Source organism: Peromyscus maniculatus, chromosome 4 (genome assembly GCF_049852395.1).
Source record: "Peromyscus maniculatus bairdii isolate BWxNUB_F1_BW_parent chromosome 4, HU_Pman_BW_mat_3.1, whole genome shotgun sequence".
Lineage (NCBI taxonomy): Eukaryota > Metazoa > Chordata > Mammalia > Rodentia > Cricetidae > Peromyscus > Peromyscus maniculatus.
Window position 1 is genome coordinate 104,111,843 of NC_134855.1, and position 235,675 is coordinate 104,347,517.

A 235,675-nucleotide genomic window follows, 5' to 3' on the forward strand; every position below is an offset into this window, starting at 1 on the left:
AGTGGAGTCACAGATGGTAACTGAGGCCAGCTCAAAAGAGGAAGGGGATGTAGGTGGTCAGAAGACTATGGGTTGGTATGAAAGAGGACAAGCCATCCATGTCATAACCCTGTCTCAATCATCTCAGAAGTGGACATTATAATTCTAAACATAAAAAAAATAATTCTAAACATATATGCACTAAACACAGGCAGACCCATGACTGGAGAGATGATTCAGTGAACAAGAAGGCCTATATATTTGTTCATTGGAACCCACATGGCAGCTCACAACCACCTTTACTCCAGTTCCAGGAGATCCAATGCCTCTTCTGACTACCTCAGGTTTCTGCACACCATGCAGTGTTTATACATGCACTCAGGCGCACGCGGGCACACACACACACACATACACACACACACACACACACACACACACACACACACACACACACAAAATTAAAATATTAGTAAACAAAAAGTTACAGAGTAGCTTCAGCACAGTACTGATGTGCAACTTCAATATCCTACTCTCAGCATTAGACAGATCATCCAGACGAAAAAAACATAGAGAAACACTAGAACTTGTAACATCATATATCAAACAGACATTTATAGAACACTCCACTCAAACACTAAAACTACATATTTCTCAGGAGCCAGTAGAACTTGAGGCAGAACACATATTGAAACACAGAGCACATGTCTCAGCAAATACAGGAAAATTTAAACAACTCCTCGTATTTTATCTGACTATAATGTGAAAAAACTAGAAATCAACAGCAAGAGAAACTATGGAAAATATGCAAAGTCATAGAGATTAAACTACACACTGTTGAATAATTAATGGTCCATTGAAGAGATCAAAGAGAAAAACAAAAATATGTTAAACAAATGAATACATGAAAATCAACAAGATAAAATGAAGGCAGTCTTAAGGCAAAAGTTTAATAGCTCTAAGTAGAGACATTTAATAATTAGAGAGATCTCAAACAAACAGCCAAATTATACACCTTAAGACATTGCAAAAATGCATTAACTAGTTGGTGTGTCAGTTTGACATAGGCTAGTTATTTGGAAAAGGGAACCTCAATTAAGAAAATGCTTCCACCAGACTGACCTGTGAGCAAGTCAGTAGGCAACACTCCTCCACAGTCTGCATCAGTTCCTGCCTCCAGGTTGCTGTCTTGAGTTCCTGTCCTGACTTCCCTGGGTGATGGAGTATGGCCTGAGAGCTGAATAAATCCCTCCCCACACAGGTTCTCTTGGTCACAATACTTTCATCACGGTAGTAGAAAACCTAAGACAGGGAGATGGCAACAAACAAGCCCCAAAGCAGTAGACTGGAAAAAATAATGATAATCAGAGCAGAAATTAAATAAAAAATTAAAATCAATGAAACTAAAGTTGGTTCTTTGGAAAATATGTAAACAAACTTGGTAAGTCCTCTGCCAACTTAACCAAAAACAGAGAGAAATTAATAAAATTAAATCCAAATTAATAAAATTAGAGAAAGAAATGGAAATGGAAACCCATTACAATACAACCGATAACAATGAAGCTCAGAAAACCACCAGGTCATATCTTTAAAAGCTATGTTCTAATCAATTGGAAAATATAAAAAGGATAAATTAATTTCTAGATAAATATGAACCACAAAAGTTAAACCAAAGTGAGATAATAATTTATTATATCCTAAAGAATCCACTAAAAAAAAAAACCCCAGACTTTATAAATGCTCTCAGTAAAGTGGTAGGACACAAAATCAGTTTTCTTATAAACCAATGACAAATATACTGAGAAAGAAATCCAAGAAACAATCCCATTCACAACAGCCTTAAAGAAATTCACCCTAGAATTAGACCCATCTCCCAAACTGAAAGATTTCTACAATGAAAATTTTAAAAATTTGGAGAAAGAAATTAAAGAAGTCACTAGAAGATGGAAAGACCTCACATTCTCTTGTACTGGAAGAATTAATACTGTGGATATGTCCATCTTACCAAAAGCAACCTACAGATTTAAAGCAGTCTCCATCAAAATATGAACTTCAACTTGATAGGCACAGAATAAATGGTTTTAAAATTCACTTGGGAGTACAAAAGACCTCAATTCATCAGAGCAAAAAGAGATACTTGCTCGTTCATGTCTATTGCTGCTCTGTGCACAACAGCAAGGCATCCATCTACAGATTAGTGGAGAATGAAATGTGGTACCTATGGAATGTGGTACCTATGCACAATGGAATTTTATTTTGCCATAAAGAAAAATAAAATTATGTAGTTTGCTAGAAAATGGATGGAGCTGGAAAGTATTCTATTAAATGATGTCACCCAGGCTCAGAAAGTCAAACAGCATATGTTCTCTCTCATATGGGGATCTGAGCTTCTAATCTTTGATGTATGTGGATCTATGTGGGAGTGAGGGAGGGCAGACTTCAGGAAATCAGGCAGCGACCTATGTGAGGGAAAAGATTACTTTCAATAACAGAGAATTACTCTGTAATTAATCTCATTTAATGTTTTCTATCCTGCATTCGTAATCTAAAAGGCTGTGGTTGATGATATTAGCATATGATTGTGTGTGAGATATTTTAAACCCCCAGTTATGTTCTGTTAAGAATTGCTGCTCAAATGTACTTCCTATTGTATTGTGACAGGGCAAGACAGTGCAGAGGTTCCTCCATTTGTATTCTGTCTGAGGCCATTTGAGGTTCAACTAGAAGCTGATCTCCTTGATGGGGAGTCCCGTGGAAAATTACCCAGCTCTGTCCTAGGAACCCAAGGTCAGGATGCCCCAGATGATTCATCTTAGCCTCTGTAGAACTGCTCACTTGTCAGAACCCCCTCCAGCTAACCTCCTACCTTAGCTTCTGTTAAACTGCTCACTTGTGCAGAACCCCCTCCAGCTAACCCCCTACCCTAGCTTCTGTTAAACTGCTTGCTTGTGTGAAGCTCCCCTGTAGCTGCCAAGCAAGATTCCAGGATGTGGTTTTTGCCGTCAAAAACACTCTGGACACTCAGGGCTACACTTAGGACCTGAAAACCTGAGTGTAGTACCAGCTGGCTGGAATAGAGATGTTCATTGTCTCTAAACTGTATCTGAGTAGTCATCACTAGTTGTATCTCCATAACAGTATTTCCTCTACTAATCAGTAATGATGAAAATGTCATAGAATTTTGGTTTTTGCACATTTCTGTACGTTTAACTATTCCCATGGAGTTTGACTTTCATTTTGATCTTGATGCCTTTCATCTTTTATTAGTTCTCATTGTGTAAATTTAAATTCTGTCCGTGTTTTCTGTTATGTCTTGTGTTTAAATATCTCTGTAACGCTGCCTACCCACACAGAGATGAGCAGAACAGGAGCCAGAATGAAGCCAAGGAATATCACAAAGTCACTGTAAGCAAAGCAGCTCACAGCCCTGCCCCAGGGAAAGGTTTCCCCAAAATAACAACTCTGCCCCAGCAAGGGAGGGTTTCCCCAGCAAAAGTGTTACAGCTCTGCTCAGGTCCTCCAGAGTGTAACCGCTCTGCTCAGCTAGCAGAAGGTTTCCCCCGCGAAAAGGTTACAGTTCTGCTCCACTCTGCTCCACTCCTGGGAAAGAAGGTTGTCGCCCAAACCTCATTCAAGAGATTTATTGGGAGGAAAGAATCCAGGGAGGCAGCCACCTCTAGGGTGAGGCAGAGGCAAACCGAACAGGGTACAGAGCTTATATAGAGTTCCGTGGCAGGGGGTGGGGTGGGGTGGACAGAGCTTTCCAGGGTGTCGTGGGACTGGTGGGGTCTTGTGCTCAGGGACTTCAGTGATTGGTGGGATTTCAATCCCTGTTCCTAAATAAGGGCAGGGTGTTTTTCCTCGGCCCTTTTCACCCTACATGTTGCTTCAATCGATTCTGATATATGTTTCCAGAGCTGTAATTCATTACAAATTTGAACTGGTCTTTGAGCTTTACAGAGATCAAATTGAGATATCCAGAGCCTTCTAGCCAACTCATCATTTTTTGTTAATGTTTTTTTTTTCACTCTGGACATTTATGCATGCATTCCAAACCTGGTTTACATTCTGCATCAGTTTTAGGATAGATCTTTCAGGGAGTTTTGAAATTTCAGGGCAGATAGGTCCCTTTCTTGGTTAAGTTGTAACTGTAAACCCAGAGATTCTCCCAGCAAGCCTCCAAGTCTGTCACAAGGAGCACTTTGAAATACAAGGGCAGTGAACCTCTGGCTTCCCGACAGTGCTGCAGAAGGCTTAGCTTAGAGAATTGCAAAAGTCTGTGATTTCCTGGTGAGGAATCAGGATATGACGCAGTAGAGTGAACTACAGACCTTTAACACCAGATGTTAGAACAAAACTGGAAATCACAGTTCCTCGTGGTTGTCTTACCCAGGTCCTGCAAAATCCCATTAAAATCTGCAAGTCACCACTTCTGGATCCTCCCTGAATCCGTATGCATTGATACACAATTACTTCATTAACAGTATTACCAGTTGAACCAGTCTTAGGGATTTTGATCAGGTACGCACAGAATGAGGCAACTTACTGTGATAAAATGGTAAGTAAGGCTTTTTGCTGTATCTTTTCTAATGATTTTTAAAATAATTCTCTGAGACATGTTTGTTTTTCTTGTGTGTGTGATCTTGTGATTGACTGGGGAGTGGGCCTTTCTGTAAATAGCAAAGAAGTCAGCACTTCATCTCACCATGCTTCAGTCTGCTAAAAACAGGCTGAGTTTGGATGTGCTGAACACTATAGGCTGTAAGGCCCAGAAAGTACAGTCTGAAGTCATGCACACACTGCCCAATGCTCCATGACCATGAAGAATGTCACTCAGACGCTGCTTTTCAATCTGACTCCAGACAAAGCAGAGATACCTTTAAATGGCCTTCCTCTCACTTGGCAGGAAGATCTGACCTTCTGGTCTGCACCTGTTTGATATTAAAATGGTAGCAAGGAAAAGAATGTAAGAGAGGTCTGTCTCCAGCAAAACCTGGGAGAAGCGCCTCTGTCAGAAGCCCCAAGACAGGGACTGTTCTAGATGAGCATAAACAGTACAACAGATAGGCCCTCCCCTCAAGAGAGCATCCAGTCTGATTCCCCGAGCCTGCCCCTTTTCTCCATTCCTCCTCACACTCGCAACAATCAAAGCCAATTGCACATAGCAGCGCAGAACAGTTCACAGAATGGGCAAATGAGAAAGGACCTTGGAGACCAATCTTTCCAGCTTCCCAGGTGGTGGATGAAGATACAAAGTCCCGCGGCAGTCAGCCGCAAGCCTTGGCCACACAAATCAAGGCATTACTGATATGAGAAACCAGAATTCCTGGCTTTGTTCCAAAAGATCTTTCCATGAGCACACATAGGATGCAAAGAAGTTTTGTTATTCAAGTCTCTAGCCCCATGGGTTCTTTTCCTTCAAGAGATCAATCGATCATCTTTGCTTTGCAGAATCATACCGTCTCAGGAGACATAATTAAGAACGTTCCTCCCACCTCTGGCTTCTCCTTTCTGTCTTCTCTCCTTTTGCTTCGCCTTTTCTCTCCCCTTTCCTTTCTCAGCAGCAAAGACTGCACACCTGCCCCAGGGAAATACAATTTGCTCTTGCCTATAGTAGTTCAAATTTGGCCTGAGGTTGTGAAAGTCAAGATTGGCACAACTTAAGTTCTAAGTACATTTAGAAAAGGGAGACTCCCCAAATAATTGGATACCATTATGTAAAAGTAAAATTGCATTTATTTTATTTATATCACCACCACCCCACCAACTTTCATCTTCAGGTTCAAAATTATCCTATACGATTCAGTATCTTACAGTGGGCTGCATAAGTTTATTTGGTTCTCATAGGACCAAAGTAAACTAGTAAAATGTTTCTCCCACAATCCTCTACACTATCTCTTTATAAATGGCCTTTTAAATTCGAACTGATCACTTCGGAGCCTTTTGGCTGAGATCAAGTGTAAAATTTGAACTGAACGTGTCAAAATTGACCATTTCTAGTATTATACATGAATCCAATTGGTCCATCTAACTCTTGACTCTATTGCTAAAAAGGATGTATATTTTCCCCGAGCATATAAAGGAGAGACAGAGGGTGAGGAGTGAGAAGAGAAGAGAGAGAGAGAGAGAGAGAGAGAGAGAGAGAGAGAGAGAGAGAGAGAGAGAGCTAGAACAATTTAACAAAAAGTTTCATTGGTGAGTTCCCGATAATGAAACAAAACATCCAGCATTAAGAGTGGCAAAACATTTACTGAAAGTTTCCAAAGTTTTTGCAATTGTTATAAAACATAAGCAAGCACACTAGGGCTGATCATTAGACACAAAAGTCTTACTTTTGTCTAGGTAGATATGTACAGGGAAAAGAAATAGCTACCAGCATTTGCTATTGGTGTAGGCTCTAGGTATTAGGCTCCTGTGTACACATTATCTCATTGAGTACCAGTCAGAAAAAAATCACCCTGAGAAACCAAGACCAATTGGACAGGGGACATTGACCTATTAATATCATCCTAAGCCATCATCTATCAAGGCCACATAAGGATTAACAAGCTCTTTGTGGAAAGTAGTTTTGTTTGATCAGCAATTGAGTAGGGACCACAGGAAGGAGCCTGGAAAGCCAAAGACTGATTTTGGAAAACTAGTAAGACCAGATGCTTTATTTTACTTCCGTTCACATAAATATACTCCCTGGGCTAGGTTTTACTTGCTTTCTATCATATTTAGCAACCACATTTCCTTGAGGTCCTCCTACTCGTGACTGACAGCCCCGGTCCTGCAGTCTCTTCCCGTTGCTCTGCTGTTCTGATGATGAACTAGCTGGAGCCTAATTCATACATTCATATGAGAATTGTGTTTCTAATGGTTTGAGAATTTGTGCTTGATGGTCATCAACCACATGAGGTAGGTAGGTAGAGGAGGAAACTGAGTCTCAAGAAAGGCACATCACCTGCCCATCACAGAGGTAAGAGGCAGCAGAGCAGCAGTTTGAACACAGAGCTTTATAAAATAGTGGCTCACCCAGAGATCCCAAAATTGGGCTGTAATGTCTATTTTAAAAATTAGCTTATACATCCATACATTTAGATGTTTGAGTTATAAACACAACAACAAGATACTAAAAGGAAATGAGTCTCCATGACCTAAACCTGAGTAAATAACAGTAGAGATGGCTTATTCACTCACTTCCTTTTAATTCTCAAGTTTTTAAAATGGGATCTGTCAGCTGCCTTTGCCCATGAACTGTATGGAACACTATCAAAAAAGTATGGCATTCCACCACAAGTCACTGAAACGTTAGGAGACTTCCTGGGGGAGCCACTCTGGTATTCCGTCCCTACCTAGAACAGACTGAACACTTTCTGAATACATCTGACCCCATTAGCAGCCCCTCTGCAAAGATATTCACTCTCTTTTGTCCCTGGACCAGTTTGTAAAACAGGGAATCCCACAGGCTTTTTAACGTATTCTTCAGGCATGTCATGGTTTGTTGTCCAGGCTGGACTGGCAAGTAGAGGTCATAACTAGAGAGAGAGAGACTGACTCTCAGTCTGAGAGCACCGTACTGCATACTTTAAATTCTGCATTTACATTTGGGAAAGGCAGCTCTTCACATACACAGTGTACCTGTAGACATGTGTTTTCTGGTTCAGACACACTGTTGGAATGCACCTTTTACATACCCAGGACCCATCCAGTGTAGGTGCTATTTTACAAACTTTTTTTTTTCATAAATAAGATTCAAAGTCCAGATCAATTGGTGTTTAAGTTAATAAAAATCTGTGCTTGTCCCACGAGGGAGGGCTTGGTCCACAGAATCACAAACTGGATGGTGCCCATCTGGCCCGGTTTCCTGCAGAACACACCAGTATGTGACAGGCATTGGAAACAGGAGGCCATGGATTTAAGTTAAGCGAGGCAATCTGCCCTGCTCTTGGCCCCTGAGCAGCCAAAGCTCAGCCCCAGATGAGGTGAAAAGAAAATCTTGTGGTTCAAGTCCGTCTTGACTCACAGCTTCACTGTCTTATCGTGACTAAAGCCGCTCACCACGTCTGTGGTTTTCTTACATAAATTTTCAATCCAGCTCGTGTTATTATAAAGCGTCTTTTCCAGCCCTGATGTCGGGGCTGGACTTTTAGCTCGCATATTTTTTCCAGATGTGATGAGCTCTCCATAGCCCTCTTGGTGAGCAAATGCGTACCCGGATCTTCTGGAGCTGGACCTGCGGACCTGAGGCCTTTGGCTTCGTATGGGCCTTTCCTTTCTCTGAGCTTTCTGCCACCTGCGGATCTGGGGAGGAAGAGAGCCATGGGAAAATGATGAACCCACACATTAGACTGAGTATCTGCTACAAGAAAATATCCACCTTCACTGCAAAAGGAAACTTTAAGCCAAAAGCCATGACATTCCAACCCCCAAAGATCACACTAGGCACTAACCAGGTTTTTTTTTTTTTATTCCTATCAAGAAATTCTCATGTAAACAAGAAATGTGCCAATAAATTTCATACTGTCTCCATTTCATTGGCCTTATGGTGAATTTCGGTGAGGTGTTTGCTTGCTTTACTAGCAATGCTGGGAACAGGGTCCAGGGTCTGGAGCATACTTCTGCAAAGAAATATTATATCTATAGTTCCAATATTCATAGTCTCTCTTCTCTTTTCCCCTATTAGAGTCTGTCTGGGTCTTGTAGTTCCTAATAACTGGATTAGGAGAAAATTTGGGAAATTGGAATCAGAATTTTCCTCTCTTATAGAAGGTCAACTTACCATGAGACTTTCAGGGGTTTTATTTATTCTGTTTTGGTGTGTGTATGTGTGTGTGTGTGTGTGTGTGTGTGTGTGTGTGTGTGTGTATGTGTGGAGAGAGAGAAAGAGAGAGAGAGAGAGAGAGAGAGAGAGAGAGAGAGAGAGAGAGAGAGAGAGAGAGAGAGAGATACATGAATATGAATGTGTGGATGTGAGGACTTTTAAAGAACTGAACATATTATTGTGAGTTGATGGGTGAATTTACTCTCTCATGTTTCAAGGACCCTATCGAGCAGGAGGGATTTTGTTCCTCTGGCTCTTTCTGACCCCTCCTCAGCAATATTTCCTGGGCCTCAGGTGGAGGACTGTGTTAAAGATGTTGTATCATTTGGAGTTGGGCACCCCATAGAAACTTCTTCTCTGGGTTTTGACAAGTGTCGCTCTCTGAAATAGTCTCCACCTACTGCAAAGAAATTTCTTTAATGAGGGGCAGGAACTACACCTATCTGCAAATTACACAAAGTCATATCCCAGATGAAGAGCTACAGCTGGCCAGTGGCTGCTGGGAAAGGAAGAATCTGTTTTCTCTGAGGACAAGCTCCCGTATAGGTCGCCCAGTCTCAAGTGGTCATCCTAGACATGTGTGTACAGTATCTGCACATGTATGGACAGACAACAGACTCGGCACAATAACGGAAGAAGAAATTAGGAGTTCAGGATGGGGAGCACAAGGAATTGGAAGAGGGGGGAGGGGAAGAATGATCTAGATGCACTGCTCATCTGAAGTTTCAAAAAAGAATTTTTAAGAACTAAACATTTGGGTGGGTTGCCAAGATATCTCCTATCTCCCTGTAAAGGTGAGCAGAGAAAACGACCAGAGATTTTGCACAAGTGTTCTGTTCTAACTTTCAGATCTGAAGACACTCATTATGCAAATCACGACAATCATCTTTAACACAGGAAAACTGAGCATCTTCAGATTGTCCGTCATTTTCTGGGTTGGATTCAGCTCAGAACCAACACAAAAGAACAGACACACAGGTCTCTGCCAATCATCTTATGCTTTGCCCCCAGAATTTAAGGGACATCACAGTAAGAAAAGGCCACCTCGGCATCACTGCTCCGGCCCGACTCTCTCCAGAAACAGGTTATCTTTCCTCGTGGGATGGTACCATTATGTCTCCCCCTCCTCCTCTTCTCCCTGTCCTGAGTCTCAACCCAGCCCAGCATCACTTCATTTGTACTGTTTTACCCAGGAGCCACAGAGAGCTGTCCTAATCTCCGGTCTAGGCTACTTTCCATACCATGTTCTTTCTGTTTCTCTTCGAGCTTTGTATTCACAGTCCACTCAAAGCTGTTGTTCCCTTTTCAAATCTGCTCAACAGGAAACATCTCTCACTTTTTCCCAAGGCAATATTCTATTTCCACCCAAACGATGAGACCCCTTGACATGACTTGTTTGGATTCCTTGCATGGTACCCTTAGCTTTCCCTATAGCTTGCCCTTCTCTTAAAGAAATACTCCAAAATTATCTCAGTGAACTTCTTTTCCCAGAGTCAGGGGTGAAAATACTTAGAGTTCATCACTCCATACCCAGAGTTAGCCTAATACACTTCTCTTCACTGACATTCAGGACTAGTACACTAGCGTGTGGAGAGAGCACTATCTACTGTGTCATGGTGCTGTAGACCTATGGGAATTTCAATTGTCCCTGTGCCTCTGTTCAGACAGAGAAGGACAAAATTCACGAGAGCCACCAACCAGCTTTCAAGTACTCAGAGTATAGTAACATACCTGATCACTTAGGCTTGGGTAAAAACACATCTTCAGGAATCTGAATGTCACCACCGGCATGACGGAAGCCACAGCTATCAGGAGAATAACAAGCCAGACGAACTTCTGACTCAGGGAGCACACTGCATTTCCTACCAACAGAGAGACACAGACATCCCAGCTATAAAACACTGACTTGTTATAAAATCTTTATAATTATATAAATTAATTTACAATTCTAGTTGGTGATTATGAATTAAACTGATAATTATGTAACTTTTAAAAAAAATCTTTAAAACTATTACGAACCCTTGGGGAACTGCTGGCATGGCCAGGCGTCCTCTCTTCCAGGCTCCGTTCAGCTTGACTCCGTTCCTCTTTCAACCTCACGATCATGATCAGATTAGAACTTGTGATTAATGATTTGAATTCAGGCCCATTCTCAAACAATGGCTTCACTGACTGCCTGTGTCACAGGGATGTGCTGTGTCTAGCACAAGGCTAACCTTTGAAATTCTAGGCAACAGCCCAGAAAAGCTGCCTCAAAAGGAACTTGCTATTTCTTTGATGCTCGCTTGCTTGTGAGCTGAAGACCTAAGGAAATCCTGGAGGCTCCTGGGTTGATGAGAAGAGTTCCCCATGACCACTACTGACACAGCCACCCAACATGAGAGATGGCGGGCCAGAGAAACTCACTGCCAAGCCTGAAGCCGACTTCCAGACTTTGTACTCGTTCTTCACACATGTATTGCTTGTCTAAGCGAGGCAACAAGGCAGACTTCATGAGAAGACACCATCCCTGCCCCAGCTCATTTTTTAGGGATTTATCATACATGATACCCTCAATCAGCCGGGTCTTCACCCCAATGCACCCATGGTAACACCATTCAAATGGGCTTTGGGTATGAGAGCTTGGCTACTAGTTGGTATGTCTGCTTTTTCTGGCTTCGGAAAGTAAATCTGTCTACCAAAGAGCAGCCAACTGCACTTTCTATAAGCCAAGGGCAGAAACAAACTTGATCCAATCAATTAGATGTCTTTTGGAGCTCCTTGATGCTTATTACCCACAGGCAACGCTGAAAAAAACAAGCTTTGCTTTAAAGCCACGCCCCCTTGCCACTAGTTACTAAGGAAAAAAATTTTTTTTAGAAACCCCCAATGTTGATCTAACTTTTGTAAACTTTCATTGGATCTCAGTAATTAATTCATGGGTGGCATGTGCTTGACTAAAAAGGATTAGTCCATACACAAACTACATTCTCCAGGGGAAGCAGTCCCATTTTGCACATTAGAGTGGTCTTTCGGATTGGAAATTCACTAAACCTTCAGATTTGGTAACACAAAAGCAAATAAAATGAAACTTAAAAACAGTTCTCCAGTCTTTCTTTCTCACTGGCTTGTTCTCAAGACTAACCAACATGTCTCTACATGATTGGAATCTTTTGGTAAACAAAGTATTAACGTGGCGTATTGAGCAAGACTGTTAGGATTTGAAGAGGTTACTGTACATGTAAGAAGGGACAAAGTTGAAGAACAGTGTGTACACACACAGCTGGATGGAAATAGAAACCTGGCATCGGTGAGGATGCCCACTTCAGAATTGATCCTGCGACGTTTCCTACATAGATCAGTCTCGTGAGAATTGTTTTCTAGGCTGGGATAATCTTAGACTGGATTTGAAGCACTGTGCTGCCTGTTTGAGCTCACAAGACTTGTCTCTGTGCATCATTCCTTTCTAGTTTGTTTAGGTGAACCCCAAAAATCAGTTATTTACTTACTCACCTGTACTAGAGAACTCCAAACTTCTTAGAAAGTATATTAATAGTTCTTGTGTAAAAGAAAGTGATCTTTCCAGAAGCATTTTGAAGTGTGAACTTTAACATGGGAACACTGGATATGCTCTCTGTATTGAATAATGCAACCTCAGGACTTTAAGGAATTTTAGGGGTTCCTTGCTACCCCATCAGACATTCAAGTTCTCCTACAATGCTCCCAAACATAATCATCAAGTCATAATTTCTTGAATAATAATATTGTCCTGGCTAGTTTTATGGCAACTTGACACAAGCTAGAGTCATTTGGGGAGAAGGACTCTCAGTTGAGAAAAATGCCTCCATAAAATTGGCCTATAGGCAAGACTCTACCATTTTCTTAATTAATGATTGATGTGGGAGGGTCCAGTCCATTGTAAGTGGTGCCACCCTGGGCTAGTCATTCTGGGTGCTATAAAAAAGTCAAATTGAGCCAGGCATGGTGGCACATACCTTTAATCCTAGCACTTGGGAGGCAGAAGCAGGTGAATCTCTGTGAGTTCAAGGCCAGCCTGTCCACAAAGAGTTCAAGGACAGCCAGGGCTGTTACACAGAGAAACTCTGTCTTAAAAAAAAAGATGAGAGAGAGAGAAAGAGAGAGAAAGAAACAACAATCAACAAAAACTAAATATACTTTTAGAATAAGAAAAGAAAGAAGAAAAAATCAGATTGAGTAAGCCATGGAGAGAAAGCCAATAAATTGTGTTCCTCCATGGCCTCTGCATCAGCTCCTCCTGTGTCCAGGCTCCTGCCTTGAGCTCCTGTCCTGCCCTCCCTTCAAAATGCACTGTAATCAGAACATGTAAGATGAAATAAACCCTTTCCTTCCCAAGTTGTTTTTTGTCATGGCATTTTATCACAGAAATAGAAATCCTACCTAAGGCAAACACTATCATCAGAGTTAATATTTATTTAACCAGAATACATCCTCACACTTTATATGTAGAGACTCATTTGATCTTCAATTCTTTCTTAAATCATGAAAAGGAAATAAAATGCATTTAACATCACACAATTCATTAAGTGGTGGAGACGGTGTTTGAATTCTGACTATCTAGGTCAGCCATCTCTTCTGGCCATTTCTGGAAAGATGTTCAGAAATCTAAAGAGGACTATAATGTCTGCAACATTTCCCTTTTATCTAAATGCAGATAATGTCTATGAGGGAACTTTGACAGATCTGCCGGTGGTAACCTGGTCTAAGGAGAACTGGGTATTCCTTCCTCTTGTCTCTGTATAAACAAATGAACGTTTCACAGGCTGTAAAGCTGTCCCAATGCACGCGCTATGTCCCTGTTCTCTAGGACACAGCCTATTGCATCTGGGCTGTTGGAGCCTATAAATTGCATCTGGCAAGGAAAACAGCAGTCTTTTGGAACCTCTTTCAAATCTGGAAGGCTTCAGGTGCATGAGTCAATTCCTAGAAAAAAAGATCGGCCATTTCTAGCCCTACACAACAAGAACAACAAAAACATTATAAAGACAAAGAACTTTCAGTATGACACAGGGCCTCACGAAAGTAAGGGACACTTACCAACAAAGGGGAACTGGTGTGGGAAGATTCTAAAGACGCCATTACTGTGCATGGCCAGTAAAATGGAGAAATACGTAGCAACACTGCCCCAGATGAAGACGTGATTAACCACAGTCCAGTAACTGGTGTCCAGGGCTATCTGCAAATAGAGTCAAATGCAAAAGAGGAGTCACTATAAACAGAAGCTTGCCCCTAGGCCTGCTCCCAGATCACCAGCCAACCTTGCACACTTCCACTTCTGCACACACACAGGAGACTGACATGTGTTAGGCTCATGGTTAGAGTGTAGGTAAACAGGCAACTGTATCTGCCAAGGTCAAAACAGCCTTGGGAAGTGGAATGTTAAGGGTTTTATTTTTTAATGAGAAATAAGACAATAGAATGATTTTCTAAATTGTTATCAAAATATTTCTATGGGCGGGAAAATCTTGTAGTGGGCTAGTACATTTTATGAGCTGTGTGTAAAATTTCATAAGATATTTTTTTTACACATGGGATATTTTTATGTGAACATTCCAACTCATTTTGATGACCCCTTGTAGCTAGAGTTTTCCTGCCTTGCCCACAGTCAGGACAAATCTTTATCACCTGCCAGTCCCACAGCCGCTCAGACCCAACCAAGTAAACACAGAGACTTATATTGCTTACAAACCATATGGCCGTGGCAGGCTTCTTGCTAACTGTTCTTTAGTTTAAATTAATCCATTTCTATAAATCTATACCTTGCCACGTGGCTCCTGGCTTACCGGCATCTTCATATTCTGCTTGTCATGGCGGCAGCTGGCAGTGACTCCTTCTGCCTTCCTGTTCTTCCTTTTCTCCTCTCTGTTAGTCCCACCTATACTTCCTGCCTAGCCACTGGCCAATCAGTATTTTATTTATTGACCAATCAGAGCAACACATTTGCCATACAGAACATCCCACAAGCAACCCCTGTCGTATATTCCTCAAATCACAAAAGAAAAAGGTTTGACTTCTTTGTCATAAAAATTTGTGGTGACCTGGGAGTGTGTTCCCAATCCCTTCTTTCCTTCCAGTATATTGTATGGGAGCAACAATGTTATTTACATGGCAGAGGCCTCAGGAGAAGTGCAGGAAAAAGATCGTAGACTCCTCTGCCTGAAGGGACCCTAGCTGCAACATGGATATATCCCCCTCTAGACGTGGAAACATGTTCCCCTCCCACTGCAGTTTGCTGCCCTCTGAAGTACTGGTAGCGTTAGGACCCTGGAAGGAGAAGATTTGAATTACAGGACTGTTACAACTGAAGGCAGACAGCCCTGCTGTCTTGGTCAAGACCTGCTAATTATCTAGTATAGCTGGCTACCAGGACACTAAGCCAGAACCTCCAATTCTTTCTTCCACCACCTGTCAGTTCATCACCAGCAAAAGAAAAGGCCCAGTCCATGTTACAAGAAGGAAAGGAAATTATAACTCATATAAAAAGACCTAGCTAAAAGAACAGGTATCTCCCATTTGAATGGAACTAATAAATGTGATAGACAAGCATTACAGTAACAGTTAAGCATCGAGAGATCTCTTAAGAGGATACAAAACAAACCTGAGGGGAGGAAAACACCACTTGTGATTTTAAAACTTGAACAGAAAACCCAAACAAGAATCACCACTGATGAGAGCTAACTTTTTACCCTGGAGCGAACAAATGAAAACAACAGGGAACACAAACTAAGAAATGGAAACGATTTGCAAATCTGTAGGTATCAGATTCACGAGCCCAATATATAATTCATAAGATCTTTGAACAAAATAAGGAATAAATAAAGAAGTGCCAGTCAAAGATGTGATAAAAGAAACGTGCTCTCAGCCACAATAGCCTAGATTTTCAGACTGAGAGGACTCTTCAAATCCTAGGCAAATTACTGTGTGTGTGTAGGGGGGGGGGGAATCGTATTCTGGTAGCACTGAAGAAATCAAATAAAGAGCATAAGCTTTTAGACCAAAGGGCTGCCATCTGAGAGGGAAGGGGTCAGCTGGCATCCATCTACCACAGAGGAACTGGGATATAGAAATGTAGCAGTAAAGTTGACAGAGCTTCAGGCTGGGGTGGAAAGAGCTATAGCCAGAGTCTTATTCTCACCTAATATAGTGTTTAAATACAAAGATAAAGAATGTTTAGGCTCAAAATTTTAACATCCTGATACCCTTTCCCTATTAATTTCTGAAAGATATTATTGTAGCCAAATAAATTAAAACAAAAACCTCAAAACAATTGTAATAGAGAATTTTAAAAGGGTGGCATGCAATGATTCTAGTGAATCTATAATTAGTTCTAAATAAATAATAAAATGAGTGTAAGCTACAGTGTTAATTTGAAAAGAATTTGGAACCTTCAAAACTTATGTGAAAGGAGTATTCATTAGCATTCTGAAATAACAACACGCCATCATTTATGTACCAAAATTGAAGATAAGAGCAAGAGCAGAGGGAGAAAAGGAAAATTGAAACAGTCCTACCTAAACTACAACCCAGTCACAAACCCTTTGAAATAAAGTGGTGTCCTGCCTGTAAGACATGCTGGTGAAATGGTGGCCCAAAACTTGTGGGAATAACTAACCAGTGACTGGTTTGACTCAAGGCCCACTCCGGGAGATGGAACCTATATCTGACACTGCTTGGGTGACCAAGAACCTGAGACCAGACAGCGCAGGGACCTAGGGTAAAACCAAATACTAGTGTTAAAACAAAAAAAAAATTTACCAATAACATGACTCCTGATGACATTTCAGCTATACTCATAGATCAGAGTCTTGCTCAGACATCATCAGAACATTTTACAAACTATCTGACCACTGTCCTTCAAAGTTTTTACAGATGAAGAAAGACCACAGAGCCATCAGAAGTCAAAGACTGTGGCAACATGACAGCAAAGTGCCCTGTGCTGGTCACTGGAATACAGACAAGTTACTGACAGAAAAGCTAGGGAAGTCTGAGCCATGCCTATAGTTTAGGCAACGAAACTGTATCCATGCTAATTTCCCCTGATTTTCATAAGTGCCATCATGGTTTTGTGTGGTCCTAACAAGGCAGGTTGAGCAGATACAGGCACTACAGTGTCAACTCGTTTGCAAATCTATAATTATTTCAAAAGCAAAAAAAAATTTTTTTAATTATTCTTGTTTAAATCACAAACTTAATAAAGACTTTTCAATGCACATCACTTATTTCCCAGGTAGCCAGAGGCTGTGGACTTAACATTGTGATCAGAGTAATGATCTCTTATCCATGTAGGCCTGGCTGAGAAGGGTATTTTATACTCACCTGCTGAAAATAATCTATTTGGGAAGATGTTTTGCAATGAGTTTTTTAAAAGAAGGAAACATCAAACTTCCATATATCCTTGGACCCAGAATTACCCTTTTAAGAATAGAGTCTGGCTGAGCATGGTGGCATATACCTTTAATCCCAGAACTTGGGAGACAGAGGCAGGTGGGTCTCTGTGAATTAGGAGCCATCCTGGTCTATATTGTGAGTTCCAGGACAGACAGTTGTTGCTGGAGGGCTTCTCTCCAGGTTCCCCAAGCCCCGCAGTCCCACAATCCACTTATAAAATAATCACTCAGACGCTTATATCACTTATAAACTGTATGGCCGTGGCAGGCTTCTTGCTAACTGTTCTTTTATCTTAAATTAACCCATTTTTATAAATCTATACCTTGCCACATGGCTGGTGGCTTACCAGCGTCTTCACATGCTGCTTGTCCTGGCGGTGGCTGCAGTGTCTCCTCCTCAGCCTTCCGCTTCCCAGAATTCTCCTCTCTCCTTGTCCCACCTACTTCCTGCCTGGCCACCTACTTCCTGCCTGGTCACTGGCCATCAGTGTTTTATTTATATAGAATGATATCCACAGCAGACAGTGAGACCCTCTCTCAAACAAACAAACAAATGAAATACCAATAAGGAACAGGGTTACCTGTACACTGACCACAATGACCAACGATGTGGCCATGGTAACTGCGAAGGACTGATAGTCAGCGATGTGTTGGCCATCTTCCCCAGCCACGTTGTAAAAGGACCCATAGGGAATGAAGAAAAGCGCTAAGGAAGTGTAGATTCCATGTGCCACACAGATGAAAAATCTACGCTTGTTAAAAAGTAGATTCAGTTGTCCAGGTTCATAGAGCTGGGGACAGTCCATGCTGATCTGGTCATTCACATCCTGTAAACAGAGTATAATCCCAGAGAAGAGTCAGGGAGGCCCTGTATTCCTTATCCCTAGAAATAGACAAGGTCATTGTAAGCATGCCCTATTACCTACTACTCACTGGGCTAGAACAAGACATTATCTTGCTTTTATTCCCAGAAGAACCTACCTACCAGATGGTTAATTCTAGGGGACTCTAATCCCCTTCATCCTTGTAGAATGGCCCAGACTGCCAGGATCAGGGTTCCATGAATCCTGACACGTTCTCTTTGAGAAGTCTTCCCTGGAGAAGCTGTCAGATACGAGTGTCCTTTCTTCTAGTGCGGTGACTCGTATAGTTATAGTCACAGGCTTTGAAACCACACAGTGATGAACTGAAGGCCTGGTAACAGGTTTTGGCAGTGTGTAGTCTTGTACTTAAACCAAGTCTTGGTTTCTTCATCTGCAGAAATGCAAACAGTAATATCTCCCACACAGAAAACCACCGTCATGACTAAGAGATGTTTCTGCAGGGTCCTTGCCCCATATTAAGTACTCAATAACCTATGCTCAGATTGGAGAGATGATTCAGCAGTTAAGAGCACCGGCTGCTCTTCCAGAGGTCTTGAGTTCAATTCCCAGCAACCACATGGTGGCTCACAACCATCTGTAATGAGATCTGGTGCCCTCTTCTGGCCTGCAGGCATACATGCAGGCAGAACACTATATATAATAAATCTTTAAAAGTAAAAAATAGAAAAAAAACCTATGCTCACACAAAACATTAATAAAACGCTGGTGATGATAAATAACAAGGACAGTAAAATGTAGCTGCCCAGACTCAAGTAAGCTTAGGGTGGTCTTAATTCTGCCACTTATTGGCTGATCAATCAGTGACTAGAACCCCCAGGGCTGGCTTCCTTTCACATAATAAGTGACACCAGAGATGATCCCTGTGGCCTTTTGTGGCCAGCATCCATGACTCTGCCATCAGCTTAAGGGCCAAGGAAGAAAGGAAAGGAACAGACATTCAACTTGATGACAATAAGGAGGCTTATTGTGTTTCGTTTTGTTTTGCTTTGCTTTTTTCAAATTGCACAATAACTGTTTTTGGTTTTTTTATTCCCAGAACTGCTTTATTTTTACTATTTGATTCCACATTGTGGGCAGCTACAAAGCACCAAGAAAAGAAACAGTTGTAAACATCAGCACTTGGAAGAGCTTGTGCTTAATCCTTTACATCTAAGGTCTTTTGAAGTTCAGTACTTTGTGCAGATGCCCTTTTTACATATGGACAGGAGACTCAGAACCAACTCCAAAGCAGACAGAATGGGAGAAGGGAGTGACCTCACAGTATGAAGACGTGCGTTGTGCAATAGATAGCTTTGAGCCAGAAAACGAAGCCTAGTAAACAGGTCTAATAACAGATTGGAGAAAATCTGGTCTCAAAAATACTTAAAAAAAAAAAACATTTTAAAAGTAATACATTTTAATTGTGCCGTGGAAACTCTACTGGCTAGGCTTCTACTTCCCCACGGGCAGCCAGACTTCCTTTCTTGCCAGGAAGTATGTTCCAAACCAGAGTAGGCCGTGAAGCACCATTCTTAGAATGGATTCTTCCCCATTCTCCTGTCTCACACACATAAACACTAAATAAAAGTCTGTGTTCCATCTCCCCATGACTGAGAGGTTGGGTGTGCTCACCTCTCTTAGATGGGCCATTCAGTGACCTGGAGCTCTTTCTGCTCTGTGCTGGCCAAGGAGGGTCCACCATATATGCTGATATTTTATGCACCACCCCATTCCTTCATTTTTCCTTAGCCCTGCAAAGTTCTCTGCAAGCTCCAGAAGCTAACACAGCATTTCCCTGCACATGATCTCAGAGGCACTAATTCTGAGACATTTTAATGTTTGAAGCCAGAATAACAGGTTCACAAAAGGACTCGAAGGGAAGAACCCTCCAGAATAAGGTTTGTTAGAAGCAAGAGCCTTGTTAACTATGAAGGGAGGAGAAAATGACAGGGCTTGAAGTAGGGGAGCATTAGGACATATAGCCACGTTCAGGTCCCAAAGAAACCCAGGACAAGGCTCACTCAGTACCTGTGGCTCCTCCCAGAACTTCTTACCTTGTCCCCTACCTTGAAATTCTCCATCCCAAGGGCTTTGCTTCCTTTCCCACAACTTCCTATTCCTGTATAAACCTGCCACTTCAGCCATGCACTCTCTTGGTGTCCTCTCTTGTTCCACTTGCCCTCTCTCCTCTTTTCTCTCTCTCTCTCTCTCTCTCTCTCTCTCTCTCTCTCTCTCTCTCTCTCTCTCTCTCTTCCTCTCTCACCCCCTCCACCTCCACTCTTATGGCCCAGTTCAGTCTGGATTCTTTCATACGCCTCTGACTGTTCTCCCCCTTATATCTACAATAAAATCCTTCTCAACCATGCCTTGGAGTAGTCATGTGCTCATTCTCATTCAGCCACCATGTCTATCATGACGGGAAGCTGAAAGAGAAGCCTTAAAGTCTCTTGAGATTTTTTTTTCACTACTATGGACTCTCAAGGGATGGTAGGAATTTCCATACCACATTATTTGGGAGGCAGACATTTAAAGTTTCCTTTGTCCTGGCCAGCAAAGGAGGAAAGCTGGCCTTTTTTCCTGCCAAGTGTGTGTGCTCTTAAGAGTCACAGAAGTGTCTTGTCAACTCTTTGACAAACTGTAGGGTTGTTGTGACCTGATTAGGGGTGGAGAAAGCTAGAGAATCTGTGCTCTAACATTTAATGGAAAAAAGGAAAGATATAATTACACAACAAAGTGAAAGACCTGTATAATGAAAAACTTTAAAGCACCAAAGAAAGAAACTGAAGAAGACACAGAAGACGAAAAGACCTCCCACATTCATGAACCGGTAGACTTAACATTGTGAAAATGGCCATCCTACCAAAATCAACCTACAGATTCAAGGCAATCTCATCAAAATTCTGACGCAATTCTTCACAGAAACTGAAGAACATTAGAATTAATATGGAAGCATAAAAGATTCAAGATAGCTAGGGTCATCTGGAACAATGAAGACACTGCTGGAAGCATCACCATTCCTCATTTTAACTTAGAGCTGTGGTGTTAAAACAACATGGTATTGGCACAAAACCCAATCACATTAATTAGTGGAATAAAATAGAAGCCCAAGATATAAGTCCACATAGCTAGATCCACCTGATTTGTTCACTAAAGATGACAAAAATACACACTATAGAAAACACAGCATCTTAAACAAATAGTATTTGGGGAATTTGACAGCTACATGAAGAAGGATGAAACTCAAAATGTATATCTCACTACGCAAAAAAAAAAAAATCAACTCCAAATAAATCATGGACTCCAAAACTTCTACAGGAAAGAGTAAGGGGTACATGTCAGGATATAGGCTCAGTTAAGGATCTTCTGAATCTGACACTGGTCACTCAGGAAATAGGATCAACAACCAATGAGTAGGATTTCATTAAATGAAAATGTTTTTGTTCACCAAAGGAAACTACTAATCAAGTAAAAAGAGAAGCTACAGAATGGGAGAAAATTCACCAGCTACACACAGGACAGAGGGTTGGGGTCTAGAACAGAGTCTCTCAATCTTCCTAATGCTGTGACACTTCTTTTTGTTAGTTTGTTTTGTTTTTCAAGACAGGGTTTTTCTGTGTAGTTTTGGTGCCTGTCCTGGATCTTTCTCTGTAGACCAGGCTGGCCTTGAACTCACAGAGATCCACCTGGATCTGCCTCCCGAGTGCTGGGATTAAAGGCGTGCGCCACCACTGCCCCTCCCTGCTGTGACACTTTAATACAATTCCTCATGCTATGGTGACCCCCAACCATAAAATTATTTTTGTTGCTACTTCATAACTATAGTTTTGCTAGTTATGGATTATAATGTGAATATCTGTGTTTTTCAATGGTCTTGGGCAACCTCTGTGGAAGAGTTGTTTGGCCACCCCCCAAAGAGATTATGACTCACAGGTTGAGACTTCCTGGTCTAGAATATACACACATCTCAAGAAAAGGAATAACGGTTTTAAAATGAGCTACGGATGTGAACAGAGAATTCTCAATAGAAAAATGTAAATGGATAATAAACATATTTAAAGTTTTCAACATCCTTAGCTAGCAGGGAAATGCAAATTAAAACTACTTTGAGTAGTTTTATCATATCCATATCACCTCAACTAGACTGGCTATCATCGAGGAAACATGTGATAACAAATGCTGGTGAGGATGTGGGGAACAGAAACCCTCATTCACTGTTGGTGGGAGTGCAAACGTGTGCAACCACTATGGAAATCAGTGGAGAGGTGCCTTCAATAGTTATGCCATGTGAATCTGGGCAGATACCCAAAGGACTCTATATCCTACCACAGAGACACATGTTTATCCATGTTCATCACTGCTCTGTTCACAGGAACTAGGAAATGCAAATAGCCTAGATGTCCATCAGCTGATGAAACAATAATTAAAATGGGATACATATGCTCAATAAAATTTTATCCAGCTGTAAATAAAATTGAAGTTATGAAATGTACAGGTGAATGGATGGAACTGGAAAAAGAATTATATGGAGTGAAGTAACCCAGACCCAGAAAGACAAAAGCAACATATTCTCACTCATACATGGAGCCTAGCATTGACTCTTTCGATTTGTGTGTTTAACTTGGAATACCTACTGAAGCCAGGAAACTGGAGAGGGGCCATTGGTAGAAAAGGAAAGATCTCAAGGAAGGAGGATAATGAAATACAACAATGTTAAGGGGAATCACAGAATAACGGAAAGGAAGATCTAAGTGTGGGAGGAGGGAGGGAGGACAAAGAAGAGGGTGGGAAGAGGGATAAGAGGAATGACTGACATTAAGGATGTTTTTAAAGGCCATATACAAACCTACTATTTTACAAGCTCTCTCTCTCTCTCTACACACACACACACACAGAGAGAGAGAGAGAGAGAGAGAGAGACAGACAGACAGACAGACAGACAGACAGACAGACAGAGATAGAGAGAGACCCTTCTTAGGGAATAATACTTCTCCCAGAAGCCATACGTTGTCAAATACAAATCAAGTAGTATGTGTGGGATACCTCCCATTGAATTATTGGCCAGGGGTCTCCTGGAGAAGATCACAATAATAATAAAACATTGTCTTTGCCCTTGGTTGCCCACCAGACGTTGGTGGTGAGATTCTATTGCTGAAGACACCACACAGTTTGGTCACAGGACATGGAGAAATCAAGCTGGTTCCCAGAACAACCTCCCTCTGCAGGCTAGCTCTCACATCTCCAGAAGGTGCTGTGCAGGGCACCGCAGGAGAAAAGTCATCAAAAATTTTATCCAGCTGTGAAACCCTAAAGCTACAATGACAATCAACCTGGCAAGATACATCCATGGGTGTAACAGGGGCACATATGTTATAAGAGTAACCAAACGCTTCCTGATAGGATAAGCCCTGTTCCCACAGGAAGCAAGTCATGCTTGCTACAGTAAATCTGTCTAAGAACCCATGGCTGGTGAGCTCACAAGCCCTGAGGGTGAACCTACTACTTTTATTTTGATAAATGGACACAGTATCAAATTGACCTCTAAATATGCATTTCTATCCCTATGGATTAATACAGCTCCCAATCCTCATGAGAGAGGCTTCTTTGTGAAGTGGATGGTGCTTACTACAGAAACTCACAACTGGTCAAAGCACAAAGCATAATGTCTGTAATGTCGCTCAGCCATAAATGGGATATCTATATCACATGCCCTCATTCTAGAGCTCAGGGAACATCACAAAAGAGTGGGTAGAAATAACACAAGAGCCAGAGGTCAGGGCTGGGTGGAGGATGGTGGAGAAAACAGCTTCTTCTGGACATGACACTGCCACTGTGCCCATGAACTCACAGTGGCTGTGGTTTCCTGTACAAGATCAATCCAATCGCCTTTCTAGCCTGGATAGGAGAGGGGCTCATGATGGCAGTTAATAGCTACTAGGGAAGGGAGAGTCATTTTTAAGAATATGGCCTCTGGAAGGTAAACCGTGCTCCAGTGGGTGGCCTTGCATCCGTGTGCACACAGGTGGCATAAATTGGACTTTGTGGGAGAGAGAGAGAGAGAGAGAGAGAGAGAGAGAGAGAGAGAGAGAGAGAGAGAGAGAGAGAGAGAGAGGATGTGAAGTTAAGAGGGGCAGTGGGGGTGTTGGGGGTAGACCTGAGAAGACTTAGGAATAGGAGTTGGAAACAGTGAGTGTGATCATAATACATTGTATGTGTTTCTATAAGTCTCAAATGTTGTGGAATATTATTTTAAGATGTGTCACATTTGTTTATGCTGTGGAACATTTGTTTTAATGATGCAAAGATATGTTGCATTCTTTTATGCTACATTTGTTTAACTCTGTGAAGCTGTGTTACTGTGCCTGTCTAACACACCTGATGGTCTAATAAAGAGCTGAATGGCCAGAGAAATGATAGGAGGCAAGAGAAATGATAGGAGGGTCTAGCCGGCAGAGAGAATAAATAGATGGAGAAAAAGAGGGATAAGGAGGGAAGAAAGATTAAGGAGCAAGAAAAGAAGGAGCCAGCCACCCAGCCATACAACCACCAATGGAGTAAGAAAGAAAGAAAAGTTATACAGAAATCGAGAAAGATAAAAGCCCAGAGGCGAAAGATAGACAAGATAATTAGTTAAGAAAAGCTGGCTAGGCCGGGTGGTGGTGGCTCACACCTTTAATCCCAGCACTGGGAGGCAGAGGCAGGCAGATCTCTGTGAGTTCAAGGCCCTCCTGGGCTACAGAGTAAGTTCCATGAAAGACGCAAAGCTACACAGAAAAACCCTGTCTTGAATAAACAAAACAAAACAAAAAAAAGTTGGCTAGAAACAAGCCAAGCTAAGTAAGGCCTGCATTTATAAGTAATAATAAGACTCTGTGTGTTTTATTTGGGAACTGGGTGGTGGGCCCCCGACTCAGCTGAAGAACTGAGACAAAAGAATAAAAGCCAAAGAGCCCAAAGAGTAAAGACAGCCAACTACACTCAAAAATTTAATTTAAAATATTATATTTTTTAAAAGATATAATCACAGACATTTGAGACATGCTGGACTTAAATGAAAGAAAAGACTTCACGCATGACTTCTCAGAATCTTACATCAATACTGTGAGATGTGAATCCCTAAGAACAGACAAGGCAAACTTGGGTGGAGAATCTTTTTGGAGAAGCAGCAGGCAGGGAAGGGACCCAGAAGGACTTGTGACCCATATAACACTTCTTTTAAAAACTGCATTCCTAGGGATCTTCCCATGAATCAGCCTTCTACTTAAAAGCTAGCTGGCAATAGCTGAAAGATTCAACAGACAGAGTAAGCAACAAATATAGAAAAAAAAAAAACACATACCTGGTCAAAAATCCCCATGGCTAAAACAGGTAGTGATGTGTAAACGATGTTAAAAAGAGTGATGAACCACTGGTCATAAACAGTCTGAAAAAAAGTAACACATTCATGAGAAACACCATCCACAGAGTGAAAATCATCTTTGTCAGAGCTAAGGAACTCAGATCCAAGGCAAAGACATGAGCCCTCCCCGGTCCTCTTTGAGGGGCTGTTGGATTTTTGGGGTGCCAGCTTCTCTAGGTGTTTTTTTTGTTTGTTTGTTTTGTTTTTTGCTTGATTTGTTTCTCAATGCTTTTAAGGATGGGCATTGGTCACTAGGTAGCCCATGCTTGCCTCAGACGTGAAGCTCTCCTCCACATGTTGGGATTGCAGACATGCATCACTATGCTCAACTCTATCTCATCTCTGAAGGGACATCATACCCTCCTCAGCATGTGTCAGTGGGGGTGAGATGAACTAATGCATGCAGCATACCAAATCAATACTCACCACCAGACAAATGTGAGACACCAGACCCTTGTAGTGGGTTACTATTGTGCTCTCCAAGTTTTTAATAGCTTATTACAAGTTCAAATACATGATCTAAGTGATATTCAAAGAATCCACTAAAGTATTCCCAAAGAAACACAGAAATGAGCCTACACTATATTACCCCTACACTATATTCAAATCTTTTCTTGGGAGTGGCTTATAGCAAAGTGAGCACAAATCCCAGGACTCACTGCACTGGATTTAACAAAACAATAAAAGCATCCCCTCACATGCACAGAAGAGGGTGCCTAAGACAGACTTGCATAGGGGGTTGGCAATGCAGCTCAGTCTGTGGGGTGCTTGCATAACATTCATGGTGCCTTGGATTTGATCTTCAGCACTATATAAGCCAGAGGTAGAGATACAAACCTGCGATCACAACACCTAGGAGGTGGAAGCAGGGGCCTGACAATTCTAAGTCATACTTAACTACATAGTGAGTTGGAGGTCAGCCTGGCCTAGAAAAGACCCTGTTTTCAAAAGCCCAGCAAACAAAATCTTTGCACAAGTCCCACCAGTAGACCAGGAATTGTATGCCCATTTTGTTGATGGCATAGAGAGGCAGAAAGGAAATCTTCAAGAGTTTCTTATTATAGGACTATGTAAACATTAAAATATGGATATCTGGCTCCTAACCAATGACTATCCTACCACCTTCATAACGTTCACTCATTTGTAATTCAATATGTATTGAGAAATCAATACATATCAAATTCTAGATCCTGTGCAGTAATAATTCAACATGGTCACTCACATGGGAATTGATCAAAAAATTTGCATTGTAATGGCAAAGGGAAGACAATAAAAGGTCAAGTTTTGAAAGAGGACGTGAGTGAGGAAGTGAGTGAGTGAGGAAGTGAGTGAGTAAATTAGAATACAATAATTACCAGGGAGGAACGGAGACAGGCATGTGAGAGGCACTGTAACAACGTGATTGAAGATGACCTCACTGAGAAGTGACATTGGGGAAAGGAACGAAGGGAGGAAGGAAGGAAGAAGGAAGGAAGGAAGGGAGGGAGGGAGGGAGGGAGGGAGGGAGGGAGGGAGGGAAGGGGAGGGGAGGGGAGGGAAGGAAGGAGGGAGGGAATTGAATGAGTAGACCCCTAGCACAGGCACACTCTCATGATCCAGGAAGATCTGGTGAAGCATACCTTAGGCAAAAAAGCATCCCTATGCCCAGCAAACAGCACACCTGCCACTGAATAACTCAGAGTTACCAATAAGGGGGATGATAGATAACAAGAGCTAAGGTAGAGCAGCCAGGCACAGTGATGATCCTTTACAATACCAGCACTTGGGGGGCTGAGGTAGGGGTGAGAGGGAGACCAAGTTTGAGATCAACTGTGAGAACATAGTAAAATACTGTCTCAATAAATAAATAGTAAGTAAATACATCAATAAGGCCCTAAAGACAAGGTTATTGTGTGGTAACCGGCGGTAAGCATTGGAGGTTGATACTAAGCTGAGAACAAACTGAAGGGCCATGATGCTGTGGTAGTAACTGAGGGATCTCCAACGGTGCTTTCAACCAAAGACAAAGGGCCCTGGGTCAACCTCTCAGATTTTAAATATATTCGGAAACCCAATTTCTTTGTGGGGAAGTACTAAAGCATTAGAGAACTTTAGACTCAAATGAGTCAGAGGCGGTAAAGTGGGTTGTATTGGTTACATGAGCAAGATGACCCTTCCAATTATGTCCTGCAGATGTAAAGCATCTTGAAGAGAAAATGTTCTGGTTTCTTCAGATGTTAAATCTGAATTGGAAGTGTGTTGTGTCTTAGCAGTATCATTTACTTTGGAAATGAGGATAGATTTGTTAAAGAAAAAAATGGAAGCCGTTTATCCAAGGCCAAATCCCAACCAACAGTGCTCTGGAGAGCTCTATTTAACTTGACTAACACAGACACTGGCAGTGTTATTTGACTTGGAGACATGTTGAGCATGATGAGATTCTGCGGTCAGAGAAAGGCACCCCAGCATTAGTGTCTTCAACTAGATCTGAAGAGTGAACGGGGAGGGGGAAGGGCTGGTAAATGAGTGAGGAAGTGTGTGAGGCCTTTTCCTACCGATGGAAACATCCTCTCCAGGAGGGGCCACGTCAAACTCAAAAGATAAACAAAAGGTTACCACTTCTGAAAAGGCATACACTTGGAAGATTCTGGAAGACCCCCTCTGCCCGCTCCAGCTTTCTAAAAGGAGGAAAAAGCTACAGAAGCAAGAGGAGACTGACTATCTGAGCAGAGCAGAGAGACTTAGACCATTCACGCTGCCTTCAAGCTGTTCAGAGTGCTCCGGGGTCACTGCTTTCATGAGGGCCACCATGTGGCTTTGTGGTCATGTCTTTCTGTCATCTCTGATCCTGTAACTCCTCACCCACACTCCCGCTGGTAACCCCAGTGAAAACTCATTGGTTTACCAAGGTGGACATTACTGCAGTTGTTACTTCGATCCATTATGAGTTCCATTTCTTGGGAGAGTAAACACCTGTGCTGTGTCTCACATAACAGGGAGGAGATTTTTTTTTTAGTCTCTGTCTATCTGTGCTGGTTAGTTTTACATCGGCTTGACACAAGCCAGAGTCATTTGGGAAGAGGAAATTGGAGAGTCCTCCCTCTATCCAGCAGTTCTCATGACCAAATTGTTCATCAAATTCGTGCTATCATCTTGTTCAATGGCTGTACCTCTACCCAGCCAGTACTCACTCCCCATCTCTCCCTCTTCCTACAGCCCCACAGCTGGGGTACCTGTCCTCTGACTCCAGCCTGCTTAGCTTTGATTGATCCTGAGGAATCAATGTGGTGTAGGTGGCAGGTCTTTTAGGATGCCTTTCTGAGCTAGTCCACTCCCATTCCTTGTAGTGAATTATTATACCATTCACCTCGGGACCCACTTTCCCAGGTAATGGGCACCAGCTTGAAGCAGTTTGGAAGCCAAGGGCATCCAAAAGCAGAAAAGCCACAGCAGCCTTTCTCCAACATGCTCATTCCAGGGATGGATTCCAGGCCACTTGTTAGTACCATGACTCACCACATCTCAGTGCTTCATGACACTGACCTGTAATTACTTACATGCTGCTTCCAAGCCCTATCCTATCAACCTGTCAGCTCCTGGAGACTTACTCATCCAGGAGCCCAAGAGCCTAACTCAAAGTCTAGCATGTGGTGAGTACAAACAATGTCATAAAAGGGGTTGGTTTGGGAACACAGTGCTTGCCTAGCATGAAATGAACAAGGTCCTGGGTTTGAGCAGCAGGCACCACCAGCATTGAAAAGAAAAAAAGAAAGAAAGAAAGAAAGAAAGAAAGAAAGAAAGAAAGAAAGAAAGAAAGAAAGAAAGAAAGAAAGAAAGAAAGAAAGAAAGAAAGAACACAACAGCCTAAGATACCTCTTTGGAAATGTGCTTGCTGTGCATTGCAGACAGAGAAAAACAGTATAATTTCTTTCAGCCCTCAAAAACATTCGCCTGTTAAAGAAAACACACTGGGGAAAAAATAGGAGGTGTCATGCTTTAGTTCTTTGGTTGTTGGTCTGCATAATTGCAGGGACTCACTAGTAGGATCCAGTAGAAGGGCCAAGCCTGAACATCAGCCTGGCCCAGGTTTCCATAGGGCACATCTGGAAGGCAAAGGCAGTGGAACTCCCCTGCCTTGTAGAAACAGGCTTCAAGTATCAAAACCCATGACGCCATTGGCCTCGAGGTTAGTCTCACTCTTTCACATGACTTTCCAAAATTTCACTGTATATTTTCTTGTATTATTTGACAAAACTTTTTCAGCCTTGACAAGATAATTGTTTCCATATTACATGGAATTTTTTTTAAGATACACATCTCTGTATCTCCCTGACAATGATAAATTGTCATCAGATAATATCATTTCAAGTGCCCTGTGCCAACATTTACACAGTTTTTCAAATGTGAATCTCCTAAACTGGGCCTCAGCAATTTTTGGAGGGAACAACTCATCTTTATTAAAGCCCCTAAAGGACTGGGTGATTTTTAAATTAGTTACAGATATTAACAATACACATGAGTGTGCATGCACGTACACACACACACACACACACACACACACACACACACACACACACACACAACAACCTCAAGGAAAACCATGTATGCTACAACAGTATGTCAGGGTAAGGTATGCCCTGCAGAAAGAGCCATGATCTAACCTTTATCCAAACCTTGCTAGACTAGAAATCCAGCTTGAGATCTCATCAGGACAGGTTATGTTTATTTGTCCCTCAGTGGCAGCTCAGTTGGAGTATCTGTTGACAGAAGGCAGGCTCAAGCTTCCAGATGATTCTAGAAGGAAGGCAGTTCCCCTGGGGAAGCTTGTATGAGCAGAGTAGACAGAGAACTAAAGGGTCAAGAGTCACACTCCTGACCACACTCACCACTAACTCCCAGCTCTTGAAGGACTCCGGTTTTTCCTTTGTAAAATAAAGATTTACACTCCTTGCCCTAAACTCCCTGGCAGAGCAAAGGGTCTTCCTTCCACAAGACATGCACATTGGGAGCCGTCAAGATGTCTCTGCAGGTGAAGATGCTTGCCCTTCAACCAGGTGACCTGAGTTTGTTTCCAAGACCAACACAGCCCTCTCCACCATTGCTAGGAGTCTTAACCAGGCACACCCTTGTGGGTTCCTATAGTAGGACAGGCCCATATGGTTGAGGAAATTGGCTCAGACCAGTTGCTAAGGCATGCACATAACTTACTCCTTATGAGCCAACCTGGAGTCTGCCTGCAGGCCCAGCAACAGGCACTGTCAGAATTCCTAGTCACTGTCAGAGTTCCTGATAGACGTCAGAGTTCCTGATCATGACCAGCCAATGAGGGATGACACAGACTGGGTGCTGGGATGAGGGTATATAAGGCCTTCCCTGTTATTAAATAAATACATTTATTGTTTGTCTTCAACTGACTCCCAGTGTCTGTGTCATTGACACCATGCCTTCTCACCCGCTAGGATCCAGTAACATCCTCAGGATTTCACTAGCTCCAGGTTTCTCCCTAACCCCACACTGGCTTACTTGGTGTCCTGGTTCTTCCTTCTTGGAGAAAGAAAACATTTAACTTATTTTTCATGTTACAGGAACCCATAGTTGAAAGACTTAATTTTAAAGACATTTAGAACTTCTACAGTGACTTTGAAGTTTAAGAGAATTCAGATTATTTTAGAAGCTTTGGATATTTAATGGAACAGAACTTCTAAAATGTTTGAATTTTTAAAGACTACAGGACTTTTAAAACTTAGAATACTTATTTTGTGATATTAACATGCCATCTTGATGATAAATGAAAAATTAAAAGTTCTAGTTGAAAATTCATGTGTTTGTGTGACAAATCTAGAGAGAGTCAATTGTGCTGGCTAGTATTACATCAACTTGACAAATAATGGAGTCACTTTGGAAAAGGGAACCTCAAATGAGAAAATGCTCCTACCAGTGGCCTCTAGATAATGTTTGAGGCATTTTATTAATGTACGATTTATAGGGGAGGGCCCACCTCACAGTGGGCACTACCACATCTGTGCAAGTGGTCCTGAATGACATGAGAAGCAAACAGGCTGATCAAGCCATGGAAAAGAAGATAGCACTCCTCCATGACTTTTGCATCAATCAGCTCCTGTCCCCAGGTGCCTTACCTGACTTCCTTCATGGTAGACTGTGATCAAGACATAAAAGCTGAAACAAATTCTTTCTACCCCATGTTACCACTGGTCATGGTACTCTATCATAGCTATTGAAACTCTAAGACATTGATGGAAGTATCACATTATACAAAGGCATGGTTGACTTACTAATAAGAATTTTGAGCTCTGATATACAATAATTAAGAATTCACCTCATGTTTTTGGTAAATTTTAAAAATATCTTTAAACCAAATTTTATATAACTTAGAGCTTTAGATTAAACTAGATATGCAGTGCTTGTCTTTTTAAAGATTCCATGGCATGAAGAAAACTTGAGCTGTTTTTGTTATTATAAAATCTTCTAAGAAATTTAACAGTAGCCTTTTTTGGTATCAAATGGAATCTTATCAATTTAATATGATTTCTTATCACAAAATATTATTTATTAAAGTTAAATTTCAAATGTCAATGCATGGGGATATGGCTTAGTTACCAGAGTGATTGATTCCCAGAAATACATAAAACTAGATCCAGTGGCAAATATCTGCAATCTCAGCACAAGAGAGTCTAAGTAGGAGGATTAGAGTTCAATACCATCCTAAGCTGTGGTCCAAGTCAGACTGCATTGTGTGAGATCCTGTCTCAAACAAACAAAATTGAAGAAAAAAAATGAGGAAGAAAGAATAAAGAAAAATACTGTCTCTAAATGATATTGATTTGTTATATATTGAGAATATGGGATACCTGTGAGGGACAAAATTCTCTCAAGTGTAGTATATTATATACATTTTATACATACATATTTATTTATGCTTAGTGAATATAATTAAAAGCGTTGTGTGGTTGAAAGGCCTTTTGCTTAACATTGAAGTGCTGTGGTGATATTGTATTCCCCAAAATATTGTGCACCCTAATAAACTTATCTGGGGTCAGAGAACAGAATAGCCACTACATAGACATAGAGACCAGAAAATGGTGGCACTCACACCTTTAATCCTAGCATTCTGAAGGCAGAGCTCTATCTGGATTTCTGTGAGTTCAAAGCCACACTGGAAACAGCCAGGTGTGGTAACAAGAGCCTTTAATCCCAAGAAGTGATGGCAGAAAGCAGAAAGGTATTTAAGGCATGAGGACAAGGAACTAGCCTGGTTAAGCTTTTAGGCTTTTAGCAGCATTTCAGCTGAGATTCATTCAGATGAGGACACAGAGGCCTCCAGTCTGAGGAAACAGCATCAGCTGAGGAACTGGCAAGGTGAGGTGGCTGTGGCTTGTTCTGCTTCTCTGATCTTCCAGTGTTAACCCCAATACCTGGCTTCAGGTTTGTTTTTTATTAATAAGAACTGTTAAGATTAGTGCTACAAAGTGTTACAATTTCCATTTGTTTTTTTCTATTTATCTGATTTTAGGAATATTAGATTGTATTGTATACTTATTATTGTATGCAATTTGTATATTCACACAATTATATTTTACACCTATGCAGTAAGTAAACATGAGCACTAGTGACATTTCTAGGTAGTGAAAGAACTTACATAACACTTTCAGAGAACATTTTTCCTTGACCTTTAGCTTCACTCAGTTATAATAATTACTATTTTCTCACTTTGCATTTCTGTTGTAATGTGAACTAGTATAGATGAATTTTATATCACTCTGAGTTTGTATTTATAATATAGTTCTCTTCAATTTGATCACAAAAAGGGTAACTTTGGAAATAGGATTTCATTACATTTTAAATTATATTCCAAAAACTGCTACAACTTAAAATAATCAACTGTTTGCAAATGTGATGGATCAATACCTCTCAGTCGGTCATGTGGCTTTGGCTGTATTTCAAGATTATAATCAATGAAGCTTTCCTCATTCAAAGTGAAATTTGGAACTTTTAATTCTGTTTTATTCATTTGTGCATTTGAAAATTAATTATTGATATAGACACTTATGTCAAAATCATTTTGTCCTAGTTATTTGTGTACTTCCTGACATTCCTTTTAAATATTAAAAGCATGAATTAGAGAAATAAAAAAAAAGGCCAACAGGGTGCCGGTAGAGAACAGGCTCCCGAAAGTGGTCCTCTTCCCTGCTTGTGTACTCCGTGGTGCATGGCCCCTCCTCCCAGACACACGTGCAAGATAAATTCTTTAGATATTATGTGCTTTCTTTTATATGTGGATGTCAGTATTTAAACATTTGATGTGTTTGCTGAAATCTGAATAGACACAGAGGTTATGTATCTAGTAAGGGAGCAAGGTGGAGGAGATGGTCTTCCAAAGAAGGGGAAATAGAATATAGTGTTGTGAAGAAATAAAGAGGAAACTAGAATGGGGGGAATGGGAGAGGAGGGTAAAGGAGGGAGTCTGGGAGGGACAACTAATACTAAAGGCCTGATGAACAACCGTATGGAAACCTATTTTGTGGTGGTGTGAATAGGAATGGTCCCCTTGGATCATATATTTGAATATTTGGTCATTAGGACTGTCATTACTGGAGAGGGATCAGTAGGTATGGTCTTATTGGGAACGTATGTCACTTGGGGTAGGATTTAAGGTTTCAAGAGCCCTAGCTAGGCCCAGTGGCTCTCTCTTCCTGCTGCCTGCAGATCCGGATGTAGAACTCTCAACTCCTTCTCTAGCGCCATATCTGTTTGTGTGCTGACCTGCTTCCCACCATGCTGATAGTGGGCTAAATCCCTGAACCTGTAAGCCAGCCCCAATTAAATGATTTCTTTAATAAGAATTGCCATGGTCATGGTATCTCTTCACAGCAATAGAACACTGACTAAGACAAGCTTCCTAAAACATATACATGTATCAAATTAATTTAAATGAGTTACCATATAATAGGGGAAAAATCTTATGTCATCAAGTAAAACCCCCAGTGCCAGAAAGGGGTTACATTCTGTTGAGTCATTGTTCAAAAGGGTACCATGGACCACCCCCAAACATTACAGGCTATTGCCAAGGCTATTGGCTGCTTTGCACAACCTGATGGTAAGGCCCTATTGCTGAAGACAACACTCACATATAATTGAACAAGAAGTCAAGCTGGTGCCCAGCTAAAAGCTTCGCCCCCACTGACAAGCATTCACAGTGCTGGAAGGTACTCAGCATGCCACTGGAGGAGAAAGGGAATCATTAACATCACCCAGCTACAACCTGCAAGGTATATTGGTGTGGTGTGCTAGTGGCACGAATATTAAGGGAATAATCAACCACTTTTTAAAAGTGTATTTACGGCCCATTTCATGAGATGAAACCCGTACCCAACACACCTAAGGTGGCCAAGAACTTCAGACTGAATAGACCATGGACCTAGGATGGAACCTGCTATTCTTATTCTGCTAAAGGAACAGAGCAACAAAATGACTCCTGGTGACAGACTGCTATATCCATCGGTAAGTGCATCACTCAGCCCTCATCAGAGAGGCTTCTTCCCACAGAGACACACAATTGGGCAGTGTACAGAGAGTGAGAGACTGTGTAGCCCTCGGCCCTAAATGGGATGTTTTCATCCAACCGCTCCTCTCAAGGCTCTGTGTAGATGAGGAGATAGAAAGACTGTAAGAGTCAAAGCTGGTGAATGACTGCAAAGAACCAGGACTGATACACAGATGAACTGAAAGAGGCTGTGGCAGCATGCACGAGTCTTACACAGATTACACTGAAAAGGGGATGTGGACATAATGTCCCACACCAACCAAGAAGCTATTTGCAATTGATACCTACTGGGAAAGGACAAATCAGTTTTCTCCAATGGAGTGCCACTGGGTATATCAACCACAGTCCAGGGCAGGGTCCATGCCCAGGAGCAGTTGGCCAACACACCGTGTTTGTTTGTTGTGGGGTTTTTATAACATTCTGGGTTTTTTTGGGGGGGGGGGGAGGGAGCATTTTTGTCTTACTATGTTTTGGGATTTTTTTTTCTGGAACAAGTTGTTTTCTTTTGTTTTTGAGAGAGAAAGAATATGAAGTTGGGCAGATAGAGAGGTGGGCTCTGAAAAAAGTTGGGGAAGGGGAAAATATCAAAATATATTTTATGAAAACAAATTTAATCCAAAAAAATTGGTTGAACAAATAAGAGAAATGTGACAATGGAGTGATTTAATATCCGTTTCACATTTATACAAATAAAATCATTCCCAGATTGTATGTTCTCTGTCAGTGGGAATGACCACCCTCCGTTTCACTGTAGTTTCCCCTAGAGGTCATCAGAGCACCTGCCCTAAACTAGAACGAAGCTAATTGCTGGTAAGTGAGCAAACATTCAAAGACACCAGAGAGGAGAATGTATTTAAGTCTTCTCCTGCCAGGGCTGAACAGAAAAGGAGCCTTGAAGGTTGGGCCACTTAAGAGAACACTGGCAGGAAGTAAGAGGATCTCAAATAGCCAGCTCTCTTCAAAGGACAGATGGGTTTTAGGAGCTGAGGAAAGCTCCACAACCAGCACGTGGCTTTGGAGGCCAAAGCCACCTAGATGGTTTCAAGGGAGGCAAGACTGTCCCCATTCATAAATTCTCAGGCTCTGTAGACTGGTTAATGTCTCTTGCAAACATGTTTTCTTTGAATTGCCTCATTATAACATAATGTTCTTAGAAGAACAGGACTCAGAGAGGAAGCCAAAACATGTTACAAGCCTGGTACTAATCAAGCCCTTTCCAGCCCTACCTCCCAGTGGCCCTCACAGCCGGTTCTCAGTACCCCTGAAACAGAGAACACACACAGCGTGTGGGGGTAGGGGACTCCAGCTTCCATCTTTACAGTGGTTAAATGCAAGCTGTAGAACAGGGTGCCTGCTCCTCACGGCAGCAGTGAGGAAAAAATCCCTTTCTGTATTTTGCCAGTTTTAGAAAATATTTCTGTATGAATTTATATTAAATGGAATCCAACAAAAAGCACAAGTGCCAGGCATGGGGCACCTCACATAGAATTGTGGGTCAAAGGAGTCAAAGAGACTCCCAAAACAATATAGGCAATTGCCATTACCCTGGGTTGCCTTCCAGAACTTGAAGACAAGGCCCTATTGTAGAGACACACTTCAGACACAGGGCTCAAGGGAATTGAACTGGAGCTGACCTCAGGTCTCCTCCCTGAGTTCTAGTTCTCATAGTATCTGAAGGTTCTGCAGGAGCTGTAGGAATCAATCAATAGTCCTACGCAGCTGTGGAGTCAATGAGCCACAACAATAGCCAGATGGTGAGATACACCAAAGGACACAACAGTGGCACTTAAATGTTGGGAGTAACCAATAACCATATAATCAGACCTAAGGTCTGCCCAGTAGGAGGAAATTCATGCATTCAGGCCTGATATTGTAAAGCTAACCAACTCTCCATGCCTGAAGAGGCCATAGACCCTTGAGGAGAACCCATTAGCCCCACTTTACTGAATCAGCATAATTCCTAACTGCATTTTAAATACATAGCCTTCTACCCACAGATAAGTATAGCTCTCCCTTCTCACTGAGGAATCTTCTTTTCGCAGCAGTGGAGACCATTCCAGAAACCCACAGCTGCTTAATATGCAGATAACAACTGATCATGGGGTTCCCAACCCCAACTGATACATATATAACAAAACCACTACACCTAAGGCTCAGGAAACATAGAAGAAGGGGGTGGAAAATTGTTAGAGCCACAGGACCAGGACATCTGCTATGAAACACACAGTCCTGTATATATGACAGGGAGCTGCACCCACGAAATCTCAACAATATAAAGTCTCAACATCTTAATAAGACCAGCACAATGACAACACCAGTTGTCATGCCAACATGGATAGCGGAAAGCTCATAAGGTCACACCTTAGATGAAGAGTTACAAGTAATGGCTGCAGAGAGATAGAAAACCAGTCTTTTCCAGGGATGAGGCCCCAATAGGTTATTCAGTCCTAAGTGGTCAGCTATAAACAAATACACATAGGAGCAACACTAAATGAACTCAAAAGATTGTACGTGCGTGCGTGCGTGTGTTAACAATAAGCAAAGAAGAAACCATGAATTTGAGAGAGAGTTGGAGGGGAGTGGAAGTTGTTTTGGAGAGGGGAAGGGTTGGAAATTATGTAAATTCAGTACTTATACATGAAATTCTCAAATAAATTTTAAATCAAAAACAAAAATAAAAGTATATAACTATAAAAAAGATTATCACAAATGGTTAATTTAAATTTAACATAGAAATTCTGAAACCACTGTACTAAATTTTCTCAAAGGTTTGAAAATAATCAGAAGGAGAATTCAGCGGCCACTTAGAAAGCATAGGACAGGAGGAATTTCTTCCTTTTATGTGACAGTTTCACACCTTTATATGAACCAGACCACACATTCCTGAAGTGACCAGACTATTAGGCACTCAGATTTCTACTTGGTGCTTAAAATGTCCTCCCTTCCAAACTAAAAGAGCTCTGGGGTGATCTCAGCTTCTCATAAATTTCTTCTTCCCTATGAACTAGTATTAACTTCAATTATAATCTTTCTGTTTAGACTTACATGGATATCTAAACCCCAATGAGAAAAGTTCTAACTGGATAGGAACATAGTCTACATTATTTTATCTTTTCTACCCAAGATGGTAAGCAAGTATTCTTCTAGCAGTTTGTGATATTCGGTGACTTGAAGAAGAGGAAAATGATGACATCTAAATGTCTATAGAATCAGGATGGTTAAATAATTTATAATAAAACAATAGTTCAGAATATTATGAAGAAAAATAAAATTCTTCAAGAACATAAATCAGAGAGGTCTCTCAAAATAAATTATATTTTAACAAGAAAAATACAAAAGACTATAATCACAGTCATATACGAGTCAAGACACATTCAGGTACAAATATTTTTGTAAGCTAAAGAACACATTAAAGTTCTTATCAAAAAGGTCTTTCACTTGTTTAGTTAGTGTTATCCCAAGGTATTTTATATTATTTGTGGCTATTGTAAAGGGTGATGTTTCTTTGACTTCTTTCTCAGCCCTTTTATCATTTGTGTATAGGAGGGCTACTGATTTTTTTGAGTTGATCTTGTATCCTGCCACTTTACTGAAGGAGTTTATCAGCTGTAGAAGTTCCCTGGTAGAGTTTTTGGGGTCACTTATGTATACTATCATATCATCTGCAAATAGTGAAAGTTTGACTTCTTCCCATCAACGGAAGAATGGATGAAAAAAATGTGGTACATATACACAATGGAGTACTACTCAGCAGAGAAAAACAATGAAAGCATGAAATTTGCAGGCAAATGGATGGAACTAGAAAATATCATCCTGAGTGAGGTAACCCAAACCCAGAAAGACAGTTATGGTATGTACTCACTCATTGGTGGATTCTAGATATAAAATGAACAATCAGACCACAACCCATAGAACCATAGAGGCTATATATATATAGCATGGAGGTCCGTAGGACGACTGTGGCATATAATAAATTTCAGTTTTACTCAATTATTGAAAAAAAATAGCCAAATGAATGGAAACACATGAACTATGAACCAAAGACTGAGGGGCTCCCAGCTGGATCAGGCCCTCTGAATAGGTGAGACAGTTGATTGGCTTGATCAGTTTGGGAGGCATTTAGGCAGTGGGACCAAGTCCTGTGCTCATTCCATGAGTTGGCTGTTTGAAACCTGGAGCTTATGCAGAGACACTTGGCTCAGTCTGGGAGGAAGGGACTGGACCTCCCTGGACTGAGTCTACCAAGTCGATCACAGTCCTCGGGGGAGGACTTGTCCTGGAGGAGATGGGAATGGAGGGTGGGCTGGGGGTAAGGGGAGGGCGTGGGAGGGGGGAGAATAGGGGAACCCATGGCTGATATGTAGAACTGAATGGTATTGTAAAATAAAAAATATATATCACAAAAAAAAAAAAAAAAAAAAAAAAAAAAAAAAAAAAAAAAGAACACATTAAAAAGCACGGGGAAAGGCACTGAAATGTAAATCACAATGTTGTTGAATAAAATGGGGCTATTCTTTGAGCTAGTGTTAATGAAGAAAGGAATAAACAAATGCTTTCCATGGAAGAAACATTCTCAGCATCATATTTTGCTCTGCCCACTTTATTTCAAATCACCAGACCTAGGATTAATAGCGATACAATATCAGGTTTTTAAAATGTTGCTTCAGAGATATTCCAGAACATCCCAAAGAGGGTTCTGTGATGACATCTGTTTTATATGACACTTTGCATATTGCTGGGGGGAAATTAGGTGCCATGGATATGTGCTGAAGTAATAAGACTGAACTCCATTAGCCCTGAACATCCTTGACTGTAAGAGACACCATCACCAAGGTCAACATTAGACCAAAACAGAATCAAGCATCTCTGTAAAGCTAAGGCAATAACAAAGCAAAGGTTCAGCAGAAGTTAAAGGAGAACTCATTTTCATGCAGAAAGAGAATTCAAGGAAACTTTCAATAGTTAAAAGGAGGAACAACAACAAAAAATCTCTCCAGAAAACCTGAACCACAAACTGGGAGTCACTGGAGTTTCTAATCTGAATTCAAAAACTTTCTTGAAAAGAAATGTGTCTTGATAATAAGACACACAAGATAGCTACTCACTTATAGCACTGGGGATTAAATAAAAGTCTCATTTTTAAAACTTTCATATGTAAGGAGAGTGCCTGGATTAAAGAGAATGTCGTGGCATCCTGCTGATAAAGACCACAAAGGAAGCATTTTTCCAGATTCAGCCACCCGTGCTCACAATAGGCACAACAGTCATGATAGAAGAGGGTTCAGCTAATTTGGTAGCAGAACCTGGTGCTAAGTGGAGATGGTTTCATAGGCAGGAGGAATGCAAGGGTCAATGGAAATTCCATATTAAAAAAATGGCAAGGTTAGATTCTCTGTAGAGAGCCTGATGTTCTAATCTGACCTACATGTACATACATGCACATATACCTCATAAATATCACACACACACACACACACACACACACACACACACACACACACACACCTGATTAGTTTTTTTGTCAACTTGATACAAGCTAGAGTCCTTTTAGAAGAGAGAACCTCACTCATTGAGAAAATGGCTCCCAAGTTGGCCTATGGGCAAGCCTGTGGGACATTTTCTTGGTTAGTGTTGATATGGAGGCCTCAGACCACTGTGGACAGGAGCCATCCCTGAGCAGGTGGTCCTAGACGATACATGAAAGCAGGCTGAGCAAATCTTGAGAAGCAAACCAATTAGCAGCTTTCCTCCATGACTTCTGCTTTAGTTCCTGCCTCCAGGTTCTTCCTCTGCTTATGTTTCTGTCTTGACTTCCCTCAGTGATCACCTGTGACCTGGAAGTGTAAGGTGAAACAACACCTTTCTTTCCCATGTTGCTTTCAGTCATGATGTTTTATCACAGTAATAGAAACCCAAATTAATACACACACACACACACACACACACACACACACACACACACACACACACACACACTAATAAAGCAAATCTTTTTTTACCAAAAGATTAAGATAAAAAACATCGGAAGAAACTTAACCAATGAAGTGAAAGGACTCTACAATGAAAATTTTAAAATTGACAAAGGCACTATGGAGTTGATGGAAGACATGGGAAAGGGAAACTTTCCATGTGTATAGATTAGAATCAAATACAGTTATGGTACTACAAACCATGGTGATATTTTAATTGTACTGAAATGTGATTTTATTTGTATGTTAATAAATAAAGTTGCCTGGGAGTCAGAGCTAATAGCAAGCCATAGCAGAAACTGGACGGTGGTGGTGCACGCCTTTAATCCCAGCTCTGGGAGGCAGAGCTAGGCGGATCTCTGTGAGTTCAAGGATAGGACTAGCACGGAGACACACGTCTTTAATCTCAATACCAACCATAGAAGACCTGGAGGTCTGTACAGACAGGCAGTGACGAAGAGGCCATGTGGTTGGGTTTACAGCCAATGAGAAGGCAGAACAGAAAGTCAATAAAAAGCACAAACACACAGGAAGTAGGCCTCTTGTGGAGAGGTGGGACAGCAGTGGCAGTGAAGGGTAAGGTTTTTAATCTCAGCTCTTCGCTATTGCTCTGACTTCTTGGCTTTCATCTCTGAATCGGCTCTGTGTTTCTTATTTAAAAAGACGGTTACATCTACAACAAACTATCTACAAATTCAAAACAAACCACATCAAAATTCAAACACTATTTTTTTACATAAATAGGAAAAAGAACCTTCAGAATCTTCAAATTCACATGGAAGCACAGAAGACCTCAGACAGCCAAAGGCAGGCCTGAGGGAAACAAACAGAGCTGTGGATATCACCGTAACTGCTATCGAGTTATAGTTTCACAAAAATAGATGTGTAGGTAATAGAACATAACAGAAAATGTGGATAGAAACCACACAGCTATAGACACCTGATTTTGACAGAGATGACAAAACTGAAGAAAAAAACAGCATCTTCAACAAATGATGCAGTGAGAGCTTGATGTACCCATGCTGAAGAACAAAATCAGATATTTATCAATGTCTTTAACATAAGACCTGAAATTGCTAACAGAAAACGTAGGGAAACCCTTCAAGGTATTGGCACAGGTAAGACTCTGAATAGGACTCTGGGGTCTCCAGAAATGAAGCCAACAGTTGATAAATGAGATCCCATGAAATTAAAAGGTTCTGTACAGAAAGAGAAATTGTCAATCATGTTGGTGAGGGCGCCTACAGAATGGGAGGAACTTCACCAGCTATGTAGATGACAGAAGATTACTATCTATCTGGGCTATACATAGAATACAAGAACCTAAACATTAATAAAACCAACAACCCAGTTCTAAGAGCTGTAGAACTGAACAGAGGAGTCTCAAATGCAAAGAGCTAGTAAATATATTTCTAAGTGTTCAGTATTCCTAGCCATCATGGAAATACAAGTCAACGCCCCAGTTAAAATAACTATCATCAAGAAAACAAGGGACAGCAAATGTTAAGGAGGGTAACTCTTCTGCACTGTTGGGAGAGTGTACATTGGTGCAGCCACTACGGAAATCAGTGTGGAGACTTCTCAACAAGCTAAAAGGGAACTGCCATGTGGCCCATCTAGAGCGCTCCTGTGCATAAAGGACTCCAGGTGCTACTACAGAAAGGTTTGTGCATCCATGGTCATTGCTGCTCTAGTCATGACAGCAAAGAAATTGAATCATCTTAGACGTCCACCAACTAGTAAACAGGTAATGAAATTGTGGGACATACACATAATGGAATTTTACTCAGCTGTAAAGAAAAACGAAATCATAAACTAGCAGAAAACGAATGAAGTAGACAGTATTATACTGAGTGAGGCAGTAACCCTTGCTCAGAAAGACAAACACTTCATGTGTCTTCTCATATGCGGATCCCAGCTTCTCATTTTTATGTACATGTTCTTAGGGCTATAATCGGGAGGGAAAGGGACTTCAGGGATGGAGAGGACAGCATAGCACACGTGTGTGACAGAAGAGTGGAGCTCTAGTACCGGGAGAGAAAAGCTCACGCAGGAATGGAGGGACAGGGCAGGGAGGGAAACAGGGTGGGCATAATCACAATCAAGGATGCATGAAAAATCAATAAGGAAAATCTACCACTTTGTAAGTTAATTAAAAATATCAAAATTCTAAAAGGATTTGTCTTTCTGAGTTTGGATCACCTCACTTAATATTATACTTTCCAGACTCATCCATCCTCCGTGGAAATAGGACAACAACTTGTTGAGAAGAAGAAAGGGATCAGTGGAAGTAAGAAGAGGGCCAAGGAAGAGGGATGGGAAATATAAATGAATAAAATACATCATATACACAATGAAATAGCCAAGAATTTTAAAATAAATTATTTTTAAAGTTTAAATATTATCTACATGTAGATATAAAATAGAACACTGTATATGAATTTGCTAACTACTTACATGATAATCAACATTATCTGTAGATGAACTTCAGCTGGTGGGATGATATCAAAACATCTCCAATGTCAGAGCATCAACTACTTCTTGATATAAAATATCACATTGCCCTCTGAATCCATATCTCTGTACCCATCAATTAGTACAGCTTTTAGACCACATCAAAGAAGTTTCTTTATGCAGTGGGTGGTGGTTAAAACAGAAACTCACAACTGAGCCAAGTACAGAGTGTCTGTGGAGTGCCAGGTCATATATTGGGCATCTATATTGTACCCCATTTCCCCAATGCACCACTGAGGGAGAAGTGGTAGAAAGATTTATAAGAGCCAGAGGTCAGGACAGGGGAGGAAGGTGCCAGAGAGATGAGAAACAAGTCCCCTCTGGACATGACAGGCCCTGCACTCATGAGCACACAGTGACTATGATTGCTTGCTCAAGACCTGCAAAGATCAAGCCAGTCACCATGCCAGCCTGCACGGGAGAGGTGTTCGTGCCAAACCAACCTGGCTGCGGAGCCTTTCATCATGGGTGGCTGATAGTGGAGGGAAACCCCGTTTTCTTTAAAGTTGGAGTCCCCGGTAGGTTGACTATGTGCCAGTTAACGGCCCCGTGCCCATGACCTTATGGGCTGCACAAACTGAACTTGGCAGGTTGTAATTTTTTAAGACATAAAATTGGGGGGTTGGATTTGAATGGATCTGGAAGGAGTTGGGGTGAGGTGGGTGTAGTATGATCAAACATATTATAGGCATGTATGAAAAATTTAAAGAATAAAAATACATTTTAAAAACTCTTCATTGAGCTTACCTGTTATCATACCAAAACATTTCAATAAAAGCTAAAAGTTACGTGAGAACTGGTAGTTAGTTATTCTACAAATAAAAAAAAAAATCCAGCTACACGTGGTTTTTTGTTTTTATTTTTTGTTTTTTTTGTTGGTTTTTTTTTTTTTTTTAATGTGGGTTGGATTCAAAGCTCATCAACACTCAATATACTGTCCTGGGCCAGACGTATAAAAGTGTCTTTTCTTTATTAGTAAAATAGTGTGAAGAAGAGTGGGTGTCATTGTGGGAGAAGAATCGGGGTTTTTACTCACCTGTGCTGAGAAACCACAGAAGAAGGCAAACCAGAAATGCACAAGAGTGAACGCAAAGTTCTTGTAGAAGAAATAGCATAAAAACTTGCACATTCTGTAATAGGACCACCTTCCATGAACAAGAAGCAGCCGTTGGAGATATCTGAACTGAGCCAAAGCGTAGTCACTGGCTAAGACTGCCTGCAGGCCTTCCTGGCCGCTGATGCCAATGCCGATGTGAGCGCCTAGGAGGGAGAAGAAGAGCAACGTCCATCACCAAACAAAATCACAGTATCTTTAAGGAACTTACTCTTCTTTTTTGTCATTTATTGTAACTGTACATCTACAATAATTATTATAGTTTTTCGCATCCATCATGAATTAGTCACATAGTTAAGTATCTGGGCTAGGAACAGTTTGGAAATGTGCACTTCACACTGGTAAATAACCAAGATGGGATCAACCCAGCCACTAGGAATGCAGTCCTGGCTACTTTCACTTGCTCTGACTGGTTTTTCCCTCATCCACAAACTACTTAGGAGATGGCAAGAAATATGCAAGTGATTTAACTAAAAAGAAAGTATCTTAGGGATGCTAATAATTGTGGAAGTGCTGGGCCCAGAAAGTGTCATTTATGGAAGAACAATGGTAAAGTTAAATTAATGCACAGTTCTACGACATATCATCACATGCTGAAATAGGACTTCCTGCATGTAGTGTGCCTCGCTGAGAAAAACACCCTCTTACTTTTAATCATGCTGACATCGTTGGCCCCATCGCCAATGGCCAAGGTTACAGCATTTCTGTGCTTTTTGACCAGCTCTACGACTTGAGCTTTCTGGAGTGGGGTGACTCTGCAGCAAACCACAGTCTTACACATGCAGGCAAGTTCCAAAAGATCCTTCTCGACATCACTTTCTAGGGCATGGGCCTGTATCAGCAAAACAAACAGAAATGAACAGCAACAGAATGCATGACAATTGTCAAAGCAATCCTCTTGGTTCTTCACTGACTTAACTTCAGAACCATTTCATTACCTTGTTAATTCAGAATCACAGAATCAGTAACAGAAAGAAAGGCATGGATACAGAGCCATAAGTAAGTTTCAAGGAAATTTAACATAAAAATAAAAGACATGCCCTTAGTGTGTCTCTTTGGCATGTCACCATGCTGTCTTGGCAAGATATGGCCATAACAGATGTTGGGAAAGTTCTAAGAACCACTAAAATCAGTGGAAGCAACAGATAGAGCCCACTCATGTTGAGATAGCTTTAAATGAACTGCAAACTATGGTGATTTCTACATTTGGGGCTGCTAGTCCCCTTTGTGTTATTTTGTACAGTTACTGTTTGTGAATGCCAATGTGCAGGCAAGACAAAAAGGTCATAAGGGGAGGTTGGCCCTAAAAAAGCACTGTGGTTGAAATCAGAAGCCTGAACAATAGGGTGGCAGGCAACCTGTGCCTCAACCAAGGTTCCCCATTTCTATCCCTGCTCCACATACTGAGAGCCTTTCTATACTCTAAGAAATTACTGAGAAAGAGAGCACAAGTAACTGGACAATTACCTTTCTAGAAACATCTCTCACTTTGCACTTTATAACAGACATGTTTAAAGGAAACAAGAATCTATATTTAAGTAACAGATATTAAAGAACCCTCAGTGAATCCTTAGCAAACAGGGCTCCTGAGGAGCATCTCTCTTAGCCCTTTCTTTCAACAGAGAGAAAGACAGGGTAGGTGATTATCACCTGAGAGCCCACACCCCCTCTCTGGCTTCCTAGAGCCCAAAGGACAGTCAAACTATAACCAATTAGGGAACCTGTCCTACTGCGCTGGCTGGGCCCTTCAGCTCCAGATCTCAGCAGACAGACATAGTTTTCAGTGGTGTTCATCTGTGCAAGGGAAAAGTTCATGTCATCTGGACCAGCTTTCGACTGAGCTTGGCCCGCAGCTGCGCTCTGTAACTTTCCATGGTGTGGAAGGCAACACATAGTTGTGTCTGCAATCCAGCTGGATAGAGCAGAGAGCACTGGGAGCTGACAGGCGAATGGTCATGAGGGGGAATCTAATATACTCACATCCAACTTCTTTTGTCCACTAAGAAACTGTCTTCAAGAACAAACATTCATTTTCCAAACTCCAAAGTGAAAAATGAGCATCAAAGCCAAAGAAAGATGTGCGATTAAGTTCTTTGTACATATAAATGATAATTTCACTAGACTGCAGTCGGGGCTTTTGTATTCTAATTAGAGACTCAGAGGAGCCGTTTGAGTTTCATTCAGAGCTTGGAACCTGAACTGCATAAAAAGTACAATGCAAGTTTATTCTATTATGACAAGAACCAGATTTCCTAATCAAATCAAATTGTTTGGCTTTGCTGTAGAATGTTGCTATTTAGAAAAACCACCAGAGGTATCTTAATGACGATGATTTGGCGTGGTAATTCTATGAAGGTCAGGTTATGACTCGCAAATCACAAACATTAACAAGAGCAGTAACTGAAGCCCATCCATCCAGTCGCATTATTTCAATTAAGTGACACTGAGCTATGACATCCTCCCTTACAAAAGCACTTAAACAATTCTCCTAAGTGACTGTTTAGGCAAAATTCATAGGTTCCCTGTGAATTGCTTCCCCAGCGCCTCACAACCAGTGTGATCATCCAAACAATGTATGAAATGCACCCTAGAAGTCTTCCCATTTGTAAACAGGATATCCTGTGCACGCCCTATTCCTTGTAGTGTCATTTGTTTGAAAAACACAAAAGGGGTTCTCATTATGACAGCACAAAAGAGATGATTATGGGGGAAAAGAAAAAGAAAGGACAGTAGCCTCGGGCCAACTCACCAAACTGTGGCCGTTTATGACTAAGGCACAGTCTCCTGTTACAGCTTCTTCTGCACCCGGGTCCAACTCCAATTGCCGCTTACTTTCGTAAACTACATGTCCACTGGAAAAACTCGGGGTTTGTCCAAACAAAATTTCCTTTGCTTTCCTTAAAGAATAGCAGAATTTTTAAAAAAATGTAACAAAGTACACAGAGCTAATCTATATAACTGCACCAAAAGGCCGGCCTAGAAGATAATTCATTTCATCACTACTCAGACAGAAAACGGCCCAAGAATTAGCTCCAGCAAGCAAGCCAACGGACAGACAGCAGCACATGTCAAAAAACTGCATGGTATGGGGGTGAGGTGCAGGAAACAGACAGGTAAGAATGGTGAAAAGAGAATCATCGCAAACATTTTAAACTACCTAAGATCTAGTTTTAACTAAGGGATCTCGATAGTTATGGTATGTGAAGGCTGAAGAACTACTCCCTGGCATACAATGATTTTAAATGCTAAACAAAAAACTAAAGACAATGAATGACACCTTGTCATTGAAGAATACTTCCCCTCCTTCTCTCTCTTGTCTCTCTCTCCTTTTCTTCACTTTTCTCACTTCCTCTCCTCCCCCATGTGTGTCTGTGTGTGTGTGTGTGTGTGTATGTATGTATAGTGTATGTGGGGTGTGAGTGTATGTATGAGTGTGTGTGTATGTGTGTGTGTGTATATGTGTGTGTGTGTGGTGTGTATGATCATCAATTTGACATACAATGTTACAAGAAACTACAAACACCAAAGCCTGAGGGTTGTTGCGAATGGAAATTCGTTGCCATGCTCTAGACCTGATCGGTAATTGATACACAGGAGTCCTGCACACATCTCATCTGTGTCTCCCATTTAAGAGAAAACTTATTTGATGACATAACATCCTTAGAAGTGGCATTTTACTGTTCTTTTCAAAAATGGGATGATGTCTTTAAAGGAAGGAAATTCCCTCCCCAAAGACCTGTGGTGGCATGGCTACAAATAACAGTTCTATCGGAATAACCACAGGAGCTTCCATGGTAGGAACACCAGCCGACGTCCCCGGCAGAAGAGTGCTCAAGCCAACCACTGCTGCAAGCGAATATACAACTACATGTATAGATGAATGCCAGAAGAAAGCAGGAAGTAAGGAATAAATTAGTAGGTGTTTTGACTTATGGCAAAATGAACTGTCTCCCTGAAGTCCTACCCAGTGTAGAAAACATTTCTTAAAACAGATCCATATTAAAGTTTCTCTGACAGGAGAGAATGATCATATTAAAACAAACTTTTTCCTTTCAGCTTTTGAGTTATTTAAAAATGCATCACTAAGAATTTGCATACAAAGGAAACCCAGAAGCCCTCAAGCTACCTTGTTTCCAAGCTCAACATTGCCTTCTGCTGTCCAGGACCAAAATCACACCTTCACTTCCGAGTCCTGTCACTCTCCCTTGGTTCCAAGGGTGCTATCAGACAGTTAGCAAACAGTTTTCAGGACCAAACAAAAGGATGTGCAAAGTTAGAGGGTTGTGTGGGAAATGCACTGTGGGGAAGGATTACTGTTGCAAACAGAAGGTTCAGGCTTCCACAGTAGAAAAGCAATCCAAGCAACACTCATCGTGGCCATGAAAATTGACAGCACCACATGATGAACGGGAGAAATGAAATCGGACATGAGCATTTCTATGACAGTGCCACAGATCCCATAAACTGGGTTTTGAAAAGGCACTGAAGAAAAAAACAAAAACAAAAAAAAAATCTTCCAGGGTTTCCTGTTTAGTGAAGTTCCCATTTGCTGTGTAAATGACTCAACCTGTTTCCCCCTTGGAGAATGAAAACATTCCAAAGGAGGGTGAAGTTCATGAACACACTGGCTAACATTCTATTTACTTAGGAGTCTTCCCCAACGAGGTCTTCCTAGCATGTGACACAAACCTTTTTCTGGGCAGAAGAGGGACAATTTTTATGTTCTGCTAAAATTCCTAATGCTGCCTGCTCCCAGGCCTTCGCTCCCTGCCAGACTGGATGCTCACACTGTCAGACCTGGGTGGGTGTGCATAGCTGTCATTTCTTTTACTGCCTGGAACTCAGTTCTCCAAATACAATTGGGTTCTCACAAAAGCAGTTCCTTAGGAGGGAGGGAAGCTGTACATACCACCTCTCAATGAAGATGAACTGCACATTGTATAGGCATCACATGTACTGTGTAGCCTCAGGATACAAACAGATGCTAAAAGAAAGAAAGAAGGAAAGAAAGAAAGAAAGAAAGAAAGAAAGAAAGAAAGAAAGAAAGGAAGGAAGGAAGGAAGGAAGGAAGGAAGGAAGGAAGGAAGGAAGGAAGGAAGGAAGGAAGGAGAGAGAGAGAGAAAGAAAGAAAGAAAGAAAGAAAGAAAGAAAGAAAGAAAGAAAGAAAGAAAGAAAGAAAGAAAGAAAGAAAGAAAAGAGAATGCCTGTGCCTCCTAGGCTTTGTAATGAAGGGCAGTTTAGTACAATGTTGGAATGCAGAAATACATTAGGAGTTGAGTTGACTAAAGCATCCACAGCCCGTATCATCAGAGGCACAGTTTAGCAGGGTGAGGCCTTTGTAGGCACTCAACCTACAAAGAAGAAAAGAGGTGGGGAAACAAGCCATTTTGTCAGTCCTTTTCTGGCACTCTAGATCCAAGAACTAAAAGGATCTGTTAGGAAATAGGTTTAAATTATGACATTATGTTTAAAGGAAAAGAATTTGGATTTCGGTACAAAGGCCAGTACTCTGTGCTTGCTCATTCCCTGGGAACTTGGGTCTGCCTCTAACAGATTAGCTATCTGACTTTTGGCCACTTGATTAGTCCGTGGCAGGCCCAGGACTTCAAATTCCTAGCTCTTGGTTACCACAACAAATGGCTTGACACATACAGTCAGCTACAGGCTTTCTCTAGGATGATGTAAGATACATTGGCAGAGGGCAATCAGAGACAGCCCAAGCCTACCTCTACCAACCGTGGAGGAAGGGAGAGAGTGAATGAAGTTTTTAGTGCAGGCTTCATGTTTACCATCCCTCACTGCCCCAAGGACCTTTAAAGATGCTGATCCCTTATCAGAAACTGGGAATTGGCCTAGATGGGGGTATGAACTCCTGAAAACAGGCAGCGCTTTGGAAACCGTGGGCAACAGTACCCGTTTGTGCAGAACTCAAAGTGTACCATTCTGGAATTTTACAGTTTATGAAAAGAAACTTGACCTACTAAAACACTTTACCTAGGAGACCAGGACCTGGGAATTCAAACCAAGATACCTCTTGTTTGGTCTGAATGATGCTATGGCCATTGTCATGTTCTTCTCCATGAAAGCACTAATATAAACAGCCTGTATCACACAATTAACCTTACCTACCTGCTCCAGGAGCCATTTGCACTTGCAAAAAGTACTAAAGATTAAAAATTCTACTAATTAAAGAGGGGATATCGAGTCCTGGTGCACCAGTGGGATACTCTGAGGCAGTGGAGTTACAGGTTAATGAACTTCTCTGAGAACAAAACAGGTGATCAGTGCCACAGAAATGAAACACTGAATGAGTTTTCTTGTCTAACCCAAACAACATTGCATTCTCTGTTTTGTTCTGAGCAGAAGATGCATGCACTGTTAAAATGCAATCCATAAAATAACCTCAGAAACACTGGCAGGGCTTACCTGTAGATCTGTGGCATAGTGCCACCAATAAAACATCAATGGGAGCAAAATCAATCGGGATTCTGTGTGTCCAAAATGGCACTAATGACACTACACAAGCTATATGTATGCTGTGTAGCTTGAAAATTACACGCCCATATTGACAAAATCCAAACACACATGACAGGTTTAACTACAAGCATTTAAGAAGTTTCCCTCCAGTGACTACTATCACTCAGACCCTGCTCTTCTGACACATTTTTTTTTGCATGAACTTTCACTGAACTTAAAAACATAACACAAGAATATGGAATGGTACAAATTTATGATTTTAATATTTCATCCCCAAAGCTACGGACTTAGATATATAAATCACCAAGATTACAAATATAGTGGAGATCTCCAAACAATAGCTCTCCTTAGGTACTCTTTCCCCTCGGTGTCCATAGAAAGCAAACGCGTTCTGGAAATGTATTCCTTCTGCCAGAGAATTTCTATCGTGCATTGCCTCCATGTTAGCCTCAAAGCATGAAGGTACCTCCAAGTCTGGGTTAAAATTAGCATGGCCAACCCTGTCAGCTGAACAATGTAGCCTCGTGGGATGTGAGGTTACACCTACCCGTAAATATTTTCCTTTGACTATTTTTCTTCTCATTAAAAAATAAACACATTTTTTAGTTTTTTATCAATTATAAAACTTTACACAAATACTACTACTTCTGATAACCAAAATTAAGAAAATAAGCTTGTTGCCTAATTCTATTAATTAGAAAGAACCATGGCATATATTTTCTAGAACTTGATAGGTAGTTAGGTGGGTAGATGTATAGGTGTGTGTGTGTGTGTGTGTGTGTGTGTGTGTGTGTGTTTCCAAAATATGTCATTCTATACACATTTTTATAATCTCATTTTTCACTTCAACATATCACTCATCTTCCAAAGTCAATAAAAGCAAAATCATTTTATTAACTAATTGTATTCTGTTGCTTGTAAATATCATCATATTTAACAAAATTCTTCACAACTAGGCATGTGAGCTATTTTAATTATCTATTATCATACCAATGCAGCAATAAATATTTCCTCAGCTACATATTCATACATTTGTTTATTGCTTCCTTAGAAGAAATTCCTAGAACAGGAGGGATCACTAAGTCAAAAGCATGCCTGTTTATATTTTTGAAATACAGTGCTAGTTTCCTCTTATAGAGAATTCTACCATTTGAAGGTTCCAACAATGGTACATAAATAACACACATTTCTCCACATTTATTCTATGAAATGACAGCTACAACATCTATGTAATCAACTAGTTGTAGCTGTGGATAAAATCTTGAGGTACTAACTTGACTACCTCTCCAACTATTTCTATGAACTCAAAGGCCTTCTCTTTACTCGGGGACATGTCTTGCTTGGGAAGGGAAACACAAACAGAAAAGAGTCAATTGCTTGGTTTTTGAGCTCCAAAACAGACTCTTGAAAAGCATAGCATCAATATCACTCTAAACCTGACTACCTGGAACATTGCTAATTGAATATTTTGAGAGGAAAAAGGTAAGGTTTCTTCAAGTCTCAAAAGATGAGTTAGACCCGTCCTGAGGAGCAGAGTAGAAAGCAAAGCTCCCATAATGATGAGTGACTAAATGCAGGCTTTGCCATGTCTGTAAGAAAATGTCTTGATGGATGATCGATATGGGAAGGCCCAGCTCATGGTGGGTCTGGGTTATGTGAAAGCTAGCTGAGGTTAGCCAAGGAGCAAGCCAAGAAGCAGCATTCCTCCACCGTTTCCTCTTCCAGGCCCCTGCCTTCAGATTTCTCCCTTGAGTTCCTGCCCTGGTTTCCCCCACTGATGAACTGTTTCCTGGAAGTGCAATCTAAAATAAACCCTTTCCTCCCCAAGTTGTTTTTGGAGAGATCCACATTCAATAAAATGTGACTTCTTTGGGGGCTTTATTTATTGCTTCAAACATAGTCTAACATCAAATGAACAGTCTCCTGTGTTGAAAAGCAGCCAGTGTTGCCCACTGCCTTCCATTCCTGGAGATTCACACCAATGATAATGTTTTGTTTTGGAGGTTTTGTTGCTAGTTTGTTATTTTTAGACTTCCAAAAGAACTGGGAAAATCATCATTAACCACTGCTCTGGATTTTTTTCTCTTAGCCTCTGTGCAAATTCAATGCACATGCCTTAAGTTTTGTTGTTGTTTTAAAAGGGACTTCATGAGTTCATTTTCTCTCAAATAAGTGCATGCATTTTAAAATTGTATGCCTTGCAATAAATCCTGAAAACATTACTTATGAAATTTTAGGTTTACTTGTGCAGGTTAGTTGCAAAGTGGTTTAAAATTTTAGTAATTAAAATGCAAACCAACTAACTATAACAGGAAATAAATGGGGAGGGAAACTGCTGATTTATTGGTTTTACAATCTGTATAAAATTATTGTGCCAGAATTATATACACATATGTCTATGAACATAAGTGACAATTTACCTAGAAAATTAATATTTTTATTAACCATCCAAGTATTACATTTTCTCCCACAGGCTCCATGAATTCTGTCATAAAAATGACATTAAAAATTATCAAAAATCATTAACTCCAATAAAAGCATGGCCAGTATGCTGTCAATAAATAAACAAGACATTTTAAACCTATATAAATAATAAGAATATATTACTAATAATTAATAAAATTTCCCAATTTTTAATTTGACAAAGACACGTGTGGCCTTCTGTCGGAACTTCACACCAGCACTTGAGAACCCTTTTCTCCTCAGGGTCCCACAGAAACAACAGCAGATTCAATCTACAGCTCTCAGTTGGTGAAATCTAAGATTTCCTTCCCTACCCAGCAAGCTTTGGTCAGAGAAGCTGTAGGAGCAGCAAGCAAAGCTGTTACAAGTCAGCACTTTTCAAATTTAGAGGGAAATAATTATGTAGATTTTTAATGTTTTTTTCCAAATGAAGTAACAGAAAATAAATATAATGAACAGATAGATGTTAAGAAATACTAGTCCTCCAAAATTAATATTTATGTGCTCGTACGTCCAATGCCAGCCAGCACTCTTGTATTTTCCAGCACTAGGGGGCAGCTGTATGAACAGCAGAGCATTCCACTTCTCATACGAAGTGCTCAGCAGTCTGGGCTGAGTACTCACTCTTCTGACCATACGGCATCTCCTCCTGTGTTTTCCCAAGTTATCTTATCACAAACTGCAGGTGCCTACTAAATACTAATTTCAATACTCCATACCTCAGAGACCTGACTCAAAGATGGAAGGAAGCCAGGGGACTGGTGTTTTTAAAACGCACCTTCAGTGACATTGCTATTCATCATCACAATATCTTCCAGATTTTTGCAAACAAGTAATTTTAAAGAACAGCATACATGACTTGAGATTCTTTTCTTAAAACACATAGGAAATGTTGGAGTCTCAAAGACAATGATTCATTGCCAATGTCAACTTTATCCTAGCTTTTGTGACTAACGTGAATGAGACTTAAGGAAGCTTGCAGGAACACCTACACAAAGAGAACTCACTGGGGACTGCAGCACACACACCTCTGCTTTCCCAGATGCCTGATAGTCCTCCCTTCCCAGACCGACTTTCTCCCTTTTATTCAACACACACCTGAGTTCTTCTCGCACTTCTCCAGCTGTGTTCCCTGTTATCACAAACACGGCATCCATGGCATCAGTCAGCACATTGCAGGCATAACCAATATTGATGGCAGTTTCTGGTATAAAGAAAGATCACCTCTGTTACATTTTCCATAAAGTTTTGAAGCTGTGGCTGTGTTCCCCAGAGCCTATCAGACCCACTGGTGTTAGCAAACATGCACTGCATTATACAATACAACTGACTGGACAAGAAAAAACAAGCAGGTAAAGAAAACTATTCATGAAGTGAAAATTGAAATAGTAGCAATAAAGAAAACACAACCTGAGGGAATTCAGGAAATGGAAAATCTGGGTAAGGGAATAGGAACTACAGACGCAAGCATCACCAACATAATACAGGAGATGGAAGAGAGAATCTCAGGCATTGAAGACACAATAGAAGAAATAGATTCATTGGTCAAAGAAAATGTTAAATCTAAAAATGCCTAACATGAAACATCCAGGAAATCTGGAACACCATGAAAAGACCAAATCTAAGAATAATAGGAATAAATGAAGGAGAAAAATCTCAGCAGAAAATATATTTATCAAAATAATAGAAGGGAGTTTCCCTAACCTAAAAAAGGACATGCCTATAAAGGTACAAGAAGCTTACAGAATATTAAATAGATTGGATCAGAAAAGAAAATCCTGACATCACATAATAATCAAAACACTAAACATATAGAACAAAGAAAAATATTAAAAGCTGCAAGGGAAAAAGCCAAGTAACATATAAAGGCAGATCTATAACAATTACACCCAGCTTCTCAACAGAGACTCTAAAAGCCAGAAGTACCTGGACAGATGTCTTGAAGACTCTAAGAGACCACAGATACCAGCCTAGGCTACAATATCCAGCAAAACTTTCAATCTCCATAGATGGAGATATTTCATGACAAAGTAAAATGTAAATAATATCTATCCACAAATCCAGCCCTCAGAAGGTATTAGGAAGGAGAACTCCAACCCAAGGAAATTAACTATACCCACAAAAACACGGGCAGTAGATAATCTCACACCAGCAAAATCCAAAGAAGGGAAACACACACACACACACACACACACACACACACAGACACAGACACAGACACAGACACACACACACACACACACACACACACACACACACCAAACAACAAGAAGAACAACAAAATAACAGGAATTAACAATCACTGGTCATTAATATCTCTCAGTATCAATGAACTCAATTCGTCAATAAAAAGACACAGACTAACAGAATGGATATGAAAACAGGATCCATCCTTCTGCTGTATACAAAAAAAACCGCACCTCAAAATCAAGGATAGACATTGCCCCAAAGTAAAGGGTTGGAAAAAGATTTTCCAGTCACATGAATCTAACAAGCAAGCTGGTGTAGCTATTCTAATATATAGCAAAACAGATTTCAAACTAAAATTAATCAAAAGAGATGGAGAAGGACATTTCATACTCATTAAAGGAAAAACACACCAGGATGACCTCTCAACTCTGAACATCTATGCCCCAAATGCGAGGGCACCCATATATGTAAAAGAAACATTATTAAAGCTTAGATCACATCAAACCCCACACATCAATAGTGGGAAACTTCAACACCATACTCTCACCAATGGACAGGTCGTCCAGACAGAAACTAAAGAGAGAAATAATGGAACTAACAGACGTTATGACTCAAATGGACTAACAGATATCTACAGAACATTTCACCCAAACATAAAAGAATATACCTTCTCTCAGCATCTCATGGAACCTTCTCCAAAACTGACCACATACTTGGTCACAAAGCAAGTCTCAACAGATACAAGAAGATTGAAATAACCCCTGTATCTTATCAGACCACCATGAATTAAAGTGGAATTTCAACTACAACAGAAACCACAGAAAGCCTACAAACTCACAGAACCTGAACAACTCTCTACTGAATTAGCACTGGGTCAAGGAATAAATACCAAAAAAAAAATTTAAAGATTTCCTAGAATTTAATGAAAATGAATGCATAACATACCCAAACTTATGGACACAATGAAAGCAGTGATAAGAGGAAAGTTCATAGGATTCAGTGTCTGCTTTAAAAAATTAGAGAATTCTCATACCAGAGGCTTAACAGCACACCTGAAAGCTCTAGAACAAAAAGAAGCAGACACACTCAAGGAGTAGATGTCAGGAAATAAACTCAGGGCTGAAATCAATAAAAATAGAAACAAAGAGAATAATACAAAGAATCAATAAAACAAAGAGTTGGCTCTTTGAGAAAAGCAACAAAATAGACAAACCCTTATCCAAACTAACAAAAAGGCAGAGAGAACATGCAAATTAACAAAATCAGAAATGAAAAGGGAGACATAGCAACAGACACTGAGGAAATTCAAAGAATCATTATATCAAACTTCAAAAACCTATACTCCACAAAATTTGAAAACCTAAAAAAAAATGGAGTTTTCTTGATAGATACCATTTACCAAAATTAAACCAAGAGCATATAAACAATTTAAATAGACCTGTAAACCCCAAGGAAATAGAATCAGTCATTAAAACTCTCCCAACCAAAAAAACCCATGACCAGATGGTTTCAGTGCAGAATTCTACCAGACTTTCAAAGAAGAGCTAATACCAATTCTCCTCAAATTATTCCACAAAATAGAGAAGAAACAATGCCAAATTGTTTTTATGAGGCCAAAGTCACCTTGATACCCAAACCACATAAAGACTCAACAAAGAAAGAGAATTACAGACCAATGTCCCCCATGAACATAGATGCAAAAATACTGAATAAAATACTTGCAAACTGAATCCAAGAACACGTCAAAAAGATCATCTACCATGATCAAGTAGGTTTTATCCCAGAGATGCAGGGATGGTTCAACATATGAAAATCTGTCAATGTAATATACCATATAAACAAACCGAAAGAAAAAATGCATTATTATCTCATTAGATGCTGAAAAGCCTTTGACAAAATCCAACATCTTGGGAAAGAACGGGAATAAAAAGGACATACCTAAACATTATAGAGGTAATAGATAGCAAGCCAATAGACAACATCAAATTAAATGGGGAAAAACTTAAAGCAATTCCACTAAAATCAGGGACAAGACAAAGCTGTCTACTCTCTCCATATCTATTCAATATAGTACTTATTACTTGAAGTTTTAGATAGAGCAATAAGACAACTGAAGGAGATAAAGGGGATACAAATTGAAAGGAAGAAGTCAAAGTATTATTATTTGCAGATGATATGATAGTATACATAAGTGACCCCAAAAATTCTGCAAGGGAACTCCTAGGGCTGATAAATACCTTCAGTGAAGTGGCTAGATACAAAATTAACTCGAAGAAAATCATTAGCCCTCCTATATACAAACAATAAATGGGCTGAAAAAGAAACCAGGAAACAACACCCTTCACAATAGTCACAAATAATATAAAATATCTTGGGGTAACTCTAACAAAGCAAATGAAAGACCTGTATGGCAAGAAATTCAAGTCTTTGAAGAAAGAAACTAAAGAAGACATCAGAAGATGGAAAGATCTCCCATGTTCATGGATCAGCAGGATTAGCATAGTAAAAATGGCTATCTTACTGAAAGCAATCTTCAGATTCAATGATATCCCCATCAAAATTCCATCACAATTCCTTACAGACCTTGAAAACAATACTCAACTTCGTATGGGAAAACACAACACCCAGGATTGCTAAAACAATCCTGTACAATAAAAGAACTTCTGAAAGCATCACCATCTCTGATTTCATGCTGTACTACAGAGCAACAGTAATAAAAACCGGAATGGTATTAGCATTAAAAACAGAAAAGGTGGATCAATGGAATCAAATTGAACCCAGACATAAATCCACATACCTATGGACACTTGAGTTTTGATAAAGAAGTCAAAGTTATACAATGAAAAAAAGAAAGCATCTTCAAAAAATGATGTTGTTATAACTGAATGTCAGCATGTAGAAGAATGCAAATAGATCCATATCTATCACCATGTACAAAACTCAAATCCAAGTGGATCAAAAGCCTCAACATAAATCCAGATACACTGAACCTGATAAAAGAGACAGTGGGGAATAGTCTTGAACACGTTGGCACAAGAGACAACTTCCTAAACAGAACACCAATTGCACAGGCACTAAGATCAACAATTAACAAATGGAACCTCATGAAATTAAGAAGCTTCTGTAAGACAAAGGGCACTGTCAAAAGGATAAAACAGCAGCCTACAGAATGGGAAAAGATCTTCACTGACCCCACATCTGACAGAGGGCTAATATACAAAATATATTAAGATCTCAAGAAACTACATGTCAACAAACCAAATAAGCCAACCAAAATATGGGGCACATATCTAAACAGAGAATTCTCAACAGAGGAATCTCAAATGTCCAAGAAGCACTTGAAATGTTCAACATCCTTAGCCATCACAGAAATGCTACTCAAAACAACTCTGAGATTTCATCTTACACCTGTCAGAATGGCTAAGATAAAAGCAACTGATGACAGCTAATGCTGGAGAGGATGTGGAGCAAGGGGAACTCTCCTCTACTGTGGGTGGGAGTGCAAACTTGTATAGTCACTTTGGAAATCAATATGGTGGTTTCTCAGAAAACTGGGAATCAATCTACCTTAACACCCAGCAATACCACTCCTGGGCATATACCCAAAAGATGTTTCACCATACCACAAAGATACTTGCTCAGATATGTTCATAGCAGCTTTATTCATAATAGTCAGAAACTGGAAACAACCTAGATGTCCCTCAACTGAAGAATGGATAAAGGAAATGTGGTACATTTACACAATGGAGTATTATTCTGCTGTTAAAAACAATAACATTAGGAAATTTGCTTGCAAATGAATAGAACTAGAAAAGATCGTCCTGAGAGAGGTAACCCAGACCCAGAAAGACAAACATGGCATGTACTCACTCATAAATGAATATTAACCATAAACTAAGGGAGAACCATGCTACAATCCACAAACCCAGAGAAACTTAGTTACAAGGAGAGCTCAAAGGGTATGGAGTTATACATGAATATCACTGTGAAAGGGAAATAGAATGAATATTGCCTCTCAGAGGGGCATGGAAGAAGGGATAGGGATGGGAACAGGAGGAATCAGGATGGGGGAGGATGGAGGGAGAGAGTACTGGTAAAAACAACTGGAATATGGGGCAATTCTGAAAAGAATTAGAAACCTAGTACAACGGAAACTCCCAGGAATCTATGAGGGTGACCCCAGCTAAGACTCCTAGCAATGGGGAATATGGAACCCGAACCAGCCATCTCCTCTAACCAGGCAAGACTTCCAGTGGAGGGACTGGGACACCAACCCAGCCACAAACCCTTTGACCTACAATTTGTCCTGCCTGCAAGATGTGCTGGGTAAAGGTAGCACAGAAATTGTGGGAGTGACCAAATAATGACTGGCCCAGCTAAAGACCTTTACCCTGAGAGGGAGCTCACCCCCTGAGGGTCAGGACCCACATGCAGGATACCCCAAAGACCTAGGATAGAACCAAACATGACTAGGAAAATCAAAAGTCAATGAAAGATTCCTATTGATATTCTGCTATACTCATAGACTGGTGCCTATCCCGACTTTCATCAGAGAGGCTTTACCCAGCGACAGATGGAAACAGATGCAGAGACTCACAGCCAAACATTAGGCAGAGCTTGGGAAATCCTGTGAAAGAGGAAGAGGAAGGATTGTAGGACACAGTGGGGTCAAGGGCACCACAAGAAAACCCACAGAACCAACTAACCTGGGCTCACAGGGTCTCACAGACACTGAACTAACAGGCAGAGAGCCTGCACAGGACTGACCTGGCCCTCTGCGTGTATGTTACAGTTGTGTATCTTGGTCTTCTTGTGAGACTCCTAACAGTGACAGCAGGGGCTGTCTCTGACTGTTACCTGCTTTTGGAACCCTTTCCTCCTAATGATTGCCTCATCCAGCCTTAATGGGAGAGGAGATGCCTAGTCTCACTGTAACCTGCTATACCATGGCTGGCTGATACCCATGGGAGGCCCACCTGTATCTGAAGAGAAACAGTGGAGGAAGAGTGGATGGGGATCGGGATGGGGTGAGGTGGGGATGACTTTGGTTTGGATGTAAAAATGAAAAAGTAAATAAACAAAAAAAATTTAAAAGAAAACAACGCTCACTCCGTGTCTACTCATTCCTAAAAGTGGTTCAGTTTTCACAGACGATCCCGAAATTCAGCCAGGCACACTGGGACAGTTGCAGTGGTTGTTAAGATACAGTAACATGACCATAAACAGCTGAGAAACAGCTGTTGCCCTTAGCCTCTCAGGAGATTACTCAACACTCTGAGTTCTTCTAGAAGATCTCCTACACCTCCCTGCCATCAGGAAACTAAAGGACAGTGTAAGGTCTCCAGTATCTCCCTTTGGTTCTGACAGAACCATGCTCAGGTGAAAATCATGTTTAGTATGTCTCTCTATAAGGGTGACAACTATACAGAAACTCTGCAGACCAGAGAGTGTACTATGGAAGGTATTTTTGTTAGTTTTTAAAGAATAAGTTCATATTTTTTTTTAAAAAAAGCTTTTTTGCATTTCAAATTTTTTCTATGTGGAGAACTAGGGAAATGTGGAGGTACTTAAAGTTGCTGATTAAAAGGTTTTTTTTTTTTTTCAAAGAATTAATTCCCCCTCTTCAAATATTGTCACCCATTTCCAAATTACCTTGTTTGTCTCCTGTTAGGATCCAGATCTTAATATTGGCTAGCGATAGGCTTGTAACTGTTTCAATAACACCTTCTTGTAACTTATCTTCTACAGCAGTGGCACCTAATAGCTTTGTTGGAGAATAAAGAATAACATGTTAATACACGCAAAGAACACATGTAACATCCGTAGCTTTCAGTTGGAGTTTAAAGATAAAGGAAATGAAGACAGCTTATAAAATGTGGATATAGCAAGCACGCTATTGTGTATATAAATCAATCAGTTGGGTAGAAACCCAAAAGGAAGTATGTAAGTGAAGCTTACTTAATAACAGAGGCCTGGGGAGGTAGAAATTACATGAGGGAGATGGGATGATGCTTGCATCAGTAGGCAGAGGGTACTCCACCTCTACTGGTTTAAGAAGTCCCTTGCTCTTCCCCACTTTCAGTAGCAAAGGAGAGGTCCAACAAAGAGCCCTCAGACCCTAGTCAAAAAACTGAGGGGGCAAAAGGTAGTGTCATTCCATGAATTAAGAGGTCAGCAGGTGATCAAATAAAAAGTAAAGATGATTCAGTTTTCACCCCAAGGATGAGACCTGCTTCCTATGACTCCCAGCAACCAACCTCCTTGGTCACTGGGGTCCCTGAGAAGAGTGACTTCTAAGACAGACCACGCTCTGAGTAGTCCTCATGGTCTCCTGGGCCGGGAGTACTTCAGAGACAGTCCTGTTCTCCACATCAACCATCTCTGCACTAAAACGTGTGGATCACAAAACAGAGCGAGGAAACAAATATGTTGTATCAAAGATAAACCTGGGGTTGGTAAAGAGGGTGTTCACTATCCTTCCCTTTAGGAGGACTTCCCTTGCATGAGCTATTGCTAACAAAGCCAGTCCTCCAGAGTCACTGGGGCCACACAGAGTAAGCTCAAAGCCAGCCTATAAAGTGAGACTCAACAGTGAAAAATAACCATCTGCTATTGCAAGATGACTTAGCCAAAGGCTTGAGCATAGGCCAACACACTTCCAAATGTATACCATCAAATCTCTTTCAATGTCTTCATACAGCCCAGATATCCTTTCATCCCTGTCAGTGGTGGCAGCATTTGCATCTTCAAGCATCTCCTGCCACACTTCAAAGTACTTGTCATCAAGTTCTCTGTAAGCAATTGCCAAGGTGCGAAGGCCTTCACCTGCAAATTCCTGTAAGAGAGGATGTAATATTAGGAACAGGTAGACAACAATAAATACAGCAAAAGTCCCCCACAATGTGGGGAGGGTTTCCTTCTCATCCATTTTGTCCCAAGAGCACTGCATGGCCATTCTGACCTAACTCTATATCTCCTCAGACATGGAAGAATATAGTTGTGTTTTATGTTTATGTCTATGAGGTTTTCAGGGCACTAGCTTTCTCCCTCAAAGCTGCTGAAAAGGTGTGTTGAAGTGTTCTAACTGTGAAGAAAGGAATGGCGTGGAAGAGAGGTCTGTTGGAAGCAACTGCATCAGTGTCCAGCCTACTTTGCCTATAGGAAGCATTCCTGTCCATAAGTTACAGCTTTAACTCCCAGTGATGAGGAGAGGCCCTTGGAGGAGTCACAGTTCTCCAGGCAAAGAGAGGAAGCCCTTTTGTGGACCGTATCAGGCTCTCCCACCAAGCCTTTCCACACACAACCCTAGTAAAGCATCCTTGATGAAAATTCAATGATTCCTAACTTTTGTATCTACTTGAGAGTTTCCATAATAGAAACTAAAAGCAATCACTAATGAATAAGTAGATGCTAAACAGTTGAGAAAGAGAAGTCTGGTATGCTACCTATGGTTATGAGAATAACCTTTGGAGGAAAAGGAAGAGAAAGGAATGAAAGATACTACAAGTATAAGCTCTGAGGGATGTCTTTGGCCTTTCATTCTAGACTCTTCTGTGAAATAATTCTTTTCTTAACTACCTTAAAGTTTCATTTTTAAGAACAAAACTTCTTTGAAATCTTGAAGATACCATCATCAAGTCAGACCAGCTCAAATATTCATTATTTGTTAGAAATTATATTTTATGGAGTTAACTTTTAATAAGTAATCAAATATTGGGAAGTCATACTTTTCCTGTTAGTGTTAATTGTCAACCTGACACAGCCTACAGTCATCTAAGAGAAAGACTCAGCTGAGGAATTGTCTAGATCAGATTGGCCTTTTGATATGTCTATGGGGGGATTGTCTTGATTAACAGATGCAGGAAGGCCCAGTCCACTATGGGCAGGACCATCCCTAGGCAGGTAGTTCTGGGCTATGTAAGAAAGCTAGCAATCATGAGCCTGTGAGTTAGTGAGTGAGTGAGTGAGTGAGTGAGTGAGTGAGTGAGTGAGTGAGTGAGCCAGAGAGTGAGCCAGTAAGCAGTGTTCCTCCATGGTGTCTGGTTGAGGGTCTTGCCTTGAATTCCTGCCCTGTCACCCCCAGTGATGGACTATGACCCAGACATATAAGCGAATTAAACTAGAACACTTGGTAAACTGACAATCCCATATGATTCTTCTGGTACTTTATCCTTCTAACAGGGATGAGGGGTACGAGATGGATGGCTGCTATGTGTCTCACACAGCCACATTAGCTAGAAATATAAGTAGATTGAATTTGGGAGCAATGATGAAAACCTCCCACGTTACTTCTGCCTCCAGTGGTCATTTTATGGGCCTCCAAACTGTGAGCAAAGCATTTTAATAGCCATTTCTGCCCCTTTGGGCATTGCCAGTCATTAAACATGCTTCTCTATCGTTTTGATGTATAGTGCAGATAGAGTTTTGTGATCAGACATGTGGTAAATCATGATGCATCCTAATTAGAAAAAAGAAAAGCCAGTGCATGGTGCAAAGATGCATTTTAGCCCAGAAAGACCACAAGAAACATTAACTGAATTCATCACCCAGGCAGTTGGTAGTAGCTGAGACATTGCATTCACATTTACAAGCCCTATCTTCCAAGAACATCACCACATTCCCTTCTGATCAGAAAATCTAGTTACAGCCTTAAAACCGTCTTTTGTTTCTCAGTTCACACAGATGCGTCTTTGCCTTTAACCCGCAACCCCACTGGGCATTACCACTGCCTCCCACTCCGTTCTGCACAACAGTGAATCAACTCTAAGAGGACATTAGAAGAGGGGACAGATGCCTGAAGTCATCTAATTAGTCATACAACACACACTTAATCCAAAATGGTCATCTGAGCCAGGCCTTTTCCTATCGTTAAACTATCCAAAATTAATGATTAAATACATGAATAAACTTAAAAGCCTAGAATGCAGACGGAAAATGACAAACGTGAATGAAGGTAATGCCAGGTCCAATTGATCTGCCCTAAAAGCAATTAGACTGAAAAGGAAAACGAAAAGACCAAATTAAACTTTAATATGAAAGGAAAATGTCTAGAGCCTTGGTGTTTGAGCAATGACAAAAATCATATAGTTATTACTCCAATATTGTTTTAATTAAGAAAACTAAAATACCATGTCAATCTCTGGAAAATATTAAGAGGCAATCAAGAATGCTCTATTAAAAAGGGGAAAAACTATGTTTGTAACAATTATTACTAAACCATCACTTTAAACTTAAAGTCAGGCAGAATATTTACATTTTATTTGTTTTTAGAAGAATCGAGGGGATGTTTTATAATCAAAACAACATCTGACAAAGGAACATGAATCTTCAATAATTTTAATGGAAGAATAAAAACTAATAAAATGAAAATTTTGAACCATTTCCTGCAAAGTTTCACAGGGCTCAACCAGAACCTCAAACAAATAATTAGTATGACACGTGGACACCAGGTTTAAATCCACAGTGCCTCTATTATTTCCTGGACCCTTGCCCTTGAGAGGGGAACAAAGGTACAAAGATCACTTCTATGCCCCTGAGAAAGTCTCTGAAAACAATTACACTAGTCTTGGAATGTGTGGGTTGACACCCAGAGCACAAAAAGGACTCACAATCTGTAGCCAGAATGAAAGGAACTTTAAGAGAAAGTCGGTTATCTCCAGAGATTATTGTCCCCTCACCATCTAAACACAGCCACAAAGTGGTGGCCCTGCAGGACCCTGAGCTCACCCCACTGTGTGGCTCTCCCAGCTGTCCTGTGCTAGTCCACCTGTGGCAAAACGGAGTGGCAGCCGCTCCCCAGACACTCACTGGCACTGCCCTCTGTGGCATGGCTCCCCAGCTGCCTCCTATTTCAGAAGTCAGCTCGTTTGCTGATCTTCATTAACGAGTATCATAGTGGATAGTAAAAGGGTTCCTGTGCTGACCTCAACGTGGAGCACTTACATTGAGATGGTCAGATGTCAAGGACAGCAGGTCTTTGTTGGAAGGATGGAGTTTCTCAAACAAAATAGTATCTGCTCCTTTGGAATAAAGTTTTATCTGTCCTTCTGGGTTTCGAACTGAAAGAAAAAAAAAGAAGAGTTTGGAAAAGCAGGTTATATAATTGAAATCTGTGAAAACTAGACTCTCCCAGGGCTCCAGCTAGCCCATCTGGAAATGGACATAAGGTTTCAGCCAGGAACAAAGAAAGTATTCAAGGCCTCTGGCTAGACAATCACTACCTAAGTCAGTAGGCTTTATTCCTGTTCAATTAATTTAAAAATATTCCTTCTACTGGAAGTTTTTGATTTCCCAAACTTAGAAACAGTATTTTTATGCTTTTATACATGACCTACCAAGCTCCCTATTACAAAATGGCTGAAAGACTTAAATTAAGCCATGTGTATTAAAGAGAATTAAGAGCTTTGTTTGAAAGTTCTTGGTGTGGAATTCAAGATCCTCTGTTTAAATAAATATCACTATCATACCAACTCATTTCCACATGGAATTCTAGCCACTCAAGTTGTTACCATCTAGGGGTCTTGATAGAGTTCATTTTCTCTGCCATTTGAAGAATTAAAAGGCAGCAAAGATCACCGAAAGAGTCAACAGAATCTAGCAGTGAAGAAAGACTTTTATTAGAAGTAAGAATACACACACACACACACACACACACACACACACACACACACACACACACACACGGCAGCGGTGGGGGAGGGGACATTCAAATCAGAGGGATAATCCAGAGCCCAAAATTCAGTCTGTCCTCCAGGGCTGGAGGTTTTAAGTATCTTTGGGAGTTCTTCCTCCCCTACTTTAGGGCTGGCCAGTCTGGACAAAGACAGGGTGGCTAATAGGACCCCAACTTGGTGAACCTGTCCTAATCCTTCCTTTGTGGTCCAACAGAAAGGAAGCCTTATTGGTGAAAGCAGAAAGCCCACCAGGCCTTTGTTTTAAACTGCCAGACTTTTGTCTCAGGTCTGGAGGGTGAGGGGAAAGCTGCTGTCTGGAACTTAGTCATGGCCCTCTCCCTGCCTGTCTGGTCTGCCTGACTCCCTGCCTGTCTGGTCTGCCTGACTCCCTGTCTGGTCTGCCTGACTCCCTGCCTGTCTGCCTGCCTCCCTGCCTCCCTGTCTGCCTGACTCCCTGCCTCCCTGTCTGCCTGCCTCCCTGCCTGTCTGCCTGCCTCCCTGCCTCCCTGTCTGCCTGCCTCCCTGCCTGTCTGCCTGACTCCCTGCCTGTCTGCCTGCCTCCCTGCCTCCCTGTCTGCCTGCCTCCCTGCCTGTCTGGTCTGCCTGACTCCCTGCCTGTCTGCCTTACTCCCTGCCCATCTGGTCCTTGCTCTGCTGCTCTTTTCTGCCCTTTGTGGCATGGAAAAGCTCATTCATTTTAGTGGTTTGTTCTTGGGTCAATCATAGCTACAAATACACCTCACAGAACTGAAAAAACTAAAGCTTCTGCCCTTCTTCCACTGGAAGTCTGTTATTTGTAGGGCTGATTTCCCTTGTTCTCCAGATTCAAGAATTACAGCCCCACCTAGAGTTTCTGTTTTACCAAACTCCCCGCATGCTCTATCAAATCTCACTCTCAAGTCACATGAGAGTTAGCCCAACTTTGTGGGCTTGGTTTTACATTTTTAACACACACTAGGCACTTAATAATCTGAATGAATGAATGAATGAATGAATGAATGAATGAATGAATGAATGAATGAATGAGTGAATGAACGAATGAATGAACAAATGAATCATGAGGTCATATATTTCTTCCTAGGAGATCCAACAATGTGAGACAACTTCACTTCATAGTCAGGGCACACACCTTCATTGGCTTTACCAATTAAATCATAGAGATCATTTCATGCTTTCCACTTAAAGTATTCTCTAAAAATAGAATGCCTCAGAACAGGAGAACAAAAATATACTTTACTATTCATTTAATGGGAACGAGGAGACAATAGGAAATGGGCTGGAAAGGGGTGGGTGTCCGTGCGCACTCTTTTCTCCTGATGTAGGAAATTCAAGCCAAGGTATAAGAGAAATTGCACCAGGTCACGCAGCTAGGAAAGCTGGCCAAGGGTCTTAAAACAGAAAGCCATGATAAGACCCAGGGCTGAGAGATTCCCAGAGTGCTGTGCATCTGCTCAAGCTAGGAGGAATCTGGAATGGAATGTGCTGATCACGGCTATTTAAGCATTTGCTCTTCTTCAGTAGTTACAGTCTTTTGATAACAGTTTGACGATCTGGGGGGTGGGGTGGAGATAGGGTCTCACTGTATAGCCCAGGCTGCCCTTATACTTCCTGTGTGCTGGAATCATGGGAAGCACCATACCTGGCTATTAGACTCATCATCTTTTAAAAGTTTACAGTTGAGAATTCTTCAACTCACATCAGATTTTGAGAGCCAATGTAATTTATTCTTTAGTGGTGATCTGCCACCTGCCTCACTTCAATGGGTTTTTGTTGTTGTTGTTGTTAATGTTGTTTGCTTGCTTGCTTGTTCTTAACTCTAGACCTTAATGTACTGAACAGATGCAATGGGTTCCTCCTTAACGGCATAATGAGATTCATATGTTTGTTAATAAAGTCTATAATCCTTGAAAAAATACTATAGAAAACAACTTTTATTTAAATAGCACTAACTTCAATAGGGGCTCTCTTGTCTTTAATACCAGCATGATGGTATTGAAACTATACATTAATAAGTTGATGAATGCCAGACCCAAAAACAAACAAACAGTAAGGCAGAAAATGAAGGAGGAATCAGAAGGGGAAGAAAGGGAAGAAATGGTAATGGGACACTGAGGGAGAGGTCATAGCAGCAGTGTCTGAGCCCTCACAAGGGTATTGTCCCCATAGAACAAGCCACGTGACAATCAGGAGGCTGGCATTGCTTCCTGCCTAGAATCAAACAGACGTTTCTGCTCTAGCAGAGTCCCCTTGAATTCCTCCCTGATTGAAAACCAAGCAGCCAGAATGAAGTCTGCCAGCCCTGCTCTGCGCTGAGCATTGCCCTTCCCCATATGGGGTCCATTAAGGCAGACATCTGATGTCTGCGGTTAGGCTGAGAATTCCCCACAGCCTGTAATGGTGACCAATGCTGAGCAAAAGCCAAACTTCTCCCCATATAACAATCTTAGGTTTTTGTCAACACCCTCCAAGCTAAATGAAATCCATGCTGAGCCAACTGAGGACCATTGACATCTCCCCTGGGTTGTAAATAGAGGATAGCGCTTGCTGGCACAATGCTAAGCCAAAACCTAGAACAACCTGTGTGCTTCTTAGTGGGTGGAAACTGCCTGTGGCCTATTATCATAAAAAAAAATTAAAATGAGCAGCCTCAGAACAATCTCTCTCATACTATGTTCCAGTAAAGACTCCAAATCCTACCATTATGGATATATACATTTTCCATAGTAGGAATTCATTTAATACAATGACCAAGATGTTTGTAAGTTATAAAGTATCAGATAGAGTTTCCTTCAGTGAATATTTGTAGATACTGTGTGCCAGTTTGGTGCTTGGCCTTGGGCAGTATGAAGATAAGGCTACCTGACCTCAGATAGTACCCAGCCTATATGCTGTTGCTATGACCATGAGTCCCAGGAGATGGAATCTCACTGCTGTATCAAACAAAGCATTCTGGGGAATACCATAAGAAATAGTTACTTGAAGGAGCTTGAACTGTTTAGGAAGCCCCCAGACAGTGGGCCCGGGTCCTGTCCTTGGTGCATGAGCTGGCTTTTTGGAACCTTGGGCCTATGCTGGGACACTTTGCTCAGCCTTGGTGCAGGGAGGAAGGGACTGGACCTGCCTCAACTGAATCTACCAGGCTGGGCTAACTCTCCAGGGGAAACCTTGCTTTGGAGGAAGTGGGAATGGGGGGGGGTTGGGGAGGGAAAGCTGGGGGTGGGAGGAGGGAAGACAGGGGAATTCATGGCAGATATGTAAAATTAAATTAATTATAAAATAAAATATGTATTTAAAAAATACAAAAAAAAAAGAAATAGTTACTTGGAAAATAAGAAAAACAAATGACATTTAAATTGGACATTATCAGATGAGAAGGAGTTTTCAGCAAAAAGGAATTAGGGAAAAGAGTTGTTCTATATATACATTAAATATATGTGTATAAGTATGTATGTATGTATATATGTATACATATACATACACACACACACAGTATAAAAGTATACAATGTATCCCAGGAAGAGTGAGGTCTGATGACACTTGAGCACAAAGTTTAGACAGTAGAGAAAAGGAGGCTGGTGTCACATTGCATGTGACCTTGCAAGTCACACTAGGAGCATTGCCCTGTGAATACAGGGAAGCCAACCCTGTTCAAGTGACATAATCAGTCTATGGTTTAGAAAGAGTAGCAGATTGCCAACAGAGAGTATTATTTTAGGGGGGACAATTTTGAAGACACTGCAATAAAGTAAGCAGTAACAAGACCCCTAAATGAGGCAATGTTACTGGCAACTAAGAGGAAAGGACAATGGAATTTTATGGGGAAAATGTGGTTTAGTAGACACTAGGTTTGCAAATAATTCCAGGATGCATTTGGAAAGGAAGGATTTAGGAATATGTTGACAGGATTCTAGAGAAACTCTGAATTTAGAGAGAAACAAAAAGAGATACAGGTTTGAGAAACATCTCAAATATTCCCATGAAAAATAATGACTAGCAATGAGGAAATGCTGGTCCAGGGCCATGTTTCTCCATCTGCAGTCCCCTGGGGTATACCATCAGCATCACCTAGGAACTAGTCAGAAACGCAAACCTAGGGACTCTGCCTCCAGTGAACTAAGTCACACACCAGTGGCCAAAGCCAAGTGTATAACTTTTCAATTTACTCTAATGGGAGCAAAAGGCTGGGAACCACTATCCTAGTACTTAAAAGATATGCAAGTGTCAAAAGCAAGTGAACTACCAGGAAGTCCAGAGGCCAGTTTCATTTGAGGAGTAGCCTTTTCAAGCTTTTTTTATGGAGTAGCTTTTTCAGTGCAGGGGTTGAACCCAGAGCCTTGTGTGTCCTAGATAAGCACTTTACCACTGAGCTATGTCCCATAGCCAAACTTTAGAAAAGACAACCCCAGATTTAATTAATTTCCCTGCATCTGACTGGCTGTATAACACACTGTGTGCTATGTGATACTCTCAGACAAATGACTTAAATTTTTTTTAGTTTAGCTTCTTGTGTCCTGCATGAGGATGATATATTGTTGCAATAACCAATTGCTATAATTAACGAGGCAATTTCACGTAGCATATCTGGTAATTAAAAGAGGTTTATTTCAGAGGTAACTTACAACCAATAATGGGTCGATTACAGGATCCAGGAGAGATGAGGTACAGTCTAGCATAGTTCTCTGGGGAACTCTGACTTGGTCTGCAAATTCAGCCTCCAGGACCATGAGGAATTAAGAAAGCGAACACATATGCATCTCTGGTCTTAAGGGGTCTCTCTTGGCCACACCCCAGGGGCAGGTCATAGGCAAGTGTGGCAGTTACTTGCTGCCACACTAGGGGCAGTGTTTTGAGGTCAAAGCTGGAACAGCTACCCACTACAATAACCTTCACCAGAGAAGCTTCTATCTTTGATAAATGATGATAGCATAGAGACTAAAGACCCGTAAGTGGTCAACGCACAGAGAATGAGAGACTTTGGGATGTTCAGCCCTAAATGAGACATCTATATCACACCCCTCGTCCCAAAGCTCAGGGGTCATTACAGAAGAGGGAGCAGAAGGAGTCTGGCTCAAAGACAGTGGATGACGACAAAGAAACAATATCTTCCAAACACAACCGGGCAGCAGCATATGAACCCATAGCGGTTGTGTCAGCATGCAGGAGACCTGTGCAAGCTCAAGGCAGACAAAATCCCAGCATGGAGTGGGGAGAGGGTGGACATGAAGTCCCCTAGCCAAGGAACTATTTGAAATTGATAGCTCCTGGGAGGGGGAGAGTCAGTTTTCTTTAAGAGTGTAGACCCTGGAAAGTTGACCACACTCCAGTGGAAGGCCACACATCCAAGAATATATGGGGAGCACAAATTGAACTTGATAGGTTAAAGAGAAGGGGAAAAAAAGGGTGGAGTTGGGTGGGTAAGGAAGGAAGAGGTTGATTTGGGAGGAGAAGGGAGAGGGAGTAGAGATGATCAAAACACGTTATATGACATTCTCAAAGAACTAAGAAAAAAGGATAATTTTTAAAGATTAAAAAAATACTTGCTTGGGCATGTAAGAGGGATGAGAAAAGGAGTATGTAACTAGTCTGAGGACACTGAAGTGGTGCTGAGGGTTAGTGCTGAGTTATAAAAAGCTTGGATGTGACATGGTACTAAATATAGTAGTAAAGCATCATCTCCAGCAGTGGAATAAACAGAAATAGTGAATGATGCGAGAACAGTTGATGATGCTGAGCAGAAATGATGAGTGGATATGAGAATGATCCATGATACCCACAACAACCAGCACAAGCTACACAATTCAGACATTCTCCTGAACCGGAGTTGAGCAGCTCTCCAGCCAGGCTTCTGGATGTTTCTCCACTATGTTACCAGCTTTGTGGACTCAGTCAGGAAAGTTGCTCAACTTTTCTGTATATCAATTTGATTATCTATGAAATGGACATAAAAATAAATAGCATGTGCTTTATTCAGGTTTTTGTGGTAAAGCAGTTACTTCAGGTAGAGAATTCAGATTAATGTTGGGCAAGGAATAAGCTCTTGTTGAATTTTATTCATATATTATTACACTTTTGAGGTTAAGTGGAGGATCATGAAAGTTTATAAAGTTATAAAAATGTAGCACATAGCCAAGAGTTAAATTATCCTCGAAAAGCACCAACACAATTACAGAAGCATCAAAAGATCGATGATAATCTCAGCTAACAAACATACCTATAACAGACATCCTTTTCCTGATATTGCTGAAATCCAAAAAGGCAAGTAACTGATAAGTAACAGGTGTTCCCAATTCTTCTACTGTTATTGTCTCTGGGGTCCGAGACTTGAAAATGAACCCAAAATTTCTAGCAGCAGTAACTAGAGCTCCTTCATCGGGTGATTGAACTTGGTAAACCAGTTGTCCTAGAATGAAAAGAGACATTCAATGCTGAGGATAGTAACTCGTGTTCATAATTCCAATGCTAACCCCAATGTATTCTTTACTACCCAGCTCTGGCATCAACTCTAGACACTTTCCTATCCTTAGGTAATGACCACTCACCAACCATAAGAAGCCCTGGGATACCCCCAAGTCTCCACGCACACCACCATGAAGCCCTTCCCCTCCTGTAGCAAAGTGTCCAACTGCGAGTCTGTCTCTCCACTGTGATAAAAGTTTCTTGGTTCATTGATGATAAGCTCTTCACTTTCAGTGACTAGAGATTCTAACTGAAACATTGCAATACACTAACTCATATAATACTCAAGGTAAGCTTTTGGAATAAAGATTATTTAAATAGTTATTTTCATTTTTTATACTGATGGGACCTATGGCTGAAAGAGATGATATGGTCATTAGAGAAATCAAACAAGAAGTGAGAAAGCAGATATTCTGGCCTTTGCCTCGCTAAGTACTAATGACCATTTCATGAGGGCAAACGTATAAAAGTCCACCAAAATACAAAGGATCAAATCAAGACATTAAAGACTGGTTGCTCAATAGGGTGTGTGCTGAAGTAGAGCTAAGAGGGGAAAGAAAGAATGAAACATGCAGAATGACTAAAAATACATTAAAAATAAAAGTAATTTCATTTGCAAAAAATGATACCATGTTTAAAAAATGAATTAGAAGATGCAAGTGTGGGCAGATCCATGTTTACTGCTTATAATACTCAAGATAAATTGTTAAATAATTGGGTTTTCTATTAGTGGGTATACTATGATTCCTTGTGAAAAATAAAATCCTATTTCTCTGCAAGAGTGAATCAGTTAAGAGTCTAAGGCAGGAAGATTTCCTTAAGTTTGAGGTCAGTCTGAGCTACATAGGGAATACTAACCTAGTCATGGATACATAGCAAGACTCTGTCTCAAAAAATCAAAAGAGAAATAGAAATGACAAAACAATTACTTCAGAATCTCTCATAGTTTACCAGCAATAAGTAAGCCACAATTTTACCACTAGTAGGTAGAAAATTATAAAATAAATAAATAAACATTGTCTATAGATTAAAGAAGAAATAAATGTTACAGAATATAAAATAGATAAATATATGAATGAATCACACAATACTGACACAGTTACAAAAATAGCACCTGTGAGTTTTTAAAGGAATGGAGACTATCATGAGAATATTCCATGTGCCAGGACAGGGCTGATAACCAATGAAGGATCTTTGTTTTGCTCAAAAGATGCCCCATGCTTTCATGAGTTTATTATGTTAAAATCCTGATGTTAACCACTAAAATAATAGAGGCACATTGTTTCCAAAGTAGCAGGATTCAAAAGGACTAAATCTATGAAAAGACAGAAAAAAAAGAAGAGTCTAAGAAAGAAAAGGCAGGATAAAGACAAAATAAGATGGTTGAAAAGAACTCCAAACGTTCTCAACACTTGAGCTTTAAGTATTTCAAACTAAGTGTAGTGATACCAGATGAAGGCAAATGGCCTGTGTGTTTTCTTTATCCTTAGCTTTCTCTGCTCTGATTCTTTAATGTTAAAATATATCATTCATAAGAGATGTATCCAAAATGTAAGGGAGGAGACAAATAAAGACGAACAAAAGCCAAGTGTACAAACGTCTATGAAGGAAGAACAGTCAGTCAACTATGGTAACCTCTAAGGCACAAATGACGACTGGAGACAAATGAGATCAGAATATACTGAGACAGGCTGTGATTTAATGAAGATAGAAGTCTGAACTATTATCTAACATGACCTTATAAAGCAAACATTGGCAGAATACAAACATCATACAAGTGTGCTGCTCTATCCAGTGCTCTTGGCATATTTTGATGAGCTGAGAAATGGAGTTGTCAAAACAATCCATTGACAAAACACAGACAATTGCTCATATCTTTAATTCTAGCACGTAGAAGGCTGAGGCAGAAGGGTTGCCATGAGTTTGATGGCAAGCTGGGCTATAGAAGAGCATTCTGACATCAAATAAAAAAACAAACAAAAGAATGAGAAGCTTTAGTAATATAATTAAAATATTGCTGGACATATGTGTTTAGAACACAGTACCCCCAAATTATAGAACGTGTATTCATCTCAAGCATTTATTAAATGTTTATGAAAATCAAGCATGTACAAAGCCATTGTCAAGCTTTAACAAATTTTAAAATTAGTATAATAAGGCAGTAAAATAAGTCTTAATTTTTAAATTTATTTTATTATCATTTACTAAAACAAAAAAGAAAAGAAAAATCTTCCTACCAGGCAGTGGTGGTACACACCTTTAATCCCAGCACTTGGGAGGCAGAGGCAGGAGGATCTCTGTGAATTTGAGGCCAGCCTGATGTACAGAGCAAGATCCAGTACAGCCAGAGCTGTTACACAGAGAAACCCTATCTCAAAAAAATAAATAAAAATCTTCCTAAAGTACTTGGATTTCCCACTCTCTTGTTTTGAAACTTCGCACTGGTAGAGACTGAAAACCACAGCCTCTCCAAATAACTTCCCCCATGAAACAAGTGCCCTACACTTATAGCAATACCCTCAACCACAAGCTGAATTTTAAGTATTAAAACTAAGTGTTAAATTTGAACTCTCTTCTTCTCTGTAAGTGACATTTATACAGAAAAGTTCAGTTTTGAATGTTCTTTAACATGTATGGATTTGTTTGAGCCTGAGCTACACATTCCACAATGAAAGCTTTGAAACGAAAGCAAGTTCACATTTCCTCAAGACATAACCCTGTCAGTGGAATTTGGAATCATGCACATTTCTAACTCTGATCTCTTCGGAAATCCTTTTAAGTGGTAGAGACACTAACCAGCCATAAGAATGGCTGAAAGGTAAGAGTAATCACAGGAAATGCTGAGTGGGGAGTGCAGATGGCTGGAGTGCTCATTCATGCACAGTGGGAATATAAAAAGATACATTAATGTTTTTAAGAAACAGTTGAACCATTTCTTAGAAGTTTAAACATATCCTTATATGATGAGCTGGAAATTTCCATTCCTAAGTATTTAGACATCCTCCTTCCAATTTTTTTAAACAAATGATTTTTAAAAGACATAAAAAGTCTTTGTGGCAACTTTACTCAAAAAAGCTGGAATAATCTAACCATGTATTAAGAGAGAACTGGAAAAGGTTGTGGCATGTTCGTACAGGGGAATGTGACTTTAATAAAAAAAAGAAATTCATAACTGAGATACCAACACTGATGATAGAACATGACACATAGAGTGGATACTGTACAGTTCTGCTTCTTTGGAGGATAAAAAGGGCAGATTCATCTTTAGTAATAGACATCATAGCAGGGCTTGGGTGGGCTAGAGTTTGTAGAAACTGAATGGGAAGGTCAGGAGTAACCTCGCCGCATTAATGGAAGAGATTTGAGCCTTGATCCAAGCAGTGCTTCTAGAGATATTTGTAACTGTCAAATCTCATCAAACTTCAATGTTTATGCTTGTGCATGTATGTACTTTGAAGATCTGAGCACTTCATTACATTGAGTTGTAGCACAATGTCAATTTTGAATAATGCTAGAATTGAAAATGAATCTACAAATATGAGAACTGTCTGAAAGATAAAATGCCAAATTGATCAATAAAGAAATGAAGATAGAGGAGGGAAAATCATAGTTCAAAACATTTGCAGAAGAAAATGAAGGCAGAGGTAAGAGAAAGCAAACCCAGTCAACAAATGGAAACAGAATCTTGGAGGCCTCATTAGTAAAACTCCTTAAAGAACTCCATCAGCACTGCTGGACCACTGTGTTCCTTCTCCAACCAGCTCACTCAGAATGACAGGCTGAAGCAATTACTTCTTCCCTGGATGCATCCTTAAAAATATGTTTCTACACTGTGTTCAGGCCACCTCAAAAAAGGGTCGAGATCTGAGTCTGGGACCTAAGACCAGAGCTAAGTGAGCACAACAGACTACCACAGACCAGGAGGGGAAAGAGAAAGGGGATGTGTATACAATTCTGTCTCTAGTAAGAACCCTGACAGATTCCTTGTGCCAGCCCTGGAAAATCAAGACAGCAACATAGGTGATGTGATGCCCAGAACAGAGGACCCCACATCCAGAAGGCCAGTTCATGATCTGCCTCATCCATACAATCTTGAGCAACAGACTGCAGTAATAAATGGCATTCACCAAGCAGGGATTCTCTCACACAAAAAGGAACAACCAGAAATCACCAAACATTTGAGAACAGCATGAAAGTTAGATGCAGAAGGTGGGGGGGGGGAAAGGAGAGGGAGGGAGGGAAGGAAGGAGAGAGGGAAGGAGGGAGAGGGAGAGGGAGAGGGAGAGGGAGAGGGAGAGGGAGAGGGAGAGAGAGAGAGAGAGAGAGAGAGAGAGAGAGAGAGAGAGAAAGAAAGAGAGAGAGAGAGAGAGAGAACACTCAATAAAATACAGCACACTGGATGAAACAAAAGCAAATTTTAAATTAAGTATAATTAATATCCTCAATGAGATCTAAAGAATATCATAACATTAATGGAAAACAGATTGCTATTAAAATGAAATAGGGTTTGGGAAATTAAATAAACTCAAAAGGCAGAAATAAAAGAGACTTCCTTAAGGCAATTCCCAGAAGGGAATATAATAATTCCTTGTGGTGTTAATATTATAAAGATCAATTAAAGTCATAAATATAATTATGTGAATCTTCAAAGCAATTAAAATCTAAAGAATGGGTTAATCCAGCACTTATTACTTCCTTGGGTAGTAATTTTAACTTAATATTTGGTAGTGAAAAAGAAACAAAACTTACAGGTGGGTCTGTTAGACTTCGAAGGAAGAAGCTGATTCTTTGGCAACATTGATTGCCTCCCAGCATCAAAATGCAAAGTAAGCCAGCTAGTTTTGTTGCATTTTATAAACCCTGAGCTCCAAACAACCATGTAGCATATAAAAGGCCTTGACCAGCATGATGACCACAGTGTTTTGATGTAGATTTATCCCCATTCTATGGTCATCTTTATCCATTAGAAGTTCATGTGCTATGACTCAGCTCTATCTCCCTATTTGTTCTGGGTACTAGAAGTTTTACAGTCAAATGCAGTGCTCAATCATAAGAAGCATTTCATCCCAGTTGAAAGACATATTTGGATCTTTAGCTTTCCATTGGTACTGTAACTTTTTCTTTAAAGTATTTACGGGCACTGGAGTGATGGCTCAGCAGTTAAGACCACTGGCTTTCCAACAACCTCGGTTCAATTCCCAGTACCCACATAGCAGCTGATGCTTGTCTGTAACTCCAGTCCCAAGTGATCAGACACCCTCTTCTGGCCTCCATGGGCACTACACACAAATGGTACACAGACACACAAGCAGGCAAGACACCCATACATGTAAATAGAATCAAGAAAAAATAAAAATATTTCCTTATTTATGAGATGCATTCAAGATATAAACAAATAAAAAGCTAGTGACAAGAAAATCTTGTTTGGAATATTCTACCTTTAGTACAGAAATCCTTCAATTTTACTATCAGTGCTTATCTTTATTATATTTTTATATTTAATATATTAATATATTATATATATTATATTTTTTTTGAAAGGCTCACGACTCAAACACATTCCACTTACCTGCACTGTCCTCCTCCGACATTACAGTATGGCAGAGAGCAAGTAAACGAAGAAATTCATGTACTTTGGGGTCCCCCCGCTCAATGGATTCCATCAGACTGTGGTCAAAGAAATGAAGTCTTCTTTCTGATTGAGATTTGCCTGAGAAGTCCACAGCCTCCTTTTTCTGTAAGAGAACACCACCACCAAGTCAAACCTTTTCTGCCAATAATCCATTGCTGTCTTTTCATTTTTGACCTTTGTACTTTACATGGGGTTGTAATTACCTTACCTTAAAAAAAATCTGCAACCACTAATTCATCCCAGATTATTTGAAAAATAGAAAATGTCTAGTATACATTCACATACTGCTGTCTTGGAGGGGAGTTCATTAAGACATAGAATGTTCAAGAGGAGGTGAAACATTCCATCCTGCAGTGAAGATCTTTAAACTCAGCAAGTAAACAACTCATAATAGCCTCAGGAAATCCCTGAAACCAAACAGATTCAACAGACACCCCACCACCACCACCTCCTTCCACAAGTATATAAGCACTAAAGCCATTTAATAAGCTGTGAAGGAGACCCTCAGGCCAGAAACACTGCCTGGAAGGGGCAGAGACCAGCCAGGCTGCCTCGAAGAGACTCAGACCAACTGAGCTACCTGGAAGGACACTCTCCAACCTGTTGAGCTGCCTGTAGGTTGTGCAGGTTTCCAGCTTTGATGAGCTGTCACCACACTAAGGTGGGCTCTGGTGATGCAGCTTCTGAGACATTCTGCTCCTGTAAGTAACCCCTCATCCATTTTCCTATAAATACTCATAGTCCAATAAAGCTCATTGGCTCACTAAGACGGACCTTGGTGGTATGGTTACTTTGGTCTGTCTTCAGTTCCCTCTCTGAGGTGAGTAGGAATTTGTTCTCATATTCTTAGAATAGTGTCACATAACACCATCACCACATACTTCTGTCCATTTGAGAACTCCAACCTGATCTCCATGTTTTGTCCTTTTGTTGATTTCATGTGGTCATTCCCCTACCTTTAGGACAATTATATTGTGATTTTGGGAGCTTTATGACAGTCTTATAAGTAATAAAATGTCCATTTCCCTTCCTAAAGAGATGGTATCTCTCAACTTCTCACTTTAGAGGGACACTACAACCATTCAATTACTTTGGCCCTCCACTTTTCCACTGTATTCCCATATCCAGGCTGATAACACATGCCTTCTACTTTGTAACCAAAATTAAGTGTCCTCTCCAAAGACAAAATCATATTGCATTATTTAATGTTATCCAGTTAACAGCCAAGCTTTACACTGTGGCTAGCCTTCCTTTTCTTTGGCTCCAAAGTCTGAATCCATATGCACCTCACAGGAATGTTGAAGTACAACTACCTGGACACATCCCCTCCATGTCCAGAATCATCCTTAGTTTTGAGGGAATGCTAATTTTCATGTATTCTTATTTTACAAAATTTCACTGAATCCTTTCTCTCTTACCATGGTTCTGTTCACTCCCTGATCCAGGAGCTACAGGACTACAGGGCTACAGGGCTACAGAGCTACAGGGCTACAGGACTACAGGGCTACAGGACTACAGGACTACAGGACTACAGGGATACAGGGCTACAGGACTACAGCACTACAGGACTACAGGGATACAGGGATACAGGACTACAGGGATACAGGGATACAGGGATACAGGGATACAGGGATACAGGACTACAGGGATACAGGGATACAGGGATACAGGGATACAGGGATACAGAGATACAGGGATACAGGGATACAGGGCTATGCTCTGCCCAGAGGCAGCTGTCACACTTTCAGCCCCTCCACCACTGTAGAGCTGGGATCACCTACAAAGCCATTTAACAGAGAGCAAAAACATGGTGTCCGGGGCTGGAGCTTGAAGCAGCATTGAGTTCACTCACTCCTCCTCAGCCTCAGACCCTATGGGGTCACAGGACCCCTAACCAGTTGTCTTGACCCTACCCCCCACATTGAATGCCTTGTAAGAAGCCAAGGAAGATGGAGCAGCAGGGAGAACCGAGGTGTTCCAGCTTTCTACAAGCAGCCCTGCCCCTGCTATCCCTAAGAGTAGTGAGACTTGATAACACCGAGGGACTTGATAAAGGTTCCTCTGAACCTCAGAAACAGAGATTAGGGGTCCATCATAGCCAGGTGCGCAGCACCGACGACGAAGAGCCCCAGAGCCTGTGTCAACCACAGTCAATGAGCACGTAGACCAGGACAGTCTGCATGCTGGCGGCGGCGGGGGCGGCACAATTCAAACACCTTTCCACTCTGTCTGTAGTGCCCTGGTAACCTGCCATCATACTCTCACTGAGATATCCTGTTCCCAGTCCAGCGGGGCAGCCAGATCCCCAAGTTTAGCACTGCCCAAGAGGAATGAAGAATAGGCTGGTGTTCTTCACAGCAGGGGCAGGCTGGTGACTGCAGCTAGAGTCCCAGAGCCCAATGCCTTCTGAATTTCTGGGCTGGGACCCTGGTGTGACACAGAGACCCAGCCCGCCCAGGATGAGACCTGCAGCTCATTCCCACTCCCACGGCCTGGGCTCAGGCTGAACTGTTTAGTAAAATGGGAAAAGAGACATGGGACAGGGAGGGGCCCTGGTGAGGGACTGCAGAGTCAGCCCTCACTGGCACTTGGCCATGTAGGGCTGAGAGTGTTTCTGTCGATCCGACTTGTACTGCTTGTGCCAACCAGTGCTGACCACTTGGCACCAAATCTAGTTGTCCGGTCCACCAGGTCAGTGAGCATGCCTTCCTGAGGCAGAATGGAGATAAAGGTGCAGATTAACTGCCAGTTACGGGTCTTCCTCGGCTCATCAGTCTTGAGCGTCCTTTCCTCCATGTTCCCCCTGAGACAAACCTCACAGTCTACAGTCTTGGCTTCCACACACGTCAGCATGGTTAAGCTAGTCCTCCCCTCCCCGACTCACGGGCTCACTATGGCCTTCTCAGACAAGTCTTCTCTCCACTGTCTTCTTCTACCTCCTCCTCCTCCTCAGGGCTGCTGGACCCTGTGACCTTGGCTTAGTCTGATGGAAAACGAGGAACCCTTCCCACCATCTGAGTGTCAGGGCACTCGGTTCACCACCCTCAACAAGATGAGCTAGCAGGCAGGCCTGTGCTGTTGACCCAGGTCACTGACATCAACACCCAGTCAACTGGGTCTCTAAAAAGCACCTTGGCGATGTGGGCGATGACAGGTCCAGAGGACTGTGTTGGCCTGGCAGAGAGGATCTGCACGCAGGGGTGGTGGGTTAAGAGCACTGCCAATCCCGGCAGCTGTATCTGCGCTCTCATTGGTAGAGGTGGGGAGGGCAGTCGGTGTGGAGGCACCGTCACACCCTGGACTCCAGCCCCACAGCTAGTCCTGGTAAACAGAATCGACAGACCTTCCTGAGATTCTTGAAGCTTCTCAGCCCAGATGTTGATGATGTCGGGCTGTGTCACTGACGGCTGCCTGTCTGCAGAACTACCCACTGAGCTCAGCTCCTCTGCCTTCTCCATTTGTCGCTAATGGCAGAACTGAGTTCTGGGTGTCACCATCCCTGTCACTCTCTGGGCTGTCCTGGCCATGGGAGTGCTGCTGACGTGGGCACACCGCAGCTTGACTGCAGCCCCTCCCTGCTGGCAGCTCGTCTCCCTGCGGCATAGGGTCCTGGACGTTGCTGTGATCGCCTAGAGAGGCTGGCAGCAGCCAGGCACTGGGGAGAGAAGTCAGCAGGACTCCACTGAGGCTCCTTCCCAGCGGCTTCACCGAGAGATTGAGTTTGCTGGGAGAACTATAGGTTTGAACTTGTGGGCATGAACCAGCCACCTCCTCTGTACCACTTGTGTGGGGTGCCCTCAGAATTAGAGCCCTGCCTGCCTCCAGTACCAGGGGGTCTTGCCTCTGAGTGGCTTGGTCTCCCCAAGGAACTGTGACTCATGACACTTGTCAGTCTGAATCAGCTCTGGCTGTGTCTCTCTAATCACTGCACGGTCTCCATGGCTGTGTCCGTTCACCTTCAGTACAGATAGCCTAGTGCCGTACCTAACCTGTGGTTGGGCGTCACTTGCAGCAGCAAGGCCCATATGCTTCATGATGACCCATCAGGCTTCATCTGTCCACTCCCTCCTGCAGCAGGAATCTTAACAGTTCTTATTAATAAAATCAAACCTGAGCCAAGTATTGGGGTGAACTGGAAGATCAGAGAACCAGAACAAGCCACAGCTACCTCACCTCGCCAGATCCTCAGCTGGTCTTGTTTCCTCAGACTGGAGGCCTCTGAGTCCTCATCCAGAATGAATCTCAGCTGAACTGCTGCTCAAAAGCCTGAATGCTTAACCAGCCAAATGCTTCTAGTTTCTGGTCCTCATACCTTATAAACCTTTCTGCTTTCTACCACCACTCCCTGAGATTAAAGGCTCGCTTTTTGGGATTAAAGGCGTGTGTCACCATGCCTGGCCATTTCCAATGTGGCCTTGAACTCACAGAGATCCAGAGGGATTTCTACCTCTGGAGTGCTAGGATTAAAGGTGTGAGTGCCACCATTTTCTAGCCTTTGTATCTAGTGGCTGTTCTGTCTCTGGCCCCAGATAAGTTTATTAGGGAGCACAAAATTTTAGGGAACACAATACCACCACACCCTCCCTCACCCCCAACCCAGGGCTCATAGCCAGTAGGGTGGCTTTTCGTCCCAACCAGCTCAATGATAGGCACATGGATGACAATGTGACCTGCACTGCTTCCTGGAGAAGTGATGTGTTTCTGGCCTGGCATGGCAATTATATGTCTTGGCTTGCTTGGAGGCATTGCCAAGGCATTGCTTAGCCTTGGCTCCCAGGACCAAAGCCTTTAGTGACATCTTTCGTATGACTCAGGGTAGGATCCACATCCATATTTCTGCAGTTCAGTAGCATACTAGGCTAAGCATGAGTGTTAGAAGAGGTGAAAATCATGAAAAGTCATGGCATTCACGGTGTCATCTTCAGTCGTATTGCCCACCAGTGTGGAGACCTTGCCTTGCCATGGGACCTGCATTTCTCCATCCATTAGAACAGGAAGATGAATCCATATCCCTGGCATTTTTCTCTCAAGGTCACAGAACTCCACTTGTACCCTTTGACATCAAAATTTGTGGGAAATCCTGACCTGACTAAATTTTAAATGCAATATCTGACCTGAAATAGTATGTGTCTTGTATGTATGTGAAATAGTATAACCCTTTCGAACTATTATACTTGTGAATTAACATTTGCTATAGCAAATATAGTAATGTGTTCTATAAATCTATAAATCTCACTGAACATTTCAAAAGAAAGTGATGGAGGCAACATACTATTTTTCTATAACTATTTTTCTATAATAGTTATATAAAAAAATAACTATTTTTCTAAAACTTGTGAATTTCTAACCATTCTGCCCTAAATGTATTACTGACATTTGTATTACAGACTGGCATTTGATTCTGAAGTTAAAAGAACAGATGCTATTCTGACTACTTTTTAAAAGAGAAACGATTCGGAGAGAAGTTATCCATTCCAAGATACAGTTTGTCAACACCTGAGGTAAAATTGCAGCCAGGTGTAGGCTCTTTCTTCCTCACACCAGCTTTATTCTAAAATGCATAACACTGACTGAAATAAATATTATTGAAAATGGACTAGGAAATAGGCTAACAGCTTTATGAATTATGGCACATACAGATCCTGACAAGCATCTGGAGTACACACTATTTTCCCCATTTTACAGATGAGAATTTGAATTGTCAAGGCCAGCCATACAGGAAGTGGCAAAGTCAGAACTAGGCAAAATGTGCTGCTTTAAATATTTTAAATTATAGCTCCCTAGTCTAGCTCTTGATTATTTCCTCACCCAAACACAACTTAATAATCACTACCATTTATCAAGTATTTGTGTTATACCACCTTTTTTTATGTGAGCATTTGTTACATCCTGAATGTAATAAATGTTTGTTTAATGTCCTTGAAAAGTCCATGTATGTTGAATGTCCATGAAAAGTCCATGCATGAAAGGTTGGTGTCCAGAGGGGTCATGCTAGGCAGTGCTATGAACTTTTAAGAGGAGGTAATCCTGGTAGGAATGACTTTGATCATTGACAATGTGTCCTTAAAAGGGATTCGGTGTCTCTTTTTTATCTGAAAATGTAACTGTTTGCAGTATCTATCAACCTACAGATACCTACACATTTTTATGGAGTAATTTCATTTCTTGAAATGCATTCCACAGGACATTCCAATATTATGAAATAGCATACTTACTCAGTTTTCCTCCGAGTTTTCTTTACTATCAAACCATGAGAAACATTTTAAATTCCCACTAGTGTTTCATTACATATATTGTAGAACATAACTAGAGCAGGATATCATTTAACAATTGAAAATAATAAGCATTTAAAGTTGAAAATGGCCAGGCTGTGGTGCTGTATGTTTTTAATCCCAGCACTTGGGAAGTAGAGCCAGGCAGATCTCTTGTGAGTTCGAGGCCAGCCTGGTCTACAGAGTGAGATCCAGGATAGGCACCAAAATTACACAGAGAAACCCTGTCTCGGAAAAAAAAAATTGATCTATTAAAGTTTCTGAGGCTGAAAAAGTTAAAGAAGAGTGTGTACATTCTACCACCACAGTTTATGAGCACAGAAACACATTGTTTGCATATGCAGAAATAGCTCTAAAGATTAGGAAACTGTGACCAAGGTACCTGAATTAAAAGAAATTTTGAGCCATGTGAATCTATTTCTTTTTATATTATACTTTATATGTCTCATGGTGGATAATATAAATCAGGCCTTTAGGAATGTATCATACTTTGAAAGCATATACAGTTTAAAATTAAAACATAAGATGAAATGCATATCTCCTATACCTTAGTTATTTCTTTCTTCTGGCCCAGGTCATCTGGTACTTCACCTGCTAAAACAAACATTAAAAGTCAACAGTAAGTAAAATGGAAAGTAGTTTTAGATATTTAACTTTAGCAATAAACTCAGTATTTTGTTTCATTTGGGTTTTGATTTTTTGTTTTTTTACATTTTGGGGGGAGTATAATACAATTACATCATTTACCCCTTCCCTTTCCTCTCTCCAAACACTCTTACATACCCCTTCTTTCTCTCTTTAAATTAATGGTCTCTTTTTCCATTAACTGCTATTGTATGCATATATATATATATATATATATATATATATATATATATTCCTAAACACAGCCTGCTCAGTCTGTATAATGTCACTTGTATGTATGTTTTCTGGGATGGCCATTTGTATTGGATAACCAAGTTGATATGCTCTTCCCTGAAGCACTACTACTAGATGGAATGGAATTACAAATATTGGTAGAATATTTATAGCTCTATACATGACAATTAATGTAGTGAGATGCTTATGCTTAAGATAAAGCTAAAATAAGCAGATATTAAAAATAAAATGTTGAGATGTGGCCCCAGCATCACTCAGCCCTCATTAGGACAGCTTCCTTTTGCAGTAGATGGTAATTAACACAGAGACCCACAACTGAGAGACGGTGGGAATGCTCAGCCCTAAACAGAGCATCTGTATCCCATTCCATCCACCCAAGGCTCAGGGATCATGTTAAATGAGGGGCCAAAAGACTGCAAGAGCCATAAGAAGTGGATGACTACAAGAAAACTGTATTCTGGACATAGCAGGGCCCACATAAACTCACAGCAGTTGAGACACCAGGCATAAGACCTGCATAGTCCCAGGCCATACAAAATGCCAGTGTGGAAAGGGGATGTGGGCACAAAGTCACACTCTCAGCTAAGAAGCTATTGTCATTTAATAGCTACTGGGAAAGGGAAAGTCAGTTTTCTTTATGGATGCAGCCTCCGGTGGTAGAGTATCCTCCAGTAAAGGCCACACCTCCAAGAGCAGATGGGCAGCATAAGCTGTGCTTGATGGGTTAATGCAAAAGAAGACACCAAGTTGGGTGGTAGGGAATGTGGCATGAATCTAGGAGGAGTCTTCAGGGAGGGTGAATGTGATCATTACATTGCAAAAACATTCTCTAGGAACTAATAACAAATGAGCAAACAATAATAAGATGGGGAACACTGGATGATAGTGCTCCCCAGAAGAGCCATAGGCTAACAAAAACCCCAGTGCCTGCCATGGGAAACCTCCTTTTGATCTAGTGGCCAGGGAGAGTCCCAGAGACTTGTGAAACAATACAGATTGTTATTGCTCTTGGTTACTTCCCAGAACTTTCTCAAGAAACTTCAGACACAGGACTGGGAGAAATCAAGCTAGAACTGACCTGGAAGCCTCCTCCTGAGAACTACTTTTAATAGTATATGAAGATGCTATGTGAGCTACCAAAGGGAGAAAAAAAATGTTTATTCTACACTGTTGCATGCTATAAGTGAACAATTACATTTTATTTTTCTAATGAAATGATGAAAAGAAGACAAGCAACTGTGTCTTTGTACTAAACGGTCCCTCAAAGAGATCCCATTGCAGGACTGTGAAAAAACAGAAGAAAAATTAAAAGTCTAAAACAGAAAGAGTTCAGAGTACAAAGACAAGATGTAGATAGGTGTGCTGGCTAGTTTTTTTTTTTTTTTTTTTTTTATTTATTTATTTTGTATACAGCATATATGACTGCAGGCCAGAAGAGGGCACCAGATCTCATTATGGATGGTTGTGAGCCACCGTGTGGTTGCTGGGAATTGAACTCAGGACCTCTGGAAGAGCAGTCAGTGCTCTTAACCTCTGAGCCATCTCTCCAGCCCCGTGTGCTGGCTAGTTTTATGTCAACTTGATACATGCTAGAGTCATCAGAGAAGAGAGAGCCTTAATTGAGAAAATGCCTCCATAAGATCAGGCTGGGGGGCGGGGCAGGGGTTGGGCATTTTTAAAGTCAGTGATTGATGTGGGAAGGCCCAACCCATGGTAGGTGGTGCCATCCCTGGGCTGGTGGTCCTGGGTTCTATAAGAAAACAGGCTGAGCAAGTCATGTGGAGCAAGCCTGTAAGCTGCACCCCTCCATGTCCTCTACATCAGCTCCTGCCTCCAGGGTCCTGCCCTGTTTGAGTTCCTGTCCTGACTTCCTTTGATGGGAACAGTGATATGGGAAAGTAAGCCAAATAATCCCTTTTCTCCCCAAGTTGTGTTGGTCATGGTGTTTCATCACAGCAATAGTAAACCAAGACAATGGGTCAGAGTAAAAAGCTAAAATTTCCCAAAACCCAGATCTATGATTCAAAACAAGATTAAGCTGTGCCCAAAAAAGCAATTCTGAACAGTTTGGGAGTGTGCAAGGAAGAATATGCTTTAAGGGCGTAAATACATTATAAATTATAATGCATATAAATCAGGGCCAAAAGAGAATACTTAACTCTTTCCATTCCTTTCCTGTATACTATGAGGGAAATTGCAAGCTTTCATAGGATTTTTAAAATATAGGCGTTTACAAAGATCTTGAGATCTCTATTTGAAAATGTCAAGAAGTTATTTCTAAAAGTAGCCTGCAATAAACATTTCTACAAATGGCTGTTGATCCACATGTCTAACACTTTCAGACTGCTTCTCAGAAATGATACTACTGAGTTAATATGAAGCAAAAGGAACCCTAAATTTCATAATATCCTCAAATATTCTAAAATATTCTTACTTACACTATTTAGATCAAGGCAGTATTTTTAGAATATCTCTGAAAATGTCCATCTATTTTTTTTTTTTTTTTTTTTTTTTTTTTTTTTTTTTGGTTTTTCGAGACAGGGTTTCTCTGTGTAGCTTTGCGCCTTTCCTGGAGCTCACTTGGTAGCCCAGGCTGGCCTCGAACTCACAGAGATCCACCTGGCTCTGCCTCCCGAGTGCTGGGATTAAAGGCGTGCGCCACCAACGCCCGGCTTAAAATGTCCATCTATTTTAAGTAATGGTTCTATGCTATTTACTAGGCATGATGTGAATATAAGAAGAAAGAAATCTCAGGCTGGAAGTCATCATGTCCACTACCAAATAAGGCAGGCTATGGAGCAAATGGTACAGGAGAGCTGAGGAAACCATTACTGTGGGGTTGATGGTGGTGGGGTACAAAGAGAGGGGTGCCAGAAGGCAGGAGAGTGTAGAACCTCAACTTTTTCAACCTCATGTTTTCCTTCAGAATCAAATCCTGCTTTAAATTATTAGGCAATGTGTGAGGTTTCCTTCCCATCGGGAGACAAAGAAAAGTTATCCTCTCTTGGAACTCCTTGACTTCCCAAAATGTCTGACTTCCATGAATTAAGGTAAGAGACCCAGAAGAATACTGTGGAAGGTCCCGTCGGGCCCCCATGTTCTCTACAGAAGGAGTTGTCTGCTAACTAGCCAATATCAAGTTGAGAAGGGCCAGGTATAAAAAGGAAGTTTGAAAACCCAAATGCAGATTATTTATCCACATAGAAGAGTGCATAGAGGAACTTGGCAGCAGTGAAGGTTCCCTAGAAGGTGTGCACTTCAGAAAATAAATACTAAATTTCCTCACAAACACATATATTGGCATTGGTCCCACATCGAACATAGGAAGAAGCATAAGACATTGGTTTAACAAGATAAATCATGCTGCCTAGAACTCATCCTTCCAGGGAATTTGGCCTCTGTGGCACTACAGCACAAAACCACATAGCAGAGTATCAAAGGGAACTGTCTCTACCCATGAATGGCAACAGATCCTAAGTTTCATCAGCTTGTTCCAAATGTGTACAGTAACTAGTTCATGGGTGTTCAAGCATCACGGCAATGCTTAATAAGAAAGTCATGATGATTTGGGTAACAGGTTATTATTTTTAATGATATTGCTTATTTATTTATTCAGTATCATCAAGAGGAAGGAACTTCTCCCTTACCATAGACTCTCCCATTAATGGAACATTTTTTAAAAGTCATGATGTTTTGAGTGAGAGTTCCTGTTTTGTCGGAGAAAATATATTCAATCTGGCCCAGCTCCTCGTTGAGTGTGGTTGTCCGGGCTTCAGCAGGCACTGCTTTGGCAGCATAATACATCTTCCGGTCCCAGTTTATAAAGTAACTGTGTCCCAGACGGATTACTTCCACACTGTGGTCCATTAAGATGAGAAAGAAAGAAAGAAAGAAAGAAAGAAAGAAAGAAAGAAAGAAAGAAAGAAAGAAAGAAAGAAAGAAAGAAAGAAAGAGGGAGGGAGGGAGGGAGGGAGGGAGGGAGGGAGGGAGGGAGGGAGGGAGGGAGGGAGGGAGGGAGGGAGGAAGGAAGGAAGGAAGGAAGGAAGGAAGGAAGGAAGGAAGGAAGGAAGAAAGAAAGGAGGGAGAGAAAGAAAAGATTCCATCAACATCTGAACACACAAAGATTTGCCAAAGTCCTCAAGAGGTTCAAAAAAAATGGAAGTGCTCCTTCCCTAGATCCTAGTGACCTTCAGAAATGCCTCAGCTGAGAATCTGCTCATAAACCTTAGTGTCCAAGTGATTTCCTTACAAGCATCATAAGGCAAAATGGCTGCCTCATCAGGAAGCTTCGGACAATGGCCGATGGTTCTCTATATTAAATAAGCCAATGGGGAGTTTTGTATGACGTGTTAATTTTAAACTCCATCAGTATCTCAAACAAATCCTTATTGAAGATATTTGGCACATATCTAGTTGGAAAACATGCATTCTAAGACATCGATATGGTCTTACTTTGCAAAAAAAAGCCAACAGTATGTCTCTATTAAACAAACAAAAACAAAAAAGAAAAGAAAAATGTAAAACTTTGAAATAGGAAAACCATATTAGCATAACTTTTTTTTTTGGTTTTTGGTTTTTTGAGACAGGGTTTCTCTGTGTAGCTTTGACTGTCCTAGAACTCACTCTATAGACCAAGCTGTCCTTGAACTCAGAGATCCACCTGCCTCGGCCTCCCAGGTGCTGGGATTAAAGGTATGTGCCACTACCACCCAGGTAATATAACTTTTATTATACTATGTGATTATAATTTTTATATTTATTCACTATTCTTGCCAATCTCTTACCTCTTACTGTGCCAAATTTGTAACCAAAATTTCATTATATATATATATATATATATATATATATATATATATATATATATATATATATATATATATAATGTATAAAACAGGAGGAAATGTACATGTAAGATTCAGTACAATTAGCAGTCCTCAACATCCCTTGAAGGTCCTGGAAGATATATTGCTCCTGAAAGGAGGGTCACTCTGCAAAAATCACTCCAAGTTTTCAATTATCTGCAAATCTGGCAGTTCCCTGTAAACTCAAAGCAAAAGTAACATAGTGGCCTTTAATTCTCCCATGCTGCAGTACAAGCCAGTGGAAATCTACAAAATTCACTCAAATTCTGGGGCCTTAAAATAACCTGTAGAGAAGATGGGTCTCCTTTTTGCTAGGGAAAAGAGGATTTAGGAGGGTGACAGTACAACGTGCATCCCTTTCCTACACACACACACAAAAAAAAAAAAAAAAAAAAAGAGCTGGGCCTTTCTTAATGCATAAACACACTGCCAGCATGGAAATATCTTATCAAAATAAATGTCTTTGTTCACCTGGAATTGTTAACTGTTCAAAGTGAATCATGAGCTCTCGCCATATGGCATTAGTTTATGTATTGTACCTATCCAAAAGCCTAATGGGGGATTTTGTGGAAGGCCTTCAGTCCTCATCACAGAGACACCTGGCAGTTCTCTGTTCCTGTATCATAGTGTTTAAGCGTTTAGGACCAAACAGCCCGAAATTTCTTGGAACGTTTTTCACCTCCGGTTGAGATCACAGTTATTCAGTGAGAGAAAAAGCTCAGCTTTTCCTCTTCACCCATCCCAAATCCCACACAGCTTAGGGAGAGAGGGAAAACCAATCCTCTTCACCCGTCCCAAATCCCACACATCTTAGGGACAGAGGGAAAAACCAAGGGCAATCATCAGCCACACGGACTTAGATCTTCACTCTGACTCTATAACTAGATTATAATTATAATTATCAATTCCCCATTTCAGCAGAGCCGTTTGAAAAGATTTGGGGGACACATACATGAGATAAAGTATGTGAATCTCCTTACATAAAACATTAACAGCAGAAACAAAGCCATCTATGGACTGTGGCAAGGCCTCCTGTTCACGTTACATTACAGAGCAGCAGGAAGCGGTGTGAAACCATAAAAGGCAATGCAGAAGGTAGTGAAGACAAGAAGTGCTGTGCCAACATCAAATACACGTGAATACACACATATAGAACAGTATCTAATGGTAGATGCTATGGTTTCAATAGAAAGGAATTCAGAAATCAATCATTTTTAATGTCCTTGATTTTATAGAGCAGCACATATTTGACAAACACAAGACAAAAAGAAGACAAGTGCTTTTGGGAAGGCCAGGGGTGTTTATTCGCAATGCCGAGACTAAAGCCTGGGCTTCTAATATTAGAAATGTGGTTTTTTTGTTAACAACTACATACTAAAAGCAAAAGGAATGCTAACCTGGTAATCTAGCTGTGGTTTCTATTTTTTTAAAAAAAAAATCTTTCAAAGCATTAAATGAGAAATATCAGAGCAGTACAAAGAAAGAAGATACAAAGAGTGTGTGTTATCCACAAGGACATAAACTGTGCATGTGCAGAAGGTAAGCCACTGTGCACATGTGCAGATGATACAACTCTGTCACATTTGATTTTAGGACATAAAAGGAAAGAGCTGACCATAGCTTTTCTGGCAAAGAGCAGCATTTACTATAGGCTTTATAATGGGCTTCAAGCATAAGAGGTTCTCAGCATCGAAGATGAGCCAGGGGCACACAGTTCACACAGCGCCCAGGCTACCCACAGCTCCAGAAGGCCCAGAGCAGTGTGTGATGTTGTGGCCACATGCCTCTACTTCCAGTCAATTTCCTATAACTGGACATTTCAGTTTCCTGACTTCTATCCAAAACAAGGGTGGATTTTGTTCATTTACTCCCCTTGTTTCATTATTTTTGAAAGAGAACAGAGAGGGTTAGTCATAATTAGTGGAGATTCAGAGCTTGTGGCTTTGTGTGCTGCTAAAGTACTGATGGCAAGAAGTGACAAAGAAAACAGTCCTATGTTGGCTCCAGGATCTCTGGGCCTACCTGACTCAGTCTTGGAAGAATTGGGATAGAGAATGTCTCAGGTAGACTTATCAAAGTCTCATCAAACACACTCATTCACATACATACATGTACGAAGAAATGGGAGAGGGAAGAAAGGATGAAAACATACATATGTTTGGAGAAAGAGAACACACAGAGAGAGAGCAGACATACACTAACAGGGAGAGAGAGAACACACAGAACACACACCTGAGAGATACAAAGGCAGATACAATGATAGACTATTTTAATATCGCTCTGTGGTATGCAATTGAGAAACTGTAGATCAGGATAGTGGGAAGGATGAACCATACTTACTAAAAACGGCCGGGTACTACCATCTACCTTACTTTGAGTCCTTCCTGTATTTATAGTGGCTGCCAATAATAAGGTAATTTCCCCAATGTTACAGGGCTAATGAATGGTAGACCAGCACCTGCATCCTGGTACCTGAGGCAGGCCAATGACAGGGAGGCCACATCTCAAAATATCCCAGGTCTTCTTTTTCTTACCTTAGACCAGCTCAATTTTATTGATCAGATTGCATAAAACATACATGTTCCAAAGAAATGCATTCCTAAGAAACCTTACTAATCAAGGAGAAAATAAAATGTATTTGTTGTGATTTTTTTTTTTAAAAAAAAGTACAGTTTAAACAGAATTAAAGAACTAAGTCACCTCATTCCTAACATGTGGAGCAGATCATACACAGATCATCATGAGTGATGAAACTATTTCATTGCAGTGTAAACTATTAGCTCACCTCACATATAACGAAATGGGCACAAGCGTGTTGAGGATGATAATGTACGACCAGAACGTTAGGAATCCTGAGAACAGGGAACTCTTCTCGCCTTCTCTCCAGAAGAGGAAAGTTCTGAGCTGGTCCCCAGATTCACTCTCCCAGATTGAATTTCCTATTCCAAGAATAATTCCCAGGCATACCAGAAATCCAAAAATCTAAAGGAAGAATAGAAGTATAGAAGTCTGGTTAAAGTTAATGTGAACCCTAAATTAGTCAAATCAACACTAACTACAAGTCAATTTTCCAAAAGAAGCTGTCATTTGAAAACCAAGTTATATAAACCTTTTCTTACTTACAATAAAGCCCATGAATAAAACTCATATGGCTAAATATCTGACATACACTCACTTAATTCACCCACTAACTCTCTCTGAGGCGGATACAATTATCCACAGATTAAAAACAAAAGAGCAAACACAGAAAAGACTATTATTCTGTGGATTGAGGGGAGGGGAGGGGAGGGGAGGGGAGGGGAGGGGAGGAGAAAGGAGAGGGGAGAGGAGAGGAGAGAGGAGAGGGGAGAGGAGAGGAGAGAGGGGAGGGGAGGGGAGGGGAGGGGAGGGGAGGGGAGGGGAGGGGAGGGGAGAGGAGAGGAGAGGAGAGGAGAGGAGAGGAGAGGAGAGGAGAGGAGAGGAGAGGAGAGGAGAGGAGAGGAGAGGAGAGGAGAGGAGATTTTTGAGATGGCTGAGATGATCCAGCCTGACAGACTACTCAAACAAGGACTTGAAAGAAGCCCTGAACTTTCCTATTATGCAGAGACTGCACAAATGATACAGGATTTGACGATTAACCCAAAAATTTTCTTTTCAAGATTCCCTAAAGATATCTTCACCCCTAGAAAACAAAAAGAAAAAGAGAATATAGATATGAGATAGATCATCGAATCTACTCTGAGAAAAAAGATAAAGAAATAATAGGATAAATAGGTAGATCACTGAATCTACGCTGAAGAAAAAGGGGAAGATATAAAAATGACAAAAGGTAGACTACTGAATCTATTATGAAAAGAAAAAAGAGAGAATATGGATATGATAAGATAAAAAGGGAGATTATGGAATCTACTTTTAAAGGAACTACTTGTTTTAAATAAGATAAGTAATGAAAATTTTTTGGTCTGAGTTTATCAGATGTTACTGAACTGGACATTGTTAATATATATAATGGAGTTTTTATCTGAATCTGTCAAATGTTAATCGACTAGACATCATTACTGTAATTTTTGGCTATATATATTGTATATACTTATTGAATAGTTTTTCTTGTGTTAGTTATAAGCTTTCTTTAATTTTAGACAAAAAGAGAGGAAATGTGGTGGTATTGTGTTCCCCAAAATATCGTGTACCTTAATAAACTTATCTGGGGTCAGAGAACAGAAAAGCCACTAGTTAGGCAGTGATAGCACACGCCTTTAATCCTAGCGTTCCAGAGACAGAAATCCATCTGGATCTCTGTGAGTTCAAGGCCACATTGGAAACAGCAAGGCATGGTGACTCACGCCTTTAATCCCAGGAAGCAAGAAAGCAGAAAGATATATAAGGCGTGAGGACCAGAAACTAGAAGCATTTGACTGGTTAAGCATTTAGGCTTTTAAGCAGCAGTTCAGCTGAGAGCCATTGGGATGAGGACACAGAAGCTTCCAGTCTGAGGAAACAGGACCAGCTATGGAATTGGCGAGGTTAGATAGCTGTGGCTTGTTCTGTCTCTCTGACCTTCCAGTATTCACCCCAATAACTGGCCTTGGGTTTGATTTTATTAATAAGAACTTTTAAGATTCATGCCAGATGTAGCCATTTTTGTGGAGTTGATTCTCTGTTTCCATAATGGGATCAAAAACAACCCTGAATTCCTCTGCTTGCCAGTATTCTAGTTAAGTTTTCTCTTAACTAAAGTCAGTGCAAACATTGTCTGCTTTACAAATGTCCATGACATTCACCCTGACAAATACCATCTAAAAGTGAACATCCGGGACACATCACAAAAGGGGAGGGGAGGGGAGGGGAGGAGAGGGGAGGGGAGGGAAGGGGAGGGGAGGGGAGGGAAGGGGAGGGGAGGGGAGGGGAGGGGAGGGGAGAACTGACAAACTCAGCTGGTAAAGGGATGGAATATAAGAAGATAATGACATCTAAGTGCTTCCATGAGGAAGGACAGCTATGGTTTAGACACCAGAGGCTTCCTAAGGAAAGTCAGCTCCATAGTTGGTGAGGTCCAGTGAAAAACAAAAACACATAGCAACAGTAAATCAATAAACCACACACCTGGCTTTTATGAGAATAGAGCCATTTGTAGCTGCACAGGTCACATACCTGTGAGACCACCATTATCTACAGCTATGTAGAGAGGATTTCAACAAAGTCGAGATCTTATCTCAAAATGATTTATCTTTCCAAACACAAATCCTTGAAGGCAAAGACCTTGTATTAAAATAGGCTACTTCTCACATTAAATCCCACCTCTGGCTGATAATTTATTTTGATCTATGAAATAAAAGTGAGTAAACTGAGTCCTAAATATAAAATATCCAAATGCAAGTTTCAGAAAGAGTTCAGACTTCTAAATGAATTCTCAGAAGAGCAAATTAAATATATTAATATAGCAGTGACTACCTGCTTGTTGACTCACCCAGACTACTAGAATACTTATCAAACTCTTAATGACTCATCTACAGCACAAGAGTACTAATCAACCTGTCAGAAACTTACCCATAGGACTAGGGTATTCATCAGTCTGTCAATGCTTGTTCTTTTAAATTTTGTCTTGCCACTGTTCTGCATTAGTTTAGTGTCAGGACCTGTAAAAAAGTAACAATTTTGAAATACAATCTAATGGCAGGAATCAATACATATCTTTCAATTATAAGTCTGAATGTTATAAATTCCCCCAATCAAAACTACTTTAGGGCTAAAGGATGGGCAATGCGTTCCAGTCAAAAGTAACCTACAAAACAACCAGGTATTATTGTTCTAATGTCTGACAAAATAAACTTCACACCAAAACTAGTGAGAAAGATAAAGAAAGGCATTTTATATTGATTAAGGGGAATACCCATAAAAAGAATATTTCAATCTAAACACACATGTCCTGAACACAAAACATCCAATTTCATTAAACAAAAACCCACTAGATGTGGAATCACAGATTAAGCTCTGCCCAATAGTAATAGGTGAGCTTAATTCCCATCCTGACAAAATATAAATAGGGCTGGAAAGATGGCTCAGCCGTTAAAGGCTAGGCTCAAACCCCAATTGTCTACTCATTTCTGGACCTACTGTCTATTTACAAACATTATATATACTATAGGTAAGGGTCCATCCTTATATATTTATTTTAAATGTTTAATATATTCTGCCTCTTAAACACTCTTACTGGTTTTCCCCAAGCTCTTCGGATAAAGACCAAACTTTTACACACAATCTGCAAGGTCTGCATAGTCCAGCTGCTCCTCACACCTCCAGTCACATTCCCATGAGCATCTCCTGTGCTTTCTGCTCTCCATCAGAACTCTGGAAGTTTCTGACCTCATTATACCACAATACCTTGGCCCATGGCTTGCCTTCATGGTAGCCAGCTCTTCGCCTTCCTTATACTCTCTGCTTCCTTCCACTTTTCTAACTCTTCATTTTTGTTTGTATTAGTCTATAAATGGTAATTCAGGAAAGCCTTCCTCAAAGTCATCCTAAACAGGATGTATAAGTGGCATTTAAATATAAAAAGAAGAGTTAGTAGTTCATTATGGATTCAATTTTCACAAGATCTAAGTACTGCCTGGAACTTGTTTCCTCATTGAATGTCTCAAGACTTAGGGACTCAGGGTACCCATCTATTCAACTCTGACACGGACAAAAACAACCTTGAATTCCTCTGCTTGCCAGTATTCTAGTTAAATTCTCTCTTAACTAAAGTCAGTGCAAACATTGTCTGCTTTACAAATGTCCATGACATTCACCCTGACAAATACCATCTAAAAGTGAACATCCAGGACACATCACAAAAGAACAGAAGCTCCTTTTCTCCTCCACCAAAACACAGAGAATAGTTCTGTTTTCCCAGCTCAACCCACAGAGATGTCAGTGTGCTCTGAGATGCTGGCAAAAGCATTGAGAAGTAGGCATGGAAAACATCAACAAGTATCCTCTTCCATACACATCATCCATTGCACGCCTAAGCAATGGATCCTAGTGCACTCATTATTATCCTGTGCTCCACAGGCAGAAGAGCCTAGAAAGTCTTAGAGCAAGGATTCTCTGTCTGATCTCTGCCCCACATCTGCCTGATCCCTAATCCATGGATTTCTATTCAACTTGCCTCCTTCCAGTCATATAAGAGGATGAGACATCTTGGATGAGACATCTCCACTTCAGCGATAACAGGGATCAAACCAAGAGAATATTTACCAAGAGACCCTCAGATAGGGAGACTTTTTTGAAATCTCCATACTTCTAAGCAGGAAGTAAAAGAAATATATGGGTAAGCTTGAGTTTTTCTCTGAAAGAAAGATGGAAATGTGACATAAATAACCATAGACTTACTTACCTCACTAATTAAAAAAAAAAAAAATCCGGTGAAAGAATCATGAAATTAGATTCAGCCTCAGACAAAGGCCTGATTCTGCTTGATTTCTAGAGACTTGCTGGGTCTTTACACATGACAATGCCCTGAGAGAAAAAGCTATGCTCACACCCACAGCTGAGGGTATTTAGAAGGACTTTTTCTAGCTTTGGAACACATTGGCTCTTTAATGAGCATTTTTGTTGTTGTTGTTATTGTTAAGGAAAATGGGTTAAAAAATAACCCAATTTCAATTACACATGTAATCAGCAGACACAAAACACATCTTAATTTGGTGTCACAATAAATAGGATTTTTTAATCAATGACTAATAAATGAAGCTATGAGTATAATTTGAGTGGCATTGCCAACTTGTGCAAGTAGAAAATAGAGTAGATTTTGTGAATGGGATGGGGATGGTTGGAGATGGGGAAAGGAGGGATCTGATTGGGAAGGAGGGAGGGAAGGAGAAAGTATTGGGAGTAGGTGGGCACTTAGTGGGTGATGTGGAAACCTAGTGCATTGGAAACTTCCTGGAACCTATGAGGGTGACCCTAGTGAGTACTCTTGGTAATGGAGGATATGGACCTTGAACCAGCCATCTTCTTGGGCTATGCTCCCAGTGGTGGGACTGGGACATCAACCTAGCCTCAAAACCTATAACCCACAACTTGCATTTCCTGAAAATTGTGTTGGGGCAATGGTGGCTCAGAGCTTGTGGGAATGACCAACCAAAGACTAGTCTAACTTGAGACCCATGCTACAAGAGGGAGCCAATGCTGGACACTGCCTGTATGGCCCAGAGCCAAAAGCTGGATGGTCCAGGGACCTAGGGTAGAACCAAACACAACTGGTGGGGGAAAAAATCAATGAAATGATTCCTAATGATATTCTACTATACTCATAGGTCAGGGCCTAATCCAAATGTCATCAGAGAGGCTTCCTCTGGAGCTGATGGGATACAGAGATGACATGAGATACAGAGACCCACAGACAAACATCAGACTGAGATCAGGGAACCCCACAGAAGAGGAGGGATAAAAGTAGCCAGAGAGGTTGAGGACACCCAGAGAACACAGCCCATGGAATCAACTAAGCAGGGCTCATGGGGGCTCACAGAGATGTGAATCAGCAATCGTAGAGCGTGCATGGGTCTACACTAGATTCCCTGCATACATGCTTTGGTTGTTTAACTTGGGGTTTTGTGGGGCCCCTAACAGTGGGTGTTGGGAGTGTCTCTGCTCTTTTGCCTGCTCTTGGGACCCTTTTTCTCCTACTGGATTACCTGGCCCAGCCTTGATATGAGAGTTTGTGCCTAGTCTTATGGCATCTTGTTATGTCATGTTCAGCTGATATCCCTGAAATGCCTGCTCTGTTCAGAAGGGAAATGGTGGAGCAGTGGATCTACAGTGTGGAGGAGGGGGACTGGAAGGCATGGAGGGAGGGGAGACTGAGGACCGGATGTATTGTATGAGAGGAATAAATAAAAAAGAAAAAATGTCACCTTTTTACATCCATCCCTCCCTCCATCTATCCATCCATCCATCTATCCATCCTAGTCCCATCAAGCACAGCCCTCAGACCCATCTGCCCTGGTGACAAACAGAAATGATTGCTCTCCAGGAAGCCTTTCTCAAAAGAGCCTCCTGACCTTTTCCAATGAAACCAATGTGAGATGCAGCATGAGGGAGGGGCCTTCTTTCATATCGATTTTTGGTTTGTTTTCTTTTTAATTTTTTGTTTTATGTATGTGATGCTCTATCTACTACATATACACCTGCATGCCTGAAGAGGGCATTAGATCCCATTATAGATAGCTGTGAGCCACCATGTGGTTGATGGGAATTGAACTCAGGACCTCTGAAAGAGCTGCTAATGCTCTTAACCACTAAGCCATCTGCCCAGCCCCTCAATCTTTGGTTTTTAAGGGCAGGTTATTGCATAGGCTAACAGATGCATACAACGGGGCTAAAGAGAACGAAACTGAGTAGTAGATGTGTAGATACTGATGGATACTGAAGGCTTCAGCATCCTTAAAATGAGTTCAAGGTATCAGTGATTCCCATACTCTGGGACCACATGGATTATACTCAGAGCACTGCTGTCTCCTCTAGGGGTACCACACTCGGGGGTGAACTCAGGAGTCAGCACTTGGCATTCAATTAAAAACTCTGTGCATGTCCACATCCACAGAGAACCATGAACTACACTGAAGTTACCATAGGAAGGGATAGCGTAGAGATGGCCCTGGTTTGTACACTGTACCTGCAAAAAGAACCATCCCAAAGCACCAGCTGGTGTTCCTCAGGACGCAGCCTCTCAGGATTATCTTCTGGTTGCTGAGGGTGTGTTTGCTGTCCTTCCAAGAGAGGACTCCAGAGAACTTGTCTAATTTGTTGTTAGGTGCCTCGCAGACAACAATCCCTGGAAAAGAAGCAAGTCTCTTTAGACTCACTGCCAACTCACGTCAGAAGCCCATAGTAACACTTCAGCGCCCAACTGCTGATGTGCAAGGCATTGTGCCTCCCTTCTAGAAAGCACGCTGTTACACTTGCAAGATTTGTGCTGGGGGAAAAAGAATAAGCTACAACATGCAAAAATGGAAATCCATCAAATATTTCTAAGCAGGATTGTGTACACTGACCAATAAGAACATGAGAGACATGAGATTTCTTTTTCCATTAAAAATATTTCTAAGTACCTATTTTTACTCTTAGGATATATATATGGTTTTTTGAGACAGGGTTTCTCTGTGTAGCTTTGCATCTTTTCCTGGAACTCACTCTGTACCCCAGGCTGGCCTTGAACTCACAGAGATCCACCTGCTTCTACTTCCCAAGTGCTGGGATTAAAGTGTGTACCACCACCGCCTGGCTATCTTGGGATGTATTAAAATGATTTTTTCAGAAGTATAAAATGATAAATGTCCACATTGTTATTTTTACTTACTGTAAACTGCCACATGAGTTAAGACGCCACAGTTTTGGTTTCACAACAAAAGTTAATCAGTTTTCTATATTCGTGGTAAGGATTTGAGGTCCTAGTATACCACACCTCAGAGAAACCTGAGCCTTGTTTGCCCAGTGTGCTAAGATTCCTTCCAGGTGCCCTGTGTCTCTTATCTTGATTTGACTAAGAGTTCTGTGGACTCTAAAAGGCAGCACATAACTTGCTCAAACTAGCCAGAAAATGTTTCTGGTTTTGGTGTTTTGGTTTGTTTTTAATTCCAAGCAAGGACATGCTTATTCCAAATCAATGAAATCGATTCATTCTGTTATTTCAAACAGAACACGCAAATTCAGGATGGGAGCTTTCTAGATAGCAAGAGAAAACAGGAATAATTTTTATGGACACTTCACAAGATGTAACTATTAGGTTCACACGCATTTGCACTATGGACAAACGTGCTACATTTTTAGAAGTAATGAGACATGAGAAAACGGAGTGCTGAGGAAAGAAAGGAGGGAAGGAGCAGGAGAGCCAGGAAAAAGACAAAAAGGCGAAGTGGGGTAGAAACACCTGGGCCCAGGTCAGAGTCAAAAGTAAGATCAGCTAGCAGCTTCCAGGCTTGCTGTCTTAGAAGCAACAAAAGGACATTTTAAAACCAGAAGCCAAAAAGGAGGTTTGGAAAAATGAGAGGGGGAGGGAGGGCCCATCTTCAGCACTGGTTAAGCCGACCAGCTAAACCGGGAGCTCTACACAGTGCTATCTTGGGCACTGTGACTTCATCTAAGACTTAAGATCTAAGCCACAGTAGAGAGGAGGAGGGGTCCCATTCTCTCTCTAAGCCACCTTCTGATACTGAAGAGATTTCTGAGTTCACCCCAGAGCGTGGTACCCCTACAGGAGACAGCAGGGCTCTGAGTATAATCCATGTGGTCCCAAAGAAGGTCAGCTGAGACCAAATAAACAAGTAAATAAAATACAGTTTGGCTCATGGCTTTGGAAATTTCTGTTCAAAATCAACTGGTCCAAATAGTTTGAGTCTGTGGTAGCACATTATAGTAGAAGTGTGTGAAAAGTGATTCAATTCTCCTACAGTCCCCTTCAAGGGCCCACCACTGATGACTTGATCCTCCCTCTAGGCCAGACATCTTAAAGTCCTATCACCACACAGTAACACTGAACTGGGCGCTGTGTCTTCAACTAAGAGTTAAGATCTAAAGTACAGTAGAGAGAGGGGTTCCCCCCTCTCTCTGAGACACCTTCTGATACTGAGGAGATTTCTTGCAGGGTTTCTTCCTTTCCTGGAATGCTGGCTTCCCTTTCCAACTATAGATGTAACTGAAGCTGTGAGTCAAGTAGCCTGACCACTCCTGACCAGCCAGGCTGGTTATATTTCAAAATCAAAAATGAAACCCTCTCTAGCCTCTCCTTACCATTTCCTAATTAGAAGAAAAAAAAAACTGACCTCTATTTGGTCGTTCTGTGGGCCTTCCCAAACAGCCAGTGCTAAGTGAGAGCCTGCTCGCCTGGGTTTCACCGAGACAAACAACCTGTATAAGGTTGTTTCCTAGACCAAGTAGCTAAATTGTGGTTAGCTCTCATTATAGCTTATTTATTAAAAAGTAAATTAAAATGAGTTTCAACTGGCTCAATTTCTTTGGAAAACTAACATTATGGACCCAGAGCTTTTTCTGAATCCTCAGATTTTGTGATCATCTTTTCCTTGAGCAATAATTTTCATTTCTGAGTTTCATGTAACCTTGAGTTGAGTGGGTCTCACCAGCAAAACCTGCACAAATTACAGGCTGACAGAAGCCCTTAAAATTTATTCCAATTTCTTCACCCAAGACTCAATTTCCCAAACTTCAAATTTGGCCACTATTCAAAAAAAAAAAATGTGGTTTGGGCAAAAACAACATGATACATGGTTCCTTGCCAATAACAATATAAAAAGCAGGTTTGTTTGATCATGTTCATTGTTGTAAACAAAGGCTGACAAGGAGGTAAATTCAACCTTGAACATTTTGGCTCACTATGCTCCGCAAGAAGATGTGCCCACATCTGGCCTCATGGTGAGGGTGCTTTCTGCCAGGGACCACAGGGCCGAGTTCTATATGAGCTCCTGGAGGCCAAGCCCCAGCACAGCTTCCTAAAGAGTGTGGCCCCAGTGCTCTGAGTTCTAAACACAGGGTTTCATCACAACAAAACAATTACCTGATAAAGAGTGTTGTTTCCCCTTTCCTAGCTCCGTTGGCACAAAGCATGAGTGTCTCTTTCCAAAGGGACTACCAGCTTCCTTTGCATAAAGCACTGCACTCATCTCTATGTATCCCCACAACTTACCACACTCTCTACAATATAAAATCATAAAAATATTTGCTGGAGAAATAGTTGAGGAAAGTGGTTTCAGGAAAGGGATTGTGGGGCTGGACAGATGAATCAGTGGCTAAGGGCCCTTGCTGCCCTTGCAGAGGACCCCTGTTCAGTTCCCCACACTCTCATGGCAGCTGTAACTCCAGTTTCAGGATATCTGAGGGCTTCTTCTGCTTCTAAGGGCACCAGGTACATACATGGCACTCCTATATGCATGCAGGCAAAACACTCAAACACATCATTTTCTTTCAAAAGGAAAGAGACTGAGAGATAACATAGGTATTACGGTAAATCTATGCTGTGGAACAATCTTTGTACACTGTAAATATGTATTGCTCTCATTGGTTAATAAAGAACTGTCTGGCCTACGGCTGGACAGGAAGAAACTGGGTGGGAGAGCCAGACTAGGAGAATTATGGGAAGAAGAAGGGTAGAGTCAGGGGTCACCAGCCAGAGAGAGAGAGAGAGTAGGAGATGAACAGGCCATGCTGATAAAGGTACTGCCACATGCAGAATGTAAATAAAGGAACATGGGTTAACTTAAAATGTAAGAGCTAGTTAGTAATAAGCCTGAGCTTTTGGCCAAGTATTTATAATTCATATTCAGCCTCTGAGTCAGTTATTTGGGAACTGGCAGGCAGGAAAGAAACATCTGCCTATGTATGGCACCCAACATTCAGCAACTCTATCCACATAAAACCTGAGAAAACTTGGGAAAGGGTTCTAGACACATAGAGATGGAGCCAAGAGCAGCTTCCTAGCTCATGTCTCTCAGGCCAGCTGTGGCACAGGGATGTGTCCCCTGGTTGCAGCCAGTGGGCTTGAGCTGCCAGCTCTGTATGACAGGTTCCTACAGTCTCTCATGCCAGCTGCAGTACAGATAGGCATCTCTCAGCTTAAAGGCTCATACCATCAGAAAAAAGATAAATTCAGATAAAAAGAGCCTCTAAACTGGTCATAGTGTGCTTAAAAATGTGCATAGGGTTGGGAGAGAAAAGAGAAAGAATATATACAGTCTTAAATTTTAAAATATAGTTTTAGAATAAAGTCCTTCAAAAGGAATAGAGTAAAATATAAAAGGAATAGAGTAAATATGTATTGCTCTATTCAAAAGGAATAGAGTAAATATGTATTGCTCTCATTGGTTAATAAAGAACTGTCTGGCCTACGGCTGGACAGGAAGAAACTGGGTGGGAAGATGAAAAATACACAGATTGTCTGGATACTGTGTGTTATTGTGTTGTCTTTGAATTTTTTGACTGCTGAGGAAGGACATAGCGGCTAAGACACACTGGGTTATTCGGGCTGCTAGATCGAACCAACCTATATATTTTGAAAATGTCTTGACTTCAGAATTTAAGTCAAAAGATATGTTACTTTGAGGGAGAGGTTATGCTATTATTTCCACAGGAAATGAGAGGCTGGGTTAAAGAAAATCAGGTTTGATCAAGGAAGACCCCCTGAAACCCTGACTACAGACATAAAAAAATAAATCTAAAAGAACTACAAGACGTGATGTATTTTTTACCTGCTAAAACACGTAACAAAAAAATCATCTTTGGCTGACTTGTGTACAATGCAGTCTATACTTGCATTAATGTTGATATGTATGTTACCTTTAAAAGTTTATGTATTTTCTGAGCAAGGAGACCAAACACCAAGGAAAACAGATGGCCCATGTGATCCAGTATTTTCAAAATGTTACAGTCTCCTCAGAATTCTGCATCCAGAACAGCTTCAAGGCTGCTGGCTGAGATGATTCAGCCTCACAAAATACTCCAGTCAGGAATGGCCATAGTCCTGAATTTTCTCAGGGTCCCCCAATGATTACCCGTACCCCTAATCAACAGGAAGTAGTCTAGAGAACTATGCTCACATTCCAAAAAAAATGGGTTATGGATGTTTATTATCATTTAAGGGGGTTAGTTACAACTTGTTACTGGTAATGGTAAAAAAAAGCTGAACAAACAATATTAGATTTGGGGATTTCATTCTAAAAAGAAAAGGGGGATAAAGAAATGATAGGATAAAAGGGTAAATTATTGAGTCTACTTTTAATCTAAAAAAAGCAACTCCTAGTCTTAGATATTTTACACTGGTATGAATTCTGGTTTATTGATACAAATTTAAAGTTAATTTTGTTATACTGTATGTGTATTTCTACTCTTGGTTAAGGTATTATATTTATGTAATTCATTTAAAAATGTGATGTATAATTAAGAAATACTGATTAATAGTCATCTATAATAGTCAAACTTATACTCATGCTAGGTATGTTTTCAAGGTCTACACAGATATATTCAGATAGATGGTCTTCAATCACTTCAAAGACTTACAGAATATATCATTTAATATATTTAATAACCTAAGGCTTTTCATGACAGTGAGACACATCTGCTCCTGGCAGCACCAATTTACTTCAGAGAAGATAATGGGAATTGAAAAAACTCCATATGCAGTTTGTTTTCTTCATGGCAAAAGCTAGCCATGTAGGCAAAGAAACTGCCCTTGCCCTGATTGCTGACAGTATACTGTCCAAACTGGACCAGCAAGATGCAAAAGAAAGTGACTGTCAAACTTTCCAAGACAAAGTAGGACAGTCCTTCAGAATTCCCTGCTTCACAGGAAAGTCTGTCAGATATGCTAGGCCTGTAAGGCAGAGTTAGATGCCCCAACATTACAGAAGAACTTGGGGTGACTGTCCAGGAAGCCAGATGTCCCTGTCATTAGGTAACATTTCACCCTTCTGGGGTCTTTGATGGAGTTGACAATTATAGTTTTCCTTACTTATAATAAAAGGTAAATAAGGTATAAAACTTTAGACTCACCAAGATAAGATAGATAATAAAGTATATTCTCTAATATTGCCAGATACAAATAGATTGGATATTCTAACTGTAATTCTTACTTGATAACTGGTTTTGTTGTATTTAATTTTACTATGTTAAAGTTAAAACCTTCTTTTTTTTTTTTTTTTTTTTTTCGAGACAGGGTTTCTCTGTGTAGCTTTGCGCCTTTTCTGGAACTCACTTGGTAGCCCAGGCTGGCCTCGAACTCACAAAGATCCACCTGGCTCTGCCTCCCGAGTGCTGGGATTAAAGGCGTGCGCCACCACCGCCCGGCTAAAACCTTCTTTTTTAATTAGACAAAAAAAGGAAATGCTGTGGAACAATCTTCGTACACTTCAAATATGCATTAATCTCACTGGTTAATAAAGAGCTGACTGGCCTATAGCTGGGCAGGAAGAGACCGGGTAGGAGATCCAGACTAGGAGAATTGTGGGAAGAAGGTCAGAGTCAGAGAAGTAGCCAAGAGCTGCAGAGGGAACAGGACATGCTGGAGGACAGGTAAAGCCACAAGCAACATAGCAGAATGTAGATGAATAGAAATGGATAAATTTCAGTTGTAAGAGCTAGTTAGTAATAAGCCTAAGCTATAGGCTGAGCACTTATAGTTAATATTAAGCCTCTGTGTGTTTATTTGAGAGTGGCAGGTGGGACAGAAACTTTCACCTACAAATCTATGATAAATGAAAAGGTAGGTATATTTTGACAGGAATCATAAAAAAAAATTGAGATTTGAATATCAAATATCTTAGAATGGCCTAATTGTAATAGAAGTCAGAGAGAATGATGAAAACAGGCAGGCACCTTAAAGCACATCAGAAATAAGCAAAAATATTTGCCACCCACAAAGTATAAAAAGCAAGAGATGCTCTTTTGGGACCCTGCTTTCTTCTTTCTAATTCTACTAGAGGAAGATATGATAAATATTCTAGTGGTAAATGGCTGGAAAGGATAAGAAAATCATTTAGGGAAAATAGAATCATTTCTCCCATGGTCATCTTAGTTGGAAATGATACAATCTCAATAATTAAATGTAGACATAATCAAGGTAGCTAATCTGAAGAGGCTATAAGGACGGAGCTAGGGAGATGGCTCAAGGATTAAAGTATTTGCTGCACAAGAATGTGGATCTGGGTTAGGATTTCTGGCACCCAAGTGGAAAAAAAAAAACAAAACAGGCATGGCATTATGTGACTGTATAATCCCAGTACTGGGAAGGAGAGACCAAATCCTGGGTTCATTGGCCTGCCAGCCTGCCTAATTGGCAAGCTCTAGGTTCAGTAAAAGCTCTGTCTCAAAGAAAAAAATGAAAGCAATAGAGAAAGACATTCAATACACACACAAACACATAGATACACACACTTGCACACATACACATATGCCAGGCTCATAAATGCATAAAATGCTGTATGCATTTTATATGATAACATACAGTATACGGTGAGTGCTTGTTGCTATATCAACATCATGTTTAGGGCCTGAGAACGTTAGCAATCACCCAGGCAAAGTCTTCTTTCAGAAGAGCCCTAGTGTAAGCCCACCTTGCCCTCTGTGCCTTAAGCTTTGTGCATGCAAGGCCTGGTCATATTAACCACTGTCTCCACACACAAACTCTTCAGCATTGTATGAAATACACATTGTCCAAATGAATAAACAAACAAAAAAATGAATGAATGGGCATCAACTCATATTGTGTTTAAGGCCTCTGTTCCTGAGTATAGATGTAAGAGTGTAGACAGGAAATAACAGAAGCATGCCCGACACATCTCAGCTTTGATGCAGGTTGGTCTGAAGTTCTGGACTTGCTGCCCTCAGAACAGGAGTGGGGATCTGGGTTTCCTGACACTTTGGAAGATAAATGTGCACTTAGAGTATAGGAACAGAAAGTGGTGGCTTGATGCCAGCATAGTTTAGAAAATATTAGAAGAAAAGCCATAGAGTAACTAGAAATAAAAAAAAAAAAGTGTGATATCCAGATGTGCCCAGAAGTTGCAAGCAATATGTATGTATGTGTGTTGTAGTATGTATGTATGTGTGTATGTATGTGTATATGTGCATTGTATGTAGCACAGCATAAGCAACAACGTGCCTCATACATGGGTCTTGTCTGTTTCAACTTCCCAAATATGGTCAGGACATTTCCAAAAGTAGATAATACTAACATCATTAATGTAAACTGAAAGATGGAACATTGGGTTTTGATTCCCATGGCATATGAGGAAGCCTTTCTAATCACCAGAAGAAACCCTGAAATTTATTGATTTCTCTTTTATATTAACGTTTGGTTTTTAGCCATCTTAGACTTGTGTGCAAAGACCGTGATTATACTCACACCCCATTGGCCTCTCCTATTCCTCTAGTACCTCCTCCTGACCCCTTCTTCCCAGTGACCCCTTGCTTTTTCTGCATGCCCACGGGTCTTGTGCAGGTATCCTGTTCACGTTTGCAGCAGCCAGGTCATTTCACAGCACTCCTCCCCACTCTGACTCTCCCAGGCTCCACCTTCTCCTCGGCAGAGCTCCTGGGGTTGGAAAGTAGTGGCACAGATGTCCTGTTTGGGGCTGAGCACTCAATAGTCACTTATCTTCAGCGCTTTGGTCAGTTGAGTTCCAGCTTTGACAGTTACCCACTGCTACAAGAGGCTGAGTCTTGCACTAGTTTATGGTTTAAGCAAATATTCAGAAGGCAGCTTAAGTACATGTCCAATTCACTAGAGCTTCAGCAGCAGATTCACTCTAGAGCCAGTGACCTCCCTAACTTTTAGCCAGGTTTGCAGCATCAAGCATGGATTCCTTCCAATGGAGCAGATCTCAAATTCAGCCAAAAAGTGATTGGTAACCCACAGAATACTCTAGTACCAGTGGGCATGTGTTTCTGGGCAGGTAAGTGTTGTTTCAAACATAATCTACAGCTGGGTAAGATCAATGATAATTTCTCTCCCCCAACATTCTGCACATCACCTTCCAACACCTTCCAGCATTTTCTAGTACTATGAACACAAGTCAGAGGGAGCTCCTCCTCAATTCCAACTTCATTTTTCTATGTTCTATAAACAAATCTATGAGGTACCTTCAGCACTAGGGTTTTACTGTCTGGTTCTGGTTGGCAACCAAGAGTGATGGCAATAGTCTGTGTTGTTTGGGAGGCTTCTGGGTGCTCCCTGACTAAGAATTCATTTTCTTTGTTTGGATAATCCAATTCTTCTGATGTTCTTCTGTCCTCCAGACACCTTAGTGAGGCTTCCCACTACACTCTCTCTTTCACTTGTGGAATCGTTCATTTCCAGCTTAATTTCATTTTATGCTGTTTTTTTTTTCAGTAAGTCTATCTCTTCATTGAATTTTATTCTCATATCCTGAATTGACTTCCTAATTTCAGCATCCGTTTGTGTGTATGCTTCTGGAATTCATTCAATACTTTATTACAGTCTTCTTTAAATTCTTACAAGAGTTTATCCATGCCCTCTGTGAATTCTTAGAATATATTTTTTTCAATTATTTTTCTGGAGTTTTGTCTAAACAGCTTTCATTTGGGACCATGTGTGTGTGGTGTGTATGAGTGTATGTGTGCTCACATGTATGCAGGTGCAGGCTTGTGTGCATGAATGTGAAGGTCAGAGATTGCTCCAACTTGTATACTGTTGAGGCAGAGTCCCTTGCTGAACCCAGAGCTCACCATTTCAGTTAGACTGGCTGGCCAGCTTGCTCCCAGAATTCCTTGTCTCTGCCTCCCACACACTGAGGCTGCAGTGGGCCACCACTCCCATCCAGATGCTATGTAGGTTCTGGAGATCTAACCCCCCCCCCATCATGTCTGTGCACCAGGCACTTTTCCCACTGAGCCATCTCCCCATTCCAATCTTGGTTTTTTATATTGGCTTACACATCTTTCATCAGCTGCAGTTTTTGGTGCGGGTTTCTGATGCAACTATGTTGAGTGGATATTTAGGTCTCTGCTTGCTGTTACTGGGGCTTGGCTGGTTTTAGATCAGCTAGTTGAGGTTTTACATTCAATTGGGGTTACTCAGTCCTGATTTGAATGTGAGGTAGCTAAGGTGATTCTAGCCAGGCTAGGTTATACTGTGACTTCTGACCTCGTCAGCAGGCACTTGCTTTGAGCTAGCAGAGAGGGGGTGCCTGGGTGGAGGGGTAGGCCTGAAGATAGTAGGGTTAGGATACAGGAGACAGCAGGGATATCATCTCTGACCTGAATAGTTGGTTGGCAGTAACTCACATGGATCCTGAGAAAGCAGGATTAAGATGCCAGTGGAAAGAGGAGGTGTGGCCTCTGACCTGAGGAGGCAGGAGCTCCATGTGGTTCCTGTGACACCAGAGATTGAAATCCCAGAGGGCTGTAGAGGTGTGGCCTCTAATTTGGGGGGATGTCATTTTCTCTGTGAAGATCCTAAGATGCCAGGGTTTGACGTGGCAGGCATGGCAGTCAAGGTGGTCATGTCGGGCATCACTCAACAAATAGCCACATCTGTCACTTCCTAATATTCCTTACAGTAGCATCAGGGCTCATGAAATATAAGAGGAAAAAAAGTAGACAAAAGACACTGTGTCTCCTTCCTCACCTCACCCTCAGTCCAAGTTCCATGGCTACAAAATGGGGTCATCTGCCCTGCCCACATCAGAACTGACATGAGCAGGAAATGGTTTTTACTGTGTTCACACCACTGAGATTTCAGAGTTGCTTATAATGGCATTGTAGTCTAGGCTACCTGTGCCAAAATCTACGTAAAGGAAGAAATAGTTAAAACAACCATTTTATGCTTTCTGATCATTAAGAAAACTAAAACTCTTTGATTTATACCTAATTATATGGTGACAGACATATAAAGGTACATTGCTGCCAGGGAAGAAGTGAATAATGATAAATTATATTTAGGTTGCCCTTTTAGGGCTCCATAAATAGTCAATACGGTATTTTAAGGAGTATTTTGAATCATGAATACAATTTACTTTTCTTGGATTCACATAACAGTAACATTTCATTGAAAAAAATTACTTGGTTACAAAATTTGTCATTTGTTTTAATCTAATCAAAATATTTCTTGGGCTATTCAAAGTTTCCTGGCTACCCTTCTAAATTAAATCTTAATTTGGAAGAATATTTTTCTATAAACATTTATTACAACAACAGTCATTTAAGAGAGATTAAAATATTAACATAATCCAGGCAGAATTTACAAGCAAATGCCAAGCACGGACCATATATATTCTGAAATGTGTGTTGGAGAAGAGTCACATTATAAACTTGTCTGGCCTTTAACTCAAGGGGCATTGCCAAGACCCTTTATCTTCATTATCTCTCAGTAAACTCCAAAGAAAACATTTCGGAAGGATAGACTTAAGTTAGTAAGACTCTTCAATAAATCAGACCAACCTGTATGGAAATAATGATATTCAAAACCAACCTTGCAAATGAGTAATGCATAAGACAATTGAGGAGTGACAGGAAAGGCCCAGACTCCCTGGCATGATGCATAAAATTCTACAATTAGTGTCTCTTTTCCTTTACTTTTGTGGTCATGGGACCATAAAATGCAGCCATCTAGGGTGGGTGGTATCTAGAGGCCTTCCATGGGACTTAAGAAAATAATGTTAGCAGCTAACCTGAGTTCATGGGAGCTCAAGGTCTCTGGACCAACTTTAGGAAGCCTGCATAGGACTGACATAGGCCCTCTGCATATGTGTGACAGTTGTGTAGCTTGGTCTGTTTGTAAGGCTCCTGGCAGTGGGATCAGGACCTGTCTCTGGCACTTAGCTGGCTTTTGCAAACATGTTCCCCATGCTGGATTACCTTGCCCAGCCTTGACACAATGGGGGGAAATTTTGTCTTGCCTTAACTTGATGTGCCGTGCTTTGTTCAAGCCCATGGGAGGCCTGCCCCTGAGTGGATGGGGAGTGGAGTAGATGAGAAGTGGGGGTGGGGTGGGGGGAGGAGGAGGGGGAGACTGTGATTTGTATGTAAAATAAATGGGAAAAAAATGTTATCTAAATAAAAAGACAGAGAGAGAGAAGAAAATAATGTTAGCACAAGATACAGCCAGAAACATGTAGAAGCAAAGACCTGCTGAGGAAGTGAGTCTGTGTTGAATGAGATGATGATGATGATGATGATGATGATGACGACGACGACGACGACAATGACAGTGATGAAGATGACGATGAAGCCATGGTCAAAAACTTAAGGCAACCTATGCCTGACTGTAACTTGGAGATTCTCATTGAACACCTACTGGTTTCAAAACAGTACGCCACTATGCAAAATACAGAAGCATGTGTGGCAGAAGACCTGTCTTCATGAGTCATCATCTAAGCACTGGTTTTGTTGCAGAGCCATTGGATGAAAAGCCAGACCTAGGGCTGGAACTAAAATGCCAACCTGTTCACCCTCAGTGAGTCTACACCAAGCTCCAGGAAGCAAAAAGCTACTGAAAGAAGGTCACTATGGGCATCAGGGAATGAGATTCATAAAAGGAGACATGAGGATAAGCTAGGTGGTGGCTTAATAAAGCCATGCTTGCCTTTAGCATGAGCACAAGTGACAGCCATTAGTGCCTGAAAGAAAGAAAGAAAGAAAGAAAGAAAGAAAGAAAGAAAGAAAGAAAGAAAGAAAGAAAGAAAGAAAGAAAGAAAGAAAGAGGGAGGGAGGGAGGGAGGGAGGGAGGGAGGGAGGGAGGGAGGGAGGGAGGAAGGAAGGAAGGAAGGAAGGAAGAAATCTCAGATAATTTGATGTTACACTGCCTTCTGGCTTTTAGATTATTTTTTTTTTTGGTCTATTTAAAGCACTTACCATCAAACTTTGCAAGGCTGCTAATATCTGCTCCAAGTTCTGAGGTAACAGGTAGCGCTTGACGAACTTTTAGATTTGTTTCCCTATTAAATGAAAGACATGACATGAATTTTTGTACAGAACAATCCAACAGAGGAGGCAGCACACAAAACATAAATGAGGAGACCCACAGAACCTGGCTCTGAGTGTCACTCACACACACACACACCCCATACTATCTCAGCAAAGCACGTGGGCGTCTCCAAATTCTGGAGCTGGCATTCCACCCACAGCACATCTGTGTAGCAACGCAGAGATCTGTTTTGCATTTGTGTTCAAAAGAACACAGAACAGAAGAAATATGGTCTCATCCAAACCTACTCACACATCCTATATGAGTTATAAAACACACTGGAACTAGGACACCGTTGCCAAAAGGAGTCCAGTATCACTCCGACGTCTGCTATCTGTGGAGTTTTGTTTGCAAGACACCCGTGGCTACTTTTACAGTAGCTGAAATTCTAATGTGGAAAAGAATGCAGACTTCCTCTTTAGAGTGTCAACCCAAGAAACTCTTGGTGTTGAATGGCACAACCAACATGCTGGACAGATCACAGACAACTGCTCTTCTCATGAACAGAACCACACATGTTAGGCAGCAGGCTCTGCTGTGATGGCCAGCGGTGACCACGTGACTGTCACTCCCATACTGTGTTAAAGGGAGTGCCACGCCAGCTTCTGCCTAGGGATTCTTGCCTCACTTTCTCTCCAGCAAACGCTAGTGTGTTTTCTGTGAAACCATGAGACCTTTAGGACAAGCTGGCTTTGCTTAGCAGTTCTCTGAAGAATCAGCCCAGTCCTTGTATCTATTTATAAGTTGTTCCTTTTTGTTGCTGAACAGTATTCCACGATGCCCCAGGTTGCTCAACCATCCATTTGGAAGATATCCAAGTTATTTCTTTCCTGATGTAAGAAATGCGTGTGCCCTAGGCAATCACTATAGAGCTTATGTAAACGTAAGTTTTCATTCCTCTGAATCAAAGTCCAGTTTGAAATTGCTGAGCTATGTGGTAATTTCATGTTTAGTTTTTAAGAAACTGACAAATTGTTTTCCCAAAATGAATATCGCACTTTCCCTCCAGGAACATGAGGGAGATTCTGCCTCTCCAAATCCTTGCCAGCTTTGGAGCTGTCACTGTGCTGGTGACAGTCATTCTTACGGACCTGTGTAACAGAGCATTGTGGCATTAATGTTCATGTCACTGATGATGCTGAGTACCTTTTTGTGTTCTTGTTCGCCCCCTGTGTCTCCTTTGTCCAAATAGGGTTGGTTTTTTTTTTTTTTAAGTCTTTAAGCATTTGTATGTAGTAAAGGTAATTCAGGTGAAGTTCTCTCTCTCTCTCTCTCTCTCTCTCTCTCTCTCTCTCTCTCTCTCTCTCTCTCTCTCTCTCTCTCTCTGTGTGTGTGTGTGTGTGTGTGTGTGTGTGTGTGTGTGTGTGTGTGTGTGTTGCTCTCTGTCTCCACCCACTTCCTCCCTGGAGAAACCAGCCCAGGGCCTTGAGCTTGCTAGGGTTGCTAAGGGAATGTTCTACCACTGAGCTAAGTCGCCATTCTTATAGAAACTCTTATGTCCAATCTAAGAATCCTTTGACTAGCCCGAATCTCAAAGTCTTTCTCCTATGTTTTTGCCTAAATTTCTTATAGTTTTATTCCTTACATTTGAATTCAATTTCCTTATTAGCTATAAGGCTCTTTGAGTTTTATGCTTCATAGTGAGTGCATGGTCTGTGTGCTTTTGGAGGACGGGTCTACTTCATCTAAGTTGTCAAATGTATGTGTGTACAGCTGTTTGTAGTGTGGCTTCATGATGCAGCTGCCATCTTCAGGATGTTTGTCAATTCCCCGTTTGCTAATGGCATTCTGAAGCTGCCTCTTCTCTCTTTGCTCTTTGTCAGCCTTGCTTGAGGTTTCTGGATGAACTGATGTTTTCAGAGAACCAACCGTGTCCCATTGTTTTCATTTTGTCCTGTTTTGTATCGAGTTTTGCGTTTTGCTCTGAATTTGGAGTTTATTTTGCTATTTTCTAGGTTCTTGAGATGGAATGGACAATTGATTTGAGACCCATTCTCTTTTTGGTGCATCAATGTTACCCATTCTGACCGCTTTAGCTGAGCCTGAACCTGACCGCTAGGTTACACAGGCTGAACTGCTCCAGTCTCTCATCAAGGCAATGACTTGAAAGGCTCTGGCTGAAACGGTGTGCCTCATGCTGTCTGGTTGATTCCTACCTTTACTCTTTGTCAGCTCCAGCAAGCTACCTGGCTGTCTGAGCCTAGGCTTCATGTTCTGCAGTAGGTCTCATACAATACCACCATCAGGATTACAGATCACCTGAGTCACGCACATACAGAGAAATAGTACCTATGCAAAGCGAGTGGTCAGTGGTGTCATCCAGACAATGGAATCCTCTGCCATAGAACTAAGTGGTCTGTAGCTGGACTCCAAAGCCAGCATCAAAACTGCATCATATCCATCTCTCTTGTCTCTCTGTGTCTTCATTCACCTCTTAAAGCCATCTCAATCTTTCTTCTTGAGAACCTTGATTCCCACCCTCTCATTTTCCTTAGAAAATGAAATTCAAACAAACAAAAACCCCAAAAGGAACCTCGCTGAATAATCCTAGTGTAAAATTACTCATGTTCACATATTTAGCATAGTATTTTTGAAATTACCTATGCTAAAAAGTCAATGTTTTCCACACAAATTCAAGAGAAAAACTGTTTCAAAATGACTGCCACATAGATGACAATGGACTTGACAATTTAGATTTCTATGTTTCACAAGGAAATAAAGAATAAGATTTGTCTGACAGCTGAAGAAGACATTCAGGTTACACAGTAGCCTACCAGCTTCTCGGATTAAGTACTTACCCATCGAGCTCAGCTGTTTCAACATAGCAGAGACCGTGCGGCTCACTACTTGACAGAAGCAGCAGGTCGGCCTGGTTGAGAAACCATGACAGAAAGACACTTAAGAACCAGGGCTGTTGAAACCTCTCTCCTGCGTCACCCCTTGGCAGCCACAGAGCGCCTTGGCAACTGTGAGGAGGGAGGCAGGCCCTCCCCCTCCTTTGCCCCTGCTATCCCGCCCCTGGATCATCATGGTAGGAGCTGGGTTCCAGGCAACATGGAAATTACTAGTGGTTTACATTGCTGTTTTTGAAAGCCATATATAAATTCTATTTTTCTGGATTTAATAATTTCTAATGAAAAGCAGAAATCTCTTTCCGATAAATAAGCTAGTTAACACTCCTCAATGTGCTGGTATGTGCGCAGTTCAAAGCAAGGAAGGAGCAGCAGAGGTGAGGGGGAGAGAGAAAACAGAAGGAAAACCAGAGAAAAGAAGAAGTGAAGGCAGACGAGAGCAGCATGGAAGTAACGGGAGAGATCAGGAAATGATGGGAAGCAGTGGACACTGGAAAGAGGGGAAAGTGGACCCAAGCCCAGAGCACAGAGGGTGGGCGAGAAAATGGCGGACAGGATTTCTGTACTCCACACTCCACTGTGCTTTAGAAAAGACATCACAGTTCAGTATTAGAATTCTGGCAGGCTGGGAAGTTGTTTTCTCCTCGAATTTAAATTTTTGTTTTAAAATAAATATAATTCTGAAAGATTCATCTTAAAAGAACTGACTGACCTAAGTTTCAACAACTTAGTATGAAACTTTAGCCTAACGATTTTCTACCCATGTCTGAATGATTAGTAGTCCAAGTCTCTAGAAATCTTCTTTTATTTTTGAAAAACATTCTAATTGCTTTATTTTCAAGTCTAGGTGTTAAGTTCAAGATCAATCTACTCATTTAATTGTCTCAATTATTTAAACCATCAACTAGAAATAGGGCAGGGGAAATGACGAGTGTAGTTTTGTCTGAATTAAGACTCTGTGACAGCTCTCAGAGGAAAAAATGTGTTTGAATCGTGGTAGCTCTTCCCCAGCTCTGAAGGAATCGCCCCAGAAGCCAGTCAAGGCAGAAATTGCTTTATGAGCCCCTCAGGGTGTTCTATGAAAACGCACACAGAGAGTGTGTCCAATTGTATGACAATCTTGAACCAAAGCTTACCTAATCCTGACCCCCAAAAAAGGAAACATCTGGGCTTTTTTGGGCTGAGGGGCAGATTCATCTTGATCCTGAGTCACATGGTGAAGTTTCAGTATGTTCTAGCTGAGGCATGACAGCAAAAAAGAAAATACTCTTTGAGGCTATGACTCTCTATCTTCAGGATAAAAAATAACTTTAAACAAAATCTAGAATTCCCTAATTGTGATCATGTACAACTAGACATCTTTTCAGTGCATAGCCAAAGATGCCTTTGGTACCTGGCGTCGCTTTGCTTCAAAACCCTGTGTAGATAATGACGCAATGTGTCTGTTCAATATTGAATTCAGCTGTGTTAACACTTCTGTGGTAAACAAGGGGCAGCTCTCAGAGCACGCGACCAAGGTACCACCGCCACCTAGTGGCCAAGTTCCTCAACCAGCATCACCCTACTTCCCAGAGACGGAAACACACCGACCTGATCTTAAGCCCTCCTGCCTGCCTGTTCCCTGGACACCAAGCCTCCTGCCTCTTCCTGTGTCCTCTATTGTCACCCTGTGCCTGTGCTATCTCTGCTCTTCCTCTCCTTGCTCCCTCCCTCTCCTCTTCCCTACTGCTAACAACTCCCTTAGAGGTTTCTTCCGTTATCCTTAAGGAGGGTGGTGGAGGGACAGGGTTAACAGTGTCCAGCAGAGGACACTGCGGAAGTCATAGCCACCCAGTCAGTCTTTCTAGGGCACTCAGCAATAATCTTGAAAAGGAAAGAGCAAGAGAATTGTAGCAATGGCCTTGCTAATCCCTGGCCATCCTTCTGTCGGAGGTGGTAGACTGCTAGCGTGCGCAACATGTGGTAAGGGCACAGCAGAAACAGAGCGGGAAGGGGGGGTGTAACTGTCCAAAAGCCTAGGTGGACAAGGCCACTTGTCCATTAAGCCCTAGTCTTTTCTTTCGCCAGTTATTGATGCACGAACTCAGCAATAACTCCCACTAATGAAGCAGCATTTTCCAACACAAACACCTTGCCCCAGCTTCCCTGGGCAAGAGAAAAACCCAAGCAGATACCTAGCAGAAGCCAAAAGGCAGTAATCCCACCAAAGGAAACTTCAGGATAACCTGCTGGTTATCTTTGAGCCCTCAGAGCCAAAGACATTGTCTCCAGGGTTTGTTGAGTTGGTTGTTTGAGTTAAAAGTTTGTTGAGTTAGAGAATAAAAGAAGAAAATATCAAGGAATATCAACCTACAGCCATGAACTTCTTTAAGAACCCGTGAAACACTCTCATGACTGAATCACTTCATTCCCTCTAAAACTCTGTGACGGGATAATTCTGCTCTTGATGTCTGGACAAGGAGCCTGTGTAAGTCATATCTCTCCCAGCAGTGAAGGAGGAAGGGCATCCCCTATATCCAGCAGTGAACTAAATTAACTAACTCATGTGCAGTCAGTGGCCATCAGAACCAATACCGACTGAAGAGCCAGAGGCTAGAGTCTTGGCACCATCCTTGAAAATGCTCCAGGCTCAAGTTAGGGAACTAGAAACAGAGTTCAGATCCCCTGATCACAAGAGAAATACTCAGCTCTGGTGGCACTGGGATGACATCTACGAGAAACAGAAATGTCTCACTTCGCTTGGGGTGTCTGCTTTGCTTGTTGGCATTCAGAACATCCTGCTGATCAAGTGTTGAGATACTAGTTCCATAGCAGAGAAAAAGATGTATTCACTGAACCAATGCCAGCATGCACTAATTTTGGGAGCTTCCAGGATTTTCTAAACTGAGTTCTTCATCTTTACCAATGCACACATTATCTTTACCATCATCCATTTTATCTCTACTTTCACTACAAAAAAACAAATTTTTAAAATTACTACATCATGAGTAAAAACTCAATTAAAGCAGGAAGTGATGCTGTGTGTGACTATTGGTAACATTTTAATTCAAACTTGAAATTTCAGATCCAGTTAGTACACATTGAAAATTATGTACTGGATATATCATTTTGTTTTGCTTTGCTTTAGCAGTCACATTTTTCAATTAAAAAAAAAAAAACTAACTGGAAATAAGGAAGGGGTCTGAAGAGATGGCCCAGTGCCTACACACACTTGATTTGCAAGCCTGACAACCTGAGTTCAGATCTCTAACTTTCATGAATCCAGGTATGGCCACCTCCCCCTGTAACCCCAGAGCTATGGATCAGTGAGACTTGCCCACCCCAGCCCAGCTGAAAGATGGCAAGCTCTGGGTCCAGTGAAAGACCGTGTCTCAAAGGAATAAAACAGAAAACACAAGCAGGCATTCGGTATCTCCTCTGGTCAAAACACAGGTCACACAGCCACATGTGTGTATACATACACAGCCTATTGTGGAATATCTGTTTAGCTAAGCAAAGATGTGTTACATTTATTTATGCTTTTTTTAATTATGTAAAGGTGTGTTGCTTTTGTTTATGCTGCATTTGTTTAATTCTATAGAGACACGTTACTGGTTTACCTTGCCTAAGGCATTTGACTGGTCTAATAAAAAGCTGAATGGCCAATAGCTAGACAATAGAGGGATAGGCGGGGCTGGTGGGCAAAGAGAACAAGTAGGAAGAGAAAAGAGAAGGGAGAATGAGTGAGAAAGAGGAGACATCTGGGGACAGACAGACGGACAGACAGACAGACACAGAGTAAGACATACATAATGAAAGAAAGGTAAAAAGCCCCAAGGCAAAAAAGTAGATGAAGAGAAACAGGTTAATATAAGTTATAAGAGCCAGCAAGAAAAGAGCATAAGATAAGGCGAGCACTTGTAACTAATAATAAGTCTGTGTGTCATGATTTGGGAGCTGGTTAGTGGCCCAAAAGAGAGCCTGTTACAGCATCCACACATACAAACAAATTCTTTATAGACGATGGTTAATAACAAAAAAGAAAGCTAGAAGAATAACGGTGTGGGGGGGCACTTCTTCACATACAAGCTCTTTCTCTGGGCAGAAGGAATTATTTTTTTCCCTCTGAACTGGTGACTTAGAAATGGAGAATTGACCACTTACTTCTATTTTCATTTTGAGGAGAAAATTGTGTTTTGGCCTTTTATACTTTGACAAGAATCTGGGGTGTTTTTTAAAAAATATTTACTATTTTCTTAGAGATTCTCAACTTAAATCTCACAACAGAGAATTTAACTACTGCAGACGCAGAAAGCACCCCTCTCTAGGGAAGACCTCTCTACACAGCCAAACTCTCAGTGTTCAGCATGGTCAGGCTCGGTACCTGGTTTGTCCCCACCACCAGGAAAGCCAGCAGACGGAGAGCACTAGTGCTGAATGTGGGCCCAGCGTGAATGGGACGCCCAGCTCCAGGTTCAAAGTTTAGTGCCATCAAGAACTCGCTAATGTGTGTCCAGCAACTTATGTGGTTCTCCTAACGCAAGTTGACCTCACTGTGACATATGAATTACATGATGCATTTTTCCCAATCCCCAAACAAAATGTGGAAGTCTAGAATTCAGTCCCAGATTCGGGGCTCTTGCATTAACAAAAAAGAGAGGGGAGGAGGGAAAAGAGAAAGATGGAAGGGAAGGAGAAAGTATGGAACAAAGAGGTGTGTGATTCTTGTTGTCTAGGAAGACAGACCCTAATTGAGAAAATGCCTCCATCAAATGGCCTCTAGGCAAGTGTGTGGGGCATTTTCGTGATTTAGTGATTGATGTGGGAAGGCCCAGTCCACTGTGCGAGGTGCTGTCCTTGAGCATGAGGTCCTGGGTTGTATAAGAAAGCAGACTGAACAAGCCGTGAAGAGCAAGTCAGCAAGTACCATTCCTCCACGGCCTCTACTTCAGCTCCTGCCTCCAGGTCTCTGCTCAGCTTGAGTTCCTGCCTTGACCCCTTCATGAGCTGTAAAATTAAGCAAACACTCCCCTCCACTAGCTGCTTTTGGACATGATCTTTGTCAGAGCTAGAGAAACCAAACTAGAAAAGAGGAGATTGGGGAAACAAAGGTACCTAATTCTTAGTATGTCTACAAATTGGCAATTTCAGGTGAACTCCTTTTCTTGTCCAGAATTTATTGATAAAGAGATATAAATCAGGTTGAAAGTTTTAACTTGGAACAGATAGATGTGTACTAAATCTGAGTACATGGCAGATCATATGATTTCCAGCAGCCAAGTCTGGAGCCCCCAATTCTGAAAACCCAGACTCAAAGCAATTGTTCTGAGAAAAAAAAATAGATTGTAGTACTTGAGGAGTTGGGGGGTCAGAGTTAGAGTACCAGATTTAACTCTTGGCTCTCCATTAGAAAATTATTTGTGGATCCCATGCCTTTGTCTTACCTTCTACAAAGTGTTAATAATGAAACAGTACATAAACTGCCCTCCCTGGGTCAAGATGAGCAGTAAGCTAATTGAGTCATATAAGACTATGTGACATAGTCTTAGCCATTGTGGTCATTATCTTCATGCGCAGACTTCCTAAGGTATACTGCAGAATAAAAAGCCCTAAGTAGATCTTCCTAGGTATCTGTGAATATCACTCCCCAGACATAAACCCCCCTGGCAGGCCCTGCCTCCAGGCAGCTGGGGGGAACACTAGATGTCCCTGGTGATTAAAGTACATCATCTGTAAAAGCTTTGCTCACTTCTGAAACTATTCATAGGTGTGCAATAACTACACATGGTCAAACCTTGAGTGAAATGACTTGGTTAATAGGTGCTGTGGTGTTTGGAGGACTTGGGAGATCCTCTTCTTCTCTTTTAATCAAAGAGTCAAACAGAGAAGAATGGAGAGTTTTAAAAGTGTTAACACAGTTAGAGCCTGGACTTTGGGACTGTGGGCCAAAGAGTCTTGCTCATACTTTGCCAGGGGCAAGGGTGAGGGGATGCAAGCTATTAAGAGTATGGGTTTGGTGCCATCCCTCCCTTGTGAAAATGAGAGGATCATAAGCATCATCTCTCCCTAACATCTGCTGTGTCCAATGTGGGAACTACAGGTCATACATAGGCATTTGAATACAGAGCAATTAAAATTCAAAACACATTCTTATGCTTGCCCCCCTGGGATTCATTTCATGGGAGGCATTGCAGCAGTACACAGAGACTTGGCTCCCAGCCAGTTCCTTTAATCATCTACCTCAACCCCACCCACAGACGGTGTTCTGCTAACAGGTGTCACCTCCTAGTTTTATGTCCCCCATCTTTACTGGGTGGAAAATAAGCCAAAGGTGTCTAAGTCACATGAAATAAAAGTAAATCAATTATGAATGAGAACCTGGCAGACTACCCATGTTTGAGGGGTCCAAGACACAGGGCACAGACTTTGAGACCTCTGTTTTGGCTGTCCTGACAACATCTTGCTTATTTTTGTGTGGGTTCCCAGCTATTTTCCAAAACCAGAGAATAAGCCACTTGAAGTATGAACTCGTGGGCAAATGGCTGGTCCACCCAGAAGCCTCTTTACGCATGCTCCTCCGCACTCTCTGGGCACAGATGGTACAGTGGTACAAGGCAGATTCTGAGAGGGAGTGTCCAGCACGCTCCACTAAGTGGCTTTTTTTTTTAAGAGATTATAGAGCCATATTCTTCCTTCATAAAATATCAAAACTTTAATAAAGAACACAGCTAGATTCAGAAAACTGCATACAATATAAAAATTTTTATGTGATCTTATATACATTTGGTACAATCAATATAATAATTTGAATTTTCAGTTTCTGATCTGCACCATTTTTATCATCTTAAATTTGACTTTAACTGCAGTTATTTGTCTACATTTTAGTGACTGAACTGGCTTTTACTTAAGAAATTGCAACATTGGTTGCTTGCAAATATAAATTATGATGCATCTGATTGCAAAATCCTCACTAGTTTACCTTTTATCAATTTAGAATCATAACATGAATTTTATCTTTAGTGTGTTTCCTTCAAATGTGTTGCCATTTAAGAACACTAATTGCAATATTAAGAAATAGCATTCAAAATGTATGAAGATAAACTATTTAGGGTACTCAGGAGCATTTTTTAAAACTCTTATTTACATATTGATTTAAATTGTTCTACATTTGTGTAAGTTTCCTTAAGGGAACAAACAGGGAGAAAATTGGTGTTAATCTCAGCATTATCCAAGTCACCAAGTCACTGAAAGTCATGTCTTTTAAAGTATTTATAATTGAAACTTGTTTTAATGTATAATGGTAATCCTTCCTTGGTGACTCCAGATTATCCCAGATTTACTAAATTTGCAAATGCAAATACTTCAGTGTGGATTATTCTAATCTGAGATGGAGTCATACAATAGTGAATACTCACAGCAACAAACTGGTTATTTTCTAATTTAATGATGTCTCCAACTTTAACATTCATCCATTTTTCATTCTGCAGTCTGAGAAAAAGAACAGAAATATTTTGTTCAACAACAGAGAAAAATGAAAAGTATAACCAAAGGTTATATCCATATGCACATAATGGAGTAGAAGAACCAGACAAGACTTTGCTAAAATGAGAAGTCAAAGGACTCATTCACAACCAATGAGCAATGTGGGTGTCAGAGAGGTTAAATACTTTGTCTGTGGATATCTGGTGAGTAGTGAAATACCTAGAAAAAGCTCAAAATGCCGAACTCTTGGCTGAGGGTCTGTGCAACCAAGCCTTGATGCCAGCTTGATGCCCTTTTTATACAACCTCTGTGGTGTCTCAGAAGATCCAACTACTTACATTCTTCTCAAGCTCTCAGCTAGTAAGTACAGAAACAGCACTGCCATTGTCTCAGACGCCAATTAACAGGAAACAAAAAGATAACAGCAAAAGAGAATAGTCCAGGGCAACGGGTCAAATGCAAATAAAAGGAAAAGTTACAATTTTGGAAAGGACAAGAAGGATGGGTGATTTAAAGGAAAAAAAAAAAGTGCCTGAAAGAACAGATGAAGAAGCCTCCACAGTATCTGCTCGTCCTGCTGTGGAAGGGTGGCTTTGGTGGCATTCTAATAGTTTAAGACTATCAACCCAGAACAGAGATCAATAGACCGCTAGCTTTCTTTGAAGCACGTGTATGTATGTAAGGGAGTCCCATGCCCAGTCTGCACCAAGTTCACAAAGGGCTTGTGAGGAAAAGCAATTGTGTTCATCGGATCTAGCCTTGGGTGACAAGTGAGTCAGAGTTGCCCAAAGCCAGACAGGCCTTGAAGAACAGACCACCTGAAGCCGGATACAGTGCCCTGATCCTGCCTTCCGAAACAAACTCCTTGAAACGTAAAGCAGCTTTGCTTTCCAGCTGATCATTCTCATCCTGCTTCTTAGAAACCCCTTCCTAGAAGCCAAGACTGTTGGAACAGGGTAGGTACCCCCAGTAAGTCAGGTGAATTCTGCCGTGCAGCTTTTCAAAACTAGCCCAGTTTACTTGCTTTATAGGCTGGAAAATAGATTTAAATATTTATACAACTGTGAAATGCGCCTCACACTACCAACCCTGCTGGGTCATTTGGCTCGAGAACTCAAAGGATTGTTCTTTAATATGAATCCAAGTACATGTTGTTCTGGAAGTCTCTCAGCTGTAGCATTTTTGTCTCTAGCCAAAACTGGATCTTTTTTTTTTTTTTTCAGTACCACGCTTTGCTGGACTCTCTAGCCCAGTGACACCGGGGAAATGGAGGAAGCCTTGTAAGCCTCACTGGTCTCTCTCTCTCTAAGGTACAGAGCGTTGCTGTTTATTTCTTGTGGGGACTCCTCCCTTGCAGCATCCGTGACATTTCTCAGGGGACTGTCTACTGGAGACATGACGTGACGGAGCAGAGAAGGACATCTTGTGTGGCTTGTGGAAGCTGGGCTGCTACTGAAATGCCTGGCAGTCTCTGTTGCAAGTGTCTGTTTTGAGGAGAAGCTAGGACTAGTGTGGCTTCGTTTTGAGGTTCTGCACCTACTTCCACGTTCCACCCTCCCTCGGGGTTTTATTATTCCACACGTAAGCACGCCCTTTGTGATGCTTGGGGTGTTGGACACTAAACGTTATTGCCATTCGTCTAAAATCTGAATGTAAATCATTTTACATTTAGACTTGTTTCATGTAGCAACACTATTAACAGTTATCTTATCTCAATTAATTCTCATGACAAGCCATGAGCTAGGTCCCGCTTCAGCTTGGATTTTATGAGACCCTGGGGTTCAGAGAAGTTGGGATATTTACTCTATTTGAAGTATCTATTTAAAATTCAGATGCTCACATACTTTGATATAGGCATCCCACTTTAAAGAGCCGATTATAAGAGAGCTTAAACATGAGTATATAAAGATGATCAGTGCAGCATTATTTACAGAACTCAGTTGGAAACTACTAATGTACCATGGTGTAATTACTTAATCATACATTATACATGTTCAGCAGAATTAAATGTTGTTACACACATATTCAGCAGAATAGTGTAACCAAAGGAAAATGATAGGACCAATGTGCTGGCATGAAACAGGTCTAAGTTCCATTGCTGTTAAAGGAGGACTGTTCAGAAGCCTGGATGTGCATGGCAAGATCCATGTTTTGAGACAAGGGTGTTCTTACACAAGTTTTTTTTTTTTAACATTTTCTTCTATTTTTTGAGATTGTAATATAAATTACACCATTTCTCCCTTCCTTTTCTTCTCTCCCAGTCCTCACATGTACCTTCCTTGCTCTCTTTAAAATTCATGATCTCTTTTTTCACTAATTGTTGTTACATGCATATATGTTTATGTATATACATACATATTTCTAAACACAATCTGCTCAGTCTGTATGTTACTTGTATGTCTGTTTTCAGCACTGACCACTTGGTTTGGGATAACCAGTTCGTGTGCTCTTCCCTGGGGAAGACTACTCTCCCAGTACCAACCTTCCTTAGTAGCCCGTAGTTCTTCATGTAGGGTTGAGGCCTCGTGAGCTTCCCCTGTCATTGTCAGTGAGTCTACTGGTGTCATCCCTGCTGAGCTCCTCCTTAGGGAGTCATCTTGGTGAGACTTGATGGGGGTAGCTCCTGACGTTCTTAGCAGACACAGTCTCACAGCAAACTCCCCGATCCTCTGGCTCGTGCCGTCTTCCCACTCCTCCCATCCCCCTCTTTAGTATTCCCTGAGCCTTAGGTGTGAGTGTCGGGTTGTAGATGTTCATTGGCACTGGGCTCCACAACTGTGCGTTTTGATTAGTTGTGGTTTTCTGTACTGGTCTCCATTTGTTGCAAAGTTAAGTTTCCTTGATGAGGGATGGGGACTACACCTATCTGTGGGCATAAGGACAAATATTTAGAGTGTAGTTGAGGGTTATGATGGTTTAGTGACGTGGTGGTTGTGGGTTCTCCTCCAAGATCCGTGACTTCACTGGCCCTGGGTAGTCGGCTAGGTTCCCAGTACCAAGCATGATCTCCCTCTTGTTGAATGGGCCTCAAGTCCAACTAGAGAGCTGTTGGTTACTGCCAAGTTATGCTTGTCACTTCTGTACCCTTGGGGTTATCTGCCATGCTGATCGTTGTTTACATATATATTTTAACAAGCTGTCCTAGTTCGATTCTGTTGCTTTAATAAACACAATGACCAAAAGCACCTTGAGAAAGAAAGGATTTATTTCATCTTCCACTACCGGGTCACAGCCCGTCACCGAGAGAAGTCGGGGTAGGAACTAAAGCAGAGACCATGGAGGGATGCTGCTACTGGCTTGCCCCGCCCCCATGGCTTGCTCAGCCTGCTTTCTTAGACAACCTAGGACTACCTGTCTAGAGATGGGGCTGCCCACAGCGGCTGGGCTCTCCTTTATCAATCATTAATCAAGAAAAGGCCCTCACAGATTTGCCCACATGCCAATCTGATGAAAGCAATTCTTCAACTGAAGTTCCCTCTTCCCAGGTGACACTCACTAGTTTATATCAAGTTAATTAAAAAATAAAAAACAAACAAAAAAAAAAACTAGCCAGCATTCATGCCTTTAAAGCCTCCATGAAGGCATTCCAGGAATGTTTGAGCAATCACCACTGGTGAAAGGAAACTCAAGAAACCAGAAGGAATGAGAGGTTTCATTTCCATGTGTGCTCAGTTGTCAGTATTACATAAGTTGACATTTATAGGTCAATTTGGTGCAAAAAAAATCGTGAAAGCTTCCTCTTTATTTGTTTATGTGTATAGGTATTCTGGCTGCATGTATATCTGTAAACCATGTGTATACAATATCCAAGGAAGCCTGAGAAGGGTATTGGATCCCCTTGAACTAGAGCTACAGACCGTTGTGAACCACCATGTATGTGCAGCAAATTGAACCTGGGTCCTCTAGAAGAGCAGTCAATGCTCTTAACCCCTGGGCCATCTCTCCAGCCCCATGAAAGCTTTCTTCAGGTTACATCTAGACTTCAACTAGAACCCAACTTTGTCTGGCTATGAAATTCATATCATTAATAAATCTGCACTTATTGCTCATCTTACTTTACTTTTCATATTAAGTACAACCTACCTGCCTAAAAAGAGAATGAGCCCTAAGGAGCCGAAGCAATCTGAGCAGGGTGATGGTGCACAGTCCCAGTATTCAACACCAACTGATCCAAAGTTAGTTAGCGTGTAGTCATGGTCCCCTGACAGAGATGCTCAGTAGACAGCAGACAGTTCTGCTTGTTTTCTACCCCAGCACTGTCCAAGTTGCACTGGAGTAAAGAGGACCATTTAGCCCCCATGAGGCTAATGATTACACTGATGAGTGGGATCTCGTTACACTGAGATAATAATGCCCATATATTTGGAATCTACTTCTGTTGAAGAATTCAGGTCTCTCCCTCCTTTTTGTCCCTTCTTCTTAGTAAAATGCCCCCACAGTGGCAAAGATTGCATGGGGAGGGCTGTGGTCGGCAGCTGAAGGGGTCTTCTCGCTGATTTTACCAAGGAGAGAGGGAAGGAGAAGCAGAGATAACAAAGCTGTGGTGCTCCAGCACAGATAGTTTAACAATTTGCTGAGAAGAGCAACCAGCCACGTGCGGTCTGCCTGATTATTCATATGAGTCGTACTGTGTTATTCAGAAACAGAAACGTACAGACAATATTGAGCCTTCCCTTTTGGAATCAAAATGATCCCTTCACTTACCAGTTTTTACCTGAATACACCTGCCAAATGTTGTACAAAAGGAACTTCTCTGAATCACTCTCTCCAGAGCCCCTCTAACTTCTATAAATTCTTAGGATTTGGATAATAGACGGTTAATCCAAAATGAAGCCAGAAAGAATGCAAAAATCATTTCAAAGGAAGATTATTGTATTTGCTTGCCTGCATTAACAGTGAGGAAAATGCTCTAGACTGACCACAGAGAAAGCAGAGCTGTTCAGTCAGAACCTTTGACAGCATGTCCACAGGGATCAGTAGGCAAGATTTGATGGGTACATCTCTCAGGAAAGAACTCTGAATGTTGTAATTCCAGGATGAAGGACGTGTGTTACATTTTCTCATAATTTTTTGAAAGCTATCAGACAAGCAAATGTCTACTGAGGCAGACTGTATGGAATTTTAACATGTTATATTAAAGTGTAGAAATGGGACGTGCCTGCAGTGATGATAGAAAGCACTTTTCAGTGGCTTGATATGGTTTGCTCTACTCTGAGCACCCACTCTTTCTGGAAGTAACACCCCTAACTTCTTAACACAAAGTCTAACCAAAAGTAACCCCAAGAGATTATGAGCCTTGTCACTTATTAGATCTGCAGCCAGATTTAGTGCTAAACAGTTTCTAAGAAAACAGTTTTAATTCACTCTAAAATAAATTGTGATGTTTCTCATCTTGAGTTCCTCAGAAACAGGATAACATACAGGTAAAATTCTTGAGTAGTTGACCACCCACGGACATGTGATGTCATCCTCCATTAATGAGTTCAAGACCACCCTAATATGGCCAGAATCATCACTGTAAGCTAGACACCACACTGCATGTCAGGGCTACAAGGGGCATTAGATACAAACTATATTCATCAAGTAATCTAGAAAATAGTGGAAAATATAAGTCTGGCTCTTAAACAGATACATGTAAATCATCTTTGTCCTCCAGTACTTGGAACACATGAATATTTCCAATCCCCAATGAAGAGCACCTGCACTTTAGAAACATGACTTCACTGTAGAGTACTTGCCATGCCTTTGTCATCAGTGGTCCAGGGAGAAAATTGATAGAGCCAAGGGCTTGTCTAATAAAGGATATATTAACTTTCAGTCCTCAAGATATTCCAAGCTTTCCCCCATGTACAGTGAGCTCATCAGAAAACTATATGCCTGGACTTTATTATGCTGATCCCTCTAGACTCATCTTCTCAGAACCATGACTTCAATCAGGATTTACTTATGGTCATAAGTGAAATATCTCTCCCCCTGAGGCTTCAACCATTACGTCATTCACATTTCTCTCAGCACCAGGATAAATCACATTGTTCATGATCACTAGATAATACATCCGTCCATTGGACTATTCATTTTGTATCCTCGGCACCTCTGTTATGAGGAGAAACAGAGTTTAAGCTCATGTTTCCATGTATAGACAACAGTCATAGTGGGTTGTTTAAACAAAAACTAGAAAATTTTACTAAAGGACTCTGTCTTCCAAAGATAATAGACAATCTTGATACCTAAAAATACAAAATTCTTATTAGAAGGGATTAGAAGCAGGAGTTTATTTTTTTTATGCCCCAAAGATAAAATATTGGCTTCCTACTTATAACAGAAATGATGTAAAATACTAAAAAGAATGCATGTTATAGGATCACAAAACATGCACTTTGCCACCAATCAACCACGTGACTTTGCTCAAGAGTTTGACTAAAACTGGAATTTCCATCCAACTGCTCCTGTCAGCCTTTCACGACATCTGTTAGATTGAGGTCTTCAAAGTCGCATAAACACTTCAACATCCATCTGCCATGACATTTGTGACCCTCAAATGAGACGCAGCCACAAAAGCATTTCTAAACCATAAAGTAATAATACATGTATCTAAAGTGCTGTGACTATTTTTATGATTTCTAGGCACTAATCACAAGGATAGCAAATAGATTTTTATTGTAAGTCGTTGGAGGAGCAGTGTGTGCTCAGTGTTTGTGCGTAAGAGCTACCTGTGTTTTCTCCCATCAGAAATTTGTCTCCACCAGTCCAGTCACAGACTCACTAGTGACAGTTGTGTTCTATGACCAGTCCGTCCTCATATTTTATTTTACTCACCACAGTTGACTGCCCTTTCTGTCTTTAATCTCTTTGCTTTATATCCAGAACAAGAGATTCAAGTGGCTTTGTTTTACTTACTAGTCACTCTGCTGAGGTTTAGAAATACCCACCACAGACCCATTTGTTGAAGAGCTGGTCACAGCCTGTGTTGCTACAAAGAGGGAGGAAACTTTTAATACATGGGGTCTAATAAGAGTAAGTTAGGTCGTTGAAGGGGAATCTTAAGGAGGCGATTAGGATCCAGACCCAAAACCCTCATCCCCATTTTGCTTCCTGACAAAGATGAAGGAGCAATCTCACCCTGCACATGCTCCTGTCCTAGTTTTCTAAGCCTCACTACTGACCCCAAAACAATGGAGTCACCTGACCATGAGCTACAATAAGCCTTTCTGTCTTTTAAATCATGAGGACTGAGTTTGAATCCCAATATACATATAACAGGATGTATGCCCTGTAAATGTCTGTAACTACAGTACCAAGGGATCCAATATGAGCCCCATATGCACACAAACACACACACACACACACACACACACACACACACACACTCATACAGACACACAAATGCATATATAATTAAATCATGAAAGAACACAAAATGTGAAGATGAACACAAAAATATCAACTATCAGGAAGTATTATATATAGACAAAGATTCATTGCACTGTTCTTTTTGTATGCCTGTATGTTTAAAAATCCAACAAAAAAATATATGATGATGATAATGATAGATAGATAGATTGATAGATAGATGATAGATAAATAGATAGATGAGAAATAACTGATTGATTGATTGATTGATTGATTGATTGACTGATTGGTAGGTTGATTGGTTGATTGATTGGTAGGTAAATTATATATATAATACATAAATAAATAGATTATTGATAGATTTATTGATTGACAGATTTTTAAAGATATGTATATAGATGATTGATAGATATATAGAAAGATAAATAGGTGATAGGTAGATGATAGATGATAGCTAGATAATCCTACTTATGCTTATGACCTTCACTGATACAACCAAAGTTTGTGACATTGCCATCTCACCTGGACATAACTTGTCTTCTTCTACTGTCCAGTATCTATGCAGCAACCAGAGAAATTTTCATGTTATCCCTACAGTTTTCCTGTTAAAATCCTCTGTGGTTTCTCATGACACTTAACATAAAACTGCAGTTAGCATTCTTCACAATTACTAAGAATTGGCTCTTGAATGAGCACAGTTGCCCGTGCCTGTAAACTTGGAATTCTGAAGCAGGGGGCTAACCACAAGTTTGAGCCCATCCTAGGTACATAGTGAGCTCAAGAACAGCCTGGGCTATAGAATGAGACCCTGTCTAAAATATAAAAATAGTAGCTGGTTTCTGTTAGCTCCTCAGAACTCTGCTTTATCACAGTACCCCAGTATTGATGGGACCTTATCATCACCCAGCTCATTTCCAGTCCTTAGCTTTTACACTTGTTACGACTTTTACCCATGAAATTGCCATAGCTATCTCCCTCTGAAACAAAATCTTACATCTATCAAGAGGCCATCATATCCACCTCTACTAACTACCTGCCTCCAGCCCCCACCCAGAGCATCCAACTCCAATAACTAACCACCTGAGTTCAGTTGGTGCTGGCCACATGTGCATGGGTGTAGAGCCATCCACTCGGACATGGGGAACCTGAAATCACATTGTTTATTTAAATGACTATCTTTCCCATTGGAAAGCAGGCTAAGGCTGTGTCTGGCTGCTTGTTCCTGTATCTTTGACATGTAGAAATGCCCTTGGGATGCTGTGAGTTTGGGAGAGATTTGCTGAGTAGAGATTTGAGTGGAGTGACTATGCATGTAGTCACTCACACTATGTACTTATTTACACAGCTAGCTCTGGAATAAAAGTAAGAAACAATTTCATATGACTATTCTTACTGGCCAGACCCTAAGACAGTGTAAGGAAGAGAACACAAAGAATAGCAAGAAGTGAGGGGCACGGTTGTATAATTACAATGTAAAACACACACGGTGGGAGAAGAAAAGCATTGTTCATTTTTTTTATAAAGAACAGACTTCAGATTTACATTTCACATGTGCAAAGAGTCAAGCTGCATCTCCTATAGCCCATGTCCTTCATTCCTCTCAGTCTCCAGTGTCTCCAGAATAATGTGTGTCTTGAATGCACCCTGCTAGCTGAAAAAGTGAATACATTGTACTGAATTCCACAAACACGGAGCACCTACTGCCAGCCAAGCTTGAACTAAGCAAGGGAGAAACCCAGTGCGGTGTCAATCAGTTCTGAAGAAGCTGACAAGAAAGGGTGCTGAAGAGGGCTAACCGCTAGAATGATGTGCCTATGGCAGCATTCGCTGTTGCCATGACGACACAAAAGTGGGTAGAAGAGCTAGAAGGAAAGAATGCATTGGAGTTTTGAAAAGGCCAATGTTCTGGTGTGGCTGGAGGGGATGCTAGAAGGATTAGAGCAGCCAGAGGCCACTTATGGAAGGAGTGGCTGGGAAAGTTTTAAAATAGGAGTGCTTTGATCTGTGCTATTCTGTGAGATGAAAACAGGGAGGAATGTGGACGGTTCAGCAATGCCTAATCCTATTTGGAGAAACACCACTCAAGCCAACAAGAACCTTTAGGTAATACCCTAGAATACAATATTGTTGTTTCCTACTGGAGGGATGTTTTTAGAAGACAATAATTAAAATAATCCCTGACAGAATACAAAGAAATGCAGGCCAATATTAAATAATGAGTATAAATAGGCAAGTCGCAGAAAGAAATAAATTTTTAAAAAGCTAATGAAAGTTGGAAAACATCATCACTAGAAAATCAAGTGTGTAAGACAGATCTCCACACTTAACAAACTGATGCAACTTTTTAAAAGCCAATATTCAAAGTCACAATGATGCTGTTGGAAAACTACATTCACTCGTTCAGATGGGAGAATGAAATGGCATAAACTTCCTGGAAATGAACTCAGCAACATGGGACACACTGCAAGTACAGAGAGAGAAGGAAGAGGAGGATGAAGAGCCAGCAGTGTGTTCCCGAAACATTAGGAAAGAGTGTCCCTACCAGTCTGGGTGCAGAAAGAGTGGCGGTCTCTTAGCCACACGAATTAATGCACAAGAAAAAACAAGTCTTCTGAAAGTTTCTTCTGTAATAAAGGGTTGGGGGCAAAAGCAGAAAAGCCAACCAAGAAAATAAGATGCTTGCTGAGCTGTCCTTGGGGCGAGAAGCAGCGCAGACCCTGAGTGTCTGTGGCATACGGAGGAGGGTAAATGTCCCTTTCCCCATTTTTAATTTGTCTTGTTCTTAAATATTTAAACACATATTATACTATTTGTTTCATTAAAATTTCAGCAGGAAATGTTCTAAGGAAGAAAGTAAATTTCCTTCCGAAATCAGTCACCTAGCAATTTAAGTCCTGGCTCTGAGATCCCAGACCGTCGTTCTAATGAGCTAAGGTTTGCAGAGTCAGCGCCCCTCAACTGATGCTGATAGACAGTAAACAGATCATGCGATCCGATCAGGGCCAGTAATTTCCAACAGATACTTAATAACTAAGTCTAGAAAGAAGAAAAAAACAGTTCTTTCTTTTTGGCAGAAATAAAAAACTATTTTTTATATTCTAAAACTATTTACAGTTCATATGGTTTCCAGACCCCCTCTCCAGAAGCAAGGGCCTCATCCCCTGGCCTTTCTCAATGTTCCACATGTGACTCCTCAGGCAGCCAGCCAGACAAGCATTTGATTTGAAATGAAGCCTTGAATTTAGCAATGTGAAGGGGAAGCCGATCTGAACACACATGCCTGGGAGGGACAAGGACACCAGATGGGTCAAACTGTCAGCCCGACAATTGAGAAAACCTTGCTAGGAAGACAAGGACTGTACAGGCACTGTGGGCATCTCTGCCCTCCATCTAGAGCATCTAGAGCCAACCCATCCTGGCATTTCTGTCTGTCTGTCTGTCTGTCTGTCTGTCTGCCCTGCTGCACCATTGGTCCTCCACTGTTTAGAGTCCGTTTATTTCTGCCAGCGACATCTAGCTCCTCTCTCCTCTGCCCTTCCCATGCTTCCTTACTTTAGTAGGTCAGTCGCACCTGCCAGTCATTTTCTCAGCTAGGACATTTCCAAGCTTTTTTTGTCTTTAAATCTAAGACATCACTAGCCTACTTTATGCATTCTCTGGACTGTGGTAACAAATCATCCTGAATCCATGGCTTAGAAGAGAAGAATATTATTCTCTCTATTCCAGAAACTTAAAATCCAAAAGCAAAGTATAACAAGAATAGAATCTCTCAGGAGGGGGGGAGGGGGAAGGGGGAACAAAGGATCTGCCTGCTTTCCCTGATAGTTTCTAGTGGCCCATGAGTTCCTTCCTATGGGGCTAGGTAGCTTGAATATCTGCCTCCATCTGCACATTGTGCTCTTTTCTCTATTTCAAGACACTTGTGGTTGAGCCTAGGACATACCCTGATCCAGGATCACCATATCTCAACATCTAAATTTTACCCGCAAAAAACTATTTTATTCCACGTAAGACCACACCCATGGGATCTATTGCCGGGAGGTAGATAGGCTACCAGGATGTTAGAATATAGTATAATCACAGCTGTATCTGGAAAGAACATTGCACAGTGGAAAAGAGCAGAAACAGCACAGACAAAGGAGACCGAAAGAGCACCAGAATGCATGAACTATGAATGAACTGTAGTTCACATGAATCTGGGAAGCAACATCAAGGATAACGTCTATATTTTATTTATACTGTTAATTTTCTAAAGTTTCTAACCATAATAGATTGGCCATATGCTAATTTAAAATTCATGGAGGAAATGAACCCATTATGAGTATCTCAGGGACCTGAAGGCAGAATGATCCAATAGTAGAAAATTTTATATTGAGGTCTTTGATCCACTTGGACTTGAGTTTTGTGCATGGCAATAGATATGGATCTATTTGCTATCTTCTACATGTTGACATCCAGTTATGCCAGCACCATTTGTTGAAGATGCTTTCTTTTTTCCATTGTACACTTTTGGCTTCTTTGTCAAAAATCAGTTGTTCATAGGTGTGTGGGTTAATGTTAGAGTCTTCAATTCAATTGCACTGGTCCATATGTCAGTTTTTATGCCAATGCCAAGCTGTTTTTTATTACTATGGCTCTATAGTAAAGCTTTATGTCATGGATGGTGATGCCTCCAGAGGTGGCCTTGTTGTACAGGATTCTTTTAGCTATCCTGTGTTTTCTGTTTATGGGATGGTTGAGCTGGAACAGGGATGGAGTGGGAAAGCAATGAGAGAGATACCATGATGGAAGAGGGTATCATGGGGATAGAGGGAAACACAGTGCTAGGGAAGTTGCCAGGAATCCCCAAGGATGACCCCAGCTTGAACTACTGCAAATAGTGGAGAGGGTGCCTGAACTGAACTGGATTGCCCCAGTGATCAGATCGGTGAATACCCTAACTGTCATCACAGAGCTTTTCTCCAATGATTGATGGAGGCAGATGCAGAGATCCACAGCCAAATACCAGGCAGAGTTCCAGCAGTCAAGTTGGGAGAGAGAGGAAGGATTCTATGAGCAAGTGCATCAGGATCATGATGGGGAAACCTGTAGAGACGACCAAATCAAACTAGTGGGGACTCATGAAAGTTGGATCAATGGCTGTGGAGCCTGCATGGGACTGGACTAGGCCCTCTGCATGGTGAGACGATTGTGTAGCTTGATTTGCTTGGGGAATCCACTGGTGGTAGAATAGGAATCCATCCCTAGTGCATGAGGGGGATTTTTGGAGCCAACTACCTATAATGGGACACCTCATGCAGCCTTGAGGCAGGGGAAAGGGCTTGGACTTGCCTCTACTGGATGTGCCTCCCCATAGGAGGCCTTACCTTCTTGTGGGGGAAGTGGGGGTGGGTTGGGGGACAGGCTGGGAGGGGGAGGAGGGAAGAGGGAGATCTTTGATTGGTGTATAAAATTAATGAAAAAAATTAATTAAAAAAAAGAAAAGAAAACTTTAGAGAGGAAACCCTGATGGGGGTAAGTAGTCTATCAAATACTATCAATATATTGCTTTGGTGTAGACAGCCTTTGAGCTCAGATTGAAACCAAAGTACATTTCTAAAGTTAATATTCTTACATCCCCAAGGTCTTTGGAATTTGGGGGTTGGTTTTCTTTTTTTTTTTTTTTTTTTTTTGGTTTTTCGAGACAGGGTTTCTCTGTGTAGCTTTGCGCCTTTCCTGGAACTCACTTGGTAGCCCAGGCTGGCCTCGAACTCACAAGAGATCCGCCTGGCTCTGCCTCCCGAGTGCTGGGATTAAAGGCGTGCGCCACCACCGCCCGGCTGGGGGTTGGTTTTCAAAGGGAACTCTGAACCTCAATCTAACACTTTTTGTAAGGAAGAAAACAAACCAAATTTTAAAGATTGCATGGGATCTGCTGCATGTTTAATTCCCATTGTCACTGATAATAAGAACACTGGTTACAACAGCAACAGGATCCTATTGGAGTCAAGAAAGACTCAAGCCATACTGAGTGACATTGTGGGGGGCACATGTGATCCCCAGAGAAAAGACAATGGGCCAGCCACACTGAACCCCAACATGGAAGGGGGAGGAGAGTAAAAGACCAGAGGACATTTTTGAGGGGGAAAAAGCTGGGATCTCACATTGTTTGCTGAGGGATATGTGATGTGAGCCTCCTCCACAAAAGATGTGGTCAACTCTAGCTTACTCTCTGAAGCTAATGTGTGAGTGTCTCTTCGAAGGAGCTTTAACACTTCTCTGTGTTATATAAATGTTAAAGAAACAGGACTGCTACAGAAAACTCCAGGTGCAGAGTTTTGAAAGGGTTACAACTCCCTTCAAGATGCACCTCATTTGGGGAAATAGTTGCCCTTTAGAAATTCAACCCTTAAAAATCCTATCTATGCAGCATAGTCATTAGATAGGATGGAAAATTGTTATAATAAATGTAACAGTTTTGCAGCTTGCACACAGAAGTCAGCCCTTTAGCAAGCAGCTCCTTCTGTCTGCAAAGCTGAAAAACAGAAACTGCCTAAGAAATGATTAAGATGTTCTAAAAATGCAATTAATTTGTGAAAGTGAAACTCTTTTTGAAACACTTTCATTGTGAATTAGCAATATGAGGTAAAGATGAATTTCATTTCTGTACTTTCACTGCATCCAAACAGCATTTTAAACTATTCTCATGACTACTTTTGAATTCATTGTTAAATCCATGAAAGCAGGTCTCATTGACATTGTTCTTATAAAATATAATAATTCTTCTCAAGTTTTCCTTTCAAATCTGCAAGCTCTTTTCACGTGTTATGTGATCACAATGGTATGACCATAATGTGATCATATGTGATCCCAATGGTGTGACCACAATGTACAAGCAATCTAGGCAGCTGGAGGTAAAATACTCAGATTGTCTTCTCCCTTGTGTAAACTGAAAGTCTCCATTTCAATCAAAGTAAGATGGCATAACTCAGTGTAGGCATGTCAGTTCTCCCATGGGATCAAGATTCCCACTCTTCCATTTAGAAGGCACACAGAGACATACTCAATGTCTATCAGCAGCAGGCATGCTAAATCCAATGGTGTTTGAGTTTGTTGTTGTTGCAGGTTCTCAACCAGAAAGTATAAGAGCCTATCAGGGAACATTATAGAAGGGGAGGGCCCAAAGAATGTCAGGGTAAGGGGACAGGGAAGAGGTGAAGCAAAAAGATGTCTTCTGGAGGTAGCACAACCATTGCACTCATGAGCTATCTTTATCTGCACAATACTTGCACAAAATTGGGCCCCCAAATTGTCACCATAGATAGGGGTAGATGGTTTTACTGCTGAATTCTACAAATTTTTCTATAGAATAGGGAGGGAACACTACCAAAATCATCTTATGATGCCATTATAACTCAAGGAGGGAATACTACCAAACCCATCCTATGACATCATTATAACTCAGTGAGGGAATACTACCAAACCCATCCCATGACATCATTATAACTCAGGGAGGGAACACTATCAAACTCATCCTAGAATGCCATTATAACTCTGATGCCAAACCCAGACAAAGAAAGAAAACTATAAACCAATCTCCCTGATGGACATGATCTTCAACAAAATGCTTTCTAATTGAATTCAAAGTCCCATTAAGAGGATTGTTTATCATAAGCAAAATGATTTCACCCCAAAGATACAAGATAGGTTCAATATACCAAATCAATAAACACAATATACCACATTAACAGACTTATTTAATTCCAGCACTCGGGAGGCAGAGGCAGGCAGATCTCTGTGAGTCTGAGACCAGCCTGGTCTACAGGGTGAGTGCCAGGACAGCCAGGGCTACACGGAGAAACTCTGTCTCAAAAAACCAAAGGGGAAAAAAACAAGTTCTGGTGAAACCAGGAGTAGGCAGAAGACAGCTCAGTGTAATAAAGGCTACATATGAAAAGCCTATGACCAGCATTATACCAATTCCTTTAAAATCTAGTACAAGACAAGGGTGCTCATTCTCTCCAGTCTTACTCAATGCAGTGCTCATAGTGGGGAAGCACAGTAAGTCAAGAGAAAATATAAATGGAGTAAAAATTGAAAAAGGATCAATTAAACTTACCCTATCTGAAGACAACATAATTCTATACTTAAAAGACTCAAGTGAACTCCATCAAGGAAAAAAAAACTCTTGAAGCTGATAAAGAGTTTCAGTAAAGTAGCAATAACAAGATACAAGATCAATATATAATAATCAACAATTTTATATGCACTAACAACAAACTTCCTGAAAAAGAAATCAGGAAAAATATTCATTCACAAAAACTTCAAAAATATGCAGGGATAAACCTAAGCAAGAAGGTAAACTTTAAGACTCTGAAAAATGAAGCTGAGAAAGGCACCAGACAACGGAAAGACTCCCGTGCTCCTGGATGTTCAGAATTCATATTGAGAACATGACTATCCCACCAAAAGTAATCTACTGATTCAATGCAATCTCTACCAATATCCCAATGACATTTTTCAGAGATGTAGGGGAAAGTCTAAATTCCATACAGAAAGACAGAATATCACATATAGCCAAAGCAATTCTAAGCAGAAAGAACACAGCCAGAGGCACCATATTACCTGACCTCAAACTGTTCTACAGATCCATAGTGATAAAGACAGCGTGGTGTTAGCAGCATGAAGTCAGTTCTATAGACTAATGGAACATGATAAAAAATACCCATAGATAACGCATACAGCTGTGGCCACTTAATTTTTGACAAAGGAGTCAAAAACATTTACTGGAAAAAAAGACAGCCTTTCAACAAACAATGTTAGCAAAACTGGATATCCACCTGAAGAATGAAAACAGATGCAAATTTTTCATCATGCACAAAAAACAATCTTTTCAAATTGGATCAAAGACTTTAATTTAAAACCTAGAACACTAAAACTGCTAAAATAAAACACAGAGGAAACATTTCAGAACATAGGTGTAAACAACAAATTTCTGAATAGGATCCCAGTAGTACAAGAAACAGGCCCAAGAACTGGGAAATAGTAATACATGAAATTAAAAAGCATCTGTAAAACAAAAGGAATTGTCAACAGAACAAACAGAAAGCCTGTACAATAGGGGAAAATCTTTGTGAGCTATGCCTCAGACAAAGGGTTAATATTTAGAATGTATATATATAAATAATTGCATAAATTAAATGCCTAAAAAAAACCTGCCAATCAATCAATGGGCCAATGAGCTGAGGAAACACATTTTAAGGAAGAATGCAAACAGCTAGGAAACTCTCTAGCCATCAAAATAAAGCAAATTAAAACCACTTTGAGATTATATCCCACATTAGTCTGAAAGGCCATCATCAAGAAAATAAATGACAATAAATACTGGTGAGAACGTAGGTTTAGAGACCCCTTACTCACAGTCGGTGGGAGTGTAAACTAGTACAGTCACTGTGGAAATCATGTGGTGGCTTTGCAAAGACTTAAAATGGAGCTCCAACAGAATGTAATTGTCACATTCAGGCATATACCCAAGGTCTCTATGTGCTACCACAGAAATACCTGCACAGCCATGCTTATTGTTGCTATTTTCACAATAGCTAGAAAATGGAATCAGCCTAGATGTCCATCAACAGATCAATGAGTCTTGACAGTGTGGTAAGTATACACAATAGAATTCCATTTAACCCAGGAGAAAAACAGAATTGTGTAATTTGCAGGGAAATGTTGAAACTAGTTTTTTTTAATTTATTTTATTCTGTGTGTGGATGTTTTACCCACATAGTCTGTACACATATGTGTGTAACTAGTACATGCAGAGGGCATTGGATCCCTTGGAACTGGAGTTACAGACAGTTATGAGACATCATATGGGTGCTGGGAATTGAACCAAATCTTCTGTAACAACAAGGGCTCTTAACTACTGAGCCATTTCTCTGGCCCTGAAATTAGCCTTTTTTCGTAATTATTTTATTATTCTTAATTATGTGGGTGTGCACATGAGTGCAGGTGTCCTCGGAGGTCAGAAGTCAGATATATTTGATCCCCCTAGAGCTAAAGTCACAGGCAATTGTGAGTTGCCGGTTGCAAGTTCTGGGAATCAAACGCTTGTCTTCTAGAAGAACAGCAAATGTTCTTACCCACTGAGCCATCTCTCGGTGGGACATTCTATTAAGCCAAGTGACCCAGGCTCAATGGTTAAGACAAATCTGTATGTTCTCTCTCATAGGCTGCCCCTAGCCTCTAACTGTTAAGTATGAGTATCCAAATGGGAATAAATTCCAATAGAGCCCACAACCCTAGAAAGGAAGCCATGAGACTGGAAAAACAGAAGTTTTAAAGGAGGGAGTGGGAAGACAATGGGAGAGCTGGAGTGGGAAAATGCTGGGGGCGGAAGTGTGCAGCGGGAAAGGAGGGCAGGGACGATGGAGACTCAAACAAATGAAACATGTCTGGGAAAAAGAAACCTACTACCGTATAAGCTAATAAACTAATGAATTTTTAAAATTTATTAAAATTTTAAAAGATATGAAAAGTGGTCCATACAAAAATGAGTAAAATAAAAAGAAACATTGGAAGGGAGCTTGAAGATTTCCCTCTAAACTTTTTAGTGTTTTCATTGTTGTTTGGGTATATATATTCATGTTTGAAGTCACTACTGATGTTAGTACTGTTTCTACAGATGGTGTTCATTAACACACGAAATTAAATACAAGGAAAATTCATGTCATTGTAGATAATGTGGTCTAAATTCCTCTGTGGGGGGGTGTATAAAGTCCTGCGACCTCTGCCTACTTGGAAATACAAAATTAATAATATGTCTGTGTTCCACAAAATAAACTCCCAAAGAATCAATTTCTAATCAATTAAAGAAGGACAGAAATACACACTTAATTAAATAGAAACATTAAGACCTGTCTGGGAGCCCCCAGAAATCTTAATAAAAGCCCAAAGAATGAACGCACGTCTTACCTGCTATCAATGAGCACTTCAGACTGTCGGTTATTCACTTGGTTATCACTCTTATGACGAAACTAAAAAGAAAAAAAAATTAGGAAAGAACATCTTAAGTCATCATCGATCCTAACAGCAACACGGAGCACACTCTGAGTTCGTCTGTGTGGACCACGTGGCTGTCCATCCGATGTAAACACAGCTTGCACTTACTTTGAGCAGAGTTTAGGCACAGCTAGTCAACACTCATTTCATCCTGGCAGACATATCACCATGGAAATCCTGTGTGTGTGTGTGTGTGTGTGTGTGTGTGTGTGTGTGTGTGCTCATATGTACATGCTGTATGCTAGACACTCTTTTTTTAATTTTATTTATTTTATTTTACAATACCATTCAGTTCTACATATCAGCCATGGGTTCCCCTATTCTCCCCCCTCCCACCCCCTCCCCTTACCCCCAGTCCACCCCCCATTCCCACCTCCTCCAGGGCAAATCCTCCCCCAAGGACTGCAATCAACCTGGTAGACTCAGTCCAGGCAGCTAGACACAACTCTTAATCCTTACACATTTCTAGCTACTTCTAAGCAGGCAGCATGCCGTTTACCTCATAGTCCAGAGACAACCATACACAGGTTTTGAGAACATCAACCCAGAACCAGTTTCCATTTCTCTCACATGCTCACAGTACCCTCAGCATATTAGTGCACACCCACAGATGAACAGGAGTGCTTTCAGGGACATGAAGCTTTTATTTCATAAATTATAATAACAGTGAGAGCTTTTCCTTTTGTATTTCCAAATGGCATGTGTGTACATACACATATACACACATACACACATTATACTGCTGTCAGGCCTTCTTTTTCAACCTCAGATGTTATAGTATCAATGTGTACATTGAAATATGCTAGACACTTCATTAGGAGACAGAAATATACCACATGAAGACAAGTGTGATATCCATGTGTGTGGAGGCAATTGTAAGTTACTCATATCAAATTGTGGATTTATTTTAAATTCTACAGGCAATTGTGAAGAAACATCACATGCATCAACTTGGTAATTAAAGATCTTCCCCTCTGCCTCATGCTTGACCACCCTTTAGCAGCACTGGCTACATCCCCACTTCCTGTTTGAAATTGAGACATCAAGCATTCTCGGGAGCGAATACCCACATAGTCATCAGTAGCATCCTTGACAGCTGTCATGGAGATCACCAGGACCAGAGGCACGATGGTGGTGAACCACGTCAGGGAAGATATTTCTGGAATGAGCTGAAACAAGCATTTCCAGTAGTCTAAGACTTTTTCAATTAAGAAACACATCTCTCAATCTTTGTCAATTAACTGTATAACACTTGCAGAAATAAATTGGGTTTTGTTCAGCTATTTGTACAAAAGTAAACTTGCTAAAATGGTTTAATTATATGCATTCAACTACAAAACATACAGAGAAATACCTTTCTGTCAATTTTCAGACTACCTGACAAAAATAAAATAAAAACTTAAAGCAAACTGGGAAGTGGGCTCCTTGAGTCCCTTCACACATCTTTCAGCAGGTTGTCACATGTCATGGATCCCTCAGCCTCTCTTCTCAGTCATTAATAAGTTACCAACCCCTCTTAACAGCACCTGTCAGAGAGCCTTTGATCCTCAGTCTTGCAAAGGCTAACCAGGTATTTCCATCTTAATAACTGGATGCTCTGAAAACTGAGTTAGTTTCTATGCTAGAATGTTTTGTATAAACCCATGGGTTCCATATCCGCATAAAAAACACTCCCCCTACTGTGCACACCAGACTACATTGTGAATGGTGATCCTGTGTCAGAAAAGCCTGCAGAGCTGATATCATGTCCTTGTTTTCCTATTCCAGTTCTACATCTGAAGTATCTAAGGCACTGAAAACGCTAGCAGAAACACACACTGCTCAAGTATGCGCCTAGGTTCCTTTGGCTCCCACTCTATTCCTTTGTGCCTGTGCTACTATCCACAACAAACGTAGTAACAAGCATGTGACTCTCTTAGACAAGTGCTTTTTGTGTTTTCAGATCAAGCCACATTCACTTGGGATCTGCTCCAGAACCACCAAGCAAGGTGGGGTCCAGCAGAGACTGTCAGGGGTTGGAGATCAAGTCCCATAAATAACTCAAAACTAAACCAAATTTACATTATAGATTCTGTATAATTTTTAAACCTCAAAAAAATCCCTGAGCATTAAGTAATAGACACAAGCTCCAGTGTCCTGCAACATACTAGGTGGCTATAGGACACATAAGCAACCAGAAGATAGGAATTTAAGGGGCTGGAGAGGTGGCTCAGTGGTTAAGAGTACTGGCTGCTCTTCCAAAGGTCCTGAGTTCAATTCCCAGCAACCACACAGCAAACCACAACTGTCTGTAACTCCAGTTCCAGAGGTTCCAACACCCTCACACAAACATACATGCAGGCAAAACTCCAATGCACATAAAATAATTATTTAACTTTTTTAAAAAAAGATAAGAGGTCAAAGCTTCCCAATAAAAAGAACTGGCCAATGCCTGAAGATATAAAAGCTAATTACCCTGACTTGATCATTGCACATTGTGTGCATAATCCGAATTCTCATGCTATACCTTATGGACATGTATATTATTACATGTTAGTTCAAATAAAAATAACTTTAAGAAACACAATAAGAAAACAGAAGCAAAAGGTTCCTGAAGATGCAGCAGAAACATTGGGTGGGTAGCAGAAAATCTTACTATTTCTCCCTCTTCTTAATCTGTGGCTTCACACATCATCTCACCTCCATGGCTCCCAGATGTTCATCAAGAAATAATATTGAACCGAGCCATCTCAAATGTCCCAAATATAAAATTGCGTGAACAACAGCCTGAGACTGTAAGAATGCCATTAGAGAAATAAATTCAAAATTCTGGAATGGTGTAAAAGGTCACATCAAGAATCCGAAAACAAGTCCATGACACTGGGGGAGGCGAGACCTTGGGTCTGCACTTCCTTTCATGAAAGGCAGTTTGTTCATCAGGCTCTTCTGGTCGGTTGGTTTATCTGGTCTGTTTTTTTGCTATTGTTGTTTTGGCTTTGGTTTTGTTTTGAGGTTTTTGTTTGTTTTTGTTTTGTTTTGTGTTTTGTTGGTTTTTTTTTTTTTTTCACAATCAGTATCCAGTTACTCCCAATTATATCTTTTTTTTTTCTTAGGGAACTTTCAAACTTCTAATTTCAGTTCTTTTAGTAAACTGACTCCATTCTGACACAGGTTTTAACACCTGCTCAAGACAATAACTGTACAAATTCTTGAGCAACAATGATTGGCTTAGGAGACAGATGCAATCAGATCTAATACCAACAGGAAAAAAATGAAAAAAGTGATGTTCTCTCTCTCTCTCTCTCTCTCTCTCTCTCTCTCTCTCTCTCTCTCTCTCTCTCTCTCTCTCTCTCTCTCTCTCTCCCTTCTTCCTTCACAGGAGTTGGACAGTTTGGGAGATAAGAGGCGAAGTTGTCAGGACCTGACAATATGGAAGAAAACAGAAATCGAAGCCTTGTCCTACTGCGGTGGTTACTGTCTGTGAATCCAGTCACACATGAAAAGAGATATATCTTAGAATATATTCATTATCTGCTGAAGCTAACATAGATCTCTGGTACTTACAATCAAAAGATTAACACACATAGTTTTTCAACTCACTATCATACTCAACACTCTTCATCTAGATCTCCTGTAGCCAGGCCATCCTTATAGCTCTTTTAAATAGTCCACAATCTCACATGGAACTACCAATCTGATCTAATTAAACCATCCAAAACTAAAACTAAATAAGTCACTGGCTGATATGAATTATTGATGTGTGTATGAATCTTTCTTAATATATGCTGTAGATGTAACCAACTGTCTTATTAAATAAGAAACACAGAACCAATGTAAAAGAGAAAGCCGAGAGGTCAGAGCTCAGAGCTAAAATCTCACCCTTCCTCCTGCGGTGTCCCAGCTTCCCGAAAGAGAGAGTTATTTCCCTGTGTGTAAGTCGTTTCATAGTCATTCTGCCTTCTCATTGGTTGTAAACCCAAACACGTGACTGCCTCGTCACTGTATGTACAGTCCCCCAAGTCTTAAAGACATATGTCTCCAATGCTGGCTGTATCCCTGAACACACAGAGATCTATGGGATTAAAGGCGTGTGCCACCACCGCCACACTCTGTCTATGGCTCTAATAGCTCTGACCCCCGAGCAACTTTATTTATTAACATACAATCAAATCACATTTCAGTACAATTAGAATACCACCACAATATGCCTTTTTCCTTCCCAAAACACCAATACAAGTTGACATTTCATTTAAGTCCAATTTTAGTTAAAAGGAGGAAGATTATTAATGACTAATTAACCACTCAAAAATATAAATACAGTGAAATATATTGACATCATGTATTTAATGAATGCACACAATATGCCATTGTTCTTGGATTAAAGGGAAATTTGCCAAGTTCCACAACCTTTATAGTATTAGGAACCCCCACGCTGTCAATGTAGGAAAATGACAAGGAAAGGAAGAGGCCATGAGTAGCAATTATTAGACTTCTATATGGTTCAAATAAAGGTGAGACTTTTATACGGTTCAAATAAAAGTACATAGTACAATGACCTAAGTGTTTAAGATAAATGTACTGGTTTTGTTTTATCTATTCTTGGCCCTCTCATTTTTAAGACAAAAAGCAGTAATAACATTAAAAATCTAATAAGAGTGGTCCTATGCAATCATGAATGTTTACTAAGTAAATTAACTTATGTTTTAAAATTATATAAGTACTTTCAACAAATAGATGAAGGAATACAGCTTAAAGATTACCTGTAGTATCAGGAGGAAAAGGAAATAGGCATTTGCCACTCTTTGGAACTGCTCAAATAAATTAATTGGCAAGAATGTAAGAATGTTGTATTTGGACGTGTGGATACGATTGTCCTGAAAAAGAGATAGCATCATGTTAGTTTGGATCAAGGCACTGCCCGTTATAACTCTTTTTTTTTTCCTGTTTTATATATATATTTTATTTTACAATACCATTCAGTTCTACATATCAGCCATGGGTTCCCCTATTCTCCCCCCTCCCACCCCCTCCCCTTACCCCCAGCCTACCCTCCATTCCCATCTCCTCCAGGACAAGTCCTCCCCCGAGGACTGCGATCAACCTGGTAGACTCAGTCCAGGGAGGTCCAGTCTTGTTATAACTCTTAAACATACAAACCCTAGCATAGGTTATACAAAGTGAGCAGTTAGTTATCTAAGAAGTTAGCTATCTAAGAAGTCCTAAGCTCCATGTAGCCAAGACCTTCACACATCCAAAGATAACATTGTCCTAATTCTAGGCAAATGACTGAATGTCATATCACCCATGTAGTCATGGGTCATCACACACAAGTTGGCTTCTGAGTTTTTTGTCCTCCTATGCACTCTTTGGTAGATATTGCAGGAGCACCCACTGTCTTGCTTGAATATCCCTGAGCTCATGCTGAGGTACACAGACTTAAGGCATTTGGATGATGATCAGTCTGTCTGTCTCCCCAAAGTACGACCCCTTTTGGAAATTGACAAGAGATTTCTCTTTTTTTAAATTTTTAAAAATTTATTGTGTCTTTCACATTATGCATCTCCATCCCATTTACCTCCCCCATCCCTTCATATCCACCCTCTGCTCTTGCAACCTGCCTCCCGAAATAAAATAAAATAAAAATTAAGAGAAAAAAGAAAAATCTCGTCATGGAAGCTGTAGTGTGACACAGTGAGTCACACAGTAAACCCCTTTATCCATATATCTTTACTTGCAAGTGTTCCTTGCAAAGTGATTGGTCTGCTTTGAGGCCTTGGGGTTCTGCTACACCATCGACTCTGGGCCCTCACTAGGACTCCTCTTGGATACCCTATTGTTGCTCTGTGTTGTCGACATCCTGCAGCTTTGCATCTGCAGGACCTGCCCCTTCAAGTGCTCCAGCAGATCATAGATGGGATGGATGCTCTGTTTCTAGGACTGGGTAGTTGCAGTTTGGTCAGCCCACCAGCTCTCCCCCATTCTCACCACTAGGGGGAGCGCGCCAGCATTGTCCCTGCCAGTTCACCCATATAGCCACAAGCCCTCAGAGCCGGCTCACCCACACCTACACCACCAGGCCAGCTCTATGATGCTGCCCCGGCAAAGTGCAGGGGCCACTCTCCGGAGCGCTGCAGCTGATGAGGGTCAGGACCAGCTCTCCCAACCGCCACAGGCAGTGAGGGATTGCAGGTGTCTCTCTCCCTTGCCCATACCACCATATGGCAGATGAGGGGTGGGGCCAGATCTCCTACACTCGTGTTCTCAGGGCCAGCTCACCCAAGCCCCTGTCAACAGGGTCAGCTCTAATGTAAAGCCCCTGTCAACAGGGTCAGCTCTAATGTAAAGCCCCTGTCAACAGGGTCAGCTCTAATGTGCTGCCCAGGCGAAGTACAGGGCCCGCTTCCCTGAGTGCTGCAGCTGATAAGGGAGAAAGTTAGCTCCCTCACCTGTCACAGGAGGCAGGGTGTGGGGGAAGACAAGGGATTTCTTTGTCTGGAGATCTTCTGGGATGTTTACAAGGTAACCTGTCCTTATTTCAGAATAGAATTACTGGAAACAATCTTTATTACAAAGAAAAAATGTAAATTTGTCTCACTGTAATCTCTTGCTCTATGTCAAGGCATGGACCTCTGGTCACTAACACTAAGTCTAAGGCCTTCCCTGGTGGTAGTATTCCAATATTTGAATGCTTCTCATAGAACACACCACACCTTCTGTCCCTGATTCCCATTCCCAAATCCTACAGCTTCTCTATGATATAGCTATTCCTCCCTGGCCATCCTCCTCAGAATCTATCCCAACTTCTGTTAAGACGCAGTGCCTACATCCAAATACAAAATATGGGCATGGCTCATTAATAGGCCTTTGTTTGTCCTATGTTCTACATTCATATATTAACGTGCCCCAACACTCCATTAGCGTTTTGGAAACTGCATCTCACTGTGTTTCCATATTGAGTTTTAATCACCTGCAATGGCCTAATGGTCATTAGAAACTTCTATTAAAGGTGAGTGTTACATATTCTCTCTCATCTGCATTTCCTGACTCCAAATCTTTAGATGTGCATATAACCCACAGTAACCATAGAAATGGGGAAAGAAACTACAGAAACTACTATTAAATCAGTTGTCTTTCCTAAGCATTTACTTTTAATATAAATATGAAAAAGCTTTCCTGTGTCCCTAAACTATTACTTTAACTTACGTGCATTACCAAAATCATTAAATATCCCTTCCAACTTTGGGCCATCAGGAAGTTTCAAATACATGTGTATTATGTATTCTTATAAAGCTAAAGACAAATACATTAAAAAGGGGCAAGTCTACAGGAAACGAAATTATCACTGAAACAGTGAAGCCTGGGACATAACCAATGAGCTTTCTACAGATTGATAGAGCTTTGTTCAGTCATTACATGAAATGCAGGGGGCTGGGGAGAAACTCAATTAGTAAAGTGTTTGCCTTGCCACACAAGGGTCTGACTTCCATCCTCAGAACACAGGTCCAAAAATGGGGGCGGGGGGGGGTGTCACCTTAATCTCAGCATTGGGGAGGCAGAGACAGGCAGGCGCATGGGGCCCACGGGACAGCCAGCCTAAGCCTACTTGTCAAGTTACAGGACAATGTGAGCCCCTGTCTCAAAAAACAACTGACTGAAGGTGGCTAGCACACATGTTCACATGGACACACATACTATATACACTATACGTTGAATATGTTTTAGTCATCTTTGTATGAGTCTGAAAATACATTAAAATTTTATTTAAGCACTTATAAATCCATTTATCTATATTCCCATGAAGCTTGACTCTATCTTGCCCACAAAGATAGCATAATAAGATTGAAATAATAAGACATGATGGAATATAGAATTAATGTATCAAGGATAAGGGGTGCTTTTATTGACCTCCCTCCCCACTCCCCAATCAAAGCCCCCCTGCTTTCTCCCCTTCATATAATCTCTATCTGCTAGTCTCCTCTCTAGTGCCCCTCCCCCTTCCTCCCATGGCCTCTTTACTTTCCCCGTTTCTGTGGTTACGGCAGGTTATACTCACATCTAAAGATTTGGAGCCAGGAAATGCAGGGGAGAGAGAATATGCAGCACTTATCTTTCTGGATCTGGGTTACCTCGCTCAATATATTATTTTCAAGTTCCATCAATTTGCCAGCAAATTTTGTGATTTAATTTTCCTTTATAGCTGAATAGCAATCATTGTGTATGTATATAAATTACACTAAGGATGGTTGAAAATGCCATAAAGAATCATTATTTTATATTCATCTGACTATATATAATACAAACAAGTGTATACATATGTATATAGTTTAAATAAAGTTATACCAGTTGGGATGATAATGCCTTCCCCAAGATCCATAGACTATCCAACCAAATCCCCAGCAACACACACAAGAAATCTCCTTTCAAGTTGTCGGTCAGAGGAGTCCAAGAGATTTCTAAATCAATAGAGGCTATTGCTGCTGCCTTGGTTGCCTCCCAGAAGTTGAAGATAAGTCCCTACTGCTGAATAAATCATGTGCTTTGGACACAAGACTTGGAGGACTCAGGAGTGATCTCACCAGAAAGCCTCCTCCCTGAGAACCAGCTTTCATAGTACTGGAAGGTGCTGTGCAAGCTGCCGGGGGGGGGGGAGCATTCAATAGTCCCACATAAGTTATTATGCCTATAAATCACAATAATGATCCATATGGCAAGATATCTCTAAAAGTGCGATTGTGGCACTGATATCTTGGCAGTAACCAAGAGCTGTTTAATTGGACTTAAGGCTGACTGTGCAGGAGGGAAATTAGGCCTGGTAATGTAAACCTAGACAACCACACCTGGCTAGTGAGTTCATAGATCTCAGAGGGGAGCATACAATGGCCTCTTTCCTAAACCAGTATAATTTCTAGCTGCATTCTAAATGCGTATCCTTACATCCACAGATGAGTGTAGCTCTCAGTCCTCGTCAGAGGCTTGTTTTCATAGCACATGGAACAGCATTATGGAAAAGCACAACCGGTCAAAATGCAGAGAAGAACTACCTGTGGGTGCCCAGCCCCAGTGCATATCGACAACACACAGTCCCTGCACCTAAGGCTCAGGGAGCAGCAGGGAAACATGGTGGGGACACTGTAAGAAGCAGAGGAGCAGGAAGTCTGCTGCAAGACTGTGTCTTCTGACACCACAGGGAAGCTGCGCCATGGAATCTCAGCACTGTGGCTGCCTAAACAGGACCTGAGAGGTGACGGTGTGGATGACAGAAATCACACAAGGCCCCAACCCCGGAAGAAGACCAAAGGCAATTCAAGAGAGGGAGAATTAGTCTTCCTCAAAGATCCATGAGCTAAATGGTTACTCAATCCCAAGTAGTCAGCCCTTAAAAGTACATAAGCCACACTAGACAGACTCAGCAGGTTGCATTTATATATTTGTTAAAGATACATGTAACAATACTAATTAGAGAATAAGAGGCCATGAATTCAAAAGGGAGGGGATGGCAGGATAGGGAAGAGTTGGAGGGAGGAGAGGGGGAAATGATGTAATTATATTTTAGTTAAATTTTTAAAATTAAAATAATAATAACAATTTGTTAAAATATTTTAATTTTTATTACTCGTGTGTGTGTGTCTGTCTGTCTGTGTGTATGTGTGTGTCTGTGTCTATGTGTGTCTGTGTGTATGTGTGTCTGTCTGTGTCTGCATGTGTTTGTGTCTGTGTGTGTTTTGTCTGTGTGTGTCTTTGTCTATGTGTGTCTGTCTGTCCCTTTGTGTGTCTGTGTCTGTGTCTATATATGTCTGTGTCTGTCTGTGTGTGTTTGTGTATATCTGTGTCTGTGTGTGTCTGTGTCTATATATGTCTGTGTATGTCTGTGTGTGTATGTCTGTGTGTATCTCTATGTGTCTATGTGTCTGTCTGTGTGTGTTTGTGTATATCTGTGTGTGTGTGTGTGTGTGTGTTTTAATGTGACTTGTTTCAGTTCTGAGTAATCACAGCCACAATCTCAAGAAAACTTAATCATTGAACTTTATCAGGAATTAAGGTGCCAGCTCCATGCCCCAGGGGCGAGCATTTGGAGGGCTTGGAAGCGAGATGCCAGGTTACCCCATCTGCTGAACCACAGAGCACTGTACACTGAAGTGACAGGCTTGCAGTGTGTCAGGCTGAGCAGGGAGGCCTTGCAATTGTCAATCGTGATGTTTTCCTGAACAGGGAATTTGGAGAAAATAATAAGGAAGAGGAAAGCCAAGGAGAAAAAGATCAATTAGCCAAACATATCTCCCAGGGCTGGGGATGTATCTGAGTGACAGAGAGCTTTCTTAGTATGTGTAAGACCCTGGGATCAATCCCTAGTGCTGCAAGGAAAAAAAAAGTCTCATTTGTGGTTGATATTTTATGTACCCCAATAAACTTATCTGGGGGTCAGAGAACAGAACAGCCACTATATTAAACATAGAGGTTAGGCAGTGGTAGCACACGCCTTTAATCCTAGCATTCTGGAGGCAGAGATCCATCTGGATCTCTGTGAGTTCAAGGCCACACTGGAAATAGCCAGGCATGGCGACACACACCTTTAATCCCAGGAAGTGATGGCAGGAAGAAGAAAGGTATATAAGGTGTGAGGACCAGAAACTTTAGCTTTTTAAGCTTTTAGGCAGCAGTTCAGCTGAGATCCATTTGGATGAGAACTCAGAGGCTTCCGGTTTGAGGAAACAGGATCAGCTGAGAAGTTATCAAGGTGAGGTTGGCTCTGGCTTGTTCTGTCTCTCTGATCTTCCAGCTTTCACTCAAATATCTGGCTCTCCAGTTTTTTATTATTAAGACCATTTAAGATTTGTGTTATACTCATTCTTAATTGTTTTGTGGTTTTCATCTAAGCTACTAATGCAGAGGTTAAGTTTACATGACGCTGAAGGACAATCAAAAGCACAGCAAGAGTTTTTAAGAAACGCCTACAAGCCTGGGTTCTGTACAAGTGAAGAGCCAGTTCTGTGGGATAAGGTGATAAAGCCAAACAGAACCTATGGCCATTTTCTCCTCTGTGCAATCTTTACATGCAGTAAGGGTTGTACCTTTCCATGGGCACTGCTATAATGTAATCACAGATGGTAAAAGCTGCACAGCTTGGGCAGGGGCAAGGAATGAGGTCACCCTTCGTGGATATGCTCTGAATACTTCTTCTTTACTGTTGTTTTTCATTCAAAGGGGAAACATGCTTTCATTCCTATTGTCCTAACCAAAAAGCTATTCAGAAGACCTTCAATCAGACATATTGCTATTTAGTCATATTGTTGAGCCAGCCTACTAGGGCACAAGTTCCGGTGCAGCTCACTTCCTAACACGGCACAGACAGTCTTCACCGCTTTCCTCTTACAGCTACTTTTCTACCGTGGACCACTAGAAACACAAAGGAAGAGGGAAGAGCTACCTGAGAATCAATGTGACATCTCTGATGCCGGTAAAAGCAAAGCTAGAGGCCATGGTGTGAACTCATTAGTCTGTTGTGGACTATTACTTTAACTAGGCAAAGATGTGTTACATTTGTTTAACGATGTAAAGATGTGTTACATTTGTTTATGCTGCATTTGTTTAATTATATAAAGATGTGTTGTTTTGCCTGCCTAAGGCACCTGATTGGTCTAATAAAAAGCTGGATGGCCAATAGCTAGGCAGGAGAGGGACAGGCAGGGCTGGCAGGCAAAGAGAATAAGTAGGAGGAGAGATGTAGGCTCAGGAGAACAAGGGAGAAGAAGAGGGAGCCCGCCAGGGGACCAGCCAGCTAGGCACAGAGGAAGCAGTGAAAGCAGGACACACAGAATGAAAGAAAGGTAAAAAGGCCCAAGGCAAAACATAGAAGAAGAGAAATGGGTTAATATAAGTTATAAGAGCCAGCAAGAAACAAACCTAAGCTAAAGCAGCGCATTCATAACTAATAATATTTGGGAGCTGGTTGGTGGCCCAAAAGAAAGCCTGCTATATTAGTAAGCTAGTTAATTGCCCTAATGATGGAACATACCATCACAGGTGAAGCTGAGCCATGCTAGGCCTTCCACACAGTAGGACAGAGCCTGCCCATGGATGAGCAAAAACTCTCTCTCTGTAGGAAGCTTGCTCTCAAGCTGGGGGAGGGCAGGGTACTGAGGCCAGTGATACTTCCAAGCTTAGGTAAACGACTCCATTTCTGACTTGGCAGAATGAGGAAGGAGTTGGACAGGTAAATAGTGCACCAGTAGGGAGCCTTCCCCTTGGAAGGCAACGCCAGGGAAACAAAGGAGGAGTTACTGAGAGGTGCTATGTGGAGAAGTTAATTTGACAAGACTTTATAAGATCACTGGATGGGGAAGAGATTGAAGATGACACAGAAATACCTCTGAAAGGAGTTCTTGCAGAGGACTTTGAGCTATCCGACTAAGAGAAGGATGGGAGGCTTGAACAAGCCGGTGGTAGAGAGAATAACAGTGAATAAGGATGGGGGGTGGTGGCTAATATTACCAAGCCCTTACAGTAAATACTGGTCTAAGAACTTGACATTTTGTCGGGCGGTGGTGGCGCACGCCTTTAATCCCAGCACTCGGGAGGCAGAGCCAGGCGGATCTCTTTGAGTTCGAGGCCAGCCTGGGCTACCAAGTGAGCTCCAGGAAAGGCGCAAAGCTATGCAGAGAAACCTTGTCTCGAAAAACCAAAAAAAAAAAAAAAAAAAAAGAACTTGACATTTGGTAACTCCATCTATCCTCAGAACATTCTTGTGAAATGGGTACTATTATTCCCAGTTTATCGGAGGAAAGCCCAAGGTTCAGAGAGAGCAACGTACACAAGGTTCCACAGCTTCTGGGTGGCCGTGCCAGATGGGGACTTTACACCTGGAGCGCACCCTGTCACCCCTCTGCTGCTGCTACAGCCCAGTGCAAGCAGCTGCCCCTCATTCCACAGCCTTCATTTGCCTCCACTCTCCATCCCCAGCCTTCTGCTGCCTTCTCACCAAAGGGAAACCGTAGGTCTCCCTCTGTCCTCCTCATCTGGGCCTCAGTTACAGTCCTGGCTATTGTTGGCTTGGTGTGCAACGACAGCTTCCTTGGATTCCCTTGCAATTCCCTCTGAGGGCAATTCCACTGGCCCTGGACAAGAAGCAATGAAGACAGTGGATAACCAGACCCCCATTTCAGCTTTCCAAAAAGGAGCAGCCGTGGCCAAAAGCCTGGACATGTTCAGTGCTGGCTACTCTAGGAGAGGTATAAAGCAAAGGGGAAAGTTCTTCTGAGGCCACCAAATAAAATGCCAGTAAACTGGAAGCGTTTGTTTTGACAGCGAGAGTCTCACATGCGGCACAACTGTATTGCTGAACACACACAAAGCCAATAAAGAAGAGCAAGCATGGGTACATCGACGTCAGAGCGTTTGGGGACTTTCCTCGGGCTTTCCCGGGAAACATTTCTCACACAGGACTATCATGGAGATGAGGTCTCAAATTAAAATTATTTTGCTAAGTCAAAGATTTATACAAATATAAGATTTCATGAGCGAGTCCTGAAATAATTTCTGACTGCAATGTACTAGGCAGGACAAACTCTGTCACAACAAGGAATGACTCCACTGTCCCTGACTTCACCACGAATTTATTTCTTGTTCCTGTTACTCCTCTAACCTGAGTCTCTGCTCCTCTTCATTGCTCATGATGGACCAAGATGATCTCAAACACTTCCAATACAGAACCAAAGGGGAAGGGACGTACCTGGATGACCACACCTATACCTTAAGACTTCAGCCCAATGCCCACAGCACATTGCTAATAGACAACGGAAACACCACTTCAGCCAGAAATGAAAACTAATATGAGATGTTTAAGCTACAATATAACAATATATATACAGTATAGTATAATATATATTGTGTATGTATATATTGTATAATATTGTACAATATTGTTACTATATACATATGTTGTATATATGTGTCTCATTATACTTATATACATATATATCTCATATATATACATAAATGTGTATATTTCATATATGTAAATACACACACACACGTCTGCTTTCTATGTTCCAAATCCAATCCTGTAAACAGTAGGTGCATTTGACTATTTTCTCAACCACCTCCACTAACAGCGCTCTGTCACAATGGGTTCAACTCCCATCTACAATGCCAGGGTCAAGCTCAGGTTCACTTAAACCAATCCCACAGCCTATCTTCCCAACTACATTTCTGAGATGAGAAAATGACACATGACCTATGTCAAATCTGGACTCTGAAGAGACTTTCTCCTACCTATTGCATTCCAACCTGGAAAAAAGCAGCCCTGGAGATCACTCTGTGAATTCTGACTAAACACTTAAGATGGAAGGCCTGGGTGTGTACAATAAAAACAAAAAAAAACTGGATGTCAGTGTGGTGGCACATGCTACAGTCTCAGCAGTGAGTGTGATAGACATGCTACATTCTCAGTAGTGAGTGTGATAGACATGCTGCATTCTCAGCAGTGAGTGTGACAGACATGTTACATTCTCAGCAGTGAGTGTGACAGACATGCTGCATTCTCAGCAATGAGTGTGACAGACATGCTACATTCTCAGCAGTGAGTGTGACAGACATGCTACATTCTCAGCGGTGAGTGTGACAGACATGCTACAGTCTCAGTGGTGAGTGTGACAGCACATGCTACATTCTCAGCAGTGAGTGTGACAGACATGCTGCATTCTCAGCAGTGAGTGTGACAGACATGCTACATTCTCAGCAGTGAGTGTGACAGACATGCTACATTCTCAACAGTGAGTGTGACAGACATGCTGCATTCTCAGTAGTGAGTGTGACAGACATGCTGCATTCTCAGCAGTGAGTGTGATAGACATGCTACAGTCTCAGCAGTGAGTGTGACAGACATGCTACAGTCTCAGCAGTGAGTGTGACAGACATGCTGCATTCTCAGCACTCAGGGGATGGGAGCAGGACGGTGGAAAGTTCCAGGTCAGTCTGCGATACATCCTGAGTTTGAAGCCTTGTAGTAAGACCTCACAGAAAAAATATCTGAATGACATCTAATAGGACAGGCCTTTCCTCAGTCCCCACTGTCTCTCACTTACTTTTTAACTATGTGTTCTGTTCACATCTATCTTTGCCTAAGTCAGTTTGAGGATTTTTTCTTTTTCACTCCCAACCAAACACCAGGCACAAGCATTAATCACACGTTCGAGGTCCATTCTCTTCCATGTAACAGTGTGGCCTTTTTTCTCCTCTTGCCTACCACGCTGCATCACAGAAGGTAAGTCTCCATGAGCTTAGAGTTGTCTGGGGGCACTTCCTGCTTCTGTGAATCCCACAGATCACACCCCAGGAACTTTTGCAAGAGTCCCATGGTTTCCACTGGCAAGGCTTCTTTCCTCATCTGACGAGACCCTTCTGTCATGACAATTGCAAGAATGTCTACTTTCTCTTGCTACAGCAATGCTCATGTGTCATGTTGTTATGATACAATCTAGAATCCAGGGAAACAAACAATCCTGCTAAGGGAAAGAACATCTCTAAACCATCTAATTAAAACCAAAGAGAAGCCATGCCCACAGACTGCTTGCGTAAAAGAGGAAGTGGCCAGAAGGCGTTTGCACCACTCAGGAAATGTATGCAACACTGATGTTCATGCAAAGCTTCCCCCAAAGAATGCGTGTGTGGGACACATGGGCAGCTCAGTCAGGCCTGGCACCTGCCTCTCTGATACCAGGCTCCTCCATATTAGCTAAATGATGCCTGGTGCGATTCCATGGGGCTCTGAATTGGGAGAAATAGCAATGAGCATGCACCAGTGAACGCTGCAGAAGAGGCTGTATACAGAGGTGGCTAAACATGACATCTACCAGAAACATCTCAGCATCCTCCTCAGCCAGGATCCCAGCTATGCGCAAAACATGTTTTTGTAGAAAGAAGGAGCAGAGGGCATGTTACCCCTCACAGTCACTCATTCATTCAGCTCATGTTTGCAAAGGGCCTCCTATGTGTCTGCATCATGTCATTGAGCCAGGACTGCAGATATGGATGGAAAAAGTCTGTACACACACACACACACACACACACACACACACACACACACACACACACACACACGAGTAAGTCTGCACTTTAGCTGTGGGGGAGAAAGGCGGGAATACACATAAAACAAGCTTGTAAACTGGTGACATCATTTAAGAAGGTGGCAAACACTAAGTGCAAACGGTACGTGACGGAGCAGAAGCACCGGGCTTCCCCTTAGCAGGCCTTCATGTATGACTTTCCTAGTTAACACAACCTCGAAATGACCCTGTGGGGCAGGAAAGAGGCCGTGAGGTTGGGAAGGCTGGGGAGGTAGGGCCAGATCTGGGAGGAGCTAGGAGTGGAAGGTGAAATCGATCAAAACCCACTGTATAAAATGCCCCAATTAATAAAAATTATTTATTTTGAAAGACTACCCTGATGAGACTGTGGAGCACCTGATGCCAGGGTTACCCATCTCCCACAGAGGTGCCCAAAAGAATCCCTTGTGTTAGCTAAAAATTAACAAAAAAACAAACTTTTAGGTCTATTTTAACTAAAAACAAAGTTGTGATTACTAATACTAAATGCAGATTTTCTTTACTATAGATGTATGTCTATGTTCACTACAGATTTGTGTCTATGGTGAAAATTATACATATATGTATATATGTATACAAGTATTTATATGTGTATATACAAATGTGCATATATGTATGAATGTGATACATACACATGTATACTTTTGTGTGTGTGTGTGCGTGTGCATACACATATACTGTATCTACAGTGAAAACACTTATACATACGTGTGTGGATATACTCACAATTACACTTTCTTTTCACAAGTAGAGATTATGTTCACTTTGAGGATGGCTGAACAATCACTGTTATGATGAAAAGGATTGAGCATGGCCGGGATGGGAGGGCATGCAGTTTTTGGGGTGATAGTTCCTCTACAGCCAATAGGTGCTGTCACCTTCCACATGCCTGGCACAGTCCACAGTCCTCGGAACCTCCAGGAGCCATGAATGTCCCTATACCATCTTAGAATAAGGAAACTGGAGGCTAAGGGCAATTCTGAGGACTGCCGCCAAAAGCAGCATTTCAGAGAGTCCTGTGTTAAAAACGCGGTGTTTGTGCAGGTGAATCAGAAGTGGAATCCCTAGGCTGCCTCCTGGGAAAGCGTCCTCTGATCCTTGTGGTACAGTGAGAGGTTCGGATTAATTCAATCAGTCTGAGCAGTCACTTTCAGCCTGAATCGGAGTGTGTCACCAAGCTGCTCTCGGAGCCCATTTCCCATCTAACCTCAGAAGCAAGGGCAAGAGCCCCCGGGCCTCAGTCTCTTCCTAAGCAAATCTGCCAGGCAGCTGTCCCAGCCATCTTCTCTTCTCCACCCTCAGGCCTTGGTTTAGTGTCTCAGCATCTGAAAGACTGTTCTAGAACTAGCAAACATCCTACGAATGATGGTGTATCTATCTACAAAGGACTAATTTGGACAATTACCAGGGGAACAAATTAAACTCTCCTCTGAGGTTAATTTAATAACACTACCTTTTTTAATTTGTTTGTTTGTCCGGGATGTTTAGACACTTAGGACAAATGTAATGTTAACTTCTCTTTTGTGATATTTGAAAGGGGACTTAAACATTCCTCCTAAATCATAAAGGGGCGAGGTTCGAGAGAATAGAAAACATAAAGCAGGACAGTACTTGGGCGGGGCTCTCTGGGAGCACCGCTAATACTCGGTCACCGTCTGTGCCTGCTCCTTACACATCCAGCCTTCTAGAAACAACCCATCTCAGCTTCAGAGTCCTCTGGGAGCAAAGAGGGCATCGCTTTGAGCTGACATTAAAGCTAGTTGGTCAAGCTCATTTCCTTAACTACAGGGAGGCCTTAGCGCACAAAGTCCATAGAAGTTTATTGGAACTAAACAGGTCACACTCACAGGACTGTGCGGTCTGGGAACTGAGCCAAACTTCAGGATCTCAGAGTCTATGACAATAACAAAGGCACAGTGGAAGAGTCTGGTTAACAAGGAGGGGCACACATAAAGAATATTCCAGAATAGTAATCCTTCCCAGGACTCTTCTTACATCAGGGTTCTACATTAATAATGCAGCCTCAAGTGGCACCCTCAAAGGTTGCAATTGGGGACCCGAAGGAAGTCCCTGCTACACTGAGGCTCCACCCCAGCTCTCCTGGCTCCTGCAACAGTCCCAATCTTTCTGGTCTATATCCCTTTCATAGGCAGAATTAGGCAATAAATCCAAATCCACACAAATTCACAACCCCTGCCTTTGTGTCTTTGTTGGGTGGATTTTGTCTGGGAACGAGGTGCTGAGAGGGAAGGAACAGAGGACGGGGTCAGCAACAAGAGCAGAGAGGTCTCTAGGTTGGTGATGGGTCGGGGTTTCGGGAGACTTCAAGGTATCTTTGTGTCGTTAAAATAATAACATAACAACAATTTATAAATAAGATGTCATTCTTCAATATTTTGTGATCACAACATGCACAAAAGGTTTAATGAATTTTCACCAAATGTTGAGGCTAGACAAGATGGTCTGAGTTAAATAAACACTGCCCCAACCTTGCTTCAGGACCGACAATGAGACTCCCTAAGGACATGCATGAAAACAGCCCATTATCTTCTGCAGGAGCTAACAGAGAGATGCAAAGAGAGATGAGCAGGAACCTGGGGTAAGTGCTGAAGCAGACCAGCAGCATTCCTCGAGTCTGTATGGAATGCAGTGTGATCAAACACTGTAAGACACTGAACCGATTTGCAGAAGGGCAGCATCCATAGGAGCAAGTCCACATGCCAGGCTCCAGAGCAAGGAACCATAGGAGTTGGTTTATTTAATAGCTTACTATCCAAGCTGGGTATGGTGGTACCTGCTTTTAATCCCAGTGCTAGGGAAGCAGAAGCAGGCAGAACTTTGTGAGTTCAAGGTCAGCCTGATCTACAGAGCAAGTTCCAACACAGCCTGGCTAGGGCTGCACAGAAAAACTGTCTCAAAAAATAAAAAGCTGACCATCCAGCTAAGCCTCACTGGGAGCCCAGCTAAGAATAACAACCAGTGCACAAAACTGCTTTAGGACAAAACCAACTAAATCTGTCTCACTGCCTCCTGAATGAATGAACAAACAAAGGACTATCGGCTGCCATTGCCAAACCTTTCCCACCTCATCTTATGTCCTTCATATCATCTCCTCTGGCGTATTCCCTTCTCTGTCTTTGCCCAACTTACTCTAACTGTGGTAAGAATTAGAAAGTTCATACACACACACACACACACACACACACACACACACACACACACACGTTTATTGTTTCTCAAGAGGAAGAATCCAGAGAGGCTGCTATGTTTAGGAGAACAGACCCTGGAGGCATTTGTGGGCACAATAGATTACGTACTCTGTGTCGCTCCCACTAAGGCTCACCAGTGGCCCTGCAGTGGGTGAAGGAGTGAAACAGAGATCTCTGAACTCAGTTCTGCTTTTGAAAAAGTTTTCTCCGTCTGTCTGGAGTGGTGGCCAGTGCAAGCACTGTGCCTCTGAGCAAAGTCCTCAGTCTTGACTTGTGACTCTCTGTGTCACTCTCCTGAGTGGTTATAAACCTATGCAACCAGGCCCACCTTAATAATGTTTATTTTCTAAAAATGTATCTTACTATGACAAAAAAGCAATAATATTACAATCTAATTACACAAATGCCAGAATGTTGACAAAGTCAGTAAACTATAGAAATTAAAATTTGTAAGTAAACAAGATGAACTGATTAATGGATCATGAGCATTCTGTAAGGAGATAACTACTGGTGAGAATCGCATAGCTGTCTAACAGTGTTGTGCTCAATGTTGTTAATCCTAACTTAGATCGGTGATTCCTGTTTATGCATATATGTGTGGTAAGCATGCATATATGTATGCCTCTTCACATGTATGTGGGTGACTGTGTGTGAACAAACATTCATACAAGTGTGTCTGTGGTGTAGAGACTGGAGAGTGACATTGGGTATCTTCCTCCATTGCTCCCCAACTTATATATCTCTCACTTGAACCCAGAGTTCACCAGTTTGGCTAGTCTAGCTAGCCAGCACGTTTCATGGATACCCTGTCCCTAACTCTCAAACACTGGGCTTACAGGTAAGCCACCATGTGTGCCCATCATTTATGTGAGTGCTTAGATCTAAACTACATTCCTTATGTGTGTGTGTGTGTGTGTGTGTGTGTGTGTGTGTGTGTGTGTGTGTGTGTGTGTCAAGCACCTTACCCATTAAACCATCTCCTGAGTTCTAGACCAGTGATCCCTAACCGTGATTGACAATTGGAATCCTGGGGAGCTTTTAAAAATGCCTAGACTCCACCCACAGAGTTGCTGATTCAATTGGGTCATTAGTTTAGATACTGATGGAGACACAGAAGTTATGTTCAGTATGACACAATAGTAAAGGAGACTTAATGACAAAGAGAGTCAGTCCTTGTCACTAGCAATAGAAGTGGGAGTCATTGTTGACAATCTCCTAAAAGGTGGTACTGTCTCTTATTCATTAATACTTCCACTACAGTAACGCTTTCTCTTCTGCATCAAGCTAGTCAAATAGCATCTAGAATATTGTGCTTAACTCTGAAACACTTCACCACAAACAGTTACAGAAAAGCAAAAGCCCTTTGAGAAGAAATGGATTCCAGGCGATGATTCTAGAGCTCAGGTTTGAGCATTTATTCACAAGTATCAAAAATGTTGCTGGGTGAAATAAAAGCAATATTTGTTCTGCTTTGGTCTCCAATTTGTCTCAACTAATAGAAAGTAATGAATCTATTCTGCTGAGAGTGGTGGCACACACATGTAATTGGAGACAGCATGAATGCTACAAGTTCAAGACCAGCCTAGTCTATATAATGAGTTCTAAGCCAACCTGGTCTACATAGTAACTTCTAGGCCAGGCTAATCCAAGGTAGCCTAGAACAGCCTAATCTAAACAGTGAGTTCCAGGCCAGCCAAGGCTACCTGGTGAGACCTTGTCTCAAAAGAACTGAAGTTGTTTCCAGGAAAATGAATGGAATTGGGCATTACCATATTACATGAATTAAGACAGACTCAGACAAACATTATATGCTATATTCTCCATCATTTGTGAATCCAACAGTTTATATAGACATACAAAACCATCCACATATGTGTCATGAAAGTCGAAGTGACTGTCCAGGGAGGGAAGGAGACTAACAAGAGGGGTTATGAGAGAGGGAAGAGGAGGAAACCTGACAGGAAACACAGCCAACATATGCTATGCACTTGTATGAAAACGTCCTTATAAAGCCTGGCATTGAGCACAGTGGATGAGCACATCAGTTAAACACCTTATCCAAAGACAGCAAAGTGTTTAGGGAGGTAGTGACTTCCTCTCTTCTAAAGGTTAGGAACACAACTAGACATATAGTTAGAATTCTGTATGGATAGTTAGCTGGGAACATTTTAAAAAATAATTCCACACTAATCTTCTACTTGACATTACTGGATAATCCAGTCAGTTTTTCCATTTTATATAAACAATCTTCTGAACTGGAGCGATAGCTCAGCAGTTATGATGGTGTACTGTTCTTGCAGAGGACCTGAGCTTGGTTCCCAGGACCTGTGCAGGGCAGTTCACAACACCTATAACTCCAGCCCCAGATGATCCAATAACGCCTTCTAGATTCTGCAGGCACATGCATCCATGTGCACGGACCCACATACAAATGCTCATGACTAAAAACAAAGTCTCAGTCCCCAGTACTTTCAGATAATTGGCTTGGTATGATGTCACTTCTTCTACATATCTCTACCACACCTGTCTACACACAGTCTACAGCTGGACTCACAACAAGTTTCCAACCAGGAAGGCATAGATGAAGCCAGAGCAGTCAGGGCCACTGGAGACAGCTGGTCTAGGGTACCATCACCAACACAGATGTGCCAGTCATTTGCTGTACTGAACTTATTTCCTCAAAGAACTTCCCAGTAGTCAAGCCAGAACATTCTTGGGGTGCTCCACACTCTCAACGACTGTGTCATATAACAGTCATGTCACACAAAGACACATACACACATGAATAGCTCCAAACAAGCCCATTTGTAAAAAATTAAAACTGAACTTTAATTCCTAAATAGCTTTTTTTAGTCCATGAACATAGATTATACTGGGGTGGGTGTCGGGGATTAGCTCACTTCTATAAGCTCAGTACTGGAAAGCTGAGGCAAGAGGATAGCTGTGAGTTTCAGGCCAACCTGGTCTGCACAGTGAGTTCCAGGCTAGCCTGAGCTATAGAAGTCATTGTCTCAAAAAAGAAAAGCAACAATAATAACTTTTTAAAGTAGATTTTTCAGTGTTCTCACCACAAAACAGTAAGTATATTAAGCCAGATATATATATGTGTGTGTGTGTGTGTGTGTGTGTGTGTGTGTGTGTGTGTGTGTGTGTTAATTAACTTGACTTAACCATTCCACAATTTAAACATATTTCAAAATATTTTTGCCATAAATATTTACAACTTTTATCTTTCAAAAAAGAAGAAATATAGTCACATGAAAAATACAACAAAAATCTAAGTATTGGTTTTATAATAGTGGACATGAATTAGATTCTATATTTTTTGCATGGATAATTTGATTAGTCTTCAACCTACAAAATGTAAGATGTGATGGTTACTGTGATTTTAGCAATCTTATCATAGAACCATACTATTTGGGCTAATAAGTAAAACTTCAAAAATGAGGTTAAAAACCACTTGGTGACGGTTGGAAATAGTGGTTTTCTGTTAGCTTCGAAATTGTTACTGAAATTGCTCCACTTGGTCCACATGGTGATTTATGGTCCTGTTTAATCAGATACTGACGACAAAGGAAACTGGATTGTGGTTCTCTTCACTGAGCAGTCGATTTTCTTCCTCTTGCATCTGTTCATTGGTTAAGTCTTAGCAGAAACACAATTCAAAACAGTCGTACTATAACAGGGCTCCAAAATTCTATCATCAGGGATCCCCGATCTTAATTCTTCTAATCCCAATTGTACAACATTTCACATTTAGGGTGTCTAAAACAATGAGTCAAAATAAAGCTTTTCCCTCTTAGGTCATCTTTTAGATATTTATTTAGTCACAGCAGTGACAATAGCCACTCTATATCGGCACTTACATATAAAAAGTAAGTAACTTCAGTCAAAAATATTACTTTACGCTAACACAGCCTGAAGTCTGCCTCTCCACACCACAAGGGGCCAGGCAGAGCAGGTTATGCTACATGGTTTCAATTCACTACAGATCCTCAGCACAACTGCCCAGTGGCTGTCAGTGGGAGCGGCCAGATGTTCTCTTTATACATGACACATCACGGGGACTGAGACAGTCTTGGCAAGTAGAATCCGAATATAATTGCTAATCATAAGAGTAGCATTTCCTGTAGATGACCAAACTATGCTGGTCAGGCTCTATCAGTCAGTCTTGACCCAGGTCATAAGGTTAAATCAGACCATGAGCCCCTGTGTCGGTGGCAACCTGTGGGTCGAGACCCCTCTCGGGGGTTGATGACACTTTCACAGGGTCACTTAAGACCATCGGAAAACACAGACATTTACAATATGTTTCACAACAGTAGCAAAATTACAGTTATGAAGTAGCAACAAAAAATTTTATGGTTGGGGGTCACCGCAACATGAGGAACTGTATTAAAAAGTTGCAGCATTAGGAGGGTTGAGAGCCACGGCTCTGAGTGATTGTGTGTGCTTTGAGAGATCTGCCAATTAGTTGGAAGAATGTGAATTTTGTATGTATGCCTTCAAGATCTCTGCCAATGCAACCAAGTTTGTGTTTAGTACTGCAACTACATGCTTGGCGTGTTGTGTTGACCATCAGGATCTCTTGGATCTTATCATACCGTGATTCAGGCCTGTGACATTTCCTGTGTATATAGAACTAGGTATGATTTTATATTAAATTTAATGTTGCTGATATTTGTTAACACTGCACATGCTGGGTTTATATACTAATCTGAGCATTTGGTCCTGTAAAGTTGCATCTCAATGTTTACTTTCTGGCCAATTATTCATACAAATGATATGTAGGGGAAGTTGCTATACCTTCAGGGTAATAAACTATGTCTGAGCAATATAAAGTATACCCTAACATCAGTGATGAGTTTGAAAGTAAGGTATCAGAATTTGAAAACAATAGTTTGTGCATCATGTATAACCTAACAGACTGTAAAGGGGGGGGGGGTTAAAACCACTTTCTCAAGGTCTCAAGCTACTTAGGATCAACAGTGTTTTTTCATGGTTCTCAATCCCCTGCACCCACCTTTCGACCCAATTAGCCACCCATTTCCTGAGACGTTCCCTTCCCCAAGCGTTCATCTCACTCCCTCTGTCCTCTGTCCTCCTCAGTCATCGCTCCCCTTCCCTTCTCAGGCTGCCTCCTTCTCCTGTCTCATCTGCCCCTCACTGCAGAGTCAGCCATCCCTCCCAACAGCGTCCACTCTTCTTTCAACACCGCATACCTCCTCCTATGCAGACGTTCCTAAATCTACAACTCTCACCACACCCAGGTTCTGTTCGGTACTAACCAGGCATTTCCATGTGGGTATTCATCCAGTCTATCTAATATGTAGGCCAACTATAATCCTGTTTTATTTTGTGTCTGCCCTGCTCCTAGGAGCCTGTCACTCATATGCAAAGCACAGGGGCTGCCCTTGCATTTGCAGCAATCCTGCCTCAGCCCTAGAGGGCTGGGACGATAGACATGCATCACCATGCCCAGCATCCCACTCTGCTTCAAGCAATGACGTGGCACCTACCTGAACCACAGTGACTTCACATGGCACACTTGACCCTTGCTCTGCGCTGTCCTTCCCAACACTGGCATTCCAAATAAGCACACAAGCCTGGGACTGTTTCCCTTTTCCTCTATCAAAACTTCCTCCAAAATTTTCACTAACCTTGAGTTCTCCTCTCCCTGACATTGTAAGCCATGCACCACAACTAAAATTTAGCATCTCCTTTTCATTCTCACTATCAAGCTTGTTCTGGTGTGCTGGTCTTCTCTTCCTGCACAGAATGCATGTGCTCTTGGAAGGTGGGAAGCAGAATCTGTATCCCCTTGTTGGATAATCCCAGCGGCCTGGAAGACACTGCTCGTGTAAGCAGACAGGTCCCTTCCATTTGTGTTTCGTGGTCACTTCAAAATACCCCACCAATAATAGTTCCCTCACATATTCTTAATCCCTTTGGGCTTTGTGTTCTGTTTGGACACTGTCTCGTGCATTCTTTGAAGAGTAGGTAAAACAACAAGCATACACGTTGCTAGGGAGAGAGCAGGCATGCCAGGAACACTGAACTTAGAACATCATTTGTATCTCTGTCAAAAGAGTACAGTGGCTCATGTATCTGTTCAGAGTTGGTCCCAGAGAAACACAGGCATGGCGTGTGGGCTTGCAGAGGTGCACTGAGTCACACACAGAGAATGACAGCGGACCCATAAAGAAAGGATAAAATTTTAAGGTGGCAGATATGCTAACTATACTGATTAGATCATTATATAGTATTGACACAATGAGAACATCATATTGCATGCAATTAATATGTGTAATTGTTATATTTTAATAAAAATAACATTTTAAGAGATACATAAAACACCACAGCACTTTATTTTTTATTATTTGTGTGTGTGTGTGTGTGTGTGTGTGTGTGTGTGTGTGTGTGTGTGTGTGTGAATGTCTGGACCTTGTGTGCAGATGGTTCTGGTGGCAGATATCCTAGAGCAGGAGCTACAGGCTCTAGTGAGCTACGTGTGAGTGCTGGGACCTAAACTTGTGTCCTCTGGAACAGCAGCAAATGCTCCTACCCACGGAGTCGCCTCTCCAGCCCCAACATCACATTTTAATACAACTACAAGTGTTTTCTTTATTTCTACCATCCACTTTAAGTTTCTGGCTGTTTGGAAAACTTACACAATTGAACATTTTTAACATTAACATATTTTAAATATTTATTATGTTGTATTCATTTATTTATTTATTTGTGGGGAGAAGGGCACATGCACATGTGGAAGTCAGAAGATAATTTGCAGAAATCATTTCTCTTCTACTGGCACGTGGCTCCTCAGGGTGACACTCAGGCTGTCGGGCTCAGCAGCAAGCACCTTCACCCACTGAGCCATCTGGACAACCAACCGATTTTAATAGAACTGTTTTCACCCTTTCTATTATTCATTCCCGCTATTAATCAAGAACACTTTGTACTCTCTTCCAATGAGAATAAAAATTCTCACGCTTGGCGCTCTCCCCCTCCACCCTCCAATCCTACTTTATTCTGGGTTTCTTGGTTATCTGAAACTTCTCAAGTGATTTTTACATTTCCCACCTTTCCATTCTCACGACGTCACATCTGATTTACCAGTGAATCCAAGTTAGAATCATTAACCTTGTCATTTTGTTCATATTCTAGACCGCTGACTCTCAAAGGTACTTGTAGTTGCTTTCTAGGCCTGGGCTGTGTCTTGGTATGGGCTTTGTAGTTTACAGTTTGTTGATGAAAAGGCTCCTGCTCTGTTGAAATATTATCCTTCAACCTTCAGTGAGTAAAGCTTGCCTAGGCAGACTTAATGCTCATGGCTTTGCATCTTTCTGAGTTTTAGATCATTTTTTCTCCCCCAGTCACACGTACAGATCTAAAATGTGGCCACGACTTGTTTTGTAAAATGTATAGCCCTCTATCTTCCTTTGTCTTTAAAGCATAAAAATTTGGCTAATCTGATTGTGGACATAGCTCAGTAAGTAGAGTACTGCCTCTACTAGTGAGTTTAATCATGGATCCAACTTCAATGCCCAGAACCTTCCAAAAACATTTTTTTAACATGCCCATGTTGACATTATGAGACTCTGTCTCAAAAAAAAAAAAGTCAACCCTACTTTTTAATAAAATAAAATAAAAACAACTTAAGGGGACTATGCCTGACAGCCTGAGTGCCACCCAGGGGAGCCACGTGCTGGAAGAAGAGAAATGATTTCTGCAAATTATCTTCTGACTTCCGCATGTGCATGTGCCCTTCTCCCCACAAATAAATAAATAAATAAATACAACATAATAAATATTTAAAATATGTGAATGTTAAAAATGTTCAATTGTGTAAGAAGAGGGGTTAGTTTTAGTTTATTGCACTTGTTTTTCTGTTTGTTTGTTTTCTGGGACCGTTCAGAAGACTGACTAGTTATCATGGACAGAATCATAGATGTGGAATTGGGGAAGCGTGGGGGAGGGGGGGTGTCTAGAAGACTGAGGTACAATACCAATCGCCCAACATGCAGCAGGACTGGCGGATTTTATCTAACTGTGGAAGTTTGCACAAGTCACTGAAATGGACTATTGCATGCTTCAATGTCTTCTTACAGAAAACAGGATAATAAAAGTGCTTGGTGCTGGAAGATCACATGTGTCAGTACGGGTAGTTTAGTAATATGCCTAGAACAGTAACTTGCGTTTGGGAAGCACCATGAGTTTGAACTGTCATTGTTACCGTTGTTGCCTTTCTTGCTCTCACTATTAACCGTGTGTCTATCACAATCCACAGGGAGGCTGAAGGAAAACGCCCTGCCTCTGGTGGTGCCTTGCACAGAACAGGAAGCTGCTAAGTATCTCCATGAGTTGGTGTTCTTTCAGACTGGCTTATCTGGGAAGGAAACTCCACTCCACAGCTGCGAGGTGCTCTGGTCATGTGACACCCGCCCCTCCCCCACAACTACATCACCTGCAGTTTATCAGTGACTTCTGTGCTTTCAGGGTCTCAGATTGTTCATTGTGAACATGGTATCTTCTGTACACAGTTCACAAGGCTAATGAGTTTCTCCGCATCCTCTTACACCGCTGTAGCAAATAGCATACCCCACCCATGCCTCGTAGGAACCCCACACCCATTGTGGAGCCTGCCCACAGCTCTGTTAGGTTTAAGAGAAAATCCATAATTAAGGCCGGCACACGTGAAGCACCTGCTGTTGTTACTGTTATCAAATACTTTGCTAAAATAATCTGATCTAATCCTTCCATAAGCAACCCTAATAGAAAGGTTCTCACAATTTGTAGATGAAATACACGGTTCTCAGAGGAATAAACCAATCAGATCACAAGCTAGTCCTGAGAAAAAAGGTTCAAACCGTGGTTCAGCCCCCAGCGCTCTTCCTACCACACTCAAGAGTTCCTCACTATTTCTCCTTTCATCGTTCCCATTAAAGTCCTGAGTTCATTCCCATTTTCTTTCCAGACTTTCGGTGGGAATATCACTCCTCCAATGAATATGGCATTTTCCCTGGGATCTGTTTGGATCTCTCCAAATCTACTTCCATTAAAGCCGGGCAAGACTAAGCAAATACAATAGGGAGTTGCCTACCTTAAATGGATATTCCATTTGGTAAGTCATAGGTTCAAATCCTACATGTGCAGATATACTACATTCATAGTCCCTGTGTTTTGTCATGCCTTAGTCCTCACAATGGCTCTATGAAGTTGCTGCTTTTAATTAACCTCAATGAGACTGAGAGAGCTGCGGCTCACATTCTGCTAGAACTACCCAGTAAAGGCCAGAAGCTTGCCAGGTCCTTCTGAGTCATATTGCTGCCCTGTAGAGATGAATCCCTGGGCCCCTTCACTTGCAGCTTTTCACTGTCTACTTCTGTTGTACTTCTTAGCTCCGCAGGCTTGATGGATCTTTGTTTCTCCTTGATGCAGGTTCAGTCCAAGACAGGGTAGTCATATAGACTCTGCTCTGCTGCGGGGTCCTGTTATAATACCTTGGTGCTCGTAGGAAAGCCAACAGAAAACACAGCCACACATTTGTGTGCTTTTGTTCACACCATCTCTACATCATCAATATACTATTAGTTTGTGTGACAAACTGTTAATGCCCATTATCAGCCTGGGTGGTAGGCTCATGGGGGTCATGTTACCTTCTGTATCTTTGTAAGACTGAAATATCTCATAGGTTACATAAAAGACACCAGAGAAAAGGCTGTATAATCTTATAAAACATGGCTTTCCTTATACTCACAGAATGAAAGCACTTGTTATACATTGGGAAACAAATAAATGCAGCTAGATACTTAAATAAATAATTATCTCCCCAATAAGTTAAATATAACAAAATTTCTCCCAAGGTCTTAAAATATACACATATGGGTTGGCCAGATGGCTCAGTAGGTAAAGGTACCTACCCCCAAGCCTGACATCCTGAGTACTACCGAGAGTCACTAAAGGTGGGAGAGAGCCAGCTCTCACAAATTGTCCTCTGGACTACACAGAGAGACAGACAGACAGACTGGGATCTTATGGTCAAGGTTTTAAAGAGCCATCCTCTACAGATATAGGATCACCCGAAGCAGGGATGTGAAGGTCAAGTCTGCTGGTGACCATATGTCACACCACACAGAGTGGCATTCATTACCTGAGGTAAACCTTCCCTTCCGTTCTAAGAACTATGCACAACACCTTGAAAGAGGGATCCCTTCCCTCAAAGACAAAGTTGCTTTAATCATTCTTACAAGACAGGTGAGTAAAGTTAAAGTTTCAATATATTGTTTCACAATGAGAAAGCAGTTTCAGAAACAAAATCCAGACTCCTTGTGTGGGAAACAAAACCTACACAGAAAGTCAGATTATGATTGTAACATGGAATAAAAGAAGAGCTGTTGGTGCCCCAGTACGTGGCCAGTGGCATTGAGTTGCAATGTTCGTGCATGCATTTATATTCTCTGCCAGTGACCCACCAATAGGAAGAAAATACTAAAGTGTTCATTGACCAAAACTCTCCCTCCTCGGGCAATGCCTGTGTGAACCATTTGAACTGTTCTCACTATTCACTTTGTAAACAGAGTCATTCAGCACGTAGAAACCTCATCCTACATACGCTTTTCCACATTTCCCAGAAATTACCTAGAGAAAAACCCCAAATTCAACCCATCAATCATCAGCCACTACCCTCACTTTCTCATCAATCAATACAATACTTTACTAGCCCATTTTCATATTTTCCAGCATATTACACTATCTAAATGGACACCAGAATGATGTAAGCATAAATTCTTGAGAATGGATTTTATCATTCTTCCATGCCCACCAAACTGTTAGAGCAGAAGAGGACTATGTGTGAAAGCACATGGAACCACGTTTTTAAGGTGGGCCAACACGGAAAGATTTTCATCATAATGAGGTTCTATAAGACATGAATCCCTCTTCTAGCCCTGAGTAAAGACCCTCCCCCAACACACTGTGCTGTGTGTTCACTCACCGCATACTGGAACTTCTCATTGTAGTCACGGTCATTGGCTTTCACCACCCGCTCGACTTCTAAAGGACAGAGAAATCAGATATGAAATTCAACATTAAACCCACAGAAACATAACTTGTTAAAGAAACATCACTGAGACTACTTTGATTTTAAGTTATTTTCTTTGAAATTGAAGGGTGTTAGTTTCCATCCAACCTGAACGTTGGAACACCAGTTGGAAAGTTCTAAGTGGGGCTGGGGAAGTGGACTGGGGAAATAATTTGCCAGGTAAAAGGACCTTCAAAACCAGGAGGACCTGAATTTGAATCCCCAAACACACGTGAAAGCTGGACACGCAGCATAGGCATCTATAATCCCAAAACTCCTCCAGGGAGATGGAGGTGGAGACGGAATCCCTGGAGGCTCTCAGGCTGGCTGGTGTGTGCAGATGAAAATCAGCAGAGACCCTGCCTCAGACAGGTGAAAGGAAGAGCAGCACGTAATTGTTCTGTGGCCTCTGCATGGGCACTGTGGCATTGTGTGCCCACATTTACACTCAAGAATGCACACACATACAACAATTCATGTGCTTGCACACACACACATTTTAAAAAGTTAAGACAGTCTCAAAATGAAAAGCTATAATGTTTTTCATTATCTCCTTAATGAAATGCATAAAACAAAACACTGTATTTCTCTAGTTTGTTCATCTGTTCATTCCACAAAGACCTTTCTCTTAACTTCATGTAATTTCTAAAGGAAAAAGACCCACTAAAAGTCAAACTTACCTTGAAAATGATTTTTCTTTTCACAAAAAAACCACAAAACACAACACAGGCAAATAAAAATTATATAGAATTGGTCATTTAAGCCACTGACTCTATGCTTTATGGCCACAGACCAAAAGGCAGCATTTCTAAAATGCACATCACGTGATTAAGAGCCTTCAATAGACATAGCCAGTGGGTTGATCTCTTCTGAAAGGGAATGTATACACCAGTGTACACAATTAATAAATAGACAGGCCCAGATTTTGTGACAATACCAAAATTAAAATTGTCAAAGAGAAGACAGTGCCCAGTAACACTGGCCATGCATCTTCTGTAGTAAGGTGACATGCCTCTGTCTTGTGTTTACTACAAAGCTGTTGCAATAATAGTAAAGGTTTGAGATCAAATAATAAAAGCTATGAGGATATTCTGCAAAGTAATTGCCAGAGATCAATAGTGGGCTTGCATGGTAAGTGACTTACCCATCTGACTTGAGGGCCCTTTGATTTCTCAAGAACTGACTCACAGTTCTCCCAAAAAAAGGACAGAGCTGTAAAATGAGTAGGTGTGCAGTACGAGATGTGTTCTTAAGCAACAGGACAGAAAAGAGAAGTGATTTCAAGAAACGAAACAAGGTGAGAGTGCTAGAGAGGAAGAAAAGCATACTTTAACATCACCCATGTCAGACATCACCTGTAAAGATTGTAAAAGCTTTTCCCCAAAAACTCTCCTACAGCTCACCCAACTTGTGGTGATTTGAATAAGAATGGCCCCTATAGGCTCATATATTTGAATGCTTAATCATCAGGGGTGATGCTACTTGACAGGGGTTAGGGGGTGTGGCCTTGTTGGAGGAAGTGTGTCACTGGGGGTGGGTTTTGGGGTTTCAAATGCTCAAGTCAAGCCCAGTGTCTCTCTGCCTTCAGATCTGGATGTAGAACTCTCCACTACTCTCCAGCACCATGTCTGCCTCCCCACACAGCTCCCCTCCATGATGGTAATGGACTAAACCTCTGAAACTGTAACAAGTCTCAATTAAATGCTTTCTTTCATAAGAGTTGCCATGGTCATGATGTCTCTTCACAGCAATAGAACACTGACTAAAACACCAAGACACTGCTCCTCAGTCTGAAGGTCACTCTGAAGATTGCTGATAATTAATGACAACTGTGTTTTGGGTTACATTTCCATTCCTACCATTCCTGGGACATATTGTTTGCCTAACATCCACCTGCATGGCTCTCTTGCCTGGAAAGTCGATTCTCTGTGGTTGTTCCTGCAGTCCAGCCTGAGTCATCTTAGCTGCTGATAAAAACAATGCTAAACTGGTGGCATCAGTTCACAAGCATGGAGTGTGCCTTCCTGTTATGGATACTACCAGGAAGCAGCCTTCCAACCAACCAATCACTTGGAAGAAACTCTTCAATCCTGATTCTAAAAGCCTGACTATTTCTTCTTCATGATTGTCCTACAACAAACAAAAGAGTCAAAACTCAAAATGGTGCTTGGACAGTGAGACTTAAAATAACAAGGTAATTTGTGTAACACTAGCTTAACTTAAAACTAATAAAAAAAAAATCTGTAGAAAAAAGTAGTGGGTATTACTGCAAGGGTGGGCAAAGGACTCTTTCCAAATGGCAGGATTTAACCTGGCCCATCAACAAGCTGCAGCAGACTCATCAATTAGCTTCACCTCTAAATAAAAAAATCAGATATACTGATTTAAATGTTAATTGGCTTGGGCTTAGATTATGCACATTCAGAGGACTGTTATTTTCAAATTGCACATTTGTGTGGTTCACATCCAGGAGCACAGATTTGCAGTTCTGCACCAAATTGTACTTATTCCAACACTACAACCTTAACCCTACAAACCAAGAAGGAATTATCCACCTAGAACTACAGATAGCCACATTCTAAAATTGTTTGAAATTTTATTATCGCTCTGTGTGTGGATACATGGTGTGGGGAGACAGCTGTATCACCACAGCACTAGTGTGGAGGTCGGAAGACAACTCTGTGAAGTCTAACCTCTCCTCTCACCTTTACATGGGTCCCAGGGAGCAAATTCAGACCACCAGGTTTGTGTGACAAGCACCTTTACTGGCTGGGCCATCTCGCTGACCTCCATAATCATATTCTAATAGATTGCCACCAGCTCTCCCTAAATGATCAAATGTTGCTCTTGCCCCATAAGACCTGATTAGATCCAGGAAGCCCTCTTTTTGGTTCTAAATTCTTGGGATTAAGTCTTAATCTTCATGTCTGCATCTTTAGTGATTACTGTCTTTATGAATTAACTTTTTGTTAATTAATTCTGGCAGAAGATCTTGGTATCTTTTCATAAAACTCTAAAACATCCTGGCTTGGACTCTAAATCTTTACAGTTCTCTACTCTTAGCTTGGCTACACTAGGCCTGAATTATTTTTGCAAAGATTAGCTTTCTTCCACCTATTACTACAGTGTATGACAGGAAAATCACATCCTTGGAGAGGAAGCCAGAGACAAATTCCCTGTAAGAATTCCCATTAGGAATGTCTTCTCTGAGATGCAATGATTTGCATCTAAATCTTTCCTAAGTTTAAATATTTAGAAACCTAAATATTTCCTGTTTCCTGAGCTCTTTCCAGGTATGATTTCAGTAATGAAAGGGGTGTGGTCACCATAGGGTATAGGATCTACAGAAGCACCCCACACCTCTATAACAGATCACCGAGTTTTTCTGGCTCCAGAGGAGTAAGTCAGCACATGTTAATAAAAGATGTAAAGGAGCTCCCAACTTAAGATGGCAAACAAGTGCCTTCTGCCAGGCTGGCTTCTCATGTCTCAATGAAGTTACAGAAAACATGTGCAAAAGAAGAAAAATATGGCTAGGAGAGGGCCATTGATTTTGAAGAAAGCTTAGAGAGCAAAGCAGAAAGCCAAAGGAGTCAGTATGACTAGAAAAAAAAAAGATGGGGGAAACTCCAGCCAATCAAATGAAGAGTGGTCAATCCCATGGAGGCCCAGGGCAACTCTCAGAGTCGGAAGCACAAAGATTGATAGTGTCATAAACAGAGGAATGGTGCCATTCTTATACATTGTCAGGGACCTTTTTCATTCTCAAAAGCATCTCTGTGTTGTGGAACATTAGTTGAAGATGTGTCGCATTCGTTTATGCTGTGGAATATTTGATTAATGGTGCAAAGACGTGTTGCATTATTTTATGCTGCATTTGTTTGACTCTGTGCAGCTGTGTTACTGTGCCTGTTTAAAACACCTGATCGGTCTAATAAAGAGCTGAACAGCCTATTGGCAGGAGAGAGAAATAGGCAGGGCTGCCAGGAGAGAATAAATAGGAGAAGAGAGAAGAAAAGAGGAGCGAGAAAGAAAGAAGGAGAGAGGACACCAGGGGCCAGCCACCCAGCTACACAGCAAGCCACAGAGTAGGAAGTAAGAAAGGGTATACAAATAGGGGAAGGGAAAAGCCCAGAGGTAAAAGGTAGGTGGGATAATTTAAGAAAAGCTGGCTGATCATTTATAAGTAATAATAAGTCTCTGTGTGATTATTTGGGAGCTGGGTGGCAGGCCCAACAAAGAACAAAGAGTTAAAAAAAAAAAAAAAAAAAACCTATATCTCAGTTTGGAGCTGTGAAAGGAACTAGGTTTAAATTATAAATTATATTATCACTTCAAAAGTATGATCCAAGGGCAAGAGACAATGCTGAGGCAGAATGGGCTGGGTTTTTTTATTAATTCTAATTAGTGCCTTAAATATATGCAAGAATACGTGGTATCAGTGAAACAAGAGAAAAATTATATGAACAAGGAAAAAGAATAAGATAAAGTTTCTGGAAGAAAATTTTCTTGGTTGTTTTTGTTTTGTTTTTGTTTTGTTTTGTTTGTGTGGGTGGGTGTGCGCACACACACATGCGCACACATGCAATTGTGTGAGTTTACAAGTACCACCTGCAAGCAGAAGTTTGCAGAGGCCAGAAGAGTCATCTATAACTGGAGTTACAGTTGTGAGTCACCATATGGGTGCTGGGAATCAAATTCAGGTCCTCTACAAGAGCAGCCAAGGCTCTTAACTGTTAAGCCATCTCTCCATCCCCCTGGATGAACTAGAGCAAATAAAACTGAAAAAAACTTGATTTAAGTGTATATCAAAATTGTAAGGTGAAGGAAATTATAAAAAAAAGAAAACCAAGAAGGGAATATAGACAATAAACAGGAAGAAACGATCAAATGCACAGAAGGACTCTCTCTACTCTCTCATCTCTAAGATGTCAGTCTTCACCAGGCAGTGGTGGCGCACACCTTTAATCCCAGCATTCGAGAGGCAGAAGCAAGTGGATTTCTGTGAGTGTGAGGCCAGCCTAGTCTACAGAATGAGTTCCAGGACCGCATCCAAAGCTAAAAAGCTACACAGAAACCCTTTCTTGGGGAAAAAAAAAAGTCAGTCTTCAAAGGGAAAGGCCCACCAGATTCCAATCAGAATTCAGTAAAATGGTCTCCATAAAAGACCATCTCCAAGCCAATCACTTAAGAATGTATAACAAAAAAAAAATAATAATAGCTTAAATTTCAACATCGAGGTGGAGTATAGAAGATACAAAAGAAAGACGATGACCAACCAAGGCCGTGGCCCACGCACCTGCGCAGGGTGAGCCCTGAGTGCTGCACAAAAGCTGCGTGTCTACTGCCTTTTAAGTTTTTGTTTATTATTGTGTATGTGGTGTGTGCGCGCGTGCGTGCATGTGTGTGTGTGTGTGTGTGTGTGTGTGCATGTGTGTGAGTGTGTGTGTGCATGTGTGCGCGCATGCGTGTGTGTGTGTGTGCGCGCACGCGCATGTGTGTGTATGTGTGTGTGCGCGCGCGCACGCATGCGTGTGTGCGTGTGTGTGTGTGTGTGTGTGTGTGTGCATGTGTGTGAGTGTGTGTGTGTGAGAGTGTGTGTATGTGGTGTGTGCGCGCGTGCGTGTGTGTGAGTGTGTGTGTGTGTGTGTGCGTGTGTGTGAGTGTGTGTGTGCATGTGTGCGCGCACGTGCGTGTGTGTATGTGTGTGTGTGTACATGTGCATGTGTGTGTGTGTGCATGTGTGTGAGTGTGCATGTGTGTGAGTGTGAGTGTGTGTGTGTGTATACATGCCACAGTGTGTGTGAGGAGGCCACAGGACAACTTTGGGGAGTCAGTTCTCTCTGTATAGGCTTACGTGGGTTCCAGGAATCAAACTCAGGTCACCAGGCCTGTGCTGCAAACACCTCTACCCACTGCGCCGTCTCCTCGGCCCCACTATTGATTTTTATCTTACCATCTGCTAAATAACAACAGCCAAAAAACACACTTCTCGTGAAAAGCGAAATATCAATAGCTCTTGGCTCAGACATTAATTTTCTAAGAAGGCCTTATAAAGAATTCATTGTTTGACATAAATGCATGAGGGTAAAGCTTCTGGAGATGTGTTTCTCACACCTCAGAGGATATCATCCCAAACACAACCCAGAGGGCTTTTGTCCCCATTTTCTGCTCTTCCAACTAAATCCAGAAATGTGATTTAAGGTACTCAGGCGAACAAATGAGCTGAGTCTCCTTCAAACAATCATCCTAATTATTTTTTTCTCAACCTCATTTGTGCTAAATGCTATGTGACCACGAGTTTGGAATTGACCTAGAAAACAGCTAGTGAGTCACTCTGCCATGTTCCTGGTTGAATGTAAGACTCGCAAGACACAAGTCAAGTTGGTAATTGGGTTCACATGTTTTGTGGCAGCTTAGGAGACCAGCAGAGGCATGTGACTGGACAGGACATCAACTTTAAGTACCTTAGTGATTCCAGGAAGCACCACAAAAAAAGGAAGAATTCTCTTAGACCTAGTTCTGAGCCCACTTCAGAATATAAAATTAGGGGATGCCTTCAACACCCTACTCCATGTAGATGACAGAAATAGCCTCCACTCTGGGGCAGGAAAGTTGTCTCCCCAGTTAGGAGCACTGACTGCTCTTGCAGACGACCAGACTTTGATTCCCAGCACCCAGGTGGTGGCTCGCAACTGTCTTAACTCCAGTTACAGGGGATCTAATTTCCTCTTCTGGTCTCTACAGGGACCATGCATGTGGTACACAGACATACATGCACACACAAAAAAACATATGTGTGTATGTATAATAAAATTAAATAAATCTTTAAAATAAGAAAAAGAAATAAAAAACAACCTTCACTCCCCCATTTGCAAGGGCCAATAATATTTGATGTTTTCCTCAAACAAGTAGATCATCAATGAAGTGCTGGAAAAACACTTGTCTCTGCCCAGTGCTTGCTGCTTTCTTCACAGTGACCAAATAAGGATAGGAAATGGTCACTTAGAACAGTGAGAATTGTGGTTGTGTTTACCTTGTCTAAGGATGATTAACCTATAGTCCCCAATCCTACCCTACCCCAAAAAAAGTAATTATCTGGTGGGGCTAATGATTTACTAAATTCACTTTTAGTTTAAAACTTTAAAAAAAAAAAAAACTGTCAGGCAATGATGGAACACACATTTAATCCCAGCACTTGGAAGGCAGAGGCAGGAGGATCTTTGTGAGTTCAAGGACAGCCTGGTCTACAGAGCTAGTTCCAGGACAGCTAGGGCTACACAGAGAAACCCTATCTTGAAAAGCTAAAAAAAAAAAAAAAAAAAAAAGAAAGAAAGAAAAAGAAAAAGAAAGAAACTATTTCACTATGCTTGGAAGTGGAACAACACACATTCAATACATCCGAAAGCATGGTCAAATCACTTAAGATACAAATGTAGAAGGGGAAAGGGACTTCTAAAACACTATCTGCTGAGAGTATTTCACTACAATCAAGATACTATTTCTTATACACAAGATTTTAGGTCCCATAAAATGAGTTAGGTTTAAAAAGAAAAGAAAAGCCCCCAGATGGGAAGAGGCGAGATGCTGAGGCAAGGACTAAGTCCCACAGCTGCCCAGGAGCACTTCAGTTGAGAGCCTGTCTCCTTAACTGTGACTTCTCAGGAAAGTATCAACACTTTGTGTGGTGATCATTTAACTAGAAAATGTGCTGGAAGCACTTTTTAAACAGAAAAGTGTCGTGAAATTTATTTGCATGTATGAAATTTTCAAACAATAAAAAATGCATGCAAAAAAGTCTTTTAAAAATAAAAAACTAAATAGGTGAAGGGGGAGAATCCTCCAAATGCTTGCATTACTTCCCGAGAGAGTCTTGAAGTCGTTCTCTGAACACTGAAAATTGAAATTCGCCAGTGAAAATTGGCAAATGATCATCGACTCTGCTCCAGGTCCTGGAAGGCAATGCTTACTTCTTCCTAATCTGGGCTCTTTTCCATCATAATGCACAATAAATTACAAATTCGCTCTCTCTCACTTCTGGTCAGGAAAAGAGTGCAAGTCACTTACGCCTCTTTGTTTAATCAGTTTGTCTGTGAGAGGATCTTAATCACTTAGTGCTGTTCACTACTTAATGAGAGCAGGAACTCTGTGTCCAGACCAATAGCAAGAGGGGGAAGTAGGAGGTCCTCCTAGGACCCATGAGTGAGTGCAGAATTAATAAACACAACTGTCCCTCAATTACCTATACTGCATATTTTTCCTTTGGCCAATGTGGTTTTGAAGACAACATTCAGACACTTAGCTGTATACTCCCAAAGTCATTAAACAATGACATACCACAGAGAACTTGGGGTCCCTTGTGTGAAACCTTGATGGCATAGGCTGAGATTTTTAAGTAAGCTTGGAATGCATCCAAATACGAAAGAAAGTCTCCAAACAAGTATCATTTTGGGTATGAGATTGTTATTAATTTTTCTGCAGGGGGAGTCAAATTTTTCAGAATGCTCCTTGAAGCTAAATCAATAGTGTAGGCCTTTCCCTTCCTTAATTTTCTTTCTTTAATTCATCAAAATCTGGTCAGTTGGAAGCCAGAGCAATTCACTAAAGACAGAGAAGGACGATGATTGGAAAGCTTTAAAGCTATGGGTCCAGCCTCCAGAGTTTCTGATCAGATTCCAAGAGCACATCCTGATACAACTGAGAAATGCACCCTGAGCAGGGATTCCTGCTTACCTGCAACTTCTGGGGTTTATGGACATTTAAACAGAAAACTGAAGAGAAAAAAATCTTCCCACAATAGTGTGTGTGTGTGTGTGTGTGTGTGTGTGTGTGTGTGTGTATGTGTGTGTGTGTGTGTGTGTGTGTGTGTGTGTGTGTGTGTGTGTGTGTGTGTATGTCTTGACAAAAGAGCTTGGAAATGAAGTTAGAGGATTCAAACAAATGCTAAAGGGTTTGGGGTTTGTTTTCCTCTTTCATAAGTCAATATAATATGTTCATCAGGTCCAAGGAGTTGGAAAATTCAATTTACTGGAAGCTTTATTTACTCTACAGCTACTATAGCTTCATAGCAAATTCATCCTTCTGGTATACCTAGACTGTATTATATAAATTACAAATAAAATTTTTAGATTAAGCCCCTGGCATTTTGTTTTCTATTCAAATAGATTCATGACTAGAGACTTAAAGCCTACTATAACAATAGTGACAAAAGCTGATGTTCATTGATTATTTGTTAAAAAGCTAGATTCAACCTAAAGTATTTCACAGACACTATTTCAGGAATTCTCAAAACAATATGCTATAACCCTCAAAAATATATGCTATTCCCAGCCCCATTTTACAAATAAGAAAGCAAAGCCAGAGAAAGATGATGCATTAAGGTCAGATTTGAAGCACAAAACTGCCTAATTCCCTAATGCCAAAGGTTTGGCAGTGAGTCTGAGAATAAGAAGATGGCAAGTGGTACTTTACAAAGATGACTAGGAAACCACAAATTGATTTATGCTAGGTTCAAGAACAGACAGAGCAGGCACAGGCGGCTTTCATCAGATTCAGCTGCTTCTCAACAGGAAACCCATGCTCAGGATGCCTATACCCCATCCATTGCCTTCTTTTTCTGCCTCTCCCTCTTCACTTTAATTTATAAAATTTTGCCCATTTTTTTCATGTCTATATTCATGTGTACATAGAAACTGTTTCAAATATTAATAGACTCAGGCCTGGATCTTGGACCATGGTCTTAACATAAGACAAGCAGTCATATTTGGGCTGTTTGACCTTGTGTTTACACTACAAAGAGTGTACCAATGATTTGTGTGAAGGCTTTCATATGACAGCGACAAAGGACAGGAGGAATTCTAGAGTCTTATATATTGGCATTGGGAATATCGACGGACCCTCTACTGAGGGCACAAATAAAGACACTGCACTGGGACAGAATTCAGCTTTTAGGAGGCTGAACATTGCCATGTGTCCTACAAGGGAACTGGTGCATCATGAGATAACTACAGATGCAGGAGCCAACCACCTGCCAGAGATGTTGTCAGAAGGAGAGATGGGGCATTAAATAAACTCAAATTCAACCTTTTACCTTCAAAAACTATGGTCAAATATGAAGAAAATCTTAGTAATAAGATATATCCACTGAAATAAAAACTACATAGTAGTTGTCATTTACTGACTAGAGATGAAATGAAAAATCAATACTCTGTGTTACTTTAAATAAGGATGGCCCACATAGGCCCATATATTTGAATGCTTAGTCATCAGGGAGAAGCACTACTTGAGAAGGACTAGGAGGTGTGGCCTTGTTGGAGGAAGTGTATCACTGAGAATGGGCTTCAAAAGCCTAAGTCAAGCCCAGTGGCTCTCTCTTCCTGATGCCTGCAGATCGGGATATGGAACTTTCAGCTCCTTCATCCCTTCTCACATGTCTGCCTGTGTACCACCATGTTCCCTGGACTCAAACTCTGAAGCCAGCCCACTTAAATGCCTTCCTTTAGAAAAGGTGTTGTGGTCATGGTGTCTCTTCACAGCCATAGAACTTGACCAGGACCCTCTCTGACTGGAATGCCATTACTACTTCAAATTGAGCACCCAAGCCTGAAATTCTGAAGCACAAAAGGCTCTAAAAGTCCCAAAGTTTCTGAACACTGACATGATATTTAAAAGTTTCAGATTTTTTGGAGAATTTCAGATTTTGCCATTTCAGGCTAGGAGGACTCGACTAGAAAAGGTCTCTGAAAATATTCTAAACTCTAAAAACTAAAAGCCAGTACAAAACCTAAATCCCAGAAGTACTTCTGGCCCCAAATATCTCAGAAAAGCTATACTTAACCTATTTTCAGGAAACTGATTACTAAAACAAATGTACAAACAAAAAAGTGTGTTTCCTGCTACCTTGACCAAAACCATTTTGTATGGACTCAGTTTTAAGTACGTGTGCATTCATGCAATAAAACACTGCTTTGAAATGAAAAAATGTGGAACAAACCACAGATAGACAGCAACCACACAGATACGCAGTGAAACCTTCACATTAAGTGAAAGACTCATGATGAAAGAATACGTGTATTATTATTTCATTTATATTACCTTAAAGTAGGCAATAGTAAACTAACAGAGATCAGAAGATGGCTGGGATTCCCAGAGCGTGACCGCAGCAACACAAGGGACTTGGTGAGATGATAGAAACTTCTGCATTTTGTTTCACGCACCTTCAGGAGTTGCATGAGTATACACAATTGTCCAATTTTTTGGTTGTGAGCCTAGTCTTTAACGGCTGAGCTATCTCTCCAGCCCTGTCCAAATTTTTTTAACTTAAACCAATGTATGTGTTTTCTGAATAAATCAAGCCTCCAATATAATATAAGATACCAGTTCCTATTGTTTTGTGTAATCTGAAAAACTCAAGCCTTACCTGGCAGCTTCTTCTGACTGCAGAACATCATCCCCTGAGTTTCACCACGTCACAAGCGCTGGCCTACATTTTTTTAAAAAAAGAAAAACACACCTTAGTATTTGAAAGATGCTCAATAGCTTTATATTCACCCCCTTCAACTGTCTTCCTACACAAATTTAGACAAGTTGCTGATATAATAAAGAACCATAAGTTTAGTGTAACATGTTTAAATCTAACCAGATAATAATAATTTTGTGCCATTAAAAAAATACGTGTTTGTATTATAAATGTATTGGGGTTCAGAAAAAGCATACATCAGAGTCAAGGCTTTGGGAGCAATGCTTCCTTCTCCTTGCCCTCCTCCTGCCCTCTAAGCTCTCATCCCTCATCTCTGTCCACAATCCAAAGAAAACTCAGAAGTTATAATTCCTCCTCCCAAGGGCAGGTCACAGAAACCAACAACCCTTTCCCTCAAATCGAGCCATAAAAGCCAAATTACTGTCCCTAAATACCACCAGTCATGTTTCTGTATAGAACTGTCTGTGAAGGAATCCTCCAATGTATTTTTTAACTAAAGGTCATAAGGCCCTCATCCCCTATTCCCTAAAGGGACCCACCCCACACCCCAGTGGGGAAAAAAGTCACAAATGAAAGCCAGAAAGAATCTGGAAAGATCTGTGAGCATCCTCCCCTTTATCATCTTTTGTTGGCTCAGACCTTTTCTGTCCAGTCACAGGGCCACATGGCTCTCTCTGCTTCTCTGAAGCTGCCCATTAAAATGGATGGTTCACCCTGGATCTTTCTTTGGATCCTCATCCTGAAGGATCCAGTGTTGTTTATGACACCACCAAAGTTCATAGCATTTTCTCACTCCTGTTAATTTGCCTTATTGTTAATTTTTCTCAGCAAACTCAAATATGTTACATCCTAAGGAAACTTGGAAGTTCCTAGTAAAGACTTTATAGGGCAACCCCAGATAAGCCCATATATGCACTGGATTGATGTTAGGTTTAAATCAACTCTTCTAATTCATCCCAAACACTAGCACTTGGAATCTCTTGGGGCTGTGCAAGCATCTGCCTTTCACTGGAAGGTGCTTGATAGTTCCTCCCTACAGCCTGAGCTGGTAACTGCTCCTGAATATGGGAGCTACATATAACAGGGAATTGTTGACCATGCTGCAACAAAACACAACCCAAAATTTTCCACTCACTTATTCGTACATATGGCCTTCTCCTGGCTGTTACCCAAAACTAAAATAATGCCATTATTATCTTTTTGCCACGAGCGAATGTGCACAGATTACACACAATATTCATAACCCGTGGAAAAGAACACGGGCAACTTTGCAAACACATGGCAGAGCAAGCAGACGTATGGAATTGGTGGCATTCTTTGGGTTAGAAAGAAAAATGGTGTGTCTGCTTTCTGCTCAGAGAAGTGACATGCAGAAGGTACTAAGAGTACTAAGAGTACTTAAAGAAGTATCGTGTGGTCAGTCACCCAGACACCAAACAAGGGAAGAACGGTGCATTTGGCTTAGCAGTTACGAGAAAAGACATTTAAGAGGAAGTCCATCAACACCCACTGTTCTAATATGGATCCCTTGGTGTCCAAAACACCGGAAACCATCAATTTGTCTTCCTGTTATCACCCTTGGGCGTGCCTGCAAAAAGAGGCACTGGCAGTAGGAGTCTAGACTTTCCTGGAGCCCAGACCACAAAACTGATGAGTCTCTGAGGGAAGGTTGGTCATTGCTGCCATGTGCTACTGAAGGAGGCGTAATTCTCAGCTACAACCCAATAGAAGTTCCCCTTCTCCCTCCTGTACACCTTCCATGCCATCAGCTACAAGGCTGCCCAGACCATCCCTCCAAAGCCCACTCACTACCCACATCTCTGTTTAGGCAGTGGGGACATCTTGGACATTGTCCCTGACCACAGAACATTCTTCCTCTGTGCTTATCCTCACAAATCTGTCTTGGTCCAGCCTTGGGAAGCTATAGGCCAGAGTCTACATCAAAACTACAGACTTCTTCATGAAAGGGAATGGCATCATGTCACGTCATGACCCTGCTAGGAAACCCAGAACACTTCACATTAGCTTTAGGGAAAACATTTTAACATGCTAGCTGAGACCTTCTACCTCCTGGTCTCTGTGCATGTTTCTTACTCAGTTCTTCCCCCCTTCACTGCCCCGCCGCCTCTTTTCACTTCTCATGTCTGCACTTCAGAACAACTCAGTTTAGTCTTTTTCCACTGGGGGACCTTTACCAACCCTCTTACCTATATTTATAGCCATGTGACCACAGCCCCGTCAACTCATACATCAACTCATATGGCACTTCCTCCAAGAGGCCTTCAGTGCCCTCTGAAATCAGAGATGGGGCTGTGTTCCACAAAACCTGGTATGGCCATCTCAGAGTCCATGGCACCTTAGACTGTATTTGTCTACTATATTGGTCTTCTCCTCACCACTAACTCCAGTGGGACAGGAGCCTCCTCCTCTGGTCCATGGTTGTGTCCCTGACATCTGACATGTCTGGCCCACAGTGCTACTCCATGTGTTTATTGATTATGAGTGAATGATGACTTCTGTTTCCCTTAGAAATGGATGCACAGGTGCTAAAAGACCCTCCTCTTTTAGTGACTATCCCTTCTAAGACTCAAGCCCCAGAGCATCTTCGAGCTGTCATCCCTGTTTGGGGGTTTTTGGAGTTTTTGGGGGTATTTCAGCTCTCTTGTTGACCCCTGTCTTTCTATATATCACCATCTCCTAAACACCCGTAGTGCAGATGAGGAAGAACATCTAAGAATGAGCATTTGGTGTCATAGAAAATTGAAGAGCAGGAGAAAGAAGGAAGAAGTGGTCAGATCTTAGAGGAGGAAATGGAGAACTGCAGTCAAAAGAAGATTCGCAGAATGAGTGTTCTTATTTGTTCTTTGACATCTGCATAAATGCGTGTAGTGGACTCTCACCCGCAACCTTCCCTTATCTCCTCACCTCTGCCATCCTCCCACTCCTCACCTTCCCCCCCTCTTTCCCACAGTCACGCCTCTTTTTTGTTTTGTGACTTTCTGATTTTAACCAGGGGCATCTGTGTAGCCACAGCTTGGCACTATCTGTTGCAACCTGGTGGCCTCACTGTTGGGCACACAACTGAAGACAATGGCTATCTCCACCCCAGAACCAATCCATTTCCAATAAGATACAAAGGATTTTTTTGATGTAAGCCTTTCCTGTGGAAAAATAACAGACCAAAGCAGTCCTCACCCATGAAGGACTTTCTTCTTGTTCCCTTATTTATTTATTTATCTGTTTTGATACAGGGCCTGAAGACCTGTTACTTGCTGTATATCCCAGACTAGCCTCAAACTCACAGCTGTCCTCCTGCCTCAGCCTCCCGATTGCTGGGATTACAGGTATTTCCACCATATACAGCTTTTTCACTGTCACTTCTTGGCTTCACAAGGTAGGCACCAACAAAGGAGTCAGAGCAGAGATATGGCGTTAGCGGGGAGCACACACAAAGCCTAGAGGATGACATCTGCTGCTTCTGGTGGCCCCATCTGGCCAGAGGAGAGAGACTAATCAACAAGTCTAAGGCAACTTGTTAAGACATGAAAATTCTCTCTGGGGACTAAATCAGCGTGTTCTGTTTTCACGGGACCAAAATCCCTTATTGGTTTGTTAGACGGGGCTGGGAGAATAGCATTAACTGATAACGAGTGCTAAAGATGAAGCTAAATGCAGTTGTGGACTGGGAAGGAGACGACGGTAAAAGAGCCATGCAACTCTTCTCTTATTTTACATCTTCCTACAAGTTCTCCTCCTTTCCAAAACTCCCGGACGTTGAGGCTGAAAAGAATGCCATATCCCTCCTAGAGTTTCTTTATTTGGTACCACTCTTACGTTTTTACTTTCAACTTCTCACTACCACCTCCCAAAGTGTCTTTGAAACCATTTATTTTGAAGATGCCGAATAAATCCATTTTTAATTTTAAACATTTTTATTTTTATAGAAATATTCTCCACTCCATAACTCAGAGTATAACATCATCATTGCTGTGTGGATTAAAAACTTCTGTATGATTTCTAGAAACTTTTTCCTTAATAGTAATCTTACTCAAGGGCTTTTTAATCTCTACAACATTAAAATGAGAAAAGAAAGAATTCACTTTAAAGCCCCCATTTCCACCAATCCAATCTTGTCCTTGTAACAATGGTCATGTGGGTGTATTTTATGGAAGATTGAGGCCAGTGGCTCAGATTTCTGTCAAACTTGAAAGAAATAAGATTTCCCTCAATACTGTTTTATAATTCTTATAATACTCTTCTTATTCCTAACCTCTTCCTATTTCTCACCAAAACGTGCTCATCCTTAGATGTTCTTCCTCATCTGGGTTAAGGGTCTTTAGGAGATAGTGGTGTACTGAAGGGTGGAGACCAGCAAGAGATATGAAATACCCTCATTCTCTTTTTAGAATGTGTGTATGGTGTGTGTGTGTGTGTGTGTGTGTGTGTGTGTGTGTGTGTATGTATTCATGCACATGAATGTGAATGCTGCACAGTATACATGTGGATATCAGAAGGCAACCTCTGATGTTGGCCCTGGCCTTGCACTTTGATTGACACAGGGTCTCTTACTCATCACTACATCAACCATGCTAGCTAGCCTGCAGATTTCCAGAGAGTCTTCTGCCCTCACCTCCTGCCCTCCCATAGAAACACTGCAATTACAGGGACATGCTACCAGCCAGGCTTTCCCTGAGTTCTGAGGATCCAAACTCATGTCCCCTTGCCTACACAGCAAGTGCTTTATCCACTGAGCCATGAAGCCAGCCCTAAGCGTTTTCATTCTTGCACGGTCATCAACTCTCCAAAATGTCTTGCATGGCACTTGTTCCACCTCAATAGGTGTCAGAATAAAGAAAAGGTCATGTTTTGTTGAACTTTGGATCATTGGCAGTCTGGGGATACAGTAAACACATCAGGGACAGAAGTTTGTGAGAAATAAACGCTAGCTCTACAAGTAGGAGCTTGGGATTCTGAAATCCAGCTACTTATAAAGTACTTAAGTAAATGAGAGTCACATAAAAATGTTCCCCCTTTTTTAAACTACCCTATATCATAGAAAATAGTAAAAATATATTTTACTGTGGGATGGCTTCATCTCATACAAAGGATCAATATAGTGGTTCCCTCCTACAGAAGTTCTAGTAATATAGAAATGATTTATAGATAAATAGACAATAGATAGAAGATTGATATAGATAAAACCCCAATAGATAACAGTAGATAAGTATATGATTGATAAATAGATGATATATAGATAGATGATTGATAGAGATAGGTAGATAGATAGAAGGTAGATATAGACAGCAACTCAAATAGATAAATAGGAGATAGAGAGATAGTAGATAGAAGATTTATATCAGTAGGTAAATATTATATATGCATATATGAGTGAAAGAAAGATAAGTAGGAAAATAGAGAAGAAAGGTAACATCTATATGCATATATATTCATCTAAAAATTAAATAAGTGTATTAAGAAAACCTCAAAGTTTCACTTCCAAAAAGATTTTCTGTCTTAGACACACGTGCTCTTTTTACCCTGAGCTGCACTTCTAGCCCTTTTCTTTTCTCTCCAGTTCAAGCTCAGGTTTTGAATCTTGGTCACAGAAACAATTGCTCTAAAGACGCAAACAGCAAAGTCCGAGGGAGATGCCAACTGATACAGGGGAAATAAGGACTTCTTGACTGAAATGATGACTAAACAAGACACCTAGGAGAGCATCCACACGGAAGGAGGGTGCCTTGTCCATGTTGCTATTCAACGAGGAGGTCCCCCCTCAAGGTACAGGTACAGGTGACTCGGCGCTCTAAGATAAGAATTAAACTGGAAATTCCTTCTAATGATGGGCGTCCACTCAGCAATTAGGTTATTACAGACAATTCCCCCTGCTCCAATTCCACGCTCACCAAGCAACCTGCTAGTAATAAATTGCTTTCCCACAGAAGCCTGCCTACAGGGAAAGAACACCCCAGTCATGTTAAAGTGAACATCTGGTCCTCTCGAAGGTTGTATTACATGTTTTAAACTAATAAATTGCCATTCTTGCTGTGTGTCTTCCGTGCCCTGAACTAGTGTTTGTCTGTTTCTGGTGTCCTGTTAAAGTGTTGTCCAAAGTCCACAAGACAAAAGGTCTTTTCTGGCCACAGGCTGCTGGGCTGTTTGAGGCCAGGAGGCAGGGTGGTTAGAAGCTTGTCCTCTGACATCTGGGACTCCTGCTTTTCCTGTTGTGTGACTACCGAGCCTAGCGTGAATCTCTGTAAGCCCTGGTCTGACTGACCTAGACTGGCTAAAGGTGTGGGTTGCTTTGATCAGGCACATTCCTGAGATTCAACCTCTGAGTCCAGAACATGGAGACCATAATGGCTTCCTCCAGCTGTTGTATCGATGGCCCCAGATGTGTGCCCCTCCCACTTGCCCCTCTCCACCCCACTCCTTTCCTCCTGTCCTCTCCTCTCTTCTTTCCAAGCTCCCAATTCCCTCTACTTGTTTCCCTGGGTTTTCTTCTCCTTAGGTGGTTTATGTCCCGGGTGTGCGCTTAGGTGAACCTTGAAATTCTGCCTGCAGAAGCAGTAAGGCCTGAAGTGGGGAAACTAGGAGGATGGGTAAGGAACAAGCCCTTTCTTCTGTCTCCCTCGTCCTCACTCGCTGTCCCTTGTTTCCCTCGGGCCCCAGGCTCCCAGAGCTGAGAAGCAAAAGTCCCATAGACCCTCTCTCCCACAGAAAGGAGACCTGGCCATCAAGCTCTAGTCAACCTTGCTTGCCAGCTCAAGGGCAGGCCCTAGGACCCCCAGTGCCAGACCTTTGAGGGACAGATACACTCTAAGACGCCTACCAAGAGAAATCCTAATGAACCTTAGCCATGGGAGGTGAGGCCAGAGAAAGGGGAGCACCAGGCTTCTGGTCTGCATGAGTTCAGCTGAGTGTGAGCAAGAGGGTGGAGGGTATGGGGGATGCATACGTCACATTCGGTGTCAGTGACAGTTATGCTTATAGGTTTCACATAGTATAATAACACAGAAGTGAAAACAAGTAAGCCTACCTGTGTGCGTGTGCGTGCGTGCGTGCGTGCGTGCGTGCGTGCGTGCGTGCGTGCGTGCACATCTGTGTATGTGAAGTGATGGCTAACACAGCCAAACTTTTAAATTAATTAGCAACTATATCTAATTACCATGACCTAACAGTAAATTATTTTATTTCTTATAGAACGTACATCTCAATTTTCATCTTCCTTAGCTCTGCATTCACTATTCCCAAGATCCTTCTGTGTGTCCACCTGTTCTTACCCTCCCAGGGACTGTGAGCTTCTGAAGGAAGTTCTCTGCTCCTCTCATGACCGGCCCAAGCTAAGCTTCAGGCCATGTTCACAGATGAAGGAAGGAGAAGCACTGGAGGTTAGGGGTGAGCAGGATCAAATGTGAGGAGCTGGACTCCAGCACTGGTGGAGAAAGAGGGAAATGAGGAAGGATGATGACGACTAAGCCAGGGAGGCATGTCTGGAGGAAAAGGGGCCAGAGGAAGAGCAGGAAGGCAAGAACAAGCATGGAGAGAGAGAGAGAGGGGACAAGACGGGCTGGGAGAGGAGGGAAAGAGGAGAGGAGGCGGCAGAGAGTGAACAACAGAGGAAAAAAAGATTTCATAGTTGATGGACTGATACCAGCTGCATGCTTAATACAATATAAACAGACTTCACGTTGACCTGATATATATTATAAAAAAAAAAATTCACTGGGCACTTGATCTAAGGCCAAGCCCTTGACTTGTATTATCTCATTCAATGCTCCCCAGAACTCTAAAGACAGGAGCCATCATTATCCCATTTTATAGATGAACTGACACAATATTGCTGTGTTCAAGAACCTGTGGTTGACCCTGCCAGGAAGAGTCAGGGGAGATCTGTAAAAATGGGATGATTAAACTCCGGCCCCACTCGCCATTGTCGCTGTTCTCCATGTCTCCTTGTGCCAGCCCACTATATACATTTTTTTCACTGATTTTTAACAATCTTTTAAATTTTATGTATGAGTATTCCTCTGCATTTATGTATGTGTACCACTTGTGTGTCCGGTACCTATAGAGGCCAGAAGAGACAGTCAGACAGATTCCCTGAAACTGGAGTTACAGACGGTTGCAAGCTATCCTGTGGGTTCTGGGAACTGAACCTGCGTCCTCGTCAAGAACATCAGGAGTGTTTAACAGTGGATCCATCCCTCTAGCCCAAGTCCAAGTGCTTGCAGGATGCTCTCACAGCACAGGCCACATGGAAAGAGCTGGGAGGCAATGACAAGAAGAGAGCAGACTCAATGCACGAGTTAGTGTCTCTGCAGCTTAACTGCCAACATCTGTAGGTGATCTTACCTGGGGGCACAGAACAAAGAGGGGCCAGGGTGACTTCCAGGCTTTAGCATTTGAGCACTGAGGGGATAGAAATGCCGTTGACTATGTTGACGGAAGTCAAGGGAGGAGGAGGACATGGAACAGCAGAAGCAGAATTAGAAAGGGACAATTATAAATTATAAATTATAAATCCAATCTGATTGCATCAGCCTCTTGAGCATCTTCAAAGCCCAACAGAAGGGACAAATGTGTAGACCGAGGGGGTCAGCATATGGGCAAGTGCTGAAGCTGTGGGGATGAATGGTCCCACTGAGGAAGAGCCGGAGGAAGAGGAGCAAGGAAAGGTCAGCAGCTGAGAATGAGCCAATCAAAGAGCAAGGATAAAGTGAAGAGAGGATTCAGCCTGCGCAGATGGTCCAGGAAGGGCCACTGAGATGAACAAGTGATCTCCCACTACATCCTTCTCCTCTCAACCAGCATGGGAGAGACACTCAGCAAACTGCAGTCAGGTGAGTAAAAGCAGAAAGGGAAGGGAAGGGGCCTCAGAGTAAGGAAGAAACGTGTTTCAGGAAGAACAGCATGCTCAGAATAGCTGATATTCACCTATAAATGTACTTATTAATGTTTAAAGTACTTAAGATAACTCTGACGTTATTTTCTCTGCCAGTCTTCCAGGTGTTTACAGCACCACCTTTGAATTCCAATGTCACACATGAGTATCTGGAACATGTGGTTGGTTCTGAAGCTGAGACTGGAGGAGAAGGAAAGAGGGAGGAAGGAAGGAAGGAAGAAGGAAGGGAGGGAGGGAAGGAGGGAGGAAGAGAGAAAGAGAGAGGGAGGGAGGGGAGGATAGGGAAAGGAGGGGAAGGAAGGTTGGTCTACACCTTGAATCCCAGCACAGGGAAGGCTGGATTTCCTTTAGTCCACATAGCAACTTCCAGACTACTTGAGGCTACATAGTAAGAGTCTGTCTCAAGAAAAGGAAAGAAAGAAAGGAAGAAAGAGAGAGAGAGAGAAAGAGAAAGAGAGAGAGAGAGAGAGAGAGAGAGAGAGAGAGAGAGAGAGAGAGAGAGAGAGAAAGGAGAAAATGTTTTACTTCAAGTATTACTCATCTACTAGTAAAAATTTCCGTGGTTGTGCTCATGAACAAAGCACCCCTGTGCTCAAGCGCGCACGCGCGCACACACACACACACACACACACACACACACACACACACACACACGCAGTCTCCCAAATCACAAAATACCACTCTCCTTTTTTAAAGATTTGTTCATACAATATCAAATAATATAAAATAGTAAATAAAGGCTGCTCGAAATCTCTGAGTTTCCGTCTCCAGTGGAGGCTGAGATGCAGCCACATCTGAGAGAATCGCAGGTCCATGGGCACAGGCGTTTGTACCCCACACGAGCCCCTCTGTTTCCTCAGCCTTTTCTTAAAATCCTTCAATCCCCAATTAACTTTTCTCACCGGTTTCTTTCTTCTTCACACAGGTCCCTGTTGACCTGAGACCTGAAATGCTCTCTTGTCTATGAACAGGAAAGCTTAAGGATCAACTTATTTCTTCAAACAAATCCTAGCACCGAAAAATCTATCCCTCGGGCCTCAGGAGCACAGGCCAGTGCGAACTGTACGTCTGAAGGATGAATTAATCAGAGAAGAAGCAGGACCTCAAGCTGTGCAGAAGAAACCTGCTACCCAGCACTCCCAAACCAAGATGTTCTTTATGCTGCTCCCATCTGACACTTCAGATGTGATGCTCACAGAAGAAAAATCGGAAATTCCAAGCATAAAGAAAAGAGAATATCCTATCTCCTATCCACAACTCATTTCCCCAAAAATTATTTTTAAGACAAGGCAAATAACATACAATGTTTCTTAAACCTCAACCACGCAGACCAAAACAGCAAAACAAACAGGAATTTGGAAGTCTCAACTAGTCCAGAGCAAAACTCGACTTGATCTCCTTAACCCGGGAATGGTCCCCCACCTACTCACCTCAACCTGGACCTAGCCTTCTCCCCTAAGAAAGGGTTTTCCCAGCAATGCAGACAGATCAGCTAGGTGATCTGTGAGCACACCAACGCAAAGGCTTTCAGATGGACTGAAAGCTCCAGGACTTACAGAAAACCAACTGACTCTCTGGGGGCATCCTAGAAAAGCTCAACTCACAGAAAACACTTGACCACTTACCACCACCACAACCGGAAGCTGCTGGGTAGCAACTGAATCAACAGTCTTCAGGAAAGGATGCTGTCACCTCAAGACAGCAGCTTCCCCAGCTGCGGGGGGAAGGTGGGGGTTGAGGGGGGCGAGAGCACCCCTTGGAAAGAGTCTGAGCTCTGAGGAGCATCTCCTCCTACCGTTGCCTGCTACCACAGCCAGGCAGAACTGGTTAAAACAAAAGGGGACTCCCGGGAGACTGTGACTGGAGGATGGCTTCCTCTGTGGAAATCAGCTACTGAAGGTGGGAGTGATCAATACATGCCAGCTAGCTACCTGTCTGCTCGCCAAACTTCAAGCCACCCTGGACTGAGGACGATGAGCAAGCATCTCTGGAGTTCCCACCTGCTTTCCCCGAGATTAAAGAACCAGCAGTGAGGGTTAACGCATCACAAAGGGAGTTGGGCTCTCTCAGGGATGAAAGCTAAGCCCGCATAAGCAACATCTGAGGTGCAACGCAATACTTCTTTCCCAACATCCTTCATCTCAATGCAGAGGACGCCAGTGTTAACCCTTTCATCTGTTCCATAGGACGTAGATCTTAATTTTTCAGTTTGGAATCATTTTTGAGGGATTCTGGTTTATTAAGTAGAATTAAATGAAAACAATATTTCAGGTTTGGGGGTGGTTTTTTTTTGTTTGTTTGGTTTTTTTTTGTTTGTTTGTTTGTTTTTTGTTTTGTTTTGTTTATTCCCAACCATATAGCCCTGCAGCTCACAGACATCCACCTACCTCTACTTCCTGAGTGCTGGGATTAAAAGTGTGTGCTGCCATACCTGGTAGTTTGTGACTATCTTTTTTTGTTACATAATTTTGCAAATTGCATGTGTGAGTACTGCATTGCATCATTTTCACCCCCTCCTTCCCCCCTTCAGCTCCTCCTGTGCCCCCCACTCTTTCTCAAGTCCATGATCTCTTCTTCCTTAATTATTATTATTATTGTTGTTGTTGTGTGTGTGTGTGTGTGAATACAAGCTGCGGGGTCTATTTAGTGTTGTTCACATGTGTTTGTTTTTAGGACTGACCACTTGGGACTAGATAATCTATCAGGGAGCTTGTCCCTGGAGAGGACAGGATCTTCATCTCTCATCAGCCATTAATTGTCGATAGGTCTTTATCTAGGGGTGGGGGTTGTGAGATTTTCCCATCCACAGTCAACTGCTGTTGTCATTGCACGGGTCTTATTTAGGCAACCATACTGTCAAGATTTTATGGGCGCAGCTTCCCTGTCATGTATAGAGGATACAATCTTGCGGCAGACGCCCTGGTCCTCTGGCTCTGGCCATCTTTCCACCCCTTTTCTGCCATGTTCCCTGGGCCTTAGGTGTAACGATTGTGTTGCAGATGTCTCAGTGGCAGTGGCGGTGAGGCACCCCACATTCAGCTCTCTGCATTTTGACCGCTCTCTGCATTTTGACCAATTGTGAATTTCTGTGGTGGTGCCTGCCCATCTGCTACCAAAAAAAAAAGTGTTTTTTGATGAGAGATGAGAGCTGCATTTGTCGTGGAGGTAAGGATACATTTTTAGAATGCAGTTTGGAATCATGCTGGTTTTGGAATGTGGCATCTGTAGGCTCTCCTCTAGGGGCCATGACCTCACCAGTCATGGGTAGTTAGCTAGGTTTATGGTACAGATATGAACTCCTTCCTACTGAGTGCTCCTTAAGTTCAATTAGATGGCTGTTGTTTATGTCCAAGACGTAAGTGCCACTGCTGCACCATTGGGTATGTCTGCCAAGTTGGTCCATTCTTATGGTTCCTAGGCTTTACAGTTAGGTAGAACTATTCACTGCTTTCTCCCCTAGCATCTTGCACAGCATCTGCATCTACTATGAGACCTAGTCCTCAGGGAGGAGGCTTCCAAGTGAGCCCCAGCTTGATTCCTCCAAGTTCTGTGTGTGAAATGTGTGATGTCTTCAGACCTGATTGCTCTGGCTATTTTTAAAGGGGGGAATGTGGTTCCTTCTCAACATACCTTAAGACATTCCAGAAGCTTCCCAGAACTCGCATCAGAATTGCCAGTTAAACACTGGAACCAAGTGTCCTTAACCATGACTCTGTAACCAGAGCAAGCTAGTCCCTTGTGATCCCTTGTGCTTCAACTCCACTATCCTGTAACATCATCAACCTAAGGCTCCCCAGCAAGCCAGACAGACAGAAGTTATGGTCCCTCCCTCTTGCACATCCCAAAACTACAGACTCCTGGAAATAAGACCCATGTTTGTCCCTTGTATGCCACAGAGGACCAGGAACAACTTAAGGGAAGAAGCAATCTCTTTGAAAGGGTTAAAGTGAGAGACACTTTACAGTGAAAAGAAGATTGAGCATGGCCTCTGCACCATTTTTAAACCCATTTTACTGGCCGATAGTTTAAATTCAGTAATCACAATTACCAGAAGAGACAAGGAAATCATCAGCAGGCCTGGGCATGCAAGGGGGAGGATAACCGAGGTGTACACTATGCTACCATGCAAACTACTGGGCAATCTTAAGTCTCAGCGTCTTACTGGATAAACTGGGAACGATGGGACCTTTTTTTTTTCAAGCTGTTTATCAATATTAAGCTGATATTAAACGCACCTTAAATGAGCAACAAATGAATTAAAGAATGAGTTAGTATGCAAATTTCATGTGCAGTGAACTGAATAAGGAAAAGCCACACATTACCCAGCACCTCTCACATACTTCTTCTTAATGCAAATTAGTGTCCACTGGCTCCAGAACCTGCTCAGTGGCTGCCACATGGGCTTATTAGAAGAGAAGGAAGGTGACTATACAAAATTTATTCCATAGGTATGGTTTTTTGACATCCTGATCCAATCACCTACGTTCCTTGCCCTCTAAGACCAAAGTCCCCATGGCTGTCTTTTCATATCTTTTCCATATAAAATAGCACCAACATCAGAATGAGATCAGACAGGAGGGAAAGTATATGTCTGTGATCCCAGCACTCAGGAGTGCAGTGAGAGTTCACCCTGTGATCCCAGCACTCAGGAGTGCAGTGAGAGTTCACCCTGTGATCCCAGCATTCAGGAGACTGCAGTGAGAGTTCACCCTGTGATCCCAGCACTCAGCAGACTGCAGTGAGAGTTCACCCTGTGTACCCAGCACTCAGGAGTGCAGTGAAAGTTCACCCTGTGATCCCAGCATTCAGGAGACTGCAGTGAAAGTTCACCCTGTGATCCCAGCATTCAGGACTGCAGTGAGAGTTCACCCTGTGTACCCAGCACTCAGGAGACTGCAGTGAGAGTTCACACTGTGATCCCAGAACTCAGGAGTACAGTGAGAGTTCACCCTGTGATCCCAGCACTCAGGAGACTGCAGTGAGAGTTCACCCTGTGATCCCAGCACTCAGGAGACTGCAGTGAGAGTTCACCCTGTGATCCCAGCACTCAGGAGACTGCAGTGAGAGTTCACCCTGTGATCCCAGCACTCAGGAGTGCAGTGAGAGTTCTCCCTGTGATCCCAGCACTCAGGAGTGCAGTGAGAGTTCACCCTGTGATCCCAGAACTCAGGAGTGCGGTGAGAGTTCACCCTGTGATCCCAGCACTCAGGAGACTGCAGTGAGAGTTCACCCTGTGATCCCAGCACTCAGGAGACTGCAGTGAGAGTTCACCCTGTGATCCCAGCACTCAGGAGACTGCAGTGAGAGTTCTCCCTGTGATCCCAGCACTCAGGAGTGCAGTGAGAGTTCTCCCTGTGATCCCAGCACTCAGGAGACTGCAGTGAGAGTTCACACTGTGATCCCAGCACTCAGGAGACTGCAGTGAAAGTTCACCCTGTGATCCCAGCATTCAGGAAACTGCAGTGAGAGTTCACCCTGTGATCCCAGCACTCAGGAGTGCAGTGAGGTTCACCCTGTGATACCAGCACTCAGGAGTGCAGTAAGAGTTCACCCTATGATCCCAGCACTCAGCAGACTGCAGTGAGAGTTCACCCTGTGATCCCAGCACTCAGCAGACTGCAGTGAGAGTTCACCCTGTGATCCCAGCACTCAGCAGTGCAGTGAGAGTTCACCCTGTGATCCCAGCACTCAGCAGTGCAGTGAGAGTTCACCCTGTGATCCCAGCACTCAGGAGTGCAGTGAGAGTACTGTGAGTTTGAGGCCAGCAGGGGTTTTATAACAAGACCTTAGAGAGGAAAAGAAATGAAAGAAAGAAGGAATAGGAGGGGAGGGAGGTGGAGGTGGAGAAGGAGGGAGGGCAAGAAGGAGAAAGGGAAGAAAGGAGGCAAGGGGGAAGGGGATGGAGGGAGGAAGAGGAGGAGAACATGTGGTTAATAAGAATAAACAGAAGTTTTGTTCTTTTCTTCCTGCACCCCAGAAGACTGCTGCCCACCGTCCCCCACCATTTCCTCTTCCATCCTATCTCCATTCCTCCACACTGCTCATTTTCCTGTCCTCCTATATCTACTTCCCTTGAGTTGACACCAACTCACTATCCCATTCAGAAACAGAGCCATGAAATCTTTGGAGTTACAGATAACCGTATGGTTTTTAATATCTAAAACTCTAAATTTTTTAAGATCTAAAATCCAAACTCTTTCAGTTCTGTGTATGATCTGGTATGGTGCTCTGAGCTAAAATTCAGTCTTACTTTTCTATTGCTGTGAAGAGACACCATGACCAAGGCAACCCATAAAAGAAAGAGTTTATTGAAGGATTACAGTTTCAGAGGATGAGTCCATGACCATCATGTGGGGAGCATGGAAGTGGGCAGGCAGGCATGGTGCTGGAGCAGCAGCTGAGACCTCACATCTGATCCACAGACATGAAGCAGAGAAAGCACACTGGGAATGGCATGGCCTTTTGAAACAGCCAAGCCCACCCCCAGTGACACACCTCCTCCAAGGCCACACCTCCTAATCCTTCCCAAACAGTTCCACCAACTGAGGACTAAGTATTCAAACATTTCAGCCCAGGGGGTGCCATTCACATTCAAACTACCACGTTCACCAAGAGAAAAGGCAACACAACACACCATCAGCCAATTCCCCTTACAATAAATTCCTACTGGTGAGTTAATCTTTTGTGAAACATCATAGGTCTCCTTACATTGGCCAATATAAACTGACCACTAGCAGTATGATTTCTTGTGTGGGATTTCCCACCCATTATGAAAGGATGCACAGCTGAATTTTATTTATTACTCAATTCAGAAAAAAAGAATTAAGAGAATGCAAGCACGAGACATTTCTTTTACAGCTAAGGATAGGAGCATAAGTGCTTCTGTACTATTAAAATTCCTGGAATTAAAATGAAACAAAGATAATATAAATCTGCCATTTCATGAAGATTAATATGGCATGATTTAAAATAACTAGAGGATTCTCAATTCCAGGATGTTTAAAAGCCCTCACAAGGGAACAATGAAAGCAGTCTGGTCCTTTCTTGGGGTGGGGTAGCAGGGAGCTCTCAACTCTTCAGCACCTGAACACCAAACAGAAGATGAAGCCATGGCTTCTGTTATGCAGGTCACTCACTAGAACCAGGTGATGTGCATTTAACTTGCCCCTTTAGATGCATTCTGTGTGCCAGAACCAGATGACACAGCTTTAAACCAGACAGCCTAACCCCAAGCCAGACAACTGGTAAAGTCACCCACTCCATAGCCAAAACTGGATCCTGAAACAGGTGGATGGCATCAGAAAGAGAAGCATTTCCCAATATGGTGCATCAGCCTGTCGGTGTATACAACATCTTCTCTGCATGTGAGCACCCAGGAGAGAACCTGAGCCTCTATTTTTATGAATTGACATCATAAGACTTCCTTCCTGGAACAGCAAAGCTTGCCAGAAAATAAGATGGGAGAAATGGATCCAAGAAGGATCAGTTTGGGGCTCCAAGACTCCTTACTATCTCAGGACCATTAAGACAAGGGGAGTCAGACAGCCCTTTTAACACTCACACACACTAGTTTCTCGTTAGCAGACTATCATCCCAGAAAGAGGACCAGAGTCAAACAACTTTAACAGAGCTCTTCTCTTCACCTCTAGGGCTTTTTGGCCTGTCCAATTAGGTGTGAAGAATCCCTGCCCCATCACATGGCACTAGGAAAGAACAAGGTCAACTTCAGGTTCAAAAAAAAAAAATCGCTGATCAGACTGTGTCTCCCAGACACTGTGCATTCTTCACCGTTTTCCAAGCCAGGTTCTGTATCTGATGTAGAAGAAACTCCAAGTAATAGAATTGATGTTATAAAGGACTTATTAATAGATTTCGCTTCGGAGACATTAAGTCACACAAAGTAGAATTTAGCTAAGGGGGCTGCCTCCAAAATACTCCAAAAGTAGTGTGCTAATCAGGCCTGTTAGAGATAAGTGAAATATGGGATTCTAGGATGTAAATGTTTATTCACTAGGATCCACCAGTCCTTAGGCTCCATTCCCATAACAAAGGAGACAGCCCTGACTTAGAACCAGCCATTGGGCCTATCCCCATTGTCTATGCTGCTTTGAAACACCATGGCCAAGAAGCAAGTTGGAGAGGAAAGGGTGTATTTGGATTACACTTCTACATTGCTGTTCATTGCTGAAGGAAGTCAGGACAGGAATTCAAAGAGGGCAGGATCCTGGAGGCAGGAGCTGATGCGGAGGCCATGGAGGAGAGATGCTTACAGGCTTGCATCTCATAGCTTGTTCGGCCTGCTTTCTTATAGAACCCAGGACTACCAGACTGGGGTGTCCCCACCCACCATAGGCCCACTCCCATTGATCACTAATTGAGAAACTGCCTTAGGGCTGGATCTCACAGAGGCATTTCCTCAGCTGAGGCTCCTTCCTCTCCAATGACTCTAGCTTGTGTCACGTTGACACACAAAACCAGCCAGTACATGCATATCAAAAAAATATGCCTCTAACATGCAGCTCCAGGGGGCATCACAGGGTCACAACATTAAGTCATGAACTGCCATAAAGCCCCCAGTTCTCTTCTTGAGAAAAGTATAATTCTGCAAGGTGGGTAAGATGACCCCAGGTAGTAATTGTTTGAAAAAGAACAGCACTGGTATAGTTAAAAATAACTCTGAAACTATGCAATGTATCTTTGCTGTACAAATCTCCCATCTGCCTAAGTGGCCAGACTTCAGTCTCCTGTCTCTGTTAAAATTGTTCAAAACGTGACCTGAGTCTGGGACCTGAAGGAGATCTAAGGATGACAGTGTTTGTAAAATGTGTGAGCCTCAGGTGCATATAAGTTAGCAAAAATTTCTATTCCAGGCCAGCTCTTCTTTGGGCATCAGCCAGAGCCAGATATGTGCTATATTAAAGAGCTTTTTCCTTCATTAATTCTACATTCTACGCATCAACCTCTTTGCAGGGCATGGAAGACTCCATGGTAACAATGATCTGGTCTGTGTCCTTCACAGTAGAAGGCAAGAGAGCTGTCTACAGACTGTGCCATTGTGTGGTAAAAAACTTAACAGCAGTACGCACACCCCCATGCAGACTTTGAAGGTATTGGAGAATAGCTTTCTATGGCAGTGTGGCAGGCCAGTGGAGAAAACCTCAGGAGAACATTTGAAACCAAATTCTGAAAGGTGACTAGTCAACTAGAGAGGTTGTTGGAGTTGTTGTTGCAAAATGCCTGACAGGGCAGCTTAAAAGAAGGAAAGTTTCTTTTAGCTCACAGTTTCTGAGGTCTCCAGGTGGCTAGCACTGTTTCTGGACCTGTGGCAAAGCAGAATACCATATTAGTTGGACCATGTGCTGGAAAAAGCTGTTAACTTTGTGGTGTCCAGGAAGCAGAGATGCAGAGGAAAGGCTCTAATATAGGATACAGCCCCAATGGCATGCTTCGGCCACCTGCTTTCTCCAACCTATCCTTGCATCTGGACACTTCCCCCACCTTCCATAATGTCATCAAACCATGAATCTCTCAATGAATTGATCCATTAGTAAAGGCAGAGCCCCCATGAGCCAATCACTTCTCAGTGATTGGATCCTCCACCGCCTGGGGACTATACCTTCAGCATATGATGAGACTTTGGGGGATGCTTTATTCAAACTATGGACAAGGAGGATCCTGTTAGTTTCACAAGCTAATGGTCCAATAAAAAAATAACCATGGAGAGTTCTTGTTTACTCCTCTGCTACACACCATGTACCTCAGAAAAGAGTGGTCCTCACCTGCCACCTGGCCTTCCATTCCAAATGACTAGAAGGCACCCTGTTCCGTTCATGACTGTGGAGGTCAGACATGTGTTTGTCTGTACACCAGCATTTCAGTAAAGGTGATTACTAAGTGCTTTGGATCAGAGACTAGGCAAGGATCATGTACCAACAGTGTCTCAGAGGCTGAAAGTGCTGCCTTGTAAAGCACATCCTGGGTACTTTCTTTCCTGGATAACTTGCAATGGCTTATCCTTCATCTTTGTTTGCAAGGAAAGCAAGCCCTCAACACTAAGAGATTGTACTGAGGCAGGAGACCAAAGCATAGAATGGCAGTGGGAAGGTGATGCTGTCCAAGGCAGTTCCTGCATCATCCTGCCCTTGGAGGTATCCCACTTGTAATGGAGAGGAACAGACTCCAGGAAGACTGATTTTGGAAATAAGTTTGTCCCAGACAAACAATCGTTCTGCTCTGCACCCAGCCCCACTGATGCTGAGCTACCACTCGGTAGAGCATCCTCCACTCTCTAACCTGGGACTTGATGGATGTGTGGATGATGGAGTGTTACTCTGCTGTGCATTCCTGTGCTTCTGTATATACTTGGATAAGGAAGGTGCTACTTCCTATCTTCACATATGGGTAAGCTGGTGTTTCACATTGTATCCCAACCTATTATGGAGAAGGACCATGACTAGCACCCTGGAAATAATGAGAAGAAAATAAAGTCACACCAGATGCCAGAGAGAGGGGAACCATGGAGACGGGCACTGCGGTCCTGCTTTTTCCTAACTTTGAACCTAAGGGACACTGTAGAAATATCCAGAAACATGCAAAGGCACCTGAGAAATTTGGGCCAGTGACCTCTTTCAGCTTTAGAGGGTGTCCTTGTCCCTCAGTCTCACAGGTGGCTGGGCTAGGAGCACTTGATGGGACGGTGGCAGCTGATGATGGTGAGGCCTGGGTCAAGGTGATGAGAGCTCCTGTGGAGAAGAACCCCTGGGACCGGGCTCCTGCTGGCTCTCTCCCACTGTCAGAGCATACAAGACCCGTGGAGTGCCTTCCTGGAGAAGAGCAGAGGAGGAAAGCTCACCCAACAGCCTGGGAAAGACTAATGGTCAGAGGACTCTGGGCTCGAAAACCATGAAAAGGAAACTGGACATTTAGAATTAGCCATGGATTCTTTCTCTCCCTAATCACCCTTCAGGGTATACAGGCTAGCCAGAAAAAAAAAAAAAAGGCAATCTGGTGCAGAGTAAAGCCATTACATTTTTAAAGGCGCACAAGCAATAGCATGAGTAAAATACACTCGGGTATACTCACCTCCACCACTGACAGCCGGCTGTTCTGACTGGTGTTGTGTGTCAACTGGACACAAGCTAGAGTCATCAGAGAGGAAGGAGCCTCAGTTGAAGAAATGCCTCCATGAGATCCAGCTGTAAGGCATTTTCTCATTCAGTGATCATTGAGAGAGGGTCCAGCCCATGGTGAGTAGGGCCACCCCTGGGCTGGTGGTCCTGGGTTCTATAAGAAAGCAGGCTGAGCAAGCCAGTATGCAGCGCCCTTCCATGGCCTCTGTACCAGCTCTTGCCTCTAGGTTCCAGCCCTGCTTGAGTTCCTGTTCTGACTTCCTCCAACGATGAATCTAGAAGTGTAAGCCAAATACACCCTTTCCTTCCCAACTTGCTTTTTGCTCATGGTATTTCATCACTGTAATAGAAACTTTAACTAAGACACCGTCTCTTTTTGTTGTTGTTGGCATTACCTTGAGGAGTCAAGTTTATTCCAACATATGTTATAGAAATGCCTTGGCAAAGTACCATAAGCAAGGTGGATTTTGAGATGGTGTCTCACTTTGTAGCCCAGGCTGGCCTCAGACTCAAAATCCTCCTGCCTTGGCTTTCTGAGCACTGAAATTACAGATATATGTCATCCCACACAGGTGGGATAAACGAGGTGATTTTAAATAACAGAGATTTATTCTTTCACAGTTTTGAAGCTGGAAGTCCAAAGCCAGGTATCAATCAAGCTAATTCCTGTAGAGGTTCTGGAGGAGACATGATCTATGCCTATTGCCAAGCTTCTGGAAAGCGCCAGATTTAGAAGCATCATAGCACCAATATTTTAATCCTTTGCTAGCTGAGATGTGAAACCTGTATTCATATTTTGGGATATAGGCAGAAGATGCCATTCATTTCTAAATGTTCTCAAGTTTGTCTACCTTAAATATTTATTGACAAGTTTTCATCATGAGTTGATCAAGGGGCGTGGGATGGTTTGAATGAGAATGTCCACTATGGGCTCACTGTTTTATCACTTGGTCCCTATTCTGTGGCACCGTTTGGGGAGGTTGTGGAGCCTTTAGGAGGAGGAATTATGTCATCACAAGGACAGCTGTTGAGAATTTATAGTCTCACCCTAGTTCCAGCTTGCTCCCTCTTCTTTCTGTGTGTGAATGGAGATGTGACCTCTCAGTTCCTGCTCCTGCTCAGCGCCTGCTGCGTGATGTTATGACTCAATGGTGATTTATGTGGGGCGTTTACCCACCACCCCCACAGCTTCCCAGAGTTTTCTTGAGTGCGAGCAGCAGGAAATATTAGATAGAAGGATTTATAGCGGAGAGTCTTGTGGAGATAAACAGATAGAAAATAAAGGATAGCCTCGAGAGGGCCTGGAACCTATTCCAACGGGCCCCGACTGTCTCTGGCCCAGGGTTTTTATAGAGACGCCAAGGGGTGGAGCAAAAGACCTCCTCCCCCAGCGCAGCCAAGTGCAGGCCATCTCAGACACCTGCACTCAGGCCCGTGGTCCTGATCATCCTCTATTCGGACCTGCTGGGTAAAGCCACGAGGAACCCCAGAACGGGCTCCCACAGATTTACATACACTTACCCCTCTGAAAGGGAGCTTGCTACCATGCCTGGCAATCTGAGCCCAATCCCCAAAGCCTGCAAGGTGGAAAGAGAGAAATGAACTCCTACAAGCTGTCCTCTGACCTCCACATGTGTGCCATGGCTCTTGAACACTCATCCACACATGCATACACACACAATAAACAGTAAGTGCTTTAAAAAAATGCTGTTGAGCTTCATAAAAAAATCAATGGATTTTTTACTTAGGATTGGTGCAGAATGTTCAGCAATTTCTAAAGTGGTCATAAAAATAATTTTTGCCATTTTGTATGTCATTACATATTTCTTTGAGGCAGTATTCTTGGCAATAAAAATTATAAAACTAAAAATATTAATCAGCTCTTAAAGTATCTAAAATGTTCTACATATCAAGACTGCAGCCAAGCTTTAATCTCTTGTTATTAATTTACTCCGACAATTTCATACATGCATATAAAACATTCGAGCCTCAATCATCACGCCACCTTCTCTAATCGTCCCCCCTCCCCATACCGCCCCTTCTGCCTACCCAGTCCCCATGCCACTTTCATGCCTTGTTCTGATTTTGGTATTGTATTGTGACCAAAATCAAATATTGGGTCTAACTGGGGTTACTCACATGAGCGTGAGTGTGAAGCTACCCCCCCCATCATTTGGCTCTTACATTCTTCCCACTCTCTTCCCAGATCCCCGAAGGGGATGATGGGAGGACCCTGGTTCTGAGGACTCAGCAATCTTTTGTTCTTAGCACTCAACCAGCCATGAATCCGGCAAGCTTCGATTCTTTGTAGAAAAAGAAACATCAATCCGTATGTGAGAGAAATACCTCCTACTCTCGAGGGGGGATGTATGTGGGTATTTGGTCCCCAATTGATGGTGTTGTTTGGGGTGTTTACGAGGTGTGGCCTTGTTGGAGGAAGCATGTCATTGGAGGTGGGTTATGTCTCCACTCCACTATTATGGACTCCAGTTCTCCGGAACTGTAAATTCAAACTCTTCTATAAGTTGCCTTGGTCATGGTGTTTCAGCCCAGCAACAGTAAAATAACCCACACAATATGTAAGCTTGCTTTCATATTTAATAAGTGGTAAAATTCTATGTACATAAAAGAATTGTTTTAAATTAAGCTTCTTTATCATTTTTATCGGGGAATGTTTGATTTGTGTAGCCATTTTAGATATCAACATACCTGGAGCTGTAGAAAATTTCTCAGATATCAAGGGATCTGAGAGGGAAAAGTTTTGGAAGTCCTGCTTCAGCTGACCTTTCATGGGCACATTAGGCAACCCTCTAGACAGTCTTTAAGATTCAAAGCAGCGAGGGGGCAAACTGGAAATCCAAGTGCAAGAATTCTAACAGGCATTTTACCTGGCAACACAATGAACAGATGTTTTCCACTAAGCAAGGAACTGAAGTCTACAGTCTCCTGAATGTATTTTCTTAGGTTTTCATAATTGAAACCTGCCATACATAAAACTGTTACTAAATCCCAATGCCCTTGGGGCGGAGCCCCAGAGAGAAAGGCATTCCCCTATCTGATTGGGAAGCTTTCAGGCCAGTTAAAGGAATGCAGATGTAGCTTCAAAGGGCCTCTAAGGGAGTGCTAAACTCTCACTAATAAAGCCATATTACTCCAAAATTAAACTCCTTAATCCTCAGACTTCATTTTCAGTGCAAGGTGGAGTCCTTTTTATTTAAGACAGCCTTCAATGTGGAGTTCCCTCTTCCTCACTATTGATGCAAGGGTGACATTTCAGTGCATTCAAGAAGCAGCTGTTGGACACCCTGGTCCTGGTGATTACTGTGGCAATGCCCGCTCCATCCTGGAGTTTAGGCAAACAGGACCACCCCTCTCTGCACTTATCTCAGGTCTGACAGCCATGCTGATGCTTCAGTAGAGTTCACTTGCTCTGAATAGTGATTACATTCTGTGGTGGTCTGAAGGAGAACGGCCCCCATAGGCTCATGTGTTTGAATGCTTGGTCCCCAGGTAGTGGACCTGTTTGGAAATGATTAGGAGGTGTGGCCTGGTTGGAGTAGGTGTGTCACTGGGGTAGGCTTTAAGGCTTCAAAAGCCATGCCGCTCCCAGTCTGGCCCCTCTCGACCTGTAACTTTTGGATCAGATGAGCCCTCAGCTCCTTCTCCAGCACCAGGCCTGCCTGCTTGTCACCTTGCTCCCCACGATGATAATGGACTAACAACCCTCTAAAACTGCAAGCAAGATCCCAATTAAGTGCCTTCTTTTATAAGAATTTCTGTGGCCTTATTGTCTCTTCATAGCAATAGAACAGTAATTAAGACATGTACAATATCGTCATGTAATTTTCAGATCTTTTGAAGCTTTCAACACTCCTGGCTCTCCATGAACTTGCTATCACAGTGAGAACTGTGAAGGGAGGAGCGATGTGCAGACACCTCGGATTCTGAGTGCTGGCCACGAGCTTTCTATGTGCCTTCAGAACACAGAAATGCCAAGGAGGAGGAGGAAAAGGCCGATCAGTCCACCACCCAGAGAGGAACAAACCCCACCAGAGCAAATGTACCTTACATATTAGCTTGGATTTTTCTAGAACAAAGATATTGTACCCTTATTGCTTCCTTTATTAGTGAATGGTGCTTAATTAACTGGTGAGTCAAAATGAATTCACCCCCTCTCTTCTCTGTGTTTATTTGTTTTGCTGCTGGGTTTTTGTTTTGTTTTGTTTTGTTGATTTTTTTGTTTCATTTCGTTTTGTTTTGTTTTTGAGACAGGATCTCTCTATGTAGTCCTGGCTGTCCTGTAGACCAGGTTAGCCTCGAACTCACAGAGATCTGCCTGCCTCTCTCTCCCAGGTGCTTGGATTAAAGGCTTCAGCCACTATGGCCAGCTTCTCATTTCTTAAAGTGACCAAATGCCCCATCTGGAGGACTCATCTTTTATGATATGTACAAAGGACACAGCAGAATCCACACATGAGAGAGAAAAAAATGTTTGTCCTTTAGGGCCTGCATTTTTTCACTTAGGATATTTTTTTCCAACTCCGTCCATCTATTTCCCTGAAAATTTCATAATTTCATTTTTCTTTACAATGGAATAGTATTCCATTAGGCATATAAATAATCTTTGTCATTCACTCATCAGTTGTTGGGTATCTAAACTGTCTCTATTTCCTAGCTATCCTAAACAGGTCAGCAATAAACATAAAAGTGCAGGTATCCCTGTCATGGAGTATAAAATCCTTTGGGTATGTGCCCAGGAGTGATATAGCGAGGTCATATGGTAGTTTAGTTTTTAGTTTTTTGAGAAACCTCTATATTTATTTCCAAACTGGCTGCACCAGTTTACACTCCTACCAACAGCGTACAAGATTCCTCTTTCCCCACATCTGTGCCAGCCTTTGTTGTTGCTGGTTTTCTAGTCTATCTTATTTTATGTCATGTGTACGGATGTTTTTCCTGCATGTACATATGTGCCCCACATGCTAGTGCCCAAGGAGGCCAGAAGAGGATGTCAGATCCCCGGGAACTGGATTTACAGATGTTTGTGAGCCACCATGTGCTGCTGGGATTGAACCTGGGTCCTCTGGAAGAACAGCCAGTGCTATTAACCACTGAGCCATCTCTCCAGCACCATGTTATTAACATTCTTGATGGTAACCATTCTGACAGGGATAAGATGGGTTCTTGGGATAATTTTGATCTGTGTTTCTCTAAGAGTTAAGGATGTTGAACACTTTGAAGAGCTTCCTGGCCATTTGTCTTCTTCTTTGGGGAACTTTTGGTTTAGCTCCATTGACTAATTTTTAATTGGTTTGTTTTCTTGGTGTTCAGTTTTGTTTTGTTTAGTTCTTTGTATATTCTAGACATTTAACCTCTGTCATCAGATTCACTCTATTCACAGTTTCTTTTGCTGTATAGAAAGTTTTGAATTTCATGAAATCCCATTTGTCAATCGTTGATCTTACAGCCTATAGTAGTGACTTAACATCAATCATCCCACAAGTACTTTCTTAGTCACTCTTTCTGTCTCTCATTTATATATGTATGTCTATGAAAACACACACACTCCACTGAGTCTGTTTTCACTGTTTATATGTATATGACTCTGCATTGGACAATCAATAAGGGGGCTCACCCTTGGGAAAGGCAAATTCTGCTTTTCCCAGGTGTCAACAATTGCCAGTGTCCTTTACCTAGGAATAAGACCCCATGAAATTTTACCCCTTCCATATTGCATGCCCACTGATGTTACAATTCTTCTGATCTTGTTTATATGGCCGTTTCTAGGAAAGACTGCTTCACAGCAGCCTTCCTCGTGTACTGGCTCTTACGAGCTTTCTGCCCCCACTTCCTCAGTGTTCCCTGAGCCACAGATGCACAAGCCGTGACATAGACGTGTCTGTCTGGTGTATCAGAATGACTCCATGAGATCATGATTCATGTAGGAAACAGATGCATCCAGTTTCGATATTTGTCACATAAGCTCTTTCACATTAGCATTTGAGTCCTCTATGACTTCATTTAAAAGGTTTAAACTCTCTGTTCCCAAAGATCCAATCCCTCCGGCTCCTCTCTAGCAGTGCAACAGGACCCAAGTTTCCCAGCCCCCTATCCTGTGAATCCCATAGACCGTCCCCTCCTGGCCTCTCTCCCCCAAACTCATTGCTGTGTCCCAGCCATCTCCGGTGGACACCCCCTGCTCAACCACAGACCATGCTTTTCAGAAGACCAGGTAGGCTGCCCACAGACCTTCCCCCACGCTCTCAGTTCCCCCAGAATCAATCCCTCAGACTCCTCCCTAGTGCTGCAACAGAACACCAGCCACAACCTCCCTTCCCCCGTTCATGTCTCCTGTGGATCCCATCAACCATCCCCTCCTGACCACCCCCCTACTCATTCATCCCTGCATCCTAGACTCTAACACCAGCCACAGCCTCCCTTCCCCCGTTCATGTTTCCTGTGGATCCCATCAGCCATCCCCTCCTGACCACCCCCCTACTCTTTCATCCCTGCATCCTAGACTCTAACACCAGCAGGCAGTCCCTGTGAACACACCAGCCCAGCAGATGAGTAAAACAGACAACACACAGCCAGGCAACACACAGCCATCACAATCTCAGAAAACCGAGAGGGGAAACAGAATCCAAGGAACAAAATACCTACCCAACAAAGAAAAACCCAGAAATAAGAACCTAGATTTGTAATCACCCCCAAGTCCAGATGCCTAGATGCTAGCATAAGAACACAATCAATAACAGCCAGGACAATACCTCTCCACTAGAGCCCAGCTATCCTACCTCAGCAGGTCCTGAATAGTCCAATAGAGCAGAAGCACAAGAAAAATACCCTAAAACCAACTATATGGAGATGCTAGAGGTCCGTAAAGAGGAAGTAAATAAATCCCTTAAAGAAAGCCAAGAAAAGAACAGTTAAAGGAAACAAATAAAACTATTCAAGATCTGAAAATAAAAATAGAAGCAACAAAGAAAACACAAACTGAGGGAATTCTGAAAATGAAAAATTTAGGAATTAGAACAGGATCTACAGAAGCAAGCTTCACCAACAGAATATACAAGATGGAGGAGAGAATCTCAGGCATTGAAGATATGATAAGAGAAACAGATATTTCAGTCAAAGAAAATGTGAAACCTAAAAAATTTCTGACACAAAACATCCAGGAAATCTGGGAAACTAGGAAAAGACCAAACCTGAGAATAGTAAGAATAGGAGTATGCAGGGACACTTGGCTCAGTCTGGGAGGAAGGGACTAGACCTGCCTGGACTGAGTCTACCAGGTTGATCGCAGTCCTCGGGGGAAGATTTGCCCTGGAGGAGGTGGGAATGGGGGGTAGCCTGGGGGTAAGGGGAGGGATGGGAGGGGGGAGAATAGGGGAACCCGTGGCTGATATGTAGAACTGAATGGTATTGTAAAATAAAATAAAGTAAAAGAAAGAAAGAAAGAGAGAGAGAGAGAGAGAGAGAGAGAGAGAGAGAAAGAAAGAAAGAAAGAAAGAAAGAAAGAAAGAAAGAAAGAAAGAAAGAAAGAAAAAAAAAGAAAGAAAGAGAAAGAAAGAAAGAAAGAAAGAAAGAAAGAAAGAAAGAAAGAAAGAAAGAAAGAAAGAAAGAAAGAATAGGAGAAGGAAAAGAAACCCAGCTCAAAGGTCCAGAAAATATTTTCAACAAAATCACAGAAGAAAATTTTCCTAACCTAAAGGAGGAGATACCTATAAAGATACAAGAAACTTACAGAACACCAAATAGATTGGACCAAAAAAGAAAGTCTCCTCACCACATAATAATCAAAACACTAAACACACAGAACAAAGAAAGAATATTAAAAGCTGCAAGAGAAAAGAATAAGGAACATATAAAGGCAAACCTATTAGAATTACAATGACTTCTCAACAGGAACTCTAAAAGCCAGAAGGTCCGGAAAGATGTGTCACAGATTCAAAGAAACAGCTGCCAGCCCAGACTACTATACTCAGCAAAACTTTCAATCACCATAGATGGAAAAAAACAAAAATATTCCATGACAATCACTGGTCGTGGATATCTCTCAATATCAATGGTTTCAATTCCCCAATAAAAAGACACAGACTAACAGAATGGATTCAAAAACAGAATCCAACCTTCTGCTGCATCCAAAAGACACACCTCCACATCAAAAAAATAAAAAAATAGATGGATATTACCTCGGAGTAAAAACTGGAAAAGGATATTCCAAGCAAGTGGACCTAAGATACAAGCTGGTGTAGCCATTTTAATATCTAACAAAACAAACTTCAAACCAAAACTAATCCAAAGAGATGGGGAAGGACGCTACATACTCAAAGGAAAAATTCACCAAGATGACATTTCAGTTCTTAATATCTATGCCCCAAACACAGGGGCACCCATTTTTGTAAAAGAAACACTACCACAGCTTAAATCACATGTTGACATTCACATACTGATAGTGGGAGACTTCAATACCCATTCTCACCAACAGACAAAAACTAAGCAAAGAAATACAGGAGTTAACATACATTGCAAACCAAATGGAACTAACAGATATTTACAGAACATTTTACCCAAACACAAAAGAACATACCTTCTTCTCAGCACCTTGTGGACCTTTTTCCAAGATAACCCACATACTTAGGCACAAAGAAAGTCTCAGCAGATGCTAGAAAATTGAAATAACTCCCTGAATCCTATCAGATCACCATGGATTAAAGCTGGATATTAACAACAACAGAAACAACATAAAGCTTACAAACTCACTGAAACTGAACAACTCTCTACTGAATGAAAATGGAAATAAAGAAATTAAAGACTTTCTAGAATTCAATGAAAATGAATACACAGCAAACTCAAACTTATGGGACACAATGAAAACAGTGCTAAGAGGAAAGTTCATAGCACTAAGTGCCCACATTAAAAATAAAAAATTAAACTGATCTCATACTAGCAATTTAACAGCACACCTGAAAGCTCTAGAACAAAAAGAAGCAGATACACCCTAGAGGGGTAGATGGCAGGAAATAATAAACTGGGGGCTGAAATCAATAAAATAGAAACAAAGAGAGCAATACAAAGAATCAATGAATGAAGAGTTGGTTCTTTGAGAAAAATCAACAAGAAAGACAAACCCTTATTCAAACTAACTAAAAGACACAAAGATTATCCAAATTAACAAAATCAGAAATGAAAAGGGGTGCATAACAACAGACACTAAGGAAATCCAGAGGATCATAAAGACGTAATTTAAAAACTTGTATTCCACTCAAATTGGAAAATCTAAAAGAAATGGACAATTTTATTGATAGATACCACTGACCAAAGTTAAATCAAGATCAGATAAATAAATAGACTTATAACCCCCTAATGAAATAGAAGCAGCTATTAAAAGTCTCCCAACCAAAAAAAAAAAAAAATCCCAGGGCCAGATGGTTTTAGTGAAGAATTCTACCAGACTTTCAAAGAAGAGTTAATGCCAATACTCCTTAAATTATTCCAGTAAATAGAAACAGAAGGAACATTGCCCAACTCATTTCATGAGGCCACAGTTACCCTGATATCCAAACCACATAAAGACTCAACAAAGAAAGAGTATTACAAACCAAATTCTCTTATGAACAGTGATGCAAAAAAAAAAAAAAAAAAAAAAAAAAAAACTTAATAAAGTATTTACAAACCAAATCCAAGAACACATCAAAAGATCATTTACCATGGTCAAGTAAGCTTCATCCATACTGTGTTCTTGATTATTTCAGCCCCAGGTATGACACTCCTACTTTGTCATATGTAAATAGTATGTCAAATTCAGAGAACAAAAGCAAACTCAGATCTGGATCATGGTGACAAATAGAATTTACACAATCCAGAGAGTTCCTCCTCAGCGATTTTACCAACCATTTCTCTCTTCTGATTTCTGATTTCCTAGTTACTCAGCCTCACCTGTACCTAGGAATAGCCTTCCTAATGCCAGAGGACATGAGACAAAATTTGCCACATACACAAAATAGAATACTTGGTCAACAGGGGGAACTGTGAAGATCTCCAATGGGGAAAAAAAAAAAACCACTTTTATATTAAATATTCAAGACTGATTAAACACACTTTGGCAACTCTAGAGAATTGAAATGTTACCAATACAGAGCCAAATTACCTTGGGTGTCATAGACCCTTAAAATAGGCAATTAACTACCTTTTTACGTGACATTAAAAACCATATGATATAAACCTCATGAGCTGAAAGAATCCAGCAGCCTCCCTCATACACTGAGCTCCTATGTACCAGTCAAAAGTCTAAAATTCTGTTTTAGGAGATACTCCAACAAAGCAGATAAGTGGCAATTGATCAGAGTACTCGGAGATGCCTCCTGTTCTGGGTCATATTTTTTTTTTTTTCAAGACATGCTCTGTCTTATCCTGGATCTGTGCAGAGAGCCTGCTTGCTTCCTTGGTGCACCACTTCAGCTGACACAGTCACAGCAGTAACAGTACACTTGTAGAGCCAGGCTTAGTCAGTACTACATCAAAACTGTACTGGGTTCTTCATCTCAAATACCCAAGATGCTCGCTAACCTTGTAAATGGAGTGATATCCTCCTTTAAAGATAAGGAAAAAAAAAAAAAAACAAGGTTAAATAGCTCACCGGATGTATCAAGCCTTGAGAAGAGTTTGCACCATGATTTGAGCCAGTGTCTGAGATCAAAGTCTATGCTTTGGTGCCAGAGCATCACCTGGTGAGAAGGCAGACCAAGAACTTTCTCACAAAGTGGATGAAATGCACAGGAGGAACTCGGCACTAGAAAGTGTCAACTTTGTTTCTCTACTTATAAAGAGGAAATTGCTTGTGAAGCCAGAAGGCATGAGTTTGGAGACTATAAAAATACCCATCTCAGGGTGCTTGTGGACGCTGGAAGACAGTTTGCAGGAATGGGTGTTCTCCCATCCTGGGGTCCCAGGGATCAAACTCAGACTCCTGAATCCTGGGTCTCGCTGACTATGAGTCCAGCTGGGAGCAGCACCCAGAATTAGAGAAATGTCTCAAGATGCCCTCCGCCAACCCAAAGGCATTCAAGGTGCTGGCCACCAGGGTCACCCTGAAGGAGAAGCAAGCTGAGACTTGGTGCCTCCGGCACAGGCACAAGCAGAAGCAGGAGCTCGCCCAGGTGACCGCCAGCCCTACTTGACCCGCTCAGCCTCGTGCCCTACCAGCAGCAGGAGTTTACTGCCACCGCTACCAGAGGCAAGACTGGAGAGACCCGCACCTCCCACCAACCCCAAGGAGATCTCACCAGTCAGAGCACAGCTGCTCTTACAGCTACCTGAGCCCAGGGCCCGGTGGGGCCTCCCGGAATCCCTGTCCTCCCACCACTGCCCGGCTCCCCATGGCTCCAGGAGCCTTGCCAAGACTCTAGTCTCTGTCTGGACTGAGGCAGAGATGGCATGGCAGACAACCACCTAATAACAGAAGGTCTCTGAATCTACAGGAAGAGCCCCTGTAGACCCCACAGGTCTGACTCCATAATCTGTGTGCTGGGGCATGACTGCAGTTTTCTGCTTTCCTTTTCTGTGAAGTTTCATGTAGCCCAGGCTAGCCTTCAACTCAGTGGGGCTGAGGATGGCCTCAAACACCTAATCCCTCTGTCTTGCTGCAGGACGCAGAGATATGAAGTAGGAATTCAGCTGACTATGGCAAAAGCTAATACCTGGAAGAAGCCAAGGGTCTTTCCAGAGGATAAAGCCAAGGCTCAAGGAGTCTTGGTGATACTGGCTTTTGAATATTAGTCGTTTTCCTGCTATGAATTTCTCATGTGCTATTGTAGCTTTTCCATTCCTAGAACAATGTATTTGATCATTCACTGGGCACTATTTCCCCTATACAACTGAAGTATTTGGATACTTCTCCCAACTGTGACACAGGCAAGACCTCCTTTTTCCAGGCTTTTGTTTCCCATTAGCATTAGACTCAGATATCTGCCTGATGTAATTATCTCCATTAGCAAGTATCCAGGGCCAGGGCCTTCTCCAGACAAAAGCACTTTATCTGAGATACCTCTCAACATCCAAGGACAAAATGCAGATAGACAAGCATTCCAGGCTACCTGTTAGTCTCCTGAATTAAGATAAATATCCATATGGAGACAACAGCCAAGATCAGGCAGATGTTAGGTACAAACCTTCTCATCTTGGGCAAATTAAGCTTTACACATACCAGGTGCATCAAGCTATGACTCAGGCTTCCTAGCTACCTAGCAGACTTGCCCTGCCCAACCAGAAAGTAGTGGAGCCAGAGAATTGCAGATGGTATGTGTATTCAAACTGGACTAGGGAGAGAGAAACGGGATGAATGAAAATGAAGGAATATAGATAGAGTAATGAGGAGACAGGAGAGGAAGGACAGAGAGGAGCTAAGTATGAGAATGGAATTGAAGCCGTAGAGAGTGATTTTGACTTAGAAGAATAAAGTGAATGGCTAAAGAGCTTGGTGTACTCAGACTCATTCAAGTATCCCACAGACTGATTTCTTTGCCACTGGTAGCTTCTCTTCTGGAACCCTGGGAAAAGTTTATTTAGGGGCTGGACCCCAAAAAGGCTTTGATACTATCTCAACCCCTGGGGTGATGAGATTACAAAGGCATACCACCACACCCATTTGTGGGTTTTGTTTGTTTAGTTTTGATGTTTTTGTTTTGTTTCTGGCCTGAAATTCCCAGGGACCTGACAGGGACTAGGCTGTCTGACCACTGTTGTGAGGTTGTGGCCTTCTTTTTCCTTTGTGAGATTTTTCTCTTTTAATATTCACTTTGTTTTGTGTTTTGGGGTTGCTTTTTGCTTTTGTCTTAGGGTTTCTATATGCCATGACCATGGCAACTCTTATAAAAGGAAAACATTTAATTCTGGTGGCTTGCTTACAGTTTCAGAGGTTTAGTCCATTATCATCATGGTGAGAAGAATGGCAGCATGCAGGCAGACATGATGCTGGAGAATGAGCTGAGAGTTCTACATCTTGATCTGTAGGCAGCAGAAGGAGTCGGTAACACTGGGCACAGCTTAAACATATGAGACCACAAAGCCCACCCCCACAGTGACACAATTCCTCCAATCAGACCATACCTCCTAATAGTGCCACTCCCTGTGGGTATCTTTTATTTTTTCAAACCACCACAGTTTTGTTGTGTTTTGTTTTTCCTTTGAGGCTCTTTCCTTGTACCACCTAGCTCTGGTGTTAGTGGTTTTTGCTGTCTATTAATGCTTTCCAAATTTCTTATTGGGGACATGTTGTGTTTATTTCTACCAACAGCAGGTAGATAATAAAATTATTAATAAAAAATTTTAATTGAAAAACCTATGTGGTCTTTGAGTTGGACAGTGAGTAGTTGGAAATAATTTTTCACTGAGAGCTATGGTAGATCAAATGAGGACGGCAGAAAGTGAGAGTCAACCAGGTCCTTTTGTAAAGAATGACAGGAGAAACAATGGGAAGAATGGGAGGGAAAAGAAGGGGGAGGGAAAAGGGGACAGTGAGTACTGATAGGAGATTTGGAAGGAAGGAGGCGGGCGGTGGTGGCGCATGCCTTTAATCCCAGCACTCGGGAGGCAGAGGCAGGTGGATCTCTGTGAGTTTGAGACCAGCCTGGTCTACAAAGGGAGTTCCAGGACAGGCACAAAGCTACACAGAGAAACCCTGTCTCGAAAAACCAAAAAAAAAAAGGAAGGAAGGAAGGAAGGAAGGAAGGAAGGAAGGAAGGAAGGAAGGAAGGAAGGAAGAAAGAAAGAAAGAAAGAAAGAAAGAAAGAAAGAAAGAAAGAAAGAAAGAAAGAAAGAAAGAAAGAAAGAAAGGGAATGGGAAGAAAGAAAAGCAAAGAACCTAAGTTTCAAAGTGTCAGCTCCATTGTCATGGAGGGAAGTTGTGTGTCTAAACTGGACTTATTTGGGTGATGCAGAGAAGAGAGGAAATGAACCATGAAGACAAGAGAGAAACCAGGCATAAAATGCATCCCTCTAAAGCTAGCACATAGAAGGTAAAGGCAGGAGGAACAGAAATTCATAGCTACCCTCACCTACACAGTGAGTTCAAAAAAAGCTACATGAGAACCTGTTGGGGGCCTGCCCCCACTTTTTCCCCCAGGGTACTCTTGAGCAGGGAGAAATAAGGAAAGTGTAGATAGAAATATAGAGGAGAGAGACAGACAGAAACATAGGACAGCCTCGGGAAGGCCTGGGTCAAAATCCACCAGCCCCTTCTGTCTCTACTAAAGGGCTTTTAAAGGAGTGCCAAGGGGTGAAGCAAAAGACCTCCCCCCAGCACAGCCAAGTGCAGACCATCCCAGATACCTAGTAACCACACATGCAAGCACGTGGTCAAGCCATCCCCTAATGCAGCCCTGTTGTGTAAGCAAGCTCAGATCTCACCAGGAAGTTTTTGTGGGCTCCCATAGGTCCCTCCTCTTAATTTTTAAAGAGCCCCTCAGGCCCCTCAGATAAGTTGGGTCTGTCTTAGGTCATCCCCTTCAGCCAGACAACCCTTACCTGTCTTGGAAGTACACTTTCCATCAATGCCGTCTGGCTTAGGTTGGGAAACTGGCAAGAAGAACATTGCCCATTCCTGACTCTCAACATCCGGCAGGAAGGGGTACTGAGCTAAACTTAGCTCTGGCCCAGGTTCCTATTGAGCTTATAACCATCCACAGTGATCTCCATAGCTACTACACCTCCCAGTACTGGAGTAGAGGATGATAAAGATGGCATATATTTTGGAATGGGTCTTAAGATGTCTATAACAGCCTCAGCTGTGCTAAGCCCTTTTTAAATCAATAAACTCTTGATGTAAACCACATCAGATAAATTACATCAAACTTAAAGATTCCCTTAGCTTTTACCAAACTCTGGTTCATTAACATCAACATAATTCTAGTATAAACATTACTATACATATTTATAACTAGCATGACTATTTACTATATGTATTTACACCTAGCATGGTTATTTGCTCTATGTATTTACACTTCTTACAGACTTGCATCACTATATATATTTACACTCTACAAACTTACATTAAACATTTAGACTTATGTGTAACATTTACACTTTTCACAAACTCACATTCAACATATACTTATTTATACTTCTTACAAGCTTATCTTCATAAGGAAACTCTATAGGACTACTTTAGGAAATATCTAGAGGAGATTTCTTAACTATTTACCAAGCTTATGGGAAAGATTTCTTGACTAACATCTAGAAGAGATTTCTTAACATTTAGAAGAGATTTCTTAACTATTTGCCAAACTTATATTCAAGAGGAAACTATTAGCAAACATCTAGAAAGAATCTCTTAACAGAACTAACTCATCAAACATCTAGAAGAGATTTTACATTATCTTCCAACAAAACAGAGAGTAATTTTCCTCCCCATTCCCTCATTAGACCTGCAAAGGAATCCCATTGCAGGCTGTTTGTCTGTTCTCCGTTTGGGGGAAGTAAAGCTAAGCTTTCTAGCAACGCCTGGAAAAAAAGCAATGTTTTAAGCTGAGCATTTGAAAGTTTTTGTCCCATGGTCTGCCTTTTCTCCATACCAGCTTGCCTATGGTGTCTTGCTTCTGCACATGACATTTCCCAGGATGCCTTTCTCTATAGCATCACTATAGTTTATTGGCATGCTACTACAAACAAGCTTCCCCAAAATGCCTCTCAGGTCCCAGCAAACTTCAGGTTTCCTTTACAGGGTTTGTTTCCTGCTTTTTCCTTTTTCAATGGGAGATCTTTGAGTCAAGATTTTTAATTTTTTACCACGGGAGATCGAGAGATTTCTGTTCTCCCTGAGTTGGCAATGATAGGTGTTTTTCTTTCCTGATACTGTCCCCAGCACTAAGTCAAACTGCCCTCTCTCACATATTTGGGAATGTCCTTTTGTACCTGAAGCAAAATTCCCTTGGGGTTTGCTCTTCCATGTTACTGTGTCAGTGAAAGAAAATTAAAGCACTTAGACTCAAAACTTTTTCAGAAAGGAATTTTCCCTGATAGAAAAGAGAACTTTTTCGGAGAGATTTTTTTTTTCAAAGCTCAAACCCTTCCTGCACTTTTCTGAGCTAGCATCTATTGCTGAGTTCTAGCTGCAGGGGGATTTCTGGCTGCTGTTTTTCTAATACTAGCTTGAAAGAGACAGGGCTAGCAGAGAGAATTTGTCTAGTTCCAAGAAGTCTCTTTGTTTTTTCTTAGAGCAAACCATAGGTGATTTCCCTTACTGATAGAGGTTATCTCCAGGTGAGTTAAATTTTTGCCCTTATAGAAGAAGAATCTGAGAAAGAAAGTTCTGAAAGGCTTTTAGTTTTTTAGAGAGAGATTAAGTTTTTCCAAAGAAAGCTTTCTGTTTTTGAGAGAGAAAGACCACAAAGTTTTCCCAAGACTTCTGTTCTCCAAACTTTTGCTTCAGTGGCCAAGAGGAAACTAATTCTCATGGTATGGTGTGTCCATACAGTGGCAGCATTAGCAGGGTGAAAAGTTTTATTTCATCTACATCCACCTCAGGGAAAATTCTTTCCCCTGCCACTTGGGACCAAAAGCTTCTCAAGGAATCTTTTTCTCCCCATTTCTCCTCTTATTTTTCCCAGTTTGTGTTCATAGGCCCATAATTAGAAAATTAAGGGCATAGTTCCTCTGTCTTGTTGCTTATCTTATTCTAAGTTTTCTTCCCAATATTCCTAGTCTACCTTACTCTAAATTTTTTCTACATTATGTTACTACACTCTACCTTCCTTAATTTTCATAGATAGAAGTTAGGAGAGCAAAAGAAAGAAAGAAACCTTGATAGAGAGATATACCTATGCTGCAGCCTCACCTGGGCATCTTTCAGCCCCTCATTCTTCCTCCTGAGAATAAAAACCCCCACCTTCACTTTCACTACAAGACTGGCAGTTCAACTGCTTCTCATGGAGCTTTCTCCCCAAACTTTTGCCAAGTCCCTGGGTTCCTGTTTCTGGCACCACTTTTTCCCCCGGGGTACTCTTGAGAAGAAAAAAAAATGAGGAATGTGTAGATAGAAGTATAGAGGAGAGAGACAGTTGGAAACCTAGGATAGCCTCGGGAGGTCCTGGGTCAAAATCCACCAGCCCCTTCTGTCTCTACTAAAGGGCTTTTAAAGGAATGCCAAGGGGTGGAACAAAAGATCCCCCCAGCACAGCCAAGTGCAGACCATCCCAGACACCTGGTGATCGTGCACTTGGTCAAGCCATCCCCCATGTAGCCCTACTGTGTAAAGCAAGCTCAGCTCTCACTAGGAAGCTTTTGTGGGCTCCCACAAGAACTTTTCTCAAAAGGGGGGTGGGCAGAAAAAGAAAGAGGGAGAGAGCTAAAAGAAAAGAAAGTAGGAGAAAAAAATGGTACTGGAGGCAATTGCCACAGATCATTTAGTAAAAGCCTCTAGGGGGCATCTGGAGAGATGGCTCAACAGTTAAGGGCACTGACTGCTCTTCCAGAAGACCTGAGTGCAACTCCAAGTACCCACATGGCAGCTCACAACCATCTGTAACTCCAGTCCCAGAATATCCATACCCTCTTCTGGCCTCTGTAGACATCAGGCACGCATGTGGTACATTGACAGGCATGCAGGCAAAACACCTATACATGTAAAATTCAAATTTTAAAAGCCTCAAAGGAAAATGAGACATATCTGACTAAGAAAATTCAAATAAGGCTTTATCCTCTTGTGTCACAGGGAGCTTGAAAGCAGTGCAATGAGAGCCACTGAGCAAGACAGACAAACACACTGAGGCTCATGGATACTGGGCACACGCAGCTACATAACCAGAGCAACAGTAATGCCAACTAGCAAATTTCCACTCAGCAAAGGCCCACTCTGTGAGATGGAACCCTTGCCCGACACTGAGACTAGATAGGTCATGGGCCTAGGGGACAACCTACTACTATTTTTCTACCAGAGAAACATAGGAATAAAATAACTCCTAATGACAGGTTGCTATACCCACAGATCCATGCCTTGTTTAACCCTCATCAGAGAAGCTTCTTGCAGTAGAAGGCAATCAACACAGAAACACACAACTGGACAATGTGCAGAGAGTGAGAGATTTGGAAACACTCAAAGACTGGGAACTTCCCATGATACATGAGAAGGCTCACCTCCTGAGTGCTCATCCATATGGTTGGCAAAGTGATGGGAGTGAACGGAAATAGGAGGGGCCTTCTGCACTCCTGATCCATGCAACAGCAGATTTAACCATAGTGCTGTAAGTGGTCTCTGTCAATTTGGCTTCAGTGAGTAGAGGGTGGAAGCCGGGAAAATGTAGATGGATATTGTAGACCACCTTGCATATCTGAGAAAGAAGCACAAAGTTTACGTAGATATAAATGGAATTACACATGCTTCCTCAGCAACACAAAGACGTGTGAAAATCATAAAATGTCACAATGGAAGGCCTTCTCAAGACTAACCTTTCCTTAAGAGATGGCTGTGTCCTGGAACTGGACCCTTTGCAGGGTGAGCCCGTGAAGGAAGCATACGTGGTCAGCATCATGTATTTGGAAGGCAGCACCAGAAATGGTGTGGCAGCCAGGTCAGAGAAGGAAGAAACAGCTTGGAATGTCAATGTGGCATTTGAATTCATTTCAAGGAATGGGAATCCGAAAGACTGATATAGAAGAGGAGAAATGTTGACATCCTCAAATAACTCAATGAGTAGGATAGGCTTTTGCATTCATAACTGAGTCATATTTTTTAGTTCATGGGGAAGGAATAGCTTGCTTATAAACGATGGTATGACTTGCAGTTATAAGAGCCATTTTACATTTTTTATTTTTAAATATATTCTTTTTTACATTAATTGTATTGATTTATTACATTCATGATATTATGTCCTGATACTACTGTCCATTTATGGGACTTTTCCATCACACAAAACAGAGATTCTGTACTTAGGAAATCATTGCTCTATATTCCTTTCTTCTCTGTCTTGAGATAACGTCTAATCTTTCTTTCTATATAAATTTGTATATTCTATATATTTTATGTAATACACTTCTATAGTATTTGTCCTTTTTTGAATGTAAAAACATTGTATGTACAACTGCAGGAGAAATAATACACAGATAGCTTGAACATAAAAACAGGTTATAATTCAAAAGTCCAGGGTTATTTTAAACAGTAAAATATTTTCTCTGTAGAAAATAGTAAAAATGATAACATTTCCCAATAAGCCCTTTTAAGCCAAGTGATAGCTGAATTATACATATAAATATTGATTAGATTCTGGGACACAGAAGAAACCTATCTTCATCTGTTCAGAGAACTATGTTTAATTAAGTTGTGCAAGTGAGATTCCTATTCATCTTCCCCTTCACTGTTTGATTTACAGCAGACATTTTTCTATAGGCTAATCCATAATCTAAAATTATTTTAGCCTCCCCTCCTGAAAGTATGTATGGCCAACATTTTCTTTCATCAGCTTGATATAATACAAATTCTTATCCTAATAGTGAAATGTTTCACTAAAGCTTGCCCAGTGATTTGGCAAAACCAAAACTTATTATAAGCCACAGTCATACTAGGGTCTCCCGTGCTAGGTAGCCTCCCTGGATCTGTGGATTGCAGTCTGGTTATCCTTTGCTTTATATCTAGTATCCACTTATGAGTGAGTACATACCATGTTTGTCCTTCTGAGTCTGGGTTACCTCACTCAGGATGATATTTTCTAGTTCCATCCATTTTCCTGCAAATTTCATGATATCATTGTTTTTATCTGCTGAGTAGTACTACATTTTGTATATGTACCACATTTTCTTAATCCATTCTTCAGTTTATGGGCATCTAGGTTGTTTCCAGGTTCTGGCTATTATGAACAATGCTTCTATGAACATAGTTGAGCATGTATCTTTGTGGTATGTTTGAGCATTCCTTGGGAATATGACCAAGAGTGGTATGCCTGGGTGAAGATTACTTAGTTATAGTTGAAGATTAATTAGGATAGAAAGTGAATTAGATACATTTTGGACTTGCTAAAATAGGATAGATAAGGGAATTATTTTCTCTGATTTGTCAAATACAAATGGACTAGACATCGTTTAGGTATTTGTTACTTGTATATATTGTATATAGTTATTGTACTTTTGTATATAGTTTTTCTTTTGTTAGTTATAACCTTTTGCCTTTTTTCTTTTTATTAAAATAGAAAAGGGGAAATATGGTGATATTTTATTTGTACTGAAATATTATTTTAATTGTATGTTAATAAATAAAGTTGCCCTGGGGTCAGAGCTATTAGAGCCATAGCAAGAGCATGGTGGTTAGAAGAGCTAGGTAGATTTCTGTGTGTTCAGGGATACAGCCAGTATTGGAGACATATGCCTTTAAGACCTGGAGGGCGGTACTTACAGGCAGTGACGAGGCAGTCATGTGGTTGGGTTTACAACCAATGAGAAGGCAGAACAGAAAGACTATTTAAAGACAGACAAACAGGAAGAAGCTCTCGGGGAAGCTAGGAGCACTGCAGGAGGTAAAATTTTAGCTCTGAGCTCTGACCTCTCGCCTTTCTCTTTTACATTGGCTCTGTGTTTCTTATTATAATAAGACGATTGGTTACATCTACACCTGGGTCTTGAGGTAGATCGATTCCAAGTTTTCTGAGAAACCACCATACTGATTTCCACAGTGGTTGTACAAGTTTGCACTCCCACCAACAGTGGAGGAGTGTTCCCCTTGCTCCACATCCTCTTCAACATAGACTGTCATTAGTGTTTTTTATCATAGCCATTCTGTTTTACATCTTTCTTCCTGTTCATGGTGTCTGCCTTTCCCAAACACGACCTCATCTGCTACTCCCTTCAGTGACACTTTCAAAACCTACCCACTCCTAGAAGCCTTCTTGGACCGAGCTCATAGCTCATAGCATCAGATCGAGAAATAACCGGTTCCATGTCACATCACGCTAGTAAATAGTGTACTTTGTCTTAAACTGTGGTGGCATTTCCTCAGGTTGAGGTTCTAAGTGCCCCCATCACACCCCAGGGAACTGAAGCATGGCCTTTATCAGCAGGTGACACACAGCAGATCACAGGATGAAGAGCCGGGGACCACAGGAGGCCACGCCGCTTGTGAGCCGCAGGCGGCTCCGCTCCGCAGAGGCCCAGAAAGCCTGTTTATGAGGCAGGAGAATTCTGGGTCCTGCTGGGTGCTGAAGTGAGCTTGCCTGCTGATGGAAGACCCTTGGGGCCTGCATCTGGCAGCAGCAAGAGGGGGCCTGTGGAGTCGATCAGGAGTGCGATGTTTCTGCTATCATTCGTGAAAGAGTGGTGAGATTGTAATCTCAGTTGGAATGAATCTTGATGTTTTGTTTAATTGGGGGGTTCTGTTTTTTTCACTACTTTTTAATATCAGAGTTGAAGTAAAAAACAAGAGTATAAAATACTTTAACTGAGATATTAAGTATAAAAAAAGACATCTTGATGAATCTAATTCGGTAACTTCCGTTGGTAGCATTTTACCTGATGTGAGAGGCTAGCAAATCATAAATCAATAATAAATTGGTCCACAAGCAGTCTTTTTTTTCCCCACTGTAATAATAGGTTATCGAAGAATGAAAAGAATTTACAGTTAAATCTTTACCATTTGAAGAGTGTGTGTTTTTACAAGATTTCTGCGCGGGAGGAACACTGTCCCAAGCAAGCTGCATCGTTCTTCTTTTCAAGTAGACCACCAGTCCTTTTTTCCCCCAGCGCCCATAGGAATGCGAGTCTCAGAGTGTTACTGCCATCTAGTGGACAATAGGAATAAGACTGTTCATCCTCTCTACTTGAATTGTAGTAGCTACCCTTTTTCTCTTTTATTTATTCTTTCCCTCCTTTTTGCTCTAACACATGTAAAACAAAAAATGGAAAATTCTTTATCAGCCATGGGGGGGGGGTCCTTTGAAATTTGGAACCTTGATCCTTCATCAAAAAACTAACAAACAATATTTCTCTTTAGCCAAAAACTGGTTGTTAGAAACACAAATGAGGTCTGGTCGTGGTGGTGCACACCTTGAATCCCAGCACTCAGAAGGCAGAAGCAGGTGGACCTCTGAGCTCTAGGCCAGCCTGGTCTACAGAGAAAGTTCAAGACTGCCAGGGCTACACAGAGAAACCCTGTCCTGAAAAAAACCAAACACATGTAAAAGAAATCCAGAATGAAAGTATTTTTACCCAGCAAAATGAAAATGAGAAAAATAATGAAATGTGCTTAAGTGCTTATTTTTGCAAAGAGAAAATACAAGAAGTTTATGCAGAAACAAATGGGATTGGTGGGTTTTTGGGGAGAGTATTCACCGTGTGCAATGACAGACAAAGGATTGAATTTTTTTTTTTTTTTTTTTTTTTTTTGGTTTTTCGAGACAGGGTTTCTCTGCATAGCTTTGCGCCTTTCCTGGAGCTCACTTGGTAGCCCAGGCTGGCCTCGAACTCACAGCAATCCGCCTGGCTCTGCCTCCCGAGTGCTGGGATTAAAGGCGTGCACCACCACCGCCTGGCAGGATTGAATTTTTTTGTTTTGGTTTTTGGTTTTTTGTTTGTTTGTTTGTTTTTGTTTTTCAAGACAGGGTTTCTCTGTGTAGCTTTGCACCTTTTCCTGGAACTCACTTGGTAGCCCAGGCTGGCCTCAAACTCACAGAGATCCACCTGGCTCTGCCTCCCGAGTGCTGGGATTAAAGGCATGCACCACCACCACCCGGCCAGGATTGAATTATTTAACACATACTAGCTTTAATACATTTTTCACCAAAATAGAATTGCATCACTCTCCCGTGCTTCCCTCCAACCCCTCCCATATCCCCTTTTTATCCCTTTCCTTGTCCTTTCCCTCAGTCTCAAACAGATAGCCTCTTTTTCTTTGATTATTATGGCTGTGTGTGTGTGTGTGTGTGTGTGTGTGTGTGTGTGTGTGTATGTGTGTATATGTATAAACATATGCGTATATATGCAAAAATATAGAAGTACCACCTGCTAAGTCCATGATTGTTGCTTGTGTGGATGTGATTTCAGGACTGACCGTCTTGCGTTGGGTAACCACTTAGGGGGCTCATCCCAGGGAGAAGCTAAATTCTCCCTCTTAGCAATTATTGTCCGCAGTTCTTTGCCTGGGGGTGGAACCCTGTGAGCTTTTCTCCCTTCCACGTTAGCATGTCTACTGATATCGCCATGGTTCTGGTCTCGTTTATGCAGCCATTTCTAGGAGAAACAGTCTCACAGCAGACTTTCTGGTATTCTGGCTCTTAAAATCTTACCACCCTCTCTTCCTCCCCAGTCCCTGAACCACACACAGATGCAGGAGATGCTGCAGATGTTGCCACTGGCACTGGGGTTCCCACAAACCGTTATCTCTGTCTTGTGTGCCGTTGTGGTTTTCTGTGACATCTCCATTTGGTGTAAAGGGAACCTTTTTTGATGGTGGATGGCAGCCACCCTTACCTGTGGTATAAGGAGAAGATTTAGAATATAGTTAGGAATTATGATGGTCTCGTAACCTAGTAGTACTAGATTCTCTTCTACGGTCCATGATCTCACTAGCCCCAGGAAGAGGACTAGATTTCCAGTACCGGTCATGATTTCCCTCCTGTTGAGTGGAGCTTAAAATCCAATTAGACAGCCATTGGTTGCCACCAGCGTGTGAGCGCCACTTCCTGCTTATCTTGTCATCATGGTTATCGTCATGGTTCATACTTTCTGGTACTTTGAAAGCTAAACCACAGGAAGAAGGCTTTCCGGTTAAATCCAGTGCTAATCATACTAGTCATGTGTCCTAAGTGTGTTATAGCACAAATCCTAATTGGTCTTAATAATAAAAACCTGAAGCTAGATATCGGGATAAATGCTGAAAGATCAGTAAAGGAGCCAGCCACTAGAGAGACTTCTTACCTCTACCGAATCTTTAGTCTGAAAGGGCCAAGAGCTCCTGTCTCCTCCCTGCCTTATCACTTCTCTCTCTGCCCAGCCATATCACTTCTTGTTTCCTCCTCCCAAGTGCTGGGATTAAAGGTGTGTGCCACCACTGCCTGGCCTCTAGTGGCTAGTGCCACCCTCTGATCTTCAGGCAGTATTTATTTGTTAGATCATAGACAAACTATCACCTCATAGTGTCTTCGGCATGAGGGACCCACTCTCAAGCCCTGAGAGGCCTCCTCACTGATAATCTATATTGTTTTGGGAGTCACTTGGGCTCCTGACCACCACTTAAAGGAGGTACTGGGGCTTTTGTTAGTCTATGGTTCTTGAGGTGAGCATTGTCAGCCCAAGTAGCATAACTTCATTCAATATATATCATTTTAGGTTAATATAAAATATGATTCCTTAGCTGGGCAGTGGTGGCACACACCTTTAATCCTAGCACTCAGGAAGCAGAGACAGGTGGATCTCTCTGAGTTTGAGGCCAGCCTGGTCTACAGAGTGAGTTCCAGGACAGCCAGAACTGTTTCACAGAGAAACCCTGTCTCAAAAAACCAAAAAAAAAAAAAAAAAAAGTTCCTTGAGGCTTTATCAAACAACCTTGGCATAAAATTGTCACCCTTCCCTTCTTTTCCTCTGTAGACCTCCCTCCCACCCCTAGTTGGCGCCCTTACCTGTTTTGCCTTCTCCTCCTCCTTATCACCTACATTCTGTTCTTCCCTTCATAACTCCCTGCGCTCCCTTTATACTTCCCCAGTTTCTGTGATTACTCCATGTTGCCTTCACATCTGAGGACTTGGAGCTAGGCACCACAGATGGGAGGGAACGTGTGCTGTTTGTCTTTCTGGGTCAATATAATCTTTCCTAGGTCCATCCATTTACCTGAAAATGTCATGATTCCGTTTTTTCCTTAGAGCTCAATAGCATCCCATTGTGTATGTGTGTGTGCATGCGTGCGTGTCACATTTTCACTATCCGTTCATCTGCTGAGGGGCAGATAGATTGTTTCCATCCTCTGGCTATTGTACATAGGGCAGCAATGAACATGGCTGAGCAAGTGTCTAAGGGGAGAGTGTTGAGTCCTTTGGGCATGCCCAGGAGCGGTAGCACTGGGTCAGATGATAGATTGATTTTAGTTTTCTGAGGATTCTCCATACTGATTTCCAGAGTGGGTACCCCAGTTGTGTTTCTACCAGTGGTAGATGAGGGGGTCCCCGTCCGTGCCCCCAGTCCCATCGGCATTTGCTCTTAGTTGTTCTGTTGAGTGCAGCCGTTCTGCCGGGGTGAGATGAAATCTCAAAGTTGTTGTACTTTGAAATTCCCTATTTGCTAAGAGCGACCAACACTTTTTAGGTATTTCTTAGCCATTTCTATATTTTCTTTTGAGAACTCTCCATTTAGATCCCTAGCCTATGTTTTCTGCAGCAACTTATATCTTTAATTATTTTCTTTTTGAGGTTATAATTACATCATTTCCCTCTTTCTTTTTCTCCCTCCAAACCCTTCTATGTGTAGCTAGAGTTTTTCTGGTCCTGCCTAGCCCACAGTCAGGACAAATCTCTCTCTCCCCCAGTCCCATAGCCACTCAGACCCAACCAAGTAAACACACAGAGATTTTTTTTTTTTTTTTTTTTGGTTTTTCGAGACAGGGTTTCTCTGTGTAGCTTTGCGCCTTTCCTGGAGCTCACTTGGTAGCCCAGGCTGGCCTCGAACTCACAGAGATCCGCCTGCCTCTGCCTCCCGAGTGCTGGGATTAAAGGTGTGCGCCACCAACGCCCGGCTTTATCTAGTTCTTATAGCTTAAATTAACCCCTTTCTATTAATCTTTACCTTGCCACGTGGCTCATGACTTACTGGCATCTTCACATGTTGCTTGTCATGGCGGCAGCTGGCAGTGTCTCTCCTGACTCAGCCTTCCACTTCCCAGAATTCTCTTCTCTGCTTGTCCTGCCTATACTTCCTGCCTGGCTACTGGCCAATCAGTGTTTTATTTATTAACCAATCAGAGCAACACATTGACATACAGAACATCCCACAGCACCTATGCATTTCTCCTTGCCCTCTTTCAAATCCATAGCCCCTTTTTTCATTAATTGCTGTTACATGAATATGAGTTTATGTATATGCATATATATTCCTAAATACATAAATACAACCTGATCAGTCTGTACAATGTTACTTGTATGTGTATTTTCAAGGCTAAACATTTGATTAAATAATCAATTGGTGTGCTCTTCCCTGGGGAACACTGTTTTTCAGCATTCCTCAGTTGTCTGTAGTTCTTTGCCTAAGATTGGGTCTTCTCTCCCAACAACTTTAGCATATCCATTGTTGTCCTTGTTCAGCTCATGCCTGGACAGCCATGTTGGTTAGACTTCATGGGTGTAGTTTCTGGCATTCCTAGGAGACCCGGTCTCAGGGCAGCAAACTCCCGGAACCTCTGGCTCTTACCGTCTTTCTGCTCTTAGGTGCTTTTTGGTTGGTTGTGGTTTACTGTGATGGTCTTCATTGGTTGAAAGAGAAGTTCCCTTGATGAGCCAGTCAATGTAGCTCCATGAGGGAGTTCTTGCTTCTATGTAGAAGGCCCTGGTTTTGAGCACATCCCAGCCAAGAGAAATAAAGAACAAATAGCTTGCTGTTTTCAAAGCCTCACCGGTCAGTACAACATAGACGACAGGCAGAACCACTATCAAAAGTCAAGTCTGCTCATATGTAAAATTAAATTAATTATCATTTTTAAAAAAAAAAAAAAAGAAAATATAATTTTTAAAAAAAATCAAGTCTAGTGCAATGCAGAGAACTGTAATCATAATTCTGACATATCTTGGCGGCAGCCTGGGAGGATGCTGTGGTTGATTGGTTAGGTCTGTCCTGGTATCCATGTAGTCCCTTTTACTGTGTAGGTCATATCATCAATGTAAAACAGATGAGGAGGTAAGCGCTGGTCCAGAGGATAGAAGAGATCCCAGTAACACTACTGGAGTCCAGTCTGATCTTAAATGGTTTACTTCTCTGCCTCTTGAGAGCAGGACTAGACTTGTTTCCCTAGTACAATATAGCTGCAAGTTTCTCCGGTTCCACCTGGCCCCGCAGTCCCCAGCTACTTATAAAATAATTACTCAGAGGCTTAATATTAAATGTAAATTGTATGGCCTATGGCTCAGGCTTCTTACTAGCTAGCTCTTACAACCTAACTCAACCCATAACTCTTAATCTATGTATCGCCACGTGTTCCGTGGCTTTACCTGCATCCTGTTACATGTTGCTGCTTGGGCGCCACTCCCACTCTGCCTTTCTCCTCCCACTCTCTCCCTTGGATTTGCCCACCTGGCTCCATCCTGCCCTGCCATAGGCCAATGCAGCTTTATCTATTAGCCAGTGGGAGTAATACATATTCACAGCCTACAGAAAGACATCCCACAGCAGTACAATGTTAAAATAGTACAATGAAGCCGGGCGGTGGTGGTGCACGCCTTTAATCCCAGCACTCGGGAGGCAGAGCCAAATGGATGTCTGTGAGTTCGAGGCCAGCCTGGGCTACAGAGCGAGATCCAGGACAGGCTCCAAAGCTACACAGAGAAACCCTGTTTCGAAAAACAACAACAACAAAATAGTACAGTGAAACACAAGTCAAGGGTGGGGTGCACACCCATGTGCCCTAAGCCTTGAAGAAGCCCTGGCTAGGAGTCAAACCACTCTGTGTTAGAAAACAGCTAGACAGAGGAGATTATTAGTTTCAGCAATAACAGTAACTGACAATAATGAATTCAAGAGGGAGATCATTTTAATGAAAACCTAGTTTATTAGAAGGAAATTCTATTACAGGTATTGGAACCACAGTTTCAAACAAGTGGATATGGGGTAAAGAAATAGAAAAGGGGGTCACAGAGAATGTATTTGAAATGAGCAATAGGCCAAAGAGATTGACTGAGCATTCATATTACTGATGTCCGTGAAGAAAAAAATCTGCATGATGAAGAAATACATGCTTAAAAATCTACCCAAGGGGCTGTAAAGATGCTGAGTAGGTGAGAATTCTAATCTGCAATTATGAGGACACAAGTTTGAATCCCCAGAACTCATGTAAAAATGTAATGGACATAGCTGTGCATCCCTGTCACCCTAGCATTGGGAGATGAGGAGACAGGAGGATGCCAAGAGTTCCCTGGCTGGTCAGTCTACCTGGAACAGTGAACTTCTGTTTCAGTAAGTGACCCTGTGTGATGGCTAGTCTTGTCAACTTGACTACATCTGGATTGAACTACAATCCAGAGATGGAGGGCACACCTGTGAGAGACTTTTTTGCTTGGTTTGAAGTGGGTGAATCCACTTCTAGTCTGGACCTTTGAGGTAGGAAGACTCATGTCTTTGATCCAGATCTTGGGGCAGAAGGACACATGCCTTTGTTCCTGATCTTGATGAGGGAAGACACGCCTTTAATCTGGGCCACAGCTTCTGCTGGAGGCCTGTATAAGAACATGGAAGAAGGAAGCTTTTGCTCTTTGCCTGCTTGCTCTCGCCTTGACAGCAAGTCCATTCCTTCACTGGCATTCCAGCTTACTTCTTCAGGATTCCAGCATCTACTGAAGACCAGCCGAGACATTCAGCCTCATGGACTGAGCAACTTCTGGATTCTTGGACTTCCCATTCATAGTTCGCCATTGTTAGATTAGTTGGACCACAGCCTGTAAGTCATTCTAATAAATCCCTTTCTTTAATATATATATATATATATTAGAGAGAGAGAGAGAGATTCCTTCTGTAAGTTCTGCTACTCCAGAGAACCCTGACTAACACATCCTATCTCAAGGTGGAGGTAGAGAGCAATAGAAAAAGACATATGATGTCTTGAGCTGTCCTCTGTGTGCACACACTGTCATGTGCACCATATATTCATATGCATGTGTCACAAAAAAATAAGAAAACTTTATAGAAATAGAGATGGGAAAACTGGAGATTTTTTTTTTGAGACAGGGTCTCACTGTGCAGTCCAGATCAGGCATGGACTCACTTTATAGACTAAGTTTAGCATTAACTCATAGATAATAACTCCCAAGTGCTGGATGTGCACCACCATATCCTGCTGGAAATTTCATTTTATTATAAAAGACCTTGTAAAAAAATTGAACTGAGTTAAAAGAATAGTTGTAAAATTAGCTGAAGTCCTGCATATTAGAATTCATGGTACACATTTAAAGTGATAATACAATAAAAAGAGAAATTCATAACTCCAAACACAAATCTAAACAAATAAATAAAATAAAATTTTTCAACCAAAAAAAGATGGGAAATATGGAACGAGCTCTATATTACATGCTTATGGTTTTAATATGGTTTGTCTCCTCTAAAGTGTTTAGTTCTCACTGTGAGTGTCTTAGTTATGGCTTCTATTGCTGTGAAGAGATTCCATGACCACAGCAACTCTTATAAGGAAAACATTTAATTAGGGGGGCTCATTTACAGTTTCAAAAGTTCAGTCCATTACCAGCATGGCAGGGAGCATGGCGGTATGCAGGCAGACATGGTGTTGGCTACATCTTGATCAGAAGGCAACTGGAAATCAACTATAACACGGAGTAGCTTGAGCATAGGAGAACTCTAAGCCCACCCCCACAGTGACACACTTCCTCCATCAAGACCACCCCCACTCCAACAAGGCCTCCTAGTAGTGCCACTCCCTGTGAGCCTATGGGAGCCAATTACATTCAAACTACCACATGTGAGGTATTAAAGAGGGAGAAATAACTCAGCAGTGGTATGAAGAGATGGAACCTCCAGGGTAAGACAAAGTCATCAGAGTGGGGTCCCAGATTGAGTCCTGATGGTTTTATGAGGATGAGTGAGAGACAAGAAGACACAGAAGTGTAATTCCTGTTTCCTGGGACGTCATGATGCCCTGAGTTCCACCTTGGAACTCTGTCAACAAAAAGGTCATCACCCTGAATGACTTCGTACACTTTGATCAGAACTGTGAACCAAAATAAACCTTCTTTTATAATTGACCCTGTTAATTATGTAACCAGGAACAAAAACAAGCTTGAAAATACTTAAATAGAAGAAAGTTCAAGTAAAGATAGATAGATAGATAGATAGATAGATAGATAGATAGATAGATAGATAGATAGAATATAGATACAAATCTTGTGAATATATATTAATATATATTATATATTATATATATAAATAGATCAGGTTAAAATACTAGTTGTTTTAAATACAGTAGGTAACCATAAACTAATTTAATAAGGGGGAAGAGTACTGAAATACTAAGAATATGTCACCCAAAAAAAACTGGCTGTAGGAGATCATCAAACACCCACCCAAAACATGACTATTTTTAAATGTTATTGGCATATATTAATTATACATGATAATAGGTTTCAATATGACATTTTCATACAAGTACATGGTATGTGTCAAGCATATTCACTGCCTTGCCGTCCTTTGGTCCCTCCCATTCTCATTAATCCCCTTCCTAACTAATTCTCTTCTACTTTCATGTCTTCTTTTTAATGGCCCAGTGAGTTTCTCAGTGATACTTACAGGACCATAGGTAAAGGTTTGTTTACAGAACTCAGATAACTTACCAGTTGTTCCAGCACCAACGAAAACCTGTCTCCCTCTTACATCAACCGTTAACTACACATAAATCCTTGAGGAAAGGTGGGTCCCCATGAGACTCTCTCGACTCCATGACAAAATGCTGATATGCATCTCATGCAGGTGATCACAGCTTCTGGAAGCTTAAGAATGGAACATTCATGTCGTGCCTGGAAGTCCACACACCATACCCCATCCCTTACCTCCTGGGGGTCTTATATTCTTTCTGCCCCTTCTACAACATTCCCTGAGCCTTGAAGGAGGTGATACAGATTTTCTATTTATGGCTAAGCTTTCAATACCACTCTACGCCACTACCTACTGCAAAAAGAACCTTCTCGGGCTGGTGAGATGACTTAGTGGGCAAAGGGATTTGCTGCCGAGTCTGACAACCTAAGTTCCATTCCTGGGTCCCACCTGGTGGAAGGCAAGAACCAAGTCTCACAAGCTGTCCTCTGACCTTCACACTCACAGCATGCCGCATCTCATCCCCCACATACACACATACATGGCAAAATAAATAAGTGGAAAACAATTTTAATATTTTTTAAAGAAGCTTCTCCAACAAAGCTGACAGCAGCACTGATCTGTGGGCATAAGCATAGTTGTGAGGAAGGCAATTTGATGGGCTCCATCTTGTTCATTGATTAAAACAGCAGCAGAAGGTTCGCAGTCCATGACCTCCACAGTCATGAGCTTTGCCAGGATTGAAAGTACCACATCAGGTCTCCATCTAAGGAGAAAGCAGTTGGTTACCTCATAACAGAGTCGCCACTATTACACCAGCAGGCTCCTCTGCCCTGGCTGGTCAGTATTGCTGCACACGAGATCCAGAGTGAATCTGGAGATGACGATTCTCCCTCAGCAGCCTGTGTCGCATCTTTCGGCACTCATTCTGGCCAGCTGCGGTTTGCTGTCTCCATAACTTATGGTCCCAGAATAATGGTGTCTTCAGCAAGAGGGTCACAGTCTCTTGTTCTGGTGGGCAAACTACAGTAGCACCCATTGCCTGTCTTGTTTTGACAGCTGCAGACAATCTCCCTGACCAACAGCTCATAGAGAGGTAGCCCACATCTGGCACTGGAATTTTCATTTCATAGCCTATGGCTTCTGGGAGCAGTTTTATCCATACCCAAAGGGCCCTACCTTTCAAACTTTTTAATTAGCTTATCAAATATCAGGTTTCCTTATGGCTTTTTCACACATTGTTGTGGTGACTGACCCTCCCCCATCACTGCCCTCTTCCATTTACTTGCCCCTCTCCCAACTTAGACATTTCCAAGCCCCATATTTCTTCACCAACTTGTACATCTTACATTCCACAACCTTCTGGGGTTTTTTTCTTCTCTCTCTCTCTCTCTCTCCCCTCTCTCGGGGCCTTTTCTAGTTTCTTGTCTCAACACACACTCATTTGCATATAATGCACATTGTGAAAAATAGGAGCTTGGGTACCTATATAAGAGAGAACATGAGGACTTTGTCTCTCTGAAATTATCTCACTTAAACCATTTTCCAGTTCCATCCATTTTATTGCTATTTTCATAATTGTGCTTACCTTTACAGCTGAGTAAAATTCCATTGTGCATATGTACTACATTTTCACTAACCATCATCTGCTCATGGCCACCTATGCT

At 41.7% G+C, this 235,675-nt stretch overlaps 1 protein-coding gene across 5 annotated transcripts; it reads right to left on the reverse strand.

Annotated features, from left to right (window-relative positions):
- Positions 1 to 6,205: 6,205 nt before the first annotated feature.
- On the reverse strand, positions 6,206 to 203,613 carry Atp8b4 (ATPase phospholipid transporting 8B4 (putative)). 5 transcript variants are annotated; one of them, XM_076570564.1, is made up of 28 exons: positions 203,476 to 203,613; positions 183,429 to 183,491; positions 171,923 to 171,981; positions 146,378 to 146,491; positions 142,709 to 142,807; positions 141,552 to 141,613; positions 123,185 to 123,257; positions 115,737 to 115,807; positions 112,827 to 112,909; positions 100,126 to 100,284; positions 96,015 to 96,103; positions 93,274 to 93,470; positions 89,274 to 89,482; positions 85,295 to 85,338; positions 78,413 to 78,578; positions 72,599 to 72,787; positions 65,657 to 65,772; positions 62,385 to 62,549; positions 61,367 to 61,478; positions 54,623 to 54,728; positions 47,334 to 47,481; positions 45,233 to 45,416; positions 44,507 to 44,730; positions 25,387 to 25,470; positions 17,769 to 18,014; positions 13,838 to 13,976; positions 10,514 to 10,644; positions 6,206 to 8,262 (listed from the first exon to the last, which is right to left on the reverse strand). In XM_076570564.1, exons 2-28 carry the CDS (start codon positions 183,457 to 183,459, stop codon positions 7,981 to 7,983), a joined length of 3,582 nt encoding a protein of 1,193 aa, XP_076426679.1. In that variant the 5' UTR covers positions 183,460 to 183,491; positions 203,476 to 203,613; the 3' UTR covers positions 6,206 to 7,980. The 5 variants fall into 5 exon arrangements, with proteins under 5 accessions (XP_076426679.1, XP_042132090.2, XP_076426677.1 ...); XM_042276156.2 differs by having other exon boundaries at positions 85,295 to 85,341; XM_076570562.1 differs by lacking the exon at positions 203,476 to 203,613 and adding an exon at positions 202,995 to 203,132 and having other exon boundaries at positions 85,295 to 85,341.
- Between the last annotated feature and the right edge of the window lie 32,062 nt (positions 203,614 to 235,675).

What these genes read in the sequence shown, in the direction of transcription:
- Atp8b4 (XM_042276156.2), bottom strand. Translation starts at nt 183,459, where the DNA reads ATGATGTTCTGCAGTCAGAAGAAGCTGCCAG. An exon ending in CATTAATGGGAGAGTCTATG is followed by an intron (nt 85,342 to 89,273) that starts GTAAGGGAGAAG and finishes TGTTTGTTTTAG; the next exon opens with CAGGTGAAGTACCAGATGAC. An exon ending in TCTGTGGTTTCTCAGCACAG is followed by an intron (nt 25,471 to 44,506) that starts GTGAGTAAAAAC and finishes ACTTTTTTTCAG; the next exon opens with ACTGTTTATGACCAGTGGTT.